The sequence below is a fragment of the Chiloscyllium punctatum genome, chromosome 3 (assembly GCF_047496795.1).
Source record: "Chiloscyllium punctatum isolate Juve2018m chromosome 3, sChiPun1.3, whole genome shotgun sequence".
NCBI classification, from domain to species: Eukaryota; Metazoa; Chordata; class Chondrichthyes; order Orectolobiformes; family Hemiscylliidae; genus Chiloscyllium; species Chiloscyllium punctatum.
In genome coordinates, this window is record NC_092741.1 from 55,738,058 (window position 1) to 56,026,415 (window position 288,358).

At 42.0% G+C, this 288,358-nt stretch overlaps 1 long non-coding RNA gene across 1 annotated transcript; it reads right to left on the bottom strand.

Moving 5' to 3' along the window:
- Window positions 1–75,718: 75,718 nt before the first annotated feature.
- On the bottom strand, window positions 75,719–237,903 carry LOC140454637 (uncharacterized). The gene is made up of 3 exons (XR_011952732.1): window positions 237,791–237,903; window positions 131,787–131,936; window positions 75,719–75,794 (listed from the first exon to the last, which is right to left on the bottom strand). It is a non-coding gene; the product is annotated as an uncharacterized lncRNA (long non-coding RNA).
- Between the last annotated feature and the right edge of the window lie 50,455 nt (window positions 237,904–288,358).

Genomic DNA, 288,358 nt, shown 5'->3' on the forward strand with positions numbered 1-288,358 from the left:
GCTTGAGTTTTTCTTACTCCTAACTGACCTCCGAGTAGTAGCTCATGTGCTACTTGAAACACCTGCTTTCTATATCCACTGGCAATAAGATTTGATGAACTTCTGCCCATTTCCCATCTGCCTGAATATGCGATTGTCTCCATTTCCTCATTAAGACATCATTGTTAAGATAATAACATTTAAGAATATATTCAGAATCCTTTTCTACATATGCCTTTTGATACAATTGCTTTAAGTTTTCATCTTTCTGCTGTAACTCAATTAGTTTACTTAGCTAAAGATGTCTGCATTGTCATCTATCTTTTCCTAGTTGATGTCAACCATCTGAGCAAACAGTGTCTCTGCTAATTCCACTTCAGCTTTCTTATCTGTACTCTTTGATCTCTCCTGTTTCAGCTGGTGACTTTGTGACCTCGTTGCCACACAGGCAGGGAAAATTCTAGGATATGTGTCCTGCAATAGTTCAGTTGCCTGAGTTTTCACTGGCTTTTCAACCACACTAGGCATCACTCCTACTGGTGAATCAACTGTATCATTAGCAAGGACAAATTGTATTCCTGGAACTGAAAGTTTATCCAGTACTCCTACCACGAATTCTCTGCTCTTCACTGGACACTCTAACCTCACTTTACATAAATGAGTGGTTCTTGTCACACTGTGAATTCCTGTTACTAGTACTTTTTCTGGCAATAGTCCTTCAGAGATACATATCTCTTCATCTTATAGCATCAAAGACTGAGAGGATCCTATATCTCTTAAGATTGTAACCTCTTTACCTGCTGGTCCTGGCCTATGAGAATAAACTTCACCTTCGCCAGTATACACTTTAAGAAGATCTGTCACTTCCTCCTTAACAACCTCCAACCAGCTTGTACATTCTGGTGCAGCTTTCCAGCCTCCACTGTACTTTCTGTTACCACTTCAACAAAATTCACTGGCTTAAACTGTTTTCCTACATCTGGTTTCCCAGTGCTTCTCCCAACCCACCAACACTGTGATTTCATGTGGCCTACTTTATTGCAGCGACAACACTGGTGCTTTTTAACTGCTCTGTCCCTTGCAAGGGTTTTCTTTTCATCCTATTTTAAGTTATCCTTATGATCTTCACCGAAATCTACCTTTCACTTTCCACATGAGGATTTCTCTTTTCCTCAATTTCTATCTCTCACAGATTAAAATTGATTCTGGAAGCCAAACTTTGCGTTATAGACCAACTCATAACCATCAGCCATTTCAGCTGCTAATCTTGCTGTTTTAATTCTCTGCTCTTCCACATGAGTTCTCACTACTTCAGAAAGTGAATTTTTGAACTCCTGTCTAAGTGCCAATTTCTAAAGTTCAAGCTCTCCTTTTCTCTCTCCTCTGCTTTTAATCATAATTCCTTGTCTTTTGCCTCTAACTCAAACTGCTTCATATTTAATTGAACTTTAGCCATCTCTAAAGATTCTGACGGTGTTTCCAGCAAGTTTAAATGCTGAGCTACTGCTGTAATTATCTCTCCTTCAATATTGGAAATAGACAGCTCCAACCCCAGTTTATCTGCTAATTCCAGCAGCTTGGTCTTAATCACCTTTTGTAAAATCCCCAAGGTCACTTCTTCCACCCCCAGCAAATTCTTGGTGACTGAAAAAGCCATTGCTTTCCCAAGCTATGTTCAAACCAACTGAATTCAATACACAGAACAAAAGATACTAACACCTACCACTCACCACCTTTGAGTCCAACAATTCTAATCCCAATTTGGGACTACAGAACAAATCCTGCAAAGAACCCCCAATCTGTTATGGATCCCTCAAAATGTTTCAAGAAGGTAGCCCATACATTAACTTTGCTAGTTGTTTTAAGTAGGAGAAAATCCAGGAGAAAATCAGCTGGTCAAACCATTTATTTTTAAATAGAACAGAATTTATCTACAAGATTACTTAATGAAACACAAATGACAGAAAACAGAACTTAACCTCTCCTAAAACCCAACAGATCATCCCAACTTAATGATCCTGTTCCAAATGCTTGTGACAATCCTTATAAACACTCCTTAGCACAAAAGGGAACATCAAACACAGGGTGTTACTGGATAGAAGTCAGAGACAGACAGTGCCAGCCTGGACCAGCTTCTGTGTGTCCAGCAGCCTTTCTTCACACTCCTACTAAAACCAAAATACAAACCAGAGCAAAGCTGAGCTGGGAGAACTGGCCGCTCCCCTTTCATTGTACAAGTGTTTTTTTTAACTTGAAAGCCTTCTACCTGAGGCTGTCTCTGATAGTTATTATTCCTGGAGACTGCGTCATTTACAACCTTTCTGAAAAAAAGCCAAAGACCTCATAGCCTTGTTAAAGGAGCAACTTCGTCACATGAGGTTGAGAGAGAGGTTGTTATTATTGTACCAAGTCACTATTTCCTTTCTATATTCTGCTTCATTTTGTTTGTTATCTGCCCTCCCATGGCGGTGTCATCAGTAAACTTGTAGATCGTGCTCGTAATTTGATAACACAGTCGTGTGTGTACATGGAGAACTGTAAGGAGTTGAGAATACATCCTTTGAGGGCTCTAGTGTTGAGTGCTACTGTGGAGGATGTGCTGTTGTCTATCTTCACTGACTGTGGTCTGTGGGTCAGGAAACTAGGATCCATTTGTAGAGGGTGGAGTTGGGACCTAGGTCTCAGAGTTTTGAGATCAGTCTGGAGGGGAATATGGTGTTGAAGATGGAACTGTAGTCAATGAGCAGGAATCTGACTTGGGTTTCCTTGTTGTCCAACTGTTTCAGAGATGAGTGCAGGCTAGGGAAATGGCATCCACTCTGGACCTGTTACATTGGTAGGCAAATTGCAGGGGATGAGGCAGGTTGAGAGACGAGAGTTGTTGTGAGCCATGACCAGCCTCTCAAAGCTCTTCATGGTTATGGAGGTCAGAGCCACTGGGCGAAAGTCATTAAGGCATGTTGCATGAGCTTTATTAGGTACTGGGATGATGGTGGTCTTCTTGAAACAGGTGGGGACTACAGCTTGTAGGAGGGAAAGATTGAAGATATCAGTGAATACATCTGTCGGCTGATCCACACAGGATCCATGTTCTCAGCCAGGGACTCTATCTGGGCCCAGTGGTTCTCTTGGGTTGACTCCCAGGAAGACCAACCTGCCGTCTGCCGCAGTGAGCCTGGCCTCCGGAAGCTAATTGGCCAAGTTGACAAGCATAGGTGAGCGACAGTGCCCAGCACAGTATGTGCTTCTGATCTCCATTGGAGTCTGCCTGTGGGGTTTAAAAACCAGCAGGGAAGCTCCTGCCCTTAGTGCTCTCAACAGACACTCTCAGCTCAGTGGCCTTCATCAGACATAAGCTACTTCTACATTGCCTCAAGCTGTACCCTGCTCCCACCTCAGAATAAATCTAGTGAGACTCTTGACTTTCTCAATGACGGTGTTATCCAGTTAAGGCAGGAGTTCCCAAGTACATGGGTTGGACTTCGACATACAGCCCAAGAAGTTTAAAAAAAAAACTGGTGTGTAACTGACTCCAACACTGGGATGTCGTAACCCTGGAATTCTGAGGTATAATTTTCTCTCATGAGTTAGAGACAACATGCAAGTGTGAGAAATAAGAAGGTTTATGTAGAATAATATGGAAAGGGCTACAGATGCCTATGCAACCCATATCAGGTTTGTATTGTAAGTGCTGTAATGCAACTCCTACCACCCTGTGGGTCTGGTCATTCGCTGGTCACTCATTTCTTTCCTTGACTGGATGTGAGGGCCCACTTTTTTACAGTGATAGTGGAAACCACTAGTGAGATTAATGGGAGGAGGCTCTTGCCTTAAACAAGATGTAATTTATTGCATGATAGAAATCAGATCCAAGTTATATGACTAAGTTAGACATTGTTACTAAACCTATGAGGAAACCTGTGGCTATAGGTCTTCAATCTGTGAGATCAAAATATGCTCTCCTTTTGTCTCATCCAAGTTCTTATGTCATCAATAGATTGAATGAAGCTTAATGCCTTCTTAAACATTAAATCTTTCAGAACAATTATACTTCCCACCAAAACTTTTCTCATAATTAACAGTTATGCATTCATGTAAATAGTTACGTTCAATACCAGGCCATCTGTCCCAGTCTGAACTTCACCAATTTAGGTGGTCTGGATTTTCAACAATTCTTCCAGAATGTATTCTCTTTGGACTTGGATAATTGATAGATCTTTGGCTTAATGACTATTGATCTTCATTCTGTTTGTGACTTGCCTGGTCTGTAAATTTTTTGTACATTGAAGGATGTTTTACTTCTTGGATACGCATTCCTGCTGAATCAAAGGATCCCTAAGACCATGTGACATAGGAGCAGAAGTATCCTATTCAGCCATCAAGTCTACTCTGCCACTGATGGATGATCTGATCATCCTTAACTCCACTTTCCCACCTACAATCCTCACTTCCTGCACTGATTAAAAATCTATCTCAGTCTTGCATATACTTAATGATCCAACCTCCTGTCCTCTGTGGTAAAAATTTCCACAAATTTATATCCTGCAAGAGAAGGAATTCCTCCTCATCTCAGTCTTAAAAGGGCAAACCTCTTTTTCTAAGATTATAGTCATAGATTCATGCCTAGTGAAACTCTGATAACTCTTGACTTAGACACCAGTAATTGCATAACATTTGCATGAGGCTGAAATATTTTAACAGATTATCTTGAGCAGTACAGTGCTTTTTCAATACTGCAGCTGTCAGGTTGGGTTACATAGTCAAATCTTTTGAATTCAAAATATGTGACTCAGAGGAGAGAGAGCAACCAGTGAGTCAAACCTGACACTTGTACAACCTGATGGTGAGAACACATCAGTTTGATCGCTACTAGTTTAGAAGCTATAAGTTTGTGATTGGAATTTTATGTCTGTCTTGCCTTATCCAAGATATAGATGGTGTTACTATAGTAGGAAAAAGTCAGCTGTTCAAAATGAATAGTAGCATTTAAGTTAATGAGGATAAAGCTGAGGTATATTTTTAAATGGCTTCATTTTTTCAAAGAATTTTCATATTGTCCTACAGTCTTGATTCTCATATGCAATTTTTGGAATCCTGCAACATTGAAGTCACCAGAGCCAAAAGGTGCTTGCTGTATGATGTGAATTCACTTTCAAAATGATCAAATCAGTCACAACTCCTGGCTGTAAGTGAGTAAATAATGTGCACTAAACTTCCTCTCTGGTCCTCATCTGAACCTCAGTTTTGTCCTACATGACTGCTAAAATAACAGGTAACAGAGAAGCAGTACTTATGAACTAGCAGTGTAAATTTAGCTAAGTGGAACCATCTGAGAATGCAGACATGACATTGGTTGACTCATTTATTCAGGCAGAGAGGAGCTGTGATTGTTTATGACAGACAGGGCTGTTTGTGCTGACCTGATGATCCTGCTGTCAGCCTGTAAAACAATTAGATTAGAATAATTACTTTGAGATGTGTCATATTCATTGCAAGGTTAGACTGAGTTCTAAAACATTCAACAACCTACTTGATATTTCCACAGGCTGTTTTGAAGTGATGTGTCATGTTTAACGATAGAGAAAATGACGCAAACTATTCTTTACTTGCAGAGGTAGTAATTGAGAGCTTTTTCATGTGTTTTGCAGTTAATTGTACGACAACCTTTGCCTTTTCACTAACTGTTGGTCAAGCATTCTAACCTCGTTTCAATGTAATTACTCTGAGCCAAATGTTGACAGGATTGCTCTTAAAGAAATTTTCTAAATTTACTCTACTGGATCAGAAGGTCTCAGGTTTTCAATCCAGCATTATTCCTGTGATGAGGGACAAGTTACAACAACAATGTTTATCTAAATTACAGCAGTCAGCAGTGATTACATTTCAAAGGTATTTTCTTGGTCATGAAATCCTGAGGGATGTCCTGAAATTATGAAATGCATGATATAAATGGTTCTAACAAAACACAAAAGCACCACATGACTACCTTTAATACACAAGTTGCTTCCCAGGGAAATAATACAGGCAATACAACCTAGATTATAGGAAAGAGAGTGGGAGATGTTCGACTTTAAAAGAGAACCTTTCACCTCTGAAATTTAGGTATAAATCCAGACCACTCTGATAGGACAAAAGTCACATCTATTCACTGGTTGGAAGTATCCTAAGAAAAATTTACTTGGGCAAAAACAATTTTGTGTGTGATATGTACAGTCTACAACTCTGAACTGATGGCCAATTTCCAATTGATCATCTTAAACATTGCGAGGAATCTTACAGTCAAACTCAAAAACTAGCCCTCATAAAAAAACACTCATATAGAGTTCATGGAAAGAAAATGTGATTTTGAAACTACTTGAACTTTGTTGCTACCACAGATGTTCTGTCAGCAAAGGATTCGGCTCCACTGAAAACAAAGGGAAAGAAGATCATCACTGACTACAATAAATGGTGGGGGAGACTGCTTGGGCTGTACTCTAGGGAAGATACTGTCAGAAAGGAACCTCTGAACATTATAAAATGACTGCTTGTCATGGCAGAGCTGAAATTGAACCTACAGTGGAGGAAGTGAGCAAGACTACTGAGTCAATTGGAAAGCTCTCTTGCAAAACTCATCAAGCGTGGGAAACTAACATTCAGTCTAAACTTCTCTGTTTTGGTGGAGGGAGTGGGTGGTGCTCCAGGGGATATGTGGAGCAAATGTTGTCGTCCTCAACAAGAACAAAGGCAACCACAATGATCACAACAACCACTGAGGCATTGTGAGAAACATGGCAGATCCTGGCTAAATGTATCTTACGCATGAGGTATTAGAACATGGAAGAAAGACCTACATGTCCATTCCAGTCTTCTAATCCAATTTTCCACATCTTGTCCCATAGCCTTGCATGCATTGGAGGTCTCAAGGGCTCATCTAAATACATCTTTAATGGTTCCCATCTTGACCACCCTTCAGGCAGGGTGTTCTCCCTAAACCTTCTGCCCCTTGTTCTAAATCGATGCCCCACTGCCTGTTGAACTCTCTATTAAGGTGAAACATTTATTCCTTTTGAACCTGTGTTTGCCCTTCATAATTTTGCAGACTTGTTTTGTCTCTCCCTCCTCAACCTTCTTTGCTCCAAAGAAAATGACCCCAGCCAACCTTGTCTCTCTTCATACATGAATGCTGTATCCCAGCTAACATCCCAGTGAATCTAATCTGCACCACCTCCAAGGCAATTGCATCCTTCCTATACTGTGGATACCTGAAGTGATTGTAACAAGGTCAGCCAAGTGGACTTCATAGAATATGAGTTCCCTGATTGGGGCTGTTAATCTGGTCCAATCAAGGAGCCTTAACTGATGGCTAAGAACAGGAGTGTCAAGAATCCTGTTCACTCAGAGAACTGGCTCTGAAGGAGCTGGATCAGTGTCAAAGGGTGACTTGGTGACAGGATACTGGCCTCTGTGGAGTCATTTCAAAGACAGCAAGAGTGGGATTATTGATGTAACCATGCTGAAGACCAACTGGACCTCAAACAAGAACTACAGCTGGCTTTACCATTAGAAAATGCAGCAAGTCCAGCATATGAGCTCCAGGGTATCCCTATGGAAGTAGACACCCTCACCAGTCCAACTGAGCTTGGGGAATACCACTTGAATGAAAACAATTGCATAGCCTGACTCAGGACATATCCTGAACAGAGGGACTCTTGGTCAGCTCCCAGCAAAACAAAGCAAAGTCTTGGATTCTGGATTAGTGGTGCTGGAAGAGCACAGCAGTTCAGGCAGCATCCGAGGAGCAGCGAAATCGACGTTTCGGGCAAAAGCCCTTATTCAGGAATAAAGGCAGAGAGCCTGAAGGGTGGAGAGATTTGTCTCAGCATGCTCCTGCCCAACTGAACTCATTTCTACCTACCTCGACACTGACCTATCCCCCTAGTCCAGGAACTCCCCACATACGTTCGAGATACCACCCACGCCCTCCACCTCCTCCGAGACTTCTGTTTCCCCGGCCCCCAACGCCTCATCTTCACCATAGATATCCAATCCCTCTATACCTCCATCCGCCATGACTAGGGCCTCCAAGCCCTCCATTTTTTCCTCTCCCGATGTCCCCAACAGTACCCTTCCACCAACACTCTCATTCGGTTGGCCGAACTGGTCCTCACCCTTAACAATTTCTCCTTCGAATCCTCCCACTTCCTCCAGACCAAAGGCGTAGCCATGGGCACAGGTATGAGCCCCAGATATGCCTGTCTCTTTGTTGGCTACGTATAACAGTTGATCTTCTGTAATTACACCGGCACCACTCCCCACCTCTTCCTCCGCTACATTGATGACTGCATTGGCACCAGCTCGTGTTCCCGCGAGGAGGTTGAGCAATTCATCAACTTCACCAACACATTCCACCTTGACCTTAAATTTACCTGGACCATCTCTAACACCTCCCTCCCCTTCCTGGACCTCTCCATCTCCAATAATGACGACCGACTTGACACTGACATTTTTTTACAAACCCACCAACTCCCTCAGCTACCTGAATTATACCTCTTCCCACCCTAGCTCCTGTAAAAACGCCATCCCGTATTCCCAATTCCTCCACCTCCGCCGTATCTAATCCCAAGAGGACCAGTTCCACCACAGAACACACAAGATGGCTTTCTTCTTTAGAGACCGCAATTTCCCTTCCCACATGGTTAAAGATGCCCTCCAACGCATCTCGTCCACATCCTGCACCTCTGCCCTCAGACCTCATCCCTCCAACTGTAACAAGGACAGAACGCACCTGGTGCTCACCTTCCACCCTACCAACCTTCACATAAACCAAATCATCCGCCGACATTTCCGCCACCTCCAAAAAGACCCCACCATCAGGGATATATTTCCCCACCCCTTTCCGCCTTCTGCAAAGACCGTTCCCTCCGTGACTACCTGGTCAGGTCCACGCCCCCCCTACAACCCACCCTCCCATCCTGGCACTTTCCCCTGCCACCGCAGGAATTACAAAACCTGCGCCCACACCTCCTCCCTCACCTCCATCCAAGGCCCTAAAGGAGCCTTCCACATCCATCAAAGTTTTACCTGCACATCCACCAATATCATTTATTGTATCTGTTGCTCCCGATGCGGTGTCCTCTACATTGGGGAGACTGGACGCCTCCGAGCAGAGCGCTTTAGGGAACATCTCCGGGACACCCGCACCAATCAACCTCACCACCCTGGGCCCAACATTTCAACTCCCCCTCCCACTCTGCCGAGGACATGGAGGTCCTGGGCCTCTTTCACTGCCGCTCCCTCACCACCAGATGCCTGGAGGAAGAACGCCTCATCTTCCGCCTCAGAACACTTCAACCCCAGGGCATCAATGTGGACTTCAACAGTTTCCTCATTTCCCCTTCCCTCACCTCACCCTAGTTCCAAACTTCCAGCTCAGCACTGTCCCCCTGACTTGTCCTACCTGCCTATCTTCCTTTCCACCTATCCACTCCACCCTCCTCCCTGACCTATCACCTTCATCCCCTCCCCCACTCACCTATTGTACTCTATGCTACTTTCTCCCCGCCCCCACCCTCCTCTAGCTTATCTCTCCACCCTTCAGGTTCTCTGCCTTTATTCCTGATGAAGGGCTTTTGCCCGAAACATCAATTTTACTGCTCCTCGGATGCTGCCTGAACTGCTGTGCTCTTCCAGCACTACTAATACAGAATCTGGTTTCCAGCATCTGCAGTCATTGTTTTTACAAAGCTAAGTCTTGGTCAAATGGTTAAAATATTCTTTGGTATCTGGGCTGGCAAGCCATTGTAGTGGCTGCTGGTATGCAGACTCAAGGCAGGAAAGGAGTCCTACTAAACATAAATTGAGTAAGGGAACTCATAGGCTGATATCCAGGAGAGTGCACACCCTGGAATGTCCACCTATATCTGGTTTGGAACAGTTAAATTGCTTAGCAATATCCAAACCAGAACCAATCAAAATAAATGTCTGTTAAAGTTCATCTGGTTCTAAGGGAGTCGCTAATTAGCCATTTCAATGACCACCGAATCAGTCTTTAACAAAATTTGCTCTGGACTCCAACCCTGAAGTTTGCATAAAACCTCAGCTAGACTGAGAACCTATGCCAGGGAATCTTTATAGATTAAGGGTACAACTTCAGTCCCTGTCTCTAGTAAGAAGCAGTTGGTTCAGTTACCAATGATTGTAGTGAAAGGCTTGGGCCTAAGCTTGATGGCATAAAATTGGTTGTGAGAGATTCACCCATACTGGCTCAACATTTTTCAATTTAGATAATGGCTGCCTGAGTAAAGTCCTCATTAGATACCCGGATATTTTTCAGGACTATGAAAGGGACAAGGACCCCTTGCATGTTGACCAAGAAGCAATTCCGCGATTCTGCAAGGCCTGCCCAATGCCATTTGCTTGACAGGCAAAAGTAGAGGCAGCAATCAGAAGGCTGGAAAGCGAAGGAATTATCAAACCATCCAGTTTGTGGAATGGGCAGCACCGACCATACTGATTGTGAAGCACGATGGGTTGGTTTGTGGGGATTTTCAACAAATGGCAAACCACTCTTGCAGCTGGATAAATAGCCAAACCCTCACCTAGAGGATGTATATGTAAAGTTGATGGGGGGGTGGTGGGTGGTCTGTCCTTTACGAAGCTGGACATGAGCCAGGTGTATTCGCAATTGCAGTTCGATGAGAATTCCCATGGTATTCTATAATTAATACCCATACAGGGTTGTACCAATATACGAGACTGCCATTTGGAGTATCATCAGCCTGTGCAATTTTTCAGTGGAGACGGAGAACATTTTGCAGGTAGCCATTTATCTGGATGATGTGCTAATAACAAGGAAGACCAATAAGGAGCATTTAGAGAACTTGGACATAGTCCTTAGGTGTGGGTGATCAAAGGTGTCCTGGCTCTTATGTCTGTATTGGAGCTTAGGTCTTTTCTTGGGCTGGTCTAGGAGGTCAGGTAGTGAATCTGGATGCATTGAACTGCCTCCCACAGGCAGATACACCACCGCTGGTACCGTCACTGGAAGAGTCTGTAGTAATTTTGAATTTTCTGGACTCTCATCCAGTCACAGCTGATAATATGAGACTTTGGACGCAGAAAGATCTGGTCCTGGCAAAACTGAAACAGCTAGTGGTAATGGGGAAACCAAAGGGACATCACAACCAAAATTGAAACCGTTTTGGACCCACAGTCACCAGATCACAGTAGAGGATGGCATATTATTATGGGGAGTGAGATTGGCTATCCTGAGCAAAGGTTGCTGCCAGATACTGATTGAACTCCACCAGGGTCACTCAGGGCTCTCCAAAATGAAGATATTGGTGAGAGGTTAAGTGTGGTGGCCAGGCTGGGATGCAGACATAGCCACATTGGTGGGGCAGTGCTCAGAGTGCCAACAAGGACAAATAGTACCAGCAGCGGCTCTCTCTGCAGGTCCTTTCATGGTCTCAATGTTCTTAGTCATTGTCGATGCTCACTCAAAGTGGTTGGATGTGCATTGGGTTTATTCATCAAATACAGACAGGCCCACTGAGTTGAGAATGTACTGAGAATCAGGTGAGCAGCACAGTCCAGTGGACCCTGTAAATTGGGCACCCATGTTTTTTTGCAAGTCCTGAAAGGAAATGAAGAAAATTAAGAGTAAATTTCCACCAGGTTCTCTGTGACTTTAATAAAAGAGGCTCAAAAATTGAGGAGAATTGGATTTAACTTTTGACATGATTTTCATGTTTCCACTGGTCTTCAGTTACAGCAAACCAGAGGGACAAATCCTGTGGATGCTTAACTGCACAAATGACTGGGTGTATCTTTGTGTCCTGTGTAAAGACTGGGATAATGTTTTGGCTGTCAATGTCTGGAATTTGTTCTGGCAGTAATTACCTCAAGTCACAGCTGACCACCCAGTCTGACCTAGGATGACCTTCAGTTTTTTAATCTCTCACCTCCCGCTTATGAAAAGTCTTCAGGTCAAACTGTAACCATTTATTATCTGAGGTAACATACATTATATTAAAAAATATTTAGATTGTTAATATTAAACAGCAGTCACTACTCAATTTCAACTGTCCAAATGCACCATGTTTGAAATCATAGAACCCCTACAGTGTAGAAACAGGCCACACGACCCATCTGGTCCATACCAACCTTCCAGTGAGCATCCTACCCAGACCCATTCCCCTAACCCTGCATTTCCCATGGCTAACGCACCCAATTTGCACATCTCTGAGCAACATGGGCAATTTGGTATGGCCAATCCACCCTGAAGTGCACATTTTTGGACTGTGGGAGGAAATCGGTGCACTCGGCAGAAACCCACACAGAAACAGGGAGAACATGCAAACTCCACACAGACAGTCAGCCAAGGGTGGAATTGAACCAAGGTCCCTGGTGCTGTGATGTGGCAGTACTAACCACTGAGCCACCATGCCATCCCATGCCAGCAAGTTACTGATTATTTCAACAAGAATTCCTTTATCCAAAGCACATGGTACACTTTAAATGTGCTCCTGGTAACTTCTGTTGAGTCATTCACGAGGAGAAAAGCATCAAGTTCTTTAAGCTGGAAAATCTGTGAATGGCATGGATCATAGTTCAGTGGACTCTGTAAAGTGGTTAGGCCCATAGTTCCCACAGTCCAACCTGTGTGTTAGTTACAAACTTTTGTGGTCACTACTGTAAGTGGATGGCTAGACACAACTGATGTAAACAAAAATGTTTAAAACAAAACACAAGGGTAACTATTAAAATGTTTAGAATTTCATCTTTTAAGTGATGCTGCTGATCACTCATGAGAGCAAAACAATCTGCTCACTGACTCTGAATTTAGGTTCCTGCCAACGCCACCCAGCTCCCGAATTCATTACAATAGTTGGACCCAACACAGCCAAAGGAGCTGAACTCCAGAGGTGAGGTGAGAATGAGTGCCCTTGAAATCAGGGCAGCATTTGATTGAGTGCAGCATCAAGGAGTCCCAGCAGAACTGGGGACAATGGGAAATAGGGCATACATTCTGCTGGTTGGTGTCACACCTGGCAAGCAAGTTGGTTAGGATCATTGGAAAATGTGTTGCTGGAAAAGCACAACAGGTCAGGCAGCATCCAAGGAGCAGGAGAATCAATGTTTCAGGCATAAGCCCTTCTTCAGGAATGAGGAGGGTGTGCCAAGCAGGCTAAGATAAAAGGTAGGGAGGAGGGACTTGGGGGAGGCGCGCTGGGAATGCAATAGGTGGAAGGAGGTTAAGGTGATGATTATAGGCCGGAGAGGGGGTGGGGGCGGAGAGGTCGGGAAGAACATTGCAGGTCAAGAAGGCGGTGCTGAGTCCAAGGGTTGGGACTGAGGGGAGGGGGAGGGGAAATGAGAAAGCTGGAGAAATCTGCATTCATCCCTTGTGGTTGAAGGGTTCCAAGGTGGAAGATGAGGCGCTCTTCCTCCAGGCGTCGTGTTGCCATGGTCTGGCGATGGAAGAGACCAAGGACCTGCATGTCCTTGGCGGAGTGGGAGGGGGTGTTAAACTGTTCAGCCACGGGGCAGTTCAACCCCGCCCCTCCAATCGCCACCAGGACAGAACCCCATTGGTCCTCACCTACCACCCCACCAGCCTCCAGATACATCGTATCATCCTTCGTCATTTCCACCACCTTCAAACAGACCCCACCACCAAGGATATTTTTCCCTCTCCCCCCCATCGGCGTTCCGGAATGACCACTCCCTCCGCGACTCCCTCATCAGGCCCACACCCCCCACCAACCCAACCTCCACTCCCGGCACTTTCCCCTGCAACCGCAAGAAATGCAAAACTTGCGCCCACATCTCCCCCCTCACTTCCCTCCAAGGCCGCAAGGGATCCTTCCATATCCGTCACAAATTCACCTGCATCTCCACACAAATCATCCACTGCACCCGATGTGGCCTCCTCTCCATTGGGGAGACAGGCTGCCTATTTACGGAATGTTTCAGAGAACACCTCTGGGACACCCGCACCAACCAACCCAACCGCCCCGTGGCTGAACACTTTAACTCCCCCTCCCACTCCGCCAAGGACATGCAGATCCTTGGCCTCCTCCATCGCCAGACCATGGCAACACGACACCTGGAGGGAGAGCGCCTCATCTTCCGCCTCGGAACCCTCCAACCACAAGGGATGAATGCAGATTTCTCCAGCTTTCTCATTTCCCCTCCCCCCACCTTATTCTCAGTCCCAACCTTCGGACTCAGCACCGCCTTCTTGACCTGCAATGTTCTTCCCGACCTCTCCGCCCCCACCCCCTCTCCGGCCTATCACCCTCACCTTAACCTCCTTCCACCTATCGCATTCCCAACTCCCCTCCCCCAAGTCCCTCCTCCCTACCTTTTATCTTAGCCTGCTTGGCACACCCTCCTCATTCCTGAAGAAGGGCTTATGCCGATTCTCTTGCTCCTTGGATGCTGCCTGACCTGCGCTTTTCCAGCAACACATTTTTCAGCGCTGATCTCCAGCATCTGCAGTCCTCACTTTCTCCTAGGATCATTTGAAGCCAGTCATTTTAGCCCAGGACAATTAATGACTAGAGTAGTCGCTTTTTGTCACTTCTTCTCGTCTGGAACATAATCCTGCACCTCACCCCTAGTCACCCAGCATCCTTGGATATCTGGTTTCTTCCTCACCACTAGCTCAGAAAGTTCTGTAAGTTCAGTCTCCACGACTTGTTTTGTTGCAGTTCATGTAATTCCAGAAGCTGCCACTACTGATCTCTGGCACTGGTGGGACTATGTAGCTGCCGGTCACTCCGATCGTCCAGCAGTGCTTTGTCTCTTTCTCCGACTGAGAGAGAGAGGGATCCTCCCTTTCCCCAAGAGTGATGGTCCCACTCCCAGCTCATTAAGGCTACCCTCAGCATTTTGACACAACAGCAGGTTACAGATCAATGAACAGGTGCAGGAGAACATGTTAGTGGCAACATCAGGCATACCTATAAAAAATGAGATTTAAACCTGGTGAAGTTTCACAGCAGAACTATTCTTGTGCCAAACAGCATAAGCAGCAATTGATGGACACAGCTACTGATTTCACAAACAACTGATCAGATCTAAGCCCTGCGGTCCTGCCACATCCAGTCATAAATAGAGATGAACAATTAAACAACTCACTGGAGGGGAGGCTCCACAAGTATCCTCATCCTCAATGATGGAAGAGCCCAGCACATCAATGCAAAACATAATGCTAAAGCAGACAGAAATATTAAGAGGGTGATCAATCTCAGATTCCTGTAGAGGTCCCCAGCATCACAGATGCCAGTCTTCAGCCAATTAGATTCACTCCACACAATGTCAAGAAATGATTGGAGGCCTGGGTATTGTGAATGCTATGAACCCTGACAACAGTCCGGCAATAGAACTGAAAACAGTGTGCTCCAGAACGTGCTGCTCCCCTAGTTAAGCACACCCTAGCTACAACACTGGCATCTACCTGATATTGTGGAAAATTGCCTAGATGTATCCTGCACAAAAAGCAGGACAAATCCAACCTGGCCAGTTACTTCCCAATCAGTCTCCTCTCGATCATTAGTAAAGTGACCGAATGTCATCAAAAGTGCTATCAAGCAGCAACTGCTCAGTAATAACCTGCTCAGTGACACCCAGTTTGGGTTCTGCCAGGGCCACTCAGCTCCTGACCTCATTACAGCCTTGGTTCAAACATGGACAAAACAGTTGAATTCCAGAGGTGAGCTGAGAATGGCTGCACTTGACATCAAAGCTGCATTCGACTGAGTGTGGCATCAAGGAGCCCTAGCAAAACTGGAGCAAAACCATGGGGCAAACTCTCCACTGGCTAGAATCATACCTGGTCACAAAGGAAGATGGTTGTGGTTCTTGGAGGTCAGTCATCTCAAGTCCTGGACATTTCTGCAGGTGATGTAATACAATCATAGCTGATCTCATTTCTGCCTCCACTTTCCTGCCCACCCCACATATTTTTAACCCATTACAAATTCATTCAGTAGAAATTTTGCTGATTTTCAAATCCAGTGATTGAGTTAGTCTTGCATTTCCCCCCTTCACATTCTCTGCATATACTGTATAGTGCTGGGCCTGGGGTTACTGTATACTATTCTATAGGAAGTTTTCAGTTTGATGCAAAACTGAATGAAATTCATTGTTGATGTTACACTGCAACATGGTGTTTCAGTGCATTTCGTACATTGCACCATCCAGTAATGCCTATAAACACAGGCAACAGAAAAAACATATCAAACTGTCAAATATTTTCAAGGAGATTATGCTATCAGATCCTTTCAAATGCATGTCTAAAGTTTCTATTCCATCATTTGGATACAGTTCAGGTTATATTCCTGCAGAATGTTCAAGATACAAGATGTTACACAACATAATGTGACCTAACTGCATCAGTTAAAAGTTAAAAATCACACAACACCAGGTTATAATCTAACAGTTTTACTTGGAAATACAAGCTTTCGGAGCACTGCTCCTTTGTCAGGTAGCTAGTGTAGTAGGATCATAGGATACTGAATTTATACAAAAGATTGTAATGTCATACAACTGATGCGATAATGAATCGAAACCTGCAAATCATACTAAAAGATGAAAGATTTAACAGCCATCTAGGTTTTTCAATATATCACATCAGTTGTATGACACTATGATCTTTTGCTATAAATTCTGTGTCTGATGATCCTACCTCACTACCTACCTGATAAAGGAGCAGTGCTCCGAAAGCTAGTGCTTCCAAATAAACTTGTTGGACTATAACCTGGTGTGTGATTTTTAACTTTGCCCACCCCAGTCCAACACTGGCTCCCCCACATCATGCATCAGTTTACACACAGTTAACTGTGTTTTCACAAATCACATTGACAGTTTGACTCCATTCAGAAGGGTCTCAGCAGTTAGTGAGGCATTTATGGTTTTAAATCGTTTTGCTTCTGCTTTGGTTGTCAGCATTGTGGACTAAGAAGTTAATGTCAATCAGTCAGTGATGTAACCGAAGATAAAGTCAAAAATCACACAACACCAGGCTATACTCCAACAGGTTTATTTGGAGGCACTAGCTTTTGAAATGCTGTTTCTTCATCAGGTGGTTGCGGAGCAGAATCATAAGACAAAAAATTTGTAGCAACAGGATTGCAGTGTCATGGAATGTAATATTGAACAAAGTTAGCTTAATATTAATATTACTTTTGCATTCCATAATACTGCAATCCTGTTGCTACTAATTCTGTGTCTTAAGATTCTCTACCATAACCACTTGATGAAGAAGCAGCGCTTTGAAAGCTAGTAATTCCAATTAAACCTGTTGGACTATAACCTGGTGTTGTGTGATTTTTAACTTTGTCCACCCCAGTCCAACACTGGCTCCTCCACATCATGAAGACAAAGCCATCATTGAGGCAGAACAATTGGAGAGAAGATTCCAAGATGAAACTCAAGACCAGAAAGAAGCAGCACTGGATTGTAGTGATGTGTATGGTGTGAACAAAGAGCTGGAATCACTTTTACCATACCTATGTCCAGATTACAAATAGAGAAGAGCAGATGAGGATTACCAGCAAAGTAAACAATAAGGGGACTGGGCCAATCAAACTCAAGATAAAGGGCAGACAGGGCCAAGGTGCAGAATTTCCTTCCTGTGGTCAACCACTTTCCCAAACTAGGCATCGTAGACTAAAATCTGTATGTTATCACTCTTTTTTTTGTGAGAATATGGTCAACAATGTGATAATAACCAATGAAACTGTCTTTGTGACAATGTTGACTCTGGGATAGATACTGGCCCAGAAACTGGGGATAACTCCCCTCTTTCTCTTCTAAACAGTACCAAGGGATCGACCTCAACAGGCAGCTTAGACCGCACATTAAAATCTCATCTGAAGAATTGCACCTCTGATGGGCAGTACTTCATTGATCTAGAGGCACAGCCTTAGCTCCTACCCACTCAAGCCCTGGAATAAGACCTGAAACCAGGACCCTGAGGTTTGAGGAATATGAAATGTGTCACAGCTAAGAATTTAGAATTCTCAGAATTTAAACTCTTTAGGGCTGAAAGCAATTCTTTTGGGTGTAAATCCTTTGATAATCGGGGATAAATGAATAAAAATTGATAAGTTACAAATTCCAGACATGCATCTTTAATGGGAGCTGTGTATGTATCTTTATTGGATTACAATCGTTGACTCTTTGAGTGTGGTATTGTAAATGCATCATTTGAGTGCATTGTTAAACTGAGCTGTTCAGGTGGACGTTAAAGATCCAACACTGCTCTTAGAACAAAAGCACAGGGTTCTTCCAGTGTGTTGGGCTGGCAACCTTCCTTCAATCAATACAATTAAACAAAAGATTAACCTGTCAGTCACCTCATGCTATTTGTGTGATGTTGCTGGCACAGAATGGCTGCAGTGCCATTGCACTTCAAAGAGTAATTATTTGTATGAAGCATTTCGATAACACGATAAGGCCTTCAATGTTTGTTTTGTCCTTTAGATTTCTCAATCAGTGCAGCAGATAATCCTAAACGTGTAGTCAGAATCATTTAACTGTATCTTGAATACAATGACGTTTCTCACCATGGCTAAATATCAATGTGATCGTGATAAAGATCACGTCCTCCCTTGCACATTAGGTGCTTTTCCCCATATCCATGTTATGAAACTAATTTAGCATCCTATTTTTACAAGACTACATCCAGCCAGGTTCATTGCAACATTTCCTTTTAAACAGAGGAATTGGTAAAGCACAGCTCTCTCAAAATTCAAGTGAACTGGAATTTTCTCAATATGATTTACACTAGTTTTTACAACCAATGGTGACTTTTCCAAAACTTCTTGAGAATTTAATCAATATAAAAATCCTATAAATCCATAAGGACTTCCCATCAGGAAGTCAGTGTAACATCTTGGGGCTTTAAGCAAACACAAACATGCGTCACTTATCTTTTTATGTCCCAAGTTCCCCGGAGCAATGTAATGAAAATTAAAACTTAAATGAATCAAACTTGAACGTAAAAAATTGAATACATTAAATCATCATTTACACTCCTTAAAAATGGTTTGTTTCATTTTCTAAATTTGGGCACAATCAGGAAATTTTCAAGATGTGCCTGAAATTGTACTCTTTCTTATTTGACTTAATGCTCCTAACTTATTTTAATAATCCCAGACATAAAATTTCCTGTGAATCTCTGTAAAAATGATTTGTAAAGAACTGTAATCAACAAGTAAGCACAACCAGAGTGAAACTGAAGATCAAAAATTTAGAATATTTCTTACTGCTCTATGTTCTACCTTTTAAAGTGTTGTTTCAATGATTTAAATTAATTTACCTTAATATAGAATATTGTTTTAAGAGCAATAGGTGATTTTTGTATGTAGCATGCTTTATGTGAACACCACTGCTAGTGTTATTAAATATATTTCCTCAGAATATCTCGGCTCTGAGTTCAACCTGATGAAGCTATAAATTTGGCCTGTTTGCATGACAACAGCAGAAGCAGCATACGCGGACAGATCACAGTGATCCCACAACCAACAGATTAGATCTAAACCCTGCAGTCCTGCCTCATTTGGTTGCAAATGGTGGTAAGCAATTAAACAGCTAACAGTATAGGAAGGCTCCACAAATATTCACTTCCTCAGAGATGGAGGCACCCAGCACATCAGTGCAAATACAAGGCTGAAACATTTGCAACCACCTTCATCCAAAAGTATTGAGTACATAATTCATCTTGGCCTCCTATCAAGGTTCCTAGAATCACAGATGCCAGACTTCGAGTCATAGAGATGTACAGCATGGAAACTGACCCTTTGGTCCAACCCATCCATGCCGACCAAATATCCCAACCTAATCTAGTCCCACCTGCCAGCACCCGGCCCATATCCCTCCAAACCCTTCCTATTCATATACCCATCCTTTGTCTGTTCTTCTCCCTTTTAAAACTGCTGATGTTTTGACTTTTTTTTTCCAAAGTTCCAAAACAATGCAACAGCATATAAAACAGTAATTGCTGCTCCTTGAATTTGAGGAAATCACCTCCAGCACCTAAAATATCTCAAACAAGGTGCAACTGTTACAGCCAGAAATTTTTCCCATCCTCCATCTTGGATTACCCAGAATCCTCCTTCTACCAATTCAGTTCATTCCGTGTGATATGAAACTGAAAGCATTAGATACTGAAAAGGCTATATGGTCTGAAAACATTCCAGCAATAGTATATAAGACTTGTACTCCACAAGCTAAGCTGTTCCAGCACAGTACAACACAGACATATATCCAGTCATGTAAAGAAAAGCAGAACGATTTCAACCCAGTCAATTGCCATCCCATCATTCTACTCTCAATCACAAGTAAAGTGTTAAAAGGGGTCATTGACAGTGTGATGAACTGGCACATATGGAGAAATCGTCTGTTCACTGATGCTCAGTTTGTATTCGATAAGGGTCACTTAGCTCCTGACCTTCAATACAGCCATGGTCCAAACATATAGAGAGGAAACTCGACTGTCCTGCATCTGACTATCCAAATTTCGGATTATTCAGCAAGATCGCAAGGTCCCGGTGCTCAGCTAAACTTTGTTACCTGGCATTCGATTATCTGGAATTCAATTAACCGAACAAAATACTCCCTGCCCGTGTCCTTCGTGGTTGCTCTGTATAAAGGATTTGAATTCCAGAGGCAAGGTGAGAATGACTGCCCTTGGCATCAAGGCAGATTTCTGTGAAGGAAGATCCTGGATGAGTCCTTGGTTTTTATATCCATGTCCCAGACAAGGTTCCACAATTGTTTTCCAGTTCCCAATGAGATATCTCCACTTGTCAAGTTGTCAGGTGAGGAGGGATGAATTGACTCCAACTCTTTAGTTACCATTGTCCCCAGCTGGTTGCAACCAAGTTAAAATTAAAAGGATCCCTTCCCTTGAGCATACCCAAATGACATTATATTCTGAAAGGGGTCTATTTGAGAAGGCTTTCTTAAATAAATAAAAAATGTGAATCTTTTAATTACTAAAGACAAAAGGTTTTAAAAAAGCAGTGACAGAAATAGATTCATTCAAGCTATTTGGAATTGCTTCTTGTTCTACAGTGAGTCTCTGCTATATAGATATCATTTTTGCTTAAATGCTCACACAGCATTAAAAACCAGTTTTAGAGTTAATATAATACAGTATATAAAAGGCAATATAAGTGAGTGGATAATATAAATAGTAAAATCAACCTCAATAAGGATGTCCATGAAGGTGAGATATCAATCCTGCAGCACGTGCGAGCTCCTGAATACTTTCATGATCCAGGGCAAACATGTCACCATTAAGTGTTTGAGATTCATGCAATTTTGTGACAGAGTTTATTAACTGGAGGCTGAACCACAGACATTATGATACATTAGCAGTGCTGGTGAAAAGGGGGGTGGGGGGTGGATGTCTGAACAGTGCTGTCACCAGTGTTCTTGGGAACTAGGGAAGTAGAGAGAGTTTTAAACTCAGTAATGGACAAGGGATCACATGTGGAAAGACATAGTAATTCAAAGAATAGAGCCAATCTTGGAGAAAAAAGTAGCAGTATGGGACATGACGGTCATGGTTGTACTTTAGTGCTGGAGAGCATCAGTGAGACAACACATTAAACACTGAGTGTAGTTTTGGTCTCTTTATTGAAGGAAGAATGAAAATACATCAGAACCATTTCAGAAGAGGTTCACTACATTGGTACCTGAAATGAATGGGTTGACTTACGAGGATAGTTTGAAGAGTTTGGTTTTGTTTCCACAGAAGTTTAGAAGGAGAGCTGGTTTTATTGAAGTAGAGAAGATCTCAATGGTCATTGAGTCATACAGCATGAAAACATACCCTATCGTCCAACTAGTCCATACCAACCATATTCTCAAACTAAACTAGTCCCACCTACCAGCATTTGGCCCATATCCCTCCAAACCTTTCCTACTCACGTGCCTATCCAGATGTTGTTGAAAAGCTGTAACTGTACCTGCATCCACCATTTCGTCTGTAAATTCATTCCACACACTAACCACTCTCTATGTAAAAACATTGTCCCTCATGTCCTTTTCAAATCTTTCTCATCTCACCTTAAAGAACATGTCACCTAGTTATGAACTCCCCCATCCCAGGAAAAAGGCCTTTGCTATTTACCTTACCTACGCCCCTCATGATTTTATAAACCTCTAGAAGATCACCCCTCAACCTCCTACACTCCAGTGAAAAAGGTCCAGGCCTATTCAGCTTGTTTTTAAAACTCAAACCCTCCATTCCTGGCAATATCCTGGTAAATCCTTTCTGAACCTTTTCCAGTTTAATAATATTCTTCCTATAGCAGGGCAACCAGAACCGTACATAGCACTCCAGTAAAGGCCTAACCAATTTCTTGTACAACTTCATCATGGCATTTCAACACCTATATTCGAAACTCTAAACAATGAAAGCAAAGATGCTAATTTCCTTTTGCAGATCTTAAACTCAATCCCCCTACTAATGAAAGTCAGCACACCATAAGCATTCTTAACAACCCTGTCAACTTGTATGGCAACTTTGAGGGATCTATGGATATGGACCCCAAGATCTCTCTGTATATCCACACGGCCAAGAATCCTGCCTTTAACCCTGCATTCAGCATTCAAGTTCAACCCTCAGAAGTGAATGACATCACACTTTTCCAGTATGAACTCCATCTGCCACTAATCAGCCCAGTTCTGCATCTCGTCAATATCTGGTTGCAACTGACAACAGCCCTCTGCACTATCCACAACTCCTTCAACCTTCAGGTCATCAGCAAACCTACTGACCCACCCTCCACTTCCTCATCCAAGTCATTTATAAAAATCATAAAGAGCAGAGGTCCCAGAACTGATCCCTGCAGAGCACCAATGGTCACCGAGCTCCAGGCTGAATACTTTCCATCAACCATCTGTCTTCTATGGCCCAGCCAATTCTTAAGCCAGACAGCCAGATTTCCTTGAATCCCATGCCTCCTTAATTTCTGAATGAGCCTACCATGAGGAACCTTATCAAATGCTTTGCTAAACTCCATGTTCACCACATCCACTGCTCTACCATCATCAACATGTTTTGTCACACCGTCAAAGAATTCAATAAGGTTTATGAGGCATAACTTACCTCTCACAAAGCCATACTGGCTATCTTGAATCAAACTATAGTTTTGCAAGTAATCATAAATCCTGTCTCGCAAAATCGTCTCCAATACAGGCTTGTATTTTGTTTTAATCATTCATGGAATTTAACATCGCTGGATGGGCCAGCATTTAAAGCCCATCCCTAGCTGCCCTTATATCCTCAGCAGCAGAAAAATGTATAGATGTAAAACATGTACGAAACAGGAACAGAAAGAGACTTTGACTGCTGAAGCCTGCTCCACCGTTTGTCAGGATCACAGCTGATATGTTTATGTTTCACATTCTACAGTTTGTCTGTCCTCAATAACCTTTGATTCCCTTCCCCAACAAGAATTTATTTACCTCCTTAAAAATGTGAAATTATCCATTTCCACTTCCTTTTGAAGGCAGAGTTCCAAAGTTGCATTACTCTCTGAGGAAACAATTTGTCTTCATCGCTTTCCCTGTTACTGCACTATCCCTGAAGAGGAAACAACTTTTTCACATCCATCAATCAAAACTATTTATAAACTTTTAAACTTTTTCACCAATCAGGGAAAAAAAAACATATTACAATCCAAGAAGAGTGACAAAACAACTGAAAATAATGGCCATCAAACTGGTCCGATTCCAATCATGGGCACTAAGATCATATTAAAAGAAAAGAAAAAAACTTGCATTTGTTTAATGTGTTTCCTGGACACCAGACATCTCAAAGCATTATACAGACAATAAAGTATTTTTGAAATATAGACACTGTGGTGTAGTTCGAAGAAATGGCTAAATGGCAACAATGAGATAACCAATTAGTGATGTTGATTCATTAATAAATATTGGCTAGATCACAAGTGGAAACTCCCCATCTCTTCTTGAGAATGGATAATGGATGTTTTATGTCCAACTGTGATGGCTAACAACATCTGGACTTAACATCTTTTCTGAAGTATTTCCTGCACCTCTGACAGTGCAGCACAACCTCTGTGCTGCACTGGGGCCAGAACTTTACATCGCCAAGAAGTGGTGGGCAAGGTGGAAAGAACGTCTGGGTATTAGAACAGGGGTGGTAATTACCCCTTTCCCACATCTTACAAATGAAGTTCTGGGCAGGAAGGACCTTGGCCTTCCCAATCCCCACTAGGTAAAGCCTTTATGTTGTCATTAAATGAGTGAGCAGTTAGGGGCCTGATCACATCACAAGGCTGTAGTTGCATTTTCAGAAGGTAGAAAGAGTGACCAGTGAAAAGGAGCGAGCAGGGACCCACATTCTGCTCCAGATTTGTGTTGGTGGGGGCTACTGATGGAGGCAAAGGGGTGGCCACTGGAACTACACACTCTTGCCTCTTCTTTATCTCTCACTCTCTGAAATGCCATATCCTTCTCAAAGAAGGTGATTGACCAACTGATTCAAGCAGGAAGTGGGGATGGTGTGTAGAACAGGACATCATTGTCCCAGGAAGTGACCAATTGAAGAGCCCACTAGGTAATCATTTTGATTATCCAATAGGCACTCAATGTGGTAGATTATCCCATTGGTGGTGGTGACAGGAGGTGTCCCACTTCTTATGATGTTCACCACCACTGCTACATTCACACATGGAAAAGCCCAGCCATGGTCTTCCTCCTGCAATCCTGCTGCTGAACTTGACCTCAATGTTTCAGGCCTCCTCTATTTCTGAATTCATGATCTCAACTGGGGCTTGAGTCTAGAATCTTCTGGTGTAAAGGCAAAAATTGTTGCCAACTGATGCCACAGACAGAGAAGCATTGCCACCAGGTGAGGTCACAAACTGCACAAAATGGTGTACTGGAGAACTTAGTGCAACTGATGAACAGAAAGAGAGAAATGATCTACAGTAGACCAGGAAGATGTCTGGATCTACATTGCAAATGCAATAAGAGCAGATGGACATGGAGATCAATATCTGTGGTCTAACCCTGAGGAGCTAAATACCCCATCACCCAACCAAAAAATGTTCAGTGATCTGACAAGAAGGTCCGTCATCTTCAAATGCCAAATCTTACCAACTACACCACTAGCTCACACATTCAGAAAATGGCTGAGTCGACTCAACGGGCTGAATGGCTTACTTCTGCTCTTTTGGCATTATGGACCTATGCATCACATCTACGAATAGCCTCCATCAATCAGAAGTCACACCTAACATTCATGTATTCATCTCCTGACACAGACTTGGCACACTGCCAACTTTACACTTACTGCTGATGTACCAGCTGCTGGCTACTTAACCAGGACAGCCACATGACCAAAACACATTGCATTATATTCACTACACACTCCCCACTCTTTTGTAATCTTAGATAATGTATAACTGATTGAGGCAGTACTTTCTTGCAGTGAATACCCCAGATGGAGGAGACAGTGTTCATTGAAGTGGCCACAACTGAGGCTGTAGTCACTGGCTGATCTAAGTTGATGGTATATGCATACTCATTCCTCCTTCTCAGTTCACCCCAAAATCTCTTTGGATTTACAGTGGTACCCACTGAGCTGCATCTGACATCAGGGTGAAGTTGTACATGAGTTTTATTTTCTGTTGGGGAGTCAAATTAAGACTTTGATTGGGCCACATTTGGAGAGTCATTTCAGACTGAAAATGTTAACTCTGCTTCTCTCTCTACAGATACTGCCAGACCTGCTGCATTTATAGAATCACAGAATCCTGGCCAGAACTTTCTGTTTTTAGCTAGAAGAAGACAAATGGGTGAGCAACTGAAATGTTTAATGGATTGACAGGCCTGGCAGCAAGGCTACCATCAATGTAAATGGCCATGCAGGAGTTAGACATCACCTCAGCACAGGACTTTACCCCCAGAGTTTAGACTGGGGCATCCAGAGGCATTATGCCTGCTTTGTTTTCCATTGTGGTACAAGAAGAAGCTATTGAACATTTGGATGCTGCACTGAAGATGCACATCTCTGTCACTAAGGTCAGCTGCTGACATCATGGTTGAGGATCATAGTATTCAAAGGGGCAGAACACTACAATGGTCCGGCTATCTGTCTTTCAGCACATCATTCAGACTGTTCAGGGACTGATTCTGTACAAAGTGCCACTGGGCACTGTTGACCCACCCAATCTTGGGAAGAATGCATTTGTTCTCCATGCCACTCCAGCTACATCATTACTGATGTCCATCAACCACTGGCACAGTCTGCTGCTGCTCTTCACACTGAGATGCCAAAGTCAAAAGCCGGACCCCTTACAGCCAGAAATGCTGACGGTTTCTCTTCAAGACAGAGCACCCACACATCCTCCCCTATGCCCTGACAAGGACTGCAGGTTCCTTCACAGCAGCTTAGGCCACAAAGCAATGATAACACACCTCAGTGGTTTGTTCAATCACATTTCATATGGCAGCCTAGTTCCATTGTGTACATGGTTCCCACATTTGCCAAATCATATGCCACACAATCAAATGATAGCAGCCACCATACAACCTTGGAGCAGGAGTAGGCCATTTGGCCCTTTGAGCCGGCTCCTCCATTCAATATGATCATGGCTTATCCTCAATCTCAATGCCATATTCCTGCTTTAACCCCATCCCTCTTGATGCCTTTAAACTCTAAACATATATAAATCTATTTCTTGAATATATTCTGTGTCCCAGATGGCACAGCCTTCGGTAGTAGAGAATTACACAGGCTAATCACTCTGAGTACAGAAATGATTTCTCAGTTCACTCTGTACCCTGAGATTTTTATCTCTGCTTCTACACTCCCCAACCAGGGAAAATATCCTGCATCTAATTTTAGAATTTTATACGTTTCAATGAGATCCTCTCTCATCCTTCTAAACTCTAGTCAATATGGGCCCATCAAATCAATCTCTTCTCATATCACAGTGCTGCCATTGCTGATGTCTGCTTTATGAGTCCTTGCTGCCTTCCCATTAAAACACATGTCTCCTTTCTGAGGGAGAAAAGTCAATACTCCAGTTGTGACCTTACTAAGACCCTGTATCACTGCAACAAGATACTCCTACTTCTGAACTCAAATCCGCTTCAATGAAGGCAAACATACCACTTACCTTCTCAATTGCTTACTGCGCTCGCTTGTTTACCTCCATTGACTGGTGTACAAGGACACTCAAGTCCCTTTGTACATCACACTTCCTCGTATATCACAATTAAAATAACACACTGCCTTTGTTTATCCATGTTATACTGCGTTTACAATATGTTTGCCACACACTCGTCTGAAGCTTCCTTGCACCCTGCACATAACTCACAATACCACCTTGTTTTGTGTTATCAGCAAATTTGAAAAATCGCATTTGATTCCCTCATCCAATGTGAATAGCTGGGACCCCATCTACAGGTCCCTGTAGTATCCCATTAGCTACCACTTGTGTGGTGGCACAAACACAGGTGGCACTGCAGATTTCTGCAGAATATTGCCAGTATATTGAGCATTGTTCTGTATGATGCATTGCAAATAGTTCCACATCAGCAGGATATTGAGGAAATATAATCCCTTGCAATTGCAGTTTAGTTGAGAGGCATAGAGTTATACAGCATGGAAACAGACCCTTCAGTTCAACTTGTCCATGCCAACCAGATATCCTAAATTAATCTAGTCCCATTTGCCAGCATTTGACCCATATCTCGCTGAAAGACATTCATACAATACAGAGCAAATGCATGTATATCGTCAGTGACATCGTGCAGCAAGGATAAACCTAGAATTTATGTGAATTTGTCTGCTCACTGGCAATAAAGAAAGAAGTGTATTCAGTTCTGTTGAAATACAGAGCTCAGTGTTTTCTCTTGTAGATATATTTGGAGATGTTACTAATATCTACTTCTGCAGCTTGGGAAGGAGCCAAGCACAAAAATGTTAGTGACCACAGCCATCTTCTTCTTGCTTTGAGGGGAGAGCTGTGGTGATAACAAATGATAGATGCACACACACTTTGAGAAAACTGACTTCCTGCGTGTTTACCCACAGAGCCTTTATCTGCATGGCTGGCCCATTGCCTTAAGCTGCAGAAAACTGGATCTCCGCAACTCTCTTTGAAGGCCAAAATACAAGGAATGCAAAACTTCAAAAAGGTACTCCCAATTATATTGATGCTTTTTCCCCTGGAAACTGTTCCACATTTTCAGCAGTGGTTTAGTGTGGAGCTTCCTGGCTTCTGAGATAGAAGGTTGTGGATTCAGGTCTCACTTCAGAAACTCAATGTACTCTGCCCTTTAGATATAATATTAGATGATCTGTCCTGTATAGTTGTAAAGGATGCCGAAAGACTACTGGGAGAGACAGTAACATCTGTGGTAATGTCACTTGAGGCCCAGGTTAATACACTGGGAAAATGTAATTAACAATATCTGAAGTTGAAAGCTAATCTCGGTTATAGTGACCATTGTTTGGTTCATCAAGTATTCTTCAGGGAGGATTTAGTCTGGGTCACATGTGACTCCACATGCACAGCCATGAGGGTTACTTTTAAGTCCCCTCTGAAATGGCTGAGTTCAGTTCAAGGTCAGCATTTGTTACCCATCCAGATGGGTAACAAATGCTGACCTGCAACACCCACTTCCCTGGAAGAATAAATATTTAAAAAGATCTGTCCTTGCGGAGGAGTGGGAAAGTGGGTGTCAATAATCTGATCTCTGATTAAAATTGCCGACCCTGATTGGACTCAGAATATTTCCAGCGGATCAGCATATGACCTTCTGCGTCGGACTACTTGAACGCCCTCAGTTGCACCTGTGTTTATTTTTCCTTCATTTTTATTATTTCAAAGAAAAGTACAGAAGAAATTAAGAAACAAATGATAAGAAAAACACTTTTTAAACATTTCTCTAATTCCTGGGAGATAACTTGTTAATTACTAGAATCTTCAGGACAATTCTGGAAGGTTCGACAAGGATATCTTTCTGTGTGGTATCTCATCTGTTATCCATGAAAAGGCTAGAATTGTAGCCGATGACACACCATTGAAAACAACTTAGAATCTTAGCTGTGCTGCTGGCTTTGTGGTTTGCCTTTACAGGGAACAGCTACTTGATGCTGAAATGTTCGTCCTTTGTTAAATTTGTTTAAACAAATACTTGCACAATGCCTGTCCTGGCATGCACAAAAGACCACAAATAATGTTTGTTTTGTGAAAAGAGTTCAAGATTCAGGATAGCACAGATAAGGCTTTTTTTTTCACTTGTGTGCTTGCACTCTGACCTGGGCAAAAGAATAAAAATGGGACAAGCATGCAGAGGCACTTGAAACCAGGTTCATGACTCCAGCCTTGTCAAATGTGCACCTCATGAACACACTCTACAAAAATTAAAATCTGACTGCCAGCCAAATTTGTACAGAAGTTGTTTTGGTGGTTTGAAATTCATATACAAGTTGAAGCACTCCAGTTAAACAAATTATTGAGCATACCATCGAGTCCTACTCAATGCTTTTACTGTCATTAAAGAATGCTTTTTCTAAATCTAAATTAATGAACTAACATATGGTATGACAATAAGCAACTCTTATTTTCACCTCTCAGCTTTGGGTTCCTAGTGGGTTCAGGTCTGTAATAGCTACAAATCTCTGGTGTCAGAGGGGCAAGGGGGCTGTGGAAATAGAATTTTCACAATGGTCAGGTGGGGACCAAGAGGTTACAAGAGGTTTTAGAAGGCAAAGATGAATCATGAGAATGGATTCAAGAATATTTCGCTCTGCCCCAACTCTTTTTATATGTAAGATAGAAAGTCACGTTCTGGATTTTAATGTATGCATTGGGAGAAGGTTAGTGTCTCCATGGATGCTTTTAAGAAGCACTAGTGAGATAAAGAACTTGGTTTTTCAGCCAAGCTGAGAGTCCCAGCACCACTAATCCAGAATCTGGTTTCCAACATCTGCAGTCATTGTTTTTACCTTGTTGATTTTAACCCTACTGCGAATCCTCTTGCAAGGATGCCTGCCTTGAAGAAGTTTTCCTCCTCTCTCTACAAGAAGCTCAGAGAGTCCCTCTCCCACTGCAACTCCCAGGTCATTTCCTCTGCCCTGAGAGTCCAACAGTCAGACCCCATTGGTGGATGCATTCCTTAAGTGTAACTGCTAGCATTGTGCTGACAGCTGAGTTGTGTGCCCAGTGTTGCCAGCTGCCTACAGAGCACAGACAATAAATCCAAACAAGGTCCATATCACTGACTCTCAGAGGAGGGACAGTACATTAAAGGGCCAGCAGATTGAAACTGAAAGTGATTGTACTCAAAGTGCACTGTTGCAAAAACCTTCTCCTTATGAAATAACACATTTAATTGTTCCCTGAATGACACCCAAAAACTGTGCATTATTGTGCACCAGAATGTTTGGATGTTTATGATCACAAGTCCATGAACAAGTTCCTCAAGGACCTTAATAGGTCGTTAATTGGAGTTTCCTTCCCAATCTGGCCACCTTCGCTTTTTAGATTCCAGCATGTTGCAGAGGGGGTGAGATGTTAACAACTGAGAGATCAGAGTTCAAAGTGTATCCACTTATGCTTTTGACCCCATAGGTAATATAAACTGTCTCATCTCAATCAGCACAGAGAAAACTTGGCTCCTTCTCATGTTATTACAATTGAATGCAGAAAGTTAGCAGAAGCCCATAAGATGTTGGAACAGAAGTAGGCCATTCTGCCCATTGAATCTACCCCAGCATTCAGTGAGATCACGGCTGAGTTGATAATCCTCAACTCCAGTTTCCTGCCTTTCCCCATTATCCTTGATTCCCTTACTTATTAAAAATCTGTTATCTCTGTCTTGGATATATTTCATGACCCAGCCTTGACACCCCTCTGCAATCAAAATTCCACAGATTCTTTACCCTTTCGGAGAGGAAATTCCTCCTCATCTCTGTCTTAAATAGGCAACTTCTTATTGTGAGATTATGAGCTACTCTTCCACAAGAGAAAACAAACAGTCTGCATCAAGCTTTTTAAGTCTCCTTTGAATCTTACATATTTCAATGATGTCGCTTCTCATTATTTTAAACTCCAATGACTACAGGCCCAACCTACTCAACCTCCCCTCAGAAGACAGTCCTTCGATACCCAGTATCAGGATAATGAATCTTTTCCAGACTGCTCCAATGCTGATTTATCTTTTCATGGATAAAGGGCCCCAAAATTGTTCACAGTATCCTAGCTTTCATCTGACTAGTGGCCCTTGTGTAGTTTTGGAAAGGTCTCCCTATTTTTATACCCCAATACCTGAATTAACTCACAGGATGAGGGCATCGCTGGTGAGGCAGATTTACTGCCCATCCCTAATTGCCCAGAGGGTAGTTACGAGCCAACCACATCATTGTGGGTCAGGAGTCACATGTAGGCCAGATCAGGTAAGGATGGTAGCTTCTTTCCCTAAAGGACATTACTGAACCAGATAGGCTTTTCCTGACAATCGAGTCATGGTCATCAGTAGACTCTAATTCCAGATTTTTACTGAATTCACATTCACCATCTGCTGTGGCTGGTCTTAAACCTAGATCCTGAGTTTATTGTGTGGGTATCAAAATTAACAGTCCAGCGATAGTACCACTGGACCATCACCTCCTTTTAAATAAAACTTCATTTGCCTTCCCTATTAGCTGCTGAACTTGTACATTAGATATTTTTGTGAATTATGTATGAAGACTCCCAAAAACCTTTGGGCTGTCACTGTTTACAGTCTTTCTCCATTTAAATGATATTCAGCTACTCTATTCTTGACGGTTCAGTTCTTCCTGCCAAGTTTTTCCTGTGAGTTTTCCTGCATTGTATTCCATCTACCAAGCTTTTGACCACTTTTTTAACCTATCTATATTCTTATGTTGTGATGACACAGGATATGCTGAAACTCTACTGTCAATCAATATAATTGTGTGACCTCTTGTTCCAGTTATTTATTCTGTTATTATCATGCAAGATGTTTGTCCAAGAAGAACATTATCTCAAATATCTATGCACTTAACCACCAACAGATCACTGCCGCCCACCATCTCCCCAAAACTGCCCAATCACAACTCCTTGCCACACCCACCTCTACTAAATCACCCTGATCATTTACATGACTGTTCAATTCCTATTAAGCCTCCTGCTTAGGTGTGCATTGGCAAACGAAGGGTAGTGGGAGCCATTGAATTAGGGGAGAAGGTGTGGAGTACTGATCGAATTCTCCATCCAACCCCCTCCTCCCTCCCCACACTCCTCACCCAATTGCGATGCTCCTGACTAATTCTGGGCCAGTGAATATCGAGATCAGACTTTCTGGCTGAATGCCAAATGATCCACAATTCTTTCAGTTGAGTAGGGAGACCATACCCCATGGAGGGAGGCCATCCAATAAATATTATGGCCCTCCTCAGGTGAGCTACTCCCCTCATCAGACACCTTGTAGAGCACGAAGGCACCACCCCTCCCCCCTCCCCACTCCATGATACAGGCTGTCCCATTTACCATGCCTTCCTACTCTCCACAAAAATCAGCCTATCTCTCAAGGGTTTGAGTTATATAGAGAGCCTGGAAAGACTGGGATTTTTTTTTCACTAGAACGTGGGAGGTTGAGAGATGACCTTATGAAGGTGTCTTTTCCATACGGTGGGGATTTCAAAACGAGGGGGTATATTTTTAAGGTGAGAGGATAAAGATTTAGGAAAGACACGAGGGGCAACTTCTTTACACATAGCTTGGTTCGTGTGTGGAATGGAGTGTTGAATGTGGATACAGTTGTGTTTAAAAGACATTTGGATGAGTATATAAATAAAAAAAAAGGTTTGGAGGGATATGGGTCATGTGCAGGCAGGGCGGGACTCCTTTACTTTGGGATTATGGTCAGCATGGAATGGTTGGACCAAAGGATCTGTATCCGTGCTGTCTGACTCTGTGACTCTATGACCTGGATTTGCATGATTGGCCTCCCTGACCATGAGGATCTTCCCTACTCTCCAAGGGCCTTTGTGTCATGTTAAAAAACACATAAAACTAGGTTATAGTCCAACGCATTTAATTGGAAGTACAAGCTTAAAGTTAGTGCTTCCAAATAAACCTGTTAGACTATAACCTGATGCTGTGTGATTTTTAACTTTGTCCACTCCAATCCAACACCTGCTCCTCCACATCATGGCTGCCATCTCCTCTATGATGGCCTCTGCTGTCCCAGAGAGGATCCACAGGCCTTCTAGAACTGATAAGTGTCAGTCTCTCTAACTGCGTTGCAGCCCTTTGAGGGCAGGACCTCTGCCATTAAAGAGACAGGAGACTTGAAGGCACACAACTAACTACGAGATTGACATAGGATTGTGAGAATAACCAGTGCTGAGGCTCCTGACTCTCTCTAGGAGAATGTGAGGACTGGAGATGCTGGAGATCAGAGCTGAAAATGTGTTGCTGGAAAAGCGCAGCAGGTCAGGCAGCATCCAAGGAGCAGGAGAATCGACGTTTCGGACATGAGCCCTTCTTCAGGAATGAGGAAAGTGTGCCAAGCAGGCTAAGATAAAAGGTAGGGAGGAGGGACTTGGGGGAGGGGCATTGGAAATGCGATAGGTGGAAGGATGTTAAGGTGAAAGTGATAAGGTGAGGGTGATAGGCCAGAGTGGGGGTGGGGGCGGAGAGATCAGTAAGAAGATTGCAGAGTTTCCTCATTTCCCCTCCCCCCACCTTGTCTCAGTCCCAACCCTTGAACTCAGCACCACCTTCCTAACCTGCAATCTTCTTCCTGACCTCACCGCCCCCACCCCCACTCCGGCCTATCACCCTCACCTTATCACCTTCATCTTAACCTCCTTCCACCTATCGCATTTCCAACGCCCCTCCCCCAAGTCCCTCCTCCCTACCTTTTATCTTAGCCTGCTTGGCACACTTTCCTCATTCCTGAAGAAGGGCTCATGCCCGAAACGTCGATTCACCTGCTCCTTGGATGTTGCCTGACCTGCTAGGCTTTTCCAGGAACACATTTTCAGTCCTGACTCTCTCTGTCAGGGGACCAGGGCACCTACCTTAAATTCAGCCAAAATTAATGTAGAAGAATCTACTTGACTTTCCCATATCAACATTGTAACTGAGGCTGGCTGACACCTCTCCTTTTGTCTTTTCCCTGTGTGATAATAGATAACATTGTAAATGCCAGCAAAGTGCCAGGTGACTGGCCGATAAATAACAGACAGAATCAATTATCTTCCAAGTTAATTACCAGTCTCACTGTGGCAGGGGTCAAATGCAATTTAATCATTTAATCAGTTCAGTGCAGAAAGGGAAGGAAATCGCAAAGGAATCACCTAGACTATTGCCCTCACACACCAGCTGGCACATGTTGGCACAAAGCACCGATAGCTTCAGAGCAAGTAACTGCCAAGCCCTTTGGCTGGAAATGGAGCAGGATTCAGGAGGGAAATAAGCTGCTTGGAGATTTAAAACTATCACACATTGCTGGAATTTTGTGAAATAACCCTCTTAGCATTTACCTTTATCTACTAGAGTAATAGGAATTCAGAGGATCCCACACAAATTAATTCAATTTGTCCATCAGCCATGCCTTAATTGCAGTACTCTGACTTCTGAATCAGAAAGTTGAGAGATTTTTAAACATTTCTTTCTGTGCAATGATATGACTGTGATGGGGTTGAAAAGTGTTGATAATCAAACTTTAATGCTCCACCAGTCTCACCGTCAGTGTAAACATGTTTGTTCAATTACCACATTGGACAATTGCTTCTCTTCTGTACAACTGCCCAGAACAAAACAAACATTCACCAAGCTTCTTAAATGAACTCAAAATAATCCAATCATTAGAAACAAAACTTATTCTTAAAGCAAGCAGTAAATATTGATTCACAAACAAAGCTGTGATCAGAGTTCCCTCTAATTTTTCTCAGGCCTGTGTGGAACCCAGACTAGACTGAGTGGCATGTTGCATCTACTGAGCAAATGTCATATTGCAATCTTTTTTTCATAGTTTGTTTACTAACTATTAAACGTGTTCAATTGTGCTACTTTACAGTTATAGGCATTCAACCTACTCTAATAAATATAATTATTTGCTCAGCTCAGAAATCTAGAGCCTCATTTCGGGGCCACACTATATCTACCACAGATACTACATGACCAAAAGAGGACAGTCATAATTTATTCGCTCCTTTGTTGGCAGCTTCTCGCAGCTATTTTTATTTGCTGCCCATAAGTAATACACTGTAGTCAGGTTGAGATGTTTTTCCAGATCAAATCTGTGAGTTAATTCACATCAAGTTGTCCAAGAGATCTCTTTTTAATCTATTTTTAACTTTGCACTTCACTGACTTCATGAGGCTAAATCTACATTCACAGTCAGCACTTGCTGCCTGAAGGATTGTACAAATTTCTAGAATAATAGACATTTCTTGAAACTGGTTGTCTTCTAGAGAATAGTCCACCAAATCACTAAATGTCCGCATGGAACTCGTCTTGACTTTTTCCACACCATAAGTTTTAAATCAGAGAATTCCTCATGTATCTTCATGGCCACACATTCATCATAGTTTGATATAAAAGTGGAATATTGTAATGCAATGCTGTCTTTTCCAAATTCGAAATCAATTATCTTGGCGATTGCAGCCTGGCCAAATGCATGCCACTGTCATAATTCTCTTTCTTGTAATCTGTCTTCCAGGTGGTCACATAAATTGAAGAATTGCAGGAGTGTCTATATCATTATCGAGAGCAGCCAGAACCTTCTTAACTTCATTGCAATAATTACTTTCACATAGATACTGAGTCTTTAGTTTATTGATCTTGGGCTTTGCAAATTGCACAGCTTCAAAAGTTGACAACAATGTCTCTGCCAGAAGTTGCACAATGCTGCCAGTTCACCAAGAATATTATTCAGAGCTGTCAGTCCAATGTGATATTGTGGTTTTGTGAGCATTTTCAGGTAATATTTGCTGATTTGATGATTGTACTTACTCATTTGCTCTTTTTAGGTATTCAAACAAGACATCACAATTCTGCATTAATACACTCAATGCAAAGTATCTTGACAACTACCTCACTTCATTCAAAGATGGAAATGCCACTGTATCACACTCTAAGGCTTTGGCAAAATCTTCAAATCTATTCCGGTAATTTGACCTGCAGAAAATTGCATACACTGTTCTTCGAAAGCATTTCAATATCTGGCATATTTGGCACCTGTATCCAAACATCACCTATTCCCAGATCTTCTCTGAGAGGAATGCACTGCTTTTTAGACAATTGCTTGGTTTTCCAACACAAGTTTGCAATTATTCCATATTTTTCCCAGCAGAATATGTAAATAAAAGGTAATGTGCACAAAACAAAGTCTTAATTGTTGTCACAATGGATACACTGTCACAAAGTCAGCTTCACAATTTCTACAAAGAGTGTCTTGTAAGCAAGTTCAGATTCTGGTTGAAGCCTGATGTAGAAAATCAACATTTTTTATACTGAAATGTCTGTACATCAAGGTATGAAAATGTGATTTGTACATTTCATCTTGGAACTGTCTCTATATGACAAAGTCAATACACTCTACAATTTTCAAGGTGTAATTCTTTCAGCACAAGCTCTCAATAATTGCTGTGTAGTTCACCACATGATTAGGAATCTCTTTCACAGGAAGCATGGATATGTTGATCTTCACTGCAAGAATGTCGATGAGAACTTTCTCCAGTTGGAATTGGTCTTTTTGCACTCAGTGTTCCACCCTCATTGTATGATCTCCTGGTGTTTTGGAGCTTGGAGACTTATTTGTATTTCCTTTGGACATATTTTACATTTATCAAGAAAACAAAGCTTTGAATATGAAAGATAAATGTAACTTGTTACTTGAATCATGTGTTATTTCCATCTGGAATGGCCGCCTGTTTCCTGGACCTGGTGTCTCATTCTCCTGGTCCCTGCTGAGAAGATTGTAAACTCCACAGGACTCCACGACCCTGTTCCTCCAGCTTTCATCTCGAGTCCCCGCCTGGAGGTGGTGTGACCTGGCTTCTTCCTTTTCCCAGAGCCTTCTTCGATGATCGCAAGTTTTTACGATTTGTCTCGAGTGTGGTCAAGGGGGAGTTCAGTGCTCAGGCAATTATGGGGCATGCGGAGGTTTCGGTTTTCTGGTCCACAGCTGGTTTTATGCTCAGCTGAGAGGAAAGATTGGCCACGATCCAAAATCAAAACTATCACCCCTCCATCCCACACACAGACACACTCTCAAAACACAAAGACTCAAATCCCTGCAGAGACAATAGTTTATTTTTATATAAAAGACAAAAGGGGGAAAGCTGATGCCTGTAAGCTTTGGGTCTGGAAACAAATGGTAGATAACTTCTCACATCCATTGGATTTCCCGTGAACGGAGCAGCCACAGATTGACAGCAGGGGTCCAGTTCTGATTACAATCACCTTGGGTTTGTGTATTTGGGAATCGGAGATAGTGAGCACTGCAGATGCTGGAATGTCAGAGTTGATAAACTGTGAAGCTGGAAAAATCACAGCAGGTCAAGTAGCATCAGAAGGTTAAAAATGACACATGACTTGTAGTCCAACAGGTTTGATTAGATTAGATTAGATTAGATTACTTACAGTGTGGAAACAGGCCCTTCGGCCCAACAAGTCCACACCGCCCCGCCGAAGCGTAACCCACCCATACCCCTACATCTACATCTACATCTACATCTACCCCTTACCTAACACTACGGGCAATTTAGCATGGCCAATTCACCTGACCTGCACATCTTTGGACTGTGGGAGGAAACCGGAGCACCCGGAGGAAACCCACGCAGACACGGGGAGAACGTGCAAACTCCACACAGTCAGTCGCCTGAGGCGGGAATTGAACCCGGGTCTCCGGCGCTGTGAGGCAGCAGTGCTAACCACTGTGCCACCGTGCCGCCCACAAGCTTTCGGACCACTGCTCCTTCATTAGGTAGCTAGTCAGGAGCAGCACTCTGAAAGCTGTTACTTCCAAATAAACCTGTTGGACTATAACCTCGTGTTGTGTGATTTTTAACTTTGCTCACCCCAGTGCAACACCAGCACCTCCACATCAAAGCATCAGAAGAGCAGGAGAGTTAACGTTTCAGGCAGGACCCTTCAGCAGGACTCAGTCATTGCCCACTTCTTCCAGCTTTGCCAGGTAGACTGGAATACTGATAGATGGAAACTTGATCAGGTTCCAAGGCACATCTATTGAGAAAAGGATTTTGGAAAAGTCTTGCAGCATCTGGGCAGCTTCTTTCCACAGACTCATCAGAGTCTAAAACAGAATTAAAGTCTATAAGGGGTTACCAGGCAAACATTGACATTGAGGCCTACTTGTCCTTTTGAACCAGATCTTCCAGCAATTAAGACAATGAACCTCAATTCTTATCTCCTTTAAAATTTCACTTGGCTGTTTTCTCCAAAATCAGCACATTTAAACCATTTGTTTCATTCCTAAGAAATCACATGGTAAAAGCTGAAAATGTGTTGCTGGAAAAGTGCAGCAGGTCAGGCAGCATCCAATGAGCAGGAGAATCGATGTTTCAGGCATGAGCCCTTCTTCAGGGCTCATCACATGGTAAAAACCAATTACAATTTTAAAAATTACAATTCAGAAAACATCCAAATCACTCAAAATCTTCCAGCCTTTCCCAGGTAGTCCTTAAATATAAATATGTGTTCCAAACTGTTTATTCCCAGCAATAATTCACACACAGAATAAGTGATCACGATCGCAACATTTACAACAATTGCAAGTTTCAGATATATCAGCACATTCTCAAGTGTTTATCTGGCACCTGCTTGAAACTTGATTCTTCTCAAGGAAGAGATTGGATAGAGACAGGGGGAGGATATTTATATTTAGAAACTTTTACATCTGCATGCAAAACATATTTAATATAGCAATTGGGAAAGCTTTTCATTGGTGAGATTAGTTGGTAGCTGATCGTGCTCCCACTAAGACTGGACTAGTAAAGAAACTGTGGGCAGAGAGGTTCTCCATTATGGTCACAACTTCCATGCTCAGCTCCACTGCCATAAGATCCAAGAGTACATTGATTTCACTTTAATCATATGTGCATCATCGCTATTTGTTAAGACTGGTTTAGGCAGAGAACTAAATGTCTCATATGTCTCATACTTGGCACACATTGATGGTTACAGGGAAGTTCCAAATATTCCCATTATTGTGCATATTATGTTTTTATTGCATGTTCACAGGAGTGTCTAGTTTTGCCACACACCTATCTGTGTGTATGGTTTCTCAGCTGGCCCATCCTTCAGTGCACTGTAAAGGAGCTTGCCAGAGATTGCTCTCCAAGTTAATCATTGAAACATGGTTGGTGAACTCAAAAGGACTCAGCCCACAAACATTGGACACACATTTGAACAGAAGGCTCGATCTTTAGGCTCCATTCCTTGCTTTGACTGACTGTTTCCACCGCAATGTGCCCCCACCACAGCAGCAATGACATGAAGCCCTTTCTACATTACTCCAATTTTTCACATTCTTGCATGGAATGTAGACATTGCTGGCAAATTCCGTATTTATTACGAAAAGTGAAAATGCTGGAAAATCTCAGCAGGTCTGGCAGCATCTGTAAGGAGAGAAAAGAGCTGCCGTTTCAAGTCTAACTGACCCTATGTCAAAGCTAAACAAAAAGAGAGAAATAGCAAGGTATATTGCTAGGCTGAGAGAAGGTGAGTCATGGCTCCAGAAGCAAAGGTAGCAATACAGAAGTGATAATGACAGTGCATAGAGAGATTATAGGGAGATTAGGAGCTGTGAATGACCAAGGCTGAAGCCGGTGCTATGTGACAAAATATATGGGGGATGGGGGGAATGGGTGAAGCAGAGGCAAAATGGAAAACAGGGGAGAAGGGTAGCAAAGGGGGAAAGAGGAGAGGAAAAAGGTGATGAGAGAGTGGGGAGCGAGAGAAAGAGAGACAATCAAGAAATAAGAGGTACAGAACAGTGAAAAAAAAATTTAAAAAATAAAATAAATGAAATAAAATTATCTGAAGTTGTTGAATTCAATGTTGAGACCGATAGGCTGTAATGTGCCTAGTCAGAAGATGAGATGCTGTTCCTCCAGTTTGCGTTGAGCTTCACTGGAACATTGCAGCAGGCCAAGGACAGACATGTGGGCATGGGAGCAGGATTGTGTGTTGAAGTAGCAAGGCATAGGAAGGTCTGGGACCTGATTGCGTACAGACCGAAGGTACTCAACAAAGCGATCACCCAGTCGGCGTTTTGTCTCTCCAATATAGAGGAGACCACATTGGGAGCAACAACTGCAATAGACCAAATTGAAAAAGGTACAAGTGAAACACTGCTTAATCTGAAATGAGTGTTTTGGGCCTTGGATGGTGAGCATGGAAGAGGTAAAGGGGCAAGTGTTGCGCCGTCTGCGATTGCATGGGATGGTGCCGTGTGTGATGGGAGAGGAGTTAGGTGTGATGGGAAGGTGCCGTGTGTGATGGGAGAGGTGTTAGGTATGATAGGAAGATGCCATGTCTGATGGGAGAGGTGTTAGGTGTGATGGGAAGGTGCCGTGTGTGATGGGAGAGGTGTTAGGTGTGATGGGAAGGTGCCGTGTGTGATGGGAGAGGTGTTAAGTGTGATAGGAAGATGCCGTATGTGATGGGAGAGGTGTTAGGTGTGATGGGAAGGTGCCATGTGTGATGGGAGAGGTGTTAGGTGTGATGGAGGAGTGGGCTAGGTTGTCCCAGAGGGAGGGAACGATCTCTGTGGAATGCAGACAGGGGGAGGGAAGGGAAGATGTGTTTAGTGGTGGCGTCGTGTTGGAGTTGGCGAAAATGGCGGAGGATTATTCTTTGCATGTGAACGCTGGTGGGGTGAAAGGTGAGAACAAGAGGGACCCTATCCTTGTTCTAGGAGGGGAGGGAGGGGATGAGGGTTGTGGCGCGGGAGATGGACTGCACGTTGTTGAGAGCCCTGTCAACAACTGTCGGTGGGAAGCCACGGTTGGAGAAGAAGGAGAACATATTAAGAGCACCACTTTGGAAAGTGGCCTAATCGGAACAAATGCAGCGGAGGCGAAGGAGCTGAGAGAAAGGGATAGAGTCCTTACAGGACGTGGGGGGGTGAGAAGAGTTGTAGTCCAGATAGCTGTGGGAGTCAGTGGGTTTGTAATGGATATTAGTGGATAGACTATTGCCAGAAATGGAAAAGAGAAAATGCTGGAAAATCTCAGCAGGTCTGGTAGCATCTGTAAGGAGAGAAATGAGCTGACGTTTCGAGTTTAACTGACCTTTTGTCAAAGCTAAAAAAAAGGGGGAGAAATAGGGAGGTATTTATTGCCTTTTCTGACTGCCCTTGAATTGAGTGGCTTGCTAGGCCCTTTCAGAGGACTGTTAGAGTCAACCAGATATTTCTGGATCTGGAATCACATGTAAGACTGATCAGGTGAGGGGTGGCAGGTTTCCTTTCCTAAATGACAGTAGTGAAATGGATAGGTTTTTCCAACAATCAATGATTGTTACATAGTCACCATTAGACCGGCTTGCAATTCCAAATTTCATTGACTTTGTATTTTGCCATCTATTACAGTGAGATTTGAATCCATGACCCCAGAACATTAGCCTAGGTTTTTGGATTTCCAGTCTAGTAACATTACCACCATGCAATTGCATTTCTGTAAATGAACTCCATCCTCTGCCTCCCTTGGATTTCTCTTCCAATGGTCTATGCTCCTGACCTAACTCCAAAGCATCCCACCAACAACTGGCTCATCCTCGCTGGTCCTGCGCCTCCATGCAGTAGGCCACCATCCTGTTCTTCTCCCTTATGCTGTGGAGCTAGACAAAGAAAATTGCTGATCTTATACACAACTGCACAAGATTAAGCAATTGGCATGTGTGACATTTAAGCAAATGTGATCTGGTTGACCTGAGATTCTCACACACCACAAACTTTAACTGAAAGGTAGGTTTTTATTACAAACAGTTTCACTTGGATAAATATTCATTGCATGCAAATTGATGACAGGTATGAACTTGCCACAGGTCAGCTCGATGATCAACATGTTGCAAACAGACTGCTTGCTTTGTATCTGCTTCGCAAAACATCATCAGCAAATCAACATCAAACTTCCTGATCAGATCAGCCCACTCATGTTTCCTAAACTTGTAGCCTTCTCCCATTAGAGTTCTGACACATACAGTATAAATGAGGCTGATCCTGGAAGTTGCCTGAGGCCCCAGTTACTGGGTAAGAGCTCATTTTGCACAGCTTAGTCTGTGCAGCTCGAGCTTTGCTCAGCCTCAGATTCCAGGCCAGCATCTGTAAACAAAATTATTTATATTAGAAATACTTTTTCAAATCATCTTGTTCCCCAGAAATACAGAATAAAGCCAGTACTGTATCTTCTCTCAAAAAGGTCCTTTACAGTCTATGACTAGTTCCTGTTGTTATTTCCTGATCTACTATCTCTATTTCAGCCACAAACACTACTGTGCTATTCATTCTCATTGACAGCTGAGTCAAAGTTTCCCTTTGTGGAGATTAACTTCTATTTGTTATGAATGCAGGAACACCCCCTGTGCTCAAATGTCTAACAGTGACCACGTTCCCTCGGCAGATACAATTGCAGCATATGTTAGTGTAGTCTCACGAGATAAGATCTGAAGTAAGCAAAACAAGTTTCCAAAATCGACTGTGGCTCTATAGTAGTGCACTGGCCTCTAAATCAAATCATACCATTTGTGAATTTAAGACCTTCTCCAAAGACATCAGCATAATTTGAGGCTGGTATTGAAAACACGCCCTATTGGAGGTATTATCTTTTGGATAAGATGTTAAACAAATGACCATTTGCCCCCTCAGCTGGATGTAAAAGATCCCAGAGTATTATTTCAATAAACAGCACATGACTTTCTTTCTAACAATAAAATAAAACAAAGAACTGTGGATGCTGGAGATCTGAAACAAACAAAAGCATAAACTGCTGAAGAAACTCAGCAGGCTTGGCAGCACATGTGGAGGCAGAAACCTGACTCACAGTTTCCAGCCCAGTCACTTTACTTCTGAAGGCTCTGAAGAGGGGACACAGGACTCAAGATGTTAACTCTGTTTGTCTCTCTGCAGATGCTATCAGACCTGCCTAGTTTCTCCAGCAATTTATGTTTTTGTTTGATTCTTCTTAACAATGTTGTGACCAACATGTATCTCTCAAATCAACATCACTTAAAATGGTCATTGACATGTTTCTATTTGTGGAACATTTGGATGTAAAGTAGGACCTCACTGGCAGATTTGTTTGAGACGAGTGAAAATTTCATGGTTAGGTACCTGGTGTAAGTGCCCATCTATTATTTTGACATCCCCGTCCCTTTCACATTATTATAGCAGGGTTAATTGTTCTGATTACCTTCCTCACCATAGTATCACTGGTTTATTGTATCTTTTCTGGAAGAAAATTTATACCACTTAATACTGTTTAAAATTCTGACCGTCTTTTCCAGCTATTTTCTGAGCACTCAAGGAAAAAAAAGTTATCTTTTAGAGATAACATCGGGATCTGCCAGAGCAGACTCTTGTTGTTAAAATGCTGGAACGCACTTCCTTTTAAGAAAGAGCTTTAAACTTTTTGACAGAATGTAATATATCCAATATGTTAGAGAAATTTCTCCATTTTGAAACAGGAAAATAAATTTGATGGGATTGTAATTGAAATATAATCCAAATGTGGAGATGAGAGAGAGAAAGAGAGAGAGAGAAGTGATTTTGGAACAGTTTCAGGATTGTTTAAATACTTCCTACACAGGATATGAAAGAAACATTCACTCTGTAATAATAAAGCTTATCTGAAAGATCATAAAGAATTGCTTTTCGTTTCTGATTTCAATCATGGATTTCCTACCTATCACACACCAAGCCTGGCACAGAGCCCAGCCTGCAAGTCTATATCTGCATTAGTTATGATGTTCCCTCACAGAATTGCATGTCAACATTTTGAGAACAAGATTCAGCACATCAAGAGGATTTTATCCAGAAAGCAAGAGATGGCTTTTTCCTCTAACAGCCATCCAACAGCCTTTAATTCTATGGTCAGATTCCAGTCTAACCTTCAGAAAATGCTCAGGCTCAGGTTTGAGTGTGCCAGGTGAGCTTGGGTTAACAAAATCCCTGCCACACACACTGTTTCTGGGATCTGTAACAGGATTACATATTTACTCATGACTTCAAATTTCTAAAGTAATTGACACATTTGGTGGAGACAAACATCGGTTTTTATGTGCTGTCTTGTAGGTGAATATGTCTGTGGTATGTTAATTTTTAGAGATGTGTTGGCAATACATTAATTGATAGGCAAGGGTATCAAAGATGACTGAAATTTTTCTTTTATGTTCCTTTCTTGCCAGGTCAGTCAAAGGCAGTGTAAGCGAATTACACTGGGATGAGTTTCCAAAAAACAGCATTTTATTTTCTGCAGCAGAATGTGTCCAGTCCCACAAGAAAGGAAGTATTACTAAATCTGGTTCTACTTTACTTACTCTTAGGAATGAAGTGGCACAAATAGATCAAAGGTGGAATCTTCCCAGGCCAGAAAGATATGAATTATGGCAGGAAATTAGGGAGAGCCATGTGAGTTGCTGAGAAGCCTTTCTTAACATTGAGACTGACAAGTCTCATTTTCTAATCTTGTCCCAGACATCAAAATGAGATTCTTATGAATGAGCAGTGAGAGGGCTACTAACAGGAATTGTTGATTATTGTTAGCCTGATTACTACCTAACTTCTCTACATTAATATGCAGACTCCTATTATTCTTCCACCCGTGGGATGAAAACTAGATGAGCATTTCCTGACATGCAAATCTGAGTGGGTGCCTGGCAACGTCAGCTCATTGCTTGCTCTTCCAGACCTCCATCTTAGAGGTCTGTGGGCAGTGCTGTGCCACAAGGATCAGTGCTGGGTCCACTGCTTTTCATCATTTATATAAATGATTTGTTTGGGAATGCTGGAGGTATAGTTAGTAAGTTTGCAGGTGACACCAAACATGATGCCGTAATGGACAGTGTAAAAGAATACAACAGGACCTTGATCAGATGGGCCAATGGTCCGAGGACAGGCAGATGGAGATTAATTTGGATGTGAGGTGTTGAATTTTGGTAAGGCAAAGCAAAGTAGGACTTATACAATTAATAGTAGGGCCCTGCTGAACAAATAGACCTTGGGTACAAGTGCATGGTTCTTTGAAAGTGGAGTCACAGGTGGACATGGTGGTGAAGAAGGCATTTGGCATGCATGCCTTCATTGGTCAAAATATTGAGTATAGGAGTTGGGATGTCATGTTGTGGCTGTATAGGACATTGGTTGGGCCACGTTTGGGATATTGCATTCAATTCTGGTCTCCCTGCTATAAAAATAATGTTGTTAAACTTGAAAGGATTCAGAAAAGATTTACAAGGATGTTGCTGGGATTGGTGGGTTTGAGGGAGAGGCTGAATAGGCTGGGGCTATCGTCTCTAGAATGTCAGAGGTTGAAGGGTGACCTTATAGAGGTTTAGAAAATCATGAGGGGCATGGATAGGGTAAATAGCCCAGGGTGGGGGGAGTCCAAAACTAATGGGTATAGGTATAAGGTGAGAGGTGAAAGATTTAAAAGGAATCTGAATGGTAACTTTTTACACAGAGGGTGGTGCATGTATGGAATGAACTGCCAGAAGTGGGTACAATTACAACATTTAAATGGCATCTGGATGGGTACATGAATAGGAAGAGTTTAGAGGGATATGGGCCAAGTGCGGAAAATGGGACTGGATTTGCTTAGGATATTTGGTTGGCATGGTCGTGTTGGACTGAAGGGTCTGTTTCTGTGCTGTACATCTCTATGACTCTATGTTAATATTAATTAATGAGCTCAGAGTTCACGCAGCCAGTGTTAGCAGTGATCTGATCGAATTTTATATCCAATGGGGTTAAAATCTCCAGTATCTGCAATATTTTGATTTTATATTCATTTTTCACCAATTTATGGAGCAACATATGCTGTGGATAATGATGAGCCTGTAGGTGCTGTGTATGTGGATTTCCAGAAACTATTTTATAAGGTAACACACAAAAGGCTATCCTTGATGAGGAAAGCTCATGGTATGGGAGCGGGGAAGGGGCGGGGGGTGGGGGGGGGGCGGTTGTTGGATGTTGGTGGGCAACACATTAGCATGAATAGAAGATTGGCTGATTGGCAGAAAACAAAGTCAAGACATTCATAGGTCTTTGGTTGATAGAATGTGATAAATGGAGACCCATACAAGTCTGTGCTGTGTTCTCATCCTTTTATAGATTACCTCAATGACTTAGATGAGGACAATGACAGCATAGTAGTTAAATTCACAGATCACACCAAGGTAGGTAGGAAAGTATGTAAGAAGAATATATAAGGAGGGTTGCAGATGGATAGTCATGATTTGGAGATGTCGGTGTTGGACTGGAGTGGAAAAAGTTAAAAACCACCCAACACCAGGTTGTAGTCCAACAGGTTTAATTGGAAGCACTAGCTTTTGGAGCACTGCTCCTTCATGGACAACCACCTGATGAAGGAGCAGCGCTCCGAAAGCTTATATTTCCAAATAAACCTGTTGGACTATAACCTGATGTTGTGTGATTTTTAACTTTTCAAATGGATAGAGATAGTTGGAGTGAGTGTGCAAACATCTGGCATATGTGGGAAGATGTGAACTTGCTTATTTTGGCAGGAAGAATCGTAAAGCAGCATATATCTTAAGCGGAGAACAATTGCATGATTCTGAGATGTAGAGGGATTCAGGTATTGGACTGCGTGAGGTACAAAAGTTTAGTAGTCAGTTTTAGCAGATAATCAAGAAATCAAGATAATCAAGAAAGCTGTCCTGTGTTGCATAAGGATTTGAAAATGAAAGTACGGATATTATACAACACATTAGTGAGACTCAATCACAGTGTGTAATTTTAGTCTCTGTGTTTTAAGAAGAATGTAAATGCATTGGAGAACACTCAGAGGAAGTTTAGCTGGAATGAGTAGGTTTGTTTTTAAGGAAAGGTTGGACAGCTGAGCTCTATTCCTGATAAAGGGCTTTTGCCCGAAACGTCATTTTTTCTGCTCCTCGGATGCTGCCTGACCTGCTGTGCTTTTCCAGCACCACTCTAATCTAGACTCTGGTTTCCAGCATCTGCAGTCCTTGCTTTTACCAGGCTGCACTTACTTCCACTGGAATTTAGCAGAGTGAGGGGTGACCTGTTTGATGTGGAAAATAAGGAAGGGACATTCCTTTTGTTGGTCAATCAGAACCGTGATGCAGTTTTAAAATTAAGAGTTGCCCTTTGAAGACAGAGGTAAGGGGGGATTTGTTTTTTTTTTCAGAGGCCTGTGTTACTTTGAAGCTCTCTGCTTCAGAAGGTGGTCAATAAATGTTTTTAAGACATGGGTAGTTAGAGTTTTGTTAGGAAAGGGAATCAATGGTTTGATGTAGATGGGAATGTGGAAAGCAAATCAAAACTGATCAGCCATGACATTTTTGTATGATGGAGCAGACTCAAAAGTCCAAAGAGTCTACTGCTGCTCCTATTTGATATGTTTATGTACAGTGTATCATATGTGGTTTTGACACACTGAGCCATGGACCTGAGGGAAAAGTGAGGACTGCAGATGCTGGAAATCAGAGTCCAGATTAGAGTGCTGCTGGAAAAGCACAGCAGGTCAGGCAGCATCCGAGGAGCAGGAAAATCGATTTTTCAGACAAAAGCCCTACATCAGGAATAGAGGCAGGAAGCCTTCAGAGTGGAGAGATAATTGGGAAGAGGATAGAGGTGGAAAGAAGGTAGCAAAGAATGCAATAGGTGGATGGGGGTGGGGATGAAGGTGATAGGTCAGAGAGGAGGGTGGAGCGGATAAGTGGGAAGGGAGATTGGCAGGTAGGACAGGTCATGAGGATGGTGCTGAGCTGGAAGTTTGGAACTGGGGTGAGGTGGGGGAAGGGGAAATGAGGAAACTGGTGAAGTCCACATTGATGCCCTGGGGTTGAAGTGTTCCGAGGCGGAAGATGAGGTGCTATTCCTCCAGGTGTCGGGTGGTGAGGGAGCGGCGATGAAGGAGGCCCAGGACCGGCATGTCCTCGGCAGAGTGGGAGGGGGAGTTGAAATGTTGGGCCATGGGACGGTGGGGTTGATTGGTGCGGGTGTCCCAGAGATGTTCCCTAAAGTGCTCTGCGAGGAGGGCGTCTAGTCTCCCCAATGTAGAGGAGACCGCAACGGGAGCAACAAATACAATAAATGATATTGGTGGATGTGCAGATGAAACTTTAATTGATGTGGAAGGCTCCTTTGGGGCCTTGGATGGAGGTGAGGGAGGAGGTGTGGGCGCAGGTTTTGCAATTCCTGCGGTGGCAGGGGAAAGTGCCAGGAGGGGAGGGTGGGCTGTTGGGGGACGTGGACCTGACCAGGGAGCCACGGACTGAACGGACTTTGTGGAAAGGGTTGGGGAGGGAAATATATATCTGGTGGTGGGGTCTGTTTGGAGGTGACAGAAATGTCGGCGGATGATGCGGTTTAGGTGGAGGTTTGTAGGGTGGAAAGTGAGGATCAGCGTAGTTCTGTCTTTGTTGCAGTTGGAGGGGTGGGGTTTGAGGGTGGAGGTGCAGGATGAGATGTGTTGGAGCACATCTTTAACCACGTGGGAAGGGAAATTGTAGTTTCTAAAGAAGGAGGCCATCTGGTGTGTTCTGTGGTGGAACTGGTCCTCCTGGGAGAAGATACGGCAGAGGTGGAGGAATTGGGAATACGGGATGGCATTTTTGCAGGAGGTAGGGTAGGAAGAGGTGTAATCCAGGTAGTTGTGGGAGTCGGTGTGTTTGTAAAAATTGTCAGTGTCAAGTCAGTCGTCATTAATGGAGATGGAGAGGTCCAGGAAGGGGAGGGAGGTGTCAGAGATGGGTGCCCATGGCTACCCCTTTGGTCTGGAGGAAGTGGGGGATTCGAAGGAGAAATTGTTAAGGGTGAGGACCAGTTCAGCCAAACGAATGAGAGTGTCAGTGGAAGGGTACTGTTGGGGTAGTTGGGAGAGGAAGAAACAGAGGACTTGAAGGCCCTGGTCATGGCAGATGGAGGTGTAGAGGGATTGGATATCCATGGTGAAGATGAGGCTTTGGAGGTCGGGAAACAGAAGTCTTGGAGGTGGTGGAGGGCGTATGGTGTGTCAAACATATGTGGGGTGCTCCTGGACTAGGGAGGATAGGACAGTATCAAGGTAGGTAGAGATGAGTTCGGTGGGGCAGGAGCATGCTGAGGCAAAGGGTTGGCCAGGGTGGGCAGGCTTGTGGATCTTGGGAAGGCGGTAGAATCAGACGGTGCAGGGTTCCTGAACTACGAGGTTGGAAGCTGTGGATGGGAGATCGCCTGAGGTGATGAGGTTGTGTATGGTCTAAGAAATGACGGTTTGGTGATGGGGTGTGGGGTCATGGTCGAGGTGGCAGTAGGAGGAGGTGTCTTCGAGTTGGCGTCTGGCTTCAGCGGAGTAAAGGTCAGTGCGCCAAACTATCACTGCACCCCCTTTATCTGCTGGTTTGATGGTGAGGTTGGGATTAGTGCAGAGGGAGTGGAGGGCTGCGCGTTGTGAGGGTGAGAGGTTGAGGTGAGGGAGGGGGGTAGGCAGGTTGAGGCAGTTAATGTCTCGGCGGCAGTTGGAAATGAAGAGGTCGAGGGCAGGTAATAGGCCAGCACGGGGTGTCCAGGTGGATGGAGTGTGTTGGAGGCGGGCAAAGGGGTCCTTGGATGGTGGGCGGGAGTCCTGATTGTGAAAGTAAGCTCGGAGGCGGAGGCGACGGAAGAAGTGATTGATGTCACGATGCATATTAAATTCATTGATGCGTGGTTGGAGGGGGATCCAGGTAGCTGTGGGAGTCGGTGGGTTTGTAAAACTTTGCTGAGGACTGATCGTTCGTCCTCAGTGAGGGGAAGGTCTGGGGAGATGCTGAAAACTCAGCAGGGCTGGGAGCTGGGATCTGGTATAGGTGTGGAGCTGGGAGTGGGGGCGGAACCTGTAACTGGAGTGGGCGTGGTGGGGGGGGGAAAATGGGGTGGAATCATGAGCAGGGGTGGTGTTCCCCTCAGGGTTCTGGGGGGTGGGGATGGTGACAGTGGGTCTGTGGGGGGCGTGTTGGCAGAATGCAGGTGAGTGGCATTGGTGGAGGGGTGGAAGTGGTGGTGAACATGGCAGTAGAGAGGGTGGAATGCGCTGAGCATGTGATGTCAGCAATGATGTGTGGGGCAGAAGTGATGTCACGTGTGGTGCATGAGGAATCGTGAGGGGCTGAAGTGGCTGCGGAAGCGGCCATGATGGGGCGGAAGTGATGTCATCGATCACTGTGGGAATGATAGCTGTATCAGCTTCATGGCTAATGGTGTCCGAGCACTTCCAGAGGCCAGGGGAACCTTCTGGAATGTTTGAGGAGTGCTGGTTATGGAGATGGGTGTATAAAAGTTTGTTGTACTTACAGTTTTTGATATTTGAGATGGTGTTGAAATACTGTTTGTTGAGAGTATGAATTCTTCTTAGGATATAGTATGGAAGGGGTCCTTTGCAGTTCTGAGAGAGTGTGGCCGTCAGTTGAGGCAGGGCTGACTGTAGAGAGGTTAGGTGCCAGCGCATTGCTGCGAGTGTGGAGCAGAGGATCCTGAAGGAGAACCGTTGCTGGTGGCTTTGAATCTGCAGCTTGTACTGTTTGTCCTGTCCGGATCCAAACTGTGCTGGTTTGAATGTAGTCCGGAGTCCGTGTGGTATCAATTGGCTGCGGAGGCAAGCACTGAGGAATCAGATGTGGCTGTGGTAGCCTGTCTGTTTAAGGACATGGTTGAAGAGCTTCAGGGCAGAGGAGATGACCTGGGGGTTGCAGTGAGAGAGACTCACTGAGACTCGTGTGGAGAGAGGAGGAGAATTTCTTGCAAGAGGATTCACAGTGAGGTTAAGATCAACCAGCCAAAAAGTGAGTACCTACCAAACTCATCACTATCTACCTCGATACTGTCCTATCCCCCTAGTCCAGGAGCACCCCCCATACGTTCGACACACCACCTACACCCTTCACCTCCTCCAAGACTTCCGTTTCCCCGGCCTCCAATGCTTCATCTTCACCATGGACATCCAATCCCTCTACATCTCCATCTGCCATGGCCAGGGCCTCCAAGCCCTCCATTTCTTCCTCTCCTCACGTCCCCAACAGTACCCTTTCACTGACACTCTCATTCGTTTGGCTGAACTGGTCCTCACCCTTAACAATTCCTCCTTCGAATCTTCTCACTTCCTCCAGACCAAAGGGGTAGCCATGGGCACCCGTATGGGCCCCAGCTATGCCTGTCTCTTTGTTGGCTAGGTAGAACAGTCCATCTTCCATAGTTACACCGGCACCACTCCCCACCTCTTCCTCCTTTACATTGATGACTGCATTGGCGCCACCTCGTGCTCCTGCAAGGAGGTTGAGCAGTTCATCATCTTCACCAACACATTCCAACCCGACCTTAAATTCACCTGGACCATCTCTGACACCTCCCTCCCCTTCCTGGACCTCTCCATCTCCAGAAATGACTACTGACTTGACACTGACAAGTTTTACAAACCCACCGACTCCCACAGCTACCTGGATTACACCTCTTCCCACCCTATCTCCTGCAAAAATGCCATCACATATTCCCAATTCCTCCGCCGTATCTGCTCCCAGGAGGACCACAGAACACACCAGATGGCCTCCTTCTTTAGAGACCACAATTTCCCTTCCCACGTGATCAAAGATGCCCTCCAACGCATCTTGTCCACATCCTGCATCTCTGCACTCAGGCCCCACCCCTCCAACCGTAACAAGGACAGAACCCCCTGGTCCTCACCTTCCACCATATCAACCTTCACATAAACCACATCATCTGCCGACATTTCCGCCACCTCCAAACAGACCCCACCTCCAGGGATATATTTCCCTCCCCACCGCTTTCCGCAAAGTCCGTTTTCTCTATGAATTACTGGTCAGGTCCACGCCCCCCCAACAACCCACCCTCCCCTCCTGGCACTTTCCCCTGCCACCGCAGGAACTGCAGAACCTGTGCCCACACCTCCTCCCTCACCTCCATCCAAGGCCCTAAAGGAGCCTTCTACATCCATCAAAGTTTCACCTGCACATCCGCCAATATCATTTATTATATCTGTTGCTCCCGATGCGGTCTCCTCTACATTGGGGAGACTGGACGCCTCCTCGCAGAACGCTTTAGGGAACATCTCTGGGACACCCGCACCAATCAACCCCACCAACCTGTGGCCCAACAGTTCAACTCCCCCTCCCTCTCAGCCGAGGACATGCAGGTCCTGAGCCTCCTCCACCGCCGCTCCCTCACGACCTGATGCCTGGAGGAAAAGCACCTCATCTTCTGCATCGGAACACTTCAACCCCAGGGCATCAATGTGGACTTCACCAGTTTCCTCTTCTCCCCTCCCCCCACCTTACCTCAGTTCCAACCTTCCAGCTCAGCACTGTCCTCATGACCTGTCCTACACGCCAATCTCCCTTCCCACCTAACCACTCCACCCTCTTCTCTGACCTATCACCCTTATCCCCACCCCCATCCACCTATTGTACTCTTTGCTACCTTCCCCCACTCTCCCCACTGACCTATCACCTTCATCCTCACCCCCGTTCACTTATTGTACTCTTTGTTACCTTCTCCCCACCTCACCCTCCTCCCGTTTATTTCTCCACCCTGGACACTCCCTGCCTCCATTCCTGATGAAGGGCTTTTTCCTGAAATGTCGATTTTCCTGCTCCTCGGATGCTGCCTGACCTGCTGTGCTTTTCCAGCACCACTCTAATCATGGGCCTGAGGGATTCAGGTTTACATAGAATAATTATTCCTGGAAGGCCAGCCTTTTTTTCTCTGTTTGCTATTTGTCACTAAAATTTAAAGATAACTAAAAACAGAAATAATTATCTCTCAAGTTAATTTATCAGGTTCATGAAGAGCAGAAGTCAAATGCAATTTAATCATTAATCACTTCAGTGCAGAAAGGGAACACAAAGGAAACACCTGGAGAGTTGCCCTCACATACCAGCTGGTACATGTTGGCACAAAGCATCGATAGCTTTAGCACAAGTAACTTACCTTTGGCTGGAGGGAATAATCAGCTTGGAGAATTAAACTCATTGCACATTAGCTGGAATTTTATGAATTAACCCTGTTAGCACTTATCTTTATCAGCCAGCATATTAGAAATTCAATTCAATTTCTCTGCCAGCTGCGCCTTAATTGGCAAAAGTCTTGCCTCCAAATTTTTTTTCTGTACAATCTACCCACCTCATAAATGATCATCTTCACAACATTCCTGATGAAGGGCTTTTGCCCGAAACGTCGATTTTACTGCTCCTTGGGTGCTGCCTGAACTGCTGTGCTCTTCCAGCACCACTAATCCAGAATCTGGTTTCCAGCATCTGCAGTCATTGTTTTTACCTTCACAACATTTATATCAATTTTCAGCACCTTACTTTCCACTTGGGAACTCTGCAACCTTCTGGACTTTATATTGAGTTCAACAATTGTAGGGTTTCAGGCCATGTCGTTCTCCCAATCCCCACGCACCAGGCTTTGTCATCATATGGGCTGCTACAAAACACAACCCATTGTCAGCGATTAATAGCACCCATTAGTAATTATTCATTCATCTAGACTGACCTTTAACCAGTCCTTTGTCTGTCCACCAGCTTTGTTTCTCTCTTTGGGTTCTATCTCCATCTATTGTTTCCTCTCCCCCTTCCTTCCTTTTCCAGGCTACCATCAGTTCTGAGGAAGGGTTGCCTGGTCCAGAAATGTTAACCCTGATTTCTCCCCTCAGATGCTGCCAGATGTGCTGAGCTTTTCCAGCAATTCCTGTTTTTATTTATGACCATTGCAAGGTTCAAATACATCAGTATAGACATGAATTGTTTTTGTGTGAGGGGGTGTCATCCCCCTCTGTTGGAAGTCTGACTCCAGTAAGGGAGAGAATGGAGAGAAAAAGAGAGGACACTGGAATTGTAACATATTGTGAGAAACATTTAGAATGGGGGTGGGACATGGGTTGATTTGATGATAGGAAGATTAGAGAAAGAAAGATGAGTGTCAATGCTACTTGATACTACTTTAGACCATAAAAAATTAGGCTCGGATTTGAGTCTAGCAATCTCGGCTGACACCTCCGTGCAGTACTGAGGGAATGCTGCCACAGAGGCCCTGTCTGCTTTATTAGGAGAACAGCGCTGTCTTTTTGAAGTAGAGCAGTGTCCTGGCCAATATTTATCCTTCGATCGAAAAAAAACAGTTATCTTTGTCATTATCACATTGCTGTTTATGACAGTTAGCTGCATGCTAATTATTTACTGCATTTCCTACGTTGGAGCAGTGTCTATACTTCAAACGCAGTTTGTTGACTGTTGAGCAGCTTGCAACAATTGGTGGTTATAAGTAGTGTTGTAGAAATGTAAGCCTTTCTTGTTAACCATATGGGCAAACTTTCCAGTTTCTCCATGATTTGCTCTGCCAAAGCCATTACTGGGAAACTTTGGCAAGAATAACTTCTTTAAAGTATAGCATTTGAATGTGACTTCCTTGGGCTCTGGACCCATTTGGGTTGATTCCTCTTTACTAGGTGTGGCCTTGTTCTGCAACCAAAGAATAAAGTGTGAAGTTTGAATTATCTGAAAAACATACAGTGATAGGCAAGTGCCAGGCTGTAGCTCAGAGCAGCAGTGTTCACACAAACAACAAAGACAGATGGCTGTTTTTAATTTATTTTTATTGCTGGTGGCTCAATATGAATGGAGGGCATGAAGGTTTTGGTATTTTTGGGGGCTGAGTCTGAAGTCAAACGTTCTTGTGAGTCTGTTGCAGAGGCATTTGCTTTTCACTATAATTGATTGTTTGATTCATTGTTGTACCGAGATACAGTGAAAAGTATTATTTTATGTGCTTATACAGCCAGATCGTACCATACAAAGTACATCAGGGTAGCAGAACAGAGTGCAGAATACAATGTTACAACTGCAGAGAGAGAGGGAGAGATCAACATTAATATTTGAGAGATCCATTCAAACGTCAGATAACAGTGGGGAGGAAGCTGCTCTTGAATCTATTCATGCATGTATTCAAACTTTTATGTCTTCTGCCCAACAGAAGAGAGTGAAAGAGGGGGACGCAGGCTAGGAGAGGTCTTTGATTGTGTTTGTTGCTTTCCCGAGGCAGCAGCAAGTATAGAGGGGATCAGTGGATGGAAGGCTGGTTTTTGTAATGGACTGGGCTATATGCACAACTCTCTGCAGTTTCCTACAGTCTTGGGGAGAGCAGTTGCCTTGCCACGCTGTGATGCATCCAGTTAGGATGCTTTCTACGGCCCATCTACAAAAATTGCTAAGTGTTCTTTTTCATATTCCCAATTTCCTTAGCCTCCTGAAGAAGTAGAGATGTTGTTGTGCTTTCGAGATTATTATGTTGAATAGTTCCACAGTTGCCTCAGGTAGTAACTGGAGACACCCCCAATTAAGGGAACGTGGTAGGTCAGCATCAATTTAATCAACTACAGTTTAGTGACTTCTGTGAAAAACGTTTCTCTAATCTTTATGTGCGAGTAAAATCAAAAACATCCAGAGATTCTAATGGGTTTATCAAAACATGAATATATTTAGAGAATGTTTACAAATTTTCTGTCAAAATAGACAGAATTCTTTTAACAAGGAATTATGTCGTTAAAACACAACAGCTGGAGGAAATCACCTTGTTTGTTCATCAGAGACATTGAGCCTTATTCATAATATTCCATCTCATTGCATGTTGACAATATGCTTCATGTACGATGAGTCAAAATGGCAAAACTTATTTCTGTTGTATTTCCTTTAATTTACTGATTAAATGCAGTTGCACTAAGGCACCACATGTGGAGAGGAGTTTGACATAATGCTGGCACGCTTTATATTCCCTCAGGCAGTGCAAAGTTTAAGTGTCAACATTTTAGTAAAGGCGTTTGAGATTTGGAGAGTGGGCTCAGATAAGTAGATATTAAGTTGTACTGAGAATTTGGAATTATAACACCTGCATAAAACAACAGTCCTGGAATACATTCTGGTTTCATTACCAAAACAAGATTTGTCAAGTCAGGCTACAAAGGGCCATCTGGTGTAGTAATGTATAGCAAAAACCAACATTATTTCTTACTCTTGTATTTTTGTTTATGTGACAACAAAAATGTTTATGTGACAAAGGCTGAATTTTATATCTTCTTGGATAAGACCAAGTTGCTTTGTGTGTTTAGGAGGGTTTCTTGTACCAAGGTCTGACAATTCCCCTTGCCATATATGACTGAACTCACATTATTAACTACCTACGTCTTCCTGATGGTATCCCCTCCCTGTTCAATTCCAGCTTCATCTCATCTGTTTCCAAAACAGCTCACCACTCAGCAGATATCCACCGTAACATTGGCATCGATTGTACCCGTGCCATCAGTAAAAGGCTGCTGTGCACTGGACAAGCACTGGCATTCTGAAGCTGTTCTGCTTGGTCGAGGACGTTTTGTCAAGGGGTCTGAGAAGGGAAAAATGGCACCGCAGTTCTCCAACAGTGACTTGGCCAAAGGAAGTGATGCCAAGGAGACCCATCCTCTTCCCAAAGAACAGACGAAGGATGCCAGGGAAGAACCTTGGCAACCTAGGCTGAAGTCGCCACCAAATCAGTACCAACTTAACATTGAGGAGGACTCTCAACTGTGCCAGAAAATGGTTAATGACCTTTTCCATTGTGCCATGGTGTGCCAAATTCCTCTCTGCTACCTCACATTCACTTTATCTCCACCCACCTCTCAGCAAGTCTCAGGCTCTGCCAGTCTCACTATTGCCTGCAACATTTTCTCTCACCACCACAACCGCTCTGCCTGTCTCACTATCTTCACTCTCATCACAGCAAAAGGCAGCCCATAGCAGAGCTGAGAGAACCAGAATGGGTGGATGGGTGTCTGTCATTCACATCCTCGCTCCATATGAGGACAGGTTCCTGGCTCTCACAGGAGGAGACTGCGACCACTCCTTCAGGAATGCCAATATCTCCACGTGCCATCAACCAAGCAAACAACACACTTCATTCAACTGCAACTGATAATGTGAACTACACTAACCTCACTGTCACCCCTAATTGGTCATGATGCCTTTTCTCTCATGCCTTGCAGTGAAACTGTCAGCTCTCCCCAAAGCCACCTCCTCAAGTTCTGAGGAAGGGAGGACTGAGGCCTCAGAGGAAGCATCAGCAAAGTTGCTTCCTCCACCACCTCAGATACTGACACCTCAGGGGGAATAGTAGGTTTCGAGAATCTGGGAGCACAATCTGGTGAATACTTCACTGTGACAGCTCTGCAATTGGCTGAGGAACAAATGCTAAGGCTGCTAACACTCAGAGGACCACCGAAGACCAGGTACCTACTCAGCCCCAGAAAGGAGAGGAGCCAGTAGTGTCATCTATTAGGGTCTATGTCCATATACACAGGGAAGAACAGGAGCAGCAGGGATGTAGTAGGCAATGGTCCTTATTACCCAGAAGCTGCAGAAGTGCAGAGAGTTATGTGACCATCTGGCTGCCTCCATGGACAAGATGGCACACTCAGAGTTTGCTGGAGAGACGAACATGCATGGATTACTTTGGCCTCGCCATTAATCCTCAGCACTGAAGGACTGAAGACATGGTGACAGGGGAACAGAGAAAATGGAGTGCACAATTTGAGCCACAAGGAGAGAAGGTGGTGCCAGGAGGTACCCAACCAGAGCAGGAATCATACATGGGGCCCTCACATGTCTCTACTCAGGATATCTCTGAGGTGACTTGGCCCTGCACCACCTCCCATGCCTTCCACCCTTCCCCCCCACCACGTCACCCACCACTACCAACGATCATTGGAAGTTCGTGCCAAGGACGGTCAACTTTCCTCTTGCAAAAACACCCCTGACATGTCTGGCCCGTCTAAGCACAAGTGTCCCCAGGGTCACCCAGCAAAACCTCCAAGAGCAAAGGGCTCCAGTGCTGCTCAGTCTCTCTACACCCCAGGTGTGGAACCTGGCATACACGAGGATGTACTGGAAGGGAGAGGAAGAAGATCATTCAGGGCACTTTGGTCTTATGGGTGACACTGGATTATAATTGGCTTTTCATTTTCACATGAAGGGCATGGAATTACCTCATATCTGGTTATTAGTGTCTTTGTGTCTTGAGGGGGTGGGTGAGAGGTGGGAATGAGTCAGGTTGGTCACTGAATAGGGGCATCGCACTCTTTGTCATGTGTGCCATAATATTCTTTTCTTTTAAATTCCCTGTGATCAGCAGGTCCTGCAGCCCCTCTCTCACAGGTGAATCACTCTGAGAGTGGTCACAGCCATTTTCTCCCCAACTGTGCACTTTTGATTTCCAGCCACTCTGCCAATGGCTTCCAGCTTCAGCCTCAATGTGCTATTGAGCCCCCTAATATCCATGTTCTCTTTCCTTGTAGACCTTCTCTTACATTCCATAATCTTTGCAGCTCCCCCATACCCTGTGTGTGTGCTGGAATCTGCCCACCTTCCTCCCTCAGTTCTGACCATCTGAGGTGACCATGCCACGTGTGGTTTTTAGCTATCACTGCCTTGAGGGCCGAGTGTTCCTGCCTGTTGACAAAATCCCCACTCCACGCCATCCAGATGGCATCCCCTCCCCACCCCGCAGGTACTGGTGCCCTCCCGTCACAATTGTCACCCACTTTCCTCCTCCATTATGCAGATCCCAGTCCCGAAGACCAACTTGCTGAGTTCTTGTTTCTGCACCAACAGCCTCCTGTGACCACCAGCTCCCAAACGCCCCCCGCCTCCCCCCACCCACTCTTCAACCTCCTTTAACCCTGCTTTCAAATACAGAGGACTGACCTGTAGATTGAGTGACTCACCGGACCAGCTGAGACCCCTGACTGTGGATGTGCAGGTTCCTGAGCATGTTATCCCTAGACCTGGGCTGGCAGCTGTGGAGTCACAGGACAGAGTGTGACCCACTCAGAGGCACAGACCCCCCCCCGCCCCCCCACCCCCCGCCCAATTGAGAACACCCCGAATGGATGCCTGACTGTGATCAATCTCCGGAACTCATATCGGAGGCTTCTCCTGACCTCTTGAGCTGTGCCCTCTCACTGGCAGGTGCCTCCATTGACTTTGGCGAGCATTACTCCCCTGAGACGTTGGGACATCACTGCCTGCTTACTGCACACACAGTGTATTTGCTGCCTAACTGAGCAGCAACTAGCTTTGAAGAGATGCTTTCACATTCGGCAGATGTGAGATTGGCAATGTCAGCAGCATCAAAAAGCAGGATGTATGCCCCATAGACTGAGAACTGCTGAGTAGCAAGACGAGCTGCTTGGTTGTGTGATGGCACTAACTGGCACACCAAGGCAGTAACTGGAACATGAGAGTATGCAGCTCAGTGCTATGTCAGCAAGTGCTCAGAATACAAGCAAGCCAGCCTGAGATGCAGCCTGCTCCTATCTGTGAGCTGGGTCTCTGTCCAAGCATGTAAAGAGTCCTCGCTGCTGCCTTAATATTAGTTGCTGATGCACGCTCTGTTTCCGAAACAGCCAGCCAGTGTATTCGAGAAATGCCATGATGGTTGTGAGGGATTGGTAGATGCCAAATGCCAATGTCCATGGGAGGGGGAATATTTGACTGATGCCCATGGAGTGGGCCCTGAGCCACAGTTTTGTCATACACAACGTGGAAGTTGTTTGAAGCAAGAAGCAAGCTGAAATCACCAGGTACCTACACTGATTGCTCTGTCAGGTTGTCTCAATGTTTAGCTTGTTTGAGGGTTTGGTTAGATACCAAGCTGAATGTTAGTGAGGTAAGCTGTGCCATCAGCAACATTTAATAAGCAATAATCCCCATTATTTGGAACCTTACTGCTGCCTGACAAAAAACTAACTCTACCGTTAAAACGGCGGTGCTCGGACCCAACGTAGTGCACCAGTTGGAGGATGCTCAGGTGTGCGGTGGGATCCCGTCTGCGCTTACCCCTGCCCGGATGGAATTTCACATTGGCCCCAAGGTCCCATACTTCCCCTGGGAACCCGTGCCCCACAACCTGAGCCACCTCCGGAATTTTAACTTTGTCCCTTTTTAAGGATGTGAAAAGGTGGGCCCTGTATCGACTGCTGCTTCACACCGTCCACCTCTTCTCCCTCACCAACCGTCCGGACACTCCTTGGCGTGTCCATTTTCCACCGGGCGGTGGGGATCCCCAGTGGAGGTCTCTCTGCATGGGAGTCCTCCCCCTTTCTCTCAGGGATCTGGGGTGGAGGGTGCTGCACGCAGCGGTCCCCTGCAACCGCAGATTGCGGTGGTTCACGGACTCCCAGCCCAACTGCTTGTTCTGTGGCGCTGTGGAGTCCGTGGACCATGTATATATTGGGTGTGGGCATTTGCACTTCCTGTTTGATTTTCTCAAAAACCTCCTTCTCTGCTTTTGGCTGCACTTCAGTCCCACGCTCCTGATCTTCGGGCACCCGGTACGGAGGGGGGAGGGCAGGTCTGAAGACCTCCTCGTGGGTCTGCTCCTGGGTCTGGCCAAACTGGCCATAATCAAGTCCAGGCAGCGGGCCGTGGAAGGGGTCGTTAGGGCCAACTGCCTGCCCCTCTTCCACGGTTACGTTAGAGCCCGGATGTCTCTGGAAAAGGAGCACGCGGTATCCACCGACAGCCTGGAGTTGTTCAGGGAGAGGTGGGCGCTGCAGAGAGTGGAGTACAATATTTCCCCCTCCAACTCTATTTTGATTTAATCCCTGCCCTCCCCTTCACTGTTTAAATATGCAGCATTGTCCTTTGATGTGAAGGGCACTGCTTGTCACTGGTCACTCGGATGTTGCCTTTCTTCCTGGTGGTGAAAATTTGAATAAAGATTTGTGCACCTTGAGTCTTTCACTGTGTCTCACACCTGCACACACACAGCATGGGAGCTGGGGGGAAAAATAAGCACTACCACAGGAAAAATAAATAAATAAATAAATCAACAGGAGTGTCAGGGGTTCTGTTCACTCTGAGAGCTTGAGGGGAAAAAAACTAACTCTACCGTTTGTGAAAAGCATTAAAAAAAGCAGCAAGATGTTGACATATCAAGTTAGGCCTCACTAGATTTCTTGTCTGAGTCTGTCACATAGCTTGCCATTTCCCATGTTATTCAAGCCCTTGTAAGACTCATTCAAGAAAAATACTGGTAATGTGTGCAAACAATCTAGAACATGCAATTGACAATGGAAATTGCCAACAAACCAGAATGAGTAACATATAATGTCTTTGCACACATGCACAAATTATGGATATAAGTATATATTCCAAGAGTTCAAGCCACAAAGTGTTAACTTTTCAGCAAAGTCTAATGATAGTGAGCTAGAGGTATACTTATCAGAGATGGGAAGAAGGGCCTCCTCTGTTGCCTGTTTGAAAACTAGGCTAAAAAAACAAAATCCAGAAGCAACAATTCTGACAAAGAGTCACTGAACTCAAAATGTTAACTCTGTTTCTCTCACCACAGATGCTGAGAGACTTACTGAGTTTCTCTAGCACTTTCTGCTTTGTTTCAAGTTTCCTGAACACAGCCATATTGGAAACAAGTGCCACATCCATCACTCCCATTTTGGATAAGCAGTGCACTGTGTCAACTAAATAAGAGAGATCACTCACAAACTCTCAGGACTGCCTTGTTCTAACATATATCTCCCTCCATCATCATTTATCCTCACTATGTGACATTTATCCCATTGAAGGCTATCATGTTTACCCATGTTAACTTTATCTTCTCATGCAGAACCTACAAATAAATATGGAAAAAAGATGAAAGTAGTGCCTTTCATGACATCATGACATAGCAAAGCCATTCACAGTCAATGAAGGATTGGAAGTCACTGATGTGACGTCAGAAACATAACAGTCCATTTGGCAACAGCACACTCTGAAAAATCACAATGATCAGATATATTGATTAAAAGATGACCAAGGACCAAGGCACTGAGGACAATTGTGGAATCATTCACATCAAACTGAGAGAACATACCTCACTTTATCATGAAATCATGTGGCATTTCTGACAGTCTGTCAATACTGAACTGTATACTAAATTATATACTTTAGATTCTGGAATGGGATGCCATTGCTCCCCAAACCTTGAATTCCTCACTATCAAATGGCGCCCCTTCTATCTACCATGGGAATTTACCACTGTTACACTAACTGCTATGTGCATACTGGCACAAGGAAAGGTTGAGGAAGCTCTGGATGTGCTGTACTCCACCACTAACACCCTGGAGTAGGTACACCCCGAGGCCCTGTTTATTGTAACTGGCGACTTCAATCAAGCCAATCTAAGGAAGGTGCTGCCCAAGTACCACCAGAACATTACCTGTCCCACTAGGGGCCCAAACATTTTAGACCACTGCTACATCACTTTGAAGGATGCCTACCACTCCATCCCCTGCCCTCATTTCAGGAACTCTGACTATAATGCCATGTTTCTTCTCCCAGCTTACAGGCAAAAGCTCAAGCAGGAGACCCCCTTGCAGTCCAATGCTAGTCTGAGGAGGCAGAGGATCAAGTCCAGTACTGATTGGAATCAGTTGATTGGGCCATGTTCAAACAGTCCACAGGTACCTTGGACGAGTACACCACCACCGTCACAGACTTTATCAGCAAGTGTGTGGAGGACTGCATCCCTAGGAAGTCAATCTGTGTGTTCCCCAACAGGAAACCCTGAATGAATCAGGACATACAGAACCTGCTTAAAATGAGGTGTGAGGTCTTCAGATCAGGAGACTCACTCAAATATAAGGAATCCATGTATGACCTTCGCAGAGCCATTAAGACAGCCAAGGACCGATACCGATCCAAACTAGAGACCCAGACAGAGACCCAGACAGAGACTATGGTAAGGACTAAATGACATCACAGATTCTAAAAAGAGACAGTGCAAAATAGCAGACGATGACATATCCCTTCCAGATTGTCTCAACGCCTTCTATGCTCACTTTGAGTAGAATTTCGGTGGAGAGGTAACACCTATTCTGAGAAGTCCTAACGAACCTATCCCAACAGTCACTGCACCAGAGGTCATATCAGTTTTCCTTCGTATGAATCCAAGGAAAGCGATGGGACCAGACGGAGTACCAGGCCGTGCACTCAGAGTATGTGTAGAGCAACTGGCAGAGGTCTTCTCGGACATCTTCGCCCTCTCCCTGCAGCAGGCCACTGTCCCTGCCTGTTTCAAAAGGGCCAACATCATCCCTGTGCCTAAGAAGGCTCATGCAGCATGTCTCAATGACCGCCCAGTGGCTCTAACTTCGGTGCTCATGAAGTGCTTTGAAATGCTGGTCATGACATTAATCAACTCCAGCCTCCCCACTACTCTTGACCCACTCCAATTTGCCTATCGGACCAACAGATCCACGTAAGATGCCATATCACTTGTCCTTCACTCCTCCCTAGAACATCTTGACACCTAGAACAGCTACACAAGAATCCTACTCATTGACTACAGTTCAGCCTTCAACACTATTATTCCCTCGAGACTGATTACTAAACTTTGTGATCTCGGATTACGCCCCACCCTCTGCAAATGGATCCTCAATTTCCTGCCCCACAAGCCACAATCAGTGAAGATTGGGGATAATATTTCATTGTCACTAACACTCAACACTGGAGCCCACCAGGGGTGTGTACTCAGTCCTCTACTTCCCCCACTGTATACCCATGACTGTGTTGCCAAATACCAGACTAATGTCATTTACAAGTTCGCTGATGATGCTACCATAGTCGGTTGAATCTTAGATGGCGACAAAACAGACTACAGATGGGAGGAGGGAGACCTGGAAAAATGGTGCACTGAGAACAACCTAGTTCTCAATGCCGGCAAAACCAAGGAACTCATTATTGACTTTCGGCAGGTTACCCAACAACGTCTCTTCTTCCTCAGGCAGCTGAGGAAATTTAGCATGACAGTGAATATCCTTGCCAACTTTTATAGGTGCGCCATTCTGTCTGGATGTATCACTACCTGGTAATGGCAACTGTACCATTCAAGATCAGAAACGGTTACAGAGAGTGGTGAACTCAGCCTGGACAATCACAAAGGCCAACCTCCCATCTACCAGGCCTGCTGTTATGGAATGGCCGCCAGCATTCTCAAAGATCCACCCCACCCTGGCAATGTTTTTCTACAACCTCCACCATTGGGGAGAAGGTACAAAAGCCTGAACACACACACCAGCTGGTTTCGTAACAGTTTCTACCCTACTGTTGTTAGAGTACTGAATGGACTCACAAACTCTTAACATTCGCCTGTACCTGTGTTTTTTGCCGCTGTTTACCTATTATTTAGTTATCTATGCTACTTAACTCTGTGATCTGCCTGTATTGCTCGCAAGACAAAACTTTTCACTGGGCCTCAGTACACGTGACAATAAACTCAATTCAATTCAATTCAATGTACAAATTGCTGATGCAGACATGAGAGTGTGATCACCTTTTTACACATCCTAATTTGTTGGCAGTTTCCATTATCAACTGCACGTTCTACATTTCTACACTGCCAGTACTTTTCCTTAAAGACAAGACAACCTATTGTGCCAGTGAAGGTTAGTTAGAATAAGCATTTTTTTTACTGCAAGGATTTACATTCAGGAGTATGTTAATAGTTTTACCAATACTGTATATCTGGAAACACAAAGCTGTGGGATCAAGCCCCCGTCCAGGTCTTAATTCAATATTGCATATGCCATCTCATTGACAAGAGCTCTAAAGGCCCAGTTCCCTACTTCGGTGGATGTAAACAATCCATAGCTTTATTCAGCAAAAGGCGACTGTGTGTGGGAGTTTGAACGTTCTCCCTGTGTCTGCGTGGGTTTCCTCTGTCAGCTCCGGTTTCCTCCCACAGTCCAAAAATGTGCAGGTTAGGTGAATTGGGCATGCTAAATTACCCATAGTGTCCAGGAATGTGTGGATTAGGTAGATTAGTCAGGGTTAAACGTAGAGTAATAGGGTAGGGGAATGGGTCTGGGTGTTTTGCTCTTCAGAGGTTCAGTGTGGACTTGTTGGGCTAAATGGCCTGTTTCCACACTGTAGAGATTCTATGATTCTATGACTCTAGAGTTGACCAGCCAACACTAGCCCCTCTGAGCAGAATGTATCTTAGCAGCCTCCTCACTGGGGGAGTTGCAGCCTATGAAATGGAAAAGTAGGAGCTCGTTGCAGGTTCAGGATAATGTGGTTGCTACAAGATTGAATGTAACTATTTTCAAAAAGCTTCATGTTAGTCAATCTCCAGTAGTCAAAGACAATTGTTGGGCAGTTAGTTCTGTCATTTTGCAGGCTCATTACCAAAAATATAAAAAGTACGCAGGGCATTCATGGGGAAGGCAAATGGAAAGTTGGTCTTTGTTTCAAATGGAATGGAACATAAAATGAAGGAGGTTTTGTTAAAACTATGCATGGAACTAGTCAGACCACAGCTAGAAAATTGTGAATAGCTTTAGTCCCCTTATCGAACGAAAGACATACTGGCATTGGAGGCAGTCCAGAGAAGGTTCACTAGGCTTCACCAGATGGGGAGGGCCTGTCTATCGAGGAGAGGTTGAGTCAATAGTACCTGTACTCGTTAGAATTTCAAAGAATGAGATGCAACCTTATTGAAACATCCAATGTTCTTAGAGGACTTGACAGGGTAGATGTGGAGAGGTTGTTTCCCCTTATGGGTCAGTCTGGAACTAGTGAATATAATCTTACAATAAATATCACACACTTAACACAGAAATGAGCAGGGATTTCTTCTCTCAGAGGGTAGTGAATCTGTGGAATTCCTTCCCGCAGATAGTGGTTGAGATTGGGTAATTAAGACTATTCAAGGCTCAGGTTGACAAATTTATCATCTGTAAGGGAAACAATAGTTAAGGGGAAAAGACAGAAAGTAGTGTAGAGGATTATCAGATTAGCCATGATCTCAGGGAATGGTGGAGCAGACTCAATGGGCTAATTGGTCTACTTCTGCTCCTATCTCCTATGGTCTATAACCTATGGGACATTGGGACTCACCAATAAGGTATGAGTGTGAAAATAATCCAGTTAAAAAGTTAGAAAGTTAAAAATTTGTAGTTATAACTAGTTAACAGTATTGTGATGATTGTGTATTGTGATCGTGTATTATGAAGAACGTATTGTAGTGATCCAAGCACAATACCTTGAAATCTAGTTGAACATTGAAACATCATGAACTGCCAATATGTAGAGGTACATTCTAGTTGTAGGTTCTACTGTTGGGTGACCAACAGTAAGTACTATTGTCAAGGAAAATACACTTCATGCATCTTTAAGCATTTTTTGGACAGATAGATTTCTACTTAGGTTCCAAATTTTTGAGACAGAAAATCTTCCTCTCATATGCTTAGATTTGTTTCATATTAAGTGAATAATTGGTAGCAATTATTTTATTCCAATTGAAAACATATTCATGAGTACTGCAAGTATGCACATTATACAGTTCTATAAAAAGTGGAAATACCCACGGTCGATTGTTCGATTCATACAACCAGATAGATTGCATCTTTAGCCCTGATTTTGTGGCTTACCTGTTAATTTAATAAAGTGAGGAAAATTGCTATGAGGAGACAACTTATTTGGACTACAATAAAAAAATTAAATATTGTAATAAGGGAAATTTCAAGTCTGAAACTCCACTCAAACTGACCTCAGAATAAGTTCAAAAACTATATATGATTCAGTTTTTTGATATCAATTCTAATTCACAGAATATTCTACTGCAGACAAACCATCCATAAAACACAAAAGAAAACTGAATTGCTTTCAATATCTGCGGCAGTAACATTCCAGCTGCATCCCGTTAAAGCTTTTTAGTGGTAAATGAGCTTTTGGAACACAACCACTAGGCAAATGCAAAGAAACAAATCATAAGCAAATCATGACATATTGTGGTAAATGAAATCATCCGTCAGAACACTGGAGTAATTATGCAGATTGATCATTTTAAGAACAGGAAATGAACTGCTGTGAGAAGATATTGGATGTTATTTCCCTTGGAGGTAGAAAAATGATATATAAAATGTGAACAAGGTGGATGGTTATCTCTTTGGGAAAACAAGCTTCATTTGCTTTAAAAGCTATTTTTATTGAATTGGTTTGGACCTGTGATAACACACCTCAGTGGTAAGTAGAACTTGAACCTCAGGCCTTCTACCTCAGAGGCAGGTGGTAGACTATATATTGGGACTGAAGTAATCTGCAATGCTTTATTAATACATATTTGCAATAATATTCAATTGGAGGAGGTGGAGTCATGGTACTGTCACTGGATTCAGGTACAGGCTAATGTTATGGGGACATGGGCTCACATCTTTGCCACAAAAGATGGTAAACTTTGAATTCCATCAACTAATCATAATCTAATGATAACCATGAATTGATTTTTGTAAAATAAAAATCTGAATCACAAATGCTTTTCATGGAAGGAAAACTTCTATCCCTTCCTACATATGATTCCAGATTTACAATGTAGTTGACTCTTAAATATCTTCTGAAATGGCCTAGAAACCCACTCTGTTGTATCCTGTCATGATACAGTCTGATAAGAGGAATGAAATTGATTTGATCAGACATGAAAAAGCAAACACAGCCCTGTCTCAGTGTCAACCCTGTAAAGTGGTCTTTACTGAAACTGGGTGGGTGAGGGCTGCACAACACTGGGAGAGCTTCACCACAGTCCAGTCAAGCAGCAGCATCCTAACAGGAGCATACCTGACAGACACTGTCTCAGACACTTTCATCACCAACTCTAACCTACAGTAGGAGTGATACTCCAGAGGTGTGGAACCATGGTATTTAGAAGGGAGTTGCTCTGGGGAATCCTCGCCATTCACTCTGGACCCCATGAAGTCTCATAGCATCAAATCATAGGAAACATCCTGCTGATTATTATAAACTGCAACCCCTAATCCCACTCTGTTGTGAATCAACTCTGCTCCATTTTGAATACCATTCAGAAGACATGCTGAGGATGGCAAGGACAGGAAATGTACCCTGCATTTCAGCACTATTGACTGAACTGGCCGAATCAGAATAGACATAGCTGCAAGACTATGTCTGCAGCATGGGGAGAAGTGACCTACAAGAGGGGACAATATGCTTTACGTTAAACTCACCAGTATACCAATCACAGATGCATTGTCCATGACAATATTGGCAGGAATGACAACATGAGTACTTGTGGAAGTGAAGTCCTACCTTCACACTAAGGATGCACTCTGTTGTTTTAGAGTCATGGAGATGTACAGCATGGAAACAGACCCTTAGGTCCAACCAGTCCATACCAACCAGATATCCCAACCCCAATCTAGTCCCACCTGCCAGCACCAGGCCCACATCCCTTCAAACCCATCCTACTCATATATCCATCCAAATGCCTTTTAATTGATGCAATTGTACTAGCCTCCATCATTCCATATATGTACCATCCTCTGCATGAAAAGGTTGCCCCTTAGGTCTCTTTTATATCTTTCCCCTTTCACCCTAAACCTATACCCTCAACTTCTGGACTCACCCACCCTGGGGAAAAGACTTTGTCTATTTATCCTATCCATGTCCCACATAATTTTGTAAACCTCTATAAAGTCACCACTCAGCCTCCAACGCTCCAAGAAAAACAGCCCCAGCCTGTTCAGCCTCTCCCTATAGCTCAAATCCTCCAACCCTGGCAACATCCTTGTAAATCTTTTCTGAACCCTTTCAAGTTTCACAACATCTTTCCAAAAGGAAGGAGACCAGAATTGCATGCAATTTGTGTGCCATTAACACTGGCAACATCTGATGAAAGGCTTTTGCCCGAAAGGTCAATTTTACTGCTCCTCGGATGCTAACTGAACTCTGTGCTTTTCCAGCACCACTCTAAGCTAGACTCTGGTTTCCAGCATCTGCAGTCATTGTTTTTACCCTGTGCCATTAACACCGTCCTAAGTGAGGCAGATTTCAAGAATATCTGGTAATGAGATGCTATAAGCCATTGACACAGGCAGAATTTGTTACCACAAGTCAGATTCATATTATAGAAGTGACCAGAGAGAATCTAACTATCACCTCTTAATACTTAGTGGGATTACCATTACTGAATTCCCCACTTATCAACACCCAGATTTATGGGCAGCACAGTGACACAGTGGTTAGCACTGCTGCCTCACAGTGCCAGAGACCCGGGTTCAATTCCCGCCTCAGGCGACTGATTGTGTGGAGTTTGCACGTTCTCCCCGTGTCTGCATGGGTTTCCTCCCACAGTCCAAAGATGTGCAGGTCAGGTGAATTGGCCATGCTAAATTGCCCGTAGTGTTAGGTAAGGGGTGTATGTGTGGGTTGTGCTTCGGCGGGGTGGTGTGGACTTGTTGGGCTGAAGGGCCTGTTTCCACACTGTAAGTAATCTAATCTAATCTCCATTAACGAGAAACTGAACTAGACCAGTGATCTCAATACTGTGCCTACAAGAGCAGGTCAGAGGCTGAGAATTTTGTGGGACTAACTCACATCCTGACTCCCCAAATTTTGTCTGCCATCTATAAAGCACCAGTCAGGAGTATGAGGGACGACAGTATTCCCCACTTGACTGGATGAGTGCAACACCAACAGCACTCAAGAAGCTTGACAAAACTTGATTAATACTTCAGCTAACATCTTTAAAATTTACTTCCTCCATGAGTCATGCACAGTGGCTACAATCTACAATATAGACAGCAAACAGGCTTCTGAAACTGCTCCTTTGCCCAGCCTCATCATCTAGAAGGACAAGGGCAGCAGATACATAGGAACATTACTATCTGCAAGTTCCCCTCCAAGCCATTCACCATCCTGCCTTGGAAACACATCACCACTTCTCCTATATTACTGGATCAAAGTCCTCGACCCTCTGTCTAATAGCATTGTCGATGCACTCGCACCACATGGACTACAACAGTTGAAGAAGACAGCTCACTTCCACCCTCTCAGGGGTAACTCGAAATGGACAATAAATGCTGACCTAGCCAGTGGCACTCACATCTTCTGAATGAACTTTAAAAACCAGTGTCAGGGATCCCTTTGCTTTCAATCAGATCCAAGTCTCTTTAAGTTAGAACATTATATTTTACTATGCAGTAACTAATTATAATTTATAAAGGGCACAAGGACTCAAATGATTTTCATTTTTAAATTTAAGAATAGCCCAGCCCCATGGTCAACTAACATTATTCCCTTTCTATTCATGGACCAATTGTACTTGCTAACGGTCAAACCCCACAATTTACAGTTCTCATTCTCATCCTCATTCTAAGCCCAGCACCAATCTGTGCTGTTCCCTGACTCAATTTAAGCACAGCCTCCAAACTGCTCCATTCTGCAGATCCAGATCTGAGGTTGGTTTGAATGCAGATCCGGCCAAATACTGGAATTCAGTTTGAGATGATGATGTGAAAAACACAATCCACTGCCTGCACAGCAATGCTCAAAACATGGCCCTTAATCACAGCAATAGTCACAGAATCACAGAATTGTTGTGGTGGAGAGGGAGGCTGTGCCTGTCGCTTTCTGAGCATTTTAGCTTAGTCCCAATCTCCTGGCTTTTCCCGTAAACCTGCACATTAATTAGATTTAAGCAATCATCCAATGCCCTTTTGAATGCCTCAATTGAACCTGCCCTGACCACAATAGCAGGCAGTGTATTCCATAGTTTAACTACTTGCTAGGAGAAAGTGAGGACTGCCGATACTGGAGATCAGAGTCAAGAGTGTGGTGTTGGAAAACCACAGCAGGTCAGGCAGCATCCGAGGAGCAGGAGAATCGATGTTTCAAGCATAGGCCCTTCATCAGGAATAACTACTTGCTGTGCGAAAAGCTTTTTTCCCACTTCGCATTTGCTTCTGTAAAATGTTTCAGAAGCGTGCCCTCTGGTACACAATCCATTTATGAGTGGCAACAGTTTCCATAAGACCATAAGACATAGGAGTGGAAGTAAGGCCATTCGGCCCATCGAGTCCACTCCGCCATTCAATCATGGCTGATGCGCATTTCAGCTCCACTTGCCAGCGTTCTCCCCGTAGCCCTTAATTCCTCTAGACAACAAGAACCTATCAATCTCGGCCTTGAAGACATTTAGCGTCCCGGCTTCCACTGCACTCCGTGGCAATGAATTCCACAGGCCCACCACTCTCTGGCTGAAGAAATGTCTCCGCATTTCCGTTCTCTCTATCCATTCTGTCCAGCATCCTAATAAGTTTGCAAACATCTGTTAGATCTCCTCTTAGCCTTCTCCTCTCCAAAGAAAACAGTCTATTCTCATAATTGAGTTGTATTAACCTTGGAACCATTCTTGTAAACACCTTGGCACTCCTTCCAATGCAATCAGATTCTTACAGTGAATTGGCAGCCTGTTTATATCTCCCTCCTTATAGGTTCCAGTTGAGAAATTATCTCTTAATTTGCTATTATCCATTGTTGAATAAAGTTCTGATAACTTTATTATAGGAGGACAAATGAGTGAACAAGCATTCACAAGAAGATTGAAACATTTGGTTTTATGGGGTTCAATTCCCTGCTTACAAAAATTGGAAAAAGCCTTCATAGCTTTCGCAAGTGTGCAATTGGGAGGGGAGGGGGAGCAGCTCCAAGTCGTGGTCCACTAGGCACCAACGGCATAGGTAGGAAGAGAGATGGGGATTTAAGACAGAAATTCAGGGAGCTAGGGTGGAAACTTAGAGCAACGACAAACAGAGTTGTTATCTCTGGTTTGTTGCTGTGCCACATGCTAGCGAGGTGAGGAATAGGGAGAGAGAGGAGTTGAACATGTAGCTACAGGGATGGTGCAGGAGGGAGGGTTTTGGATTCGTGAATAATTGGGGGTCTTTCCGAGGAGCAGGAGAATCGATGTTTCAAGCATAGGCCCTTCATCAGGAATAACTACTTGGTGGGACCTCTACAAACGGGATGGTCTTCACCTGAATCAGAGGGATACCAATATCTTGAGGGAGAAATTTGTTAGTGCTCTTCTGGTGGCTTTTAACTAATTCAACAGGGGAATGGAACATAAATTGTACTTAGGGGAATAGAGGAGGTTGAGAGTAGGGATGTCTGAAATAAGTTTTTAGGGTCACAAGAGGGCTCCAGCAATCAGGATGTTGGTTTGAAGTGTGTCTATTTCAATGTCAGGAGCATCTGGAATAAGGTGGGTGAACTTGCAGCATGGTTGGTACCTGGGATTTCGATGTTGTGGCCATTTCAGAGACATTCCTGTAGAGCAGGAACAGGAATGGTTGTTGCAGCTTCCGGGATTTAGATGTTTCAGTAAGAACAGAGAAGATGGTGAGGGTGTGGCATTGTTAGTCAAGGACAGTATTATGGTTGCAGAAAGGATGTTTGAAGACTTGTCAACTGAATAGTACGGGCTGAGGTTCGAAACAGGAAAGGAGAGGGTACCCCGTTGGGAGTTTTCTATAAGTCTCCGAATAGTTCCAGAGATTTAGAGGAAAGGATAGCAAAGATGATACTTGATAGGAAGGAGAGTGACACAGTAGTTGTTATAGGGGACTTTAACTTCCCAAATATTCACTGGGAATACTATAGTTCAAGTACTTTAGATGAATCAGTTTTTGTCCATTGTGTACAGCATGGTTTCCTGACACAGTATGTAGACTGGCCAACAAGGGGCGAAGTCACATTAGGTTTGGTACTGGGTAATGAACCTGGCCAGGTGTTAAAGTTGGAGGTAGGTGAGCACTTTGGTGATAGTGATCATAATTCAGTTATGTTTACTTTAGTGATGGAAAGGGATAGATATACTCCGGAAGGCAAGAGCTACAGCTGGGGGAAAGGCAATTACGATGCGATTAGACAAGATTTAGGATGCATAGGATGGGGAAGAAAACAATTGTGTGTCCTTGACAAGTATGTACCTGTCAGGCAGGGAAGAAGTTGTTAAGCGCAGGAGCCGTGGTTTACTAAGTACATTGAATCTCTTGTCAAGAGGAAGAAGAAGGTTTATGTTAGGATGAGATGTAAAGGCTCTGTTACGGCAATTGAGAATTGCAAGATAGCCAGGAAAGACCTAAAGAGAGAGCTAAGATGAGCAAGGAGTGGACATGAGAAGTTGTTGGCGGATAAGATCAGGGAAAACCTTAAAGCTTTCTATAGTTACATAAGGGATGAAAGAATGACTAGAGTAAGATTAGGGCCAATCAAGGACAGTAGTGGGAGGTTGTGCATGGAGTCAGTGGAGATAAAGGAAGTGCTAAATGCATATTTTTCATAAGTATTCACACTGGAAAAAGACAAAGTTGTTGAGAAGAATACAAAGAAACAGGCTACTAGACTAGATGGGATTGAGGTTCACAAGGAGGAGGTGTTAGAAATTCTAGAAAGTGTGAAAATAGATAAATCTCCTGGGCCAGATGGAATTTATCTTCGGACTCTCTGGGAAGCCAGGAACAAGTTGCTGAGCCATTGGCTTTGATCTTTATGTCGTCATTGTCTACAGAAATAGTGCCAGAACACTGGAAGATAGCAAATGTTGTCCCCTTGATCAAAACGGGAGTAGAGACAACCCTGGTAATTATGAACCAGTGAGCTTTACTTCACTTGTGGGCAAAGTGTTGGAAAAGGTTATAAGAGATAGGAATAAGTTGATTAGGGATAGTCAGCATGGTTTTGTGAAGGGTAGGTTGTGCCTCACAAACCTTATTGAGTTCTTTGAGAAGGTGGATGAGGGTGAAGCAGTTGATGTGGTGTATTTGGATTTCAGTAAGGCATTTGAAAAGGTTCCCGATGGTAGGCTACTGTACAAAGTGGAATGGGATTGAAGGCGATTTAGCGGTTTGGATCAGAAATTGGCTAGTTGAATAGTTGAGGGTAGTGGTTGATGAGAAATTTTCATCCTGGAGTTCAGTTACTAGTAGTGTACTAAAAGCATCTGTTTTGGGTCCACTGCTGTTTGTCATTTTTATAAACGATGTGGAGGAGGGCATAGAGGGATGTGCTAGTAAATTTGCTGTTAAGAAGGCATATGGTGTTTTAGCTTTTATTAGTAGGGGGATTGATTTTTGGAACCATGAGGTCATGCTGCAGCTGTACAAAACTCTGGTGCAGCCACATTTGGGGTATTGCATGAAGTTCTGGTCACCATATTATAGGAAGGATGTGGAAGCTTTGGAAAGGGTTCAGAGGAGATTTACTAAGATATTGCCTGGTATGGAGGGAAAGTCTTACAAGGAAAGGTTGAGGGACTTGAGGTTGTTTTCATACGAGCAAAGAAAGTTGAGAGGTCACTTTATTGAGACATACAAGATAATCAGAGGGTTATATTGGGTGGACAGTGAAAACCCCTTTCCTAGGATGGTGCTGGATGGCACAAGGGGCATAGCTTCAAACTGAGGGGTGCTAAATATAGGACAGATGTCAGAGCTAGTTTCTTTACTCAGAGAGTAACAGGGGCTTGGAATGCACTGCCTGCAACAGTTGTAGATTTGCCATCTTTATGGCCATTTAAATGGTCATTGGATAGGCATATGGACGAGAATGGAAAAGTGTAGGTTAGATGGGCTTCAGATTGGTTTCACAGTTCGGCGCAACATCAAGGGCTGAAGAGCCTGTACTCCACTGTAATGATCTATGTTCTATGTTCTACGTTCAATCCACTGGGTGTCAAGAAGAAGGGGGAAAACATCTTTCAACATAATATGTCTCGTCGGAGAGATCCAATATCCCATCACTAAAAATGAATGATACAACAGCTAAGATGGGCCTCAACAGGGGTCTTAAACAAGGTTTGTATGTGACTTAAAACAATATTTTTGTCTCCAGAAAGAAAGCTACTTCTCTTTATCCGAAAGATTTTGTGGAAGATGCATTTGTTCTTTCAAAACGAGAAGCTAGTCCTTACCTACTGGACATGCATGCTTAATGCGTGCGTGTAAAAAGCTATTTTCCATGCACAATATAATTTATTAAAAATAAGCTGGATAGAAATAACATCATTTGTTTCACAACTGGATCCTATCTCTATGTAAAATGTAAAACCCAAATAATAAACTAAACTGTGCCAGAAGAAAAGCTGTGATGCATTATCGTCGACAGTTTTAAAGCACCCACTGTAGTATATCTCATCAGGACATAACTGTTGCCAAAACAAATGATGGAAAAGAACATTTAAAAAAATTGCTACAGAACTCTTACTTAACCTTTCATCTCCCACACACTAGTTATAATGTGGAGAACAGCAAAACACAGGCTCCCATGAAAACCTATTGATCTTAGCCAGAAAGTAGTTCAGCCAACCAGACAAGGTAAATCCTAAGTGAAGCATGAATCAGGCTTCTTACCTCAGTCTCTCTTTCTTGCTGGAAGGTTCATCCAGATATGGAATTAGGACAGAATGACCCACGCATGTCAAATAGTTTGACAACAGCACAGTCAAGACTCAGACCACAGTGATTAGCGCCAGTTGTATTGTACTTCATGAATAAGTCAGTCCATTTAAAAGGTGAATTTAGGAAGAAAATAATAAATTTGCCATTGATTCAGATTTTGATAGAAAGGTTAAACTTTTTATTGCTCATGGTTTGCCTTGATGTTTCTTCATTCTAAGTCTCTGGAGGTACAAGCTGCTAATGGCATAGAAGGCAATGGGGCATCGGGGACCTGGGAAGACAATGAAATGTATGTATTTAATCAATGCATGAACACAAATAATGCATTGAGAAAGAGACAGGAACGAGGCAAAGGGAAATCGGGTGAACTAATTTCAAATCAAGTACAGGAAGAACAGCAGAGAGAATGAAAGATTTTATTGAGAGAGACAAAAAAAGTTTAAAATATAAAGGATTAAATTTTATCCGTCTCAAGCCATAATTTGCTACCTGACTGAATGAAACTCCATAATTTAAATGGCTCCATTTCCAGATTAACAAGTCTAAGTGGTATTGCAGATGCAAATTTCATAGAAAAGAATCATAGAGTCATAGGGTTATACGGCATGGAAACAGACTCTTTGGCCCAACTTGTCCATGTCAACCAGATATCCTAAATTAATCTGGACTCATTTGTCAGCATTTAGCCCGTATCCCTCTAAACCTTTCCTATTAATTTAACCATTCAGATCCCTTTTAAATGTTGTAATCAGTCCAGCCTCCATACATCTGCACAGTGATTAGCACTGTTGCCTTGCAGCACCAGGGACCTGGGTGTGGTTCCAGCTTTGGGCCACTGTCTGTGTAGAGTTTATACATACTTACTATGTCTATGTGGGTTTCCTCCGGGTACTCCAGTTTCTTCCCACAGTCCAAAGATGTGCAATTCAGGTGAATCGGCCATGCTAAATTGCCCATAGTGATAGGTGTATGAGTGGGGGAATAGGTCTGGGTGGGTTACTCTTTGGAGGGTTGGTGTGGACTTGTTGGGCTGAAGGGCCTGTTTCCACACTGTAGGGAATCTAATCTAATCATCCTCTGGCAGCTCATTCTATACATGCTCCACATTCTGAGTGAAAACGTTGCCCTGAGGTTTCTTTTAAATCTTTCTCCTTTCACCTTAAACCTATGCCCTCTAGTTTTGGACTCCCTAACCCTGGGGAAAAGACCTTGTCTATTTACTCTATCTATGCCCTTCATGATTTTATAAACCTCTATACGGACAACCTCAACCTTCGACACTCCAGGGAAAACAGTCCCATCCTATACAGCCTTATGGTGCAGATGTATACGTAGTTAAATAATATCCAAACTTTCTGTAGCAAGTCTAATTGATATTTTTGTGCTTCTGCAGACATTTCTTGAAACTTATAGAAGATGGCACAGTAGTGCAAATGGGCAAGCAATGGTAAAAAGTGAATTCACTTGCATTTTTATCTTTTAGCACACTGCTAAACAATTGATTTTAATAATAGTGAGTGTCATTAAACATGCCATTATTTTGACCACAAAATTTGGGCCACTTCCTTTTATTGTTGCAGTGTTGTATTGTTGTCCCTAGCCATCTCTCAAGACATCAACAATGTCAATTCCGTTGTTTGTTTCTACATAAGGCGATGCAATTTGTGAAGATTTGTGTTTTTCACCCCACAACATCTGTTTTCTTTTCCTCTGGCTGTATGGAGTTTACAATTCTTTCAGTATGCTATGGTTGGGTCTCAATGGGTGAGGATAAGTTAGATAATTAATAGTTTGAGCATTTTGGACAGTCATTATTAAATTAAAACAAAATTGTTTTGTTTGAAATTCTATCTTTTGCCACATTTTGCAAATGCAAAATCCAGACATGTAGAAAAAGGGAGAACAACATTTTACATTGTTCCTCATAACAGCCCATGGTGTTGGAAATAGTACATTGGCATGGATAGAGAATTAGCCGAGGGGCAGGAAACAGTGAGTGAAGATATGGGTTTTTTTTCTCAGATTTGTAATCTGAAACTAGTGGGGTTCCACAGCAATCAGGGCTAGGACTGCAACTGTAACAATATATATTGTTGACTTGAAGAAAGGAAGTGAATGTATTGTTGCCAAATTTGAAAGTGACATAAAAATAGGTGGAAAGGCAAGTTGCAAGAAAGACACAGTTTACATGAGATGTTGATAGATTAAGTCAGTGAGCAAAAAGTATCTCAAATTAAGTATAATGTGGGAAAATGTAAAGTTCTTCATTTTGGAGAGGAGTATTATTTAAATGGAGAAAAACTGCAGAAAGCTGCAACATAAAGGTACTTGCGGGGGGAGTCATGCACAAAACACAGAAAGCCAGCATACAGGTGCAGCAGGTAAACAGGAAGTCTAATGGAATGTTGGGCCTTATTTCAAGGGGATTGGAGTATAACAGCAGGGACATCTTGCTGCAACTTTCCAAGGTGCTGGTGAGACCACACACAAACACAGAAATTGCTGGAAAAGCTCAGCAGGTCTGGCAGCGTCTGTGGAGAGGAATCAGAGGGCGGCACAGGTGGCACAGTGGTTAGCACTGCTGCCTCACAGCACCAGAGACCTGGGTTCAATTCCCACCTCAGGCGACTGACTGTGTGGAGTTTGCACATTCTCCCCATGTTTGTGTGGGTTTCCTCCGGGTGCTCCGGTTTCCTCCCAAAGTCCAAAAATGTGCAGGTTAGGTGAATTGGCCATGCTAAATTGCCCGTAGTGTTAGGTGCAGGGGTAAATGTAGGGGAATGGGTCTGGGTGGGTGTGCTTCGGCGGTTCGGTGTGGACTTATTGGGCCAAAGGGCCTGTTTCCACACTGTAAGTAATCTAACCTAATCTTAATGTTTGAGGTCGAGTGACACCTCTGCAAAATTGGTGAGACCTCATCTGTTCCACTTATTTAAGGGAATATATTATATCATAGGAGGCAGTTCAGAGAAGGTTCACAAGGATGATCCTTAGTATGGAAAGTATTGTCTAATGAGCAAAGATTAAATAGTTGGAACTCAATTCACTGGAATTTAAAAAATGAAAGGTGATTTCATTGAAATATGTAGGATTTTTAATGGGCTTGGCAGGGTAAATACTGAGTGAACGTTTCCCCTCACGAGAACGTCTCAGATCAGAGGGCACAGTTTCAGGATAAAGGGTGCTAAGACTTAGATGAGGATGATTTTCTTTCCTCAGAAGGTTGAGAGTCTTTGGAACTTCTTGCCTTTGAGCTGTGGGGGTGGAGTCTTTGTGTATATTTATGGTTGAGATAGATCCTTAATCAGTAGAGGAATCAAAGGTTATGGGGAAAACACAGCAAATTGGCCATGATGAACTTTGGATCAGCCATGTTCTTATTGAATGGTGCAGCAGACTCAAAAGAGCTGAACAGTCTACTCCTGTTCCTATTTCTTATGGTCTTATCACTGTAAAAATGAATGATCTTTGCACCAACACTGTATATAATACCCTGAGATTTTCATTCCAAGGTGAATGTACAATTTTCCTCATTCGTGGGAAGACAGATGCTACACAGCAATCTTTATGGGGGTTCAAGGATCTGTGTAAGACAAAGCTTAACTTCTAAACCAATCAGATTAAAGAATCTCGACTGAAACAGAGAAAGCGTACATTAAAATATTTAATTCAATGTAAAATCAGCTAAAGAAAGAAAGATCCATCAATTAAAGATGGTGTGAAGAGTTAGAAAAGTAAAGAGAGAGTAAAAGCCAAAGAAAATATTTTTTCAACTTGCTAAAAATTACTAAGGTTAGAAGGAACAAGAAGCCACATATATTAAAAAAATCAGTGCCAGTATAGTTGCATGGCAGTAAATGAAACCGATCAGACATTGAAACATTCCCCTTACACATGATGTGACAAATGGAATTCCAGTGTGCAAATACAGGAGCTTCATGGGTTTACTATCAGAGACCTTAATGAGGTATTGGCATAGTGAAGCTTATGGATGAGCAGGAAAATTGGACATCAACTCCCTGATTTCCACATCTAACTGCACTGATATAGATCCTGAGAGTTGCTGTGTGAGTGTTAATTTTGGGTGAAATCCTATAGGGGTCTGAGTGGTGTGGGCTCAGGCAGGATATGGTGACTTTAGTTCACTGCTTGCTCCACAGGACCTTCATGCTGGACACTGGGCACCAACATCTCAGTGCACACTCCACAGGCACACATCTACATACCTACCACTCGCAGATATATTCCAGGCTCTAAGGACACTCCTGGGTCATTTATGATGCAATTAACAGGCCACTTTGATGCTACCTCTCTAGCTGCAGCAACATCTATCATTGTGAAGCTGCTGTGAGGACATGGACTGGACCAGACTGCATCTCTGGGCTGATCACTAGCTCTCTTCACAATCACTCAGTCTGAGCCTAATTGGAAGCTTCCAGTATCCCTTCCTTGCCTTTTTGCACCTTGCTTCTTAGCCAGAGCGAACAAGCTCAGAATACTGCAGCATTACTGTACCATTTAGCGCAGACACAAAGCCAGAAAGGCTTGTTATGGTTGTCAGCATACCACATTCCACTAGGGATCCAAATTTGGTTAGGGATCACAGCAAAGTAGATCAAGGGCAGCCTCCAGTACCAGTCCAAGTGCGTAGATATGCTCAGTCACCAGTTTGACGTGTTCAGAGTCAGGATGCTCTCCACATAAGGGGTAAAGAGCCAAATGTTAATGGTACATGCCTCATCTTGGCTCATTTTGTTTTATGAGAGAGAGAGAGAGGCAGGTATTAAGAGAGATGAAAGTGAGTGGGCATCAAATGCAAAATGCAGGGTAGGTATTTTCATGGGTTGGGATGGATGGCAGTGAGTCTTACAGGCAGTTGTGAGAGGGATGGAGTATGAACCTTGGTAGGAGAGGGGCAAAGTAGCAGAATGAGGTATCGAAGAGAAGATGGTGATGTTTATGCTGGAAGAATTGGTCTTCTTTCTACATTGTTTGACATTCCTCTCATGGCTGAGACTGCACTGACTGGGTGGCAAGCTCGGACCAGGTTGCGAAGGGTCACTCTTGCGGCCTCTGCTTTGGTAGAAGAGAACGTTCTTCCTTTGCATCATCCCCACCCAGCAGGACCTTCAGGTCCCTGTCTGCAAACTGGAGCACCAATCTTTTCTGGTCTGCCATGTCTTGGCAAATGTCAGGAACCATGCAGGTCAGCTGTGGAGACTACAGTTCTGGTCCAGTTCTGGGCCTGCCAAAGATGGCACCATGTTTGGGGTGCCAGTCCATTCTAGGATATATGGTCGTGGTGAGATGTTCCAGCCTCGGCAAGTGGTGGACAAGAGATAGAATCTGGTTAGAGGGGGCACTTTGGGGCTGGTATGTAATCAATGAGGTGAATCTGGTAAATTTTGTTGAAAAACACTCACTAGGTCAGGCAGAGAAAAGAACTCTGTGTAACCCAATTAAACTGACTCTTAGCCAAGAAAATACAAAGTTCAGCTCATTCTCACCATATTTCCTGTGCAAAATCCAAGCCACTGTTCCAGAATCCTGAGTAAAAAAGTTGTGAAGAAACTTTGCAAGTCCCATCCAGTCAGTAAAGAATTTCCATGAATTAGATACATCCAGTGACAACATGTGCATTTAAACATACTATCTGCAGAGAACAGTCAAACTTCTCTCATGCAAAATACACTCCTGGCTAACCAATCGCTTCCCACTGTTCCTTTCCTGCTTTTAGGGTGTCCTTAAAAGACTTCAGCTGATGCATGATTTTAGCTCTTTTGATCATAATTTCTATTTGTTTCCTTAACCCTCTAACTCAAGATTGGTTTAGTGTTTTACTGCTGTAAATTCTGAAGTGTCCCTCTGCACATGAAGAGTGTTATAAAAATTCAAATGCTAGCATATGAGAGATATCCCTTCTGTTGTTAATAAATGAAACGTCATGTGTCTTAGTGCCTCAAAGAAATGTTGAGTGTCAACATTTGAAGAATATTTGGAAACGACTCGGATCCATCTCCACAAAATGAAACACAAATGTATTACATGGATCTTAATACAGATCTCAATAATCAACAAAATAGATTAGCAGATTTGGAGAACACTCTAATATTTATACACTAACATGTCATAATCTTCAAAGTACATTTCCCCAGAAGCAAGGAGTCTCACAGTTAAACATTAAGTTATTCTGTCTCAGAGGCAACCTCTTGAACAACCTGCATATCTGGCCAAATCTATTTGGCCTGGTTGACTAATTTGTAACGCTACTCCCTTCAACTTGGCTGCAAAGAACATTGTTGCAATGCATTGTGTAATAGCCAATGCATTGGTCGACAGCCATCTGGAGGCAATCAAATAGTTCACTGCCATCGGGACAAAAGATTTAAACCCTTTCCCTGTCTGTCTAACTTGACCGGGGCTGACCAGGTTCACATAACATACAAATGTGTGATTACTCATAAGCTGGTAATTTCTGCATAGTCCCATTGATGTTCCTTTACTGAAAATCACTTAACGGAGTAATGGAGGCCATGGTGGTGGAAAATAGTATGTGAGAGGAGGGAGCCAATGTCAGGCAGCATTTGCATGTTGAAGATTGATAGAGGTGTGTCTGCTTTCTCCGACAGATGTGTTAGGAGAGTGAGGAAGTGGAATCATGTTTTTGGAGTCCTCAAATACAGGGAGGTATCTCACATTTCTGACTGTAGTATCATTGTGGTCAGGAATGTCCACAATCTTCTGATACTGCCTCACTCGCTGCAAGCAATTCATCTTGCACTGTACAAGAATTCTGTAAATCCGTGTCAAGTAGCATGGGGAGGACAGGTGTGTGTGTGTTGGTGTGAAATTGTGTGTGTGTTAGTGTATGTGTGTGTGTTGGTGTGTATGTGTGTTGGTGTGTGTGTGTGTGAGTGTGTATGTGTGTGTCTACACATACACACACACAAACGATGGTTACAGAAATATTTGTAGAGCTTAAGACTGTTTTGACCAGTCTGGGGCAGACGGACTAGGTCAAAGACATTTTGAATTTGATAACAGTCTAGAAGTCATAATGACATTATTTGACAGGTTCAATGAACCAGCTGGTATTTTCTGCTCATTCTTATTCTATTTTCATGTGCATAAAATTAATAAAATTGATAGCGGTCACATGTTGCACTTGTCAGATGTGCTCCACCTCCTTGCTAGTTGGATTGGGTCGAATGTACTCATGATCAGAAATGCATTAGCTACCATTAATGAAGGTGAGCAATGAAATATCTCTCACTGATGTAATGGGATAGGTGGTTTCAGGGCATGCATTTATAGAATGAATGAAAGCTTGGGTCATTGAAAGAAAATAAGTGAACCCAAAACAGGATAATCTGAAGTTGAGAACAGAACTAGGAGACCTCGCTTCACACAGCACTGCCTCATACTTTGTTTGACACATACTTCATAGAATCCTAGAATCCTAAAATGTGAAGGCACGCCATTCAGCCCATCAAGTCCACACCAATCCTCCAAACAGAATCCCACCCTGGCCTACCCTCCCTACCCTATAACCTTGCATTTCCCATGGCTAATCCACTTCACCTACACATCCCTGGACACTATGGGCAATTCAACACAGCCAATCACCTAATCTGCACATCTTTGGACTGTGAATGGTAATACATGCAGACACAGGGAGAATGTGCAAACTCCACACAGTTACTCAAGGCTGATATCAAACTTGGATCCCTGGCACCAGTGTTAACCACTGAGCCACCGTGCTGCCCAAATCATATTATTGTATAGCATTTTCTCCTCTCTTCAGCTCAACCTTTGAGGTCTTAAACTTTATGTCTTAAAAAAATTAATCACTGATCACGTTGATAACATGGCCATAGTCGTCAGATTCATGTAATTTCCAACGAAAGATATTAAGGCTCTTGAAGTAGAAAAAATATAGAGTCAGGCAACATGTAAAATTTCTTAAAATTATTAAAGGATGTTTTAGGTGAACTAACCGCACATTATGTGCCAAAACTTCATCAGGTAGTCCACACAATAGGGAAATCACAGTGTAGAGTAAATCCTTCAAATTAAAACCCTCTCTTCATCATAAATTCAATAATCATTGGAATACCTTTCCACATTGAGCAATGGAGGTCAAGTTATTAAATATACTCAAGATTGAGTTGGATAGATTAATTTATGACAAGGCAGTTAAGGATTGGGTTGGGACACGGGATGACGATAGGAGAGTGGAGTTAAGGCCATAATCAGATTGGCCATTGTATTGTTTAATTGTCGAGCCTGCATACGGGGCCAAATGCCTATTCTGTCTATTTCTTATGTTTTGTAAAATATTGCCTTGTGATAGGTTATACTTAATTTTGACACCGAGTGGCTAGAAGACCAAGGTAGAAACAGGAGTAAACCAAACGGCCCTACAAGTCTGTTCCACCATTCCAGGCTATGGTTGATTATTTGATTCAACACCATTTTCCTGTACTATTCCTATATCTCCTGATGTCATTAGTAACTAGAAATCTATCAATCTTTTCCTTGACCACACTCAATGAGTGAACTTTTACAGCTGGCTGGGATACAGAATTCCAAAGATTCGCTACTCTCGAATAGAAGAAATTCCCCTCACCTCAGTGCTTTTTCAGGTCATGTCTCCTGTTTCCAAACCCTTTGGCAAGGAGAAACATCTTTTCTGCATGCCACTTGTCCACCACTTTAGAAATGTAAGTTTCTATAAGATGACCTTTCATTCTTCAAAATTCTAGAAAATAAAGACCCAGTCGCCTTAAATCTTCTTGACAGATCATTCCTGCCATCCCAGGAATTAAAATCAACAAGGTAAAAACAATGACTGCAGATGCTGGAAACCAGATTCTGGATTAGTGGTGCTGGAAGAGCACAGCAGTTGAGGCAGCATCCAAGTAGCTTCGAAATCGACGTTTCGGGCAAAAGCCCTTCATCAGGAATAAAGGCAGTGAGCCTGAAGCGTGGAGAGATAAGCTAGAGGAGGGTGGGGGTGGGGAGACAGTAGCATAGAGTACAATGGGTGAGTGGGGGAGGGGATGAAGGTGATAGGTCAAGGAGGAGAGGGTGGAGTGTGTAGGTGGAAAAGAAGATAGGCAGGCTATCTCCAGGACTGTCTCCAGGCTAAAACCTCTGAAGAAATCTACTTATTGTAATGTTAACTCTCTTTACAAACGTAATCTGAGATATACCAGGTTTTGGTGTTACGTTGCTAAAAGACTGCATTTGCTTCTCTTTTCACTCTTAATTTAATTTATTTCCTATCGATTTTCCATCTTTGATTAATCTGGCCAGCTCTGCCCATCTGGTGCTATTTATACCCATGGAAGCAGCTCCATGCTTATGAAGTTATCTATAAACTCTCTTAGGAGTTGGCTTCTGCTATTCAAGTGTGATCTAGATCGTGTCTTATTTATCGTTAAAATAAAATATTGATCAAACATTGTTATGAAATGTTGAATATGATCTGTTTCTCATTGATCCATTGTCTATGTGATACATGATCTGATGTCATGAGTGAATGAATGAATGATTCATTGTCACATATATCTTAGGAGATACAGTGTAAAGTGTTCTGTCGCCACAATACGGCACCATTTTGAGGTACAAAAGAATGAGAAGAGAGTACTTAACTAGAGTTCATCTTCATAGGCTGGGGTCCCAAACACAGCTCCAGGACTTTTGCAAGATCTACACTCTGGCCCTCATGCTGCTAGGAGTCTCCGCTCCTTCATCACTGTAGTCAACAACTTGCTGCCAACTCCATAAGTCCACACATCGGGCCTATGAAGCCAGTAGTCACTGGTCCAGTCATCACCGTTCCAACATTTCTGCGGTGTCAGGAGGATGAAGAAAAGAAAAAAGGCGAAAAGGAGAGAAAGCAAGGATGCGGCCAGCCTTGAACGGAAGATCAAAGATCAAAAGACAAGAACCTACAGCTGCCTGGTTTTGAGATAAGAAGTGTTGCTTTGTAAATCTTCACGGGGAGTTTTATCGGACCAGTATTATAGAAGGGAAGGTAAGAGGTAGGTTAGAGAAAGAAATTGTAAATACTGGTTAGTTAATTATTCTCTGTTATACTTTAAGAAATAACGTTGTTAATTTTTTACTTTACATAGTTCTTGGCCACTCGAAATGTTACAGATTACTGCGTGGGATAAATCCTTTCTGTGTTGCTTGTTTTAAATTAAGCAGGAGAGTTTACCCCATGTTGTAACAGTTTGGGGGGATCAGGTCTGTGATTTGAACTGGTTTAGACAGATTTCAATAGATTTGGAGGTTCAAAAAGTCCCAGCAGAGTTAAACACTTGCAGGTTAGTGTCCTAGATCTTTAAATAAAATGCTCAGGGAGACAATTTGCTTAATTTTGATGATGTGTGTTTGATTAAATTAAAAGTGAGAGAAACGGCTCTTAAAATTGCGAAAGAAGTTCTGGGATTTGAAGATGATTCTCAAATTTGCCAAGAAAGTTTTAAAGGAAAGAAAAAGGACATATTTTTAGAATTAGCAAATAAGTTAGATTTGGGTTTAACCAAGGAGAAAAGTAAAGCTGAAATTACAAGTGAGTTACTCAAACACTTCAATGTGTCAGAGAAACAGACAAGTGAAGGAGAGGTAGAAAACCTTAAATTACAGTTGAGGCAAGTGGAGTTAGAAGATAAACAAAGGGAGAGAGAAAGGGAAAGAGAGAGAGAAGAAAAAGAGAGAAAGAAACAGAGAGAGAAGGATCTTGGCTGAGCAAAGAGAGAGAATAAAAAGAGAGAGAAAGAGAGAGAGAATTTGAACTTGAGAAGTTGCAACTTAGTTAGCATGTCAGGTTGCCAGGATGGAGATTAAAACAGAAGGTAGTTATTTATTTAGATATAAATATGTCAAAACTCTGCCACATTTTGATGGGAAATATGTTGAAGCTTTCTTTATTTCTTTTGAAAAATTGGCTAGGCAGATGGAGTGGTCTGAGGATTTATGGGTGATGTTAGTTCAGACTAAATTAGTAGGCAGAGCTAGTGAGGTATTTGCCGTCCTGTCAGATGAGGTGTCAAGAGCTTATTAAGAGGTTAAACAGGCTATTTTAAGTACTTATGAATTGGTACCAGAAGCATATAGAAGCGGTTCAGAAACATAAAATAGGAACCACGTCAAACTTATGTTGAGTTCGTAAGAATTAAACATTGTCATTTTGATCGATAGGTGTGTGCTTTGAAAACAGATAGGGCACTTGAGGCTCTAAGAGAGATTATTCTGCTTGGGGAGTTTAAAAATTTACTTCCCGAGATGGTAAGAATTCAGGTGGAAAAACAGAAAGTTCAGAAAGTGAGGAGGGGAGCAGAATTGACAGATGAGTACGTGCTGATGCGTAAGACAAGCTTAGAACATAGAACATAGAACAATACAGCACAGAACAGGCCCTTCGGCCCACGATGTTGTGCCGAACTTCTATCCTAGATTAAGCACCCATCCATGTACCTATCCAAATGCCGCTTAAAGGTCGCCAATGAATCTGACTCTACCACTCCCTCGGGCAGCGCATTCCATGCCCCCACCACTCTCTGGGTAAAGAACCCACCCCTGACATCTCCCCTATACCTTCCACCCTTCACCTTAAATTTATGTCCCCTTGTAACACTCTGTTGTACCCGGGGAAAAAGTTTCTGACTGTCTACTCTATCTATTCCTCTGATCATCTTATAAACCTCTATCAAGTCACCCCTCATCCTTCGCCGTTCCAACGAGAAAAGGCCGAGAACTCTCAACCTATCCTCGTACGACCTACTCTCCATTCCAGGCAACATCCTGGTAAATCTTCTCTGCACCCTCTCCAAAGCTTCCACATCTTTCCTAAAGTGAGGCGACCAGAACTGCACACAGTACTCCAAATGTGGCCTAACCAAAGTCCTGTACAGCTGCAACATCACCTCACGACTCTTGAATTCAATCCCTCTGCTAATGAACGATAATACTCCATAGGCCTTCTTACAAACTCTATCCACCTGAGTGGCAACCTTCAAAGATCTATGTACATAGACCCCAAGATCCCTCTGTTCCTCCACCTGACCAAGAACCCTACCATTAACCCTGTATTCCGCATTCTTATTTGTTCTTCCAAAATGGACAACCTCACACTTGGCAGGGTTGAACTCCATCTGCCACTCCTCAGCCCAGCTCTGCATCATATCTAAGTCCCTCTGCAGCCGACAACAGCCCTCCTCACTGTCCACAACTCCACCTATCTTTGTATCATCTGCAAATTTACTGACCCACCCTTCGACTCCCTCCTCTAAGTCATTAATAAAAATTACAAACAGCAGAGGACCGAGAACTGATCCCTGCGGAACTCCACTTGTAACTGGACTCCATGCTGAATATTTACCATCTACCACCACTCTCTGACTTCGACCGGTTAGCCAGTTTTCTATCCAATTGGCCAAATTTCCTTCTATCCCATGCCTCCTGACTTTCTGCATAAGCCTACCATGGGGAACCTTATCAAATGCCTTACTAAAATCCATGTACACTACATCCACTGCTCTACCCTCATCCACATGCTTGGTCACCTCCTCGAAAAATTCAATAAGACTTGTAAGGCAAGATCTACCCTTCACAAATCCGTGCTGGCTGTCCCTAATCAAGCAGTGTCTTTCCAGATACTCGTAAATCCTATCCCTCAGTACCCTTTCCATTACTTTGCCTACCACAGAAGTAAGACTAACTGGCCTGTAATTCCCGGGGTTATCCCTATTCCCTTTTTTGAACAGGGGCACAACATTCGCTACTCTCCAGTCCCCTGGTACCACCCCAGTTGCCAGTGAAGACGAGAAGATCATTGCCAACGGTACTGCAATTTCCTCTCTTGCTTCCCACATAATCCTAGAAGTTGGCTAGAAGTTGGGAGAAGGGTAGATTCTAAACTACTAAAGCAAGAGTCGAGGTAAGAGTTTACCACAGGTGAGAAAAGAAGCCCAAGATGGTGCAAATGAGGTGAAAAGCCTCAGGTATTTTCACTGTAATGGAGTGGGCCACAGAAAATGACAGTATCGGTGGTTTCAGAAGGGCACTGGGAAAAAGTGTTTTCATTCCAGAAGGTGGGACACATAAAGTCTCAGTGCTGGCCGTTAAAGAAAGACACTGTGGGAAAAGATGTGGTAAAAGAAGCTAAGCTAGTGGCATTAATGAAGGTTGTAAAGGAGACCCCAAGAAGAGCCGAGAAGCTGCAGGAGAGTGCACAGCCTAAGCAGGGGCTGGGTATGGAGTTAGTACCTGATGTTTACAAAGAATTCACTTCTGTGGGTAAAGTTTACTCAGAAAGAACAGAGGGAGAAGGCCAAGAAGTTATAATTTTGAGAGACACCAAATCTAACCAATCACTGATAGTAAGGCATGAGCGAATATACACGCTTTCTGATCCGTTACCTGAGAATATGATAATTAGTGGGATAGAGGGACAGAAATTTATCATTCCCCTATGTAAGATTAGGTTGGAGTGCCAACTCAAGACTGGAGAAGTTACAACTGGAGAGATTGACAGAGTGTCAGTTCCAGGAATTCAGCTTGTTCTTGGGAATGATTCGGCAGGATCCAAGGTGGGAGTGACACCCCTTGTTGTGGAGAAGCCCAAGGAAGACCAAGAAACTGAGGAGTTAAAACAGAAATATCATGGTATTTTCCCAGACTGTATAGTAACCATATCCCACTATCATAAGTCACAGCACAAAGTGAAAAGTAAAGAGAAAGGTGAAGGATTTGAGATTCAGTTAGCAGATACCCTGTCTGATGTAATGGTGCAGGAAAATCCTGAACAGGCAGAGGGTCAGACAGAAGTGTTTAGTCCTGAAGGGCTAAGAGACTTGCAACAGCAAGACAAGATGATAAAAAATATACATGTGGATGTCTACTCTGAAAAGGAGGCAAAGAATATTCCAGAGGGATATTATTTGAAAGATAGAATGCTCAGATGGAAATGGAGAGCACGGCAGGTTACTACAGAGGAGAAATGGGCCGAAGTGCACCAGATTGTATTGCCGGTAGACAGGAAGAGTTATGGGCAGCACATGAACTACCTGTAGGAAGTCACCTAGGGATATGAAAGATTCAGGCTAAGGTACAAAACATTTTTATTGTCCTGTGATGAAACAAGGATGTGGTTAACTTTTGCCGTCCATGTCATACATGCTAAATAGTAGGTAGGCCACAGACGGAAATAAAACCAGCACCGTTGTTGCTGATTCCCACATTTGAAGAACCTTTCATGCGGACTATAATTGATTGTGTAGGTCCCCTCCCGAGAACTAAAAGTGGGAATCAGTACTTGTTAACCACAATGGATGTGTCTACCAGATTTCCAGAGGCAATTCCATTATGGAGCATCAAGGTAAAAAGGGTAATCAAAGAGTTAGTAGCTTTCTTCACATAGTACGAGCTGCCAGAGGGATTCAGTCTGACCAAGGGTCAAATTTTACTGCTAGGCAGTTTAAGGAGGTTATGGATAGCTGAGGTATACAGCATTTAAATCCAATGCATATCATCCTGAATCCCAGGGAGCTTTAGAAAGGTGGCATCAGACCTGTCAGGATTTCCTGAATGATTGGGATAGAGGTATCCCATTCATATTATTTACCATTAAAGATGCCCCAAATGAATCTACTCTGCTTACTTCCTTTGAGTTAATCTTTGGTCATGAAGTGAGAGACCCTTTGATATTAAAGAAAAATTGACAGAATCAAAGTCGGAGATCTCACATTAAATTATGTATTGGAGGTGAGGGAGAGATTAAATTGAGTAGGTGAATTAGCTAAACAGAACTGAACATCTTTCAGCTCTGCATCCAGTTCCCTGATTTTTGTTTCCTACTTTGATCTCCATGGCTATCTGTCACCACTACTTTCTTGGCATGTATCTGGCATTCTATGGAAAAAAAATCCCAACTCCTCTGTCTCATTCTCTCAGCAAAGCCTGCAGTCCGTATTTAAAGATCTTGAAGCCTGCTTTCTCTATTCTCCTGTCTATCACAGATCAGAATCAGTTGTAGAATAATTTGCAGCATCTCCATCAGCCATACTGCATCTCACCATGTTGCAAGTTAACCCTGCGCTGCTTGTCTCTCAGCTAGGAATCCCTTGGTGAGGAATGCTGCTACTTAGCAGTGCATTTGGTGCTGGCTACAAACAGGAAAGTCAGCAAGAAGCCAGCACCATGTTGAGTGAACAGAGTTTACTCACACCTCCTTGCCCATTTTCAGGGCTATCAAGTTTATGGGTCCATTTCAATTATATAAACTTATATGGTTTAATTAACAGAAGAATTGTTCTTCCCTAGAATTCATAGTCATAGAGCTATACAGAATGAAAACAGACTCTTTGGTCCAACCCGTCCCTGCTGACCAGAATAAATCTAGTCCCATTTTCCAGCATTTGGCCCATATCCCTCTAAACTCTTCCAAACAGATGCCTTTTAAATGTTGCCATTGTACTAGCCTCCACTACTTCCTCTGGCAGATCACGCCATACACGTACCACACTCTGTGTGAAAGAGTTGTCCCTTAAGTCCCTTTTAAATCTTTTCCCCTCTCAACTTAAATTTATGGCTTCTAGTTTTGAACTCTCCCACCCTGGGGAAACAACCTTGACTGTTTATCGTATCCATGCCCCTCATGATTTTATAAACCTCTATAAGGTCACCCCTCAGCCTCCGAAGCTCCAGGGAAAACAGCCCCAGCCTATTCTGCCTCTTCCTATAGCTCAAGCCCTCCAACCCTGGTAACATCCTTGTAAATCTTCAAGTTTCATAGCATCTTTCCTGTAGTAGGAAGGCCAGAGTTGCAGCCATAACATGATCTCCCAACTCCCATAACTCAATGCTCTAACCGATAAAGGAAAGCATACCCATCACCTTCTTCACTATCCTGTCTACCTGAGACTCCACATTCAAGGAACTATGAACCTGCATTCCAAGGTCTCTTTGTTCAGCAACACCCCCCAGGACCTTACTGTTAAGTGTGTAAGTCCTACTGCAATTTACCTTTTCAAAATGCAGCACTTCACATTTCCTAAGTTAATTTCCATTTGCCACAAGGATTACATCTGATCCGCTGGTAGGATTTATCCACCTTTACGCATTTTAGAATGTTCAGCACCACCTCCTCTGTAATATGGACACTTTTCAAGATGTTGCTATTTATTTCCCCATATTCTCTATCTTCCATTTAGCTTCTCCATAGTAAACACTGATGCAAAATACTCATTTGGTATCTCTCCCATCTCCTGCGGTTCCACACATAGACGGCTTTGCTGATCTTAAAGGGACCCTATTCTCTCCCTAGTTACCCTTTTGCCCTTCATGTATTTGTAGAATCCCTTTGGATTCTCCTTAACGATATTTGCTAAAGTCATCTCATACCCCCTTTTTGCCCTCCTGATTTCCGTCTTACGTATGATCCAACTGCCATTATTCTCTTCCAGTGATTTACTTGATCCCCGCCATCAATATCCAACAAATGCTTCCTCCTTTTCCTCGACCAAAACCTCAATTTCTCTCATCATCCTGCATTTCCTACCTGACCAGCCCTCCACTTTAACAGGAACATATTGTCTCTGGACAGTTCTGAGGAAGGGTCACTGAACCCAAAGTGTTAACCCTGATTTCTCTTCACAGACGCTGCCAGGCGTGCTGAGCTTTTCTTGCAATGTTTGTTTCAGATACTATCACTGGACTCTCATTAACTCAGTTTTGAAGACTTCCTGTTTGCCAGTCGTACCTTTACCTGTGAACATCCGCTCCCAATCAACTTTTGAAAGTTCTTGCCTAATACCGTCAAAGTGACCTTTCTGCAATTTAGAACTTCTAACTTTTAGATCCAGTCAACCCCTTTTTCCATCACTATTTTAAAACTAATAGAATTAATGTCACTGGCCCAATAGTGCCCCCCACCCCACTGTCACCTCAGTCACCTGCCCTCCTTACTTCCCAAGAATAGGTCAACTTTTCCAGCTTCTATAGTAAGTACATCCACATACTGAATCAGATAATGTTCTTGTACACACTTAACAGATTAGGAGATGGTGAGGACTTGAGATGCTGGAGAGTCAGAGTTGATAAATTGTGGCACTGGAAAAGCACGGCAGGCCAGACAGCATCTGAGGAGCAGGACAGTCCAAAGTATTCTCCATCCAAACCCTTAACACTATGGTAACCCCAGTCTATGTTTGACAAGTTAAAATCCCCTACTTTAACCACCCTTTATTATTCTAATAGATAACTGAGATCTCCTTCCAACTTTTTTCTCAATTTCCTGCTTACTATTGAGATGTCTATATTACAATCCCAATAAAGTGATCATCCCTTTCTTATTTCTCAGTTCCACCCAAATAACTTCCCTTGACATATTCCCAGAAATTTCCTCCCTACAGTTATCCCTAATCAAAAGCGTCAGTCCACCTCCTCTCTTGCCTCCTTTTCTATTTTTCCTATTGTATCTATACATCTGAACACTAAGCTGTCAGTCCTGTCCAGCCACACTGTGATAGCTATGATATCCCAGTCCCATATTCCCAATCCTGCCCTCAGTTCATTTGCCTTACCTGTTGGGCCTCTTGCATTGAAATAAATGCAGTTTAATTTCACTTCAATTTTAGTTTGAGGATACTTTCATGAGAATTTGTTGAACATTTCTGTTCCACTACAGTTGCTTCTGGCTGTTCCTAGAACTATTAGAGAAGCAATGGAGTACAGATTACCACTCTATATTTGTTTCCCCTTGTGGGGCAGTGTTAAACTAGGGGAAACACTTTAAAAAGTAAACATTTCCAATCTAAGAGTGAGATGAGGAGAATTTGTTTTCGCTCTGAGATTTGTTAGTGGTGCTCTTCTCCAGACAGGCATTGAATACTCAATGCAGATTAGAAAGATTTTTGATCTGCAGTAACCATAATCCTAACCCCAGGACTATTTTATGTAACTTGTACTTATTGTGTTACGAGGGAAGCATTTCATATCAATAAATGGCATTGTTTATTGCCTCCTGACTCCCCAGAGCCTGTCCAGAGGAGTGTGATGGAACACGGGGTTACTCCCCATTTGCCTTGATGGGGCAGCTCCAACAACACTCAAGAACTTTCACACCATGCAGAACAATGTAGCCAGCTTGATTAGCACTACATCCACAAGCATCTATTCTCTCCACTATTGGTGCTCAGCAGCAACAGTGTGTACAATCCACAAGATGCCCTGCAGAAATTGACGAAAGATCCTTAGACAGCACCTTCCAAACCCTTGACCACTTCCATCAAGAAAGACAATGTCAGCAAACACATGGGAATATCACCACCTGCAAGTTCCTCTACAAGTCACTCACCATCCTGGCTTGGAAATGCATCACTATTCCTTCAATGTTCATGGGACAAAATCCTGTACTCCCCTTCTATGGTGAGTAGGGTTGCCACCTGACTGGAGACTTGCCTGAAGGACTCTGTGCTTGCAGCCAGCTTGCTTCCAAACTCCCATCACTGGTCATTCAATATGTCCAACTCCATTGGACAGCAAACCATCCAAATGGACTGTCAGCCAAAAAAAAAGCCTGTTCCCAGAGCCAATTGCTTTTCATCATTATTAGTGGTAAACAAAAGCTTTCAAAGAAAATTAAAAATAGCATATTTTTTAATTTTAATTGTCCCTCAATTTTTTGTCCTGAGTTCCTCCCAAGCAGGCTATTAACCTATTATTCCTGGAGAAAGTCAGACCTCACCTGAAATACTGTGAACAGTCTGGGCCCCTTATCTAGGGAAAGATATACTGGCATTGGAGGCTTTCCAGAGAAGTTTCATGAGACTGATTCCACATGTGAATGGACTGTACTCAACTGCATTTGGAAGATTGAGAGGTGAGAGAATGAAAACATGAGATACTTAGACGAGTTGGTAAGGTGTGTATGGAGAGGTAGCTTCCATTTTTGGGAGAGTTTAGGGCCAGAGGGCGTAATCCCAAAATAACACATCACACATTTAAGACAGAGATGAGAAGGAATTTCTTCTGAGAGAGTATTGAATTTATGGAATTCTTTACTGTGGAAGGCTGCTGAAACTGGGTTGCTATGTGTATTTAAGGCTGAGACAGACAGATTTTTAATCATTAAGGGAATAAAGGATTACAGAGATATAGCAGGAAAGTGGAGTTAATGATTATTATACTATCTGGATTTATCTGGGTCGGACCGGTGGCTCAGTGGTTAGCATCGCTGCCTCCCAGTGTTAGGAACCTGGGTTTGATTCCAGCCTTGGGCGACTGTCTGTGTGGAGTTTGCACATTCTCCCTGTGTCTTGTGGGTTTCCTCCCACAGTCCAAAGATGTTCTGGTTAGGTGAATTGGCCATGTTTAATTTGCCCATCGTGTTCAGGGATGTGTAGGTTAGGTGCATTAGTCAGGGGTAATTGCAGAATCATAGTGGTATGGATCTGGGTGGAATACTGTTTCAGAGGGTCAGTTGGACCTGTTGGGCCAAATGGCCTGTTTCCACACTGTAGGGATTCTATGAGGAAGCATGATCACATTGACTAACACAGCACACATGATAGGCTGAATGGTCTCCTCATGCTCCTTTATTTTCTTGGACTTTTTATGGTCTAATCTAGAGCAATCTTGGAGGATATGTAACCCAAATGAGGATTGGCAACCCTGGGCTATTTCACAGCTCAAGATATGGTAAGTGCCCCTTTAACCATACAGTGGAGTTGGAGGAATTGCTGGGCCAAGCAGGAATCTTGGGGCATGAAGTTTTACTCCATGTTCTTGTTAATTTGTGTATTTCTCAACTTGCTGAACATAACAGATCTTGGTGTTCTGATTTAAAGTTTATCTATCATTAAGGAACAACACTAAAACAGCTCTTTCAAGATCACCAGGGCTGTTAAACTGTAATCAACAATTCAGCAAAAAAAAAGAACAAAATGTGGGATTTCAAGGACTAGTTTGCAAAGATTTGGGGGTTGCATTGTAGCCAGAGACACAGTTGGAGTGTTTCATCTGTGAATAGACATTCCAGCAATATAAGTTTTGCAAGTTAATTCTGTATTTGACCTGCTGAAGTCAAAACAGTTTAACACCCATCTTTACAATGCAAAATGTTTCAAAACAGATTAAAGCCAGGGTCAAAATGACTTTGTGTATAAAACAAGGAAAGAAACAATTTGATTTATAAAGTTTACTTTATGGTGTTATATTTCAACCTCAATAATTTGTTTTATGTGTATTATGGAACTTTGAAATGATTTCTAATGCTACAGATGCAAAAGAGAACTGAATGTTAAATCCAATTCATAATTATTTTAATTTGTTATCAATAATCAGGACATTTTACATTTTGCTCAAATTGTTCTTCTCGTAATTATAAATATGGATGTGGGAATGAGGGTTATATTCTGTGCTAGTCATAGTTAGAGCACAATGACAGTGACTTTCTAATATATCTCCGCAGCTGGCTCAGTGTATACTATCTACTGTTCTCCTCTCTGCAATTATTTTGATCTTGTGGCCTCTTCATCATTTTTTCATACCTTACAGACTGTTGGAATTTAAAAATGCATCAATTCATCAGAGACACCAGCCACAAAAAGAATGAAATCAAGGCTGGCCATGTATATATTGCTTTTCACAACTACGGGATATTTCAAAGCACTATGCTCCCAATTAAACTTTTCTTTAAGCATGATCGCTATTCTTGTGGAGGAAACACAGCAGCCAACTTGCAAGAGTACAAACGCAGAGGTATCTTTCTGAAATTACACAGGACCTCAAAGGGACCATGCCTGGAGGATTGTGTGCAGTTTTGTTCTCCTTCCCTCAGGAAGGACATACAGACTGTGGAGGGAGTGCAACAAAGCTTTACCAGACTGATTCCTAGGATTGCGAGACCGATGTATGAAGAGAGATTGGATCGCTTAGGGTAGTATTCACTGGAGTTTAGAAGAATTAGGGAGATCGCATAGAAAACTTTAAAATCTAACAAGACTAGACAGTGTAAACATGAGAAAGATGTTCCCAATGTCTGGGGAATCCAGAACCTGGAGTCATAGTTTCAGAATATGTTGGGCCATTTTGGACTGTGACAAGGACAAAATTCTCCACCTGGAGCCAGTGACATTTTCTGCCACAGAAAGCAGTTTGAGGGCAAAACATTGAATGTTTTTAAGGAGTTGGATATAGTTCTTAGGGATAAAGAGATCAAACAGCATTAGGGGAAAGCAGTAGTAGGATACTGAGTTGGATCCTTACCTTTGTTCATATTGAATCGTGGATCAGGTGCAAAGGGCCAAATGGCCTACATCTGTTGTTATTTTCCATGTTGTCCACTGCAAAACCCCAAAGAGAAAGCATTGACTGGATAACCTGTTTTTGTTTTGTGTGCTATTCTTTCAGGGATATATATTAGCCAGGATACTCCTGCTCTTCTTCAAAACAATAAAATGACACTTTCTCATATCCACAGCACAGGTAGATGGGGAGTAATTTTAGGGGCTCATCCAGCAGATATTGCTTCCAACAATGCAGTATTCCATAGAGTGTCATCATTGATTTCTTTCACTCAATATCTAGAGTGGAATTTGAATGCAAGAATTAAAGACAAGAGGGCTACCAACTTAGTCACTGCTAACAGGAAGCAGAACTTGACACTGATGCTTCATTTGTATCATGAGAGATGAGGAAACATGCACGAGAAAGGAAATGCAAAAGTGCCCCATTAAAACAGACAAAGTGCAGGAGTGCAAATTCGAACATATGTTTACTACAATGGTGAAGTTTTTGTTAGTTTTTGCCAATTATTAGGTGTGGAAACAATTAACTTCAATCAAGCTTCTTTTGCTCTATAATTATATACTACTCTCTGGCTGGATTTTAATGTTCGGTTGTTGTTTGAAGGCTGGAATAATGCATTCTGATTACTGTGATGCAATATTTGACACTAAAAGTAAATGTTCATTGAAACATTGGTGCACTTTGAGATATCAAGCAAAAATGGGATAACTATTGATGAAAGCTGTTTCCTTGCCCTATGAATAGTTATTCTATTGTGAATAAGTGAAGATTACAGCAAACACACTGGAAGATGAAAAAATTGGGTTCTGGAAGAGGTTGAGATATCAACAGTAGATAAACACAGTGGATTAGATCAGCAAGAAGTGCAACTGATATGATGTGTATATCCATGACCATAAGACCATAAGACATAGGAGCAGAAATGAGGCCATTCAGCCCATTGAGTCTCCTCTGCCATTCAATCATGGCTGATAAGTTTCTCAACCCTACTCTCCTGTTTTCTCCCTGTAACCCTGGATCCTCTTGATATTCAAGCACCTATCGCCCTCTTAAATATACTCAATGATCTGGCCTCCACAGCCTTCTGTGGAAATGAATTCCAAGGAATCACCAGTCTCTGGCTGAAGAAGTTCCTCCTTATCTCCGTTCTAGAAGGTCTTCCCTTACTCTAAGGCTATACCCTCACGTCCTAGTCTCTCCTACCAATGGAAACATCTCCTAATGTCTACTTTGTCCAGGCCATTCATTATTCTGTATGTTTCAATTAGACCCCCCCCTTCATCTTTTTAAATTCCATTGAGTATAAACCCAGAGTCCTCAAATATCCCTCATATGTAAAGCTTTTCATTCCTGAGATCATTCTTATCAACCTCCACTGAACATGCACCAGGGCCTGTACATTCTTCCTGTGATTTTGGGCCCAAAACTGCACACAATACTCCAAATGTGGTCTGACCAGAGCCTTATAGCGCCTCAGAAGTATATCCCTGCTTTTATACTCAAGCCCTCTAAAAGTAAATGCCATCTTTGCATTTGCCTTCCTAACTACTAACTCAACCTGCATGACTTCGATCAAGTCTTATATCCCCTTCAATCCTTCGATAATGTAGACAAAGAAAACCGGTATCCACTGTCTGATGCATCAAGAATGATGGGGCAATGGATTAAATGTTTTAGCCAAGAGATGTCAGGAAGATTGTTTTAATTTAACATATGAAATGACCTGGAACTCATTGCAAGGAGGGGTGGAGGCGAAAATAATCCATGACTTCAAAAGGAATTTTTATGTACACTTTGAACAAAATGAACCTGCAAAGCTACAGGGATTCAGCGAGAGAGGAAACCGATTGGATTTCTCTGAGAAGAGCTGGCTTGCTATCGTTGGTTCAAATGTGCAGTAAAATACGTTGTGACTTTAAGATGAGATATATGCCACTAATTATTGCTCTTATTTTGACAATCCTACAGCTCCAGTTGTGAATGGTGGTGAAAACTAAACAACACACCGGAAGGGAAAACTTCGCAAATAATAACATTCTCAGTGATTGGGGAACCTAATACATCAGTGCAAAAGGCAAGGCTGACACATTTGTAATCACCTTCAATCAGAAGTATTGAATGGATGATCCATCTTGGCCTCTTCCTGAGGTCACCAACATCAAAGACACCAATCAATTCAATTTACACCATGTAGTATCAAGAAATGGCTGACAGCAGTGAAAACCACAAAGTTTTGGCCCCTGACAACATTCCAGCAATAGTATTAAAGACTTGTACTCCCAGACTTGCTGCACCCTAGCCAAACCATTCCAGTACAGCTACAACACTGGTAATATAGCCAACAATGTATTCTTCTCTCTGTTCTTTGTACTGTTTGTTCTGTTCTATTACTCTATGCACTGTGTATGGTATGCGCTCCCTGTACTGCATAGAAAACAAAATATTTCACTGTACCTAGGTACAGGTGACAATATTACATCAAATCAAATCAGATGTGGAAAATTGCCCAGGAATATCCTTTGGATAAAAAAAGTAACACAACTCCAACTCCACCAATCACCACCCCTTTAGTCTACTGCCGATCCTCTATAAAATGACGAAAGAGGTTATCGACAGTGTTATCAAACTGCACATGTTCAACAATAATTTGCTCAGTTTGGGTTCCATCCAGGAGGACTCAACTCCAGACCTCATTACAGCTTTAAGCCAGCCATCAATAAAAGTGCTGAACTCCAGAAGCGAAATGAGAATAACTGCCAATAACGAGAATGCCTCAAAACAGAATTGACTGATAGAATCAAGGAGCTTAAATAAAATTGGTGTCAATGGGCTTGACTCAGAACTAACATAGTTAAATTTTTTAAAATCTAAGCTTAGTTGCAAGATACCTCTGCTAGAGTTCTTCAGTGTAGAGTCTCATGTTCAACTGCCTTCAGCTGTTCTGACAATGACGTTCCCTCCATCATAAGGTGAGGATGTTTCAAGTCGATTGTATAAAATGTAGGTCTGTTCATAACTCCTCAGATGCTGAAGCAGTCTCTGTCAATGTGCAGCAGGGCCTGGGCAACTTTCAGGCTTGAACTGATAAGTCTTAAGTAATATCAGCATCACAGAAGTGCCACACAATGATGATGTTGAACTAGAAAGAATTGAATCATCTCCTTTTGACATCCAATGGCATCGCCATTACTACATCACCTGCTATCAATAGCCTTGGGGTTATCACTGAAGAGAACCTGAATTGGACCCAGATATGTAAAGACTATGACTTTAAAAACAAGTTGGAATTTAGGAATTCTGCAGGGAATAACTCACTCACTGTCTCCAAAATGTGTATCTGTCATCTGCAAGGCACAAGGCAGGAGTGTGATGAAATACTCCCCATATGCCTTCACAAATCTTAGCACCATCCTGAAGAAACAGCCTGCTTATTGAGACCCCATCCAGCACCCTCAACATGTACTCCCTTCACCACCGATATGCACATTGACAGCAGTATGTATCAAGAGCAGTGCTTTTGAGCAGTAAGACTTGTGTTAATGCTGCGCTTTTGAGCAAAGAGTGCTGTATTTGTTTTGGGGTAATTTCTAGGTCTATAGATTGTTACAGGGGCAGAAGTGGCTTTAATAGGGTGATGTGCTCTTCCTGTCAGATATGGGAGATCACAGAGAATATGAATGTTCCTGGAGACTATGTCTGTAGGAAGTGTGCTTGGTTGTGAATCCTATCGGACCATATGGATTGATTGGAGTGGCAGTTGCAAGCAATGAGGAATTTATAGGAACCATGGGTGTGATGGACGGCACTTTTAGGAAAGTAGAAAAACTGCAGATAGAACCAGGTAAATGATAGACTGCTAGGAATAGTAGAAGAGGTAACCAGATAGTGCAGGAATATCCCCCCATCTCAAGCAGATCTGCTATTTTACATACAGCAGGGGGCTGGCTTCTCAGGAGAGTTTGACACTGACAGCCTGGTTTCTGGATCTTTTGTAATGAAGGGTATGTTAAATTCCAAGCGATCAATTGTGACTGGAAACTCTCTAGTCTGGAGCACGAGCAGGTGTTTCTGTAGCTGTCAGCAACGGTGTGGATCATCACCCCTGTGACAAATGGTGTGCCACAAGGATTGGTGCTGGGTCCATTACTTTTTGTGATGCATGCTGAAAAACGTGTTGCTGGAAAAGCGCAGCAGGTCAGGCAGCATCCAAGGAGCAGGAGAATCGATGTTTCGGACATAAGCCCTTCTTCAGGAATGAGGAAGGTGTGCCAAGCAGGCTAAGATAAAAAGTAGGGAGGAGGGACTTGGGGGAGGGGAGTTGGGAATGCGATAGGTGGAAGGAGATTAAGGTGAGGGTGATAGGCCGGAGACGGGTGTGGGGACGGAGAGGTCGGGAAGAAGATTGCAGATCAAGAAGGCGGTGCTGAGTCTAAAGGTTGGGACTGAGATAAGGTGGGGGGAGGGGAAATGAGGAAGCTGGAGAAATCTGCATTCATCCCTTGTGGTTGGAGGGTTCCTAGGTGGAAGATGAGGCGCTCTTCCTCCAGGCTTCGTGTTGCCATGGTCTGGCGATGGAGGAGGCCAAGGACCTGCATGTCCTTGGCGGAGTGGGAGGGGGAGTTAAAGTGTTCTGCCACGAGGTGGTTGGGTTGGTTGGTGCGGGTGTCCCAGAGGTGTTCTCTGAAATGTTCCGCAAGGAGGCGGCCTGTCTCCCCAATGTGGAGGAGGCCACATCGGGTGCAGCGGATACAGTAAATGATGTGTGTGGAGGTGCAGGTGAATTTGTGACAGATATGGAAGGATCCCTTGGGGCCTTGGAGGGAAGTGAGGGGGGAGGTGTGGGTGCAAATTTTGCATTTCTTGCGTCAGTCGCCTGAGATAGAAATGGAGAGGTCTAGGAAGTGGGGGGGAGGAGTCTGAGATGGTCAAGAACTCCCCACCTACATTCAGGACACCACCCACGCCCTCCACCTTCTCCATGATTTTCGCTTCCCCGGCCCTCAACGCCTTATCTTCACCATGGACGTCCAGTCCCTATACACCTCCATCCCCCATCACGAAGGCTTCAAAGCCCTCTGCTTCTTCCTTTCCCACTGACCCAACCAGTAACCTTCTACTGACACCCTCCTTCGACTGACTGAACTGGTCCTCACTCTGAACAACTTCTCTTTCCAATCCTCCCACTTCCTCCAAACTAAAGGAGTAGCCATGGGCACCCGCATGGGCCCCAGCTATGCCTGCCTCTTCATAGGATATGTGGGACAGTCCATCTTCCGCAGCTACACTGGCAACACCCCCCACCTTTTCTTCCGCTACATTGATGACTGTATCGGCGCTACCTCGTGCTCCCACGAGGAGGTTGAACAGTTCATCCACTTTACTAACACCTTCCACCCCAATCTCAAATTTACCTGGACCATCTCAGACTCCTCCCTCCCCTTCCTAGACCTCTCCATTTCTATCTCGGGCGACCGACTCAACACGGACATTTACTATAAATTGACCGACTCCCACAGCTACCTAGATTACACCTCCTTCCACCTGCACCGACCAACCCAACCCCCCCGTGGTGGAACACTTTAACTCCCCCTACCACTCCGTCAATGACATGCAGGTCCTTGGCCTCCTCCATCGCCAGACCATGGCAACAGGAAGCCTGGAGGAAGAGCGCCTCATCTTTCACCTAAGAACCCTCCAACCACAAGGGATGAATGTAGAATTCACCAGCTTCCTCATTTCCCCTCCTCCCACATTATCTCAGTCCCAACTTTCGGACTCAGCACCGCCTTCTTGATCTGCAATCTTTTTCCCGACCTCTCCGCCCTCACCCCCTTTCCGGCCTATCACCCTCAACCTTAACCTCCTTCCACCTATCAAATTCCCAACGCCCCTCCCCCAAGTCCCTTCTCCCTACCTTTTATCTTAGCCTGCTTGGCACACCTTCCTCATTCCTGAAGAAGGGCTCATGCCCGAAACGTCGATTCTCCTGCTCCTCGGATGCTGCCTGACCTGCTGCGCTTTTCCTGCAACACATTTTTCAGCTCTGATCTCCAGCATCTGCAGTCCTCACTTTCTCCTTTTTGTGATGCATATAAATTATCTGAATATCGGAGGTATGGTTAGTAAGCTTGCAGATGACACTAAACTGGGGGTGTGGTGGACAGTGAAGAAGGTTAACTCAGAGTACAACGTGACACTGATCAGATGGGTCAATGTGCTGAGCACTGGCAGATGGAGTTTTATTTAAATAGATGGCAAACCAGGGCAGGACTTTTACACTTAGTGACAGGGTCCTGGGGAGTGTTACCAAACAGAGACCCGAGGGTGCAGGTGTACAGTTCCTTAAAAGTGAAGTCGCAGGTAGATAGGGTGGTGAAGAAGGTATTTGATGTGTTTGCCTTTATTGGTCAGAACATAGAGTATAAGAGTTGGAAGGTTATGTTGTAGCTCCACAGGACATTGATGAAGCCACTTGTAGAATGCTGTGTACAATACTGGTCGCCCTTCTAGAGGAAGGATGTTGTCAAACTTGAGAGGGTGCAGAAAAGATTTACAAGGCTGGGGCTTTTTCCCTGGAGCATGAGAGGCTGAGGGGTGACCTTATAGAAGTTTATAAAACCATGAAGGATACGGATAGGGTAAATAGGTCTTCTTCTCGGCGTAGGGGGTGTCGGTTTACGGTGAAAGGGGAAAGATTTGTAAAGGACCTGAGGGGTAACGTTTTCACACAGAGTGGTGCGCATATGAATGAGCTGCCAGAGGAAGTGGTGGAGGCTGGTACAATTGCACCATTTAAAATGAATCTGGATTGGTATAAGAACAGGAAGTGTTTAAAATGTTATGGGTCAAATGCTGGCAAATGGGATTAGGTCAGATTGGGATGCCTTGTTAGCATGAACGAGTTAAACCGAAGGGCCTGTTTCCGTGCTGTTTGATTCTACCTCGAGATGACTCTGTCTATCTTGAAGATGTCTTACATCAACTCCTATAGCCCCTTGGGAAGAACCTTCTGGCCTCTATGATCTTCAAAGTCAAAGACAGCAGATAAACTCAGTACCTAGTTCCCCTCCTAAGCTGCACACTGTCCTGTGAGGAACTATATAACTGTTATGAGGTCAGAACACTGCAACTCCTTCCTTGATGGCATTGTGGATGTTCCTACAGTCCAGTTCAATGAAGCATCTCACCAATACCTTCCCCAGTGTAATCAGGGAGAGGAAATAAATGTTGTACTTGCCAGCCTAGCCAACATCTCCCGAATGACCTTAAAACAAAACTGCCCCACACTTCCACTTTAAAATGCAGTTATTACTCACATTTTCAGGGAAAATACACTCGATACTGGAAAGGTCTAGAGAATTATAGAGTCATAAAGATATATTGCATAGAAACAGACCTTTCAGTCCAACTTGCCCACACCAACCTCATATCCTATATAAATTTAGCCCCATATGCCAGCATTTGGCCCATAACAGTCTAAATCCCTCCTATTCATATCCCCATCCACATGACTTTCAAATGTTGCAGTCATACCAGCCTCCACCACTTCCTCTGGCAGCTTATTCCATATGGTCATTTGGAACAGTGATTTAACAATGAACATGCAAATTTATATAATTGAACAGTAAGCTAGCTGGGGAGATGATTGCTAGGGTAGAGATTTGAATTGAAGAACTCAGACAGAAATAAGTTCATACAGAGAAAAGAGGTCATCCCTCTCTTTTATTCATTCATGGAACAGTGGTGTTACTGGCTAGGACTGCACTCATTGTCCATCCCTAATTGTCAAGAGGGCAGTTAAGAGTCAACCACATTGCTATGGATCTGGAGTCACATGGAGACCAGACTAGGTAAGAACAACAGTTTCTTTCCCAAAAGGACATTAGTAAACCAGACAGGTTTTCCAACAACAATGATTTCATGGTCATCATGAAACACTTAATTCCAGATTTTTCATGAATTCCAATTCTGATCACTGTAATCAGTCACAGAGGCATTAACACCCAGGTCGTCAGAATGTTACCTGGGTCTCTGGATTAGTGGTCTAGCACTAATACTATTAAGCCATTACCTCTGCTAAGTGGTCCAGCATTCTTGTCCAGCATATAGTCTTAGATGAACTGCAATTTGATCCAGTTAAACATTGTGAAGCCCAAAGTTGTCATCATTAGCACCTACTCCTAAAAGTCATTAGTGTATGTTTTCTTTTAGTCCTTTACGGGGAATGGACATCAAATTCATAGAATTTTTTCCTTTCCAGATTTTATTGGATATTTGTTATGGCGGGCATCATTTGTTATGGTGCTAAACCACTGTATCCAAAATTTGTAAAACATAGGATAGGATTTTACAGCCTCTTCACCCATTTGTTCCAATTTCCTTTCTGGTTTCCTTTTCTGCTTTTGTATTTCTCTCTTGTTTGCTTTTTTTTTGGGGCAAGAGCTATTTAGGATCCTTCAGGTCTCACATCTTCTAGACATTTCCAATTTTCCCCAGTTCTCCTGAAAGGGTCACAGACTTGAAATGTTAACCCTGTTTTTCTCTTGACAGATGCTATGTATTTCCAAAATGTTATGTTTTTATTAGATATCAAATAAAGGAAAATTAGCCCTAACATGTGCTCATCAATTACAAAAACACATGAATGGTGAGTTAGAGGCTTTGCTCATTAACATTTTGACTGCCTCTTAGGTTCTTCACTGTTTGGAGTTGAAAAATAACTTAATGAAATAGAATATTCATAAACTCAATGCTACAATTTCTCTAGTGTGTATTAGGTGGTATTCTGTTACCAGCCACATTGTTATATGATCCGGAGTCACATGCAGGCCAGACCAGGTAAGGACTGCAGTTTCCATTCCTAAAAGTCATGAGCTAACCAGATGAGCTTTTCCTGATAATCGACATTGTCGATTCATAGTCATTATACAACTTTAAATGTTTTCTTTTGTGAATTCAAATTCTATCATCTGTAATGGCAGGATTTGAACTCAGGTCCTCAGAACATTACCTGGCTCTCCGAATGAACAGTCCAATGATAATATCAATAGACAAAATGGAGGAAGATAATTACTTTCCAGACTTGAGGCATCAGAGAAAAGATATAAGTGTTAGTAATCAGGCAAATACAAACCCAGCACCATCGCACCAACTTATCAATCAAATTTGTAGAAAAATGAGTTTATCATTTGACATTAGTTAATGTGCTGCATTACAGATGACTTCTATCCACCTTGAAATATTACTGCAGTTCAAACAGGGAACAATAAGAAAGATAGCTGAAAGAATTGAGAAACAGGTTTCCAGATTAACCATGCTCACTGAATTACAAAACCATGTACCTGTACTCACAATATAATCCCAGAAATACTTACTCAGAAGTGGTCAGAACTTCATGATGAAAGGCAAAAAAAAATATCCGGCAACCTTGTGCAAATGCCAAAAACATTTATTCCAATATTTATCCTAGTTACAAACAGATCCAATCAATGTCTATTGAGTTTCCAAACAAGGTAAAAGATATTGCTTGCATAATCCTGGTGTGGAAGAAAGCATAGCAAAAGAGTTAAAAACAAATTGACAGCATCAGCAAACTTACGAGGGAATAGTCTGAAACAGATGAGGGAATTGTGATGGTCAAGTATTTATGAGTAACTATGAAGAGGATATTTATAGAGGACCACACCTAATTAAAAACAAAAGCTCAATCAACAAGTTACAGACCACCCAAATTTTAGTACACAATTATCGGAAGGGGCGGTAATGGTCTATTGATATTATCATTGAACTGTTCATTCAGAGAGCCAGGTAATGTTCTGAGGACCTGAGTTCAAATCCTGCCGTTACAGATGATGGAATTTGAATTCACAAAGGAAAACATTTAAAGTTGTATAATGACTATGAATCGACAATGTCAATTGTCAGGAAAAGCTCATCTGGTTAGCTCATGACTTTTAGGAATGGAAACTGCAGTCCTTACCTGGTCTGGCCTGCATGTGACTCCGGATCATATAACAATGTGGCTGACTCTTAACTGCCCTCTGGGCAATTAGAGGTGGGTAATAAATACTAGTCTGGCCAGCGATACTGAAGTCTTATGCAAGAATAATAAAGAGACAAACACATGTTGTGTCAACAATTGTAGGAAGTACCAATTATTTAACTGAATACAATAAATAAACAGGCAACACAGTATTAATGGTTCCTGGCTGAATATTGGAAATTGCAATGAGCTTAAACTCTTTTACAAACTGATAGGCAAGTCAATCATTTGTAGAGTGGGACTCTATTGGCAAAGTTCTAAAGCTCATTTTAACTCCCAACTGATTTCAGCCTCTTGCCTACATACTTGGTAACCAACAATTAGAGTCAGCACTACATTTGCTTACTTGCCAATAGGAGGTAATGCTCCACACATCATTCAGTTTCAATTTATTTAGCTGCAACTGTGGTTTTGATTTCTGGTAATAAACAATAACTGAACAACTCAGCAGCAACGTCTTTATAAATATTTGTGTTTTTTTCTCTTGGAAGGAAAGACCAGAACATTAATTTTGTCACAACAACATATTTGGCAAATAACAGAATACTGTATATTACATAAATGTCCTTAAATTGTGGGTAAACAAATGGTTGGGAGATTTTCAAACATATTTTTATTAATCTGTTGCCTTTGAAAGAATGTTTGCCTGGTCTTTCCATTTGTTTATTGTGATCTCGATATTCTTTATCACAACCAAGCATATCAAATTAGCTTGTTCCTTTAAAAGTTAAATGTTAAAATTTAGTGAAGGATTTTAAGGCAACTAAGAGATTCCGGCAGGCAAAAATTAACACAACACATGGTCTTTCTACAGAAAAAAAGTATTTGGCCATAGGTGGAAAAGATAGAAAAACAGAGGTTGTACGCAACTCTAAAGGGAGCACTAGGTTTGTTCAATATATCGTTTCAGTTGCATGACACTATAAACTTTTGCGACAAATCCTGTGTTTTATGATCCTGCTCCACAGCTACCTGATGAAGAAGCAGCGCCCCGAAAGCTAGTATTTCCAAATAAACCTGTTGGACTATAACCTGGTGTTGTGTGATTTTTGTCCACCCCAGTCCAACACTGGCTCCCCAACATCATGACTACAATGTGTGCGTGTTGACCTTCATGAATATATTTCCCAATGCTGTTTAAAAGTCGTCTCCTTCCTGAATTTCAAATTGCTAACCTGATTTCACTTGGACACCCAGTTTGATTCCCCTGGTAAAAACAATAACTGCAGATGCTGGAAATCAGATTCTGGATTAATGGTGCTGGAAGAGCACAGCACTTGGATGCTGCCAGAACTGCTGTGCTCTTCCAGCGCCACTAATCCAGTTTGATTCCCCTGTCCATAATAGAAAAGGTGCTGGAAAGCCCCATCTATCAGAGAGGTTCATATTGGGAAACTGTGGGCAAGAGCACCAAAAACTGAATGTAAAGTGAAGCACAGGATGAATCATGTGAAATATGGTGAACTAGTTGCCAATCTGTGCCTGCATAGACAAATGTCTGCCCCAATCTGAAAACTATAAATAACATGAACAAAACAGAAAGAGCAAGTGAAAAAGATGAAATGGCCCTGAAATCTCAATGGGTAGGAAGAATAGGACATTGCCCTGCAGTGATCCTGGCAGAAGACCAATGCAATCCCAAGGGCTTCCAGCGCACTTAGATTAACCATCTTCCTGAGAGTTTACCTGTTAAAGTTAATGTACTTATGAGGAGCTGGAAGATTGCTTTTGCATTTCATTCTTCTGAACCTTTTGTTTTGATTCCTACCTTTGCCATGCTGACAGATGATCAGCAGCGACTGAGTTTGATTATGTTCCTTATTCTTGGAGTCATTTTTCACGTGTGTGTGATATTAACATTCAGAACAATTATTCCAAAGCAAAGCATACATTTTATGATGTACGGGTGTTGTGGGTCATAAAATCTTCCAAAATAAATTCATGATGACCAGACTGAGAGAGCAGATCTGAGTCAGAAGCGCAGCAGTGGTGGGAGATTAAAAATTAAACTGTGGTACAGAATCCGTCAACCTGCTTCTTCCGTGTCTCTTATGATTAACAAAGGGATTTAAATCTAGGAGCCATTATTGCAGCTTCTATGTACAGTTAGGAAATTCCCTTTTAAAATATTTAACATCTCAAGTAATTAAGTAGAATAAAAATGGCAAAATGGCTGGGCAGACAATGTGTTGCAGCTGTCATTCGTGGGACCTGTTGCTCTCTGGTGAGATCCACGGTGACCACACCTACAGCAAGTTTTGGCTGCTCAAAGAACTCTGGCTCAGAGATGATGACCTGGAGCCCAAGTTACAGACACTACAATACATTAGGAAGCGGAAGATGAGGTTTAGGGAGATTAAGAACGGTCAGCATGGACAAGATGGGCCAAATGGCTCCCCACTAGTTCTGTATCATCTCTATGGTTCTAAGAAGTAGCTGGAGACTGACACGAGCAGCAGTCACAACTCCTAGATTAATTACATCAAATTTGGTCCATGACCAGGAAAAGGAGGATGGGATTGTAAGGGAAGCAGGTATGGGGATCCCGGATTACATTTTGGAGGATCCTCAGCCAGTGCCCTTGTCCAGGGTATGTGGTCTTCCTCCTGTTTCAGACAAGGGCACAGACTGTAGGGAGGCTGAGTGCACTGAACATATCACCATAGTCCAGAATACCATTCAAATACGGAGAGAAAAGAGAAGTGTGGTTGTAATAGGGGATGGCATAGCTGGGGGAATAGATACTGTTCTCTGCAGCAAAGTCAGAGGTTCCAAAGACTGTGGTTGCTTACCTGGTGTCAAGGATCTGGGCTGAGCAGGAACTCGGAGGCAGAGAGGGGATGGATCCATCTGTAATAGTCCAGGTAGGTACCAATGACAGAGGTAGGATTGGGAAAATGATTCTGCTTGGGAATTACAAGCGGCTCTAATTTATCAGGGCTACGTTAGAGAACAGAACCATGAAGGTAACAATATGGGGATTATTAACTGAGCCATGCACAGTTTTGCATAGAATAAATAAGTATTGAGAGATCAATGTGTGGCACAAAATTTGGCAACGGAAAAATTGATTCCAATGATAGAGCCATCATATTGGGGATGGCTTCAGGTGAGGCCTACTGGAACCAACTTTCCGGGGAATCACATAACTAGCTTGTAAACGAATTAATAGAGAGGAGGGTTTAGTTTAAACAGTAAATTAGGGTTTGATAATTTTTAAAGATATGGTGATCACGACTGGGAAATTTTTATTCAAAAATATAGCCAGAAAAGGAAATCGAAGTGGTCTGTTAATAAAGGAAGTTATTATAGTTAACTTCTCTTCTTAGTCATTACAATGCTGAGATAGATAGATTCTTAATCAGTAAGGAATCAAGGGTTGGGGAGAAGGCAAGAAAGTGGAATTGTGAATTAACCACAAACTCATTGAATGATGAAGCAGACTCAGTGGGTTGAATGGCCTGTTTCTGTTGCTATGTCACATGGTATTATTTTAACCATGTGGCTATTATTCCTCCAGTCACTGTGGATTATGAATTAATTGTTTAAATTGTTCCCATTGCTTTCTGTTTATTTATTAACTGATGTAAATATTTAAGGCAAACCACAACATCTCTTTTCTTCTCTGCTTAAACTCCTACTTGCACCAAATTTCACGGTGTTACATTTTCTTCACACTGCATTCTGTTTTGAAATCACCCTTTGCCAACGATTCCATATCATAGATAGTGGTGGCATTGCTCGGTCTCCTGAGGGTGATGTTGTAGCTGGTGCAGCAGAGCATCTTGAACTTGGAGATACACTCTCCTGATGCTAACAAGCATACTCTTGACAAGTTCACCCTACCCACTTGGAACATGCCAGAAATAGGCTCCACTGCAACCAGTACCATTTCTGTATTTGGGTCTTTTCAGTGCTGGCACAAATAGCTAACCTTAACTCTGGGGCTGTTTAACTCCATGTCATGTAATTAGCAGCACAAGGCTGTTTTATTTTGAAACTTTAGGCTTGTTGCTACTTTAATTAGGACATTAAAGGCCTCTGGATTGGCTGCAATCCATTAGTGAGTGGATGGCTGGATGCTTCACAATCCTTTTAAATAAATAAGCAACAGACTTGTATTTATAAAATCTCGTAAATTGTTACTATGGATTAGATGGCACAACTTAAAACTATTATATTTGATGAAAATGTATTTTTATTAAAACAAAACAGATTCCAAGAGTAACTTTAAAAAAACAGCTGATTCTAGTTAAATAAGAAATTAAATAATGCTAGCCAGACTTATTCTTTGCAAAATTAGTTGCTACTTATGCACCTCCTCAGTCACCAGCTCATTCTTTGAGATATACATTGTAGCTGCTATAAGAATGATAACTTTACATTGCTCAAAACAATCAATGTGCCTGCTGAAATACTCATACACTGTGTGGGTTGAATTTGAGCTGAATAAAACACGGATGGTCAAACAATTGTGAATATTTTGTTCTTTCATTGTTCAGTTTGAATCAAGTTATTTTTTCAGTTGCAAGTAAAGCTCTGCTAAGTGCCTAAAACATAAAGTAAGGCATTTTAAAAATCCATGTAGTTAAATGGGCTATGCAAATCACCAATGAAAATTTAAATTGCACAGAATTATTTCCTGTCTGTAGAAAGTGCCGAATTTCCCACAGCCAAGATGCAGACTTTATAAGCAAACAAAACCTTCATCAATTTGAAGTTTTCAGAGGGCAGAATGCAGCCCTGCAAGAAAGGTGTGAATAGAGCAGCCGAAGAACAATATACAGTATTACTATCCTCCGCCACCTTGAGCACTTTATAAACACTGGTTCAGCCTCAACAGGAGTATTGCGACCAATTCAAGGCACAGCAACTGAGGACTATGTGAAGGCTTTAGAGTGCTTGTAGAGAAGCTTTATGTGAATGGTTCTAGAGAAGAGGAACTTTAGTTACCTGACAAGACTGGAGAAGCTAGGGTTAATTGTTTAGAGGAGAGATGTTTGAAAGATTTGTTAGTAGTTTGAAAAGTCATGAGGGATCTGGACAAAGCAGATAGAGAGAAACTGCTCCCAGTAAGCAGATTCAATGATGGCTTTCAAAAGAGAACGTGACAAGCACCTGAAGTGAATACAAAATTGGAGCACTATGGGATAAAGGGAGAGGTGGTGGAACAAACGGAGTTGCTTTTGCAGAGGGCCAGGACAGAAGTATCGGGCCAAATCGGCTTCCTCAGTGCTGCAACCATCTGTGGGTTACCACTGAAACCACTTGTAGTGTGTTCTCATGTTTGGACCAACTTACCTGAAAAAGAAAGATCTAGACGGACTGAACTTTGTTGTAAAGTGGTTGATAGAGATTTAATGGAAACAAGGTGTGAAGCAGCAGTTCCAAACAGTAGAGTGTGAATGGGTTCATTCTAGGCATCAAGTGCATTTCAATTACAAGAGAGACAACTCTCATCCAATTTATTAATTGATATTAGTAATTACATTCTAGATTAGAGTGGTGCTGGAAAAGCACTGCAGTTCAGGCAGCATCCAAGGAGCAGGAAAATCGACATTTCAATTCCTGATGAAGGGCTTTTGCCTGAAATGTAGACTTCCCTGCTCCTTGGATGCTGCCTGAACTGCAGTGCTTTTCCAGCATCACTCTAATCTAGAATCTGGTTTCCAGCATCTGCAGTCCTTGTTTTTACCTCATTAGTAATTACATCTCCAGAGTATAGCGCAACAGTGGGTTCAAAATTCCCTCCTGCAGATCCTGGTTCAGTCACAGCTTACATCAATTACAAATGTACAAAGGAGCAGTGAATACACAGAAGTTTCAATATCAGCTAATTTGTGGTGCATCATTTTTTAGGAATAAAAGAATTTCTATGAAAATGTAAAATACTTTGTTAAATATCACTAGAAAAGAAATGAAAACCTATTGTTCTGGGGTGGGGGTGGTTAACTCCAGCATCTTTTGTTTAAAATATAACAAAAGCCTAATAGACTCACCTAATAGACCCTTCACTCCATGGACTGCAGTCATTCAATAGGAAAGCTCCCCACCAGCTCCTCGATAACATAATATGATAGCCGAATGTATGTGGCATAGTATATTCCAGGCAGATTTGGCATGAAGCCCACTGGACACATGGTTACAAAGCCAGGAATTGGCTGGTGCACTGCAGGCCTTAAGACTCTGAGAATTGCTGACCTTGTTGCCTGTTCCTGCCCCACAGTTATTATCTGGACCATCAATTATTTGGGGATTAGAGGGTAGGGGCTATCTAATTTGCAACTTGAGTCAGTCACCCACAGTTTCTTTGTGAATAAAACATTTTTTGCTCCTTTGGCCATCTGCGCTTAGGTTGCTAGGTATGAATCGTATGTTGTTTCCGCTAAGTGACAGATGCGTCAAGTTTTCTGGAGGGATTTCTCCCTCTCTAGGCTGAACATAATATCTAGCTATATCTTATCAACCCTGTCTTACTTACTAGGTAAAAACAATGACTGCAGATGCTGGAAACCAGATTCTGGATTAGTGGTGCTGGAAGAGCACAGCAGTTCAGGCAGCATCCGAGTAGCAGTAAAATCGACATTTCGGGCAAAAGCCCTTCATCAGGAATACAGGCAGAGTGCCTGAAGAGTGGAGAGATAAATGAGAGGAGGGTGGGTGTGGGGAGAAAGTAGCATAGAGTACAATAGGCAAGGGGATGAAGGTGATAGGTCAGGGAGGAGGGTGGAGTGGATAGGTGGAAAAGAAGATAGGCAGGTGGGACAAGTCATGGGGACAGTGCTGAGCTGGAAGTTTAGAACTGGGGTAAGGTGGGAGAAGGGGAAATGAGGAAACTGTTGAAGTCCACATTGATGCCCTGGGGTTGAAATGTTCCGAGGCGAAAGATGAGGCATTCTTCCTTCAGGCGTCTGGTGGTGAGGGAGCAGCAGTGAAGGAGGCCCAGGACCTCCATGTCCTTGGCAGAGTGGGAGGGGGAGTTGAAATGTTGGGCCACAGGGTGGTGGGGTTGATTGGTGCGGGTGTCCCAGAGATGTTCCCTAAAGCGCTCTGCTAGGAGGCGTCCAGTCTCCCCAGTGTAGAGGAGACCGCATCGGGAGCAACGGATACAATAAATTATATTGGTGGATGTGCAGGTAAAACTTTGATGGATGTGGAAGGCTCCTTTGGGGCCTTGGAGAGAGGTGAGAAGGGAGGTGTGGGTGCAGGTTTTGCAATTCCTGTGGTGGCAGGGGAAGGTGCCAGGACAGGAGGGTGGGTTGTTTGGGGGCGTGGACCTGACCAGGTAGTCACAGAGGGAACAGTCTTTGCTGAAGGCGGAAAGGGGTGGGGAGGGAAATATATCCCTGGTGGTGGGGTCTGTTTGGAGGTGGCGGAAATGTCGGCAGATGATTTGGTTTATGCGAAGGTTGGTAGGGTGGAATGTGAGCACCAGGGGCGTTCTGTCCTTGTTACGGTTGGAGGGGTGGGGTCTGAGGGCGGAGGTGCGGGATGTGGACGAGATGCATTGGAGGGCATCTTTAACCACATGGCAAGGGAAATTGCGGTCTCTAAAGAAGGAGGCCATCTGGTGTGTTCTGTGGTGGAACCGGTCCTCCTGGGATTAGATACGGCGAAGGCGGAGGAACTGAGAATACGGGATGGCATTTTTGCAGGAGGTAGGGTGGGAAGAGGTGTAATCCAGGTTGCTGTGGGAGTCAGGTTTGTAAAAAATGTCGGTGTCAAGTCGGTCATCATTAATGGAGACGGAGAGGTCCAGGAAGGAGAGGGAGGTGTCAAAGATGGTCCAGGTAAACTTAAGGTCAGGGTGGAATAAGTTGGTGAAGTTGATGAACTGCTCAACCTCCTCATGGGAGCACGAGGTGGCGCCAATACAGTCATCAATGTAGCAGAGGAAGAGGTGGGGAGTGGTGCCGGTGTAACTACAGAAGATGGATTGTTCTACGTAGCCAACAAAGAGACAGGCATAGCTGGGGCCCATACGGGTGCCCATGGCTACCCCTTTGGTCTGGAGGAAGTGGGAGGATTCGAAGGAGAAATTGTTAAGAGTGAGGACCAGTTTGGCCAAACGAATGAGAGTGTCAGTGGAAGGGTACTGTTGGGGACATCGGGAGAGGAAGAAACAGAGGGTTTGGAGGCCCTGGTCATGGCGGATGGAGGTGTAGAGGGACTGGATATCCATGGTGAAGATGAAGCATTGGGGGCCGGGGAAACAGAAGTCTTGGAGGAGGTGGAGGGTGTGGGTGATGTCTCGAACGTATGTGGGGAGTTCCTGGACTAGGGGGGATAGGACAGTGTTATGGTATGTAGAAATGAGTTCAGTGGGGCAGGAGCATGTTGAGACAATGGGTCGGCCAGGGTGGTCAGGCTTGTGGATCTTGGGAAGTAGGTAGAACCGGGATGTGCGGGGTTCCCGGACTATGAAATTGTAAGCTGTGGTTGGGAGATCTCCTGAGGTGATGAGGTTTTGTATGGTCTGGGAGATGATGGTTTGGTGATGGGGAGTGGGATCATGGTCGAGGGGGCGGTAGGAGAAGGTGTCCTCAAGTTGGCATCTGGCTTCAGCGGTGTAGAGGTCAGGGTGCCAGACTACCACTGTGCCCCCTTTATCTGCTGGCTTGATGGTGAGGTCGGTTCTTATTTACTACTCACCCTGCCCCGACGGTTAAAAGTCAAAGCTTAAGGCTCTTTATCTGAACAGACATAACACTTACAACAAGATCAATGAGTTTGCAGCACAAATTGGAATAAAGGAATATAACTTGATAGCTGCTACAGTGATGTGGTTGCAGGGTGACCAAGATTGGGAACTCAATATTCAAAGGTGTTCAACATTCCAGTTGAATATGCAGAAAAGGAAAAGTAAGTGCGGTAACTTTATTAATAATGGAAGCTATCAGTGCAGAAGTGAGTAGTGACATGGGTGGAGTCAATTGTGATGTGGAATCAGTTTTAAAGGAATGAAACTTACCACTTTTCAGCTCTAACCTGAACATTGTGCAGATTGTCTTGCATTTGGACATGGTTTGCTATAGAATCTGAGGAGTTATAAATGGTGCTGAACATTGTGCAATCAACAGTAAATTCTGACCTTACAGTGGAAGACAGGCCATTGATCAAGCAACATTAATGAATTCATTAAAATTCATAATGTCCTTTTTGAAGTTCTATACTATCTCCACACAGTTTCAATGCTTCCAAGTTCTGTATCACCAAAGATTTTGAAATTCTGCCAAAGTCTGAGTCATTTATATATATAATCAGGAACATTTATATATAATCTCAAGGTCTATCATTTGACCTTTGGAAACATCACTTCAGGCTTTATTCCAGCTCAGAAAATATTTCTTAACCACCCATTCTCTGTTTCATGTTCATGCTTTTTCTCTACTTTTTATTTCTGGCCTTGAGATATGAGCACCTCCTGGCTCAGCCTACATTTATTGTCTGCTGGTAAAGTTTGATAAGTTGGTAGTGAATAGCCTTCCTGAACTGCTGCTACCTTTATGATGTAGGTGAACACAATGTTGCCGGAAGGAATTTTGACTCAGTGACAGCAGTGATACAGTTCCAAGTCTGAATGTGCATAAATTGGAAGGGAAATTCAGAGTGCTTGTGTTTCCGTGCATCTGCTGCTGTTTAGTGGGTGGCATGTTTAGAGGGTGCTGTCAAAGAAGCCTTGGTGATTTGCTGCAGTGCACTTGGATGATGGTATATTTGCTACCACTGTCTGCAAAGGGGTGGCATGGGAAGAGAATGAATGTTTACGCTGATGAATGGACTGTTGTTCAAATAGGGTGTATGGTATAGACTTTCTTGAGTGCTGTTAGAAGTAGCACAATCCAGGCAAGTGGAAAGTATTCCATCACGCTCCTAACTTGTACTTGTGGTAGTCTGAAGATAAATTACTTGCAGCAGAATTCCTAGAAATTGATCTGCTCCTGCGGAGCCAATATTTATAAGCTTGCCCAATTAAGAAATCCATCGGATGTTAACAGAGGAACGTTCATCAATAGCAATGCCATTAATTGTGTTATGAAGGTGTAAGGGTACTGTACCTTTAACAAAGTTGAAAAGCTAGCAAGGATTCGAGAAGCACAGAGAGTTCAGAACAAAGTAGAAATGTAACATTTGGTCGAACAGCTAAAGTGGCTGAGTTGCTATGAGACAAAAACAAATTTAAATTTGGCCAATCAGTTTAAATTATGCCCCAAGATACTAAGCTCCAATCAAGTTTGAACTTAGTATTTTGATAATACTAAAACCAATGAAACGATCCGGTGCTTCAAGGTATAAACAGCAGACATTTTGAACAGTTAGCCAAAGCGACAGAGAGAACTGCCAAACCACCAACAAATACAGGCCGCCCGCAGAACAGCTCTCTTAAAGGTACCTTTTATCTATTAAAGACATGTGAACCAGAATCCCTAAGAAGAAGAAAGGAAGACAGAAGAAAATCTACAGAGGACACTCAGCAAAGCTGACTGGTTTTGAAACATGATTATATTTTTTGTAAATTGTAATCGGTATTTTTAATCTGACCAGCATCATAAAGGGGAAGGTAAAAGATAGGCTTATAGAAAGAAGTTGCAAATAGTTGTCAGTTAATATTCTTTTTAAAAATGTTGTTAATTTTACTTTAAATAGTGACGTTTGGGATAGTTCTTTGCCTCTCGAATTTTCACAGATCTCCACACAGGGTAAATCCTTTCTGTGTTACTTGTTTAAATTAGCAGTCAGGGAGGGAGGGTGTCATTACATTACATTACATTTTGGGGGCTCATCACTGGGATTTGATCGGTTTGGGTCTTGGATTCATGATTTGAATAGGTCTAGACAGATCCAATCTGAGATTTGGACAGATTTGAATAGATTTGGGATACAAAAAATCCCAGTAGATTTAAACACTTGCAGGTTCATGTCCTAGATCTTCAAAGAAAATGTAGGTGAGACATTTCATTTAATTTCAGAGACTTGTGGTTGATTAAATTAAAAGTGAGAGAAGTGGCTTTTAAAATTGCTACAGAGATTCTGGGATTTAAGATGATTCTCAATTTTGCTAAGAAAGTTTAGAAGGAAAGTTTAGAAATAGCAATGAAGTTAAATTTGGGTTTAATCAAGGACAAAAGTAAAGCTGAAATTGTAAGGTTTGGGTGTGTCAGAGAAACAAACAAATGCAGTAGAGATGGAAAACTTTAAATTACAATTGAGTCAAATGGAGTTGAAAGATAAACAATGAGCGAGAGAGGAGAGAGAGAGAGAGACAATGGTTGGCTGAGCAAATAGAGAGAGAAGAAAGAGAGAGAAAGAGAGAGAGAGAAGAAAAGGAGAGAGAAAGAGAGAGAGGAAAAAGAAAGAGAGAAAAGGTTCTTAGCTGAGCAAAAAGAGAGAGAATTTGAACTTGAGAAGTTGCAACTTAGTCAGCCAAGTCAAGGTAACAGGATGGAGATTAAAAGAGAAGGTAGTGATAAATACAAATATGTCAAAACTCTGCCACATTTAGATGGGAAAGATGTTGAAGTTTTCTTTATTTCATTTGAAGAATCGGCTAGGCAGATGGTGTGGTCTGAGGATTTATGGGTAATGCTAGTTCAGATTAAATTGGTAAACAGAGGTGTTTGCTGTGCTGTCAGATGAACAGTCAAGAGGTTATGAAGAGGTACCAGAAGACTATAGACAGCAGTTCAGAAACAAAAAGAAGGAACTAAGTCAAACTTACGTTGAGTTCAAAAGAATTAAGCATAATCATTTTGATAGAAGGTGCATGCTTTAAAAATAGATAGGACCTTTGAGGCTCTAAGAGAGATTATTCTGCTGGTAAGAATTCACATGGAGGAACAGAAAGTTCAGGAAGTGAGGAGGGCAGCAGAAGTTCGTGCATAAGACAAGCTTCCTACCAGAATTTCGTCCCACTGTCATGGAGTGGGATACAGAAAATGACAGTGCCAATGGTTTAAAAAGGGCACTGGGAAAAGGGGTTTTCAATACAGAAGATGGACACATAAACTCACAGTGCTGGTCATTAACGAAAGGCACTGCGAGAAAAGATGTGGTAAAAGAAGCTACGCTAGTGTCATTAGTGAAGGTAGTAAAGGACATCCCAAGAAAAGCCGAGGAGCTGCAGGAGAGTGCGCAGCCTAGGCAGGGGGTGGGTATGGAGTAGTACCTGATATCTACAAAGAATTCGCCTCTGTGGGTAAAGTTTACTTAGAAAGAACAGGAGGAGAAGGACAAAAAGGTATAATTTTGAAAGACACAGGATCTAACCAGCCACTGATAGTAAGGAATTAATGAATTTGCACTATTTCTGATCTGTTACCCAAGAGCGTGATAAATTGTGGGATAGATGGACAGAAATTTAGCATTCCCCTATGTAAGATCAGGTTGGAGTGCCAACTCAAGACTGGGGAAGTTACAGTGGGAGTGATTGACAGAGTGCCAGTTCCAGGAATTCAATTTGTTCTTGGGAATGATTTGGCAAGATCCAAAGTGGGAATGACACCCCTTGTTGTGGAGAAGCCCAAGGAAGACCAAGAAACTGAGGAGTTAAAAGAAAAATATCCTGGTATTTTCCCAGACTGTGTCGTAACAAGATCCCACTATCATAAGTAACAGCACGAAGCAGAAACTATAGAGAAAAATTAAGGAGTTGAGGTTCAGTTAGTGCAAACCCTGATTGATCTAATGGTCAAGAAAAACCTGAACAGGCAGAGGATCAGACAGAAGTGTTTAGTCCTGAAAGTCAAAGGGATTTGCAACAGGAAGACAAGATGGTAAATTGTATACATGTGGGTGTGTACACTGAAAAGGAAGCAGAGAATATTAAGAGAAAGGTAGAATCCTAAGATGGAAACGGAGAGCACGGCAGGTTAGTGCAGAGAAGAAATGTGCTGAAGTGTACCAGATTGTGTTGCCGGTAGCATATAGACAGGAGGGGTTATGAATAGCACATGAACCACCTGTAGGAGGTTATCTAGGGGTATGAAAAATTCAGGCTAAGGTACAAAAACATTTTTATTGGCCTGGAATGCACAAGGATGTGGTTAACTTTTGCCTACATGTCATATATGCCAAATGATAGGTAGGCCACAGGTGATAATATAACCAGTGCTTTTTTTGCCAATTCTTGCATTTGAAGAACCTTTCACGTTGGATACAAATGATTGTGTTGGTCCCTTCCAGAGAACTAGGAGAGAGAAAGAACTGGAGAAACAGGTGATCCTGCAAGATGAGGAATCAAAACCAGGTGATGTGGATTTTGATGTGCCTCAGAATAGATTAAAACATGAAGAAGTCCTTTAGGAGTGGAATAGGTTAGTAAGCTATCTGTCTCAGGACCATAGAACACAGCTGAAAGGTTTGTTACTGCAGTATAAGGACATATGTAAGAATCAGGTGGGGAGGACTAATGCTATTGTATATGAAGTATATGTAGGGAAATACTGCTCCGATAAAACAACACCCCTTTCGGCTTAATCTTCTCAAAGCCAAACAGGTTCAGATGGAGGTGGAGGCCATGTCCGACGAGGACATCATCGAACCAAGCCAGAGCAAGGGGAGTTCGCTGATCGTCATAGTTCCCAAACCAGGCAGGACTCAAAGATTCTGTGTGGATTATCGGAAGGTCAACGCTGTTACAAATTTGGACTCATATCCAATTCTGAGATTGGAGGACTGTATCGAGAAAGCCAGGCAAGCTAGTTACATCAGCAAGTTGGACTTAAAGTGTGGTTACTGGCAAGTACTTTTATCAGAGACAGCGAAAGAAATTTCTGAGTTTGTAACTTCAAATGGGCTATATCAGTTTAAAGTGATGCCCTTTGGAATGAAGAACGCAGCCACCACATTCCAAAGACACATGCACAGAGTTGTGGCTGGGTTAACAAACTGAGCAGACTATTTGAACAATGTAGTGAACCTTAGTAAATCCTGGAAAGATCACATGGTACTGTTGGCAGAGCTCTTTGAATGACTGTGAGAAGAAAAACTGGTAATGAACTTAAAACAGAATTCACAAAAGCAGAGGTGACATTCTTGGGACATAACATCGATCATAGAAGGTTGGCCCCATGGAACGCAAAGATGAAGGCCATCGAGGAAATTCCATAACCAACCTTGAAGAAAGAGGTGCTTCGATTCTTAGAACCCAGCGGATTCTATCAGGAGTTTGCTCCAAATGTCAGCGGCGTAGTGGCACCATTAACCGATTTGCTGAAGAAGAACACAAAGCTTTGGTGGATAGAACAATGCCAGGAGGCATTTGACCATTAGAAAGCAATATTAACCACCACACCAGTTTGAGCTACACCAAACCTTTCAAACCCTTTTAAAGTTGTCGCCATTGCTAGTGACATAGGAGTTGGAGCTGTACTACTACAGGAATGATGTGGAGCTGCGGTGTTGGACTGGGATGGACAAAGTTAAAAATCACATAACACCAGGTTTTAGTTCAATAGGTTTATTTGGAAGCACTAGCTTTCAGAGCACTGCTCCTTTATCAGGTGGTTGTGGAGTGTAAAATTGTAAGCCATGGAATTTATAGCATAGTTTACAGTGTGATGTAACTGAAATTATATATTGAAAAAGACCTGGGTTGTTTGTTAAGTCTCTCATCTTTTAGAATGAACATGTTAGTTTCAGTTCCTTCATATACAAATCGCAGAACTTTTTAAAAGTTACATTCTCAAGTGAATTTTAACAATTGGTGTCATGTCAGCCCAGATAATGCATTGAAGGTGTGAGGTGCCCTGCGTGAGACTGTCTGTGCCACAATGTTCAGACTGATTCTAATCTCAGAAACTGAGTTACAGACTCTTACATGGATTCATGCAGTTTTTGAGCAAAATAAAATGTAAATCTGCAAGTACAACTTCAGCCCACAAATTTATATGTGTGTGTGTGCATGTGGATTTGTGTTTGGGGCGTGGTTATGAGTGTACGTGTGTGCGTGAGAGTGTGGGAGCATATGTGTGAGTGTGAGAGAGAGCTTGTGTATGAGAAAGGATCTGCATGAGTATATGGGTCAGAGCGTGTGTGTGCATGTGTGTGTAGGAGTGTTTGTGTGTGTGTGTGTGTGTAGGAGTGTCTGTGTCTGTCTGTGTGCATCTATCTGTCTGTAAGTGTGCATCTGTGTGTGTGTATGTGTGCGCGTGTTTATAGAACATAGAACATTACAGCTGTACAGGCCCTTTGGCCCTGTCATACTAATCTGAAGCCCATCCCACCTACACTATTCCATGTACGTCCATATGCCTGTCCAACGATGACTTAAATGCACTTACAATTGTTGAATCTACTACCATTGCAGGCAAAGCATTCCATACCCTTACTGATCTCTGAGTAGAGAAACAACCTCTGACATCTGTCTTATACCTATCTCCCCTCACTTTAAAGTTATGTCCCCTCGTGTTTGCCGTCCCCATACTTGGAAAAAGGCTCTCCCTGTCCACCCTAACTAACCCTCTGATTATCTTGTATATCTCTATTAAGTCACCTCTCAACCGTCTTCTCTCGAACGAGAACAGCCTCAAGGCCCTCAGCCTTTCCTAGTAAGACATTCCTTCCATACCAGGCAACATCCTAGTAAATCTCCTCTGCATCCTTTCCAAAGCTTCCACATCCTTCTTATAATGTGGTGACCAGAACTGTACACAATACTCCAAGTGTGGCCGTACCAGAGCTTTGTACAGCTGCAGCATAAGCTCCTGGTTCTGGAACTCAATCCCTCTATTAATAAAGGCCAAAACACTGTATGCCTTCTTAACAACCCTGTCAATCTGAGTGGCAATTTTGTGTGTGTGCAGTGCAGTGCAGTGGGGTCACCTGTAGTGTGAGGCCATCCTGAAGTCCCAGTTGAGGTCATCCCCATGGTTGCCAAACCTGGCTATCAGCCTCTGCTCGGCCACTTTGCGTTGTCACCTATCCTGAAGTCTACCTTGGAGGACGGTCACCCGGAAGATCTGAGGTCGAATGTCCCAGACCGCTGAAGTGTTCTCCAACTGGGAGGGAACACTCATAGAACATAGAACATATAACATAGAACAATACAGCGCAGAACAGGCCCTTTGGCCCTCAATGTTGCGCTGACCTGTGAACTATTGTCAGCTCGTCCTTCTACACTATCCCAAAATCATCCATGTGCTTATCTAAGGATTGTTTAAATCTCCCTAATGTGGCTAAGTTGACTACCTTAGCAAGTAGGGCATTCCACGCCCTTATCACTCTCTGCATAAAGAACTTGCCTCTGACATTAGTCTTAAATCTATCACCCCTCAATTTGTAGTTGTGCCCTCTCGTACAAGCTGAAATCATCATCCTAGGAAAAAGTCTTTCTCTATCTACCCTATCTAATCCTCTAATCATCTTGTATGTCTCAATCAAATCCCCTCTGAGCCATCTTCTTTCCAATGAGAAAAGACCCAAGTGTCTCAGCCTTTCCTCATAAGACCTTCCCTCCAGACCAGGCAATGTCCTGGTAAACTGCTCTGCACCTTTTCCAATGCTTCCACATGCTCCCTGTAACGGGGCAACCAGAATAGTGCACAATATCCAAAGTGTGGCCGCACCAGCGTTTTGTATATTTGCAGCATGGTATTGCGGTTCCGGAGCTCAACCCCTCTACCAATGAAATTTAACACACCTTATCCCGCCTTAACAGCACTATCGTGAATGATTATGATGTGGTAGGCATCACAGAGACATGGTTACAGGGGGGTCATGACTGGCAGTTAAACATCCAAGGATCTTCAACTTATCGAAAAGACAGGGAGGTGGGCAGAGGGGGCGGGGTTGCCTTGTTAGTGAAGAACAAAATTAATTCGTGGCACTGAATGACATAGTGTCGGATGATGTGGAGTCTGTGTGGGTGGAATTGAGGAACCACAAAGGCAAAAAAACCATAATGGGAGTTATGTACAGACCTCCTAACAGTGGTCAAGACCAGGGCGCAACATGTACCAGGAAATAGAGAAGGCATGTCAGAAAGGCAAGGTCACAGTGATCATGGGCGACTTCAATATGCAGGTGGACTGGGTAAATAATGTTGCCAGTGGATCCAAAGAAAGGGAATTCATGGAATGCTTACAGGATGGCTTTTTGGAACAGCTTGTCATGGAGCTCACAAGGGAGCAGGCTATTATAGACAATAGACAATAGACAATAGATGCAGGAGTAGGCCATTCTGCCCTTCGAGCCTGCACCGCCATTCAATATGATCATGGCTGATCATTCCTAATTAGTATCCTGTTCCAGCCTTATCTCCATACCCCTTGACTCCACTATCTTTAAGAGCTCTATCCAATTCTTTCTTAAAAGAATCCAGAGACTGGGCCTCCACTGCCCTCTGGGGCAGAGCATTCCACACAGCCACCACTCTCTGGGTGAAGTAGTTTCTCCTCATCTCTGTCCTAAATGGTCTACCCCGTATTTTTAAGTTGTGTCCTCTGGTTCGGCACTCCCCCATCAACGGAAATATGTTCCCTCCTGCCAGAGTGTCCAGTCCTTTCATAAGCCTATACGTTTCAATCAGATCCCCTCTCAGTCTTCTAAACTCAAGGGTATACAAGCCCAGTCGCTTCAGTCTTTCCGTGTAAGGCAATCCTGCCATTCCAGGAATTGACCTCGTGAACCTACGCTGCACTCCCTCAATAGCCAGAATGTCTTTCCTCAAATTTGGAGACCAGAACTGCACACAGTACTCCAGGTGTGGTCTCACCAGGGCCCTGTACAGCTGCAGAAGCACCTCTTTGCTTCTATACTCAATCCCTTTTGTTATGAAGACCAGCATGCTATTAGCCTTCTTCACGACCTGCTGTACCTGCATGCTTGCCTTCATTGACTGGTGGACAAGAACACCCAGATCTATCTGAACAGCCCCTTTACCTAATTTGATACCATTGAGGTAGTAATCTGCCTTCCTGTTCTTGCCACCAAAGTGGATAACCAGACATTTATCCACATTAAACTGCATCTGCCATGCATCTGCCCACTCACCTAACTTGTCCAGGTCACCCTGTAATCCCCTAACATCCTCATCACATTTCACCCTACCACCTAGCTTTGTGTCATCAGCAAATTTGCTAATGTTATTGCTGATACCATCTTCTATATCATTTACATATATTGTAAAAAGCTGCGGTCCCAGCACGGATCCCTGCGGTACCCCACTGGTCACTGCCTGCCATTTCGAAATGGAGCCGTTAATCACTACCCTTTGTTTCCTATTAGCCAACCAATTCTCTATCCAATCTAGTACTTTGCCCCCAATCCCGTGCGCCCTAATTTTACTCACTAACCTCTTGTGTGGGACTTTATCAAAAGCTTTCTGAAAGTCCAGGTACAGTACATCCACTGGATCTCCCTCGTCCATCTTCTGAGTTACATCCTCAAAAAATTCAAGAAGATTAGTCAAGCATGATTTCCCCTTCATAAATCCATGCTGACTCTGTCCTATCCTGTTACTATTATCCAGATGTGCCGTAATTTCATCCTTTATAATAGACTCCAGCATCTTTCCCACCACTGAGGTCAGACTAACTGGTCTATAATTTCCTGCTTTCTCCCGCCCACCCTTCTTAAAAAGTGGCACAACATTAGCCGCCCTCCAATCCTCAGGAACCAACCCCGATTCTATTGAACTCTGGAAAATAATCACCAGCGCATCCACGATTTCCCGAGCCACCTCCTTCAGTACCCTGGGATGCAGGCCATCAGGTCCCGGAGACTTATCAACCTTCAGACCTAACAGTCTCTCCAACACCAAATCCTGGCAAATAGAAATTCCCTTAAGTTCAGGTCCTTCAGCCACTGTTACCTCAGGGAGATTGCTTGTGTCTTCCCCAGTGAACACAGATCTGAAGTACCCATTTAATTCCTCTGCCATTTCTTCGTTCCCAGTAATATATTCCCCTGCTTCTGTCTTCAAGGGCCCAATTTTTGTCCTAACCATTTTTTTGCCTTGGACATACCTAAAAAAGCTTTTACTATCCTCCTTTATATTCTTGGCCAGTTTACCTTCGTACCTCATTTTTTCTCTGCGTATTTCCTTCTTACTAATCCTCTGTTGTTCTTTAAAAGCTTCCCAGTCCTCCGTTTTCCCGCTTATCTTCGCTAAGTTATACTTTTTCTCTTTTAACCTTATATGTTTCTTTACTTCCCTTGTCAGCCATGGCCGCCCATGTCTCCTCCTGGGATCTTTCTTCCTTTTAGGAATGAACTGATCCTGCATCTTCTGCATTATACACAGAAATATCTGCCATTGTTCCTCCACGGTCTTCCCTGTTAAGGTATTAAACCATTGAACTTTGGCCAGTTGCTCCCTCATAGCTCCATATTTCCCTTTATTCAACTGAAATATTGTCACTTCAGATTGTACTCACTCCCTCTCAAATTGCAGATTGAAGCTTATTGTATTATGGTCACTACTTCCCAATGGCTCCTTCACTTCGAGGTCACTGACCAATTCTGGTTCGTTACACAATACCAGATCCAGAATCGCCTTATCCCTGGTCGGCTCCAGCACCAGCTGCTCTAAAAATCCATCTCTGAGGCACTCCACAAAGTCTCTTTCTTGAGGCCCGATACCATCCTGATTCTCCCAGTCTACCTGCATGTTAAAATCCCCCATAACAACTGTAGTAACATCTTTGCGACAAGCCAATTTCAGCTCCTGATTCAACTTACCTCCAACATCCAGACTACTGTTTGGGGGCCTGTAGATGACTCCCATGAGGGTCTTTTTACCCTTAGTGTTTCGAAGCTCTATCCACACTGACTCTACATCCCCTGACTCTAGGTCCGCCCGCGCAAGGGACTGAATATCCTCCCTTACCAACAAGGCCACCCCACCCCCTCTGCCCGTCAGTCTATCCTTACGATAACACATGTAGCCTTGAATATTCATTTCCCAGGCCCTGTCCCCATGAAGCCACGTCTCAGTTATCCCCACAATATCGTATCTGCCAATTTCCAAAAGAGCCTCAAGCTCATCCACCTTGTGTCTAATGCTTCGTGCATTCATATATAGAATTTTTAATTTGTTACTGCTCTCACCCTTCCCCTCAACCCTTATTTCACTCAACTTTACAGCATGATGCCTTTTCCAGTTTTCTGCCTCCTTGATACAGTTGTCTTTCTTGACTTCTCTTGTTCTAACTACCCCTTCAATTTCCTTTTTAAACATCCAGCTTGTCCCCTCCCCCCCGCTACTTAGTTTAAATGTAGCGGTGTTGCAGCAGAAAACCTGCCTGCCAGAATGCCGATCCCTGTTCTATTAAGGTGCAAGCCATCTCTCTTGTAGAATTTATGGTTACCATAAAATATACCCCAGTGATCCTGGACCTAGTGCTATGTAATGAACCAGACTTTATAAAAAATCTTAAAGTAAGGGAACACTTAGGAAGCAGTGATCATAATATGGTAGAGTTCAGTCTGGAGTTTGAAAGAGAGAAGGCAAAATCGGATGTAATGGTGTTACAGTTAAATAAAGGTAATTATGAGGGCATGAGAGAGGAACTGACGAAAATAGACTGGAAGCAGAGCCTAGTAGGGAAGACAGTAGAGCAAAAATGGCAGGAGTTTGTAGGTATAATTGAGGACACTGTACAGAGGTTCATCCCCAAGAAAAGAAAGATTATCCGGGGAGGGGTTAGACAGCCATGGCTGACAAAGGAAGTCAGGAAATGTATTAAAGAAAAAGAGAGATCCTATAAAGTGGCCAAGAGTACTGGGAAATCAGAAGATTGGGAAGGCTTCAAAAACAAACAGAGGATAACAAAGAGAGAAATAAGGAAGAAGAGGATCAACTATGAAGGTAGGCTAGCCAGTAATATTAGAAATGATAGCAAAAGTTTCTTTCAATACATAAGAAACAAACGACAGGCAAAAGTAGACATTGGGCCACTTCAAACTGATGCTGGAAGCCTAGTGATGGGAGATAAGGAAATAACAGGAGAACTTAATAAGTACTTTGTGTCAGACTTCACAGTGGAAGACATGAGTAATATCCCAACAATTAAAAGGAGTCAGGGGGCTGAGTTGAGTATGGTTGCCATTACAAAAGAGAAAGTGCTAGAAAAGCTAAAAGGTCTTAAAATTGATAAATCTCCTGTCCCCGATGGGCTACATCCTAGAGTTCTGAGGGAGGTGGCTGAGGAAATAGTGGGGGCGTTGGTTGGGATCTTTCAAAAGTCACTGGAGTCAGGGAAAGTCCCGGATGATTGGAAGATTGCTGTTGTAACCCCCATTTTCAAGAAAGGATCAAGACAAAAAATGGAAATTTATAGGCCAATTAGCCTAACCTCGGTTGTTGGTAAAATTCTAGAATCCATCATTAAGAATGAGGTTTCTAAATTCTTGGAAGAGCCGGGTCGGATTAGAACAAGTCAACATGGATTTAGTAAGGGGAGGTCGTGCCTGACAAACCTGTTGGAATTCCTTGAAGAGGTGACAAGTAGCTTAGACCAGGGAAACCCAGTGGATATGGTCTATCTAGACTTCCAAAAGGCCTTTGATAAGGTGCTACACGGGTGGCTGCTGAGCAAGGTGAGGGCACATGGTATTCAAGGTGAGCTACTGGTATGGATTGAGGATTGGCTGTCTGACAGAAGGCAGAGAGTTGGGATAAAAGGGTCTTTTTCGGAATGGTAGCCAATGACAAGCGGTGTCCTGTAGGGTTCAGTGTTGGGGCCGCAGCTGTTCACGTTATATATTAATGATCTGGATGAAGGGACTGGGGGCATTCTAGCGGAGTTTGCCGATGATACAAAGTTAGGTGGACAGGCAGGTAGTACAGAGGAAGTGGGGAGGCTGCAGAAGGATCTAGACAGTTTGGGAGAGTGGTCCAGGAAATGGCTGATGGAATTCAACGTGAGCAAATGTGAGGTCTTGCACTTTAGAAAAAAGAATACAAGCATGGACTACTTTCTAAATGGTGAGAAAATTCATAAAGCCAAAGTACAAAGGGATCTGGGAGTGATAGTCGAGGATTCTCTAAAGGTAAACATGCAGGTTGAATCCATGATTAAGAAAGCGAATGCATTGTTGTCATTTATCTCAAGAGGGTTGGAATATAAAAGCATCATTGTGCTACTGAGACTTTATAAAGCTCTGGTTAGGCCCCATTTGGAGTACTGTGTCCAGTTTTGGTCCCCACACCTCAGGAAGGACATACTGGCACTGGAGCGTGTCCAGCAGAGATTCACATGGATGATCCCTGGAATGGTAGGTCTAACATACGAGAAACGGCTGAGGATCCTGGGATCGTATTCATTGGAGTTTAGAAGATTAAGGGGTGATCTAATAGAAGTTTACAAGATAATACATGGCTTGGAAAGGGTAGACGCTAGGAAATTGTTTCCGTTAGGCGAGGAGACTAGGACCCGTGGACACAGCCTTAGAATTAGAGGGGGTAAATTCAGAACAGAAATGCGGAGACATTTCTTCAGCCAGAGAGTGGTGGGCCTGTGGAATTCATTGCCGCAGAATGCAGTGGAGGCCGGGACGCTAAATGTCTTCAAGACAGAGATTGATAAATTCTTGATGTCACAAGGAATTAAGGGCTACAGGGAGAATGCGGGTAAGTGGAGTTGAAATGCCCATCAGCCATGATTGAATGGTGGAGTGGACTCGATGGGCCGAATGGCTTTACTTCCACAACTATGTCTTATGGTCTTATGATGTTATCCACCTGCGTGGCAACTTTCAGGGATCTATGTACATGGATTCCAAGATCCCTCTGCACATCCACACTTCCAAGAATCTTTCCATTGACCAAGTACTGTGCCATCCCGTTATTCTTCCCAAAGTGCACCACCTCACTTTTAGTTGCATTGAACTCCATTTTCCACCTCTCAGCCCAATTCTGCAGTTTATCCAAATCCCCCTGCGATCTGTAACATTCTTCCAAACTGTCCACTACTCCACCGACTTTAGTGTCGTCTGCAAATTTACTAATCCATCCACCTATGCCTGCGTCTAAGTCATTTATAAAAATGACAAACAGCAGTGGTCCCAAAACAGATCCTTGTGGAACACCACTAGTAACCAGACTCCCGACTGATCATTTTCCATCAACCACCACTCGCTGCCTTCTTCCAGAAAGCCAGTTTCTAATCCAAACTGCTAAATCACCCTCAATCCCATACCTCTGCATTTTCTCCAACAGCTGACCATGTGGAACCTTATCAAAGGCTTTACTGATGTCCATGTATACAACGTCAATTGCCCTACCCTCATCTACATGTTTGGTCACCTTCTCAAAAAACTCAATGAGGTTTGTGAGACACAACCTGCCCTTGATGAAACCATGTTGACTATTTGAAATCAAATTGTTGCTTGCTAGATGATTATAAATCTTATTTCTTATAATCCTTTCCAAAACCTTTCCTACAACAGAAGTAAGGCTCACAGGTCTATAATTACCTGGGTCATCTCTGCTGTCCTTCTTGAACAAGGGTACAACATTTTGACTTTAATGAAAGATCTAAACTCTGGAACCTGCAACATCATTCCTCACCCTGCTCTATCCATGTCTCCAAAATGGCCACAACATTGAAGTCCCAGGTACCTGTCCATGCTGCAAGCTCACCTACCTTATTTCGGATACTTCTGGCGTTGAAGTCGACACACTTCAAACCACTTCGCTGTCTGCCAGCACATTTCTGTGACCCTGAAATCCTGTCCCTGTCCTTCCTACTCTCATCCTCCTGTGCACTGCAACTACACCTCAGGTTCCCATCCCCCTGCTGAGCTAGTTTAAACCCACCCGAATAGCACCAGCAAATATCCCCCCAGGATATTAGTACCCCTCTGGTTCAAGTGAAGACCGTCCTTTTGTATAAGTCTCACCTTCCCCAGAATGAGCCCCAATTATCCAAAAACCTGAAACCTTCTCTCCCGCACCATCCTTGCAGCCACGTGTTTAGCTGATATCTCTCCCTATTCCTTGCCTCGCTATTATGTGGCACGGGTAACAATCCAGAAATAACAACTCTGTTTGTTCTAGCTCTCAGCTTCCACCCTAGCTCCCTGAAATCCTGCCTTATATCCCTATCCATCTTTCTACTTATGTCGTTGGTTACCTACATGGACAATGACTTGAGCCTGGTCACCCTCTCTCTTCAGGACCCCAAACTTATGATCCAAGACATCACAGACCCTGGCACCTGGGAGGCAACACACCAACCGTGAGTCTCGTTCGTTCCCAACAAACCTTCTATCTGAGCCTCTGACTATCGAGTCCCCAATGACTAACACTCTCCTCCTTTCCTTCCTTCCCTTCTGTGCAACAGGGACAGGCTCTGTGCCAGAGACCTGGGCCCCACTGCTTGCTCCTGGTAAGTCATCCCCCTCAACAGTACCCAAAACAGTATACATATTTTTCAGGGGAACAACCACAGGGGATCTCTCCACTGACTGTTTTTTCCCCCTTCGAACAGTTACCCAGCTTTCATCTTGCCCAGAAGTAACTGCTTCCCTATAACTCCTATCTATCACAGCCTCTGCCTCCCGAATGATCCGAAGTTCATTCAGCTCCCGCTCCAGTTCCCTAACACAGTCTTGGAGGAGCGAGGGTTGGGTGCACTTCCTGCAGACGTACTGGGTTGAGACACTATTGGTGTCCCTGACCTCAAACATCCTGCAGGAGAAACATTGCTCTCCCTGTATTGCCATCCCTGCTAATCCCTTAGTCACAAAGTAAAAAAGAGACGCTTACTTGATATGTCCCTGGTCTTTAAGGTTAGAGGAGGTGGTTGCGTGGGAGGTCCTACAAAGGTAGGGTCTCAGGTTGAGAAGACACTGACTTATATAGCAGGATGGATATAAAAATAAGAAGTCCCTCCTTTTCCAGAAACCTCTGCTCTCTAATTTCAAATTTAAAAGCACAAATCAGTGACTCACCGCTCCCGCAGGCCCCTGGTGCAAGCTCCTGCCCTTTGAGTTGCTGCTGCCGCTGAAGCTGCCCTGGTTAATGTTGTACAGTGGCTGTTCATCCATTGCCATAGCCTCTGCTCAGTCTCACCAATGTACCATGCCTCAGGGCATCCTTGCCTGTAATGTATGAGATAGACAACGTTGGTTAAGTCGCATGAGTACCTGCCACATTCATGGTGGGAGATGCCCCCTCACGTAATGGTGGTATCCGTGTCGACCCTCTGACACGTCTTGCAGCGTCTATCGAGACAGGGTTGTATGGTGTTGTCCTGAAAGCCAGGCAGTTTGCTACAAACAATGATCTGTTTGAGGTTTGGTAGTTGTTTAAAGGCATGCACAGACACACACATATAAACTTGTGGGGTGAATTTGCATTTGCAGAATTACATTTTATTTTGCTCAAAAACTGCATGTAAGAGACTGTAACTCAGTTTCTGAGATTAGAATCAGCCTGAACATTGTGGCATAGACAGTCTTATACAGGGCACTTCACACCTTAAATGCATTATCTGGGCCGACATGACACCAATTATTAAAATTCACTTGAGAATGTAACTTTAAAACAGTTCTGCAACTTACATATGAAAGAACTGAAATCAACATGTTCATTTTAGATGATGAGAGACTTAACAAACAACCCAGGTCTTTTCGATATATAATTTCAGCTACATCACACTGTAAACATTTGCTATAAATTCTGTGTCTTATAGTCTTATTCTCCACAACCACCTGATGAAGGTGCAGCGTTCTGAAAGCTAGTGCTTCCAAATAAACCTGTTGGACTATAACCTGGTGTTGTGTGATTTTTAACCTGCTACAGGAAGATGAGGATGGGATTGAACGGCCAGTCAGTTACTTTGGAAAGAAACTCAACATCCAACAGAGGAAATACTCCATGATCGAAAAAGAACTATTGAGTTTGGTTACGGCCTTACAACATTTTAACGTGTATGTCACAAACAATGTGTCGGAGACAATTATATACATGGATCACAATCCACTTACATTCTTAGAACACATTAAAGTCAAGAATATGAGACTATTTTGTTGGAATCTTATGTTACAGACTTTTAAATTACCTATTGTATATGTTGTGAGTCATAAGAATGTAATTGTAGATGCATTATTGCGGATTTAACTAATAAAATTTAGATGAGATTTCTATTTATCCAATTTATATAGATATAGGTGTATGGAAAGAAGTTAAGGTGAACTTTGATTAAAGTTATCTGCATGTTATGGTAATGTGTTTAAAGAATAGAAAAAAAATGAAGCCATCTTTTCATTATAATGGTTCATTTCTTTTCTTAAAGGGGAGGTGTTATGAAGGTGTAAGGGTACTGTATCTTTAAGAGAGTTGAAAAGCTAGCAAGGACTTTCAAGAAGCACTGAGAGTCCAGAACAAGGTAATAATGTAACATTTGTTCGAACAGCTAGAGTGGCTGAGTTGCTATGAGACAAAAACAAATTCGGCCAGTTTAAATTATGCCCCAAGATACAAAACTCTAATCAAGTTTGAACTTAGTGTTTTGATAATACTAAAACCAATAAAATAATCCAATGTTTCGGGGTATAAATATCAGACATTTTGAACAGTTACCCAGAGTGGCAAAGAGAACTGCCAAGCCACCAACAAATACAGCTGCCCATAGAACAGCTCTCTTAAAGGTACCTTTTATCTATCAAAGACGTGTGAAGCAGAATCCCTAAGAAGAAGACAGAGGAAAATCTACAGAGGACACTCAGCAAAGCTGACTGGTTTTGAAAGTGATTTTTGTTTTTGTAAATCGTAATTGGTATTTTTAATCAGACGAGTATTGTAGAGGGGAAGGTAAAAGATAGGCTTAGAGAAAGGAGTTGCAAATAGTTGTTAGTTAATATTTTATGTTACACTTAAAAAAAGTTGTCAATTTTTACTTTAAATAGTGACTTTTAGGATGGTTCTTTGCCTCTCGAATTTTCACAGATTACCACACAGGGTAAATTTTTTCTGTGTTTCTCGTTTAAATTAGCAGAGACGGTTTACTCCATGTCATATGGATATATGTACATTTCTCCCTTGTTGGAGATGGCCATTGTCTGGCACTTAGGTATTACAAATATTACTTGCCAAATAGCAACCCAAGCCTGAAAATTGTCCTGGTCTTGTTACAGATGGAGATGGAGATGGACAGCTTAAGTATCTGAGGAGATCTAAACCATATTGAACACTGTGGAATTGTCAGTAAATACATCCACTTTAACTTTATGTAGGAAAGAAGGTAATTGATGAAGCCACTGAAGAACATGGACTCCTGTGACACAGCAGTAATGTCCCTACATTTAAGCAAGGATGCCTATGTTCAAGCCCCAACTGCTCCAGTTAATGCATCATAAAATTTCTGAACACGTTGATGAGAAATATCTATAGTGAAAAACCAAGGCTCTTGAAGCACAGTAGTAGTGTCCCTGCCTCTGAGCCAGACGCTATGGGCTCAAGTCCCACCTGTGTCATAATATCCCTGAACAGGTTCATTAAATAAAAGAATCTACACTGAACAACCAATGTCCTGAGGCTGAGATAATTGATTCCCTCAACCAAGGTAGTATGCCTTCAACCAGTGGTCAGTTCCCTCATTCCATTGACTTCAATTCTGCCAGCACTCCTTGAGGACTTGCTCTGTGAAATTATAGCCTTGATGACAACAGCATTATTGTGAACTAAACTCTGGAACTGAGTTATTTTGAATGGATCTAAATGAAGGGCATGAGATCCAAGAGGCCCCCTTGGCGGAATCCATCTGCAACATTGCTGAATAAATGCTGTTTGATAGCATTATTATTGATTCCTACATTACTTTGTTGATGGTTTAGAGGAGACAGATTGGGTGTTAATTGGCTTAATTGGATTTGTTTAGTTTGTTTTGTAAAAGCTATGTACCTGAGCACCTTTTTACATTATCCTACTCCAAATTCACAACTCAGAGTTGGCAGGCAAGTGGAGTCTTGGTCACAATCAGATCAGCCAGAAGTGAATTGAGAGACACGATAAGCTGAAGGGGTAAAACAGCCCAAGCATTCTTCTAATTCGTATGCTTACATTGTCAGGTGGATGTTAGTGTTACAGTTACACTAGAATAGTTAGGCTCCGGGCTTGGTCAGTTCTGTAGCAGAAACCTTGAGTGCTACAGTTGGAATATTGTTGGATCCATCAGCATCCAGTGTCTTCATCTGCTTCATCAATGACCTTCCACCCTGTTTAGAGTAACCCATAGAAAACATTACAATTGGCTAAGTTGTTATTCCGAGGCATTATTGAATGTTACTAATATTTTGAGACAGGAAAATATAACAATCCATTGGAATTGTCTGTCCCCTGAATGTTACAATATTCATTGAGTGCTGGTTCCTGTAGCGCAAATTCAAAGAACCAAAAATGAATTCATCCTACTTTCCCCTTGGAAGAAAGAAGCCATCACTAAAGTGATTTTTGTGCTTACAGTAACCTGGGAAAATACAAGTTTTTTATCTCCAAAAATGACAGGCTGTGCAGATAACCCTTTGGTTTGTGTATTTAGCCTTTTTCTCTCCAAGGAGAACAATCCCAAACTCTCCAAGCTATTCTCATAACTGAAGGTTCTCATCCTCATTAGCATTTCTGTAAATCTGTTCTGCCCTCTCTCTAATGCATTCACATCCTTGTGTATAGTGCGGCGCCCAGAGCTGTACACAAATCTTCAACTGGAGCCTAATAATTATCTTGAAATGTTCAGCATCATCTTCTCGTTTTTGCACTCTGTGTACCTATTTATAAAGTTGAGGATGCTCTATACTTTATTAACAGCTCTCTCCCTGTCATACTATAAAATTAAATAGTTTTACACTTGGTCCTGAGTTAGGGACAAAAACTCTCCTTATCAGTATTTTACTGTGTTGAGGGGAATCCTCCCTTTTAGCTTGACCTTTATTTGAAATTTCCTTTCTCTCTGTTTCCAGCCTGCACTGTAATCTGTGGTAGTATATTAGCATCATACAAGGAAATCCTACTTACAATCAGAATGGTTTCGGCAGAAACTTTAAGTCGCCAAGAAAGAAAGTTAAATATCAGTCTGACTTATCCTTTACCACCATGGGTAGTCTCTAAATGTGAGCAGTCATTTTTCCCTTAGTTGATGTCACAAGAAAACAAACACCATTCCAGACAAATGGGGTAATTTTGTTTTTAAAGGTGCATTTCTTTAGAGAAGGAGACAAGGAAAATCATACTGGAGGATTGACTGCTTGGCCAAAAGAATAGATGAGGCAGAAGAAAAGCATTTTAATGCAAAGACCAAAATGGAAAACTGTGGCAAGAGAAATGGAATGTGATTAGTTTAACATTGCTCTGGTACAGACACTTAAAGAAGTTAATGAGCTCCTCCTGAGCTACAAACTAAACAGCTCAAAATAAATAATTATAAGCAATAGCAAATATATAAAACTAATTCCTGTGCTACATTGTGGTTATTGTAAGCGATCCCAGTCATATTGAATCCATACAAGGCAGACTCTTTCTTAAGGGAGTTGAATCTTACTATCAGCCAGTAAAATCATTTCTTAGAGAAACAGTGCTTTGGCTTTGGAAGCAGTCCAAACCGAGGGGTCTTGTGCTGTAGTTGACCCTGGAACGATGACTCATCATAACGGTCTGCAGTTTGCTTAGTGGCCAATCATCAGCTACGAGAAACAAGTCATGGAATAGAAATGAACAAGTGAAGTGCTCAATGTTTAGATATGTAATGCTCTGCCAAAACCAGCTCCAATCTCGAGATTCAGCAGCTCAATGAGGATACGATTTGATTGTCAAACTAGAGGGGTTTTGCTATTCCACAGTCCATGTGATCCTCTTCATTGATGTCTGGTCACCATCCAAGTCATGATCCTGAAATTTAATGACTGAACTCCTTAGTGCAGCCATACCCTGTACTGATGCGAACTCTTGTGGGATAGATTGAGTCAGGGTGTTGTAATACAGTGGGAACAGGAATCTCCTCCTCTTAGGTAATTAAAAATAGGGCATGGGTTAAAATGAGATGCCTTCAGTGTCTGATCTGCCTGCAAAAATCTGGCAGAGTGGGTCTTAAATCAATGGAATAGAAGAATGCACTGGGTAACAAGAGTTATTGATTTAACCCCATCAATTTCCTGGTGGGGACCTCAGATTTACCCCTGTTGGATAAGGCAACACAACAAGCCAAAAATCCATTTATTACCCATCAAAGCAGATATTTCTACCTGGTTATCATTGTTTGTGTAAGGATTTAAGGGATTAACTAAAGGACTGGTGAGTCATGTCAATTTCCATGCTTAGTCAACACAAAGAAAAGCAGCTCCCTCAAACATTGCAGGCACAAATAGAATTAAAACCAAAACTGGATTGAGCCAGAAAGATATACATGGGCATAGTGCAATTAAGACTTTTGGAAATACGCAGTACATAAAAACTTCAGATTTACATTATCTTCAATTTGGATGTGTCAAAGCACAAAGCTCAGTGTTTTTATTCATTAATGAAACCCTTCCATGATCTTGCCCCTCTCTAATTCTGTAATGATTTCACAATCCTCTGAGCTGTCTATGCTCCTCTAAACCTGGCCTCATTGGTATGAAAAATATCGTTTTCACACAGTGAGTAGTTAGGGTCTGGAATGCACTGTCTGGAGTACTGGTGGAGGCAGGTTCAATTGAAGCATTCAAGAGAGGATTGGATGATTATTTAAATAGAAATAATGTGATGGATTATGGTAAAGAATAGGCAGGAAATTGGCTCTAAATTGTAATGTTCTGAAATCCAGTACAATGAGTCATATCAATTCTGCACTATATCAATTTTGTGATTGTATATAGTATTGGTTCTGAGACATTAACATTGCAGACTCCATTAAATCAGTTTCACTCTCATCATCAGCAAAATAGATGATTTGAGAAAATTTTATCTATCAAGGAACCACACACCAGTGAAAGCACTACAGATAAATTTCAAGGAAACTCAAAGTAATGATGATGTTTAGGAAAGGAACTACGACCTGAGGTGGTAGACCCCTCACTTTTTAGGAGCAATAGTAGAATCTGTCATGTGTGTAAAGCACCCAATCAATAATGTCATACATTCTCAGTGGGAATCTCAAAAAGAATTATAATTGGTTGTTTTATGCCACTTAAAACCAAAAATGTCCTTAGACCCGTCAAGGAAAGAGGGAGTATTCTTCTACCCAAATATACCACATGGGGATCAGAGATGAACATACAGTCACATAGCTGGGCAGCACAGAAACAGACCTTTTGGTCCAACTCATCCATGCTGAGTAGATTTCCTAAATAACAGCTGCTTTGGAGGTAGTATGGGCTGAAGTCAGAAATAGGAAAGGAGCAGTCACCTTGTTGGGTGTTTACTATAGGCCCCCCAATAGCAGCAGAGATCTGGAGAACCAGATTGGGAAACAGATTTTGGAAAGGTGCAGAAGCCACAGGGTAGTAGTCATGGGCAATTTCAACTTCCTAAATATTGATTGGAAGCTCTTTAGATCAAGTAGATTGGACGGGGTGGTGTTTATGCAGTGTGTCCAGGAAGTTTTTCTAACTCAGTATGTAGATTGTCCGACCAGAGAGGAGGCCATATTGGATTTGGTACTTGGTAACGAACCAGGACAAGTGATGGGCTTATTAGTGGGTGAGCATTTTGGTGATGGTGACCACAATTCTGTGACTTTCACCTTGGTTATGGAGAGAGATAGGTGCATGCAACAGGGTAGGTTTTACAATTGGGGGAAGAGCAAATACGATACTGCAAGACAGGATCTGAGGAGCATAAGTTGGGAGCATAGGCTGTCAGGGAAGGATAATGTTGAAATGTGGAACTTTTTCAAGGAACAGATACAACATGTCCTTGATATATGTGTACCTGTCAGGCAGGAAAGAGATGGTCGTGTGAGGGAACCTTGGTTGATGAGGGAGGTTGAATGTCTTGTAAGGAGGAAGGAGGCTTACATAAGGTTGAGGAAACAAGGTTCAGACAGAGCGTTGGAGGGATACAGGATAGCCAGGAAGGAGCTGAAGAAAGGGATTAGGAGAGCTAAGAGAGGGCATGAAAAATCTTTGGCGGGTAGGATCAAGGATAACCCCAAGGCTTTTTAGGCATATGTGAGAAACATGAGAATGACGAGAACGAGGGTAGGTCCGATCAAGAAAAGTAGTGGGAGACTGTGTATTGAGTCGGAAGAGATAGGAGAGGTCTTGAATGAGTACTTTTCTTCAGTATTTACAAATGAGAGGGACAGTATTGTTGAAGAGGAGAGTATGAAACGGACTGGTAAGCTAGAGGAGATACTTGTTAGGAAGGAAGATGTGTTGGGCATTTTGAAAAACTTGAGGATAGACAAGTCCCCCGGGCCTGACGGGATATATCCTAGGATTATGTGGGAAGCAAGAGCGGAAATTGCAGAACCGTTGGCAATGATCTTTTCGTCTTCACTGTCAACGGGCGTGGTGCCAGGGGACTGGAGAATGGTGAATGTTGTGCCCCTGTTCAAAAAAGGGAATAGGGATAACCCCGGGAATTACAGACCAGTTAGTCTTACTTCAGTGGTAGGCAAAGTAATGGAAAGGGTACTGAGGGATAGGATTTATGAGTATCTGGAAAGACACTGCTTGATTAGGGACAGCCAGCACGGATTTGTGAGGGGTAGGTCTTGCCTTACAAGTCTTATTGAATTCTTTGAGGAGGTGACCAAGCATGTGGATGAGGGTAGAGCAGTGGATGTAGTGTACATGGATTTTAGTAAGGCATTTGATAAGGTTCCCCATGGTAGGCTTATGTGAAAAGTCAGGAGGCAAGGGATAGTGGGAAGTTTGGCCAGGTGGATAGAGAACTGGCTAACCGGTCGAAGTCAGAGAGTGGTGGTAGATGTTAAATATTCAGCCTGGAGCCCAGTTACAAGTGGAGTTCTGCAGGGATCAGTTCTGGGTCCTCTGCTGTTTGTAATTTTTATTAATGACTTGGAAGAGGGAGTCGAAGGGTGGGTCAGTAAATTTACAGACGATACGAAGATTGGTGGAGTTGTGGATAGTGAGGAGGGCTGTTGTCGGCTGCAAAGGGACGTGGATATGATGCAGAGCTGGGCTGAGGAGTGGCAGATGGAGTTCAACCCTGTCAAGTGTGGGGTTGTCCATTTTGGAAGGACAAATAAGAATGCGGAATACAGGGTTAACAGTCGGGTTCTTAGTAAGGTGGAGGAGCAGAGGGATCTTGGGGTCTATGTTCATAGATCTTTGAAAGTTGCCACTCAGGTGGATAGAGCTTGTAAGAAGGCCTATGGTGTACTAGCGTTCATTAGCAGAGGGATTGAATTCAAGAGTCGTGAGGTGATGTTGCAGCTGTACAGGACCTTGGTTAGGCCACATTTGGAGTACTGTGTGCAGTTCTGGTCGCCTCATTTTAGGAAAGATGTGGGAAGCTTTGGAGAGGGTGCAGAGGAGATTTACCAGGATGTTGCCTGGAATGGAGAATAGGTTGTACGATGATAGGTTGAGAGAGCTAGGCCTTTTCTCATTGGAACGGCGAAGGATGAGGGGTGACTTGATAGAGGTTTATAAGATGATCAGGGGAATAAATAGAGTAGACAGTCAGAAACTTTTTCCCCAGGTACAACAGAGTGTTACAAGGGGACATAAATTTAAGGTGAAGGGTGGAAGGTATGGGGGGATGTCAGGGGTAGGTTCTTTCCCCAGAGAGTGGTGGGGACATGGAATGCACTGCCTGTGGGAGTGGCAGAATCAGAATCATTGGTGACCTTTAAGCGACAATTGGATAGGGACATGGATAAGTGCTTAAGCTAGGACAAATGTTCGGCACAACATCGTGGGCCGAAGGGCCTGTTCTGTGCTGTATTGTTCTATGTTCTATCTATGTTCTAAGCCAATCCAATTTGCCAGCATTTGGCCCATATCGCTCTAAAACCTTTCTATTCATATAACCTTCCAGATGAGATCATTGCTTAATACCACAAAATACAATGGAGAAAGAAATCCTTTAGACCCAAAAGAAGAAATTTCCAGAAGACATAGTGAGTTTATAACTTTAGTAAAACTTATCTTCATAAGTCTTTATACAAACATTAGGAGTTGTGAGAACTGGACCAAATTTTCTGAAGAGGTGAAGGAGAGTGTTGCTGAGGGCAATGCTGCTCATGTGATGTTTATGAGTTTCCAATTGGCTTTCAATTCAGTTCCACACAAAAGACCTGTGAGAAAAGCTATAGGTCATGGAATAAAGGAGGCAGTAGGCCACGCCTCCTAATCTTAAACGTAGCATGGTTTTGAGAAACCCAGACATGTGACAGACAGATCTCTTCTGGAGCTGTAGTCAGCTTCTATCATTACTCCTAAAAGTGTATGTGAAGGGTATACCACCTCAGGTCCTAATCCCTTTCCGATACATTATCATTACTTTCAGTTCCTTTGAAATTTATCTGTAGTGCTTTGACTGGTAGAAAGTGAGGACTGCAGATGATGGAGATCAGAGTCAAGAGTGTGTTGCTGGAAAAGCACTGCAAGTCAGTCAGCATCCGAGGAGCAGAAGAATCGACATTTCGGGCATATGCCCTTCGTCAGGAATCTTGCCTGACCTGCTGTGCTTTTCCAGCAACACATTCTTGACAGTGCTTTAACTGATGTATTAGTTCTTTCATAGATGAGATAATCTCAAATAATCTACTGCTGATGAGAGAGGAACAGAGAGTTGTGACTGAAACACAACATATCCTTTTACTGATTTAAAATGTTCCACATCCTTTACTTTGGAGAAATTTCTCTCATCCTGTTGGTAGAATAAGACTACAACAGACATTAGATTAGTGTATGTGAAGAGATACTTACAAAGTATTCATTCTATACAATGAGTGTGCGTAAAGATATATTTACAAAGTATTTATTGTGTACAGTGAGTGTGCGTTAAGATATATTTATAAAGTATTCAAATCTAGACAATAATCAAAAACTGGCAGCAATGTACTTACTCTCTCTCCTGCCCACCAAATCAAGGTGCAGGCCTTGACATCTGTAGCTGTGCAATGAGAACACCCTGTCTGGTATGCTCTGGTGATGCTGAATACTTTAACAAGCATCACATAGAAGCTGAAAGGTTTGGAGAGCCTGAGCCTGCTGAAAGTTTTCTGCACAGGAACCATCTCACCCTCCTCAGCCTGAGCTGCTGGAGGCAACCAGGTCAGAGGCAAAGATATAGAAGGGCGGGGCGCCACTGTAATGTTCTGAGAGGAAACTGGGGGGGGGGGGGGGCATCTGTCTGTAGCTCTGTTTCTCTGCATGTACCCAGTGGCAGCATTCTGTCTCCTTGGGAAGAAGGGAAGCTGGAGTGAGATTCAAATGCCTCATCTCTTTCTTGCCTTTCTATTGATGGATAGAGCTACGGAGTGCAGTTCCAAAAACATGGCCATACTCTTCCACCTTCCTTTCCAGCTCACTGCGGCACTCTGGCATAGTTGTCTGACATTCCCCTGTGTCTCTCTTTCTCTTCAAGTTAAGCATGTCTCTTATGGCTGAATACAGAGGACGCATCTTGGTCAGGGGCTTGTCCTCAATTGTACTCCAAAATCTGTCAATGAGGGTTTACCAGAAGCAGGTGACTGTTTTTTCAATTGACATCAGAGGCCATGCATCATGTCTACTTATCAATAGGGCTGAGTCTACACAATGCAGGTCTTGGATTTGTCTGTAATGCCCACTGATATCGTGGTGCAGCCATGTGTGGGAGTGCTAGATGTGGGTGAGCTACCCACACCCATATCCCGTGCTGGTGCACATTACTGAGATCATAAATGGCAGCTGGAATCTAAGAATCAGGTCCCATCTGCCCTCACTAATTTGCTTGAGTTTTTTGAAGAAGTGACAAGGAAGATTGATGAAGGCAGAGTAGTGGACATTGTCTATATGGACTCCAGCAAGGGATTTGACAAGGTTCCACATGGTAGATTAGTTAGCAAGGTTACATCACATGGAATACAGGGAAAGCTAGCCATTTGGATACAAAATTGGCTTGAACATAGAAGGTGCAGGGTGGTGATGGAGGGAGGCCTGTGACCAATAGTGTGCCACATGGATTGGTGCTGGGTCCACTGCTTCTTGTCATGTGTGTGTATATATATTTTATATATATATACACACACATATATATAAATAATTTGGATGTGAATATAACAAGTATAGTTAGTACGTTTGCAGATGACAAGAAAATAAGTGCTGTCATGGACAGAGTACAACTGGACCTTGATCAGATGGGCCAATGGGCTGAGCAGTGGCAGATGGAGTTTAATTTAGATAAATGTGACGTGCTGCATTTTGGAAAGGTGAATCAGGGCAAGACTTATACACTTAATGGTAAGGTCCTCGGGAGTGTTGCCGAACAAAGAAACTTTGGTGTGCAGGTTCATAACTCCTTGAAAGTGGAGTTCATGGGTAGACAGGGTAGTGAAGAAGGCATTTGGTACACTTGTCTTTATTGGTCAGTGCATTGAGTATAGGAGTGGGGAGTTCATGTTGTAGGTGCACAGAACATTGATGAGGCCACTTTTGGAATACTGTATTCAATTCTGATCTACCTGCGAAAGATGTTATGGAGTCATAGAGACAGCATAGAAACAGACCCTTTGGTCCAACTTGTCCATGCCAACCAGATATCCTAACCTAATCTAGTCCCATTTGCCAGCACTTGGCCCATATCCCTTTAAAATCTTCCGATCATGTACCTATCCAGATATCTTTTTAATGTTGTAATTGTACCAACCTCCACCACTTCCTCTGGCAGCTCATTCCATATACACATCACTCTCTGCTTGAAAAAGTTGCTTCTTAGGTCCCCTTTAAATTTTTCCCCTCTCACCCTAAATCTGTGGCCTCCATTTCTGAACTCATCCACCCCAGGGAAAAAGATCTTGTCTATTTATCCTATCCACAGCCCTCATGATTTTGTCAACCTCTATAAGGTCACTGCTCAGCCTCTGACATTCCAGGGAAAACAGCACAAGCCTATTCAACCTCTTCCTATAGCTCAAATCCTCCAAACCTGGCAACATTCTTGTAAATCCTTTCTGAACACTTTTAAGTTTCACAACATTTTTCCGATAGGAAAGAGACCAGAATTGTACGCAATATTCCAAAGGTGGCCTAACCAATGTTCTGTACAGCTGCAACATGACATCTCTACTCTTATACTCAATGCTCTGACCAATAAAGGTAAGTATACCAAATGCCTTCTTCACTGTCCTGCCTGTTGTGACTCTACTTTCAAGGAACTACAAACCTGCACGCCAAGGTTTCTTTGATCAGCAACACTTACCAGGATCTTACCATTAAGTGCACAAGTCCTGCTTTGATTTGCCTTTCTAAAATGCAGCACCTCACGATTATCTAAATTAAACTCCACTTGCCACTCCTCAGCCCATTGGCCCATCTGGTTAAGATCTTGTTATAATCTAAAGTAACCATCTTCGCTATCCACTACACCTCCAATTTTGGTGTCATCTGCAAACTTACTAACTATTCCTTCTATATTCACATCCAAATCATTTATATAAATGACTAAAAACAGTGGACCCAGCACCGATCCTTGAGGCACTCCACTGGTCACAGGCCTCCAGTCTGAAAAACAACCTTCCACCACCACCCACTGTCTTCTACCTTTGAGCCAGTTCTGTATCTAAATGGCAAATTCTCCCTGTATTCTATGAGATCCAACCTCGCTAACCAATCTCCCATGAGGAACTTTGTTGAATGCCTTACTGAAGTACATACAGGTCACGTTGACCACTTTGTCCTCATCTATCCTCTTCGTTACTTCTTCAAAAAACTCAATCAAGTTTGTGAAACATGATTTCCCATATCCCTAAACAGTCCTTGCCTTTCCAAATGCACGTAGATCCTGTCCTTCAGGATTCCCTCCAACAACTTGCCCACCATCGATATCAGGGCCACCGGTCTATAGTTTCCCGGCTTTTCCTTCCCACCTCTCTTAAACACCATGTTAGCCAACTTTCAGTCTTTCTGCACCTGTGACTATCAATGATACAAATATCTCAGCCAGGGGCCCAGCATTCACTTCCCTAGCTTTCCACAAAGTTCTCAGGTACACCTAATCGGATCCTGGAGATTTATACACTTTTATGCATTTTAAGATATCCAGCACCTCCTCCCCTGTAATATGGACATTTTTGTTGCTAAACTTGACAGGGTTCAAAAATGATTTCCAAAGATGTTTCCAGGGTTTGGGGGTTTGAGCAATAGACAGAGGTTGAACACACTGGGGTTATTTTCCCTGGAGCATTGTAGGCTGAGGGATGACCTTATAGAGATTTAAAACTCATGAAGGACATGGATAGGGTGAAGAGCCAAGGTTTTTTCCCCAGTGTGGGGGAGTTTAAAACTAGACAGCATACATTTAAGATGAGAGGGAAAAGATTTAAAAGGGAGCTGGGGGGCAATGTTTTCACGGAGGGTGGTGCATTTATGGAATAAGTTGCCAGTGAAGGTGGTGGAGGCTTGTTTAATTACAACATTTAAAAGGCATCCGGATGGGTCAATGAATAAGAAGCATTTAAAGGGATATGGGTCAATTGCTGGCAAATGGGACTAGATTAATTTAGGATATCTGGTCATCATGGACAAGTCAGACAAGAGTGTCTGTGTCCATACTGTACAGCTCTATGGCTGTTATGTTGTCAACCTCAGTGAAAATCTGGGCCATGGTCAATGCTAGCTACAAAGGAATATCAGTAAATGGATGAAAAGTTGGAATTTATCGGATACAAGACACTTGGTTTAGCAGATAAGCAGGTAGTTAGGCACAGGAGATAGTTTCTCACTGATGCCCGGGAGAAATTTCCCACTGATATACAACTTCAAATTTGCAACTTATTACAGGCACTGAAGACTGAGTTGCAACCTCAATCTCTAAACTCACACATTGATTAATTAGTGAGGGTGAGAAAGATTGTAATGGACGACTAATTGATGTTCTCTGTGGTGAAACTTGCACTGAATATTATGCTGTCCAAATTGTTCAATCAATCACATATCTTTTCGTGCTAACTCTCCTGCAATTACCAGTTTAATTTGCGGTTTTGAGGGAATTTGAAATGCGATTTTCCCCTCTTTCCCATCTCTGATTCTTAACAAAAAAGGACAAGTTAGGGGATAAGCTGCCTGTAACTTAATGAGAAATGTCTTGCATAAATATATGAGACAATGTATTTAGCCCTTGATGAAGGAGCTGAAATTTATGTGGCTATGGAGACAAGGCCTGGGCACTAGCTGAATTACTCTTTCAGAGGGCTAACACAGATACAACAAGCAGAATGGCCTTCTACTATGTTGTAACCATAAAATCATTCTGCGATTTTATAATAACTCTTAGACACTTTTGACAATCTCCAGCCTCACCAGAAACCATTAAGAAAATGTGTATGCGTCAATATAAAGCTGCTCATTTGCTTGTGTACAAACACATAATAGACTAAAAGCATGAAAACAGAAAGGCAAATCTAGTTACTGATTTGGATTTTAACTCTCTCAGCATATTGCCATATCTGGTTGTGACAAGAAGGAAGCAAGATTGGTACAGTCTAGAAATGGGTTTAGTGAGTGATCCTTAAAAGCAAGGCAAAAACATTTTAAATTGGCACAAAGGACAATGCTGGGAAGGATAGATGTAAAAACGAGCACTTACTGATCATTCTGAGCAAAACTGCCAAAGCAAGTACACACTATGAGGTACAGTCACAGGAGCAAATTCAAGGACAATTAAATTAATTTATACTGAGGCATCGGGAACATAGTGGAGCACATTTAAGGTAACTTAAGGACAATTGAAAAGATTTAGGAGACAGAGGCTGACAGAAAAAGATTATTAGACGAATTTTAAAACTTTAAGAACATCAGGAGGTACTTAATTTAAATTTATTAAGATCGTAACCACAGACTTTTATTTGAAACCAGTACTAGTAATGGATTGCATTTTAGGCTGTGAAATGAGCAAAAATATTCAGTTTGCCTGTGAAGAAATTGTGGAACTCCACATGGGCAGCAAAAGGTGGAAAAAAATCTCCATTTTGATTTAAATACAAGTGGGAAAAACCAGAATAACAAGTACAGAGATAAAATATTGCTATTTAACAGAATTAAAATGCTATTAGTAGGTAATTACAGCATTGCTATAATACAGTTTAAAAACTTAGAGAGACTTTTAAAAAAGGGAATCAAAGCAACACTGAGATATTACAAGATTAAAGGTTGGTAAACATTGAGATGCTGTCATTTTAAAACAGTTTCAGAGTGTTCGGAATAAATAATGACTTTAAGAGCAATGGCAGGAGGAACATTATAAAACAAAGTGTGAAACCAAGCTGTGTAAGGAGATATTTCTTCAGACAGTCAAAGTTGGCTTTTAAGGACTGCTTTGTGGGCTGAAAGCAAAACAAAACTTTTGGAAGAGAGAAACTTCAAGATCTTGTGGCCAAGGCAATTGAAGGCACAGTCACCAACTGTGGAACAATCACAATTGGAAATGAGCAAGAGATTAGAATCAAAGGAATGCAGAGTTTTAGAAGACATTAAGTTTAATCAGGATAGGTTGTGGGATTCCAAACAGAGTGTATTGGAATAATTACATTTAAACAAATGAAGGCATGGATAACGATTTCAACAGCAGTTGAGTAGAACACCTGAGGGGCAAAGTAGATGATGTAACTGAAGCAGAAGTATGCACTGTTAGTGATGGCATGATTATTAGATCAAGCTACAAACAGACTGACCCATTTTCAGACTGTTACCAGTCAGCGGGATGGAGTTTGAAGGAGAGACCGAAAACAATGGCTTGAGTCATTCCAATGTTTAATTGGTGGAAATTTCTGTTCATCCAGTCCTGCATGTCTGATAAACAGTCCGATAGTTTAGCATCACTGGAGGAATTGAGACAGGTGGTGGCAAAACAGAGCTAGGTGGGCCTATATTGACGTGAAAACTAGCTCTACGCCTTCAGATGATGCTACTAAGGGTTGAGCATGCAGATGAGAAATCAGAAATAATACCTGAGTTGTATGCATACAAGTATTCATTAAATAATGGCTTTCCCTCATAATATAAACTACTTTTCATTACAATAATAGACCAAAAACATCAATAACTCTTAAGATGACCTTAATCAGATTGAATTATTTTGTAGGCAGAAGTGAGTACTGCAAATGCTGGAGATTAGATTCCAGATTAGAGTGGTGCTGGAAAAGCATGGCAGTTAGGCAGCAACCGAGGAGCAGAAAAATCGATGTTTCAGGCAAAAGCCCTCATTCCTGATAAAGAGCTTTTGCCTGAAATACGATTTTCCTGCTCCTCAGATGCTGCCTGACCAGCTGTGCTTTTCCAGCACCACTCTAATCTAGAATTATTTTATATCTAAATTAAAGGCAATATTTTTCCTTTGCAATTTATTTGTTAAAATTAATCTGAAAAGAAATCACGTTATTATAATCAATTAAGATTTCTTGTCATGCTTTCACAAATGAGGGAAGCTCATAAAGTGTTAAAGCCCATATAATGGATATAACTACAAATATTTAACAAACTTCAAAACCATATTCAGGGGATAATTTTCTGTTAGTTAATTAGACAAATGATGCTAGTTCTATTTTAAATGATGAGCCCATGGGCTTTCTTCAAGAGTGCTGATTTGAAGTGTTTACCCATTACTGAACTGGCAAAATCAGTGTGTCCCAAACTAGCAAAACCACCCTGCATCTGGTGCAGATAGTTGAAGAATGGGAGGTGGATCTTACATAATCCTTTGGCCTGTTGATGGTGCTGCTGACAATGACTTTCCATTTACTCAGCACAAGTGATGCTGACGATAGACACCATGATATGGAAAGTCATCTGAAGACATAATTTGGAAATTAAACTTGAAATTATGTCCATTTGGGCCAATGACATTTATATCCCTAGAGGCATTTGCCTGAGCATCCAGATTTTAATTTTTATTCACTCAATAAAAAGCGAGCTTCACAGTCTCAGCTAATTTTTAATACCCATTTCTCGTTGTCCTAGAGAAGATGGTGCTGAGCTCTCTCAAAGCACTGCAGTCCATGTGATGTACATAGACCCACGATGCTGTGAGAGGAAGATACCTTCAGGACTCTGACCCAACAACAGTGAAGGAATGACAATATATTTTCAAGCCAGGGTAGTGAATGACTCGGAGGGGAACTTGCAAGTGGCAGTGTTCCCATGTATCTGCTGCCCTTGTCCTTCTAGATTGAAGTGATTGTGGGTGTGGAAAGTGTGAAAATTCTGCAATGTATCTTGTAAATAGTACATACTGCTGCTATGGAGCATCGATGGTGGAGGGAATAGGTGTTTGTGGGTGTAGTGCCAATTGTTTACAATTTACATAGATGATTTAGAGAAGGGGACCATGCGTAGTGTGTCAAGGTTCGCAGATTACACTAAGATGAGGGCAAAGTGTGCAAAAGACACTGAAAGTCTGCAGAGGGATAGAGACAGGTTAAATGAATGGGCAAGGGTCTAGCAGATGGAGTATAATGTTGGTAAGTGTGAAGTCATTCATTTTGGTCGGAATAATGGCAAAATGGACCATTATTTAAATGGTGAAAAATTGCAGCATGCTACTGTGCAAAGGTACCATGGTGTCCTTGTGCATGAATCACAAAAATTTGATTTACGGATACAGCAGGTAATTAATGGAATATTGTACTTCATTGCTAGAGGGATGACATTTTAAAATAGGGAGGCTATTCTGCAGCTGTGAAAGACACTGGTGAGGCCATACCTGGAGTACTGTATACAATTTTGGTCTCCTTACTTGATAAAGGATGTAGTGGCACTCAAGGTTGTGCACAGGAGACTTACTCAGTTGATTCTGGAGTTGAAAGGGTTTGCTATGAGGTGAGATTGAGTAGATTGGCATTATACTCATTGGAAATCAGAAGAATGAGGGGTGATCTTGTAGAAACATGTAACATTACGAAGGGAATGGATAAGGTAGAAGCAGGGAGCCTGTCTCCACTGGTGGGTGAAACTAGAACAAGAGGGCATAGCCTCAAAATAAGGGGGAGCAGATTTATGACTGAATTGAGGAGGAACTTCTTCACCCAAAGGGTTGTGAATCTGTGGAATTCCATGCCATTGAGTCTACTTTGTTGAATGTTTCTAAAGCAAAGATTTTTGCACAATAAATGAATTAAAGGTTATGGTGAGCTGAGTCCATGAAAAATCAGCGATGATTTTATTGAATGGTGGAGCAGGCTTGACAGGATGGATGGCCTACACTTGCTCCTATTTCTTATGTTCTTGTCTTCAGTCAAGGAGGCTGCTTTGTCCTGGATGGTTTAAGATTCTTGATTGTTGTTGGAGGTTGACTCATTTGACAAGTGAGAGTACTTTCCATCACACTTTTGTCTGCACCTTGCAGATGGTGGACAGGCTTTGGGGAGTCAAGAGGTGAGTTCCTCACTGTCGAATTCCTAGTCGTAAAGATTAGATGAGATTAAATTCCGTACAGTGTGGAAACAGGCCCTACGGCCCCACAAGTCCACACTGACCCTCCGAAGAGCAACCCACCCAGACCCATTTCCTTCTGACTAATGCACCTAACATTATGGGCAATTTAGTATGGCCAGTTCACCTAACCTGCACATCTTTGGACTGTGGGAGGAAATAAGCACCCGGAGGAAACCCACGCAGACACGGGGAGAATGTGCAAACTCCACACAGAAAGTCACCCGAAGCTGGAACTGAACCTGGGTCCCTGGTGCTGGGAGGCTGCAGTGCTAGCCACTGAGCCACCGTGCTGCCCCTAAACCTAATTTTGAAGCCACAGAATTTATCTGAGTAGGCCTGTTCAATGGTAACCCCCAAAGTGTTGATTGTGGGAGATTCAGCAAGGATAATGCTCTTGATTTTCAAGGAAAAATGGTTAGGTTCTCTCTTTTGGAAACTTTTATTGCCTGGCACTTGTGAGACATGAATGTTATTTACCTTTGTCAGTCCAGCCCTGTATATTATCCAGTTCTGCTGCATCTGGACATGGACTGCTTCAGTATCTGAAGAGTCACAAACAGTGCTGAACTTTATGCAATCACAAGTTAACATCACCACGTCTGACCTAATGATGGAGGGAATGAAACAGCTGAAAATGGTTGGGCCTAGGAGACTACCCTGAGAAACTCCTGCAGAGGTGTCCTGGAGCTGCAGTGACTGATCTTTAACAAACACAACCATCTTCCTTTATACCAGGTATGCTCTAATCACAGGAGATTCCCATTGACTCCAGTTTTGCTCGGACTCCTCCGTTAAATGTTGTATTGATATAAAGTGCAGCCACTCTCTCCTTGCCTCTGGAGTACAGCTCTCCTGTCCATGATTTAATCAAGGCTTCAAGCTGACCCTGGCAGAACTAAAACTGAACATCAGTGAGCAGGTTATTGATGAGTTAATGCTGCTTTATAGCACTGTTGATGACACTTTCCATCACTTTATTGATGAGAGTAGTCTGATGGGGCATTAATTGGTCATCACTTTGTACGCAATCAGGTCCCAGACCTTCCTATGCCTTGCCACTTCAACACACAATCCTGTTCCCATGCCCACATGTATCTCCTTGGCCTGCTGCAATGTTCCAGTGAAGCTCCACGCAAACTGAAGGAACAGCATCTCATCTTCCGACTAGGCACCTTACAGCCTGTCGGTCTCAACATTGAATTCAATAACTTCAGATGATTATCCCAACTTGACCCCTCTGGGTTTTCATTCTGCTCCGTAATTTTATTTTATTTATTTTGATTATCCTTTTTAAATTTTTTTTCACTGTTCTGTACCTCTTATTTCTTGATTGTCTCTCTTTCTCTCGCTCCCCCACTCTCTCATCACCTTTTTCCTCTCCTCTTCCCCCTTTGCTACCCTTCTCCCCTGTTTTCCATTTGCCTCTGCTTCATCCATCTCCCCCATTCCCCACATATTTTGTCACCTAGCACCGGTTTCAGCTTTGGTCATTCCCAGCTCCTAATCTCCCTATAATCTCTCTATGCACTGTCATTATCACCTCTTTATTGCTATCTTTGCTTCTGGAGCCATGACTCACCTTCTCTCAACCTTCTCCAGAACCTTCTGCTCTCCTAGCCAAGCTGTTCCAGTACATTTACAACTCTGGCATTTACATGACAATGTGGAAAATTGCCCAGGCATGTCCTGTTCACAAAAAGCAGGACAAAGCCACCATGACCAATTAATGCCAAAAGAGAAAATGCTGGAAAATCCTAGTATAAATACCTTGCTATTTCTCCCTTTTTTTTAGCTTTGACAAAGGGTCAGTTAGACTTGAAACGTCAGCTCTTTTCTCTCCTTACAGATGCTGCCAGACCTGCTGAGATTCTCCAGCATTTTCTCTTTTGGCACTAATTGGTCATGGTGGCTTTGTCCTGCTTTTTGTGAACAGGACATGCCTGGGCAATTTTCCACATTGTCATGTAAATGCAAGAGTTGTAAATGTACTGGAACAGCTTGGCTAGGAGAGCAGAAGGTTCTGGAGCACAGATCTCCATTGTATTGCTGGAATATTCAGGGCCCATAGCTTTAGCAGTATCCAATGTTTTCCATCTTATCATGTGGGGTGAATCAAATTGCCTGAAGGCTGGTATCTGTCTGAAGATTGAATGCTGGGGACTAATGGATTGTCACCTTGGCTCTTCTGGTTGAAGATTGTTGCAAATTATTCAGGCTTTTTTTTTGCACTGACATGCTGGGTTTTCCCATCATTGAGGATGGGATATTTGTGGACCCTCCTCCTCCTCCAGTGAGTTGATGACTGGATTTGGTAGGTTATAATGTTTAGATTTAATCCATTTGTTTGGATTCACTTAGCCCTGTCAATTTGCTGAATAAGCTATTTGATACAGAAGTAGTCTTGCTCTGTGGTTTCACAAGGTGACACATCATTTTTAGGGATGCTTGGTGCTGCTCCTGGTATGTCCTCCTGCACTTTGGAATGAACCAGGGTTGATCCTCTGGCTTGATAGTAATGGCTGAATAAGGGATATGTTGGGCCATGAGGTTGCAGATTGTGCTGGAATACAATTCAGTTACTGCTGATGGCCCATAGCACCTTATGAATGCCTAGTCTTGAGCAGCTAGATCTGCTTGTCCCATTTAGCAAGTGATTATGCCACACAATGTAAACGGAGAGTATTCTCAATATAAAGATGGTACTTCATTTTGCCAACCTGACCTGAATTGATGAATTATGGAAATGGCCTACTTCACCAGGAATCAGTTAAAAACAACTGGGTTTTCAGGAAAGCCCTGAACTCACGATCATATATTTCATTTTAATTATGGAAAGCTCATGTAACCATTCTTCATGCCCATGGGATAAGGACAGATTTAAGGACTTGTAACATGAAAACATTTCAACCTTTAATGCAACTTATACTGTTATAAAAATGGATTCAAAGAAACAGAAATTATAGTGCATGGCTCAATGTGGATAAATAAAAAGAAGCTCAACAAATCACAGTAAAACTCCAGAAAAGTTAATACTGTGCCTGAAAATCTGGATATGATTAGAAGAAAGCTTCTAAGTGATTATAATTGCAAGAAATGATGTATGCCCTGGGCTGGAGTCATCATTTTGGGTGGAGGTGCTTTTGGATGGAGAGAATGACAGTTATAAACTATCAATAGAGATGGGCGTATTGCACTAGCAAACGTAACTTACAAGTCCCAAATTTGTTGCTCTTCTCAACCATGTCTTTACTATAAATCTTTATTGTTGCATGCCTTTGGCTACAAATACCCAGGAAACCCCAAGCCAACATGTTTAAGAAGGTGGAATCATGGAACCTGACTCAATTATGACGTGTGCCATAAAAACACATTCAAACAGGACTTTGTAAGTCTGAGGTCAAATAGGGAAAGCCAGTTCATAAATTGTCATAAAATACGTGAAGTATAAACTTCGGATAAATTTTAAATTCAAGCTGAGTCAGGAACTTCATATGAAGCTTGGAGCAGAGCTATAATAAAGAACTGAGGTTCACGACGGTCAGAAATCAATAAATATACAATTAAAGTGAATGTGATTTAGGCAAATTCAATCATATTCATGACATATTTGCATCCAATTTTCTCAGCAACTGGTATCTGACTCACACCCTAATTGGTATAGCTCTCTGAGGAAAAATACACAGAAAACTCGATCCTGATGGTCGGTTACTGACAGGATTGAGAAAGGACCATAGGCTGAGAGCAGGCCAGCCAGTGTGGAAGTTGAGGGACTTTTGAATTTGGTCAAGGGTTAAGCAGAAGAATCATTAACAAAAAACATAATCAGAACACATATGGAGTTCGCTGGGATCACAAAGCACAGGTATATTATGCTCGTCATATTAGACTTCTGTATGATTGAGAGAGATTTCAAACTTTGCAAAAAGCCACTTTAACTGAAGCCGTTAAAAATGAACTCTTCGCTCAGCCACTTACATAAAGGGGCTGTGAGAAAAATATATTAATGTTACTTGGCTGCCCCCTGCAGTTACAGTTCACATGGCAGGTGGAATGGAATTCTTGGCATGAGTGGACGCTTCCGCTTTAAAGCTGCTCACTGTAGGTCTTGCTGCTAGTAGGTTCTAATCTTAACAACGTTATCCATCACCAGAACGGTGAGAAATACATAGAAAGTAACTTTGAGCCACACAGTGCTCCCTTATCTTTAATGTGCCCCCAAGAATCTCCAGGAAAGGGGAGAATAAATGCATTTCATTTCCTGGAAGGAGAATATGCAATGCATAATAAAGCAATGTTTTAAATAACATGCGTTCTTATGCTTTCTACGAAGCACCTTGGGTGTTTTATATTGAGGAGATTCTGAAAGTTGCTACTGTCCCTGAATCTCTCAGATGACCACAGCTCCTGACATCAATTCATCAGCTGCAATTTGGTATGAAATCAGGTCAAGGATCCCCCAAATGGTTGAAGTGTTCCTCAGGGTAGTGTCCTCGGCCAAGCCACCTGCAGTGGCTCCATCAATGATCTTCTCCCCACACTACGTCAGAAGTGGAGATGTTTACCAATGATTGCGTATTGTTCAATACTGGTTTGCAGCTCCTCACACACTGAAACAATCCATGCCCAATGCAGCAAGACCAGGACAACATTACATTTGCATCACACAAGTGCCAGGCACTAACCATCTCAAAAGAATAAAATCTAATGATCTGCCCTGAATATTCAATCGCATTACCATTAATGAATTCTGCACAACACTCTGCGAGTTTCCATTGATCAGACGCTAAACTGGATCAATCTTATAAATATTGTAGTGACAAGAATAGGTCAGAACCTGGGAATTCTGGAGTATATAACTCAGCTTCTGACTCCCAAAACCCTGTCCACCATCTCCAAGGCACAAGTCAGGAGCGTATGGAATACTCCCCATTTGCCTCGATGAGCGCAGCTCCAAAAACACTTCAAAAACTCAATTCCACAACAGCCTGCAGCACCTTTAACATTCACTCCCTCCACCACTCATGCTCAGAAGCAGCTACAAGATGCACTGCAGTAAATCACCCAGGCTCTATTGACAATATCTTCCAAATCCATGATCTCTACCACCCCAGAAGGTCAAGCAGAGCAAGTAAATGAGAGGACCAGCACCTGCAAGTTCCCTGAATTGGAAACATATCACCATTCCTTCAGCATCACTGGGTCAAAATCCTGGAAATCTCTCCCTCATGGCATTAATGATACACCTACTCAAAATGGCCTGCAGCGGTTTACAAAAGCAGTTCATCACCATCTTCTTGAAGGTAATTAAATTTGGGCAATAAATCTTGGCCCAGCCAGCAATACACACATCCTTACATATAAATGAAAAAGAAGCAGTGGTAGGCATCCATAGAAATACTTCATAACTTTCAAGAAAGATCACATTCCATTGAGAAAGAAAGACCCTATAAAAAAGGATAAAATATCTGTGACTACATTAAGAAGCAAAGCATTTAAAGAGAAGGTGTAGCAGTACTGCAAGGATTAGTACTAGGATGGAGGACTGATAAAACCTGAGGAGTCAGCCAAGGATGCCAAAACCACAGGGATGAACTACCTTAACTAGCAAGGAATATTAAACCAGCAGTGAGCTCTTTTATAATTTTAGAAAAAGAGAATAGCTAAAATAAATGTTGATCTCTTAGACAGTGAGACTGGTCAATTAATAATGGAGAACAAAGAAATACCACAGACATTGAATGAGAATTTTGTTTCAGTTTCTATGGTAGAAGACATAAATGTAGTAAAATATAATGTGGCAAAAGAGGAGTGGGAATTTGAAACAATCACTATCACTAGAGAAAATGTACTAAGAAAACTAACAAGACTAAATATTCACGACTGCTTTTGCTCTGATACTCATCATCTGGGGAAAGAGTAGCCTTTCGAATTTTGGTCCTGCCTTCAATAAAGTACCCAGTAGTAGGACCGCATTAGGGAGCTGGTCCAAATTAGCTCCCAGTGACTTTACCAAAACTCTCCACATGCCAGCCCATCTCCAGGGGTCTCGTAAAAGTTTACTGTTTGAAAATGTAGTTGGGCTAAGATGCGCCCACCTGGAGTGGAATTTTCTAGATCCATTGGAGATGCATGTCTCTTTCATAACCAAGCTCTCTATTTGTACAAAAGCTTACAGTGGTTAGAGGTAAAATTGTTCCATATTGATCAGCTCATGAGATATCTCAGTCACAGGACATCAAAAATGGAGAGGTGATGCCAGGTGGTATTATCATGAGAGACCCAAGTAATGTTTTGGGGACCTGGATTCAAATTTCGTCATGGTAGGTGGTGCACTTTGAGTTCATTAAAAATCTGGAGTTAAAAGACTAATGATGACCAAGAATCCATTATCGATCGTCAGGAAAATCCACCTGGTTCCTTAATGTCATAGAGGTGTACAGCATGGAAACAGACCCTTCGGTCCAACCCGTCCATGCTGACCAGATATCCCAACCCAATCTAGTCCCAACTGCCAGCACCCGGCCCATATCCCTCCAAACCCTTCCTATTCAGAGAACCATCCAAATGCATTTTAAATGTTGCAATTGTACCAGCCTCCACCACTTCCTCTGGCAGCTCATTCCATACACGTACCACCTTCTGTCTGAAAAAGTTGCCCCTTAGATCTCTTTTATATCTTTCCCCTCTCACCCTAAACCTATGCCCTCCAGTGCTAGACTCCCCAACCCTAAGGAAAAGACTTTGTCTATTTATCCTATCCATGCCCCTCATAATTTTGTAAACCTCTATAAGGTCACCCCTCAGCCTGTCCTGTAATGAAGGAAACTATCAACCTTACCTGGTCTGGCCTACATTTGACTCCAGACCCACAGCAATATGGTTGACTCTTAATTGCCCTCTGGGCAATAAATGCCGGCCTAACTAGAGACACCCACATAACCATGAATGAATTTTTTAAAATACACACGACCATCGACACTATTCCTGTTTTCCTGCACTAGGCCCACAGCCTATAATGTTATGACACTTCAAGTGCACGTCCAAGTTGTGAGGTTTCCTGCCTCAACTACTCTGTCAGGCAGTGCATTCAAGATCCTCACACTCTCTTTCAAAGCTGTTTAACACTTACAGAGTAAAGCCTGACCAAGCCACCAAGTTGGCCTAAGCGATGCAGAGACACTGTTTAATTGTCAGCAAACCATACTGGGGTAGGCAAATGAGGATGAACTCCAAGAGTGGGGAGAGGGGGCAACTCAGAAGGCTATCTTTTGTGCTTGTCTCCTTGGTCCATGCAAGCCCTTGCTGACAGACCATCAAATGTGTATATTAGCATTGGTATGATAAAAGGCCTGTGATCTGATGGTGCATGGCTTCTGTAGCCCTTTCTATGTTTTAAATGTGAGCACTAGGAAAGGGTGAGAGGTAATACCACGGAGGTGCCAGTAATGCTGCACATGAGGCATCTGATGGAGGTGAAAGTGAGGACTGCAGATGCTGGAGATCAGAGCTGAAAATGTGTTGCTGGAAAAACGCAGCAGGTCAGGCAGCATCCAAGGAGCAGGAGAATCGACGTTTTGGGCATGAGCCCTTCTTCAGGAATTCTCCATCTGATGGAGGTGCCAAGCACCAACACACCCAGTTTACCCAGATCCTGCTCTGCCATTCATTAACATCATGACTAATTGACTGTAACATCAAACCGACATTCCTACCTACAACTGTAAATCCTTTATTCCCTTGCCGAACAAGAATCTATCTTAAAAACCAAATAAACTGCAGATGTTGTAAATCAGACATAAAAATAGAAATTGCTGGAAAATCTCAGCAGGTCTGGCAGCTTCTGTGAAGAGAAATCAGAGTTAACTTTTCAGGTCAAGTCAGCCTTCGTCATGTCACTCAACCTGAAACGTTAACTCTGATTTCTCTCCACAGATGCTACCAGACCTGCTGAGGGTTTTCCAGCAATTTCTATAAGAATCTATATTCCTTTGCCTTAAAAATATTCAAGGATTCTGTTTTCACCACCTTTTCAGATAGAGAGCTTCAATGACTCACAAACCTCTGAAAGAACAAAATCACCTCATTTCTGTTTTAAATAACCAACTCCTTATTTTTAAACAGTGAGGCCGAGTTCTCCATTATCCTGAGAGGAACCATTCTCTTCACATCTATCCTGTCAATTTCCCTTGCTTCAATCAAGTCACCTCTAACTTTTCTAAACTCCAGCTCCTCGGATGCTGCCTGACCTGCTGTGCTTTTCCAGCACCACTCTGATCTAAACTCTGGTTTCCAGTATCTGCAGTCCTCACTTTTGTCCAGCAGAAAAAGCCTAGCCTGTCCAACCTTTCCTCATAAGACAACCCACTCATTCCAGGTACGGTTGGATGGCACGGGGGCGGCACGGTGGCTCAGTGATTAACACTGCTGCCTCACAGCACCAGGGTCCCAGGATTGATTCCAGCCTCGGGTAACAGTCTGTGCGGAGTTTGCACATTTCCCCGTGTCTGTGTGGGTTTTCTCCGAGTACTCCGGTTTCCTCCCACAGTACAAAGATGTGCAGGTCGGGTGAATTGGCCATGCTAAATTGCCCATAGTGTTAGGTACATTAGTCAGAGGGGAATAGTTCTGGGTGGGTTACTCTTTGGAGGGTCGGTGTGGACTTGTTGGGCCGAAGGGCCTGTTTCTACACTGTAGGGAATCTAATCTAATTAGTTTAAACCTTCTCTAAACTACCTTATTTTTATCCTTCCTTAAACAAGGTGATCAACACTGTACTTGTTCCTCTAGATGTGGTTGCACCAATGCCCTGTAAAACTCAACCATAACTTCCTTACTTTTGCATTACATTCCCTTGCTAATAAATAATAACATTCATTAGCTTTTCTATCTACTTGCTGTATTTGCATACTTGTGATTCTATAGACTCAATCATCCAGATCTCTCTGCAGCATCTCACCATTTGCCTCTTTTTTATTCTTCCTGTCAAAATAGACTTTTTCCCATTTTCACACATTATACCACATTATTACCCTGTTTGACTTGTTGCATTAGATGCTGCTGCACTCTATCATGTAGAAGATGATGTTCTTCCTGCTCGATGTCCTCATTTCCTTCTGAGAAGGCTGCTGCTGCTCTTCAGAGAGCTGGATCCCCTCATTGCCTTCTCCAATTGTGCAGAGCACAGACTGCAAGGTTTATGGAGTATAGTCAGTCAGGACTGCACTGCAAACTCCCACCCAAGACTGGTCCAACCACCAGAACCTCATCTTCAGGACGCCTATGGTCTGCTCCATGTTGGCCTTGGTTGAAGGATGGGCAATATTGAATCTAAACAAGTTTTCAGTCCGGGGTCACATAACGGTGTCATTAGCCATGGCAACAGAGGGTACCCCTTTTCTCGAAGTAATCATCCTTTTAAGGCATCAAGACCCTTGTGGAGAAAGTGAGGACTGCAGATGCTGGAGATCAGAGCTGAAAATGTGTTGCTGGAAAAGTGCAGCAGGTCAGGCAGCATCCAAGGAGCAGGAGAATCGACATTTCGGGCATGAGCCCTTCTTCAGGAATGAGGAAAGTGTGTCCAGCAGGATAAGATAAAAGGTAGGGAGGAGGGACATGGGGGAGGGGCGTTGGGAATGTGATAGGTGGAAGGAGGTAAAGGTGAGGGTGATAGGCTGGAGTGGGGGGTGGGGCCGGAGAGGTCAGGAAGAAACTTGCAGGTTAGGAAGGTGGTGCTGAGTTCAAGACCTTGCAAACCAAGAACTTACAAGATCTTAAGAGTATAGGCATCATGGCAGCTTTCATGGGACAGACATTTGAGACGTAATATTAATAATCACAGAAGACTGGTAGAAGGAACCCCGTTTTCCTTCATGAATTTGGCTGCATTATGATATAGCCCATTCCTGAAGAAGGGCTCATGCCCGAAACGTCAATTCTCCTGTTCCTTGGATGTTGCCTGACCTGCTGTGCTTTTCCAGCAACACATTTTCAGCTCTGATCTCCAGCATCTGCAGTCCTCCCTTCCTCCTCCTGCATTATGATATAGCACTTTCACTGCGACCTGTACGGTCCAAAGCCAACTGCCTAGGCTGGGCTATTGGCCTCACCATAGGGAAGAAGGATGAAACAATGTGATCTAGCGGAAGGATTCCAATCCATCAATTGACATAGTCTGTATCAGTGCCCAGGGACATCCTCAGCCTGCTCCACAATTATCTAGAGAAAATAGCACTGAGGATGACAGATTTTGTATCTCCTGCGCATCCTGAAGGGGCCTTCAGCTGCATCCTTTTCATGTGCAGGTTGTTCAATACCTGCTGAAGGTTCTGTTCGTCCTGGGCTTGCTGCACCTCTGTATCGTTGTCACAGTGCAGTAACAGTGATGATAACCCCTGCTGTGGCTGGATCCATTGATCTTGCTTCAAATGAACCTCTGTGGGGAAAATAAGAAGCAGATTGGGTCCTCAACAATGCGAACACTCAACATTCACACCACTCACATATGCGGAACTGCCATAGTCCTCCATCCAGTGAGGAATGTAGGATTCCATCAAGGAGAGCTAACTAATGTCTCTACTTGGAACTTTGGCAGAGGGATATTGTTCTGATGAATGCAGCAGCAATCATCTTTCAAAGAGACAGTAGGAGATTACAAGGGCTGCATGAGTCCCGAGACCTTCTTCTGTCAGTGTCTAACTCCCTAAGAAAGGCAGCATTCTGTATAAGAGCATATTGGCAAACACCTACAGTTCAAGGTGAGAGGAAGCCAATTCTGTGCTCCTGTGAAGCCCATGAGAACTTGAACTGGCTTTGAGAATTGTGGCCCACAGGTGCTACTTTTAAGTTTTCCTGTGATTATTTCTGCTTCAAGACCACTGCAATGACCACTGACATGGTCAAGATTTGGAAATGCCACCTGATGAGGGAGCAGCGCTCCGAAAGCTAGTGCTTCCAAATAAACCTGTTGGACTATAACCTGGTGTTGTGTGATTTTTAACATGGTCAAGATTGCATGTGACAGTTCGATTTTACGTACCCAGTCCTATGATTACAGATGACTTCACATCATTTTGTGAAAGTTCCTAGTTAATGTGATGTCCCTTAAAAGGCCTCACATCACTCACAAATAATACCAACATCCTCAGAAAGAAAGTTGTTTGGGGCTGCTGCCATTTTCCATTTTCAGTGCCTATTTATAAGTTGCATATGGAAATGTTTGCAGATTAAAATAAGTATGCTACTACCAAAGCCTGACTACAGACAGAGATTCATTCTTTATCTGGTAAAGTCCTGGGTGGGACCCATGGAATATCACACCTGCAGAGTTTCAGGGAAACTTCCAACAGAGAGAGAAATGCAACAGGAAGAGACAATGAGGAAGCAGACAATACTCCCCTTCTCTGCCTCTTGTAGAATCTCCATACTTTGCCCTTCCAAGAATATGCAAAAATGCAGATTAAAGACCAACTGCAACAGTAGTCTGTGTTTGTTAGTGACCTAATATCCCAGACTATTTTCTTCTGCTCTTGACCTGTTCCTGACTTGCTTTACCCTGTTCTTCATCTGCTCCACTCTGCTCCTGAACTGTATCCCACTGCTCCCAACCTGTATCCCACTGCTCCCAACATGCTTCCCACTGCCCCTGGCCTGCTTGATTGTTCTTGCAGCCTACTTCCCATTGCTCCTGACCTATTTCCCAATGCTTATGATGTGAGTCACCATTCCCAAACTTTTCCATCTGCTCTTGACCTCCCAGTGCTCTTGACCTATTCCTATTAATCCTGACCTGCCTCATTTCTCCACCTATTTCACACTGCTCCCAGGCTGACAATGTCTCTCATTAATACTTTCAAAGTCTTGCCATTCAAAGTCTTTTTTAAACATTAGTTCTCCCAAGGTTCATTGTTTGACAATTCCCTATATTTACCTCTATCTGCAGTGCTAATATTAATTTGACCATTCCATCTTTGCCATCCTGAAGCTTGTATATATCATCATGGTCTACTTTGTTGCCGGGCGTGGTGCATCACCTGCAAACTTTATAATGTTTCTCCTTAGGTTGAAAAGAGAAAGGAACCCAACACTGATTGTTGGAGATAACTGCTTCATATTCCTTCTCAGTCTGACAACATCCATTCCGCACTAAACTTACCATGTTGTCATTCAGTCAATTCTCCATACATCCTGCTACATCCCCCTTAATTCCATGAGCTCCCATCTTCTTAGTCAGCCTGTTGTGTGACAACATGGAGAATGCCTTTTCCATGCACTTTCCATTGTACGTTTCTGGATTTTTGTAGCTGATATTAATCACCTTTCTCAAGGGATAACGCATACTAGAAGTTTGGGACGTTACTCAATGTGCATTTTCTTGGAAATAGTAGATCCATCAGGACAAACCAGTCTTTTGTCTTTTCATGTTTTTGAGGTAGGGTCAGAGCAAACATAGTGAGAGCAAACATCCCCACCTGTAAATAATCTCAATCTCTGAACATTCTGACTACCGCAGTGCTGACCGTGCTGATTTACAACTTTTATCAAATTCACACACCATCCCCCAGCCCCTTTCAGGATTTCCTACACACCAGATTGTAAAGAGAGTTGGATGATTTAATATCACAGTCTACACCAAAATGATTGCAGATTATATGCTCTCTATGTTCAATCAGAAAAATTATGGAGGTTTATGTGCATCATGTGGATTTTTCTCTGACATTTCAAGTTCTACATTAACACCACAAACACACATTAAATCCATAATTAAAACTTCAAAAGATCTATAACTGAAATGCTTCAGGGATTCTATTACATAATGATCCCATGTAATATTAGCATTCTTCCTGCGTCTGTGTACATTTAAGGACAACCACACTCCTTTTCATTTTACAGTGATACATCTTGGTAGGAAAAATAAGGAGGCAATGTAAAAGGCAAGAACAGAAAACCTTGGGATGTACATACAGAAATCTTCAAACGCAGTAAGAAAATTTGAGAGGGCTTTTAAAATAAAAACATCCAAAAGCCTGTGTTTTATAAGTAGAGGGACTGAGAGCAAAGCAGCAATGTTGAGCTAAAATATGGACTACAGGATAGTTTCAACTGGAGTGCTGTGTCCAGTTTTGAGTTGCACATTCTTGGAAGAATATTTAAGCAGTGAAGCGATCATTGAGGCAATTTATGAGAATGATAACAAGGATGGATGACTTTAGTGTTGCTGTATGTTCTGACCATATGATATTGTTCTATTTAGTGCAAATAAAACAAAAGGTAAGTTTGATAGATATGTTCAAAATCCAGAATCTTTTACGAAATTGATAGGAAGAAACTGTCTCTGCAGTCAAGAAGGTCTTGAGCTGAGGACATGGCATTAAGATAATGGATAAAATAACTGGCAGGCATTTGTGATTATGCCATATAGGAGGGCTGATAAAAAAGATAAAAGCTCATGGAATTGAGGGAAATATCGCGGGAGAAATTCAAAATTGACTGATTGACATTATGCGAAGAATCATATAAAATTGGTTGCTATGAAAGAATTAATTCAAAAAGCAGATGCATTAGTATATTACAAAAAGGAATTATATGTTTACTGAAAAAGAAAGGCTTGTAAGATTACGTGGAAAGAGGAGTGAAACTTATTGTTCAAGGAGTCACAGACGCAATGAGACACATGGTTTCATTCTCTGCTGTATGATTCGGTGATTTTATGCCATAGGTCAATTCCATTTGTCTTTGTTTATGATCTTGAAAGTATATTTGAACTTCCTGTGACTAATTGAAATCCGCAAACAACAAGATTTCAAGTTGTGTGACCTTTACCATAACAAACAAACTAAAAGTAACATTCACAAAATGCTATTTTTCTGGCAACTTATACACTAAATTACAGATCATTTTAATTTAATTTTCAAACAAATTCGAAGTCCACTTTATTCTGGAACAAATCCAAAGCTATTCTCCATTCCCAATGGTTTGCTTCCTTTTTCTGTTTCCAGCTGGGACACATAATCCCAGAATTGACATTTAGTGTTAGGTTGCACCAGATATTCCTTCTCTCTCGCCTGAATGAGTCAAAACTTCCAGCCTCCATGAACTGCTCATGAACTCAGTCTCTTCAGACTCAGCATAAAGTCCCACTCATGTTCTACATGGTGACCAACAGAACCAGCATTTTCTTTGTTTCAGGTGCAGGACTAACTAGCTCAACCTCCTGCTTTCCCTTTCTGAGATTCTTCCCAACTGCCTGTGTTTAGTGAGATCTTATTAAACCTGTACTCCAAGACCACAATGTTTTTCAATGAATGGTTTCTCTTGCAAAATTTATTACCTTGGCTATGTCAACCACATGTACATTGCATACTGGTAGAAATGCTAATTAGTTGTCTTACATACCCAAAATCCATTCTATCCCTGGAATGATAAATAGATAGCTTAAAGAATTTTTTTTTGTAAAATCTAACATTCCTAACACCTCTCTGAAAGACTCAGAGATTAACCATTGTCTCAGTGTCAGTTTTTCAAAAATCAATCTGTTATGATTAGACTGGGTGATACTAAAATCCAGGTCTCCAACACCTTTGTCCTATCAAGACAACCTAACTTCCCCCCCTCAAGCCCCTTAAACTTAATCAACCAACTAACTAAGGCTTGTTCTCAGACAGGAATTAAAGTATGTTACATGACTCCCTTCGTTTCTGTACTTTACCGTACATTACCTCAACCTGAAATTTAACGATCTTATGAACTTCACATTTTAACAATTTACAAGTATCTAGAAAGACACATAAATGTGGCCGTAAAAATTGAAGTGCAATTCAAGATTTGTAAATTTAAAAGGGGTGATTTTCCGACAGTATTATTAGATTTGTTTAAAAATTATCACTAATATTTTATTTCTTTCAGCGATTCATGTTGCATGACATTCTCGCTACCCCTTGGTTGCCATATTTTAAACTCGCTCTTTGCAGATTTACAATGACTATTCAATACAGTTTTAGCTCATCTTTGTCGCAAATTCTAATAACAATTAATGGAAACTGAGGAAATAAATACCTTTGGAAGCATGCCATTTACCATTTTTAATATTGCTCTAGTCTTCATAACTTAATTCTCAGTAATGAGTTACTGTGTAAATAAAATGCTTTGATTTCTTCCTTGTCACCATCAATTATGATTGATTCTATGGTTTAACTTAATTCCTCAACAAAAGTTTCAGACCATTGCCCCAGAAAATGCTTTTTTTTGGCTTGCCTTTCGACAGTATTTATTTAATTTCTTTACCAAACAATCTTTAACAAGTTGTATGGCGATATTTGTTTTGAAATTAAAGACCAGGAAATGCAAAAGTTTTCTTCAAGAAGTTTAACAGCAGTTACCGTAAATCAACTCTGTTCCTAATGATTTATAATTGTCTTTCCACTCTTAAATTGATAACGTAGCTCAGCTCGAACTATTTAGATTAGATTAGAAACGGGCCCTTTGGCCCAACCAGTCCACACTGACCCTCCGAAGAGTAACCCACCCAGACCCATTTCCCTCCAACTAATGCACCTCACACTATGGGCAATTTAGCATGGCCAATTCACCTGACTCGCACATCTTTGGACTGTGGGAGAAAACCAGAGTACCTGGAGGAAACCCACAGAGAGAACATGCAAACTCCACACAGACAGTTACCCAAGGCTGGAATTGAACCTGGGACCTTGGTGCTGTGAGGCAGCAGTGCTAACCACTGAGCCACCATGCCACCCAACAGTGCGACTGTGGCGGATCTATTTGTGTTTGAATTCCACATTCTCATCTATCTCCGATAATTGTTTTATTCCTTTGCCGAAGAAGAATCTATCTATCTCCAACTTAAAGATGCTCAATGACCCCACCTCCACTGTCCCCTAAGACAGAGCTTCAGATTCAAACAGCACCATTCAAACATCTCTGTCCTGTGAGGATAACTCCTCATGTTCAAGAGGAAATTCTTGGCATTAGAATCCAACTAGCCAGCAAGTCTGTCAAAAGGAAATAGGACAATGAAATAATTCCACAGAGACCAGTGTCCTGTCACCAAGCCATCCCTTATTTAAATGTGGACTGCCCTTGTCACTGATCCAGCTCTCTCAGCGCCAGCTCTCAGAGTGAACAAAACCTCTGATACTCCTGTTTATTTGTTTTATTTTATTAAACAAATTACAAAACAGTTCACCAAAAACAGTTAACATTTACAGCTGTATACAACAGAAATTTTACAAGGGAGAGGAGCAGCAAAGCCAGGCCCCAAACCCTACTGTTCAACCATTTTACAGGGAGATGAGGACAAACCCCAAATCCCAGTTTCACATATGACAAGACAGTGACAATGACATTTGTACACGAGACAATCCAGTTACATTAAAAAAGTGCAGACAATACAGACCCAGCAAGCCCCAGTCCCTCCCACCTTCCGGCCACTCTAAGACAGCCCGCCCCTACGTACCTTCTGGCTCTTGGTCCACCCCATGCACCTTCCGGCTCTCAGTCCACCCTATGCCCCTTACAGTTCTCGGTCCACCCTGGCAGACACTCCTGCTTATATCTGTCAGTCAGGGCTCCCTGATTGGACCAGGTTAACAGCTCCAATCTGAATTCACATTCAATGAGGTCCACCTGGCTAATATCATTACAATCAGTACAGACAACAGGACTCTCTCACTCCCAATGCTGTCAATCAGCCACATTCAAAAGTAATCAGGACAATGGATTTCAACTAATCTGCAAAGCAAAGAGTCCTGAAAATGGCTGTTCAAGTATCAATGTTCCACTATCCAATCTTCACTCTTCAATGACCCATAGAAACTGATATGTATATCTTTTTAATATATTTCATTTGACTCACTTATCATTTTATATCCATGTAATTGTGGATTGCTTTACTATTTCTTTTCATGTTAAATAACTAATAAACTCAGTCTTTCTTATCTCAAGAAAACCTAGTTGTTTTGGCTCTGTTTAAAACATAAATTCACCTGGTCTGGGAGAAAAGTCTCCACAAGGGAGAGAATCCTTTCGAATTTACTTTGTTGTGACAACCAAGAGAGCAAAGAAGGGCTGATAGTTTATCGTTCATTACCTGGGACCTTGACAATTTAGGGTGTCTTCTCTGGCAGTGTAATAATTAGAGAATGTCGCCCATGATCTGGTCATAACGTGCTCCACCTGTCAGATTTTCGGCTCTTCACTGAACGTATTTCTATCAGTTTACAACTTTCTTACATTCTCTTCAAAACATACTTTCCTACATATCCCCATCTGCAAATTTAACAATTGTACCTCCAATTCCCTCATTTAACCACAAATTTTAAGCTGAGTCCCCAGCACAAACCACTGCAGGATGTCATTTCTCACATCCAGCCAATCAGACAAGACCATGGATGCATACTCTCTGTTTTCTATCAGCCAGTCAATCTTCACCCCCACAAATATTTTATCCAAATTAAATTTGATTGTTCATCAGATTTTCTTTATCACCAACTCATTCATATTTTTTAAAGCCTTGAATAGATCTTCACTGTTTCCCAAGCCTATTGGTTTTATACTGCCAGCAAATTTCAAGGTTATGTCCATTATGTTAAAGTCCAAATTATGTTGATATACTGAGCATCAAAGGGCTTAACGAGCCCATGTGGAAAAGCATATCCAGCCATAATTTACATCTTAATCCAAGTAATTTGAGGTCCCAGTACGGATTTCTACGGAACACCACTAATCATAGACCTCCAGCCAGAAAAACACGCATCCCCCATGACCTTCTATCTTCTGTGGGTGAGCCAATTCTGAATTCAAGCAGCTACATCACTGTGAATCCTATATATTTTAATCTTCTGGATGAGACTACCATGAGGGACCTTGTCGAAAGCCTTACTAAAATCCATGTAGATAACATCTACTGCTCTGCCCTTATCGACACCACTGTCACCTCCTTGAAAAATTCAATCAAGTTATTGAGACATGACCTGCCTCATACAAAGCCATGCTGACTGTTCCTTATTAGGCCATGCTGTTCTGAATGTATGGAAATGCTATCACGAAGATTTCTCTCCAATAGTTTCCCAAACACCAATGTGAGACTCACCGGTTTATATTTTCCTGGATTATCCCTATTTCCCTTCTTGAACAGAGGAACAACATTAGCTACTCGCCAGTCCTTTGGGACCTCTCCAGTGGCTAGAGAGGATACAAAAATCTTGGTCAAGGCATTAGCAATCTCCTGTCTTGCCTCGCTGAATAACCTGGTCTATTCAAGAGATGCAACACCACTTCTTTCTTGACTCAAAATGCCCAAGCATAGAAGCATGCCCCACACTAATGTCACTATCCTCCATATCCTTCTCCTGGGTGAATACAGATGCCAAGTACTCATTTAGGATCTCATCCACATCCTCTACCTCCAAGCATAAGTTCCCTCCTTTATCCTTTAGTGGTCCTACCCTGTTTCTAGTTATTGTCTTGTTTTTTAATGTATCTATAGAATGCCTTGAGATTCTCTTTAACCCTACTTGCCATCATGATCCTTCCTTGCTCTTCTAATTCCCTGCTTGATTTCTTTCCTGTGTTCTTCTTATTCCTCATGGCCCCTGTCTGATTTTAGTTTCTTAAACCTTACATATGCTCCTTTTCTCTGTTTGACTAAATTCACAAACTCCCTCATTATCCAATGGTCCCTTACTTTGTCATCATTGTCCTTCCTCCTTACTGGAATTGAAGGCTGTTCTCAATAATTAGGACCATGAAGCTATCATCAATTTTCCTCCCACACCATCTGGATAACTTAAAGGAAGAAAATCTGCTGTTCTCACTTAGTCTAACCTACATGTATCTCTAGACCCACTGAAATAGTCTAGTGAGCCACTCAGTTATGGAGATTAGAGATGTAAAACCAATATCACATGCAAGGTTATATATTTTTTAAAAATACAAACAATTTTATTCATTCACAATCTTCACTAATCATGAAAAAGAGCTGGTATCAGTTATTATGTATGTGATGTGAGAAGCAGAAATATTAAATCATGCACAGCAAGAATCATTGATACCGTGTTAGTGACAGGACAGAGTTTGATACAAATTTATTCGTATTTGGAGGCTTCCATTATAGTTTCCGAGCTACAGTTAGGTTAGAAGAGCTTTTTTTGTTCGTCTTAATGGGTATAGCACTGTGATATAATCCAAGACAGAAGACGCTCATTAGCCTTTGTTCCCACTTTCTTCACAGTGTTCTCAACAGCAGTACAGTAGCATTTAAAATCCAGCTATTGAGAAACTGGAATTGCTAATAAATGGCCATTTTCTTCATCAGTGGACTTCATGACTCCAGGGCTGTGATTGGGATCATTGTGCTTTGGAGGTAGCAGGGGTAGAGCTGGAAATGCTTTTATTAAGGTCGGTAGTAAAAACTCAGAAGTCCACCTCCTGAGATCTAAGGTTTATTTCCTTTTATCAGAGGTGCCTTGCTTTCAGGGAGCATTACAATTGTAGTTCTTTGAACTTATTTCCAACTTTATGGAGGGAAAAGCTTTCCATCTCGCTTTTCAGAATTAGTTTCCTGCTAAATTGCAAACTGACTTGAAATCATTGGTACAATAGAAATAAGTTTAATAGGCTAAAAAAAACAACTTGCATAAGGTTTAAGCAAAACTTTAAAATAGATAACATTTTACAATCAAAACAGAAATATCCAGAGAAACTAAGCAGATCTGGCAGCATTTGTGGTGATAAAAGAGAGTTAACGTTTTGAGTTTAAATAGATAGATGAAATAGAACAATACAGCGCAGTACAGGCCCTTTGGCCCTCGATGTTGAGCCAATCCAAGCCCACCTAACCTACACTAGCCCACTATCCTCCATATGCCTATCCAATGCCCGTTTAAATACCCATAAAGAGGGAGAGTCCATCACTGCTACTGGCAGGGCATCCCATGAACTCATGACTCGCTGAGTAAAGAATCTACCCCTAACACCTGTCCTATACCAACCTCCCCTTAATTTAAAGCTATGCCCCCTCGTAATAGCTGACTCCATACGTGGAAAAAGGTTCTCACATTCAACCTTATCTAAACCCCTAATCATCTTGTACACCTCTATCAAGTCACCCCTAAACCTTCTTTTCTCCAATGAAAACAGCCCCAAGTGCCTCAGCCTTTCCTCATACGATCTTCCTACCATACCAGTCAACATCCTGGTAAACCTCTTCTGTACCCGTTCCAGTGCCTCCACATCCTTCCTATAGTATGGCGACCAAAACTGCACACAATACTCCAGATGCGGCCGCACCAGAATCTTATACAACTGCAACATGACCTCAGGACTCCGGAACTCAATTCCTCTACCAATAAAAGCCAGTACGCCCTATGCCTTCTTCAACGCACTATTTACCTGGGTGGCAACTTTCAGAGATCTGTGTACATGGACACCAAGATCCCTCTGCTCATCCACACTACCAAGTATCCGACCATTAGCCCAGTACCCCATCTTTTTGTTACTCATACCAAAGTGAATCACCTCACACTTATCCACATTGAACTCTATTTGCCACCTTTCTGCCCAGCTCTGCAGCTTATCTATATCCTGCTGTAACCTGACACATCCTTCCTCATTGTCAACAACTCCACCGACTTTCATATCATCTGCAAACTTGCTCACCCAACCTTCTAGCCCTCCTCCAGGTCATTTATAAAAATGACAAACAGCAATGGTCCCAAAACAGATCCTTTCAGAACACCGCTAGTAACTGCACTCCAAGATGAAACTTTACCATCAATTACTACCCTCTGTCTTCTTCCAGCCAGCCAATTCCTAATCCAAACCTCCAACTCACCCTCAATGCCATACCTCCGTATTTTTGCAGTAGCCTACCATGGGGAACCTTATCAAACATCTTACTAAAATCCATAAACACCACATCTACCGCTTTACCCTCGTCCACCTCCTTAGTCACCTTCTCAAAGAATTCAATAAGGTTTGTGAGGCACGATCTGCCCTTCACAAAACCATGCTGACTATCCTTGATCACATTATTCCTATCCAGATGTTCATAAATCCTATCCCTTACAATTCTCTCTAAGACTTTGCCCACAACAGAAGTGAGGCTCACCGGCCTATAGTTACTAGGGTTATCCCTACTCCCCTTCTTGAACAAGGGAACCACATTTGCTATCCTCCAGTCTTCTGGCACTATTCCTGTAGACAACGAGGACATAAAAATCAAGGCCAATGGCTCTGCAATCTCCTCCCTTGCTTCCCAGAGGATCCTAGGATAAATGCCATCAGGCCCAGGGGACTTATCTATTTTCACCCCTTCCAGAATTTCCAACACCTCTTCCCTACATACCTCAAAGCTGTCCATTCTAATTAATTGTGACTCAGTGTTCACATCGGCAGCAATGTCCTGTTCCTGAGTGAATACTGACGAAAAGTATTCATTCAGTGTCTCCCCAATCTCTTCAGCCTCCACACGCAACTTCCCTACTATCCTTGACTGGACCTATTCCTACTTCTTCAGAACAGGAATCGAAATGTCAACTCTGTTTTCTCTCCACAAATGTTGCCAGACCAGTGAATTTCTCCAGCTATTTCCAGCATCCATAGTTCTTTGTTTTATTTTGAAGTTTTACAATCATAGTTTATTGTCTGCTCTACCTACGGGAACATTCCCAATCACTTTTCAGGAAGTGGTTTTGAAATCAGCCATTTTACATGAAAGTTATTTGAAGGGATTGCCAAAGGAAAAGACGACAGTAAAACTGGTGAAGGAGACATACTAGTCCAACTCATCTCATCTACCTCAAACTGGAACTCCAGTCGAACCAGTCTGTTCATTTTCAGGTGCTGCGATTTTTTTTAACTGTTTTTTTGCCCTTCTGCATAAAATCCAAGAAAATCTCAGAAAATCCAAAAACTGATAGCCCTGACCCTGAAGCTACTGGGTTTGAGACATTGTACACATACTTAAAATTTACAGGATGCATTGCCAGTGTTATCCATATCTCAATATTCCTGCCATATTTACAACAGTAACATGTAATGACCAGAAAGAATTCTCTGTGTTTCTTTCTAATATGTCCCTCAGGAGACTGGGGGGGATATGGTTGAGATGTATAAAATTATGAGGGCATCGAGAGGGTAGATAGAAAGAAACATTTCCATTCAATGGAGAGATCAATGATCAGGGAACATAGGTTAAAGACAAGGGGCAGGAGGTTTGGAGAGGATGTGAAGAAACCTTTGTTTCACTCAAGGGATGACAGGAATCTGGAACCCACTGCCTATAAAAGTGGCAGAGGCAGGAATCCTTGTAACATTCGAGAGGTATTTGGATGTACACTCACGATGCCAAGGCATACAAGGCTATAGGTTAAGTGCTGGAAAGCAGGAAAACAGTGAGGTGGTTGTTTTTGACCAGTGTGGACTCCATGCCTTTTTCTGTGCTATAGATCTTGATGACTCTCTGACTCTAAGTTAAAGTACTCTTTCTCTAATTTTTGCATTCCACAACAGTCAGAGTTTAGTCATTCATACCGTCCTTAACTATCCATTTAATGAGTTATGATAGACTGCAGAGAGTAAAGATCTTTAGATGGACATAAGGCTGTAAAAAGATTACCCTCGTCTTGATTATGCTGGTTATCTTAAAGTGTTCTTCAATGTTCAGATGAAATATCAAATATCAACAAATGATCAACAAAACTGGAATTAATTAATGTTTTCTCCCCAGCCCTATAGTGAGCAATAGTAAGGCAGATGGAAAAATATGGCTATGGTTTTCTTCCTCCTTTTCTTTATGTCTATGTCTAGCCTCAGCCCCATGGTCTGTAGCTAGGGTGCCCTATAGTGGAGCTTGTTGGCCTTGGAGTTTTGGATGGGTGACCATGGGGATGCTTGCAGCTAGAGGGCCCAGACATGCTGACAGTGTACTGCCACAGTGCAAATTCATCCTCGCCCGTGGCTTGAACTCCCACAGGATTGGGGCTTGCAGGCAGGGTGGAGATGGCAGAGTTGTGTAGCTTTGAATTGTTCTGATGGGATTGTTCCTTCAGCTCAGTGCCAGTTGGCACCACCCTATCTCCTCTGAGAAAGATCTGCTTAAGGTTAAAGTCTCTCAATCCCCTTTCACCTTGGTGATGAGAATCAATGGCTAGAGCAGCACAGTGCAGACCCATTTGTATATCCAGCAGACCGACTGAGGGTCCCACTGGCTGTCCATGAGCATCCACCAACCTGTCCATGGAGACGGATGCATGCATGTTGAAGCCAGAATGGTTTGTGAACTCCTTCGATCTTCAATACCCGAATGTCTTCAAACAAAACCTCCAGTTGCTCCTTTGTTTGTTTCTGTATATCAATGCAGTATTGTATCCAACCCTGGGTGTCACACTTCATGAGGATGTCAAAGCTTTAAAAAATATGCAGCAGAGATTTTACAAGAACAGTGACAGTGATAAGAAACCTCAGGAGCATGAAAAGGCCAGAAAAACTCAAATAGTTCTCCTTGAATCAGGGAAGCTTTTGGAAAGATTTAATTGAAGGGTCAAAATTCTGAGAGACCTTAATTGCATATAAAGGAAAACGTTGCACTGGCATGAAGGTTCCTACCCAGTTCCATTTCACATTTATAATGTCTGTTTCTGCAGAATGCAGAGTTTTACCTGGCAAAGCTGGTGCACTGGAAGTAGGTACACAATCATCCTCTCAAAGTGTAATTTGAGGCAAGCTATAAATGCTGGCCTTGTCAGTGACATTCATTTTCTAAAAGGCAAAGCTCCAACACTGCAGTGGTCTGTCATCCACTGAAATGTCATATTAGGTTATGAGCTTATGTTTCTGACTTAAAGAGGCAAGAATCCTGGCTCGTGAGTCATGGCCGATGCATATCAATTTTTAGCAAAACTTTGGGCATTACATTCATGAGGTCTGTGCCGTATAATAACTGCTTCTAACTAAGTGAAATTCTGTAACATTTCTATTTGCCTTTCCGTGAAAACTACAAGCTAGCAGTCTGCGATATCACCTCAACGAGTCAAATAAGCACTTTGGTAAGCCTTGACTGTCAGATCTAATTCAACATAGATTAGCATATTGCATCCATAATTGTTTATCTAAGAATGGAGAAAGTTTAATCACAGGGATTAATGACAAGACTAGTGATTAAAGTCAACAAACAGCATTGAATCCTTTAATTAAGGAAAGTAGTTTAAATTTGGCAATACAGTCAATGCAAACAATGTTCTGATGTAAAATTTCACCTAATGGCTGGCAAAGACCCTGAATGACAACAGTGTCTGACGATTGACTATTGTTCCTGATGAAAGGCTTTTGCCCGAAATGTCGATTTTCCTGCTCCTCAGATGCTGCCTGACCTGCTGTGCGTTTCCAGCACCACTCTAATCTTGACTCTAATCTCCAGCATCTGTAGTACTCACCTCCACCTATTGTTGCCAAAATACTGTATCTAAAGTACCTCCATTTCCGGTAGTCCAAAATAGATGCTGAAATCTTTCTTGACAGTCACTTTGACATTTTTAATGTAGGGGTGCATTTTGGGAATCAGCTTCTAACCATCAACTTCAAGAATTTATTGACAATTTGCAACCGAAAAATTCACAGTAACTCTTCTCATCTTCTCATTTCAGGCTAATGTTATCTTAATTGTGATACTGTCCTTTTCTTTCAATAAATATGTTGCAAAATGTCTAGCATTGGTATAGGTACAATTAAAGTTGAGGTTTCATAGTATCCACTCATTTGCGAACATAAACAAGAAGTGTTTGCAATGTGGAATTTTAAGTGAATCTTTTCACTCAGAGGCACCAACTGATTTTGAAATTGATCGACATCACATTGTCCATGAAAGAGCTTTGGATTTTCAGACCATTAGGCATTGATCTGCTTTATAATTTCCTAAATTGGGCTGTTCATGAGTTACCTAAAACTAAATTTTTTAGCATAAAGATCTGTGGAAAAACTTAGCCAAGAGCTTGCCGGAATAACCGAACAGTTTCAACAGCAACAGCCCAATGGTGCGGCCTCAGGGAATATGGGTGTGCTCATGGAATGCTGCTCTCTTACTCACCTTCAAAAATGACAACTCAGATTCCATTTAGGAACAGATGTGGTGGTAGAGGATTGGGAAATCTCAGACTGGAGACAGAACTGTCTGATTTTTAAAAAAAATATTACGAGACCTAGGCTCAGGCTGAGTCAACAGAATTGTGCAACAATTAGGAAAACATGCAAATTTCTGTACCCTTTAGAGACAAATCCCTCTTCCCTGTTGGACAAAATGAGCCTTCGTGCTGAGAAATGTGGCAGGTAACTCTAGCCAATTTACGGATCAACACGTTAAGCTCACAAATCGCCCAGAGCATCTAGGCCACCTTTATGCTAGCCATATACATCTACAGCGGCTATTTGTATAGTAAGACTAACCTTTCCCTAATTTAATGAAAAAATATACTTAATACTATTTATGCAGCTCCAAAATGTTGAAAATGGGGCCAATGGTTGAAGTATTTGTTATTGATAGTCTTCGAGTGTTGCACAGTAGGGAGTTAAGGTCTTTTCTTGTCTGACCTGTGGTATGTTTTTGAAGTCCATGTTTCAGTTATATTAAAAATGATGTAAAATTGGAATATAAACTTTGGGAAAAATATAGAACTGTTAAAATGTATTCTATAGAGCCAAGATTTGAGTTTTGATTTTCCACTTGTGACAGGTTTCAAGTCTTAGCTCCAGAAGCTTTTGGAAAGAGAACCAAAGTCCCTCCAGGCAGCAACCTTATCTGCCTTCTATCTACTGGTGGAGGCAACGCCTTTGGAGTATATCCCTAGATACTTTCGTTCATGAAGTCTTGAAACTTTAAAATCCTTTACTGGGCATCTTGTACTATTTTCAGCTTAAATCTAATAGACGATAAATTGATGCAGTCTCAATGTCTGCACTTTAATAAATTAAAATTACTGTTATAGAAAACAAACACTCGCCTAACACTGCATAATGCACTATTAAAAGCCTCTTTACTTTGTTTAATAAGAAACCAAGGCAGTACTTTATCAACACCCTGATTTTTAATATGTTACAATTTCACTTGATAAATGACCACCTTTGTTATTGTCTAGAATCTCAGAGGTCTAAGAGGATCTAAAAATTCAATGTTGCACAAATATGTTCAACGTGCAGATGCTTCACATTCACAAAGCATGAGAACTGGGTGATATTTGTGCACTGACCTCATAATTTTAAACAGCCATGCATCCATGCTACAATGCTTCTGATTAGCAGGGTATCTGTTTGGATACCCTGGGGAACGCATAAACACTGACAATCTGTACGTCTGGAGCATCACCTGGCTGCAGGTAATAGGGGCAGTTACATGAGGGCATGAAATAGATGGAAGGGACAGGGAATCAGATTCCTTGATGTAACTTCTTTTTACGAAAGATCACAGAAGTTTGGGAAGTTGATTCCCACAGTCATTCTCCTTCGGGTGCAGAGAAACCACTGGCACGATCTGTTGGAAGAAGAGATGGATGAAGATGGAAGTGCAGGGAACATCAGTCCAGAGTGTTGAGGCAATGGAGCAAGAAGGTTAATAACCTCAACAGGGTTCTTGAGATGTTTTGAGAATAGAAATGTCTGTTCTCATGAGAATGTATGTCAATGAAATGTTTGTTTCATAGGTGATTATGCATTTCAATGGATTGACTGTTTTTTTAAATTGATGACAGGTTTTTTTTTATAGCAACATCACCATAATTTATGTCAGCATGGCTCCTGAGGTCTGAGAGGGAAGAGTAAAGGAATGGGGGGCATCAGTTAACATGAGTTGGTGTTGGGTTATAAATGTCCTTGGGGATGATAGAAGGACATAGGCTGGCATGGAGGGCATAAAAAATTATGGGGGTTGGATAGAAGCGCACAGGTTGGTGTGGATGACATGATGGGTCAATGGGCTTGGGTGAGGGTACATTGTGGACTGTGCTGGCATCCATGCAGTACTGAGAGAGAGGGGATATGAAGGGTGGAGTGCTGATGCCAGTGCTAGTCTACCACAGCAACCTCCACACTCAGCAGCATCCACACTCATTCTGGCATCACGAGGCCCAACTCCCAGGGAATCTCATCTCTCTGGAGTGAAAATCCAAACCTTCTTTTCTGCATCAGCACTCCTTGCCTGAGAAAGGAAATCCCAGCATGGTTGTATTTTGAGCATAGGCAAGGGGAAGAGGTTAGGAGGAGAGATAGGAGATAGTGAGGACTGCAGATACTAAAGACCAGAGTTGAAATGCATGGTGCTGGAAAAGCACAGCAGGTCAGGCAGCATCCGTGGAGCAGGAGAATTGTCATTTCAGGCATAAGCCGTTCATCAGATCCTGATGAAGGGCTTATGCCCGAAACATCGATTCTCTTACTCCTTGGATGCTGCCTGACCTGCTGTGCTTTTCCAGTACCACTCTTTTCAACATAGGAACAGAGTAGATCATTCATCCCACTGTGATTGTTGCTGATTGAACACTTCAGTGCCTTCTACACACATCATCCCTTGACTCTGTAATCCACTGGTAATCAGAGATCTTTGAGTAAACATACTCGAAGATGCAACTTGCACAGTCCGCTGTGGAAGAGAATTCCAAAGATTCACAATCCTTGGAGTGAAAAAAAATTCTCCTCATCTTGGATCTAAGTGGCATCCTCCTTAGTTATAAATTGTGTTCCCTAGTTCTACACTTACAGCCAAGGTAAACACCTTATCTGCATCTGCCTGGTCTATCCCTTTAAATATTTTGTAATTTCAATGAGATCCCCTCTCATTCTTTGAAGCTTGAGAGAATACAGGCCCATTTTACCCAACTTCTCTTCAAAGGATAATCCTGTCATATCGAAAACACATCTGGTGGACATTCCTTGTATTCCTTCCATGGTATTAATATCTTTCCTGAGATACAGAGACCAAAACTGCTACAGTACTCCAGACGCAATCTAACTAAGCTCCAATGGAATGGAGCAAGACTTCACTACTCCTACACTCAAATCATCCTAAATAGCTTTCCTAACAGTTTGCTGCATCTATATGTTAACTTTCATGACTTGTTGACAAGAACACCTCGACACCTTTGTGCATCTACACTGTCCAACCTCTTACCATTTAAAACATACTCTATGCATCTGTTTCTCCTATCAAAGGATAAGCTCACATTTTTCCACATTATGTTCCATTCACCAGATTTTTGTCTCACCACTTAACTATTGTAAGGTCTTAATATCCTCTTCATAACTCATTTTCATACATATATTTGTGTCATCAGAAAATGTAGGTGCATGTCTTTGGTCCCATCATCAAAATCATTTACATAAATTGCGAAGATATAACTTGTCCCCCCCAACCCCAGCACCAATCTCTGTGGCACAGCACTCGTTACATCCTACTAACCTAAAAACTACCTGTTTATTCCTATTGTATGCTTCTGGTTCAATACCCAATCTTCTGTCCATACCAATATGTTATCCCCTACAACATGAAATTTTATTTTTTGCAATAACCTTTGATATAACACCATATTGAATGTCTTTGGGAAATGTAAGTACATTATATCCTTCATCTATAGCACAAGATATTTCTGCAAAGAACTCTGATAAATTAGTTTTACATGATATCCCTTCGACAAAAGTACATTGATTCTATCTAATTCCTTTGAATTTATCCTGAGTGCCCTGACATAACGTCTTTAATAATAAAATCGCTACTATGCAAAAAGGCCATTCGGCCCATCAAGTCAACACTAACCATCCAAAGAGCATACCACCCCAATCCACCCCACAATCTTGCATGGAGTTTTGATTATGGCCAATCCACTTAACCTCTACATCTCTGGATACTCTGGGTCAATCTTTAGCATGGAGAATCCACCTAATCTTCATATCTTTAGACTGTGAGGAGAAACCGGAGCACTTGGAGGAAACCCATCTATTCACAGGGAGAGCATGTAAACTCCCCACAGACAGTCACCCAGGCTGGAACCAAACCCAGATCTGTGGCACTGTGATATCCTGCCACCCATATAGGCCTCTAGCAGTTTCCCTACGACAGATATTAAGCTAATTGTCTGGTAATTTCCTGCTTTCTACCTCTGTCTGTTTGTGAATAAAGAATTCATTATCCTTTTTCTAATCGAAAGAAATCTTTCTAAATCTAATAAGTTTTGGGAAATAAAACAAATACATCAATTATCTCATTAGCTATGTCTTTTAAGACAGGATGAAATCCATCAGGGTACAGGGACTTGTCAATTCACAGTTCCAACACTTCAGTCAACAAGTCATGAAGCCATATGTCATAGAAATAGGCCTTCAGCTCACCACATCTATGCTGACAAACAAACACAAAACTGGATGTAAGTTTGCTCGCTGAGCTGGAAGATTCATTTCCAGATGGTTCGTCACCTTACTATGTAACATCTTCACTGGGCCACCGGGTGAAGCACTGCCGATTATTCCTGCTTTCTATTTATATGCTTGGTTTTCTTTGTTTTGGTGATGTAATTTCCTGTGGTGATGTCATTTCCTGTTCTTTTTCTCAGGGGGTGGTAGATCGGGTCTAACTTGATGCGTTTGTTGATAAGGTTCTGCTTGGAATGTCATGCTTCTAGAAATTCTCATGCATGTCTCTGTTTGACTTGTCCTAGGATAGATGTGTTGTCCCAGTCGAAGTGATGTCCTTCCTTACCTGGATGCTAGTGAGAGAGGGTCATGTCATTTTGTGGCTAGTTGATATTCATGTATCCTAAAAAACACTACATTGGACAAACAGGCAGAAAACTAGCCACAAGAACAGGAAATGACATTACCACAGGAAATGACATTGCCAACCCAAAGAAAACCAAACATATAAATAGAAAGCAGGAATCATGTACAGTCCTTCGCCCAGAGACCCACTGATGATGTTACGTCTGGAAATGAACCTTCCAGCTCAGTGAACAAACCTACATCTAGACCCTCAACCTGAGCAACAAATCTCAAAACTTGCTAAAACACAAAACTACACTAATCCTATTTATGTGCACTTGATTCATAGTCTAACGTGCCCTGGCATTTTAAGTGCTTATCCAGATGCTTCTTAAATGTTGAGAAATTACTCATTTCCAGCACCTATTTGCAGCGATTTCCATATTTCTACCACCCTCTGCATGAAGAGGTGTTTCCTCAGGTCTCCTCTAAACCACTTAGAGTCAAGGGTCATAGTCATAGTTGTCTGTGTTTGGCCCATATCCCTTTAAACCTTTCCTATTCATGTACTTGTCCAAATGTCTTATAAATGTTGTTAAATCCACAATCACAATGTAAAGTGCCACTTGCTCCTTATATTAAACTTATAATCTTAGGCATGTCTCCATGGGGGAAACAATTCTCATGATTTACACTAGTCTATGCTCTCATAATTTTACCTACTTAAATCAGATGGCCCCTCAGCTTCTTCTGCTCTGGGGAAAACAAACCCAGCCTATCCAGTCTCTATTCATGACTGAGACTTTCTTTCGCAGGCAACATCCTGGTGAAATCTCCTTTGCATTCTCACTAGTGTAGTTTACTTAGTATTACTTCCCTGGTAATTATAATTTTCTTTGAGTTACTCCCTTTCCTGCAATTCTTGATTTATAGCTATTTCCAGGATGTCACCTATATTCTCCCAAGTAAAAAGTGAAGCAAAATATCTGTTCAATTTATCTGCCATCTCTTTATCCTTAATTTCTAATTCCCCAGATTTGATTTCTACAGAACCAATATTTACTTTGTTAATTCTTTTCTTCTGAAATCTTTGAAGAAACTTTTCCTATCTATCAGGGCTTAGAAATTTATTCACTTTCAGTCCCATTAATTTCTGCAGCACAAATTTCTTATTAAAAAATCTCATTTCCTGCAACTCCTCATCTTCCCTCACCACTTGGTTCTCTAGCTCTGGTAGATTTTTTTTTGTTTCCTCCTCAGTTAAAACAGTCACAAAGTAATTGTGATTTTTTTTTTACATTTCTTTATTCCCCATTATAAATTCTCCTAAATCAGCCTGTTCTTAACTCACATTCATTTTAGGTAAACATTTCCTTTATCTTACCTATAGAAGAATTTAGAGTCCATTTTTATGTTTTTTTGCTAGTTCACATTCATATTCCATTCTCAGTTTCCTTATCAGTTTATTATCCAAAAGTATGGTGCTGGAAAAGCACAGCAGGTCAGGCAGCATCTGAGGAGCAGGAGAATCGATGTTTCGGCATAAGCCCTTTATCAGTTAATTGGCTCTCCTTTGCCATATTCCAAATAACTCCTAATTCTCAGAATTATTTCAGGCAGCTTTACTAGCCTTACCTTTGAATCTTATACAATCCCATGTTAACTCTGCTCCCATGCCTCATGCTTCTCTCATCTCCTGATTAATCCCATGCCTCAGACTACCATCACAATCTGGTGGCCCATAAATAACTCCAAGCAATGTCTGCTGCCTTTTGCTGTTTCTTAGTTGCATCCAAATAGGTTCCACACATTATTCTTCTAATCTGAGATCTTCTAGTAATGAGCTATTGATCCCAACCTTTACCAGTATGACTCCTCCTCCTATTCCATCGTTTCTGTCCTTCCTACAAGTTGAATAGCCTTGAATATTCAGTTCCCACTTCTGATCAGCCATGTTTTTGAAATGGTAAATCGATCATGCCCATGTATCTGTGTTTATGCCTTTCGATTAATTAACTTGTTGTGAACATTGTGTGCATTCAGGTGGAGTACCCTTAACTATGTGGTTCTGCCCTCATTCCATTTTCAAATAATATTTAATGTTTGGCTTTGTTTCTCCTCTCCTTGCGTCTCCCTAGCATTTTTTCTATTTCCTGCTATTAACTTTATTTCCTTCCAATCAAAAACAGAAATTGCTGAAAAAGCTCAGCAGGTCTGGCAGCATCTGTGGAGAAAAATCAGAGTTAACTACCTCATGTTCTGAGGAAGGGTCGCTCTACCTGCAGCATTAACTCTGATTTCTCACCACAGATGTTGCCAGACCTGCTGAGCATTCCTAGCAATTTCTGTTTCTGATCTACAACATCTGTAGTTCTTTCAGTTTTTATTTCTTTCTTCCCAATTTGGGTTATCCTTCAGGTTCCCATCCTCCTGACAACTGGTTTAAACTTATTCCAACAACACTAGCAAATCTCCTTGCAATGATATCAGTCCCAGTGTAAGATGGAACCATTTCAGTGTGTACAGTATCCCAGAACCAACCCAATTCCTCAGAAATCTCATTCTCACCTCCTACACCAGTTTTTCAGCCACATATTTCCTCCTGTTCTCCTGCTCATTAGCACACGGTCCTAGAAAGAGATCCTGAGATGACTGCACTTGGGGTCCAGCTTTTTAGTTTCCTTCCTAACTCTCCGAAAGCAGCTTCCAGGACCTCATCCTTCTTTCTACCCATGCCATTGGTAGCAATGTGGACCATGACTTCTGGCTGATCCCCTCCCAGAGACGGGCATTCTATAGCTACTCTGCCTACCAGGGAGACAAACACATTTATCTTATTTCTATATTAAAAAGAGGAACCACTGATGCTGGAGATCTGAAGCACAAACAGAAGATGCTGGAGAAACTCGGCAGGTCTGGCAGCATCTGTAGAGAGAAAAGCAGAGTTCATGTTTCGAGACCAGTGACCCTTCATTTGGCCACATCAGTGCGGACCCTTTAACAACAGCAGTATTTCAGTTGTCTTCCAAGCAATGGGAACATTGTCTGCATTCCTTCTTTCATATTCTCCTGTGCATCTTGCACAGCAATCTTTCAGCAAAGCACTAGCATTAACAATCTGAACAGCTTTCAGAGTAGGTTGATCTTAAATGTCATATCATGGACCGACTGTTGAGCTCGCTAAGTTATCAGACAAGTATCCAGCCTTGTGAGCTAATTGTGCCCTGTTCTGTCTCCAGCAGGTGGCAAGTAATAGAAATAGCTTCAGGCTGCTCCTCACAGCAGGCTACCTCTCAAACCGAAGCTTGCAAACCATCATTGTGCAATCAACTCTGACAATTCTAAAGGTTTCTTTACTCATGTTTCAACATCATCTTCAGAGATGCTTTTAAACTGAGCAAAATGTAAGCTTTGCACTGCAAGGGGTCTAATGCCTGACACTATGAAGAAGCAACCAATAGTTAAGAAAAGAATGGACTGCTTTATTGATAAAGAATTAGGGATTCATGATCTTGGTTTCTCTTCCATCAATACTTTTCAAACCTGAGAATATCCTATTAATCACTTGGACAACATAGAAGAATCAATAATTGAACAATCAACAATAACAAGGTTATCACTAGATAGTTGATAATAAATAATCAGGGTAAGTTTCCTTAATTAAAACATATAGTTTGTCCATAAGACTGAGTCAAGCTATCATCTTTATCTTTTTGAAGTGATTAAACTGCCACATATTTCTGCAGCATCAGCTCTGCCAATCTACTCTCAACCGCCCAACCCGAAAACCACTCTGTGAAACTTTTTCTGCATCCTCTCTAAAGACTTGAATCTTTCCTCAGGTGTTATACCCAGAATTTTACATTTTGGAGATGCCCTGAGGGTGAAAATGTACTTCATAAGATGGTGGGACCTGAACGACATTTTACCAGCAGCAGGCAATAGATACTGCCAGTGGCTTCATTTTTAATTTCATTCAGAGGAATTTTGGGTCACTGGCTGAGCCAGCATTTATTCACTATCTCTAGTTGTCCTTGAGAAGTTGGAGTTGAGCTAGTTATCTCCTTGAACCACCACAGTCTATTTTCTGTAGGTAGACCTGCAATGGTATTGGGGATGAAGTCCCATCATTTTGACCTTGTGTTCGTGAAGGAAAGTCGATATATTTCCAATTTAGGATGGTAGTGACTTGGAGAGAAATTTGCACATCATGGTCTTCACAGGTACCTGCTGCCCTTGTCTGTTTGAATGGAAATGGTCATGGTTTGCAAGGTGCTGCCTAAGGACTCTTGGTGAGTTCTTGCAGGCCATCTTAAAGATGATGCATACTTCTGCTATTGAGTGCCGGTAGAAAAAGGAATGTGGATGTGATGCCAATCGAGTTGGTTGTTCTGCCCTGGATGGCTCAAGCTTCTTGTGTGTTTTTGGAGCTACACCCATCCAGACAAGTGGGGCATGTTCCACCACACTGCTGACTTGTGCATTTTAGATGGTAGACTGACAGTGGGGAGTCAGGATGTAAGCTACTCATTGAAGGATTCCTAGCTTTTGACCTACCATTGTAGCCACTATGTTTGTACAGTTTGATGATATTACTGGTCAAATCAGATCCCATACTGAAATCTGGCATGATAGATCATATTTTCTTCAGGTTTACTGAAGGTGCTCTTTCACTAAAATACAAATACGCAACGCTTCCATTTGTTTTTAACAAAATATCAAATATTTAGTACTCAAAAGAAATGAAGAATAATTCAGAATAAGCCAAACTATTTACATATAGCAAAAGTTTAAGGATATCAAAGCACTGTAATATGCAATGCCTGGGGTTCCTCAGCCCAAACATCTTCAGCTGCTTCAGCAATACTTTCTCTCGATCATAGAGTTGGAAGTGGGATGTCTGTACTCTTCCAGTGAATTGTCAAATTGTCTACCTCCATTCACAGTGACAATATGAATGCAAAGCTTAGATTTAATTTGCCGGTTGTGTAATTTTCTTAGACCTATCTATAATTCGTTTCTTCTCAGTTTGTTAGACTTGTGGTGCAGCGGCCATTTTGATCATAGTAAATTAAATGGATGTTGTCGGGAAAACATTAAGGGTGACAAATGTATGTGGACTGTAGAAGAGAGAAAATTGAGGGCGAGAACAAAGACAGTCTCAAATAAGAAACAAAAAATCATTATCAAGCATAGAGTGAATATCAAAGTAATTAAAACTTACCAAGAAACATAAAACAAAATAGCAAAATATTCCGCAGGCACCTAAATTTTAAAAAAGCCGAGTTAGAATGGGAATAGAACCACTAAGAAATGGCCTGAATAAATCACAAGCAATTGGGAAATGACAGAAATAGTAAATAATTATTTCTGTATTTATGAGAGAGACAAACCAAGAGGACATGACAACAGAAGGTGAGATTAAAAAGGATACAACTGCATTTAAATGAAAATAGGACAAATAAGAACAAAGGTTGTAAGAAATAGGAGAAGAGTAGGTCATTCATCTTCTCAAGTCTGCTCTACCTGTCAATATGATTATGACCTTAACTTCACTCTCCTGTCTGCCTTCCATAACCCTTCACCTCATTATCAATCAAAAATCTGTCTAATTCAGCCTTGAACATGTTTGAAGATCCCGTGCTTATGAAAGAGAAAATTTCAAATATGAACAGCACTCTGAGAGAACAAACCTCTTCGCCTTCGGGGGGGGGCGGGGGGTGGGGGGGAGCGCTTTTCCTATTAAACTATGCTCCCTAGTTCTCGATTATTCCATGAGGCATTGCGTCCTGGATTTTCATTCTTGAGGGAGGTAGAAGTCAGAAAAAGCTTAGCTTGCCACCACAAGGAGGATCTATACAGGCAGAGGAGTGGGAGGGGCATGCTTGCAGGCCACAGTTGGTCCAGGTGACCCAGAGAAGTTCCCAGAGGCAGCCCCAGTGGTTGTGGGATATGGAGATTGCTTGTTTAATAGGCCAATCTCAGTGTTTTGGGTCTATATACCAGTCAAAGTCAAAATTGAAAGGCTGTCCAGCCCTCACCCCTCCTCACTGCCCACATACACCCCATATGCCATTCATACCACTTTAAACATCTCACTCACCTTATTTAGCTCCTCATGCTTGGCTTTGTCACCGCTTACACTATTATGGCTGTTCATTGCCTATTTACTCGTCTGTGCTCTGAACACATCCCCACATCTCCTCATGCTATTCCTCTGACCCAGCCACTGTGGCCCCTGATACACTCCTATACCAGGCTATGACCCATCATCTCTTCCCCCTAATGCTAGGCTATGGCATTACCAATGTCTATTCACTCACTACACATTATATCAAATAGTGGCTGCTGCAGTGTCAGATAAAAACCTTTTGGCAAAAAAAAAGGCCATTCATTAATAATTTACCACTATGTTAGAATTATCTCCTTTTCATTAGAGCCCAACATAAGGAACAATCATCAGACCCTCTAACATGACAACAGCTGAAACCTTGAGCGTTTTAAATCTCTTGACCTTGTACAAAGAGATACTGTGAAATTTACTGTCTTCAGCAGGAGCTCAGGTGTTACAACAGAATGCTGGGTGCCTTGGCACTCAGCCAAGAATGATGCTTAGTACCTAGCAAATTGGGAAAGCAGAGAACATGCCGGAGTGAGGGTAGAATGGGGGATGGTGAGATAGTGTGCATGGGACAACGGACAGCCAAGGGGTTGAGGACAAGGGCAACCTATCCCCTTCCCTGTGCCAGATCACCCAATTATGAACAGAGTGCTTGATAACAAGGCACCACTCATTCCCATATTAGGGAGGCCAATAGCAAACTTGACAAGGTTGTGTTAAAACCATCAACTATGACCATTTTGCAGAAGGTTTGGGAATAATGGACATTAATTGACTCATATTGTTAAGCATATATGCACATACATATATATATATACATATATATATATATATATACAATTAAAGGGCAGGCATCACTCATACTGTTCCACTGGGAGAAGAAAAGAAGAACTGAGGAATCAGTGTGCCTTCTGGTCAGCTGATCCTGAGAGTAGTTATAAAGAAATCACAAGTGTGTGACGTTAAGCAGTACTGTTCTGCATTCAGCACAGATTCCAACAACTTTTCAACTTTTTAATCGATTTGGAAAAGTGAAATACGAGGCATTACAAGATACTAAGGATAAGAAACTTTAAAATGGGTGGCATGGTGGCTTAGCCATTGGTACTGCTGCCTCATAGCACCAGGGACCTAGGTTCGATTCCATCCTCAGGCAACTGTCTGTGTGGAGTTTGCGCATTCTCCCTGGTGTCTGCATTCCTCCGGGTGCTCTGGTTTCCTCCCACAATCCAAAGATGTGCAGGTTAGGTAAAATGCCCATAGTGTTCAGGGATGTGTAGGCTTGGTGCATTAGTCAGAGGTAAAAGCAGGAATAATAAGGGAATGGGTCTGGGTGGGATACTCTCGGGAGGATTGGTGTGGACTTCTTGGGGCGAAAGGTCTGTTTCCACACCATAGGGAATTCTATCTAAAACAAGGATAGACGAAAATTATAAAAAGCTGTCATCTAAAAATGTTATCCTTGTTCTGGAGGAGGATGTCTTGTCTAAGCCTAACCAAACCCTAAGCTGACATTACACATTTTACAACCACCCTTACTGACAAAGGGAGACAGGATGCAGTTTCTACTATTTTCCACACCTCCATGATTCTACTTCAATGGCAGCCAATTATATGAGCAAACCTTCTCTCCCTGAGAGATCAGTGACCCATTTTTCATGACCTAACTAATCACTTTAAGTGAGAGCCAGGGTGGTCTTGCTGCTCGAGTTATAGTTTCATCTCAGTTTTTTCTCAAAGGCAGCAGAGTTTTTAAAATGTTTACTTTCCAGAATGAATAAAACCACAAGGAGAAAACTGAAATTCTGATTTCAAACTAAATGCAAATTGCAATAGGATAAGTCTAAATAAATAAACTTACGTATTGATTTTTTTTTGAAAATGTTAAAAACAACAAACAGATTATTAAGGTAGAATTGCACTTCTTTCAGACTGGGAATGCAGCTCATGTTGAGTTCATTTACAATCTTGGCTGAGTGAGGCTTTAAATAAGACATGCATGAGGTTTGTGAAAAAGGTTTGACTAATTTTTTATTCCTAGTTGCAAAGTCCATAAAACAAGCATCAAAGCAAAACTGAATACCGACTCATACAATACTTTCACATTTTGCCATAATAAGTAATCATCAACGAAATTAGTTATAAAACAATCATCACAACAAAATTCCACTGTCTTCGGACAACAATGTTGATACAACTGCAATGGTTTATTAATTGTACCATTTCTTCTTCTGTTTTTACCACTGTTATTTGAGTGGGATACAGAATGGCTCAAAGGTAGAAGACAGGGGGTGGTGGCCGAGGTTGCTTTTCAGACTGGAGGCCTCTGACCAGTGAAGTGCCACAAGGATTGGTGCTGGGTCCACTACTTTTCATCATTTATATAAATGATTTGGATGTGAACATATGAGGTATGGTTAGTAAGTTTGCAGATGACACTAAAATTGGACATGTAGTGGACAGCAAAGAGGGTTACCTCAGAGTACAACTTGATCTTGATCAGATGGGCCAATGAACTGAGTATTGGCAGATGGAGTTTAATTTAGCTAAATGCGACGTGCTGCAATTTGGTAAAGCAAATCAGAGTAGGACTTATACACTTAATGGTAAGGTCCTGGGTAGTGTTGCTGAACAAAGAGACCTTGGAATGCAGGTTCATAGCTCCTTGAAAGTTGAGTCGCAGGTAGATAGGATAGTGAAGAAGGCATTTGGTATGCTTTCTTTTATTGGTCCGAGTATTGAGTATAGGGGTTGGGAGGCCATGTTGTGGCTGTACAGGACATTGGTTAGGCCACTGTTGGAATATTGCGTGCAATTCTGATCTCCTTCCTATCCGAAGAATGTTGTGAAACTTGAAAGGGTTCAGAAAAGATTTACAAAGATGTTGTCATGGTTGGAGGATTTGAGCGATAGGGAGAGGCTGTTTTCCTTGGAGCGACGGAGGCTAATGGGTAACCTTATAGAAGTTTATAAAATCATGAAGGGAACGGATAGGATGCATAGACAAAATCTTTTTCCTGGGATGGGGGAGTCCAAAACTAGAGGGCATAGGTTTAGGGTGAGAAGGGAATGATATAAAAGAGACCTAAGGAGCAACTCTTTCATGCAGAGTGTGATGATTATATGAAATGAGCTGCCAAGAGGAAGTGGTGGAGGCTGGCCCAGTTGCAACATTTAAAAGGCATCTGGATGGGTATATGAATAGGAAAGGTTTGGAGGGATATGGGCCGGGTGCTGGCAGATGGGACTAGATTAGGTTGGGATATCTGGTCAGCATGGCCGAAGGGTCTGTTTCCATGCTGTACATCTCTATGACTCTATGACTCTATGAGTGCAGTCTCGGAAATGGGGCAATCTACACTACATTATTAAGGCTTTCAAATCTACATTCCAAAGCAAACATACATTTCTGGTGTGATTTTCACAGGCACCAAGGAGTCTAAACACTGGTCATTAAAGACACAATTGGCAGTGGAAAAAAGTGGAATGTTAAACAATATTTTACATCACCTTTATAGTAAAATAATTGATGTTTCTCCTGAAATAAAACAAAGAACTCTGGATTTGGGAGATCTGAAACAAAACCAGAAATTACTGGTGAAATTCAGTAGGTATGGCAGCATCTATGGAAAGAAAACAGTGTTAATGTTTTCAAGTCTGGTACATTAAGTGCTCTTTCTTCCCACAGATGCTGCCAGACTTGCTGAACTTCACCAGCAATGTTTCTCCTGACTCTGTAAAATTGCTCACACCCATGTCAGTACCTATGTGATCTTTCCTTCAGACCGTCTGTCCCCATAAAGTTCCACTATTGACTTGGCTTCTGTGAGTTGATCTTAAGAGCTATTGTTCAGCTTAACACTTGGTTTGATAGTTGGGTTTCCTCCACCCACATTAAAATCGCTTAGACTGATTGTAGTGCCTCTGTCTAACCCAGTGGAGGCAAACACATGACCATTCACCCCAATTGGTCAATAGGTTTACCATTCACCCCAATAGGTTTACCCATACATAGAGATATAAAGTTTAAAACCTTCAAATTGATGTCCACTCCACCAATAGCTACAATCGAAGTATATGGGCATTGAGCGTGAAGCTTAAGTTGAATTTTATTTTAGTTCCTTTACGACAGCATGGGTCCAACTTAGATTTTTAATCAGCTTTAATGTTTATCTCATTCCGAGATACTTGTAGGATCATCTCATCCCACTAGGCAACATTAGGTACAAGTATTGGAAACTGACAGAAGATGTAGATAGCACTGAACACTGAAATATCTTCACAGAGGCTGGTATCCTATAACCAAGTCACCCTTTAGTTACATGTGGAAAATCTTTGACACTGATCCAGCTCACTCAGAGCCAGCTCTCAGAATGAACAGAATCCCTGATACTCCTGTTTTTTAATCTGTCAGCCAGGGCTCCCTGATTGGACAAGATTAGCAGCCCCAATCAGGGAACTCATATGCTATGAGGTCCACCTGGCTGACCTTGTTACAATCACTACCTTCCTCCCCCTGTGGAGTCTGAGGGCATAGGCCTATAGCTCCTCCTGGGGCATAACAGCACTAGCTCAGGTTCCTCTAACTCTGTCTCTGATATGGGTGGTGTGTAACATACAGTAGCTCGCCTCTTGCGTCCAGAGCATATCAGAAGAAATTCATTCTCCCCTTCAGCCAACAAAGGCGTTGAGGCTGTGACATGCACCATGCCCATCTCAGATTCTGAGGTATCTTCAACGTTTGACAGACAGGGAAACCCTACGGGTTCCAGAACAGTCAGAAGGGCAGTCATGGAGCCGGGCATGGTTTGTTCCCACACCATTTGCAAGCGTGCAGCTTTCATATGGTCCAGGTGATTGTTTAGGACAGTTGCACCTACCTGAACTTGATCCGTCACTGGACTTGAGCTTGTATCGACCATGCCTCTTGTCCAAGCATGGCCATTCGATGGTTCCTACACCAAACTTTGTTCGCTGAAGCAAATTGTCTCACTTGCTTAGCAGAATCTTGTGTCTAGCATTGGCGTTCCTGATGCCATTTTGACCCTTCCCCCTAGGTCCAGGAAGATCAGATTTAGCCTGGTGTAGCATCTTCTTCCCATTAGCAACTCTGCTAGAGCTATCCCTAGGGATGAACATGTAATCAAATAGGAACCGGGACAGTTTGGTATCTAGTGAAGCTGCAGGTTGTTTCTTTAAGCCTGCCCTCAAAATTTGTCTGCTCTTTCCACCAGACCATTGGATGACAGATAGTATGGAGCTGTCCTTATGTGACGAATATAATTTGACTTTCGGAAATATTCAAATTCCCATTATCCATGACCAATATCTCTGGAAATTTGTTATCACAAACAATGTGTGCAGCTTTTCTATTGCTATCCCAGTGTTTGACGAATGAACTCCATGCATTTCCAGCCATCTTGAGTGAGTGTCCACAATGACCAAGAGCACTGACCCTATGAAAGGACCTACACAGTCAATGTGTAACTGAGTCCAGGGTTTATCAGGCCATTCCCACAAATGTGGGAGAGCTGCTGGCAGAAAGTTTTGTCCTTGTTGTCACACTAGGCACTGCCCACCAGTGCAGCTATGTCTGCATGAAATCCTGGTGAACAGATATTTAGTTTAGAAACCCCTGGGTGATCCTGGCAGAGTTTAGGCAGTGTCTGGGGACAACCTTTGCTCAGGACAATCACTCTTGCTCCCCATTATAATGCACTGTCGTTTATTGTGATCTGGTCTTTCCGTGTCCAAAAAACGTTTTCAGCCTGGTTGCGATGATCCTTTGATTTCCCTTATCACTACTAGCTGTTTCAGTTCTACCAGGAGTGGATTTTTCTGTATCTGACCGGCTGTGTATCTACCAGTGCGAGGCAGCTTCATGTGTCCGCATTTGTCACTTGGCCACCTGGACGGTGTTCCAACTTGTAATTATATGCACTTACTATTATAGCCCAGCACTCAACTTGGTCTAAAGTTATGGGCGACACTACCTTGTCCTCTTTAAGTAGAGCCAACAAGGGTTTGTGGTCTGTTATTACAAATTTATATTCGTAAAGGTATTGATTGAACTCCCGCAATGTGACCGCCAAATCTTCCTTCTCTGTCTTTATTTACAATCTGCATTAGCCAAAGTCCTGGATATGTACACCACTGGGCATGCTTCTCCATTGGTCCATCCATGAGCTAATATTACCCCGATGTCGTACGGGGAGGCATTGCATGTCAAGACCAGATCTCACTTGGGATCATAGTACGTCAAAACCTAAGAGGATGATAGCTGTTTCTTCACTTCCCTGAAAACTACGTCTTTGCAATGTAACCATTTCCGAGGGTGACCCTTTTTTTAAGAGTTGATGCAAAGGTATTAAGATGTTGGAGACCAGGTTATGTTTCAATTTTCTAGACGTGGCAGCCAGAGCATCTTTGATCACCCTCACTTCATCTTCCAATCATTAAACCCGGTCTTGTCAATTCTGTGGCCCAAGTAGAGAGTGTCTGAAACACACATTTTTCTCTTTTAAGGCATAAGCCCACCTGGAGAGACATCTAAGGACTATGTCCAAGTTCTCTAAGTGCTCCTTATTAGTTTTCCCTGTTATTAGCATATCATCTAGATAAATGGCAAGCTGAGGCAAACCTTCCAAAGTCTGCTGAAAACTTCCACAGACTGACAATACTCCAAATGGCAGTCTCATATATTGGTACAAACCCATATGGGTATGAATTAAAGCATACTTCTGGGAATCCTAACCTAAGTGCAATTGCAGAAATGCATGATTCATGTCCAGCTTCATGAAGCACAGTACTCCTTGCCAGTTTTGTGTATAAATCGTCTAATCAAGGGATTATGTATTTATCCAGCTGTAAAAGTGTTTACCATTTGTTTAAAATCCCCACAAGGTTGAACCGATCCACTGGGTTTCAAATCAGTACAACTGGTGCTGCCTATTCCACAAGTTGGATGGTTTGATGATTCCTGCCCTTCCCAGCCTTCTGATTGCTGCCTCTACTTTTCTCCACAAGGCAAATAGCACTAGATGGGTATGGCAGAACCGTGCAATTACTTCCTGGTCCACATGCAAAATGGCCTTGGCTCTTTTGATAGTCCTGAGACCTTCATGGAAGACTTCCAGATATTTAATCAAGATGTCACGCAGGCAGCCATTTTCTAGATGAAAAATATTGAGCCAATCAAGGTGAATCTTTCTCAACCAATATCATCCCATCAGGCCTGGGGCCTGAGTCTTTTACTACAATCACCGATAACTGAACCAGCTGCTTCCTTTAAGAGGCCGGAACTGAAGTTGAACCCTTAATCTGTAACAATTCCTCAGTATAAGTTCTTCGTCTAGCCAAAGTCTTAAGCAAACTTAAGGCTTGGAGTCCACAGCGAATTTTGTTAAAGATCACTGTAACAGCTGCACCAGTATTGACCTCCATTAGAACTGGGTGGCCACTTAAACAGATGCTTACTTTAATTGGTTCTGATTTGGATTTTGCTAAGCAATTTTACTTTCCAGTGAGTGTACTCTCCTGGATACATGCTTATGAGTTCTCTTATCTAGTTTAAGTCTAATGGGACCCTTTTGCTTTCAAGTTCACACACTGGCAGCAACTGCAATGGTTTGCCAGCCCAGACCCTAAAATGAATTTGTACCATTTGGCTGAATCTTGGCTTTGTTTTGGGGTTTCTGCTGTGTGCTAACTGAGACTCCCTCTATTCAGGATATGTCCTGAATGAGGCTATGCAAATATCTTTACTCATGTGGTGTTCCACAGACTCAGTCAGACTTCCATCAGGATACCCTTCAACTCATATGCTTCACTTGCTGCATTTTCCAATGATAAAGCCAGTTATAGTGCCTGTTTGAAGTCAAGTTGGGCTTCAGCAAGGAGCTGCTTGAGCATGGTTACATCATTAATTCCACATACCAAATGGTCTTTCACAATCTCATTAAGAGTTAAACCAAAGTTACCAAGCCTCTGCCTATTGTGTTAACCAGGTCTCCTGTAAACAAGCATGTTCAAATCTTCAAAATTTTAATAATACGATGCTATTATGTTTTTCCAAACAAAGTGGAGAACTTCACACATTTCACTCTATTTAACTTTCACATTTAATAATTTACTCGACTTGTCTCAATTGCCTTGAAGCCTCCTTTGTACCTTCCTCATAACTCAAAGTCTCAGTCTATTTTGTGTTGTCAGCAAGCTTTAAAATATTACATTTGATTGCCCCTTCTAAATCACTGATATACATTGTGGATAGATGGGATGGAAGTATTGATCTCTGCCGTACCTGACTTGTCACTGCCTTTCATTCCAAAATGTATCCATTTATTCATACTCTCTGTTTCCTGATTGCGAACAGATTCTCAGTCCATGTCAGTATTATAATTAATTCATTGTGATTTGATTTTGCGCAATAATCTCTCATTAAGGACTTTCTCAAAAGTTTCCTGCGAATTCAAATACACTTCATCTACGAGAGTCATAGAGTCATAGAGATGTACAGCACGGAAACAGACCCTTGGGTCCAACTCGTCCATGCTGACCAGATAGCTTAAATTTATCTTGTCCCATTACCTTTAAACCCTTCCTATTCATACACCCATCCAAATGCCTTTTAAATGGCGTAATTGAACCAGCCTCCAGCACTTCCTCTGGCAGCTCATTCCATACACACACCACCCTCTGCATGAAAAAGTTGCCTCTTAGGTCCCTTTTCCATCTTTCCCCTCTCACCCCAAACCTATGCCCTCTAGCTCTGGACTCCCCTACCCCAGGGAAAAGATTTTGTCTATTTATCCTATCCATGCCCCTCATGATTTTATAAACCTCTAGAAGGTCACTCATCAGTCTACGAAGCTATAGGGAAAACAGCCCCAGCCTCTTCAGTCTCTCCTTATAGCTCAAAATCTCCAATCCTGGCAATATCCTTGTAATTCTTTTTTGAACCCTTTCAAGTTTCACAACATCTTTCCGATAGGAAGGACAAGAAGAGTTGCACGCAATATTCCAAAAGTGGCCTAACTAATGTCCTGTACAGCTGCAACATCATCTTGCAACTCCTACAGTCAATACTCTGACCAGTAAAGGAAAGCATACCAAACACCTTCTTTACTATCCTAACTGTCTGTGACTCCACTTTCAAGGAGCTATGAATCTGCACTCCAAGATCTTTTTGTTCAGCAACACTACCCAGGACCTTACCATTAAGTGTATAAGTCCTGCTCTGATTTGCTTTTTCAAAGTGCAACACCTCGCATTTAGCTAAATTAAACTCCATCTGCCACTTCTCAGCCCATTGGCCCATCTGGTCAAGATCCTGTTGTAATCTGAGGTGACCTTCTTCGCTGTCCACTACACATCTAATTTTAGTGTCATCTGCAAACTTACTAACTATACTTCGTACGTTCACATCCAAATCATTTACATAAATGACAAAAAGTAGTGGACCTAGCATTGATCCTTGTGGCACACCACTGTCCATAGGCCTCCAGTCTGAAAAACAAACCTCCACCACTACCTTCTGCCTTCAAGCCAGTTCTATATCCAAATAGCAGGTTCTCCCCATATTCCATGAGATCTACACTTGTTAACTAGTCTCCCATGAGGAACCTTGTTGAATGCCTTACTGAAGTCCACCGCTCTACCCTCATCAATCCTCTTTGTTACTTCTTCAAAAAACTCAATCAAGTTTGTGAGACATAATTTCCCATGCACAAAGTCTTGTTGACAATCCCTAATTTGTCCTTGCCTTTCCAAATACATCTAAATCCTGTCCCTCAGGATTCCCTCCAATAATGTGCCTATCACCAATATCACTGGTCTACTGTTTCCTGGTTTTTCCTTACCAACTTTCTGAAATAGTGGCACCACATTAGCCAACCTCCAGTCTTCCGGCACCTCACCTGTGACTATCAATGATACAAATATCTCAGCACAGGGCCCAGCAATCACTTCCCTACCTTCCCACAGAGTTCTAGGGTACACCTGATCAGGTCTAAGGGATTTATCGACCTTCATGTGCTTCAAGACATCCAGCACTTCCTCCTCTGTAATATGGACATTTTCCAAGATGTCACCATCTATTTCCTACATTTTATATCTTCCATGTCCTTTTCCACAGTAAACACTGATGCAAAATACTCATTAAGTATCTGCCCCATCTCCTGCGGCTCCAAACACAGGCCACCTTGTTGATCTTTGAGGGGCTCTATTCGCTCCCTTTTGTCCTTAATGTATTTGTAAAAACCCTTTGGATTCTCCTTAACCCTATTTGCCAAAACTATCTCATGTCCCCTTTTTGCCCTCCTAATTTCCTTCTTAAGTATACTCCTACTGCCTTTATACTCTTCTAAGAATTCACTCGATCTGTCCTGTCTATACCTGACAAAAGCCTTTGTCTTCTTCTTCCCCAAACCCTCACTTTCTCTAGTCATCCAATATTCCCTATACCCACCAGCCTTTCCTTTCACCCTAACAAGAATATACTGCCTCTGGACTCTAGTTTCCTCTTTACTGAAGACTTTCCATTTTTCAGCCATCCCTTTCCCTACGAACCTCTGCCCCTAATCGGCTTTTGAAAGTTCTTGCCTAATACCATCAAAATTAGCCTTCCTCCGATATAGAACTTCAAGTTTTAGATCGAGCCTATCCTTTTCCATCACTATTTTAAAGCTAATAGAATTATGGTTGCTGGCCCCAAAGTGCTCCCCCACTGACACCTCAGTCACCTGCCCTGCCTTATTTCCCAAGAGTAGGTCAAGTTTTGCACCTTCTCTAGTAGGTACATCCACATACTGAATCATCCACATACTGTACACACTTAACAAATTCCTCTCCATCTAAACCCTTAACACTATGGCAGTCCTAGTCTATGTTTGGAAAGTTAAAATCCCCTACCATAACCACCCTATTATTCTTACAGATAACTGAGATCTCCTTAGAAATTTGTTTCTCAATTTCCTGCTGCCTATTAAGGGGCTACACAATACAATCCCAATAAGGTGATCATCCTTTTCTTATTTCTCAGTTCCACCCAAATAATTGCCTTGGATGTATTTCTGGAAATATTGTCCATAAGTACAGCTGTAATGTTATCCTTTATCAAAAATGTCACTCCCCCTCCTCTCTTGCCCACCTTTCCATCCTTCCCAATTGGGGAGCATGGTGGCTCGGTGGTTAGCACTGCTGCCTCACAGCGCCAGGGACCCAGGTTTGATTCCAGCCTCAGTGACTGTCTGTATGGAGTTTGCACATTCTCCCCATGTTGGCATGGGTTTCCTCCCACAGTCCAAAGATGTGCAGGCCAGGTGAACTGGCTATGCTAAATTGCCTATAGTGTTAGGTGCATAGTCAAAGGGAAGTGGGTCTAGGTGGGCTGGTTGGGCCAAATGGCCTGTTTCCACACTGTCTGGAATCTTGTCAATATCTTGCACAGTGGTTAGCACTGCTGCCTCACAGCGCCAGAGACCCGGGTTCAATTCCCGCCTCAGGCGACTGACTGTGTGGAGTTTGCACGTTCTCCCCGTGTCTGCGTGGGTTTCCTCCGGGTGCTCCGGTTTCCTCCCACAGTCCAAAGATGTGCAGGTCAGGTGAATTGGCCATCCTAAATTGCCCGTAGTGTAGGTAAGGGGTAGATGTAAGGGTATGGGTGGGTTGCGCTTCGGCAGGGCGGTGTGGACTTGTTGGGCCGAAGGGCCTGTTTCCACACTGTAAGTAATCTAATCTAATCTGTAGCATTTGTATCCTGGAGCTTTAAGCTGCCAGGCCTGTCCATCCATGAGCCACATTTCTGTAATTGCTAAGCTATCCCAGTCCCATGTTCCTAACCATGCCCTGAGTTCATCTGCCTTCCCTGTTAAGCATCTTGCATTGAAGTAAATGCAGTTTAATTTATCAGTCCTATCTTGTGCTCTGTTTTGTTCCTTCCTGCCCTGACTGTTTGACTCGCTCCCTTTCCCAACTGTCCCAGTCTCAGATTGACCTCTTTCCTCACAATCTCCCTGGGTCCCAGACACCCCCCACACCACCTTACTAGTTTAAATCCTCCGAGCAGCTCTAGCAAATCTCCCCACCAATATGTTAGTCCCCTTCCAATTCAGGTGCAATCTATCCTTCTTTGTACAGGTCACTTCTACCCCAAAAGAGATTCCAATGATCCAAAAATGTGAATCCTTCTCCCCTGCACCAGCTCCTCAGCCACACACTCATCTGCTCTATCCTCCTATTCCTACCCTCATTAGCTTGTAGCACCAGGAGTCATCCTGATATTACTAGCCTTGAGGACTTCCTTTTTAAATTCCTGCCTAACTTTCTATATTCTCTCTTCAGAATCTCATCCTTTTCCCTTCCTATGTCATTGGTTCCAATGTGTACAATGACCTCCTGCTGGGCCCTCTGCCCCTTGAGAACATTCTGTACCATCTCTGAGACATCCTTGATACTGACACCATGGAGGCAACACACCATTTTGACTTTTTGTTGCTGGCCACAGAAACATCTGTCTGTGCCTCTGACTAGAGAGTCCCCTGTCACAATCGATCGCTTGGAACCTGACATACTCCTCATTACATTAGAGCCAGTCTCGATAGCAGAAACCTGGCTTTACACACTACATTCCTGTGAAAGTCCATCACCCCCTACATTTTCCAAAACAGCATAACTGTTTGAGATGGGGATAGCCACGGGAGTCTCCTGCTCTACTTGCCTACCCCTCCTACCTTTCCTGGAGTTAACCCATCTACCTAAATGCACCTGTGGCTTTTCTCCCTTCCCATAATTGCCATCCAGCACACCCCATAGCTCTTGTAAATTCCTCATTGCATCTAACTGTCGATCCAATCAATCTATGTAATTAGATTAGATTCTCCACAGCGTGGAAACAGGCCCTTCGGCCCAACAGGTTCACACCGCCCATCCGAAGAGAAACCAACCCAAACCCATTCCCCTACCCTACATTTACCCCTGACTAACGCACCTAACACTGTGGGCAATTTAACATGGTCAATTCACCTAACCTGCACATCTTTGGATTGTGGGAGGAAACTGGAGCACCTGAAGGTAACCCAGGCAGACACAGGGAGAATGTCCAAACTCCACACAGACAGGCGGGAATTGAACCCAGGACCCTGGCGCTGTGAGGCAGCAGTGCTAACCACTGAGCCACCATGCCGCCTAATCTGATATGATTTGTGACCAAATACATTTCCTGCAGACATAATAATCAGTAAATATGAAGACTCCCCCTAAACGCCCACATCCAACAGGAAGAGCATATCACCCTATTAAAGGCTATTGTTGCTCCTTCACAATCTACAGACCCAGAAAATAGGCCATCTTTTTGCTCAAAAAAAGTGCTCCAGGCTAATTTAGTACTGATGATTTATATTTTTAAAATGTTATCAAGAGACAGATGTCAATAAAGCATATAATCATGAAAAAACCCACTCTACTGACTACTGCAGAATTACAGAAAGGTTGTTCTCCCTCTTCTAATCAATGGATTACATCCTCAAAATATCTTGAATGCTTCCCTTTCAGAAATCCATATCAACTTTGTCTAAGACTTTGTTATATTCTATCGTCATATTAACATGTCCTTGATATTAGACTCTAATATTTTTCCTATTACTGACATAAGAGTGCCTGGCTTGTAATTCCATGTTTTCTCCCTCTATCTTTTTCAAATAATGGAGTTAAATTTGCCATCCTTCAATTTTTTGGTGGGGTGTTCTAGAACCCATAGAATTTTGGAAGATAACAATCAAAACTTGCCTATGTTGACAATGAAGACCACCTCCTTTAGTACTCTGGGATGCTGGTTATCATGTCCTTGGGATTTATCAGATTTTAGCTTCATTAATTTCCATTATTTTCATAGCAACCTCAGTTCATACCCTACTCCCAGCCTTGGTCACCCTGTAGTTATGCGTCTGTAATCAGAATCACGTCATACTTGTTTATAACTACCTGTGTTAATAATTCATCTACCTTACTGTAGATTGCTCAGGCATTGAAATAGCAGTACCTTTAGATTAGTTTTTGTAATATTTTTATGCTTTGTTGCACTTTGCCTCTATTTGGTGCCAGTCCCTTGTTTCATTTATTTTCCATTTTTGCTTTCCACTTTTCTATTCTTTGCTTCTCTTTGTTTCCATTCTTCTGTTTAATCAATCATGATCTCATTCCTCTGCCACTCCAGATTAAACCCTTGCCCAAAGTATTAGGAAATGCCCTGTGTGGATATCTGGGCCATGTCCCATCTTTCCAGAATCAGTCTCAATGCTTCTAGAATCTAAATCCCTCCATCCTATACCATCTTTCGAGCCATGTGGCTAACACATGGTACTGGGAGTAATCTGGAAATTACTACTTCCAGCATTCTCCTGAGAAATTCTCTCTCCCCGCACCATCCAAAATGCAATATGTGTCTAAGAAGAGGTTGGATGCAGAGGATTCCTGCACCGACTGCCTAGTGCTTTTACTCTGTCTAATGGTCAACTATTCCATTTCTGCATATGCGCACTTTACCTACAATGTAATGTCCTCACTGTGTATAATTATCTATGAAGATTTCAGCCTATGGGATGTTCCTTACTGAGTCCAGCTGCTGCTCCAGATACAAAATGTGGATTTTCTTTAATTGCAACTGGAGGTATTTCCTAGACATGTGGCTAGCCTGGATACTGAAACTGTCCCAGACTTCTTGCAGGGGGAAATTCCACATGGCCAAGCTGCCCCGCCATGACTTACCCTTAAAGTACTCCATATATGTCTATTTCCTGTAGCTTAATGGATACTAAATGTGCACAAGGGACTTTGCCTTATTTCTTAGACTTTCAATATTATTCAATAAAATCCAATTCAATTCAATAAAATGGAAAACCAAATATGGCTATTCAACAACCAATCAATTCTTGACTTTCCTGTGATGTCACTGCCAGACACAGTCCAGCTGCTGAGTAGAGTTTGATTCAGCTCAGCTCTTACCCTACTGCTGCAGTTAAATGGAGTAATATTATTTAACTTTTAGTCACACTAAATAAACTGAGAATATGAATTAATGTTTTCAAAATTCATATTTCAATGACTCTTTATTTTGACACAAAAGCATTAGGAAAATTGTATAAGCTATTAGAGATGACCAAAAGAAAGAAAATAAACAAACTATGATGGCAAACTGTCAAGTAATATAAAAACAGTCAGTAAGAATTTTTAAAAATATTGTTATAATCCCAGCTGATGTTGTTACTGGACAAGTTAGATCCCTAACTGAAATCTGGCTCAATAGATTATGCTTTGTTTAACCATTATGATGAGGTTGTTCCTTACTGAAACATAAGGACACATTACTGAAAATCTGGAATTAGCAATAAAACACAAGTTGATTACGCCAAATGAATGAAAATAAAATAGGATAAAACAAATAGTTGATATAGAAGATGCCATAAAGACATAGCGTTGTACAGCACAGAAACAGACGTTCAAACTGAACAGATAACCTACATTAATCTAGTCCAATTTGCCAGCACTTGGCCCATATCCCTCACAACCCTTCTTATTCATATAGCATCCAGCCTCCACCACTTCCTCTGGCAGCTCATTCCATACACACACCATCCTCTGTATGAAAAAGTTGCACCTTAGGTCCCTATTAAATCTTTCTCCTCTCACCTTAAACCTATGCTCTCTAGTTTTGGGCTCCCCCACACTGGGGAAAAGACTTTGACTATTCACCCTAACCATGCCCCTCATGATTTTAAACTTCTATAAGATCAACCCTCAGCCTCTGACCCTTGAGGGAAAATAACCCCAATCTATTCAGCCTCTTCCTAAGTTCAAAACCTCCAACCCTGGAAACATCCTCTTCATCTTTTCTAAATCCTTTCAAGTTTCACAACATCCTTCCTATCGCAGGGAGACCAGAATTGCATGCAGTATTCCAAAAGTAGCCTAACCAATATCCAGTACCGCCTCAACATGACCTCCCAGCTCCTTTATTCAGTGCACTGACTAATAAAGGCAAGCAAACCAAACGCCTTCTCTACTACTCTGTCTACCTGCAACTCCAAATTCAAGGAACTATGAACCTGCACTCCAATATCTCTTTGTTGAGCAACACACCCTGTGATTTTACTATTGAGTGTATAAGTCCTGTCCTGATTTGTTTTTGCAAAATGCAGCACCTCGCATTTATCTAAATTAAACTCCACTGCCACTCCTCAGCCCATTGGCTAATCTGATCAAGATCCTGACATACTCTGACATACTCTTCTTCACTATCCATTACACCTCCAATTTTGGTGTCATCTGCAAACTTACTAACCATACCTCCTATGTTCACAGCCAAAATCATTTAAATAAATGATAAAAAGCAGTGGACCCAGCACCAATCCTTGTAGCACTCCACTGGTCACAGGCCTACAGTCTAAAAAGCAATCTTCCACCACCACCCACTGTCTTCTACCTTTGAGCCAGTTCTGTATCCAAAATGCTAGTTTTCCCTGTATTCCATGTGATCCAACTTTGCTAACCAAGCTAACCTCCCAAAGTCCCATGAGGAACCCTGTTAAATGCCTAACTTAAGTACATATAAATTACATTCACCATTTTGCCCTCATCAATCCCCTTCATTATTTCTTCAAAAAACTCAATCAAGTTAGCGAGACATGATTTCCCATGGATAAAGTCCTGTTGACTATCCTTAATCAGTCCTTGCCTTTTCAAATACATGTAAATCCTGTCCCTCAGGATTCCTTCCAATAATATGCCCACCACTAACATCAGGCTCACCGGTCTATAGTTTACTGGCTTTTCCTTACCACCTTTCTTATATTGTGGCATCACATTAGCCAACCTCTAGCCTTCTGGTACCTGTGGCTATTGATGATGCAACTATCTCAGCAAAGGGGCCCAGAAAACACTTCGTTTAAAGATTTTGAAACATATGGATAAAGAAAAAGTTCCATTCTTCTCAAAGGTGCCCCTGTACAGTGCTCACTGCAGGGGGAATTCCCTTCTCTATCACCCCTATAGGGCTCAATATAAATGTAGCTTCAAATCCCAGTGCTGATGATCTAATAGTCACTCTCCAGGAGCCTTCATTGAACTACGGTTAAACTTTCACAGCTTCAAATAGTTTTTCAGGGTTTTAACCAAAGATTTTAGATTTGAAATTTTTCCAAAACTCCTTATGCTAAAGTATTTGTAATACCCTTTCTCTGGAGCAACTGCTTCAAACAGCCAGCCTCAGTGAAGAACATTGTAGAACTGCTCAAACTGAAGCTCCTTTTTTCCAAATGTAAGGGTATTACCCCTAATCAAAAGAAAATGATCACATCTCAAACGCTCTAAACAGTGGTCTAATACATAATTCTTCCAATGTAAACAGAAACCCATTACTTTCCAGATAAAATTATTTTTCAAGAAATAGCCCTGAGTACAAGTTAATGATTACAGTGCTTCAGACACACAGGAACCTACATGCCATCTGTTCAACACAGAAATCCAAACTTACAGGTATAAAAAAACACATCTTACAATGCAATATATAAAAAGGAAGAGAGCAGCCAAAATAAACATAAGCCCCTTAGACAATCAGGTTAGGGAAATAAAAACAGGAAACTTTGCACTAATTTCATGGTAGAGACACTAATAGCATTCCAAATATTCTGAATCAAGGGGCAAAAGGTGGTGAGGGAATAAACACAATATCAATCACAGGAGAAAAGGTACTAGAGAAACTATATGTGGTTAGAAGCTGATAGATACCTTGGACTTGATAGATGCATTATTAGAATCTGGAGAAATCCAAGAGGACCAAAAACAGTGGAGTCAAATATAGATAATTATAAACCAGTTAGCTTAACATTTGTCATTAGCAAAATGGTAAAGTCCACTCTAAGGGATGTAATTGCAGAGCATTTAGAAATGCATAATATGATAAATCAGAGTCAGTATGGCTTAATTAAGGGAAATTGTGCCTGACAAATAAGATCAAATTTTTCAAGAAGTTAACATGCAGAATTGAAAACAGAAAGTTGGGATAAAAGCAGCAATTATAGAATGTCAATCGGTCCCTAGTGGGAGATAGATAACAGAGAGTTGGAATAGAGGAAGCATTTTCAAGATGGCAACCGATAACTCGTGATATGTCATGGGGATCAATGTTAGGGACACAGTTATTTTCAATATATATCAGTGTCCAGGATGAAGGAAGTGAATGTGGTATCAACAAGTTAGTGGATGACACAAAGTGTCTGCAGAGGGATATAGACAGAGGATGTGAGTGGAAAATAAACTGAAAGATGGGATATAATGTCAGAAAATCTGAAGTTATGAACTTTGCCAGGAAGAATAGAGGAGTTGAATATTACTTAAATTGGGTAAGACTGCAGAAAGTTGCAATACAGAGGGATTTTAGAGAGTTTGTACATGAATTGCAAAAAGTTAGCATCCAAGTGCAGAGGGAAATTGGTTAGACAAATGGAATGTTGACCTTTATCACAAAGAGAATGCAGCATAAATAGAGGGAAATTTTGCTAACATTATGCATTAATGAGGTCACACCAAAAATACTGCAGTGCTTTGTTCCCTTATGCAAGGAAAGATAAACTGGCCTTGGAGGCATTCCAAAGAAGGTTCAACTAGTTTGATCCTGGGTATGGATGGATTTTCTTGTGAGGAGAAGTTGAGTCGGTTAGACTTGTATTCATTGAAGTTGAGAAGAATGAGAGGTGACCTTATTGAAAGGTACAAGGTTCTTAGGGAGTTTGCTAGAGTAGATTGTTTCTCCTTATGGGAGAATCTGGGATGACAGGGCACAATCTCAGAGAAAGGGATTGCCCATTTAACATGGAGATGAGGCAGAATTTCCTCAGTCAGAGGATCATGAATCTGTGGAATTATTTCTACAAAGGGCAGTAGTGACTAGGTCATTAAAAATACTCATAGCTGAGGTAAACCAATTTTTAATCAGTAAGGGGATCAGTGATTATTGGGAAAAAGGCAGCAACATAGAGTTAAGGATTGTCAGATCAGCTGTGATCTCACTGAATGGTGGAGCGCACTCGATGCACTATAAAGGGCCTACATCTGCTCCTACGTCTTCTGGTCTTATGAGGAGGAATCTTACTGAAGTGGGCATGGCAAGATTTGCAGCAAAATCAGAAGAGAAGCCTGGCAAGGCTGATCTCAATGTTAGGACCACCTTACTGCATCTTGTAGGCTTTTGACAAGCAGCGCAGTGAGATTCTCGCCGAGCAGTGGCAAGTTATCAATTAAGGAAGATTATAGCTTGTTAAGCACCTTGATAAAGGCCCAACTCGCCTCATTAATATGCAGTTTCCTACTTTACCAGGCAAGCTGGAATCCAAGAACACTCACCATGGAAACCAGAGCAGATACCTGGCAAATTTATCTTGCTCTAGTGGACATTCATGTTGGATACTGGTCACTATGTTGGGACTCAGGGTACAATCGATGGGCACTAGCCACAAGCACTTCACATCCACAGCACATTAGGATCTGACATGTGCCAGCCCCAAATAACCCTCATGGACACAGTTCTGATCAACTTACAGGACATTTCAGCACCTCGCCATTATCATTGTAATGCTGCTACACGGGCACTGCACGCTCAGTGACATTAATCCAGTTCATGGATTAGACCAGGCTGCATCTTCAGGGCTCTTCACTCTCTGTCACTCTGAGTCTGCCTGTCTTGCATTCCCTTGTCTTGCCCCTTCAGCCAGAGATACCAGGCTTATATTGACTTTTGATTTATTCATTCATGAGATATAGGCAGCACCAGCTAGGTCAGCATCTATTGCCAATCCCTAACTAGCCAAAGTTAAGAGTAAACCATATTGCTGTGAGTCTGAAATCACACATAGGCCAAACCAGGTTAGGATGGAAGATTTCTTTCTTTCGTGAACCAGATGAAATTTTCTCTAACAATTAGTAATGGTTTCATTGTCATCATTAGACTCTTATTTCCAGATTATCATTGAATTAAAATTCCACTATCTTCTATGGCAGGATGTGAACCCAGGTCACCAGAACATTACTTGGGTCTCTGGATCAAAATGTTAGTGATAATATGCCTGACTGTTTGTGGGGTACATGGAACGTTCCTTGTTCAGTCCTATTCTGGGCCCCAACCACAATTCTCTTCCTCCGATATATTGATGATACCATCAGTGCTGCTCCCCTTTCTTGTCCAGATTTGGGAAGATTTATCAATTTCGCTTCCAATTTCTTCATGGACCTCACTTTCACCTGGTCCATCTCTGACTCTTCCCTTCCTTTCCTCAACATCTCTGTTTCTATTTCTGAAGATAGACTGGCCACGAATATCCACTCTAAACCCACTAACTCACACAGTTACCTGAACGTTACATCCTCACACCCTGCTGCCTGTAAATACTATTCCATTCTCCCAGTTCCTCTATCACCTTCACATATGCTCTGAAGATACAAACTTTGACAAGGGTCCCTCCAAAGTATCCACACTCCTCCTCCACCCAGGATTCCCCAGCACCATTGTTGACAGGGTCCTCAACCAGGTCTGACCCATCTCCTGCACTTCAGTCCTTACCCCTTCTCTTCCCTCCTGCAACAGCGATAGGGGTCCCCTTGCACTTACCAATAGCATCCACACCCAGAAAATTATTAGCCATTAATTCCACCACCTCCACTGAGATGTCACCACGAGACACATATTCCCGTTCCCCTCCCTTGTCCACTTTCAACAGGAATCATTGCCTTCAAGACACCCTGGTCCGCTCTTCCTTCACTGCCAACATTCCCCACAGCCCCACAATACCTCCCCCTGCAAACTCCGAGGTTGTACCACCTGCCCATTTACCTCCTCCCTCCTCACCATCCAAGGGCCCAAACACACCTTCCAAGTGAAGCAGCACTTTACCTGCACTTTACACAATCTAGTCTCCTGAATTTGCTGCTCACAATGTGGTCTCTTCTACATTGGGGAAACAAAGCATAGACTGGGTGACTGCTGCACAGAACATCTACATTCTGCATACAAAAACAACCCTGAGCTTCCAGTCACCTGCCACTTCAACACATCATCGTGTTCCCTGTCTAATATCTGTCTCAAGCTTGCTGCAGTGTTCCAGTGAAGTTCAGCATAAGCTGGAAGATCAATATCTCATTTTCTGCTTGAGGACCCTGCAGCCTTCTGGATTTAAATATCGATTTCAATAACTTTAGGGCTTGAACTTTCCTGTGTCCTAGCCCCCACCTCCACACACTAAGCCTTGTTATCACACAGTCTGCATTTACACACAACCTATTGTTAGCCACTAACAGTCTCCACCCTCTTAGCCAGGTTACTATCCAATCCTTTGTCTGTCCAACTGTTTGCATCTCTCTTTGGGCTCTATCCTGACCTATCATTTACTCCGTACTCCCTCCTCCCACCCTATCTTCTGCATAAAAACTGACATTGTTCTAGCCACCATCAGTTCTGAGGAAAACATTAACTCTGATTCCACTTCACAAATGCCACCTGACCTGCTGAGCTTTTCCAGCGATTTCTGTTTTTGTTTCTGATTTACAGCATCCGCGATTCTTTTGGTTTTTATACTTGAAAGATGTAATAGTATTATAAAGGCTGCAAAGGAGATTCACCAGGATGCTGCCTAAGATGGAGCATTTCAGCTATGAAGAGAGCCTGAGAAATTTGGGTTGTTTTCTTTGGAACAGGAAAGGTTGAGGGAAGGCCAGATGGAGGTGTGTAAGATTATGAGGGGCATGGATAGGGTGAATATAAACCAGTGTTCCCCTTAGCTGAAGGGTCAATAATAACGGAGCAGAATTTTCAAATGAAAGGAAGGAGGTTTAGATGTTTTGAGAACCATCATTTTCACCCAGAGGGTCGTGGCTGGTGGAGTGCATTGCTTGGAAGGGTAATTGAGACAGGAAACCTCACAACCTTTAAAAAAGTACTTGAATAAGCACTCAGTGTCATAACATTTAAGGTTATGGGTTAGTGTCGGAAGGTAGGACTAGTGTAAGTCATAGTGTTTTTTGATGATATAGACTTGATGGGCTGAGGGCCCTCTTCTGTACTGCATGATTCTAGATTTAGTATCTGGTTTAGAAAGCCTTTATAATCTTGTAGATTTTGCTGTAGAGTCAAGTTCTGGATTTATTGATTTTGGTTCCGAACTCACAGAAGATCCCGATTCTTCCTCAGAAATTGGTACTTCAGGCCTGGCTCACACTCCGGTATCATCAGGATCATATGATCGACGTGGACATCTCTCACCTTTCAGTCAACGTCAACCCTTTTGGTTCCACAGACCTCTCCCTCTCCAACTTGTGTGAACTGGACAAGAGGGGATGGGATCTGGATAATCAATGTGCTCATTTTGTCTGAAACATTTCCTTTTGTTTCTGTCATCCTCACATTTGTGGCTGAAATATCTGCACTCAATTATAACACTGAGTGTTGGTAATCCCAAACTCTAGCCTGCCCTGTAACTTCATTTCATCAAAAGCTCAGCAGGTAGTGGCATGTGGGTTTGCTCTATATTTCATTGAGAAATTGACCAGCCACTGTTTCCGAGTGAAATTTCAATATCCCTACAGTACTCTTTACCTGACCGTCCTATATTTCTGCTGTTCCATTTGGTGTTGAACATTGAGAAGGAATGGGTATATGTTTGATTTCACTTTACTTCAAGAAATTTTGGAAAGGCACAGAGTGAAATTCAGATTGACAGCTGAGAGAAGGTGCTCTGCTAATCTATGACAGACAAAAATAGATGGCCACTTATTTGTTTCTCTTTCAACGTTAGTGTTTTTACCCTTGTGTTTTGTGATTCAATGTGTGTTGTTAACAACGAGCACACAAAAAATTCTCATTTTCCCTTTCACAAAAATCTTAGGAATTCATTGAAATGTTTGAGTCAGCCATGACGGTGACTAAGCCTTTTTATAGCTGCTTAATTCTACCGTTCTGGCAATTGGTACTTTTTCTTGATTTTAATTCACTGCTCTTACCAGGCCAAGAAATAAATCCACCTTCTATGGATTTCACACTGGCTATTCCTGTATATTCAGCACAGAGTGCTACTGAACTCCGCCCTCTCAGAGAACAAAGCTGCACCACTCTTGTTATTCCACTCATTGTCATGATTTTGAAATGATACCCGGGTCCAACTTTTTCCAACCATTCTATGTGTCTTTATAGAATCTATTTAATACTGAGTCTCTCTGGGGTTTTAGTTGCAATTTCAGTTACTGTGGTTGGAAAGTCAACATCGACATCCCCCATTCTGAAGATTATACCTTCACAGCCCACTTCTACGTTCTCACGCAGATATGGCGACTAAGCCTTTGTTTGGAACTGTGATAGAGAAGTTTGTGGTTCTCATCTGGGACAACTTGCACTGTGTGCTATCAGTCAAGACTGTGTAGTTACAGAGAGAAACAGAAACAAAACAGAATGTGGCACTAAGAAGTTATAATTGTGAGGGAACAGATATTTTACAAGCATTGTAAATAAAGTCCAGTGCAGACATAGAACCTGATGTGTACTTTCTGTCTACCTCAGTGGAAAACATAAAACATAACACAACCCGTTGCTGTATTCTTGATGCTGCCATCAGCAGTATTGCAAATTTTTATTCTAGAGTGAAAGATTTATGAACTGGTTTCAGCATAAAGTTTCTATCCAACAGAAACTGGTTAAAATTTTTAATTCTGAAGTGAATACAACCACATCATTTTCTATCCATGAAAAGCTGCATCCAAGCTTAGTAAAAGAATGCAATGCAAGTTCTATGGCCATCTGTTGACCATCATCTATGACAAGATTGATCACTACTCCCATTCCATAGTTTTAGACATCACAAGCTCACCTCAGGTTATAATTTGTGTCATAGTGAACGTGTAATAAATCACTAATCGAGCTTCTCTTGCATGCATCAGGAACATCTTGTCGGGTTTTACACCATTTCCATTTCACATCTTTCTTTGACCCTCATGTAGTTGAATTAATACATTGGCTTTCTGCTTCCCACATCTGAGAGCTGGTCATAGTAGCACTATCAGTGGAGGGTTGGGCACCAGAGTGGGAAGGACACCAGGAAAGAGAACAGACCAAGGGTCAAGGGACCTCTAGTGAACACAGAGGACTCAAAAAGCAGGACCTCTCCCCCACCTTGCCCAGTCACATGGTTGCAGCCTCCACACTCACAGAGCCCTCAACGGTAACATGTCATAGGATTCAGAAACACTTAAGGCTTGCCTCATGCTGCACCTCAATCTCTTCACTTTCACCTGCAACTTCCAACATGTGAAGGCTCTTGTACATTTCTTTCAATATATAAACTGAATGGTTTTTGAACTCTGTTATAAGTTCTGAGCCTTCTGATCCAGCACAGGTTGCCGTCATATTTGCCTGCTTTGAAATTCAACAGTGATGCAGTGAACAATATAGTTTCTCTCTCTGTAAAAGTAAAACATAGAGTCTTATCCACCAAATTTGTAAAGCAGTTAATATTAAGCATCATGATTTGTTAGTTTAGGCAGAAAGATTCACCTAAAGACAATTTAATTGATGATTGAAAATGTCCTGCAGCAACCCAACAAACCATCACTGGATTCCATCTTTATTGCCAATGTTACACCTAATGGGCACCATACAAAAAAACAATTCTGCATGAAAAATAACTTTTCATACCATACATTTATTGCATCCTTGTTTTTATTTTGATTTAGGCTTTGTTGTCATGTGTTCCCAAGTACGGGGTGCATGCAGACAGTAAAAAGTGTACAATGTCCCCTCACATGGTGCCATCCTAGGCATAAAGTACCGAGTTACAAAATCTTAGTTACACACATAAAAAATTAAATAAATAAGTTAAAAAGTTCAGCACTACAGTTTTCTTGGTATAAATGTTGAAAAATAAAGAACTAAAGTGAAAAACTCAAACATTGCGATCCTTTCTTCAGCCGTAGGCCTGTAGACGCTCCAAGCTGGGCTTTCCTCAGGAGGGCTTGCTCTTCCCTGCACTGGGCTAAGACCTGCGTGTGCTCTCTCGCCACCTTCACTACTGCTGACCTCCATTGGAGTGGCTAGGAATCACCACCGCTGGCAAGGCTTTGACCCCGACTTCCGCTGCCGGCAACCTTCACAACCGATCGCCGATGTATCGCTGACCACCATGCTTGCACACGCTCCTTTGCTGCGTTAGTCAACTCGCTGCAGAGTACCGCTCTGGACATTGATGTCGCCAATCACTAGCAGGTACCTCGTAGCCGACCATCAGAGTCCCCACAGAGTCCCTCTGTGATGGAGATCTAATGAATAAGGATTTCTTTCTTTCTTTATTCATTCACAGGATGAGGGCATTTCTGGCTAAGCTGCATTTATCGCCCATCATTAGAGCCAACAACATTTCTGTGGGTCTGGAGTTACATGTAGGCCAGACCAAGTAAGGATGGCAGTTTCCTTCCCTAAAATACAATACTGAACTAAAAGATAGAAAGGAAAACATGCAAGAAAAGAAGAAAGAAAAGTGGTCAAAGCCGATGCACTCCATAAGGAGCCCTACTGTGCCACCATTTTGCCCGGATGGGAAATAGGGAGGCAAAACACTGGAGACCGGGAGAAAAAATGGAGTCAGAGTGGACTGGGAGGTTTTATAAATACCTAATGTAGGCTGCTAGAACCGAGTTAGAAACTCCCAATCCCACATTTGCAGCAAACAGAAATACGGCATCAAGACAATTTTAGACAAATTGGGGCAGCATGGTAGCTCAGTGGTTAGCACTGCTGCCTCACAGCGCCAAGGACCTGAGTTCAATTCTCATCTTGGGCGACTGTCTGTGCGGAGTTTGCACATTCTCCCCTTGCCTGCATGGGTTTCCTCTCGGCGCTCCAGCTTTCTCCCACAGTCCAAAGATGTGCAGGCTAGGTGAATTGGCCATGCTAAATTGCCCATAGTGTTAGGTGCATTAGTCAGGGGTAAATATAGGGGAGGGTAATGGGTCTGGGTGGGATACTCTTTGGAGGGTCGGTGTGGACTTGTTGGGCTGAAGGGCCTGTCTCCATACTGTAGGGAATCTTAATTTTTTAATTAAAAAATTTATTTCATTTCTGCCCAAACGTGATTGCTTTAGTTTAGCAACTTGCGACTATGAAAAAGCATGGGACATAAAGGAAGTAACTCACTTTGCAAAGCAACATAATTCAGTGTGTCTCCCCCACCTCCCCCTACCCCCCCAAACAAAGAAACTTGCATGCCAAGCCGATCTGAAGTCAACGGATAGCAAACACTACCAGGACATAACCCTGAGTCTTTGAGTGAAAATCCAAAAGATAGCAGATTGAAGAAAGTTACTCAGCAAGAACTGCTGAGTTTTTTTAATCAACCTGTTCAGATATCTTATGACACACCTCTGGAGCAGGTTAGACTTGAACCTATGCCTTCTGGCTGGGCAAGTAGGATTATAGAATCCCTTCAGTGTGGAAACAGGTCATTCAGCCCATCAATTCTGCATCAGCTGTCCAAAAAGCATCCCATTCAGATGAAGACTCTCATCCTGTCCCCATAACCCGCATTTACCATGGCCAATCCACCTAACCTGCACATCTTTAGATTATGGGAGGAAACTAGAGCAAACCCATGCAGACACGGAGAACATGCAAACTCCACACAGACTGTCACTCAAGGCTGGAATCAAACTTCGGTCCCTGGCACTGTGACATAGCAGTGCTAACCATTCAGCCACTCTGCCACAGTAATTATTTCCCATCCCAATTTGCCTTTGACAAGATGATGGTCAGCTGCCTTCTTGAACTGATGCAGTCTACTTGCTGTAGATAGACCGACAATGCCACAAGGAAGGGAGCTCCAGGACCTTGAACTAGCAGCACTGAAGGAACAGCGATGGATTTCCAAGTCAGGTGGTGAGTAGCTGGGAATGGAATCTGCAGGTGGTGGTGTTCTCATGTATCTGTTGTCCTTGTTCCTCTAGATGATAGTGGTTATGGGTTTGGAAGGTGCAAACTAAGGAGCCCTGGCGAATTTCTGCAATGCATATTATGGTTGGTACATACCGCTGCTACTGAGTGAAAACGGTGGAAGGAATGAATGCTTGTGAATATGGTACCAAAAAAATGGTCAAGCTTCTTGAATGTTGTTGGAGCTGTACTCATCCACAATGGTTCGCTTTTTACACCTTGCACATTGCTTCTTATGCATTATTTACCCAGAGATGGGTAAGAATATAGAACTTGCCACTGAATGGATTCATTGTGTAATTGAATAATTCAGTTGGTGAGTAACGAAACAGATAAAGGAGAAAGGATTTCTGGATATATTAGAGTCATAGAGATGTACAGCATGGAAACAGACCCTTCAGTCCAATCGTCCATGCTGTCCAGATATCCCAACCTAATTTGGTCCCACCTGCCAGCACCCAGCCCATATCCCTCCAAAACCTTCCTGTCCATATACTATCCAGATGTCTTTTAAATGTTGCAATTGCACGAGCCTCTACCACTTCCTCTGGCAGCTCATTCCATACATGTACCACCCTCTATGTGAAAATGTTGCCCTTAAGATTAGACAATAGACAATAGATGCAGGAGTAGGCCATTCAGCCCTTCGAGCCTGCACCGCCATTCAATATGATCATGGCTGATCTTTCCCAATCAGTATCCTGTTCCAGCCTTATCTCCATAACCCTTGACTCCACTATCTTTAAGAGCTCTATCCAATTCTTTCTTAAATGAATCCAGAGACTGGGCCTCCACTGCCCTCTGGGGCAGAGCATTCCACACAGCCACCACTCTCTGGGTGAAGTAGTTTCTCCTCATCTCTGTCCTAAATGGTCTACCCCGTATTTTTAAGTTGTGTCCTCTGGTTCGGCACTCCCCCATCAGCGGAAATATGTTTCCTCCTGCCAGAGTGTCCAATCCTTTCATAATCCTATACGTTTCAATCAGATCCCCTCTCAGTCTTCTAAACTCAAGGGTATACAAGCCCAGTCGCTTCAGTCTTTCAGTGTAAGGCAATCCTGCCATTCCAGGAATTGACCTCGTGAACCTACGCTGCACTCCCTCAATAGCCAGAATGTCTTTCCTCAAATTTGGAGACCAGAACTGTACACAGATTATTTCATATCTTTACCCTCTCACCCTAAACCTATGCCCTCTCGTTCTGGACTCCCCACCCGAGGAAACAGACTCTGTCACTGTATCCTACCCATACTCCTCATAATTTTATAAACCTCCAGAAGGTCACCCCTCAGCCTCCAGTGCTCCAGGGAAAATAGCCCAGCCTATTCAACCTCTCCCTTTTGCTCAAATCCTCCAACCCTGGCAACATCCTAGTAAATCTTCTCTGAATCCTTTCAAGTTTCACAACATCCTTCCAATAGCAGGGAGACCAGAATTTCACACAATATTCCAACAGTGACCTAACCAATGTCCTGTACAGCCACAACATGACCTCCCAACTCCTGTACTCAATACTCTGACCAATAAAGGAAAGCATACCAAACACCTTCTTCACTATCCTAACTACATGCGATTCTACTTTCAAGGAGCTATGAACCTGCAGTCCAAGGTCTCTTTGTTCAGCAACACTCCCTAGGACCTTACCATTAAGTGTATAAGTCCTGCTAAGATTTGTTTTCTCAAAATGCAGCACTTCACATTTATTTTAATTAAACTCCATCTGCCATTCCTCAGCCCATTGGCCCATCTGATCAAAATCCTGTTGTAATCTGAGGTAACCTTCTTCACTGTCCACTACACCTCTAATTTTGGTGTCATCTGCAAGTTTACTAACTATACCTCTTATGCTCTCATCCAAATCATTTACATAAATGTAAAAAATAGTCGACTCAGCACCGATCCTTGTGGAACACCACTGATCACAGGCCTTCAGTCTGAAAAACAACCCTCCACCACCACCCTCTGTCTTCTACCTTCGAGCCAGTTCTGTATGTACGTGGCTAGTTCTCCCTTGCTAACCAGTCTCCCATGGGAAACCTTGTTGAATGCCTTACTGAAGTCCATATAGATCCCGTCTAACGCTCTGCCCTCATCAATCCTCTTTGTTACTTCTTCAAAAAACTCAATCAAGTTTGTGAGACATGATTTCCCACGCACAAAGCCATGTTAACTATCCCGAATCAGTCCTTGCCTTTCCAAATACATGTACGTCCTGTCCCTCAGGATTCCTCTAACAACCTTCCCACCACCTATGACAGGCTCACTGGTCTATCATTCCCTGCCTTGTCCTTACCACCTTTCTTAAAGAGTGGCACCACATTAGACAACCTCCAGTCTTCTGGCATCTCACCTGTGACTTTCGATGGTACAAATATCTCAGCAAGGGGCCCAGCAATCACTTCCCTAGCTTCCCACAAGATATACCTGATCAGGTTCTGGGGATTTACCCACTTTTATGTATTTCAAGACATCCAACACTTCCTCCTCTATAATATGGACATTTTTCAAGATGTCACCATCTACCTCCCTACATTCTATATCTTCCATGTCCTTTTCCACAGTAAATACTGATGTAAAATATTCATTTACTATCTCCCCCATCTCCTGCGGCTCCAAACAACGGCCTCCTTGCTGATCTTTGAGGGGCCCTATTCTCTCCCTAGTTACCCTTTTGTCCTTAATGTATTTGTAAAAACCCTTTGGATTCTCCTCAGCTCAATTTGCCAAAGCTATTTCTTGTCCCCCTTTTGCCCTTCTGATTTTCCTCTTAAGTATACTCCTACTGCCTTTATACTCTTCTAAGGATTCATTTGATCTATCCTGTCTATAGGGGAAAGTAAGCACTGCAGATGCTGGAGATCAGAGTGAAGATTAGAGTGGTGCTGGAAAAGCACAGCAGGTCAGGCAGCATCCGAGGAGCAGGAATATCAACATTTCGGGCAAAAGCCATTCATCACCCATCCTTTGTATACCTGACATATGCTTCCTTCTTTTTCTTAACCAAACCGTCAATTTCTTTAGTCATCCAGCATTCCCTAGATCTACCAGCCTTCCCTTTCACCCTGACAGGAATATATTGTCTCTGGACTCTCATTATCTCATTTCTGAAGGCTTCCCATTTTCCAGTGAACATCTGTCCCCGAACAACTTTTGAAAGTTCTTGCCTAAAACCGTCAAAATTAGTCTTTCTCTAATTTAGAACTTCAACTTTTAGATATTTTCTAGCCTTTTCCATCACTATTTTAAAGGTAATAGAAATATGATCGCTGGCCCCGTAGTGCTCCCTCACTAACACCCTGCCTTATTTTCCAAGAGTAGGTCAAACTTTGCACCTTCTCTGGTAGATACATCCACATACTGAATCAGAAAATGTTCTTTTATTGATAGGATTAGCTGTTTCATGGATCAATTACACCAAATGATCTGTTTATATACTGTAAATGAAAAGTAATTGCATACAATACTTATACATTTTGCTATAACATAACAGATGGTCTGATCCCTGTGAGCATCAGCAAATCAAAATAACTAATTTACCGCACAACCTTCAAATTAAAAAATATACTGGCGCAATATCACTTTTTGTAACTTTTACTTAAATATGAATCAGAATCAACTTTGATCAAACTGGAATTAGGATGCAAATCACGGTTGATAAAAGCAAGAATTGCACAGGAAAAACAGGCACAGTGAACATTATATCACAGCATTAGTGGTCAGTCTAGTGTGCCTTTATGATTCCAGTTTCAGGTACACAGTCCTTCGAAGCAGAAGTCCATTCCCTTCTCTTTAAAAACTTAATGACGCCTCTTCAGACAGTAGCCAACTCTTTCTGTTTGTGCCTGTGTACCACATAATATCTGTATTTTAGTATCCCGTTGGTACTGCCTCCTGATCAAGGACTGCTAGACCACATTGACCATTACTGTTTATTAGCCAGCTATATCTCTTTTAGAGATGATACAATCTCATAAAAGTCTTTTTAAAGCATTTACAATTTACAATTACAGATTACCTAACCATCTTTTAAAATCATTATTATTTTTCCTTTCATTTACTTCTTCTAGGTCAAAGGCCAACAGAAAGAGTCCAAATACAATTAAGGACTGAAGGTTTCTTGTCACATCAAAATGTGAACTCACCTTCATGATGAAATCATTCATATACAGCCAAGTAGCAAGATGCATATTTATTTATTGAAACACAAAATGCGCTGCAAGTTCAGCTGATTTGTATCATTGTACATGCTCCAGAAAACTTGCAACATCTCAAGACTATTTTGTGTTTGGAGGATAATATGACTCATCTTAATTGGGAAGAGAGCCAGGTGGGATTACAGCTCAAAAGCTACAATCCCTTGATTTTATAAGGCTTTGAGGAATTCATTCTGGACCTCATTAGGTATGACAGAGTGGATGGAATAAAGGACAGAGAAACCAGGGGCCTTCATTATACTGTGAGTGAGAACATGCTGCTCATATTTACCACAATCTTGATTCACTTTTCTTCTGCTCTTTGTCTGTTGCTTCCTGTTCACATATATTTGCAATGTGATCACTTACACTTTCTGACACAATTGACAAAACAGTTGTAAATCAACCGATAAACGGAGCCTTTCTCTCAATTGTCCATACATTAATGGACTAGGGATTAATACAGCACAGATAAAGGCCATTCAGCCTATCGTGCCTCAGCAAGCTTTGAAGGAGTTGACTTTAAAGACTAAACTTTCCAGGACTTTTGAGATGGATTAGTTGTAGGAAGGAAACAAAAAAACAGAATTTGCTGGAAAGGCTCAGTAGATCCAGCAGCATCTGTGGAGAGAAATCAGAGTTAATGTTCAGGATCCGGTGACCGTTCTTCAGAATTGTTTTGAGGAAGGATCACCGGACTCAAAGTGCTAGCTCTGATTTCTCTCCACAGAGGCTGTCAGACCTACTGAGCTTTTCCAGCAAATTCTGTTTTTGTTTCTGATTTGCAACATCCACAGTTCTTCCATTTTCTTTCGGGTAGGAGGAAGGGATGGCAATATGGTGGGGAAGGCACCTGGAGGGGACCTGTCATCTGTCCACTGCCATGCTTTGGCCAGTGTCAGGGTAACCAATTGAGAGACTTGATTGCCAGTTAAAGGTTTCTGCCCCCTTGGGAACTTACCCCATGTCAAGATAGTCTATTTCTATCCCCAGGTAAAGCCTGGTGACCACCTGGTGGTGGAACGAGGGCTGGGACCTCTTTGATACAGCCTCCACAAAGGATCTCCATGGTGGCAATAGCCTCCTTTAAACTCAAAATCCTACTATCAGGATAAGCCATACCTGCCTTACCTCTGCCCCACCCATCCCAGCTGCAGAAGCTCCTCACCTCCAACCACAGAATTATGAGTGCATTTTGCCAGCTTCACCAAACGTACTCACTGGCTTCAACAGCATCTCAGAAATGAGGCACCCTCTCCTTTTTTTGTATTTGTTCACGTGATGTGGACATCCTGGTTGGGCCAGCATTTATTGCCCATCCCTAAGTGTGTAATCGGCAGTTGAGAGTCAAACATATTGTTGTGGCTCTAGAGTCACATGTAGGCCAGACCAGGTAAAAGTGGCAGCTTCTTTCCCTAAAGGAAACCAGATGAGTCCTTTCCCCAGCAATTGACAATGGTGGCATTATTAGACATTTTATTCCAGATTGTTTTTAACTTAAAGCAAATTCCACCATCTGCCTTGGCAGGATTCGAACTCAAACCCTTCGGATATTACCTGGATCTCTGGAATAATAGTCTAGCAATAATACCAATAGGCCTCAACACTGGCCGCTTCCAGAAATGGATGTGGCAAGGCTACTGACTTGGTGTTTCTAGTATTGGTCTGGCATCTCCGGTGGTGGGGGTTGGGATTCAGGAGAGAATGACAACCCTGGTGCAGCCTGTTAAGAAACCACCAGGAACAAATGCCGTCCCTCAGGATTCTGCTGGAGCTGGGTCGACTCCCACTTTGGCACTGCTAGCAGGACTTCTGATCCTTTCTGACAAAACTTCAGTCCAAATATTTTATCCTACTCTCTTGCTCACTTCCCACTACCCTGTTTTTATTTTCTTCTTCAAATGTTGATCCAATTGCATTTTGAGAATTACTGCTGAGTCTGCTGCCACCCTATTTTCAGGCCGTGCATTCCACATTGATTAGTTGATATCTGTGTACCCACTGTGAGCGTGAATCTTGTAGCAGTGTTAAGTGAGGGTGAGCTAGAACTCATTAATGTGAGTACTGAGTTTCTGGGAAATAAAGATTGCTCGTGGGTGATTGATGGGATGTGTTGAATTAAGTGGCAAGTTAACTCAGAAAAATAATGTGGTTTGTAGAAGGCTTTAATTGCAAATGAATTCACTGACCTTGACCTACTCATGAGGCCAATTGAACTTCTTGTAGTATTGCTAATTTTAAGTAGTGGTGGTGAGTTAGAATGTTAATTCCTCTATTGCTGCATGCAGCCATTGAACAATGTTGGTTGCAAATAGCAATCATGCAAATAGGCAGGTCAGGTAAGATGAGCTTGCTGCCTGTGTTACATCAATTAGGCTCATCTGTTTACTGATTCCATTTATGGCTGAGCCCAATTTAGCCCTTTCTGTCTCTCATTGTCATAAGACTTCTGTGAATTCAGAACAAATCTGGATCTGTCGAATCTGCCACTTGAGAAAAGAAAATGACAGCTAATTTGTTTGTTAAGGCCTGAAGAGTTTTTTTTTAACAGCTATAGATAAGGACTGTAAGTTGTTCTTGTTGGCTCATATTTTGAAAAGAAACATATTGCACCCTCATTTCCAACATCAAAGAAAGGTCGATAAACCTTGCAATCTGTTTGTTTTCATGAAGCATGATGCCCTTGGACATATGTTCTTGCAAAAGTAATGAAGTAAAGGGTTTCAACAACAAATACGAAGTATATAGATATGCTTTCAAACATGGCCCATTGAATGTAAGTGGCACATTAATAAAAATATCCCCTGCTTACGGGCAACATTACCACCTCTTTCACAAGACATTTTTCAAATCTTGGGAAGATTTGCGTCATGAGTCTTAAGAAATGTCTGGTTCTTAAAATTATTGGAAATGACTCACATCACAGAAGATAATCTGGGAGTAAAATAAAATTGCATGACTTCCAACATAAAAACTTCAATTAAATTTAAACACTGACAGTGACAGAATTACCCATCATTATTAACTACTTATCCCTGAACTGAACTCTCAGAACAGCATCGTGGAGTATTATAATTTAAAAGCTGCAATGATTAAAGAATCAGAACTTTTTAAAACATTTTGAGAATTACCTCTGTTTTGAATAACATGAAAACAGGTTTACATTAGTTTAGCACCTTCCATTACTTTAGGATTTTATTTCCCCAGAAGTACCTTAAGAGGATCGACACTGTTGAATGCAGGGAAATGCCACCATTTTTTGCACAAAGTTAATTTGATTATGACTTTTCTGATGTTGTTAGGATAATAAATATGAGCCAGGTTGCCCGACAAAATTCACCTTCTCTTCTTCAACAATGCCGTAGGATCTTTTATATCCAACTGAGAGGCGACAGTGCCTCAACAAAATGATCATGTTGAATGTGCAGTCATCCATATCTTTTAAGAGTCTGGGTTCTCTCAGGGCTTATGTGACCTACTCTGTGCAAAGGTAGCCACTTTCCAGTCTAATGACAACAGCAAACAGGATGTAATATATTCCATCTCTTCAACTATTCACAGGTTATCAGATTAGATTCTACATTATTATAAAGTCTGCTGAAAGGACCTAGCCTTAGGTCCTGACTTGTTTTGATTTTTAATCAATAAGCAAATCAAACATTATGAGAAAAAGACAGGAAAGTAGACCTGAAGATTTAAATCAGCTGTGATCTCATTAAATAGCTGATAAGATTCAATGGGCAACACTTCAACTCCCACTCCGCTAAGGACATGCAGGTCCTGGGCCTCCTCCATCGCCACTTCCTAACCACCCAACACTAGAGGGAGAACACCTCATCTTCTGCCCGGGACTCTCCAACCCCATAACATCAATATGGATTTCATCAGTTTCTTCATTTCCCCTCCCCCAACCTTATCCCAGTTCCAACCTTCCAACTCGGCACTGCTCTCATGACCTGTCCTACCTGTTGATCTTCCTTCCCACCTATCCACTCCACCCTCGTCTCTGACCTATCACCTTTACCCCAATCTCCACCTACCTATTGCACTTTCAGATACCTTCACCCCAGCCCCACCCCCCTCCCATTTATCTCACCATCCCCTCGGCTCATAGCTTCATTCCTGATGAAGGGCTTTTGCCTGAAACATTGATTCTCCTGCTCCACGGACGCTGCCTGACCTGCTGTGCTTTTCCAGCACCACACTCTCAACCTCATTTTTAGGCATGCTTGTTGCTGCTCCTGGTGTATCCTCCTAAACCAGGGAGGATACTTGACTTGAGTAGGGTGATTGTTGAGTAATTGTTGAGTAGGGTGTATGTTGTGCCAAGGCGGTTACAGATTGTATAGGAGTACAATTCTGCTGTTGTTATGGCCAGTGGTGCCCTTTAGGTACCCAGTGTTGAGTTGCTAAACCTGGTCAAAGTCCCATTTAGCATGAATGATGTAGAATTTCCATTTTCATTGTATCTTTTCTGTTTGAAGCTTAACCTCCAACTGTCACATTGAGCCTATCTCACACAATAGCATTGTTCAAACATGTTGTGGCCTGTCCAACATGATAGGATTGCTACTTACCTTGGAATTATTAAAGCATAAATTTGGAGCCAATTTCCATGGTAGGGTAAGGAGCTGAGCCTTGAGTTTCTTTTCATCAGAAACTCAGAGGGTGCTAAACTACAGTAGAGTGGGCTGGATCTAGAATTCAATAGGTTCATGTAGAGATTGGAAATCTTCCTCCAGCGCAGTTTAACCATTCTGAATCCATGATTTGCCTCTCTGTTCCATCGTGGGTAAGTGTGTGACGTACCCACAACTTGTGACGTGTCCAAATCCAGAATTGGTAGCACTCATTCAAAAATTGTGGCTCATTACCCAAAACAATTCTGTCAGGGATACTGTGTACTGTGTCTCATGTCCGATCCAGGTAACTACAATCTTATGCAATTTCTTAGCCTCGGTCCATTAGGAGAAATAATCAATAATGAAGAGGGAAAATTTTCCATCAAATACAAACAAATCCCTTCTCATATGTTCCCAAGGTTCAGTTGGGAATGTGGTGAGTCACAGTCATACAGCATGGAAACAAACCCTTCAGTCCTACCAGCCCACACTGACCATCATCCCAAACTAAACTCGTATCACTTGCCTGTGCTTGACCCATATCTCACCAAGTATTTCTTATTCATGTATTTGTCTAAATTGTCTTTTAAACGTTGTACCCTCATCCACTACTTACTCTGATGTTCATTCCGCACACAAATCACCTTGTGTGTAAAGAAATTGCCCCTCATGTCCTGTCTCACCTTAAAAATATGCCACCAAGTCTTGAAATCCCCTAGCCTAGGGAAAAAGGCACCTATCATTCACCTCATCGCTCCCCCTCATGATCTTATCAACCTCTATAAAGTCACCCCTCAACTTCCTACTCTCTAGTGAAAGAAGTCCCAGCCTATCTAGCCTCTCCTTCGAACTCAAACTCTTCATTCCTGGCAACAACCTGGTAAATCACACATATTAAATCATTTATCTACAAGGGTATTATTGGTTTTGTGCTTTCCAGCCAAATGTAGCACTAATTGATAATTGGTAATAGGTTCCTTAAAGTCCACAGGAAATACCAAGCCACCATATTGCCAAATAAGGTGCACTTAGTGATTTCTAAGGGTCTTCATGCAGTACCCCCAAGTTGTCCTCTCAAAGTGAAACTGGAATGACAAGTCATTGGCATGAGTATGGATTCAATAATTCTAACATGATTCCTGTGTTTGAAATAAATGTTCATGGCCACCCTGTTGAGCTTTGATATGACAGTCCCTCAGTACCATGCAGGCAGATGTTGGTTTTGTGCTTTTGTCTTACCGACTCTGGCTCAGCCAATTGTGACCTATTGCTTTTTGTGCTGCTGTGGACTGCATCTGAAATTTGATCTCTTGTATGAAATCCACATCATGACTGGTAAGTCTTTGAGCCATCACTCTGCAGACTGTATCTATTCTTCTCTGCAATTCTCCCTGCTCATAGATTCTTTCATTAGCGACTTTTATGAGATAGTGCTTAAATTTTTATATTCTTGGAGGCATTCCTGCTAGTTATTTTTCTCATTCTGTTAAGAAACTAAATGCTCATGATTTATTTTGATGCCTATTTTCACATGAAGAATGTGATCTGATAATCTGTAACAAGACTAATAAATTGAGACAACTTCCTTCTAAATCACTGAATATCATGTTTCTGCATCAGATAATGCCTCTGATGCATAATAGACTGATTTGTGACACTCATTTATCTGCTCCTGAAAGAACATAGCTCCTTAACCTGCAACTGAAGCATCAGTTACTATTAGAATTGGAAAGGAAGAATTATAATGTACTAAGAGATCTGTAGACATCAATATTTCCTTAATCTTTTTGTAAGTGTTTCCTTCATGTGGATTCCAACACCATTCTTGTGCCTTCTTGAGAAGTTGTCTGTAATGGTTGCAGGTTATGCAAACATTTTGCCAAAAATTCACCATGCCCAATAACATTTCAAGATCCTAAATGTACATTGGAGTTAGGATTCCAACATATTACTGGCAGATTGGAGGGTGGTAAATGTAACCCAATTGTTTACAGAATGGGGAGGGAGAAAACTGGAAATTTAAGATCAGTTATCCTAACATCAGTAGAAGGGAAAACGTTAGAGTCTATCATAAAGAATGTTTGAACATTTAGAAAATACTAACTGGATTACTCAAAGGAGAAAGTGAACACTGGAAATGCTGGAGATTAGAGTCGAGAGTGTGGTGCTGGAAAAGCACAGCCAGTCAGGCAGCATTCAAGGAGCAGGAGAATCGACATTTCAGGCATAAGCCCATTCCTCGGATGCTGCCTGGCCCGCTGTGCTTTTCCAGCACCACACTCTCAACTTGGTTCAATTACCCTTTATGGTCTTTCTAGGTTCAGGTCTGCTCGTACTGCACACAAAGCAATACTTAAGTACACGTGACAACAATAAATCAGATACTACAAATTCTGGAGTTAATATTGAGTTCAACACATTCAGACTGTGAACTCACTCCCATCTCTTTCCTATTTTTTAGCTTTACTTGTTGCATTCTGTGTCACCATGTCCTCTCTCCCCTCCTCCCATCCCAATGGGACTGTCTGTTATTTCCAATCTGGCAGTTAGACACGTCACTGTTCTGCCATTCTCACACTCTCATCAATTACTCCGCGCTATCAACAACCTTTGATCTCCAGTAGTCCACCCCCTAATTATTGCATAAATGTTACCCCCTGACACTTCATGTCAGGTCTGATGAAGAGTCATCTAGACTCCAAACATTGGCTTACTCTCTCTCCATGGCTGCTGCCTGACATGCTCTGATCACCTGCATTTTTTTTGTTTTCAGTACAGATTCCAGCATCTGCAATAATTTGCTCCCTAATTGAATGCTTGCCTTGTCAGTGTCATTCCATGAACAATAAAAGATGTGACATGTTCTGTGTGCCAAAAAGAAAACATCGACACATTGTAGCACAGTGGCTCAGTGGTTAGCACTGCAGCCTCACAGCACCAGGGACCCGGGTTTGATTCCCAACTCAGGCATTTGTCTGTGTGGAGTTTGCAGATTCTCCCGTGTCTGTGTGGGTTTGCTCCGGTTTTCTCTCACAGTCCAAAGATGTGCAGGTTAGGTGAATTGGCCAGGCTAAATTGCCCATAGTGTTAGGTGCATTAGTCAGAGGGAAATGGGTCTGGGTGGGTTACTCTTCGGAGGGTCGATTGTGGACTGGTTGGGCCAAAGAGCCTGTTTCCACGCTGTAGGGAATCTAATCTGCACATATTTCTATTGAGGAAAAAGCTATGGTGCAGTCAGTTCCTATTGCATCTGGATGGCAATACCCTTGGGAAACAAAGTTTGAATTAAATCAGTAAAACTCAATTGACAATCCCTGTTGCTTTTCCATTCCAATCATTATGTGACCAATCAGCACACATTTCTCATTCATTGAATAAATCCACCCATTGAAGGTGTCACTTATAGTTCTGGCTTTCAGCAGCTGAGATGGGGATGTTGTGAAACTTGAAAGGGTTCAGAAAAGATTTACAAGGATGTTGCCAGGGTTGGAGGGTTGGAGCTATAGGGAGAGGCTGAATAGGCTGGGGCTGTTCTCTCTGGACCGTCGGAGCTGAGGGGTGACCTTATAAAGGTTTATAAAATCATGAGGAACATGGATAGGATAAGTAGACAATGTCTTTTCCTTGGGGTAGGGGAGTCCAGAACTAGAGGGCATAGGTTTAGGGTGCTAGGGGAATGATTTAAAAGAGGCCTAAAGGGCAACTTTTTTCATGCAAAGGTTGGTGCACGTATGGAATGAGCTGCCAGAGGAAATGGTGGAGGATGGTCCGATTAGAGCATTTAAAAGGCATCTGGGTGGGTATATGAATAGGAAGAGTTTACAGGGATATGGGCTAAGTGCTGGCAAATGGAACTAGATTAATTTAGGATATCTGGTCGGCATGGGCAAGTTGGACCGAAAGGTCTGTTTCCGTGCTATGAATCTCTGTGACTATGTGGTGTCATATTACCAGATCTCCTCCCTCTCTCCCTTTGGTGAGCTTGAGGATGAGGATGTTGCTGCCAGGACCAATTGCCCTGCTACATGAAGCAGTCTCTAGGGGCATACAGAATAGAATAGTTGGAAGAAAATTGACAATTAATGTAAAATGACTTTGCATGCTATCTTAACATTTATTGTAATTGAGTTAAGAACAGCTTAGTCGCGCACAAAGAAATTCTATGAAAATGGATTAATTTATCAGTGCCAAGAAAATTAAACAATATAGTGTCTAAAAGTGCTTGAAAGAAACTAATAATAAAGGTCTCAGTAGGTTTGTGTGCTAGAGGACTTTTAAATTTTGGTTAGTGTGGCTGATAAGCATGATAAACCAACAAAACATCAGCATCAAACTTTGTAATTTTTACCAAGAGTGAAACACTGTAGGTGCAGGAAATCCAAAATAATGACAAGAATTGCTGAAAAGTCTCAGCAGGTCAGGCAGCATCTGTGGACAAAAATTGAGCCAGTGTTTCAGGTCAAGATGACCTTGACAGGTCAGAGCTGAAGTAAGAGCTTTTAAAACTTACATTTCTGTCTTTCTTCAATTTCTATGAAGGGTCACCTTGACCACAAACAATAATTTTGTTCCTCTCTACTGACTGGCCTGCTTTTCCTTTGATTTTGCAGTTTTTAAAGTTCTCTTCAATTATCGCAGTAGCACTGTACTCTGTTATCAGCCATTTCTGTCGAAGTGACCCTTTCACATGTAAACCTCTTCTGCCTGGGACCCATAACAGTGCTGAATGTCAGGAATGCACCATTTTTTATCATAGAATAGAATCCCTATCGTGTGAAAGCAAACCATTTGGCCCATCAGGTCCACACTGACCCTTTGAAGAGCATCCCACCTTTTCTTGTAACCTTGTATACAGCATGGTTAACCCACCTAACCAAGCATCCGTGGACACTGTGCATAATTTAACCTGGCCAATCCACCTAACCTGCATAGCTGTGGGAGGGGACCGGAGCATCCAGCGGAAACACACATAGACACAGGGAAAATGTGCAAACTCTACACATACAGTAGCCTAAGGGTGAAATCGAAGCCAGGTCTCTGGTGCTGTGAGCCACCATGTCGTTTATGCTTTGCATTACTAAGGCATGAGGTGTCCTGTTATTTGTATCTTGTTATAATGTTCTTCACTCACATTTTGAACAGATGTATTATCCACCTGACATCACTTCCAGAGCTGGCAGAGATGTGGCATTGATTTGGAGGTGGTATGTACAAGGTGTGGGCAGAGAATACTAGTGGAAGATACGTAACACTTCCACGCTCCTTTGCACATCTACCCTTACAGTGACAAAACAAGAGACATCTTCAGTAAGAGGTGAAAGGAAGCAATATCCAAAGAGGCAGCAGAGTTCCACATATATTGTTTTTTGTTAGATTCTCAACTTTCAATAAATTGGTCTCTGTTTGCAATATAACCTAAGCATTTAACAATTGCTGTCACAGTTTAGCGGTTTTGAAGGAATCTTTCACTAGTGAGGCTGTGAAATTGAACATTAATCTCTCTCAGAAATATTGACCAGAATTTTAGTTCCCTGTTTTCTCATTTGTTCAACCTATTTAATGTCATATCCATGGCCTTTTCCTGCTCTAAACCATACACAATCTTCTAAATAGCACGCAAAATGTTTAACTTATCCAGTCCTTGCTCTTAAACAAACACTCCAGAATGAAAGGTGCTTCAGTGCATTTTTCTCTTACAATGATGCTCTCATGGATAGTGTGCCCACAAACAGGCTGCTTCTGTGTTAAACCTGAAATAGAACATTACAAAAAACTCTTTCATGACTCAGAACTAGAGAATGCCAGGGGCCAGTTGTTCATGTAAAATAAACCATCAAATTGGCAATAACATTTGAATCGATGAACATGCAAGTATGTGTTGGTTACATAGGCAGTAATGTGATTGATTTTCTTTTTGTACAGTATATAAACATTTATAGATTATACACTGCTTCTGGCCAGGATATACTTCAGAAGTCCTCCATCAGACGTACTTCATCAGTCTGTGTATGTAAACAGAGCTTCCATTGCATTTCTGGTAAAGTAAAACCCACGTCATGGGAGCAATTCATAGGAACCTCCCCAACTTTATTTTAAATTGTGGGCACAACTTCAGTCTTTATATGGTGGTCATGCAGTTGACTCCACTTGGCATCAATGTTTTAATTAATTTACCAGTATCATGCCTGGAAAATACCTGCTGTCATGAATGTTTAATCGTGGTACAGAATGTACAAGTTGTGCAGATTTCTGTGAGCAACGACAAAGAAGAAATATTAATAATGTCCCACTGGGAGCATGCATGTTCCGTCAATATGCATTACTTCTGTTTTAGTTATCTGACTGCTTGCCTATCCATACTTGAAATAGTTTCCTTTATCCACCTACCTGACTTTCCTTGTATATATTTATCTATCTGTGGAGCTCTATCCATTCAACTGTTTCTCTAGAGCTATCTATGTATTTGCAGTAAAGCCTCAATGAGTCATGTTTGGATTACTGAAAACTCTGGCTGTGACAAAGCTGACAGCCACTTCCACACCTCAGGACGGAGGCAGCATGGTCACTTAGTGGTTAGCACTTCTCCTTCATATTACCAGGAGCCTGTGTGGGCTTCCTCCAGGTAATCCAGTTTCCTCCCACAGACCAAAATATGCGCAGGATAGGTGGATTGGCCATGGTAAATGAGTGGCTATTGGGATGGTGGTGGGGGCTGGGTCTGGGTGGGATGCTCTTTGGAGTGTTATAATGCAAACTTGATGGGCCAAATGGCCACTTTCTGTTCTGTAGGGATTCCTTGAAACACAGCAGAAGAATATACATAATAAGCCAAAGCTCCAGACTAGTAACTCTAGATGAAACCATCTCATGGACACTTGTCACACTACTGTGCCAAGAAACTGAAGAACAGCTAGGCCACATTACAGGACCAAGTCATACACTGCAAAATGGTCTTGTCTAAATCCTGGACAGTATGGATGAAAGGCATGGGTGAAATTGGATTGCTTTAATTTTTGTTGCTGTTTAGTATTTAAAGTTGAAATATATAATGGCAGGAAGTAAAGCAAGGAAAGATGCACTGGCATTAGAGAGAACATTCACAAGGTAGATTCAAGGTGTGGTGGTATTTTGTTTGGAGGAGTGGTTGAGTAGGTTAGGACTATACTCCTTGGAGAAAGTGAGGACTGCAGATGCTGGAGTACCAGAATTGAAAAATGTGGTGCTGGAAAAACACAGCAGGCCAGGCAGTTCCGAGGAGCAGGAGAATCGACGTTTCGGGCATAAGCCCTTCTTCAGGCGAAACGTCGATTCTCCTGCTCCTCGGATGCTGCCTGGCCTGCTGTGTTTTTCCAGCACCACATTTCTATACTCCTTGGAGTCTAGAACAATGACAGCGGAACTTATTGAACACAAAATTCTTAGGGATCTCAATAGAATTCGTGTGGAGAATTAGTCTTCTCTTGTGATAGGGTCTAGGATCAAACAGCAGACTCTAAGTAAATTGGCACTCATCTAAAACAGAGGAGATGTTTTCTCAGACAGCAGTCAATCTGTGGAATTTTTATTGTAGATGCCAGTCAAGGTTGGATCATTAAGTGGCTCAAGGTTGAGACAGACAAATTTTTAATCAGTCAGGGAATCAAGGGTTATGGGGAAAAGGCAATAAAGCAGAACTGAAGATTATCAGATCAGCCATAATCTCATGAAGAAGCAGACAAAATTCAATGGGTCAAATGGTCTACTTTTGCTCCTGTAATGTGTCCCTGCTTTGAACAGTATTAACATGGCTGGCATCAAAAAGCTGCTGTTTCTTGGAAAGACCAAGAAAGCACATTCACAAAGCAATGTCAAGACAACACCCATTTAATGAAATTGCCTGGATAACCTCCAATTATTTTGTGAGGTGTACATCAGCAAATTGAACAGAATGTATCAATGGATAAAAAGGAGGATTAACACCCTGATGACCCTGAAGAGGCTGATTAACGTTCACCCGCTCCAGTTTCCTGAGCTGAAGCCACAAAGTTTGCAGAGATGCTCTAGGATTTCATATTTCACCAAAAAAGTAAACAGAAATTATGTTTGACTGCATTGATGATGTGGCGGACTGTATCATGCTCCTCAGGAAACAGCAGTAAAAGATTAAAGTTTAACTCTGGGAAAATTCAATATTGTTTCTCAAAGCCTTTATTATATATGGTCAGGTGATTGTAACATGTGAACAAATTGAAAGTTAGACATGTTGTCACCAATTTACCTCATCACCGCGTTTTCAATTGCTTTTTTTCTTGTTAAACCAAACAGCAAGTTTTTGGACAAATCAGATGACATGGAGACTTCCTCAGTTACCTTTATGTTCTGCACAAACAAATTTTTGGTTATGCCCCATCTGATTTGACTTTGCGCGGTTTTACCATATTTAACTATCTACTCAAAATAGGGGGCAAGCCTCAAACGCATTTGATTTACATGTAGTATGCAAATTACAATGATTGACACAAGGGAATACCATCTCACTCAGGTACACTGAACACTTTGGCATGCAGTTTCAGGTTATAGTTCTCATATTTCAGTGCACCAGCTCAAGAAACGCAGACAAAACTTTGAAATACTTAAAAATGAGGAGGATCCAGTCACACTATGATCCCAGACCAAGTTTTGCATTTTATATGTCCAGCCTAACAGTTAGGATTTCTAGTGAAGCAAAGATCAAAGGCTGTCAATGAAAAAGTGCTGCAAGTCCTGGAGTCAGAGAAATGTACAGCATGGAAACAAAACCTTCTGTCCAACTCATCCATGCCAACCAGATTTATTAAATTAATCTAGTCCCATTTGCCAGCATTTGGCCCATATCCCTCCAAACACTTCCTATTCATGTACCCATCAAGATGCCTTTTAAATGTTGGAATTGTATCAGCCGCCACCACTTCCTCTAGGAGCTCATTCCATATATGCACCACCCTCCTTGTTAAAAAAAAAAGGTTGCCTTTAGGTCCATTTTAAACCTTCCCTCCCCGCTTCACCTTAAACCTATGCCCTCTAGTTTTGGACTCCCTGACCCCAGGGAAAAGACCTTGTCTATTTAGCCTATCCATGCCCCTCATGATTTTATAAACCTCTGTAAGGCCATCCCTCAGCCCTGGGTCTAGGTGGGTTGCTCTTCGGAGGGTCGGTGTGGACTGGTTGGGCCGAAGGGCCTGTTTCCACACTGTAGGGAATCTAATCTAACTCTCCAGGGAAAATAGTCCCAGCCTATTCATCATTTCCCTATGGACGACATAAAGGAAGATGGCATTGGTTATTGAAGTCAGTTATTGCATTTTCAAAATATCATTCAGTAGATCCTGACGAAATCACCATGCCCCCATTATCTATTGAATCTTCCCTCCATCTTGAGATCACCAATGACATTACTCACTGGTCATTTAACAGGTGTTTAATTCCATTTAGTGCAATATCACAGACAGGGATACAGTAGTTTCACATCAACAACAATGAACAAGTAGTGTGTAAGTCATGATAACTCAGAAGTTGTACAGTGATATCCCAATCTGGAACGTTGTGAAATAGAATTTGATGGAAGACTACAAATGTCCTTGCAGCATATTATTAAGCATTCTGGACTTTGAAGGTGCAGCTTTAGTTTACATTACAATAACATGGGCATTTCCAGCCTGGGATTGGCTAACTAAACGTCAATAGCAAGGGTACTGGCAGAGTGGTGGAAGCATGAGCATTTGTAGGAATGAGGTTTTTTTGTCTTAAGAGATAATCAGAACTTCTTGCAATATGGAGCCACTGAGATACTTGATCTATGCTAATGTTGCTGTTTCCATGACAAGAATATTCCATGAATGAAAGCCTACAAAATCGCATCTTCAAAGATTCAGCCTGCCATGACATAGGGTGTTGGGTATCTGTGCTGTACCCTTCAGACTACTCTACATAGTTAGGGCATTCCTACTGAGTCAGCTGTGTCTTTGTTATTTCCTGATTTAGGAGTAATTATTGTCTGATTCTCAGCAGGTGCTGTGAACTCTATTTATGTTCTAACATACAGAACATGAAATACAGCTGTCTAGAACAGTTCTTCCATTCCCCTACGCCCTGAGAAGTGTTGGTCTGTGGTTGCTCTCCAACAACATAGATAGTGAAGGGCAACTTCCAGCATATGGTAGAGTGCACAGCTGAGCTTTAAAGCAGATGCCAGTGGCAGGGATCTGGGATAGAAACATGGAAAACAGGAACAGGATTAGGCTATTCATCCCTTCGAGCCTGCTCCATTGTTCATTATGATTATATCTAGTCATTCAACTTAGTAGCCTGGCCCTGCTTTTCTCCGTACCCTCTGATACCTTCAACCAAAATTGCCACATCCTTCTTGTTTTTGCCTCAGTGGCTTTGTTTGGTGAGGAATTCCCTAGGCTCACTGCTCTCTGGAGAGTTTGAGTTATAAGGAGAGGTTGGACAGGCTGGGATTAGTTTTCACTGGAGCATAGAAGGCGGACGGTTAGAGGTTTATAAAATCATAAAGGGTATAGATAGGTGAATGGCTGGTGTCTTTTCCCTAGGGTAGGGGATTTCAAGACCACAGGGCATCATTTTAAGGTAAAAGGAGGAAGCTTTAAAAAAGACATGAGGGGCAACTTTTTTTGTTTAAACTCAGAATGGTTCTTACGTGGAAGTGGTGGATGCAGGCACAGTTACATTGTGTAAAAGACATTTAGGTAAGCACCTGAATACAAAATGTTTGGAAGCACAGGCGGGTGGGACGAGTTTAGTTGGGAACATGATTGACATGGACTGGCTGGATCGAAAGGTTTGTTTCCAAGCTGCATGACTTGAACTCTCCAGGTGAAGAAATTTCTCCTCATCTCAGTACTAAATATTTTACCTTGTATCGTTAGACTGTGACCACTGGTTCTGGACTGCCCTACTATCAGCGACATGTCTCCTGCACCTACCCTTTCTAATTATGTTGGAATTTTATAGGTTTCAAGGATTTCCTAGATACCCCGGCAGTGGCAAAAACCTCTTCCTACGGCGAGTAGAAAAAGTGGGTGCCATAGCAATGCAATGCATAGGTAATCAGGCAAGTTTGGGAAGGTACTGTGAGAAAACTTACTCAGCCTCACCTTTCGTGAAACACATCAAAATTGACATTTAGCTGACTTCTGATAAAATTCAGCCCAGTGCTTTTGGATGAAATTGTCTATGGGCAGCATGTCAGCGAAAATGAGGGGGATCTCAGGATGCTTCAGCTATGATTAGACAGAAAACAATGGAACCTGAAGAGTGCAGTCGTTGGATGAAAGGGAGTGGGTCAAATAATGCAGGCAGGTGAAAAGGACATAAAATGTCACTTGTGACCATAAAAAGAGACATACCAAAGCCAACAGAGGTTGATGGGAATCGAACAATTTAAACAGAATGCCAAGGAAGGTGGGCATGGCTTCAACAGGCAACATGATAACTTGGCTGCATGTCAAATATACCTTTCATGTAATCTATTCAGAGATTGATTTTTAATATAAAAAAAAAGGAAAATGATCTGCCAGGGACAGAGTTTACACCAATCATAAGGATATTAGTGCTCTCTTGTGAGCAGCAATAAAAAGTAAAGATACATGTGCACATTAACAGGATCCATACGATGCTTGCTGCTGGCAAATGGATGCAGCCATGCCTCAATCTGGACATGGAAGAATTTTCAATAGTCATCTGTCATCAATTAGGAACAGTACGCTAAAGAGAAACAACTTTAACCTTACAATGTAGTTGGAATATGATAAATAACTGTCCAAGAACTGATGCATGACTGTGCAGAATGATATAGTTTAAGCACTCTTGAAGGAATATGTCTCAAGTGAGACGTATTGGAAAATTTGTGTCATGTATGGCAATGCTGGCCCATGAAAGCTTGAACAGAATGTAATTGTATTATTGAGTGATCGCTGACAGAACAAAAATGAAAGGGGAGAGGCAGGCAGCCAGTTTTGGAAAAAAAAACGCCAAATTTTGCAATGCTAATATCCTGCATTGAAACTGTCAGTGTCTACACGCCTGAAGACATTATAGTTCACAATCATAGATTTCAACTGAAATGCTTTAGTCATTACTAATTTAGTTTCCAAAATCTAAAATTAGGGACACCAAATCTTGTTATGATCAAGCCTGAAGACATGTCTGTCACAGAGTATTTCTGGGTCAGGGAGTGAGAAGGACAGAGGCAATTGATAATTTCCTCATTAGTGACCCAGGGTTGAAACATGCTTGTCTTCTGGGAATAAATCCAATTTATCTGAATGGTATAGATCAGCAGTCCTGTCAAAAGCATTTGATTTTGTAAACTTGTACCTCACCGAGCCCTCTGTTATTTACATTTCACTCTGTGACATCTTCAACGTTGTGTCAAACGATCCTAAGTATTTTCTGGAATTGACAACACTGTAGTTTAGTCAATTTAGTTAGAAAGGTTTTAAAATTTGCAGAGCAACATGGACTGAATTCCTTCTACCATCGACTCAGTCAAATAAAATAACACAGCAGATGAGTTATGTCAGTAGGTCAAGAGAGGGAAAAAAAAACAAAACTTAGTTTCATTACTTTAAAAAAACTGCAAATGCAAAAAGTGGTTTTTTTTGAAAAGCTAAACCTTCCAAAGAAATGGTCTAAATAACTTTTTTTCACCAGTTTACGTTATTTCTCCGGATGTTCTGCCAATTTCCTACCAAACTTATGGCAAAAGATCAGGAGAGTTCAGGGCCAGTATCAATCTTACCTCAGTTAACCTTTGTAAATATTTCCTGTTCTTTTCCAAAACGATTTGAAATTAAGTGGTTTAAAAGGTGCCAAGAGATAAAGAAAAAAATAATCCATCAGTACTGCTAATTGAGTGTTACCCACACTGTGGGGAAAGTTACTCCCAATAAGTTTAAAAAATGGAAAGAGTGCTACAATGACATATGAATCTCTAGCAACCTCCACTGATGAGCCATTAAAAGCCTTTGGAATTGGCAATGTTTAATCCTGTTTATGAAATTTTGGTGGCTCTTCTGCTGAGGTTTAATGTTGTCAAGTGGGCGAATTTTCACGGAAATGGCATCCCTGGTGAGCTTTGATGTTGCTGCTAAAAATAATTTTTATCCTGGCGGGTATTACGTTGTTAAAAACAGAAAATGTTTAAATTACAACGTTTTCTATATTTAAGAGAGGATGTGACAAGTTAATGTGTGGGTGAGACGTATGAATTTTGCCTTTCAATGAGTTTTGTCCTCTTTCAGCAAAAAAAAGCTTAAAATAGTTAACTCGGGATGGCCTACGTCCAGTTAAATCACCCCTGATTCTAGGGGTTATTGTAAAGTGAGACAAGAGCAAATGCAACAGAGCGTCAGTGCTATTTGGTGAATATCAAAAACACTGCCAGATTTATGCTTAACAGGCTTCAGTTTACAAATGATAGATTCTGGATTTAGATTCCCAGTGAAGGAAACTGGCAAGGGCAGCTCCTAATGTTTACCATTCGGGAACTGTGGGTTGTATTTTTGAATTTTACAAAAGCACATACTGCTCACCCTCCCCCACTCAGGTAGGTAAGTTTGTCACTAACTAAAGGATTCTAAAACCGCTGCTTCACAGCCATAATAGGCTGAGATAATATCGAGGTGATTGTGGAAGCTTTTTCCCCTCAGGGAAAGGAGATCTCCTACTTGAGAGCCATCGGCTGATCTGATTGACTGGCAGCAGAATAGTCCCAGCAGAGCCGATAGTGGACACTGCTGGTATTACAAGCAATTCCAATAAGATGCTATAGGTTACTGGGCTCATGGGGAATTCTGGGATTCTTGGTTGGTTACCTTTGAGTTGGGAGGCCTAGTTAGTGTTTTAAAGACCAGTGGGGAAATCGCAAAATGTCGGGGGAGGTGATAGTTTTGGGTTTTCTCACAAGATACATCAGCATCACTAGCAAGGCCAGTATTACTTACATCCTTAATTATCCTTGAGTACTTTTTCTATTTGCCTAAGAATATGGACCTCAAGGGCTGGACTAGCATTTATTACTCATTCCTAATACCCTTAAACTGAGCAGCTTGCTGGGCTATCTTAGAGGGCAGAGTCAAAAAGTGTGGTGCTGGAAAAGTACAGCCGGTCAGGCAGCATCATAAGAGCAGGAGGGTCGATGTTTTGAGCATAAGCTCTTCATCATTCCTTTTTGACTCGGATCCCCAGCATCTTCAGTCCTCACTTTTTCCATTTAAGAGGGCAGTTAAGAGTCATCTGCATTGTCATAATCCTAGGAACATATATAGGTCAGACCAGGTAATGCTGGCAGATTTCCCTCCCTAAAAGAAACAGGTGGGTTTCTCAAACAATTGACAATGATTACACAGTTGTCATTACACTAGCTTTTAATTCCAGATTGTTATTGAATTCAAATTTCACCATCTGACCCTGTGGGATTCAAAACCATATCCCTGGATCTGGTTAGTCTGACACTCCAGATTACAAATTCAGTAAAATTACCATGATGTCACTGCAATAACTCCATGAAAGCTGGTATCCTGTTAACAAGTGACCCTTTATTTACACGTGCATAATACATAACACTGATCCAGCTGGCTCAGATCTGGCTCCTAGAGTGAGCAGAACTCCTGACACTCTTGTATTTATCTGTCAGCCAGAACTCCCTGATTGGACCAGGTTAGCAGCTCATATTCCATGAGATACACCTGGCTGACCTTGTTACAATCATTACAGTCACCATCTCCTCATTCAGTATTTCAGAGGGCAGCTAAGAGTCAAACACGTTCTATGAATTTAGATTTAGACAGAGACTATCCTAGATAAAAGGTGGGTGTTAAATGAATTGAGGCCTGTTTCCCCTAGACAGAGATCGGGACAGCCACAGAGTCTGGTGGGTGTGGAGGTGGTGATATAGAAAAAGCTGTCCTTGCTGCCTCAGGACTGTGTTCAAGTTGTTAAAAAAAACAATAAAACAAACAGAAACATCCTTCCATCCCCACCATTCACACCCCACAGAAACTTCCACAGCTTATCCATGCCAATCATACCACCTCATGATGCCTCAAACCTCCATGATAGTCCTTGACAAACCCTCTACCAACTTACTTCCAACTCCTGTCAATCCATGCCGCCCAGCTAGCAATCTGTTCCGAGATATTCCATGCCGCATCACATAGCAACCACCATGTCAGGACTAACATGGAGATGAAATAAAATAAATTTCTTAAGCCTCGATTTAGAAATGCACCAATTAAAATTGATCATTCTTATGGATAAAGAAACATTTAATTTTCTTGAACTACTCACTCCTGTATAAAACAAACCTTTGCATTCATAGCCCAACTTCAAAGCTCCTGAAGTGATCAAACTGTGAAATAACAGGAACTATAACAATTGATTGTGAAATCCATTATGTGGCACAAATCCTATCGTGATAGCCCTCGGGCTTAGGTCAACAGACAAAAATTGAAATAATGATCCCTGGTTTTCTTAAAGTTGAAGACAGCTTTTACAAAAATCATTAAAGGTCAGCAGATATAAATGGGAGCATGACAGTTTCCTTGCCAGTTTGACAATTTGAATACAACAGACAGCTCCAATTAGTTTATCTGTTAAATATACACATTGAAATCTACTTTTAACAATTTCAAAGGGCACCTTACCTCTTCCAACGGTTTCTTGACCCTACCCAACAATGATGTTCTCCATCGCCAAAGAACTCCAGCACTTTGAGCCCTCCTCCTGAAGTTATGTTGGTTCTCTCAGAAGTGAAAATTGGATCTGTTTAAAGGTGGATAGGCATTAATGTATGCAACTGTCTTCATGAACTATTGGTGTACAATGTGCAACCAGCCATTTTCCCCAGAGAATATGGTGGCTTTGCACCTTCAAGGGCAGGACTTTCTCTGTTTTTTTAATGAAATTTCAGGAACAGATGTCAACATCAAAATCTTCTGATGGACTAGGTATCAGCGTGCTCTAAAACATAAACAAGTCAGTGTATTTATCTCTCACATCCCATTCAACATTATTTCAAAACGTAATACTTCTTGTAAATTGTGGTTTATATCCTTTAGAATGATTTCCTAGACAATTAAAATGATCCTAACACCAGAGGAAATTCCAACTGGAGTTATTGTGAAACTCTTCTGCCACTATCTATTCGAAGTAATCAGTTGACTGGGAATTTTTCTTTTGAGCTAATAGGGTTTAGACTGCTTGGAGATTAACCCCTGCAGGAATCTCCAGATCCTTTCAAGAAAGCTTCTGTTCAGGGTCAACTCTCAGGGAGACTTCTTTTGAACCTGCTTTCCAATCTGTCCTGGCTTTGTATTTCACCGTTCAAATGAAGTGTGAGGAGCAATGATCCTCATTTAGTTTCAACCCCTTGATTCCCAGCAAGCAATACGAGTCAGAAACAAATAGTGCCAACATCCAAAATAAGTTAAAATGACAGGCGTCCAATGCTGTAAAACATTGGATTTTTTTTTAGGGTTTGAAAAACAACCTTTATGGATTTCTCTTCAGTATTTTAGAACTGAAACGTTGCCCCAAAAATGTCACTTCACATTGTTGCCACATTAATCTTTCCAGATGTGCAACTGTCACATGCAGCAGGTAATTTCTTAATGTTGGACAAAGGAACAGCCAAGGTCTTTCTCCTAGGCTGGGGGAATTTAAAACAAGGTGGTATAGGTTTAAGGGGAGAGGGGAAAGATCTAAAAGGGACTTGAGAGGTAACATTTTCTTGCAGAGGATGGTCTGTGTATGGAACAAACTGCCAGAGGAAGTGGTGTTGGCTAGTACAATTACAAGATTTAAAAAGGCATCTGGCTGGTTATATGAATAGGATGAATGTAAAGGGATATGGGCCAAATGCTGGCAAATGGGACTATGTCAGATTGGGATGGCTGGTTGGCCCACACAAGTTGGACTGAAGGGTCTGTTTCCGTGCTGTATAACTATGACTCGATGAATAGAATGTCGTTTTGTTTATGAGCATTCACTATTCTTGAGTCAGATCTTGTTCTCATAATCTGCAGATTGCGACACATTGTGGGTCTAGTCTAATTCAAGACTATAAAGCCTGACTGTGATCTCTCTCTGGTATCCCATGACAATCTATACATGGTGCCAAGATACTAAATATTATTGTTTTCTTAGGAAAATAAACAAACTTGCAAAAGTACATTTTCTGATGTTATACTCCGACCTGGCCCACTAAACATGCATATCAGGAATTCAGATGCAGGATATTATGGATGAATAAAGTTTTTCCACGGAATCATGAATTTGTACAATTACCCCTGTAATTTTTTATTTCCTGCAACCAGAGTAACAGACAGATTTATAATTTTGATCTTTATTCATTTATTCTCTCAGTTGGAATCACTGCCAGTTAACTGCATAGATCACTGTTGCAGTAATCCATCCTCTCGTATCATTTATTAAAATGCTCATATTTTATTTGTGTTGGGAGTGCGACCAGTATCTCTTTCAAACTCAGAAAAGACCAAGCTGGCTACCTAACTAAATGGAATATGTTTGTTATAAACAAGGTAACTTGAAATCAGTATTTGAAATTTGTTTTGAAAATGAGCTTGGAGACAATGTGAAAATTTTGTGTCAATGAACAGAATGTGGAAAATGTTGGGTGGTGGGAAAGGACAGGAAGTTTCTCAATGGGAACATGTAGCTTTCATGGATGAATGCAAAATATTATTGGGATTGGAACTGGGCAGTCTTTGACTCTACAAATTTAATGATTTTTCTCCACTGTCCACCATCCCTAATTGGCTGGCTAGACTGATGGATGCAGTGTGTTGAGGACAGTGTGTTTCCTCTCTACTCTATGATGGATGGAGATAAGTTTATAATCATTTTGGTTGTATCCTGACAAAAGGAGTGGAGTATTGCATCTATGTCACTTTTTTTTTCTGGGAAACTGGATGCATTTCATAGGTTTTATCTGCTGATCTAGAAGATTTGTTTCTTTTCGATATTCATTCTTTGAATGTGGGAATCTAATGACTTATTGTTCACCACCAGTGGTGGTGTTAGCCTCTTTAAAGGATAAAGAAATTTGGTTTGGAATTAGGGAAAGCAGAAGCATGTGTACAGAGGGACAGTAATGGGGGAGTAGGGCTGGTGGTGGGGGCAAGCTTAAGGCAGATGGGTAGTAGGCCAAACAACCTTAGAGGGCATGGGTGGCTTTGTTAAGGGTTGGTATTGGCAGTACCAGCAACCATAGGAGCATGGATGACCAGGATGGGCATCAGTAACATGTAATGCCAGTGTTCAGGGGACAGAGAGGACCGTTCGAGGGAAAGTTTGATGTATTTGGTCTCTATGTTGAGCAGAAGAGTGGAAGTGGACTGTCAGGGAAATGTGAGGTAATAGGGTACAGGCAGAACCAGTGGTGACAGTAACCACTGCGAGCCCCTTTCCCTGCATGTAGATAACAGCAAAGGATGGCAAAGTGCAAGTGGAAACTGATCAGGATAAAACTTAGGGTGGGCAGAATCAGTGTCAGTTTGAGCCCAAAAATGTGGGATCAATGTCTGCTGGATGCTGGGACAGCGAAGAGGCAAATACATAAAGTATACATTTACAAACTCCAGATAATAGTAAATTGCAATCTTTTTGTCATCTCTTTACAACGCATGCAGAGTGAATCTGTTTAGGGTACAAATGCTGGTCAAAGAAGTGATTTTCAACATCAAAATTGGTTGCAAATTGAACATTGGCCTCTGAAGTCAGCAGCAATGACTTCAAAAGGAGGGGTGCGCTGGCCAAAGGTGACCCATTACTTGTGCAATTACTTGTCCTAAATTGGTACACGTATGGAGGGTGAAGCTGAATGAATGATGGAAATATGGTCCTTGTTATCAGGATGCAAAATGCCTCACTGTCTGGAGGATTATGTGCAGGCTATGCCACCCCTGACTGGTGATTTGCATTTGTCTGTCTGTACAGAATGCAGTTTTATAAGCATTTGATTTGCATTGTTGGGGTAAACTACAATCTCTGTTCCTATTGTTGGTGTTCACTTTTGCTATTTGCAAGTAAAAACTCATGCTTGGATTTGTCCATCTTGTGGCCTGGAAGTGATTTTCTACTATTGGGCAATATTAATCTGCAGGTGTCCAGGCAGCAATGGAGACAAAGGAATAGTAACTACATGGGGGCATTTAGACAGGATTGAGTTAAGGATAGTCAAACTGTGTGACACGGTGGTTAAGTAGTGACTAATGAGAAATTGGTGTTATATGTGAGGGACTGTCAGTCATGAGCAGCATGACTTTGTACAAGCTCTGCCATTATATTACCAGTAAGGGGTAATATTGGATTGCCAATGCTTCTCCAGCTGCGCACAGAGAGACCTAAGGGTGCAGATACATAATTCCTTGGAAGTGGCACCCCAGGTTGATGAGATGGTGAAGAAAGTGGTTGGCAAGTTTGCCTTCATCTGTCACAGCACTGAGTACAGTGATACATACAGATGAGGAAAGATACCACTTCGACTGGGACAATGCATCCATCCCAGGACAAGCCAAATAGACGCACACATGAAAATTCCTAGAAATAAGGCATTCCAACTGGAATTCTATCAACAAACATATTGACTAGGACCCGATTTACCACCCTCTGAGAAAATGAGCAAGTAATGACATCACCATAGGAAATGACATCACCAACCCAGAGAAAGCCAAATATATAAGTCGAAAGCAGGAATCATCAGCAGTGCTGATATGGAGGCTAACTGACGATGTTACCTAGTATGGTCATGAAACGTCTGAAAATGAACCTTCCAGCTCAGCGAGCAAACCGACACCCAAGACCTCAACCTAAGCTACAAATCTTCTCAAAACTCGCTAACTGATTATAGGAGTTGGGAGATCATTTTACAGTTGTACAAGACATTAGTAAGTTTGGAGTACTGCATACAATTTTGTTTGCTGTACTATAGGAAATAATGTTATTAAATGAGAAAGAATGCAAAAAAGATTGACAAGACTTGAAGGTTTGAGTTAAGGAGAGTTTGGGACTTTCTACCCTGCAGCTTTGGAGGCTGAGGGGTGACATTAGAGGTTGATAGAATCAGGAGGGGCATTGAAAAGGTGAATGGCCACGGTCTTTTTCTCAGGTTAGGGGAGTCTACAATTAGAGGGCATAGGTTTAAGATGAGAGGAGAAAGATTTAAAGGGGACCTGAGGGGTCACACAGAGGGTGGTGCATATAAGAAAGATTTACAGGAATATGGGCCAAACTCAGGCAAATGGGACTAGTACACTTTAGGAAATCTGGTCAGCATGGATGAGTTGGGCTGAAGGGTCTGTTTCCATGCTGTATGACTTGATGACTCCAAAAATGGTGAATCAGATTTAAGAAACGCCATGGTGGGGGGGATAGGTAGTTAATGAGGAGAGTTTGCTTAAAAACAGAGAGAAACCTCATTCAGCTTCATGGCGAGAAACTCGTCAAAAAACTCATTGCAAAAAACACACTTCACCAAAATAAGCCATAATATTTAGCCCCTACTCACATTTACCAATGTTACCTATTTCTGAATTTATATTAACCAAATTCAAATTATTGTGATTACTGTAATGTAATTCTATGGTTGTGTTCTCTGAATCTAACTTATTATTCCAGTGACATTATCACGATGATACCACATCCCTCCTTCAAGGCACGATCATTAATCTAGATTCACACATTCGTATTTGATGTGTTGCATTGCTGGAGGTGCTATTTTTCAAAGGAGGCACTGAAACTTCCCACTCCAGTTGGTACCAAACCTCTCATGAAACTCTGAACAAAAAAAAGCTCTACACTGCACTGGGAAATACGATACCTGTCCCAGGAGATTTCATAGCAAAGCTATTAAGGACTTCACTTGTATCAATCACAAAATCTCATAAGGTGTTAGGTGTCCTATACAAAGTGAAAACAAGTCTCTTTTGTCAATATTTAAAACAATTTTCAAAGGTTTATCAATATTTATCCTACAAAACTCAAATATCCCATTGATCTATTCTTTTAGGGCTTTGATAAAAGAAGAATAAGTTTTTAACATGGTTTATATCTTCTTTGCCCTCGTCACCTCCAAGAATCTTTTACCTGTTTCACCAAAATCTAAACACTCCTCAGAATGCCCATGTTATCTTTTTATTAGCTATTGGCATGAGTTGTAAAAAAACTTACTTTTATTATTTAAAATGTCTCCCTTTCTATCATCATGCAAAGATTCCTGCCAATATTCCTGTTAGGGTGAAAGGAAAGTTTGGTAGTTAAAGGAATGCTGGATGACTAAAGAAATTGAGGGTTTGGTTAAGAAAAAGAAGGAAGCATATGTCAGATATTGACAGGATAGATCAAGTGAATCCTTAGAAGGGTATAAAGGCAGTAGGAGTATACTTAAGAGGGAAATCAGGAGGGCAAAAAGGGGACATGAAATAGCTTTGGCAAATAGAATTAAGGAGAATCCAAAGGGTTTTTACAAATACATTAAGGACAAAAGGATAACTAGGGAGAGAATAGGGCCCTTCAAAGATCAGAGCTGAAAAATTTGTTGCTGGAAAAGCACAGCAGGTCAGGCAGCATAAGCCCCTGAAAAAGGGCTTATGTCCGAAACGTCGATTCTCCTGCTATTCCTGAAGGGCTTATGCCTGAAACGTCGATTCTCCTGCTCCTTCGATGCTGCCTGACCTGCTGTGCTTTTCCAGCAACACATTTTTCAGCTCTGATCTCCAGCATCTGCAGTCCTCACTTTTTCCCTTCAAAGATCAGCAAGGCGGCCTTTGTGTGGAGCCGCAGAAGATGGGGGAGATACTAAATGAGTATTTTGCATCAGTATTTACTGTGGAAAAGGACATGAAAGATATAGAAAGTAGCGAAATAGATGGCGACACCTTGCAAAATGTGCATATTACAGAGGACAAAGTGCTGGATGTCTTGAAACGCATAAAGGTGGATACATTCCCAGGAGCTGATCAGGTGTTCCTTAGAATTCTGTGGGAAGCTAGAGAAGTGATTGCTGGGCCTCTTGCTGAGATATTTGCGTCATCGATAGTTACAGGTGAGGTGCCAGAAGACTAGAGGTTGGCTAACATGGTGCCACTATTTAGGAAAGTTGGTAAGGACAAGCCAGGGAACTGTAGACCAGTGAGCCTGACATAGGTGGTGGGCAAGTTGTTGGAGGGAATCCTGAGGGACAGGATTTCCATGTATTTGGAAAGGCAAGGACTGATTAGAGATAGTCAACATGGCTTTGTGCATGGGAAATCATGTCTCACAAAATTGATTGAGTTTTTTGAAGCAGTAACAAAAAGGATTGATGCGGGCAGAGTGGTAGATGTGATCTACATGGACTTCAATATGACGTTCGACAAGGTTCCCATGGGAGACTAGGTAGCAAGGTTAGATCTCACAGAAAAAAGGGAGAACTAGCCATTTGGATACAGAACTGGCTCAAAGGTAGAAGACAGAGGGTGGTGGCGGAGGGTTGTTTTTCAGACTGAAGGCCTGTGACCAGTGGAGTGCCACAAGGATCGGTGCTGGGTCCTCTACTTTTTGTCATTTACATAAATGATTTGGATGCGAGCATAAGAGATACAGTTAGTAAGTTTGAGATGACACCAAAATTGGAAGTGTAGTGGACAGCTAAGAGGGTTACCTCAGATTACAACAGGACCTTGATCAGATGGGCCAATGGGCTGAGAAGAGGAAGATGGAGTTTAATTCAGATAAATGCGAGTTGCTGCATTTTGGGAAATCAAATCTTAGCAGGACTTATACACTTAATGGTAAGGTCCTAGGGAGTGTTGCTGAACAAAAAGACCTTGGAGTGCAGGTTCATAGCTCCTTGAAAGTGGAGTCACAGGTAGATAGGATAGTGAAGAAAGCGATTGGTATGCTTTATTTTATTGGTCAGTGTATTGAGTAAAGGAGTTGGGACGTCATGTTGTGGCTGTACAGGACATTGGTTAGGCCACTATTGGAATATTGCATGCAATTCTGGTCTCCTTCCTATCGGAAAGATATTGTGAAACTTGAAAGAGTTCAGAAAAGATTTACAAGGATGTTGCCAGGGCTAGAGGACTTGAGCTATAGGGAGAGGCTGAACAGGCTGGGGCTGTTTTCTCTGGGTCGTCGGAGGCTGAGGGGTGACCTTCTAGAGGTTTACAAAATTATGAGGGGCATGGATAGGATAAATAGACAAAGTCTTTTCCCTGTGGTGGGGGAGTCCAGAACTAGAGGGCATAGGTTTAGGGTGAGAGGGGAAAGATATGAAATAGTTCTAAGGGGCAACATTTTCATGCAAAATGTGGTGGCACGTGTATGGAATGAGCTGCCAGAGGATGTGGTGGAGGCTGGTACAATTGCAACATTTAAAAGGCATTTGGATGGGTATTTAAATTGGAAGGCTTTGGAGGGATATGGGCCAGGTGCTGGCAAGTGGAACTACATCGGGTTGGGATATCTGGTTGGTATGGACGGTTTGGACCAAAGAGTCTCTTTCCATGCTGTGCATCTCAATGACTCTATGAAAAGAATAATAAGGCTAATCATACTTATATAAATTTAAATGCCACAGCAGCTTCAGACAAACATGTTGGTGCTGGAGTATAGATGTGGGGAAATTATTTTTTAGAGATATGTCAATAACCTTGTTGCTTCATTCACCATTTGAATGCAGAAAGAGCCTGGCGTGCCTGCACTTGCACATTATATTGCTGATTAGTGCTAACAATTTGGGTCCTATAACCTCCCAACAGAACTTTAAGGACTCCCTTGCCAGGTCTTCAAAGTAAAAAGAAAAATGGCCCAAGGAGTTAATGGTGTTGCCAGATTCCATGCAACTGAGCATTACACATTAGTTCAGATATTCCAATAGGAAGGTAGTCCTTGCTGAAGCCAGCAATCTAATTTAATGTCAGCACCATGCAGACACCCTTATACAGTTGCTTCTGCAGGTGCTGCCTGGGAAGTTAAAACTTCCATTGGGCAAATATCCAACATCTGGAATCCTCTGAAATAATCCCCAATTCTGAGTTAGAGTTGGATACTTCTGAGAGTTGTGTTTTGCTGGTCTAAGGCAGATCTTGCCTCAGATGGTTGTCCAGTAAACTTTTTCATCTGATCTGGGTTGGAAATAGGGATTCCAATCCAGCTCATAAAGTTCAGGCATATTTTTCACTGATGTGAGCTGCTTCCTCCTGGATGGTGTCAAGGTTCTTAAGTGCCTTTGGAGCAAGTGGAGAGTATTCTGTCACACTCCTGACTTGTGCCTTGTGGATGATGGATGGACTTTGAGGAGTCAGGAGGGGAATAATTATAGTATTGCTAGCCTCTGATCTGTTCTTGTCAACACTATTTATTTGGCAAGTCCAGTTCAGTTTCCAGTCAATGGTAACTCCCAGTTTGTTGATAATGGGGGATTTTGTCATGGTAATATCATTGAAATTCATGGGACAATAGCTAGAATGTCTTTTATTGGAGATGGTTATTGCATGTCATATGGGTGGCATGAATGTTGCTTGCCAATTGTCAGCCCAAGACTGGATATTGTTCAGAGCTTGTTACATTTGAACATAGACAACTTGAGTATCTGAAGAGTCATGAATGGTGCTGAACATTGTGTTATCGTCAGCGAATATCCCCATTTCTGACGTAAATGATGGAGGGAAAATCATTGATGAAGCAGCTGAAGATGATTGGACCAGGAAATCAGAATACCTTGGTTAGTAGTGGTGATGCTAAGCCATGCATTGTGGTGGGCATTAAAATCCCCCATCCAGGATATTCTCTGAACTCATGCCACTCTCAGTGCTTCCTTCAAGTGTTCAACATGAAGGACTACTGATTTATTAGCAAAGGAAGAATGGTGTGAGATAATCAGTAGGAGATTTCCTTGCCCATTTTTCATCTGACACCATAAACACTTCATGTGCTCCAGAGCCAATGTTGAGGACTTCCAGGGCAATTTCTTCTCAACTGTATATCACCATGTTGCCACCTATGTGGCTAGCACATACCCAGCGATGGAGATGGTGTTATCTGGGATCGTGTATGTAAGGTATGATTCCATGAGTAGGACTATGTTAGGCTGTTGCTTGACTAGTTTGACAGAGCTCTCCCTATTTTGGCACTAATGCCCAGATGTTAGTAAGGAGGACATTGCAGGGTCAATGGTCATTGTCATTTCTGGTGCCTAGATTGGTGTCAGATGATTTGTACAGTTTCTTTCATCTTTTGAGAGTTTCTGATGGTTAACTGTTGAATGTCTGACTGAATACATTTCTAAGCCACTTCAGAGGGTAGTTAAACATCAATCATATTGCTGTGCGTCTGGAGTAGCAAGCAGACCAGTCCAGGGAAGGTCAGCAGTTTCTTTCCTAAACGGCAAAAGAAAACCAGATTTTTTTTAAAAAACAAAATTCAACAATAGTTGTATGGCTATCACTGGATTTTCAATTCCAGATTTTACTGAACTCTGTCATGATCTGCTTCAAACCTAGTGCCCCAGGACATTCATGGAGTCTCCAGATAACTCGTCTGGCAACAATATGATTAGGATATTGCTTCCCCCTGTCGAGTGCACTAGTGCTGCATGGTGTCTGAATTACTCAGATATAAGCTTGTCACAATCATGAAATCTAATTATAAAGTAGGGAGATGCTGGTTGAGGCTGGAGAAGGAAAGAAGGAAATTTGAAAGGCAAATTAACTAGTTTTCCATCACTGCTCAATGTCTTTTCTATGCAAGGTAGAAGACACCAAAGGTTGTAATTATTCCCCCAAGGTATTAAGGGACTGTTCATACATGACAAATGTTACACAGTCACTGTGATGCATCAAAGGGAACTGGCAGCAGCTTGAGAGCAGGCTACACATCTTTCTTTTCATCAGCGAATGGGTCTTTAAATACAAAAGAGGGAGGGGGAAAGTAACTGAGGATGTGAAATGTTAAATGACCCAAACATTAAGCGAATGGTGGATTTTAAAAAGTTAAAACTCATTTTCAGATCTAACAATAACCCTTTAACAACTCTTAGAATTTGCAAGTACTGTCAAAACTAATAATGAGTTTCAAATCAGACAGGTAAAGATAAAGATCAAAATAACAACCCACACAGTGACAGACTGACTCATCTACTTCAAAACTAAAACTGCTCCTGTCCATTGCATTGCTACTCCAAGCACCCCATGCATAAGAAAGCATACACCATCACTAATCTCTCTTCATATCTTTATTTGCTTCCTCGGAGACCTTTACAATGCTTAAGTGATCAGCTCAACTTCCTGGAGAGAATTAATCAAATAAGTGCTAACTAACCCTTAAAGCAAGCCACTAGCAGTTAGAATCTACTGTTGCCCATTACTCAAAACATAATTGAATTACTGAAAATTTCTGGAAGAATTTGCTTCTTCTCGGGGGCGCTAACAAAAGGTATCTCCACCACTGGTTTGGGAAACCACGGAAACCCCTGTTCTACCTCTCACTGGAAAGCCTTTTTTAAAAATCTTTTGTGGGATGTGGGCATTTGTTGTCTATCTCTAATGCCATCTGAAATGACGTAGCAAGCGCCCTGTTCAAGGGCAATTAGGGAGTCAATAACATTATTCTGGATCTGGAGTCATGGATAGGCTAGACCAAGTTAAAGATCACACAACACCAGGTTATAGTCTAACAGGTTTATTTGGAAGCACTAGCTTTCGGAGCGCTGAAAGCTAGTGCTTTCAAATAAACCCATTGGACTATAACTTGGTGTTGTGTGATTTTTAACTTTGTCCACCCCAGTTCAACACCGGCATCTCCAAATCAAGGCGAGACCAAGGGTGACAGATTTCCTTCACTGAAGGGATTGTACCAGATGAGTTTTATACAATAATCAATTATAGTTACCACAGTTAGCATTACCGAGACTGGCTTTATATTCCAATTCTACTCATCGAATTTAAATTAAAATAGCTTCTGTGGTTGGATTCAAAGCCTTAACCTCAGAGCCATATTCTGGGCCTTTGGGTAACTAATCAAGCACTATCTCCCCAGTGGTTGCCATATCTTAGGCCAATCAGACACTTATTTTTTTAGATTAGATTAGATTACTTACAGTGTTGAAACAGGCCCTTCGGCCCAACAAGTCCACACCGACCCACCAAAGCGCAACCCACCCAGACCCATTCCCTTACGTTTACCCCTTCACCTAACACTACGGGCAATTTAGCATGGCCAATTCACCTAACCTGCACATTCTTGGACTGTGGGAGGAAACCAGAGCACCCAGAGGAAACCCACACAGACACGGAGAGAATGTGCAAACTCCACACAGTCACCTGAGGCGGGAATTGAGCCCGGGTCTCTGGCACTGTGAGGCAGCAGTGCTAATCACTGTGCCACCGTGCCACCCCTGTTATTTCTTCTGCATCCTTTAACAGGCCAGTGATGGGCCTCCCCCCAGGGTGAAAAACCCAAGGACCTGTCCACCAAGAGCTAGGGCAACATGGCGGCTCAGTGGTTAGCACTGTTACCTCACAGTGCCTAGGGACCCAGGTTTGATTCCATCCACGGATGACTGTCTGTGTGGAGCTTGCACATTCCCGCTAATTCTGCATGGGTTTCCCCAGGTGGTCCAATTTCCTCACACAGTCCAAAGGTGTGCAGATTAGGTGGATTGCCAGGCTAAATTGCCCATAGTATCCAGGGATGTGCAGGCTAGGTGGGTTAGCCATGGGAAATGCAGGGTTACAGGAATGGGGTGTGTCTGGGGGGGATGCTTTTCAGAGATTTGGTATGGACCAGTTTCCACACTGTAGGGACTCAATGATTCTAAGTGCTACCAGCCAACCAGCAAGCCAATTAATGACTTTCAACACTATCGACCATCCTGATTTTGGGTCTCTCAATCAGCACTGAGTGCCTTTGAGTAAGAGACAACCATCCCCTCCCTCAATATAGAGTTTGACCAGAGTTTGACCAACTGGTTAGTTACTCTCCCTACATCGCACGATACTAGCCCACAATTGGATTGTACCAGTGGAAGCAGGATGTGCTCCTTAAATGGATTTCAATTGGCAGGACAGTGGGAGATGGTCCACAGGCCTCTCTGCTATCGGGCTTTATAGCGGTGGAGGCAGAAATTTGACAGAATCCCCAATCACAATCCCGCAGCCTGATAAATATTCCCTCACCACCAAACTCACCATGGAGTACAGCACAAGTTTTCACCCAGAGTCATAGAGATCTACAGCACGGAAACAGACCCTTCAGTCCAACTTGTCCATACCCATCAGATATTCTAAATTAATAGTGCCCCATTTGCCAGCACTTGGCCCATATCCCTCTCAACCCTTCCTATTCATATACCCATCCAGATGTCTTTTAAATGTTGTAATTGTACCAGCCTCCACCATTTCCTCGGACAGCTCATTCCACGCACGCACCAAGTTGCCCTTAGATCCCTTTTGAATCTTTCCCCTCTCACCCTAAACATATGCCCTCTAGTTCTGGACTCCTCCAGCCTAGGGGTGAATGATAAATGGATGTACAATACTAAATAACCTTCCATTATTGACAATGATACATGAAAAATATAATTTGATTATTATTGGAAGAAGACAAATTAATTAGATAAGGCTTAATTTAAAACATAACAGAATGTTGAAAGACATGTTAAAATTTCTGTCAGAATGAATAAAATCAAAGTCAGAAGAAATGATGAGATGACCTAAGGAATGGGAGAATATCCAGAGAACTGAAACTGAACGCAGACAAGAAAGATTGGTTTAGAGAATGGACAGTAAACCAAAATATGTCTTAGGAAGATAATGGGCCAATCATTCTGGGCTTTGTCTTGTCTTGTACTTCAATTTCAAATTTCAAGTGATTCAAACTTTGATAGCAATTTATTATAGAATTAACGGTGCACAGCAGAAATTAACATATCTGGTCCAGGCGGTCATTCACAATCCCCAACAGATAAGATACAATCTGAAAGATGACTGGACAGGAAAATACTCATTGTATGGTTCAGCTTCTTTAACAAGATGTTTAACTCCAGACAGCATCCAGATCCAAAATATCTTCATTTTATATGTGTTCTGCTCCGATACTTGATTATTAAAATCCTTATTTATCCCCAACTGGAGTATCTTAACACAAGATACCAGCTCAAAACGTGTTCCCCTGAAGTGTGTTTCAACGTTGACCTCACTTTTTACTTCTCAGTTGTAAAATTACCCAGGCTTTCGTCTTGCCCACGTCTGAATTGAATCACCATTGTTACAATTATCATTCTTTTACAAACACCATAATTGCTAATGGTTGCCCACCATTCTCAGTTATCAATTGCAGACATTTCCCTGAAGATCCCATCCAGTCTCAATAGGAAGATCTGTGCAAAACATGCAGGCTTACATTTTCAACTTATTCAAATCAATGCACTGTTAAAACACTTAAGATCAGTGCCAGTAAAATTTACTCAGATTACCAAAGACAAATTCCTATCTTTATAACATGTCAATGAAGTTATTCTAAATTAATTAATCCCATGATCTCAACAAACATTTTAAGGAAAATACAACAGATTTCATACTGGTTAATACAAGGAAACATCTGTTCTCCAGCTCTGCTGCCTTCCCATACACCTATTAATGGTTCAATTCAATTTCAGACATCCTTTTACAATCCACATGACAATCGTAAGCCACAATTCATTCTTACACATATTACTGATTAAAAACTTAATAAAAGATTAAAGAAAAGTAAGTTCATTTAGTTTTCTTACAGCAAACACTTATGGACAGGGAGCTTTCAAAACCAAAAATGTAATAAATTGGAAAGCAAAGACTATATAGGTGCTGTTCAACCTAATGTTTACAACTTGCTGCTTTTTCAGGTCTTGTTTTGATTGGGCGGAACAAATTTATAAGGCAGCGAGTATTCCTCCTCAAGCTTGCTGCTTCTAGCAGCTCCCACCATTGTAACTATCTTTGCCAAGATGTGGAGGTGTTGGTGTTGGACTAGAGTGGACAAAGTTTCAAATATCAACCAGGACTAGGTTATAGTCCAACAGGTTTATTTGAAAGCACCAGCTTTCGGAGTGCTGCTTCTTTGTCAGGTGGTTGTGGAGCAGCTACCTGATGAAGGAGCCATGCTCCTGTTGGACTATAACCTGGTGTTGTGCAATTTTTAACTTCATCTTTGCCAAGTAACAGGCAGCTGCATGCACTCCTAAGGACATTTATTAAATTTGAGGAAGAAGCATTAGCTGTTGGTCAATAGTTGATTCAGACAAACCTGATAAATCACTGGGTGAATGTAAAGGTAAAATGTTGCAGTTAAAATTTTATTTTGTTTAATTTATAAAAGTTCTGAGGGACTAAGCCACCTATAAATTTCTGTGGCTAGGTATGGAATCCTTAAATAATGGGGATTCTACCATCCTGCATGCAGAATGAGACTTGACCCAGCATTCTGAATTAATGTTACTGCAGAGGTTATAGGTCAGACAGAATTTCTCTGCCACCTCTACAATACCAGCTAACAAGTCAGATCAGAGTGTCTTATAACCCAGTGAAGTTAGCAGAATTCCTGTCTGTGCTGCAGGGCCTGGGGACCTTGATCCTTTGGGCTAGTTTATGAAAGGAACATGCTGTCTGTGTAGAATCGTCCACACAAGTCATTTGCATTGTCTTTTAAAGAATGTGAATGTGTACACTAGCTGAATCAGTACAGTCATGGGTGAAAGAACAGGAAAGATTTACTTTCTTGATTGGAATATCAAAAAGCATTTTACAGAGAAGGAAGCATTTTTGAAGTGCAGTCACTGCTATAATGTAGGGAAATGTGGCAGTCAATTTGCATTTGAAAGAATGATAATGATCAAATAATGTGCTGTAGTGATGTTGGTTGATGGATAAATATTGGCAAGGAAAGCCAGCAATCTGGTGGAATTGGCAGCCCTGTCTAGCAATTGTTGCTGATTAGTGCAAAAAAAAGATGAAAGCATTGACCCTTTTGCATAAAGCACCAATCTGTTCTTTTGTCATGTTTACAGATAGTAGATTGATTCATACAGCAAATAGCCACTGTGATGGCCTGTAAGCTTCTGGATTCAAAAAATAAGAACTATACTGATCTCTTTTTTTTTAAATGTGCAGGCACCGGTTCTATATGCAAGATTATCTGTAGGTTCTTCTGCAGCAGATGGTACTTTCTAACAGCTTTCGGAAGTTGTACTTTACAGATATTGTCAAATCGGCCCCACTTGTAGACATAATGAAGTAAAATTTAACATCAGTACAGCACAGAAATTGGCACTGAATAAACCTGTTGACATACAAACATGCAAATTAGGAATAAAAGTAGGTCACTTGGTGCTTTGAGCCTGTCCAAATATGACCAAGTAGATCAGATAATTCTACATCCCAGCTTATCTCTCTCAATCATTTACCCCTCTGCTGATCAAGAATCTGTCTGCTGCTGTCTTAAAAAATATTCAACCTACTTCTGCCTGTTGATAGAAAGTGTTCCAAAATTCAGCTCACTGAGAGAAAAAAAACTACCGTGTAGCATTGCCATTCTCCTTTCCATTGACATTAGTGGTTTACCACATCCACCAAGCTTTCCATATGTGCTGCTAGGGAATCAGCTGCCCTCGGGTATATGCATTCATAACGTTGCCCCTTGCATTTTTAATTGTAGTCATGAAGGAAATGTAGAATCAAATTCCAATATTATTTCATACAATATTATTTCATTGGGCGGCATGGTGGCACAGTGGTTAGCACTACTGCCTCACAGCGCTAGAGACCCGGGTTCAATACCCGCCTCAGGTGACTGACTGTGTGGAGTTTGCACATTCTCCCCGTGTCTGCGTGGGTTTCCTCCGGGTGCTCCGGTTTCCTCCCACAGTCCAAAAATGTGCAGGTTAGGTGAATTGGCCACGCTAAATTGCCCATAGTGTTAGATGCAGGGGTAAATGTAGGGGAATGGGTATGGGTGGGTGTGCTTCGGCGGGTCGGTGTGGACTTGTTGAAACAGGCCGAAGGGCCTGTTTCTACACTGTAAGTAATCTAATCTAATCTAATCTAATCTAATCAAAAAAAAAGCTCAGGCCAGGCATCTAGGATACTATTAAACAATGTTCATTTACACTGCAGGATGGTAAGGAAACTGAGCAGCACGCTTCAAGCTATACAGGTGCCAACATCATGGAAAAACATCAACACATGACCACAGAGACATTACACTTTCTGAGGCTCATCTACCCATTCATTAAAATCCTATTCCAACAAGAAAGCCTTTCATTTATGTGATATTTCCATTGACCACTGGATGCCAGAAATCACTTTTCATAATATCGGAAACAATCCCACAAACTAGTAACAATCTGGATAATCTATTTGTGGGATGTTGATTAAAGGATTTACTATTTGTCAAGATGCTCAGGATGATACCCTTGTTCAAGTCTTGGTGACATTTGTACCTGGATCCTTATGACCTACAGACACCAGTAGTCGCCATTTGTCAGATCTTCCCAATTAGACTGTTACCCGCTATCCCATTCGTGAGACCAGTATTGAAAGAAGACATCAGTAGTGATATAAAATACACCTATTCTCCTGCTCAGCAAATGCTCTATGTTTTTAACCAACAGTAGTGGTAATTTACTATCCGTCATTATTTTCTATTCAGAGATGCTGTTTCACACCTCTGGAGCAGATGGAACATAAACCAACATCTCCTGGCTCAGAGGCAGAGATACTACCACTGCACCACAAGAGCCCTGAGCAATGCTCTATAAGGGCTCTTGCAGGATCAACTGGTTACAGATCTCATGTAGCTGTAGTCTATTAGCTCATTTCTACATTAGGACACTGATACTCTTGATGTCTTTACAGAGTTGGGCACCAAAGGGGGTGCAGGGCTTTATCTCCCCTTCCAACTCCATTTTGACTTTGTCTCTTCCTGCTGTCCCTACCACTTCCTCACCTAGGATGGCTTTCAATACCTTTAATGGGCTTTGCATGTAAATTATTCAATTGGAAATGGGGGTAATTTACTGGTGGTAGTTAATAGATGAAGATTTTACCAAGATGATTTGCTGATGGAGAGAAATAAAACAATGTCCAGTAAGAGCACTTCAGGATCTTAAATAAATTTGAACAGAGATCCCTACCCTGTTACTTGTTCCATTTGTTTTTATGATCGTCTGTACATGTATGTTGTGGAATTAGGGCTGTATTTCAATGTTTGTATGTTTTTTCTGAGTGAGTTTACAATAAAGCCAGCTCTTTGATTTTTATCTCCTCAGAAAAAATGAAGGCAGTGATTGCACTTCTTTTTGTAAAAAAATATAGAACATAGAACATAGAAGAATACAGCGCAGTACAGGCCCTTCGGCCCTCGATGTTGCGCCGATCAAAGCCCACCTAACCTACACTAACCCACTATCCTCCATATACCTATCCAATGCCCGCTTAAATACCCATAAAGAGGGAGAGTCCACTACTGCTACTGGCAGGGCATTCCATGAACTTACGACTCGCTGAGTGAAGAACCTACCCCTAACATCAGTCCTATATCTACCCCCCCTTAATTTAAAGCTATGCCCCCTTGTAATAGCTGACTCCATACGTGGAAAAAGGTTCTCACTGTCAACCCTATCTAACCTCCTAATCATCTTGTACACCTCTATCAAATCACCCCTAAACCTTCTTTTCTCCAATGAAAACAACCCCAAGTGCCTCAGCCTTTCCTCATAGGATCTTCCTACCATACCAGGCAACATCCTGGTAAACTTCCTCTGCACCCGTTCCAGTGCCTCCACATCCTTCCTATAGTATGGCGACCAAAACTGCACACAATATTCCAGATGCGGCCGCACCAGAGTCTTATACAACTGCAGCATGACCTCAGGACTCCGGAGCTCAATTCCTCTACCAATAAAAGCCAGTACGCCATATGCCTTCTTCACTGCACTATTTACCTGGGTGGCAACTTTCAGAGATCTGTGTACATGGACACCAAGATCCCTCTGCTCTTCCACACTACCAAGTAGTCTACCATTAGCACAGTAATCCATCTTTTTATTACTCTTACCAAAATGAATCACTTCACACTTAAGCTACATTGAACTCCATTTGCCACCTTTCTGCCCAGCTCTGCAGCTTCTCTATATCCCGCTGTAACCTGCCATATCCTTCCTCACTGTCTACAACTCCTCCGACTTTCGTATCATCCGCAAACTTGCTCACCCAACCTTCTAACCCTTCCTCCAGGTCATTTATAAAAATGACAAACAGCAATGGTCCCAAAACAGATCCTTGCAGAACACCGCTAGTGACGGCACTCCAAGATGAACCTTTGCCATCAACTACTGCCCTCTGTCTTCTTCCAGAGAGCCAATTCCTAATCCAAACCTCCAACTCACCCTCTATGCCATATCTCTGTATTTTCTGCAGTAGCCTACCATGGGGGACCTTATCAAACGCCTTACTAAAATCCATATATACCACATCTACCACTTTCCCCTCATCTACCTCCTTAGTCACCTTCTCAAAGAATTCAATAAGGTTTGTGAGGCACGACCTGCCCTTCACAAAACCATGCTGACTATCCTTGATCACATCATTCTTATCCAGATGTGCATAAATCCTATCCCTTACAATTCTCTCTAAGACTTTGCCCACAACAGAAGTGAGACTCACTGGCCTATAGTTACTAGGATTATCCCTACTCCCCTTCTTGAACAAGGGAACCACGTTTGCTAGCCTCCAGTCCTCTGGCACTACTCCTGTCGACAAAGAGGACACAAAAATCAAGGCCAATGGCTCTGCAATCTCCTCCCTTGCTTCCCAGAGAATCCTAGGATAAATGCCATCAGGCCCAGGGGACTTATCTATTTTCACCCTTGCCAGAATTTCCAACACCTCTTCTCTACATATCTCAAAGCCATCCATTCTACTTATTCGTGCCTCAGTATTCATATCAACAACAATGTCCTGTTCCTGAGTGAATACTGACGAAAAGTATTCATTCAGCGCCTCCCCAATCTCTTCAGCCTCCACACGCAACTTCCCATTACTATCCTTGATTGGACCTATTCCTTCCCTAGTCATTCTTTTATTCCTAACATACCTATAGAAAGCCTTAGGGTTTTCCCTAATCCTACCCACTAAGGACCTTTCATGTCCCCTCCTTGCTGCTCTTAGCTCTCTCTTCAGGTCCTTCCGGGCTACCTTATAACTCTCAATTGCCCCTATTGAACCTTCACGCCTCATCTTTACAAAGGCCGCCCTCTTCCATTTAACAAGGGATTCCAACTCCTTATTAAACCACGGCTCCCTCACACGACCCTTTCCTCCCTGCCTGATAGGTACGTACTTATCAAGGACACTCAATAGTTGCTCCTTGAACAAGTTCCACATATCAATTACGCTCTTGCCTTGGAATCTACTTTTCCAATCCACACATCCTAAATCATGCCTCAACGCATCATAATTTCCCTGCCCCCAGCTATAACTCTTGCCCTGTAGTACACACTTATCCCTCTCCATCACTAGAGTAAAAATCACCGAATTGTGGTCACTTTCCCCAAAGTGCTCACCTACCTCTAGTTCTAATACCTGGCCTGGTTCGTTACCCAGAACCAAATCCAGTACGGCCTCACCTCTTGTTGGCTTATCTACATATTGTGTCAGGAAACTCTCCTGCACACATTGCACAAACACTGACCCATCTAACGAACTTGAGCTATAGCTTTCCCAATCAATATCAGGAAAGTTAAAGTCTCCCATAACAATCACCCTATTACTGTCACTCTTCTCCTGAATCATTTTCGCAATCCTTTCTTCAACGATTCTAGGACTATTAGGAGGCCTGTAAAAGACTCCTAACAGGGTGACCTCACCTCTCCTATTCCTAACCTCAACCCAAACTACCTCAGATGGCAAATCTTCGTCCATCTTCCTTTCCACCGCTGTAATACTATCTTTGACAAGCAAAGCCACACCCCCCCCCCCTCTTTTACCCCCACCTCTGACCCTACTAAAACATTTAAACCCTGGAACCTGCAACAGCCAATCCTGTCCCTGATCTAGCCACGTCTCCGTAATAGCCACAACATCGAAGTCCCAGGTACCAACCCACGCTGCGAGTTCACCTACCTTATTTCGTATACTTCTGGCATTAAAGTATACACACTTCAAGCCACTCTTCTGTTTACATGCACCCTCCTTTAAGATTGATGCCATATTCCTAACCTCCCTACACTCAAGGTCCTGCACCCTAAAGCTACAGTCTGGGTTCCCATGCCCCTGCAGAGTTAGTTTAAACCCCCCCCAAGAGCACTAGCAAACCTCCCCCCAAGGATACTGGTGCCCCTCAGGTTCAGGTGCAGACCATCCTGTTTATAGAGGTCCCACCTTCCCCAGAAAGAACCCCAGTTATCCAAGTACCGAAATCCCTCCCTCCTGCACCATCCCTGTAGCCACGCATTTAACTGTTCTCTCTCCCTATTCCTCGACTCTCTATCACGTGGCATGGGTAACAAACCAGAGACAACAACTCTGTTCGTTCTAACTCTGAACTTCCAACCTAGCTCCCTAAAAGCCTGTCTAACATCCTCAGCACTCCTCCTACCTATGTCATTGGTGCCAATATGGACCACGACTTCAGGCTGCTCCCCCTCCCCCTTAAGGACCCGGAAAACACGATCAGAGACATCACGTACCCTTGCACCTGGGAGGCAACATACCAAACGTGAGTCTCTCTCGTTCCCACAAAACCGCCTATCTGTGCCCCGAACTATCGAGTCCCCAATTATTATTGCTCTGCTCTTCTGTCAAATGTTTTGGTTATCTTGACATCATAGAGTCATAGAGATGTACAGCACGGAGACAGACCCTTCGGTCTAACCTGTCCATGCCAACCAGATATCCCAACCCAATCTTGTCCCACCTACCGGCACCCAGCCCATATCCCTCCAAACCCTTCCTATTCATCATGCAACACAATATATAAGACAAGTCTATTTTTCTCTCTTTCATTCCTTTCAAACATAAACGTAAGAATCTGTTAGATAGTGGTTAGTGTCGACATCAATAGACCATTTGATCAAGTGTGGAACCTCAGAGTTCCACTAATTTAAATAAAAAGCCAAAGAACTGTGGATGATGGAAAATCAGAAACAAAAACAGAAATTGCTGGAGAAAACCTAGAAGCTCTGACAGCATCTGTGGAGAGAAAACAGAGTTAATGTTTTGGGCCTAGGGTTCTAGTGAAGGGTCACTGGACTCAAAACATCAACTCTGCTTTCTCTCCACAGATGCTGCCAGAACTGCTGAGTTTGTCCAGCAATTTCTGTTTTTGTGCCCACTGAAATCAATGTGGTTGGGTGGGGAGGGGAGGAAGCTCTCCATGCGTTCAAGTCATATCTGGCTGATAGAAAGATGGTCATGATCATTGGAGGTTAATTATCTGAGCTTGCGGCAATTACAAGGGCAACATCCTATGCCTACTATTTTCAGCTGCTGCATCAATAATGCAGCATAATGGTCAGAAGTGGAGCTGTTTGCTGATGATTGCTCAGTCTCATTTCTATTGGCTAGACCTGAGACAGGCAACAAGTCCCTCATTACCACGCAGATCTCCATGGAACAGAAACCAGAATGGTCACCCAAATGCTGTGACTACTGAAGTTTGTGAAGGGTTGGGTGTTTTACGGAGAATGGATTACAACCCGATTCCCTGGATCCTGCCCACGACATGCACATCACATGTCAGGATTGTGCTGGGATGCTTCTTGTGAGTAGATAGTGCAGTGTGACACTGAAGATTCCCACACCATCCCGGAGAATGCAATCTACTTGATTGGCAAGCCATGTTTTCCAACTTGCCAATCCCTCCAGAACCTGAATATTATCATTTGTTTTGGATGTCGTACTACAAGCCCATACATAATAGAAGCTGGCTGACCAGTCCTCAAGCTAACTTAGACAGGATACAGGTAGGAAAGAATTGGGGAATCTTATCATCCAGCAGGATATTATGAACAGAACGTCACGGGTCACGGGTCACGGGTCACAGGCCTTTAACTTTGCAAGCCACATCTCCTGCAATGGCACCTCTGCTGTCTCCTTATTGCTCAGGGCTGGACTCAGGTGTGCTTATCTCTCACAGAATCTCTCACCAGTCAAATCTATGCTCACTTGCATCACCAGCCTCATTAAGTTGGGAAATCAACTCAGATCCTGAATAAAGGTCTAGTGCAAACAGTTCCCTGAAATGGAATGAATAAAGCTTTATTCTAAGATTGACTGTCAGGTACTACCATTCATTTACATGAATTTTTTTTTTTAAAAAGAGTTATCTTGGATCAATTCAGTGTTATTTGTTGGCTTTTACTTCATTCTTACCTAGTACTGTAAAATAGATATGCAAAATAAAAGTCCTAACAGACTGTAAATGGGCTCACTCAGAGAGAGACAACTGGTGGTGGTTTAACCCAAAGGTTGCCATAGGCAAAGGTGAGGACTGCAGATGCTGGAAACCAGAGACTTTTGCCCGAAACGTTGATTTTCCTGCTCCTCGGATGCTGCCTGACCTGCTGTGCTTTTCCAGCACCACTCTAATGTAGACCCAAAGATTGCTATGCCTCATGTAGGGGAAACATTGGGAAGGAGAATCGTTCATGGTAATCTCAGCTGGTGCAGGAATTGAACTCATGCTGTTGGCTCTACTCTAGATCACAAACTACCTGTCTAGCTAACTGGAGCCCTTCCTTACATATACAGATAATATCCTCCATACTATTTATGGTGTGACAACTGAGGTTGGATAGGTTTATTGTTTCATTTGAGTCCCTCCACTCCAAATGAAACCAGGTTAGTGATATGGCCAATAATTTAGATCCAAGAATGTGGCAAGTTCAGGGCTAAGAGTAAATCAGTCAGACTTCTTTAGTCAAATAACTGTTACCAAAACAAAGATGGAAATATTATCAACAAATCTGCCTTTAAAAACACCTGATGCATGTCTAGAGAGCAAAAAAAGTGAACATTTTGCAGAATGTTAACTTTAAAATACTTTGTCAATATAATAATTAAACTGATGTGTAAAGGATATATTGTCTCAAATGGTGCACTGATTTCAAAATTATTCTGCACACACACACACACACACACACACACACAAGGGGCTGGCTCTATGGTGACTTCCCAGAACAGTTGCAGTTGGCTGAATTGCTTTTAGATTCTGATGTGGATAAACATAAAATCAACTGTTCTTCTCTCTCTATTCGGGCTCTATCTCCACCTATCGTTTACTCCTTACTCCCTACCCCCATCCTATTTCCTGCACAAAAACCAACATTTTCCTAGCACCCATCAGTTCTAAGGAAGTCTCACTGAACACAAAACATTAACTCTGATTTCTCTGCAAGTACGGTAAGTTTCCTTCCCTGAAAGGAAACCAGGTGGGGTTTTCCCAACAATCAACAATGGATTCATGGTCATAATTAGGCTCTTAATTCGAGTCTTTTTTATTGAATTCAAATTCCACCATCTGTCATGGCTGGATTCAAACATGGGTCCCCAGAACATGATCTTCCCTCCATCAAAAAGATTAGAGGCATGGGAATGTTTGCTGATGACTGGACAATGTTTAGCACTATTCATAACTCTCAGATACTGATGCTCACCTGTCAATATGCAGCACAATCTGGGCAACGTCCAGATTGGAGATGATAAGCAACAAGTAACATTTGCATCACACAAGTGCACAGAAATGCTAATTTCCAACAAGTAATGAAAAGAACGATTTCCCCATGATGTTTGATGGCACTACCATTGCTGAGAGCCCAACTATCAATCTCCTGGGATTTACAATTGACCAGAAACTTTACTGGACCATCCATTAAATTCTGTGGCTACAAGAGTAGAACAGAGAAAAGAAGTTTCGTGTTGAGTAACTAATCTCCTGTCTCCCAGTGACTGTACATGATCCACAAGACAGAATCAGGACAGCAACTGGATCAGTGCAGCTCCAAGGATTCTCAAAAATCTCGACACAATCAAGGGCAAAGTATTATGTTTGATTGGCTGCCCTTTCACCTCACCCACAAATGTTCACTCCCTTCACCACAGTATGTACCATCTAAAAGATGCACTGCAGCACTTTCAGAATCTGTGATGTTTACAGAGTTGCAGATGAATGGGATCTCCACCATCTGCAAGTTCACATTATCCTTACTTGGAAACATTTCACTGTACCTTCACTGTTGCTGGGTCAGTGTACCAGACCTCCATTCCTAATAGCACAGTTGGTTTAGCTACATGCCATGAAATGCATTCATTCAAGAAGGCAGCTCAGACTGTCTTCTCCAGGGCCATTGAGGATGGACCATCAATATGGGCCTAGCTAGCTTGGATTTGGTGAGCCAAAGGGCCTTTATCTGTGCTGTAGACCTCAAAGACTCTGTGAGAATGCCAATTTTTGAGTTTCTAACTGATCTTAACTGGGAAGGGATATTACTATCCAAAGTCTAGGGAAAACAAAATTGAAGTAAGATTCTACTCCACACCACCAGCCTATGGTTTGTGCTGGAAGTTGTCACTACATGTTAGTGGGTGATAGGAACATCAGCATTGGCTCTGATGTTTTAGGGAGAAGGAGTTGCTGTCATAAGCAAATGGACCATTGGAAAGATACTAACAGTACTTTTGAATGCAGAACGCATTCACGCTGCAGAAATTCTGGACAGTTAACATTTCCAACAAGAGATAATCTATCCATCTTCCCTTGATGTTCACTAATTCCTCCACTAACAACTCTCTGAAACTTGCTGTTGTCCAGAAACTGAACTGGACCAATATATAACTACTGTGGCTACAGGACAAGCTGGAGGCTAAGAATTTTCTGGCATTTAATTCACCTCCTGACTCCCAGATGTTTGTCCATCATCAATAATATCAGAGGACTGATAATCTATTCTTCACTAGCCTTGATAAGTCCAGCACCAAGAGCACACAAGGACCTAAATGCCTTCCAGAACACAGCAGTACACTTGAATGATACCCCATTAACCACTTTCAACATTCAGAACATTTTTTTTATAATTCATTCATGGCATGAGAGTGGAATTTATTGCCTGATCTCTAATTACCCAGAGGCATTTAGGAGCTATCCACATTACTGTGGGTCTGGAGTCATATGTAGGCCAGACCACATAAGGACAGCTGTTTCTTTCCTAAAAGGTGTTAGTGAACCAGATGGGTTTTTCCAACAATTGACAATGGATTCATGGTCATTATTAGACTTTTAACTCCTGATTTTTATTGGACTAAAATTCCTCTATCTGCCATGTTGGATTTGTATCCAGGTCTCCAGAACATTATCTGGGTTAACAGTTAGCGATAATACCTTAGCCCTTATGATAGAAGCATAGAAACACATTGCTACTTCCTCGCTACTGATGCAAAATGGCAGCAGTGTGTACCATCTACTAGGTGCAATGCAGTAAACCACCAAAGCTCCTCTGACAAAACTTTCCCAACTTGCAATCTTGACCACCTAAAAAAAAGGAGCACCATTACCTGCACATCCCCCTCCAAGCAACTTACCATCCGGAGTTGAAACTTTGTCACTGTACCTTCACTGTTGCTGCATCAATACTCTGGAACCCTCTACCCAACAGCATCAATAACAGTTTACCTACACATGATGGACTGCGTTCAATCAATATGATAGGTGCCCATTCTTCTCCAGGGCAATTGGTGATAGGCAATGAATGCTGGTCCAGCTAGTAATGCCCATATCCAATGAAAAATTGAAAAAAAAATGGCTATTCTGAAATCACTGCATGAATTTTGAGGTGAATATCTTGTACTGCTGGCATCCAGTTTTGCTCTTCCCAACAAGAAGTAACGGTCTCTTTGTATCCATTGTACCAAATCTTTTATAATTTGAGTGAGTACTCTATTAGGTCAGCCCTTAGCCTTTTTTTCAAGAGAAAAGAGACCCAACCTGTTAATCTTTATTCTGATGTGTATACCCACATGTTTCTGGTATCCTCCTTATAAATCTTCCCACCTCCTCCCCTCCACCCTTATCTTCTCCAGTGTCTCTGCATCCTTCACAAAATACAGTGATCAGAAATGCAAGCAGAACTCCCCAAAAACAGTCTAATTAATGATCAATAGAGGTTTAGCATAATTTCCCCAGTTTTCAATTTTATCCCATGAGAAATAAAGCAGTAAACTAGGTTTGCTTTATGAACTTGTTTAGCATTTTTGCGCAAACTTTAGCGATCAATGTATTTCTTGGTGTCTCTACCGCACCTGGACTTGTACATTTCTAATAACAAATCATCTCTAGAATCTTCCGACCAAAATACACCACCTCATTTTTCTCTGTTACAAATGTATGAATTAGCAAGAGAAGTAGGCCATTCATCCCCTTGAGCCTGCTTTGCCATTCTACCTGCTCTACCCATTTATCTCTATTGCTGTACACTAACCAGTCCTACACGCATGTATATAAGCTGCCCCTCCGCAGTGAGCTCTTATTTTATGTAGTAATCACTCTGTGAAATCTTGTCAAATGTCTTCTAGAAAACTAAGTGTGCTATTTTCTCATGTACTCGTTGCATTTTAGTTCCTGAAAATTCTAAAATAAACTAGTCAAACATTTTCTTTTTCATAAAGCCATGCTGATTCTGCTTGAATTCATTGAGATTCTATACTTGCCCTCCTGTAAAATCCTGAATAATAAAATTCAGTATTTTCCTAATGACAGACATCAAGCTGATTGGTTTGTAGTTTTCTGCTTTTTGACACCTTTATTTCTCAAAAAGAGGAGATACATACACTAATTTTCACTTTTTTGCAGCTGAAAGTTTTCCTAATCAAGGGAACTTTGGAAAATTAAAACACATGCATCTACTATCTTAATAACCACCTATTGAAAACCATAGGTGGTAGTGTATATGGGACTGGGAACCAGAAAATCTTTAGTTCAAGTAAATTGCTCTGTACCCTTTCATTGGTGGTTATAATTGTATTAAGTTTGCTGCTTTTTTCACCTTTTGGCTTTATAATTATTTCTGGATGTTATTTGTACCTTCTGCACTCAGGAAAAACTCAAAATATCTATTTAGTTTTTGTTTAATTCATCTTCCATTTCCTTAATTTTCATCTTTAATTCCCCAAACTCACTCTCTAAAGAATCATTGCTCACTTACAACCTTTTCTTTTTTAACTGCTTGTAGACACTCACTGTCTGTTTTTAATCTTTTAGTTAACTTTCTCTTGTATTTTATAGTTCCCTCACTCAAGTGTTGAACTTCATTTGCCAATTGTTTGCCCACTCTGGAGGTTTCATAATACCCTCCTACATTTGTAATTTTTAATAGAAGCAACTGACATTGCATGTGGAATGTAGTATGATTTGCAATAATACGGGAAAGAATTTTTACTGCATGCTATAAATTACAACTGTGGGCCATGAGGTGCAAACTCCTCTTTTTAAATGTAAAATGAACATCAGTGAAGCTTATGTTTTTATCTTCTAACTGAAATCAAGTAATTTTAGGAGTGGCAGATGGAGTTCAACCCTGCCAAGTGTGAGGTTGTCCATTTTGGAAGAACAAATAAGAATGCGGAATACAGGGTTAATGATAGGGTTCTTAGTCAGGTGGAGGAACAGAGGGATCTTGGGGTCTATGTACATAGATCTTTGAAGGTTGCCACTCAGGTGGATAGAGTTTGTAAGAAGGCCTATGGAGTATTATCGTTCATTAGCAGAGGGATTGAATTCAAGAGTCGTGAAGTGATGTTGCAGCTGTACAGGACTTTGGTTAGGCCACAGTTGGAGTACTGTGTGCAGTTCTGGTCGCCTCACTTTAGAAAAGATGTGGAAGCTTTGGAGAGGGTGCAGAGAAGATTTACCAGGATGTTGCCTGGAATGGAGAGTAGGTCGTATGAGGATAGGTTGAGAGTTCTCGGCCTTTTCTCGTTGGAACGGCGAAGGATGAGGGGTGACTTGATAGAGGTTTATAAGATGATCAGAGGAATAGATAGAGTAGACAGTCAGAAACTTTTTCCCCGGGTACAACAGAGTGTTACAAGGGGACATAAATTTAAGGTGAAGGGTGGAAGGTATAGGGGAGATGTCAGGGGTGGGTTCTTTACCCAGAGAGTGGTGGGGGCATGGAATGCGCTGCCCGTGGGGGTGGTAGAGTCAGAATCATTGGCGACTTTTAAGCGGCATTTGGATAGGTACATGGATGGGTGCTTAATCTAGGTTAGAAGTTCGGCACAACATCGTGGGCCGAAGGGCCTGTTCTGTGCTGTATTGTTCTATGTTCTATGTTCTATGTTCTAATTTAAGGGTGTACAGCAGCTCATGGTGTGGGCTGTATTGTCATGGAGGTATCATGTTCTGTCAATATCAAAGAGAGAATTTATGCTTCTTGAGCATATATGCAGAATATCTGGAAACAGAACCTCAATTTATCATTTTTAAAAAATCAATCCTCATCTGATGTTAAAATGATACAAAGCAAAAACGTTAACGATTTTTTGTTCGCTAATGTTTGGTAATGAAACCATCTTAAAAGAAATAGTCTACATTCCAAAGAGTGTCCAATAAAAATCTGGATCATAGTGAGTAATAGACCACAGCCCAATTAAATTTTCTGTTCATTGGGAAGTCAGGAAAGCAAAAAAAAATGTAACTGTAACCTATAACTGTAAAAGCTGATGATGGTTTCCCAAAACCAATTGTCACTTCACTTCCTCTCCCTTTGCTGTCTTGCTCATAATCCCCAATCCACACATACACAAATCAATTTTGTGTTTGATATGTACCACTCATACTTTCATCAATGACCTTGAGATTAAAGGCCTGACGTTGCATAAACTGTACATATGGGAATTGTGAGCTCTGCTTTAACTGATTGTGGCTGGGAATGGCAATTAGACTTGGTCTTAGCATCTGAGATCTGGAGATATTTGAACTAAGGAAACACTCCATCCAGTGATTCCTGTTAGAAATTGTATATACATAGTTAGTATGTGAAATGAGGAACAGTCTGGGCTATGGTATTTGCATCAAGAACGCATTTGCCGTGATAAGTGGATTTGCTATTAGATAGGATAACGCTGCCTGATTGGATGAGATAATTTTCATGCCACACAAGTGCCCGGTCATATTCATAATCTTCCCTTGATCTTTAAAAGATGATCATTACTGAATAATCACTGTCAAGGTTTACCATTGTCCAGAAACTGAACTGGACCAGTCATATAATTACTATAGTCATGTAAACAGATCAGAGAATTGGATTTCTGTGGCAAGTAACTCACCCCCCAATTTCTCAAAAGTGTGTCCTATTAGACACTCCACCTATCTGGATGAGTGAAGCTCTAACAAAACTCATGATGCTCAACAGCATCCACAACTAAGTATTCTGATTACCTCATGACCAATCTGCCATCTAACACATTCAGCCCCTCCAATTTAAATGCACAGTGCCAGCAATCTATAGGATCCACTTCACACACAAAGGCTTCTTTGACAGCAACTTCCAAATTTAAGACATCTATCATCTACAAGGTCAAGGGTAGCAGATTTATAGGAACACCAACACCTACAAGTTCCCCACTTCAAAGAAGTCCACACTATCCGGACTTGGAAATATATCACCATTTCTTCATTGCGGCTGGGTAAAAGCCTTATCCATTCCTCTCTAACAGTGCTGCAGCTGCATCTTACCTCCCCATAGATTGCAACAGTTCAAAAAGGCATTCTTAGCGGCATTTAGGATGGACAATAAATATAGGCCTAACCAATGAAGGCCAACTCCTTTTAATGAATAAAAGCAAAAGGGTATTTTCTAACCGTATCCCACTCTGAATCAGCTCTTTGACAGTTAGCCCTCATAAATCATAACAATAGGGAAAAAAGAACATTATTAGAAGTCACTATATGATTCTTTCCTTCAGAAAGTAGATGGAAAAATTATTACTTCCTTAGTATTAAATATCACAGAATGACAACAACCTGTTTTTGAGAGATTTAAAAAGTCCTTATAATCACAATATTTCATTATTTAACAATTATATTAACAAATTTAAAGCTTTCTTTTCCCACTTCATTCTACCCAGGGGCTTATCTGAAGTGTTGATCGCTGTGTATGAAGAATGACCTCTTGATAATCTAATAACCCCTCTTGCATTAGCTCACAGAGGCTGTGATGCTGTTGGGGCTGGTGTCACTGCTTTAGTCATCCAGCGTACCAGACTAACATTTTAAAGACATGGGTTCAAATCCCACAATGACAGAATTTTGAATTTAATAAAAATCTGGAAATGAACAGCTAGTGTAATAGTGACTGTTCAAGCATTGTTGTTATTTGCAAATAACCATCTGGCTTGCTAATGTTTTTTAGAGAAGGAAATTTGCCTTCCTACATGGCCTGTCCTTGATGTGACTCCAGACCTACAGACATTCCTACATGCCATGAATGTTATTTTTTTTAAATTGGAAGAAAGTTAATATTTGTCTCTGTCACTTTGGGTTCAGCAAACAATTCTGGCCACTTCCTTCACAACCACAATGACTAAGAACAGTGTAGGATCATTCTTGGTTCTTGAAGGATGTTAACTTACACTTCATTTTCCTAACAAAACAGTTACTTTGAAACATGAGGGAGTGTGGTGCTAGAAAAGCACAGCAGGTCAGGCAGCATCCGAGGGGCAGGGGAATCAATGTTTCGGGCATGTCCTTCATCAGAAATCTGAAACGTCACCCAAAAAGTTGATTCTCCTGCTCCTCAGATGCTGCCTGACTTGCTGTGCTTTTCCAGCACCACACTCTCAACTCTGATCTCCACCATCTGCGATCCTCACTTTCTCCACTTTGAAACATTAATTTGAATTCTGCAACTGAAAATCAACTGAAGTTCAATTTCTTTTCAAATGTCATTTATTATTTGTTTTTTCAAACAGCAATGCAAACTATATAGCCATTACTAAAGTAACTATTCATTCAGTAATTCCAGTCCTTATCTGTGTACAAAATAACTTACTGTCAAGAAATCACTGGAACAACTAACTCTCCAATAAAATTATCTGAGCATTCTTGGGTAACATTATTAACAAGTCAAGCCATTTCAAATCGGAAAGAAAGCAGTATAATTTGCTGTATAGTTATAAGATGTACAATTTTTTATTGTTCCTATTAATTGGGTACTGTCTTTATATTTAGTGAGCCATCCAACCGAATGAATTATTTTAGTGATAATGAGGGAAAGGTTGTTTTATTTTCATTAGAAAATTACACCAGCAACTTCAGATAAATATAACCCTGATAAAAGGGGTAACCAACTAATGGTCTGAAATTTCCTCACAATATCAAACATTGAAATGATGTTAATTTTTATACTTGTCGTAAGTCAGAACAAAACCAATGTACCTTTACATCCCACTTCTTGTTTTCAAATGCAGAAGTGAAGATTAGCGCTGGTGGGTTTTACATGGGAGAAATTAGCAAAAGAATCAGGCCTGAATACTCTTTGTTTCCTCCTGGTAGCAAGTTTATGTTGGTTTAAAAATCAATGGAAAAATTCTTGAGTCTTGTGATTCTCAGAGTTTAGGCAATTGCCAGGAGCCAATGAGCACATACTGCAAATCTAAGCTGCACATAATTATCCAACCATTTGAATCAATGGTCAGAAATTCTTCTGCATAACATGCTTTTTCACTAGGAAGCAGCTATGATTGAGCTAACTTCATTTAATCAGTCCAATTTTTTTCCCTGGTTAATAATAAAAAGAGTTCTAATGATAAATAATTCTGCTTGCTGCACTTCAAACATTGATGATTCATCCAGGGTCTTAAACATTAAACTTCGGAATATTACAGTTCTCTATTTAATAAACCTAGATGATGGGGCTAACTACTTGTGTCTTTGTAATTCTTTTAAAAGCATGTTAGTAATGTTTCGATTTTATTTCTCATTGTTGAGAGCACCTGTGCCAATGTTAGTACATACTGTTTCAGCAACACATTGAATCAAAACAGAGCTTTGGAAACAATTAACATAAAGTTAGCTTTAAATGCCAAACCTGCTGTATTTGCTGCACCGTGTCTGAAATCACCAGTACACTGTATCCCCAAAATTGTAGCGTACCTGGCTATGTAAGATTGAAACATTGGTAATATCCTGTGGTCCTAATAATCTGTTATCAGATTCTGATTGACTCAACAATTAGCTGCATTGATGGGATCTGGAAGGGTAGACCTTTACTGGTTTCAAAACAAAAATGCAGGTCCATGCCTGAATAAATAAGGACATATAACATAAAACAGTATAGCATAAGAACAGGCCCTTCATCCCACCATGGATTGTTGTGTGCAGTTCTGGTCAATACACTACACTATAGGAAGGTTGTGGAAGCTATAGAGAAAGTACATAAAAGGTTTACCAGGACGTTTCCTGAATTGGAGTGAATTAACTATAAGGAGATGTTGGACAAACTTGAATTGTTTTCATGCGAGCTTTGGAGGCTGAAGGGTGATCTGATGGAAGTATATAAAATTATGACAGGCATGGATAGAGTGGATAGTTGAAGTCTTTTTTCTAGGGTAGAAATGTCAAATGTTGGAGGACGTAGGTTTAAGGTGAGAGGGGAAATGTTTAATGGAGATGTGTGAGGTAAGTTTTTTACAGAGAAGATGGTAGGTGCCTGGAGCACAATGCCCAGGGAGGTGGTCAAAGCAGGTAGCAACATTTAAGAGGCATTTAGACAGATAAATGAACAGGCAAGGAATAGAGGTAATTGGACCATGTGCAGGCAGATGGCATTGTTTAGGATGGCATCATGGTTGGCACAGACATGGTGGGGTGAAGGGCCTGTTCCTGTGCTATACTGTTCTATGTTCTATGTCTTTATTTATTCAGGCATTGACTTGAAGTTTTGCTTGGCACCCTTCTGCATCAAAGATATAAAATGCCTTGGGATTCTCCTTAATCCTACTTGCCAAGGATGTTTCTTTGGCCCCTTATAGTCCTTTTAACTTCTTGTTTTAGTTCTTTCCTGCTTCCAATATACTCCTGAAGGACCATGTTTGATTTCCGTTTCCTAAACATACGCTTATTTTTTTTCTTTTTGACTAAACTTTCAACATATCTGGTCGACCAAGGTTCCCAAATCTTGCCATCCTTATCTTTCACCCTCGTGGAACATGCTGATCCTGAATTGTGATCAATAGCCTTTGAAATAATCCCATGTGTCAGGTGTGGATTTACCTGCAAACAGCCTAAACTGTCAGTCAGAACTTCAACCTTGATTTATGTGTAGTTTTTCCTGATTAATACCATCACCACCACCAAACACGTAACCATCAAGGAATCCCTAAAGCCTTGACTTTTGCCAACTTACACACAAGTTCTCTGTGTGGAAAGCTCTGGCAAGAATGACTGTGTATAAGATATCAGGCAACTTCCCTTTTAGGAATTGCTTATTAGTTTGACTTGGAGATGAAGTTTTTCAGAGACACAATTTCCTATTTGCCGTATACCCCAAATTTGTAAGGGTAGAATTTCCATTGGGGTTCCTCAATTCCCCATTGTAACTTTCGCAGCTGAGTGAAACCCGGGAGATGTGGAGCTGGCCAGTCTCACCATTTTTCAGAGTTTAAACCCATTTCCTAACAAGTTAAGGGCAAAAGTTCAGAACACCTCGATGGTAATTACTGACATTAATTTTACATTTTCAGACAAAGCAAATTTGAGTAAAACATGCTTTAATTCAAAACTTCCACTGTATTTGTTTAGACAGAACTATTAAATGATTAAATGGACTGTATATTTTGTTTGCACTTTATAGAATCCAAGTATAACATTTCTTGGCAAATGATGTGACAGGATTTGACTCTATCACATATCTTGTAAAATTCTGACATGGCTGCATGTGTCTATGGTGTAGGTCCAAAAGCTGACAAATGCCTGAATTCTCACACACTTACTAATAAGTCAAAGAGTGGTAGGATATTCAAAAGTTCACTTAAAGAGGGTTGATGTACATTCTGGAGGAGTTCCATTGTCCAACTGTGCCAGAAACAAAGAGATTAACTATATGTCGACAGACTGAGACTCTAAAGAAATGGAATGTGCTTTAAAGTTGGATTAACAAAGAAAGCAATATTTGTATTACTGACAGGCGAGGGAATTTCTCTGTTTCAGCACAGCAATGATGGCTGCGAATATATTTTCCACATTGAGGCATGATGCCAAAAGCCTACATTTCAACCCAAAACCTATGCAATTTCCTGATTTCTTGCCAGGTCAGAGTTGAAGAGTTTACATTAGTTGATGCAAAATGGCTTTTTGTCTTCATTTTAGATGGCTTTGAACAGTGGAGGGGTTTTGTGGCTCAGTGTTTAACACTCCTGCCTCTGAAAGTGAAAATCTCCATTCAAGTCCTGCTCCAGGATTTGTTGGTGACAGAAGAGTCATTGATGGTATGGCCTAACATATTGATAATCATTCCACAATACCCATGGGAACTGGTAAAAGCAGGAGAGATTTCTGGTCAGCCATGCTTGATACGAAGCTGTGTCTCTCTAGCTGTAGCCACGTATATCCATCTTGACAGAGAGGCACGTCTACAGTCCCTCATGGACTGTGTATCAATGGAAGTACAACAGGTGACATTTAATGGACATGTCAGAGATTTTGCCTGTTGGCTTTCCCTGGGATCAAGTGGACCCCAGGAGCAGATGAGGCTTCCTGTTCCAAACTTCATCAGAGCAAAGATAGATAAACGCAAACTTCCCACACTCCCATCCTAGGACTGTTCTAGAAGTGTGGGCATTAAATTCCACCCTATTTGAGTTTTGCAGTTCAATACAATACAACTCTAGTTCATTGGATTTAACCAGGACAGGAATCAATAAAATCCTTTGTCGCAACTTTGACTCAGTAGTACACATCCACCTACACAATAAAAGCCCATTGCTTATAAAATGACAGCCATATCATTTCTAGCCACTTACAATGGCATGTCATGGTTATAAAAGTGCCATCATGGGCATGCAGTGAGTGTACCAGCAGCTTATAGAGTGGGCAGATTGTGCTTTCAAACAGTAACTCACATTGATTCCACACCCACTCTGCCAGTTAGACATCTCAGCTCCTGTTAATATGCTCCTTCACCAATCCCAGCTGAAAATATGCACAGGGAAACCATCCAACTTGTACTAATTAAAATGGATCAGTGTAGGAATTCTGAATTTTGTTTGTGGCTGCAGAGTGATAATGAATTATAAGTAAATTAGGTCAGGTTTCCTGTGACCAGAAACTCTGGGACAGTATACTTGCAGTTACTCTTGGGCTGCAGCATGTCAGGGGACTGGAGCATGTTTACATGCATGCTCATCACTGTTGTCCTGTTCACTGCCCCAATTTTCTCATCTAAGATCCCTGCTGCAGAATCCATGTCTGGTATTGCCATCTAGAGAGCTGCGCAGCCCATTAGTGCCTAGTGAGTATCCACATGCTGACCTGCCTATATATAACCTGGAAAGGTCCATGCACTACCGATAACTGAATTGCTGGCTCTGATTACCAGGTCCAATACCAGACCAAACCCCCTCAAAGGAGATAGTTTAGACAATAATTTTTATCCTAATTAGAGGCAAGTGTAAGAAACTGTGCTGATTGGATTGGTCAAGTTACAATATTTAAAGCAAAATTCACTTTATTCATACACTACAGTTAAAACACAAGCAAAATTTCATTCTATTGAAATACTTAACAAAATACTGTGTTATTTAACCACTACCCATACACTGTTCCAATATGGCAGCATCCCATAAGCAGTCCCTTGACAAAGGCAAATTCAGCAAAATGGAATTGCTCACTTGCTATCTCCACCAGTCCAGGAGGAAGAACACCAACAGAATGAATCTATCAGCAAAGAGAGACCACAAGCTTTTTGCAGCAGCAGAGAAAGAGCTATATCCAGCAGTTTCAACTCCAAAGGTCCAACTTTAAGCATTGAAAGCAAAAACTAAAACCCGGGTCTGTGTAAGCCCGACTCCAACCTCTCGTGCTTCCTATGTCTAATTTAAAGTAAAATAAGACCATAAGACATAGGAGTGGAGGTAAGGCCATTTGGCCCATCGAGTCCACTCCGCCATTCAATCATGGTTGATGGGCATTTCAACTCCATTTACCCGCATTCTCCCCGTAGCCCTTGATTCCTTGTGACATCAAGAATTTATCAATCTCTGCCTTGAAGACATTTAGCGTCCCGGCCTCCACTGCATTCTGCGGCAATGAATTCCACAGGCCCACCACTCTCTGGCTGAAGAAATGTCTCCGCATTTCTGTTCTGAATTTACCCCCTCTAATTCTAAGGCTGTGCCCACGGGTCCTAGTCTCCTCACCTAACGGAAACAATTTCTTAGCGTCCACCCTTTCCAAGCTATGTATTATCTTGTAAGTTTCTATTAGATCTCCCCTTAATCTTCTAAACTCCGATGAATACAATCCCAGGACCCTCAGCCGTTCCTCATATGTTAGTCCTACCATTCCAGGGATCATCCATGTCAATCTCGGCTGGACATGCTCCAGTGCCAGTATGTCCTTCCTGAGGTTTGGGGACCAAAACTGGACACAGTACTCCAAATGGGGCCTAACCAGAGCTTTATAAAGTTTCAGTAGCACAACAGTGCTTTTATATTCCAACCCTCTTGAGATAAATGACAACATTGCATTCGCTTTCTTAATCACGGACTCAACCTGCATGTTTACCTTTAGAGAATCCTCGACTAGCACTCCCAGATCCCTTTGTACTTTGGCTTTTTGAATTTTCTCACCGTTTAGAAAGTAGTCCATGCTTGTATTCTTTTTTCCAAAGTGCAAGACCTCGCATTTGCTCACATTGAATTCCATCAGCCATTTCCTGGACCACTCTCCCAAACTGTCTAGATCCTTCTGCAGCCTCCCCATTTCCTCTGTATTACCTGCCTGTCCACCTAACTTTGTATCATCAGCAAACTTCGCTAGAATGCCCCCGGTCCCTTCATCCAGATCATTAATAAAGTTATTTACTTTGCTTTCCATGGTGCAGATACCTCATCACCAGGTTGACTAGGATAGAACTAGGATAGAACAAATCCCTCTTAAAGGCACACATCGTCACAAATGTCTGCTGTTGCTCATGTCCTTCACACACTGACTGACTATTCAATAGTTCTTCGAACTGAAGGCAAAAATTCTGTTTATGCCAATTTCTCCTGAAAGAGCAAGGCTCACTTCACGTCTATCAATTTTCACCGAGGTGACTACATACATTAACTCAAAACCGCAGCCATCTCAAGCTGCCCAGCTAAATTACTGAAACAGATGGCTTCCCATCTCATCTGAAGGGCACTGTTTTCAATCATGAAACCTCCCTCAAATGTGTACTGAAATGTCTGCCTATACATTGTGAAAGAAGGAATTTAGATTATTTCGTAGAATCTCTACAGTGTGAAAACATGCCATTGGCCCAACAAGCCCACACCGACCCTCCGAAGAGTCACCCACTCAGACCCATTCCCCTACAGTTCCCCTGACTAATGAATCAGGAGATGGTTTTCAACTTCTAATATTTATGCATCATCTGTGTGACTTCATGGAGGTATCTTGAGAAGGTCTACTGCCAATTAAATGCTTTTAACATGTGGTTACCGTTGTAATATGGGAAAGGTAGCAACCAATTTGCACAATCAGATAATGACCAGATCATCTGATTCAATTATGTTAAATGAGGAATAAATATTAACACATACACAGAAGAACATTCCTCCCATGTTTCAAAAAGGAATCTATAACATCCACCCAAAAATACAGGCAGGATCTGTTTAAAGTCTCATCAGAGAAATAACAATTCCAATAGTTTCATCGTTCTCTCTGTATGCACTGAAATGTATACAGATGAGCTTCAGTGCTGGTTTGAGTATTTAAACCGACTGTCCAGCATTATCATCCAAGCTGACACTAGCTAAAAGGCTTCCCCAATTCAATTGTGAATAAAAACACTACTTAGCCCCGTTATTGTAGTGCCAATTCACACAAAGCAGTGACTCTCTTATGTTACTTTTTTCTAAATTAGGACAACATTTGGAAAATCCTCCAGTTAAAAGCCCCTAAGTTGAAGGAAGAAAATACACTTATAGTTTCAACTCCTAGTTATAATGCAGTGACCCTTGCTGGAACATGCATGTCTGGATTGAGTGTATTCATGTTGACCTCTGCAGGCAATTAGTCTGGAGCTCATGTTCTTCAGACTGACACATAAAGCGTGATCACTGGAGAGCTGAGAGCTGCCAGAACTTGTGCAACAACATTACAAAAGGAGGTCAATGGCTTTAGCAAGACAAAATGAGAGAAAAAGGAAAGCTCATTGTGACCACTCAGTCTCACCTTTTCGAATGTGTTGTCTGAATATTATAATGTAATGTAGCCACCCAAGAAACCATACAAATGAGATGAGCAGTGTGATTCCAACAAAGTGGCTGTACTTTGGGGTGAAATGCAGATCTGTGGGGTTGATATCTCATCATCTTCTTGTTAGTTCTTTGGCATTGGGATGAAGTGCTTCCGTTTTGGTTCAATGCATTCTCGGATGTCTAATAAGGTTGTGTAGGCATGGCCGAGTGGCTAAGGTAATGGATTAGCAATCCTGTGGGGATTCCCCACACAGGTTCAAATCCTGTCATCTGCGTTTGGGGTGGCACACTAGCTTAGTGGTCAGCTCTGCTACCTCACAGTGCCAGGGTCCTAGGTTCGATTCCAGCCTCGGGTGACTGTCTGAGTGGGTTTACTCCTGCAGTCCAGATGAATTAACTATGCTAAGTTGCCCATAGGGGTAGGTGCATTAGTCAGAGGGAAGTGGGTCTGTTTGAGTTACTCCTCGGAAGGCTGGTTGGGCTGAAGTGCCTGTTTCCACACTGTAAGTAAGTAATCTAATCTAATAAGGATAACAGAGGACTCTGTGAGTGGTAAATCTCCAGTGTTTTTAGTTGCCTGATGTAGGCTTACACCTGCTCCTGTTTGTGCATTCTTATATATTCTCCAAGTCTCTTCAGCACCTCGGAGCAAGAGTAGTATTGTTACCTCATAAACCATGACTTTAATCTCAGGTTTGAAATCTTGGGCCTCAAATATTCTTTTCCTAAGCCTCACCTCTGACCTAAATTGACAGGGATGGGTAGGTATTGCTTTGTGGGATCTGTTTGAAGGAGGACTTTTGTTTCAGTTGGAGTTGATAATGATTTGCACCTTATCTTCTGAGTGAGCACGCACAGAATCACAGAATTGTTATGGCAATGAAGGAGATCATTCGGCCCATCGCACTCTTCACTACCCAGTACCAATCTCCTGCTTTCTCCCCATATCCTTGCACATTATTTCTATCCAAATAATCATTCACCACCCACCTGAATACCTCTCCCACATTTCCAGACAGTGCTTTCCATATCCGAACTACTCACTGGGGAAAATGTTTTTTTCTCACATATTCTACTTTTGCACATCACTTTAAATCTATGTTCTCTTCTTCTTGTTTACAAATGGGAACGGCTTCTCCTTATCGACTCTGTCCAGCACCCGCCCCCATGATTTTGAAAACCTCTATGAAATCTCCTCTCAGCCTTCTCCTCTCCCAAGAGAGCAATCCCGACTTCTTCAATCGATCCTCATAATTGAAGTTTCTAATTTTTGGAATCATTCTTCTAAATCGCTCCTGCACTCTCTCCAACGCACTCACGGCTTTTAATATAATGTGGTGCCTACAACTGTACACCATACTCCAGTGGAGGTCTCACCAGTGTCTTAGACAGGTCCAACATCACCTCATTGTTTTCATAGTCTACGCCCCTATTTATAAAGCAGAGGACACTGTCTGTTTTATTAACTGCTGTCTTCACTGGTCCTACCATATTCACTGATCTGTGCACATGTAAATCCTTGTCGTCCTGCTGCTACATCCCTATAGAATAGACAACATTTTGCACTGTTTTTCAATGCTCTTCCTGACAAGGGAAGCCCTAAATGAGTTTTTTGCTTCGGTTTTCACCAAGGAAAGGGAACTTGTTGTAAATGAAAACTTAGAGGAGCTGGGATACAGTCTTGACCAGATCAAGACTGATGAAGTTGATGTGCTAGAAATTTTGGAAAACATTAAGATTGATAAGTCCCCAAGGTCAGACCAGATTTATCCTCAGCTTCTCCGGGAAGCGAGAAAGGAGAGTGCTAAGTCACTGGTGAGGATATTTGCCTCCTCCCTCTCCACAGGAGTCGTACTGGAGGATTGGAAGGAGGCGAATGTTGTTCCTCTTTTCAAGAAGGGTAGTAGGGAAATCCCTGGCAATTACAGGCCAGTCAGTCTTACATCTGTGGTCAGCAAAGTTTTGGAAAGAACTCTGAGGGATAGGATTTATGACTATTTGGCAAAGTATAGTGTGATTAAAGGCAGTCAGCATGGCTTTGTGAGGGGCAGGTCATGCCTCACAAATCTTATTGAGTTCTTTGAGGAGGTGTCAAGACAGAGTTGGGCTGAGAAATGGCAGATGGAGTTCAACCTGGATAAATGCGAAGTGATGCGTTTTGGAAGATCAAACCCGAATGCTGAATATAGGATTAAAGACAGGATTCTTGGCAGAGTGGAGGAACAGAGGGATCTGGGTGTGCAAGTACATAGAACCCTCAAAGTTGCCATCCAGTTGGATAGGGTTGTTAAGAAAGCATATGGTATTTTGGCTTTCATTAACGGGGGCGGGGCGGGGGGTGGGGGTCGAGTTTAAGAGCCGCGAGGTTTTGCTGCAGCTCTACAAGTCCCTGATGAGACCACACTTGGAAGATTGTGTCCAGTTTTGGTTGCCCTACTATAGGAAAGATACAGAGGCTTTGGAGAAGGTACAAAGAAGGTTTACCAGGATGCTGCCTGGACTGGAGGGCTTGCCTTATGAAGAAAGGTTGAATAAGCTCGGACTTTTCTCTCTGGAGAGAAGGAGGAAGAGAGGAGACCTGATCGATGTGTACAAAATAATGAGAGGAATAGATAGAGTCAATAGCCAGAGACTTTTCCCCAGAGCAGGATTGACTGGTACGAGAAGTCATAGTTTGAAGATATTAGGAGGAAGATAGAAAGGAGACGTCAGAGGTAGATTATTTACGCAGAGAGTTGTGAATGCATGGAATACATTGCCAGCTGTGGTGGTGGAAGCAGAGTTATTGGGGACATTTAAGTGATTGCTGGACATGCACATGGATAACAGTGAGTTGAGGAGTGCATAGGTTAAGTTACGATATTTGACATTAGGATTAAACCTCAGCACAACATCGTGGACCAAAGGGCCTGTTCTGTGCTGTACTTTTCTATGTTCTATGTTCTATGTGCACTACCTTACATTTTTCTGCATTGAACCTCAACTGTCATCTATCCACCTAATCCACCTACTTGACAATGTCATTATGGAGTTCTACACTCCTCACAGGTTACAATTCTTCCAAGTTTAGTGCCATCTTCAAACTTTGAAATTGTCCCCTGCACACCAAGATCCAGATCATTAACATATATCTGGAAAAGTAATGTCCCAATGTCACCTCCTGGGGAACTCCACTACAAACCTTCCTCCAATATAAAAGTATCTATTGACCATTGTTTTATGTTTCCTATCACACAGCTAATTTTGTAGCCACATCGCTACTACCCCTAATAAAGCAGGATTTATAACTTTTCCCACAAAGCTGTTGTGCTGCACTGAATTAAACACCTTTTGGACATCTATACATACCACATCAACAGCATGACCTTCGTTAAGCCTTATCACTTCAAAAACTCCAACAATTTAGTTAAACACCTTTAGAAAGGTGACTCTTCCTAATCAGCAAACCCTTTTCTAAGTGACTACTAATTCTATCCTGAATAATGGTTTCTAAAAGTTTCCCCTTTCACTGGAATTAAACTGACTGATCAATAATTGCTGGGATTATCCTTCCAATTTTTCTTGAATAAAGCTGTAATATTTGCAATTCTTCTGTCTTCTAGCACCAGAGTACAAGGAAGACTGAAAATTATTGCCTATGCACTCATAACTTCCTTCCTTTACTCTCTTCAAAATCCTTTGATGCATCTCATCCAGTTCTGGTAGTTTGTTAAATTTAAATGCCAAGAGTTTATCCAGTTAATAATCACACAACACCAGGTTATAGTCCAACAGGTTTAATTGGAAGCACACTAGCATTCGGAGCGTCGCTTCTTCAACAGGTGATAGTGGGGGGCTCAATCTTAACACACAGAATTTATAGTAAACATTTACAGTGTGATGTAACAGAAATTATACATTGAAAAATTGATTGTCTGTTTTTCAATGTATAATTTCAGTTACATCACACTGTAAATTTTTGCTATAAATTCTGTGTGTTAGGATTGAGCCCTCCACTACAACCTGATGAAGGAACGACACTCTGAAAGCTAGTGTGCTTCCAATTAAACCTGTTGGACTATTAACCTGGTGTTGGGTGATTTTTAACTTTGTACACCCCAGTCCAACACTGGCATCTCCAAATTAAGAGTTTATGCAACACCTCTTCTTTATTAATATTGAACCTTTCTGGTAATAGAGCTTGCACCTCTGTCACCATGAAAGAAAGTGAGGACTGCAGATGCTGGAGAGTCAGAGTTGAAAAGCATGGCACTGGAAAAGCACAACAGGTCAGGCAGTATCCGAGGAGCAGGAGAGTCGATGTTTTGAGCTTAAGCTCTTCATGAAGCTTGTGCAGAAAACATCAACTCTCCTACTCCTCGACCTGCTGTGCTTTTCTAGCAACACACTTTTCACCTCTGTCACCATGGCCTGGGCAACCCTACAGAGTGGAAACAGACTATTTGGCCCAACAAGTCCACACTGACCTTTTGAAGAGTAGCCCACCCAGACCCATTCCCCTACATTTACCCCTGACTTAACACTATGGGCAATTTAGCCAGGCCAATTCACCTAATCTGCTCATCTTTGGACTGTGGGAGGAAACCCACGCAGACATGGGGAGAATGTGCAAACTCCACGAGGCTAGAATCAAATCTGGGTCCCTGATGCTGTAAGGCAACAGTGTTAACCACTGAGCCACCATGCCACCCTGAACAGAGACCCTGCAAGTGTGAACCCACCCCTTGCAAACCCCAAAACCACACTGGATCAGTGTTGGGATTGAACCCACAACCTTAGTGTCATTAGCACCAAACTCTAACCATCTCAGCTAACTGACCAACACTGTCTTTTGTAAAGACAGATGCAATGTATTCAGCAACCACCTCTGCCATGGTTCCTACCTCCAAGCGGAATTCCCTTTTGAGCCTCTGATTGGCCCTACTCCTCCTTTAAGCACCCTTTTACTATTTATGTGCCTTTAGAAAACTTTGGGCTTTCCCTTTATGTTAGCTTCTAGTCTTTAGTCATAATTCTTGCTTGCTTCTTTTATTTGTTATTTTCACCTCCCCCTCTAAACCTTTAGTATTGCTCTTGGTTCTCAATTGTATTTTCTGATTTATACCTGCCTTAAGCACACTTTTTCTTTCTAATGTTGATTTCTACCTCCTTTGTCCTCCAGGGAACTCTGAATTTGTTTGTCCTAGCTTTCCCATTTAAGGGAATATACCTCAACTGCACCCAAACTATCTGTTCTTTCAAGGATATCTATTGTTCAGTTATTGACATTCCCACCCACCTCTTGTTCCAGTCAATCCAGCTCAGCTCTGCTCTGGCCCCACTGAAATCAGCTCTCTGCCAATTCAGTTTTCTTACTTTGGATTGTTGCAAGTCATTTTTCACCCCATCTTATGATACAATGATTAATGGCACTTAAATGATCCCCACTGACACTTGATCGACATGGCCACCCTCATTTCTAAGGATCAGGTCCAACAATGCATCCTTTGCATTCACTTCCAGTCTCCCAGACTATACTCGGGTAATGAAGTCCCTCATTATAACCACTGGATAAGTAATCTGTAATTTCCCTGCAGATTTGTTCCTCTATATCCTGTCTACTAGTTTGTGGGCTGTAGACTACATCAAACAATGTTATTGTATCCTTTTTTATTCCTTAGCTCTAGCCAAATTGACTCTATTTGAATCCTCTGAAGTATCCTCTTTCTCCAGCATTGCAATGTTTCCCTTAATCAATACTGCTACCCTTCCTACTTTCCATCCTTTTCTTTTTTCTGAACAACTTATACCTTGAATATTTAACACCCTGTCTTGCCCTTCTTGAGAGAAGTCTCTGCTATTGCTACATTATGTTACTACATGGCAATCTGCTTTTGTAACTCACCAATGTTATTTAATATATTCTGCAAATTTATGTAGAGTTAGTTCTGTTTTAGAACTTTGTTTCTCTCTCCCATCGTCTGACCCCACTTATTAATTTGCTATTCTCTATGTTAGATTTTTGCTGATATCATCCTCTACTATTCACTCTTGGTTCCCACACCCCTGCTAAGTCAGTTTAAAGTCTTCCCAACAGCATTAACCAAAAAGCCTGGCAAAGAGCTCAGTCCCAGCTCTGTTCAGGTGCAACCCGTCTGGCTTGTACAGATGTCATCTTCACCGGGGCTAAGTTAAAAAATCACTCAACACCAGGTTATAGTCCAACAGGTTTATTTGGAAGGACTAGCCTTCAGAGCGCTGCTCCTCCATCAGGTGGTTGTGGAGCAGAACTCCGAAAGCTTCCAAATAAACCTGTTGGACTATAACCTGGTGTTGTGTGATTTTTAACTTTGTCTCATCCAATTCAACACCAGCATCTCCAAATCATGATCACCAGAGCTAGTTCCTGTGGCCCAGGAATTTGAAGTCCTCTCTCCTGCACAATCTTTCCAGTCACACATTCATTGGCTTTATCCTCTGTTCTCACTTGCGTGTGGCACAGGGAGTAATCTGGAAATTGTAACATTTGTAGTGTCACTTGCTATCTTTTGACCTTGCACGCATAAGAATCATTTACACCACAAACCACAAACCCTATCCTAGTGAAAATTGAGGTCACCAACTCTCTTCTCCCTTTTCCTTCTACAAACTGCACCTCACCTTGAGTAACTTACATTCCTGACCCTGTCTGACCCCGGCCCATCATGTGTCAGATAAGGCCAGAGACTTCCCAGTGTATGAAGGAGTCTGAGCTTTTTATTAATCACTAGGACATGGTGGGATGGTGGCTCAGTGGTTAGTACTGCTGCATCAAACGGCCAGGGACCAGGGTTCAATTCCTGCCTCAGGTGACAGTATGTGTGCAGTTTGCACATTCTCCCCATGTTTGCATGGCTCCCTTCTGGGTGCTCTAGTTTCCTCCCACAATCCAAAGATATGCAGGTCAGGGAATTGGCCATGCTAAATTGTCCATAGCATTAGGTGCATTAGTCAGGGGTAAATGTAGGGGAATGGGTCTGGGTGGGTTCATCTTCAGAGTGTCAGTGTGGACTTGTTGGGCTGAAGGGCCTGTTTCCATACTGTAGGGAATCTAATCTAATCTAATAATGTACTGTTACAACCAAAATAGGAGGAGTGGGGCATTCTCTCTCACCCTTCTACTCATGGAATTATAGAGCCATATAGAATGGAAACAGACTTTTCAGACACAATGCCAACCATGTTCACAAACCAAACTAGACCTACTTGTCTGCATTTGGTCTATATCTCTCCAAACCTTTCCTATTCATGTGCTTATCCAAATGTCTTTCAAATGTTGTAATTGTACTTGCATTCATCACTTCCTCTGGCAGTTCATTCCATGTGCAAATCACTCTTTGTGTAAAAGAGCTTGTCCCCATGTCCTTTTTAAAATTGTCTTCACAAACCTTAAAAATATGCCCCCTAGTTTTGAACTCCCCCGCTCTAGAGAAAAGATCATTGCTAGTCACCTTATCTAAGTCCCTCATGATTTTATCAACCTCCATAAGGTCATCTCTCAACCTCCTACACTCCAGTGAAAAAAATCCCACACTATCCAGCCTATCTTTGTAACTTAAACATTTCTTTCCCAGCAACATCCTGGTAAATTTTCTCTGAATCCTCTCCAATTTAATAATATCCTTCCTATGGCAGGGTGACCAGACCTGCACACAGTACTCCATAACAGACCTCACCAACATCCTGCACAGCCTCAACATGACGCCCCAACTCCTCTGCTCAAAGGTCCGAGGAATGAAGATAATCGTGCTGAACACCGTCTTAACCACTTTGTCTCCATGTGGTACAAATTTCAAAGAATTATGTACCTGAACCCATTGGTTTCTCTGTTCTACAGCACTACCCAAGACCCTATCATTAATTGTAAAGATTTTGCCTGAGTTTGTCTTACCAAAGTGCAATACTTCACATTTATACAAATTAAACCCAATCTGGCACTTTTCAGCCTATTGACCCAATTGATCAAGATCTCTTTGTAATCTGAGACAACTTTCTTCACTGTCCACTATACCACCAATCTTGGTATCGCCCCTAAATATATGCACTATGTCTTCTAAATTCTCATCTAAATAATTTATTTAAATGACAAACAAAAGAGGACCCAACACTGGTCCCTGTGGAACTGCTGGTCACAGGTCTTCAGTCCAAATAACTACTCTACATCACCACCTCTGCCTCCTATCATCAAGCCAATTTTGAATCCACTTGGCAAGATCACTCTGAATCACATGTGATCTAACATTCTGAATTATTCTACCATGCAGAACTTGTCAAAGACTGTACTGAAGTCCATGTAAACAACATCTACCACTCTGGCCTTGTCAAACGTTTGGTACTTCCTCAAAAAGCTCAATCAAGTTTGCAAAACTCAATTTACCTTGCACAAAACCATGCTGACTATCTCTAGTCGTTCCTTGCCTCCCCAGATTCATGCAAATCAGATGTCAAACTCACAGATTTATAGTTCTCAAGCTTTTTACAGCCTTTCTAAATGAAGGCATAACATTAGCTATCCTCCAGTCCTCTGGTACCTCACCAGTAGGTATAGATAGTACAAACATCTCTGCCAGGGTCCCTGCAATTTCTTCTCAATTTTCCCAAAACATCCTGGGATACTCTTCGGTTCCTGGAGATTGATCTACCTTTATACCACCAGTCATTCCTCTTCAGTAATGTGAATTGCTTTTAAAACATAAACATTTATTATTTCATGGCTCACATAAATTTTACGCAGTTCCTGATCTGGCCAGTTTTATGATTGTAGACCTAGAATAAAAAGATTCATCAGTCAGGTTTCTTTTATAAACCCAAAATTGTTATAAAGCAAAGATTTCTTCATGACAAGGCAAAAATAGTTACCTCACTCAGTTTGCAATATGAAAATATAAATGTTGTCTTGCTAAGTAACTCAAATCACGCAAACAAACACATACACAATCAGCAAAAGGGAAATAAAAGAAAACAGATTCCTGTCTGCAAAGACTTTCAAAAACTAAACATAGTTTTGGCCATAAGTTTTCATTCTTGAAGATAAAAAGGGTAATGTTTGAGATGTTCAGATTGCTGTTGATCTCACTTCTAGCAGAGAAAGACAGATGTCATTGAACACCTGCCATTGTCACTGGGAAACTTTTGCAGATGCAGCCATTCAGAAAGTATCATCAAATGCTTAGAGGCCTCTTGTTTGAAAATAACTGGACCTTGGGTTCAAGTGTCACACACAAGACCCACAACAAGAGTATACCTCCAGAAACAGAAGAGCTGAGCTAGGAAGCTTCTTTCTTTCAGCAGTTTAATTCTGACAGTCCAAACAATCTTTAAGCAGAACTAGCTCTCCCCCAGTCAAATGTTTTCCCTAAAGTAAGTTCAGACAAACAAGACTAGCAATTATTTGAAACCATGTGATTTCCATGAAATGACTTTTAAGTGAAAGTTTCAATATATCTTTGTATTAACACTTAAAAAGAAAATCCAGAGAACTCCACAATCTTTAAAAGCCAAGTCCACAAAAATGATTAAATATGAAGCCTTCTTAACATTGCAGCAAATTTACAATAACTTTTAGCATTTAAGAAAATAGTTTGAAGCCGAACATTTTGACCGTCACTGTTCCATCTCAGTTCTCTTTATATATATATAAAAAAACTACTTTTGTGAATGTATTTGTTTTCACTTGTGGTTACATTAGGAACAGAGCAAACTTTCTAAAGGCCATTAAAGGCTGAGTTACATCAGGTTGGATTTTAAAAATAGATTGAGTACTAAATCAGGTTGACAGCAAAAGAAAAAAAATGCCACACGTTTAAAAAACATCTCTCATGTCTACCTAACCTTTCAAAATGTTTTACATCCAAGGAAGTTTTTGTGAAGCATAGTATCTGTTGAAAACTAGGAAACAGAGCAGCCAACTTGCATATATTTGTAGATGGACCAAATAATTAACTATTCTTCAATAGATTATTGAAGGATAAATATTAGCCAATATTGCAGAAATAACTCCAGTATGAAGAAGCATTTTAGGATTTTTTATATTATCAGAGAAGATCTCTGGTTAACACTTCCCCTGAGAGACCTCTGACACTCTAACACTGCCTAAGTAACACAATGGAGTTTCAGTAATGATGTTTTTATATTTCAGTCCTGGATGGGATTTGATACCAAAACTTGCTGAGTTCACCACTGAGGTATAACTGACAAACTACTTGGAAGTGTTAGAAAGCCAAATGGAGTTCAATAAGGATGGCTGGCTCTAAAATCATATGGATTATAAATCTCAACAGCGTTTGTAAAATCAAGAGTGTGGTGCTGGAAAAGCACAGTAGGTCAGGCAGCATCCGAGGAGCAGGAAAATCGATGTTTTGGGCAAAAGCCCTTCATCAGGCTTGTAAGATAGCTGCTCAACATAAACTCATCTCATTCCTGATTATGAAGCTGTTCAGTTAAAGTTTGGACCACATTTCTATCTTCAAGAAAAGCAGGAACTAGCTAGAAAAAAATAAACAAAGGTACATGGAACCTGCTACTTCAGGTAGTTGAGCAGAATTGATAAAACAAGTTGCAATTCCTGGCACATAGGAAAATAAGAAGGAAATAAGTTCCTCCCAGACCCAAAGATATTACTATCCATTATTTATTGATAGCTTTCTTCACCTGCTCATTCATTTCTTTATTCACTCAAGCCACCCAGGTGTTCATGGCTGCACCAACACCATGTCATGCATGTAACTCCTCGAAGGACTTATAGTAAGATATGAAGATTTGTCATAAAGACTGGAATAAACTATCAAAGCATCTGAGTGTTACCTCAGGGAACAGAGGCAGCAACAAAAGCACAGACTATTGTTAAATACACCATTATTGATTTGTGATATTGCCAAACCTATATATTGAGTCATCATTCAGGAAGAAATCAAGAGACAATTAGTTGAGAAATCTGAAATGAGTCCACCAAACATATAAGAATGTCAAGAGACAATGTTTGGGCAGTGCAAAATTTAGCATCAAGTCAAACAATAGGACAGTAGTAATGATATTGCGCTAGTAACCTAAAGGTCTGAACTAATGTTCTGGAGACATTAAATTAAAGTGCACTAAATAAATTTGGAATTAAAAATGAAACTTAAGTAAAAGTGACCATGAAAACAACTGACTGTCAACATAAACCCATTTTGTTTTATATAGGCTGGCTTACATATGATCCAAATTCATAGCAAAATGGTTGACTCCAAACTGCCTTCCAAAATGGACAAGCAAGTCACTCAGTTGGACCAAAGTAACAAAATGCTAAATAAGAATTAAACCAGAAGAACTGCCCAGCATCAACATAGGCATCAGAAATGATAATGCCACATGCAACACTTTTGTACTTGCAAAAAGGTCCAAACCAACATCTGGGAAACAAAATTGGGAGAGCTGTCTCACAGAGTGATGTGATGAAAGTTTTGTTCTTTATGCACATTGAATTAATAAATATAATTAATTATTTTTGGATTTTTACATTGTGACCTAGATCATATGAGGTTAATGATTAACTTGTAAGTATTTCTGTAGCCATCGTGACTTTTTTTTAAAACACAGTATTAGAGAGAGACTTCTTGAAGGGTAATGGGATTTTGTTTAAGACAAAAATAGAAATTTCTGGAAAATCTCAGCAGGTCTATGGAGAGAAATCAGAGTTAATGTTTCAGTGACTCTTCCTCA